This window comes from Plecotus auritus (genome assembly GCF_963455305.1).
Source record: "Plecotus auritus genome assembly, chromosome: 13".
Taxonomy (NCBI): Eukaryota; Metazoa; Chordata; class Mammalia; order Chiroptera; family Vespertilionidae; genus Plecotus; species Plecotus auritus.
In genome coordinates this window covers 19,095,924-19,368,336 of record NC_137779.1, presented here as the reverse complement: position 1 = coordinate 19,368,336, position 272,413 = coordinate 19,095,924, and the positions used below count along the sequence as shown (strand labels likewise).

The window sequence follows — 272,413 nt, the reverse complement described above, 5'->3', positions numbered from 1 at the left end:
CCTCTGCTTCCGTATAGATATGCATCCCACACGTCAGGTGAGGATCCCCAAGCCACCTTCCTTTTTTAAAACACTTTTTATTGATTTCAGAGAGGAAGGGAGAGGGAGAGGGAGACAGAAACATCAGTGATGAGACAGAATCATTGATCGGCTGCCTCCTGAACGCCCCACACTGGGGATTGAGCCCATAGCCCAGGCATGTGCCCTGACCGGGAATGGAACCATGACCTCCTGGTTCATAGGTCGACGCTCAACCACTGAGCCACGCCCGGCCAGACCCCAAACCATTTTTTACTTAATTTCATTGATTTCTGACATTAGCACCAATAGCTTTGGCTTTCCTAAAGCAAGCTTCCTATTCCTGAATTCCTCTAGGCATGACTCCAGGCCCAGGTGCCTGAGAGAGGCATTTACCACAGCTGGCTGCACAGCTGAGTTTACTGGATCGGCACCTGTGTTTCTTGAAGGCGGAGCTCTCCGTGGCTAGAAGACTGCGTTTGTCTCCACAAGCTGAGCTTTCAATTATTGCACCTCTAGGGGCAAATGATTTTTTCTTCCCACTCCATAAAGAGGGATATTTGAAAATAAGAAAATAAACGACGTCATCCCTTCCTAACTTTATTGATGAAGATTCACTTTATTCTGTTTTGTAGAAAACTCCCTAGAAATGCAGACCAGCAAGCACTGGCCCTTCGCTGGCACCGTTTCCACAAGTGGCCAACAGCACCATCTAGTGGTTCAGATTTCTCACTAGGTAGCTTGCATTGTAGGGGTGGGCAAACGTAGGTTTACAGTTGTAATACAAATAAATGATACAATAATTTAGAAATAATAACACAAGAATAAACTCTCTGTTTCATGTACTACAAACTGTAAACCCACGGTTGCCCACCCCTGTATTTACTCATTCATTCGTTTTTACCTTTAGTTTTTGTTTTAGTAAATTATGCATATATCCAAAGCATCACATTGTTCTAACCAGTTTGATAGGAACAGTCAGGTCTCCCTTGCCCCCTCTCCCAATCTCCAGGTCTACGACTTCCATCTCTTTGGGCTGTTTTCCCCCTTGATTTTACCACCTATCCCTAAATGCCACACTTGTGTTAATACTTCCAGATGCTTCCATTTTAGAGACTACCACTGGAGATGGGAACTTAGCTCTATTTCCTCCCGGATCCCTCCACACATGTGCACCCTTCTCATTTCCCATTCTCCCATTTTTGTTGGATAAACATTCGGTTTAACATGATTTTGTCTACAAAATTCTACTCATAGCTGGTCCATGGAGTAAACCAGACTACTTTTTCTGTCCCGCACAACTTTTTATTCCCCTGAAGTCACTCATTTTCTTGGATTTATTTTCTTAGTTTCCTTTGCTCTCATCACCAATCTGAATGAAAAATTTCTGACAGTTTCTGTCTCCTCTCAAGATGTCCAGATAGGTCAGGTGTCCATTCACTTCCTGTCTTGGAGGAATTGCTCCTGGAGCCTTCTACTCTGCTGGGTCTGGAGAGGTGGCCCTCCCTGCTGGGGCCCCGCCAACCTCCTGGCTTCTCTTTCCCTTCACCTCTCTTCTGTGTCCACTTTCATGTGTCTCCTGTGTGTTTCTTTCCTGGTTTATTCTCTACCTTTGAAGGAACACATCTTACAGTTGTTTCTTAGGAAGGAGAGCATGCAAGGTAACTTTTTTTTCCCCCTGAGACTTTGCATATCTGAATCTATCTCTTCTACTTGATTGACAGCTTGGCTGGGTATAGAATTCTAAATCAGGCATCATTTTCCTTCAGAATGTTAAAGGGATGTCTTCATTTTTCTCCCACTTTTTGGACATGTTGAAGATGTCCAAAGCCCGTTTCATTCCCCATCCTTGTATATGTCCCCTTTGTTCTTTCTGAAAATGAGCAGGATCTCCTGTTTGCCTGCTGTGTTCTGGAATGTCGCAGCCATGTGACTTGGTGAGGATTATGTATGTCTATTGTGCTGGGTCTTAGATAGACCTTCCCATCATTGCCTTTCCTTCTGGGAAATTTTCTTGCCATGTTTCTTTGGTAATTTCCTTCCTCTTGTTTTCTCTATTTGCTCGTTCTAGAATTCCTGTCACCTAGATGTTGAACCTCAGAAACCACTTATTTCCTTACCTTTTTTTTTTTTATCCCAATTTCATCTCTTTTTATTCTTGCTCTATGTTCTGGAAGATTTTCTCAACTTTTCCCTTCATTCCTTCCATTGAGATTTTTGTTTTTGCAATATATTTTAATTTCTAAGAACCCCCATTTTTATTTCCTTAAAGTTCATTTATTATGATTTTTGGTAGCACTTTTCTATTTGAAGCTTTCTTCCCCTGCACAGTCTCTGTTCCATCAAATACACTTTTTCATGTGTTGGCTACTCAGATATCTGGTAAAGAAATGCTTCTAGCCCTAGCCAGTTTGGCTTAGTGGATAGAGCATTGGCCTGTGGACTGAAGGGTCCCAGGTTTGATTCTGGTCAAGGGCACATGCCCGGGTTGCAGGCTTGATCCCCAGTGTGGGGCACACAGGAGGCAGCCCATCAATGATTCTCTCTCATCATTGATGTTTCCATCTCTCTCTCCCTCTCCCTTCCTCTCTGAAATCAATAAAAATATATATTTAACAAACAAAAATAAAAATAAAAAAATGCTTCTAGGCCAGCTGGCATGGCTCAGTGGTTGAGGGTCGACCCATGAACCAGGAGGTCATGGTTCCATTCCTGGTCAGGGCCCATGCCCAGGTTGCGGGATTGATCCCAGGTGGGGGGCATGCAGGAGGCAGCCAATCAATGATTCTCTCTCATCATTGATGTTTCTGTCTCTCCCTCTCCTTTCTGTGGAGAGCAGCTATAGTGTTTGGACAGGTTCAAGCCTCGGACTAATGAGAGAGCACAGTCCTCTCATTGCCACGTGCAAGTCCCAGCTTGGAGGGCAGAGCCCTCCCAGCACAATTATAGCCAGAGGCTATAGTTGTAAGCTTGAACCTATGGTCCGAACACGTGGTCCCATGTGTCTGAGTGATGTGGGCTTGATAGAGTTCAGGTGCATGTAATTGAGTAGATTCGAAACCCACGAGAACTTTGTAACCACGCCCTTACTTTACCTCGTGGAATCTGGCTATAAAATAAAGACGGTTTGTAGTCCGGGGCGCTGTCGCTAGCTCTCCATCAGAGATGCTCTCCATCAGAGAGGACAGCGTCCCACCCAGACACAGCTTTCTTCTCCTGTCTGTCTTTTCTCAATCCTTCACCTCACCCTCTCAGGCTCACCGAACCTGGCTGAGCTGACGTGGCACATAAAGGCACCCAGCGTGGGGCTGCGTATGCCATGGCCGTGCCGGCTCGCCACACCTTTCCTCTCTGAAAAAAAAAAAAAAAAAGTGCTTCTACGTTTGCTTTCATCTGAAATCCCAGTAAAATAACCATTCTGTGAAGAGAAAGCTCTGGGTCAGAGGATGGAGCTTGACAGCATCAGGGCCCCTGGGGGATACTCTGGGCCACTTCTTTGCAGGGGCCCTGTTAGCAGTCTCCCCTTTTGGCAGGCGGGGGGTGGGGGGTGGGGCGGGGTGGATAGTCAGGTTTCTCAGGAACAGCTCTCCCAGCCTCCTGTTGGAGGGTCAAGTCCTGACTGCTCGCCTCTGAAATCAAGTTGTGGAAGAGAATTGGGGGCCCTGACATCTACTATGGATATGTTTACTTAGCCTTCCTTTTGTGGGGACTAAGGGATAAGCTAATTCTTTTTTTTCCTAATATATTTTATTGATTTTTTACAGAGAGGAAGGGAGAGGGATAGAGAGCTAGACACAATGGATGAGAGAGAAACATCGATCAGCTGCCTCCTGCACACCCCCCACTGGGGACGTGCCCGCAACCAAGGTACATGCCCTTGACCAGAATCGAACCTGGGACCCCTCAGTCCGCAGGCCAACGCTCTATCCACTGAGCCAAACCAGTTAGGGCATAAGCTAATTCTTAATGGTGCTGTGTGTCCCTCCATGCAGAGGCCCTCTGCTTTATCCTCACCAGAGAGTAAATCTCCAGTCTTGTGCTAGAAAGGGCCGGGAGACATTTCTTGCCTGCGCTGAGTCAGGAAGGGGATCTGGAGGTCTAACTACCTTCTTTCCTAAACCGACCTAGCTGACCTGCCTTCTCTCAGCTGCTTTGCTCACCCCCCTCCTAGAGGGAGACGGGGCTGCAGGTAGCCTGGGCTCTGGGGGTTCTGAGGTGTGAACTGTGCTGGTTCCTGTTTTGTTTCTTTCCCGTGCAAGCGTAGGTTGCATCTGATTTTTAAAAATGTTATTGTCTCCTGTCCAGTTCTCCTTACCCTTGAGAGTTCATGCCTGTTTTAAAGACGGTTATTTTACTGGGATTGCAGATGAAAGCAAAAATAGAAGCATTTCTTTAATTTACCTTCTTTATACTCAAGTCATTCATTTTTTATCATCCATCTGCAGACATTGGTTGACCCCTTGCGAGGCAGCAGGCTCCGTGCCAGGTTCTGGATGTGCGGTGATGAATAAAACTGTGACCCCGGCCTGCCAGGACGCCTACCCTTGTGGGAGCAGTTAGATGACTAGTTACACAAGCATCTATAGAAAGGGCACGTAGCTAAGAGGGGGTCACACCAGCTGTCTTTCAAGAGACCCCAGAAGGTGACACAGCCTAACATTTGCCAAGGTCCCCTTTGCAAATTCAGTCACCTGACTTCAAGCACAACGAAGTCCCAAGAGGCTGCATTAAAGCCTAGCTTCCTGACATCTGGATGAGACTGCTTGCTCGTTCATTTCCGGGGAGCACTGTGACTGTGCTGGGAAGGAGAACCCCATGATGGCACGGTCAACCCACTTCTTTCCACAGGGAGAGAGTGGGTGGGAAGCCACACCATGATCAGAACATGGCTCAGAGGGCCTGCACCCAGCAAAGGGCACTGGATGTAGACCGACTGGGTGGTTGGTGGTCTTGGCTGTTGAACAAGAAGGAAGGCCATGTTCCACGGGCTAAAATACTGAGGTCTATTGAATGAGACTGCCTTTGCCTAGAAAGTGCCTGATTCACAGCGCACACCTGGGCCATTTTTCCTTCAGGTACTTCGGCTCCGTCTTTGAGTGAGGACCCAAAGGGCTTGGGCTTTGTCCAGCGGGGGTTCCGACTCTGTCCTCCCTGCACTCCCCCTCTCCCGGCCCACAGCCCCTCAGCCCCTCCCTGGCCCTCTGGCCCTGTGACATTTCTCCGGGGCAGGGGATGGTGGGCTCTGAATGAGAGGCCCTCAATCTGTGTGATGGTGGGCATACCTGCTGGGGGACTGAATCACCTGAGGTCTGTGGAGCTCTAGACCAATGGTCAGCAAACTGCGGCTCGCGAGCCACATGCGGCTCTTTGGCCCCTTGAGTTTTTAGCAAAGGCCAGCTTAGGAGTACCCTAATTAAGTTAATAACAATGTACCTACCTATATAGTTTAAGTTTAAAAAATTTGGCTCTCAAAAGAAATTTCAATCGTTGTACTGTTGATGTTTGGCTCTGTTGACCAATAAGTTTGCCGACCACTGGTCTAGAGGGTTACAGGCAAAGACCACCTGCCTCCTTCGGTAGTAACGTTAGAACATACTGAGCAGTTGTCCCCTTAGATCCAGAGAACCTTCCGGTCCCTTGCCCCCGTGTTCTTTTGCAAAGGGAGGAATCAAGCCCCAAAGCTGTTGGTGAGAGTGGCCGGCTGGGTGTTTTCTTCCGTGCTGAGGATCCGCGGGCCAGGCCTGGGTGGGCACAGGGACGGACACTCATGGCTTCTGCTTGGTGAGCCAGGGAGCGTGGGTGAGATCAGGAGGGAAGGGAGGGCTGCACACATGGGGGTGGGGAGCAGGAAGAGCCCAATGCCCCTATCACTTCCGTTTAGATCACAGGGCAGCTGGGGTAACAAGGACAAATATAATAACCTGACCCCTATCCCGAGGCCGGGCCATCCCTATCCCTTCTCTGCAGCTGCTTTCCCTTGTGTGAAGGACCCGATAGGAAAATGTTTGCTCAAGTGTTCTGCAGAGGGTGAGGCCGATAAAGCGAGGCTGCTATGGGGGTGGTTTTGTAAGCAATGCCAAGGCCTTCTCAGGAGGAACATCTGCTGGTGGGATTGCCTTGCAAGAGGTGAGCACAGCCCTGTACGAGAGTATCCAGCCCAGCTCGGGCCCTGCTGGTGCTCCCCAGTCCCCAAGGAGCACCCCAGCCACCCGGCACCTCTGTGCCCACACCCCCTGCGCTGCCTGGGACCATCGGAGACAACTGTCTCTGCCCCACGACACAATTGAGGAGACTATGGCCTGGCCTATGCTGGTTATAGCTGATCTTAGTATTACACATAATGATGTTAATGATAATGATAAAATAGTCATCATGGTGTTGGTATAGCACTTAGCAACAAGGCACTTTTACACGGTATTGTGTAAGGCAAGTCTAATTAATATAATATAATATATATATATATATATATATATATATATATATATATATATATATATATTGATTTCAGAGAGAAGGGAGAGGGAGAGAGAGATGGAAACATCAATGATGAGCGAGAATCATTGATCGGCTGCCTCCTGCACACCCCACACTGGGGACTGAGCCCGCAACCCGGGCATGTGCCCTGACCGGGAATCGAACTGTGACCTCCTGGTTCATAGGTCGATGCTCAACCAGTGAGCCACACCAGCCGGGCTAATTAGTCTAATCTGTCCTTGCTCAGAAAGGAAGCTGAGGCTCAGAGATGCTGTGTAACGGCCCCAGCAGCACCCTGCTAGGAAGTGGCAAAGCCCTTCCAAACCTAGATTTCCTGATTCCAAGGTCAGTGTTTTTCCTGCTCCCCAAAGCTCCCTGAGACTGTCACCCTGAAGTTTGGGGCCCTTATTCTAAAGCCATTTTCCTCCCCCGAGTGAGATCCTCATTACCTAGCACCCAAAGTCACAGTGGGGCCCAGGAGAGAGCAGGGGCGTCGGCTGGGAGGCCAGGGAGACCTGCTCTTTGGAACCCACAATTTAGATGTTCTGGGAGGGCCTGGGGTTCGTGGTCCGTCCTCTAGGGACCATGGGTCCTGAGGACTGTGCCACAGCGTCAGGTCTCTGAGCCAGGTGGTGAGATGCAGGGCCCGTTGCATCAGTCAATGTGGCTGAAAAGACACCAACTTCAAGGTCACGGGACTGGCCCGGGGCACTGCGCCTTGTCACTGCAGAGGCTGGCAATTTCCAGAGCTGGGGTTTGCATGCCCGAGTCAAGAAGTTGACCCTTATAAATACGTGAGCCCGGGCCAAAGTCCCTGCCAGGTACCTGCACGAGGGGAATTTGCTGCCTGCCACCTCCCTCCCCCCTCGTCCCCTGAGTATTCAATGAGCACAGAGGGTGACCAGCCGGGGACATGGGAACATATTTGTCTGGACTTCTAATGTTATGGGGGCATGTGTGGGCCACTGAGAATGTAGAACAAAGTGTGAGAGACACTGGCATGAGAAACCAGTGGCACTGCGATGCAGAACTGGGGTCCCCCGGGCTCTGCCCTCCAGCTTTCCAACCTCCCAGCATGACCCTCTGGGCCTCTGCCCTGCCAGGGCCCCACCCCAGACCAGCACCCAGCAGAGGAGTGTGAGGGGCAGGCCATTGGCCATCCTTCCTTCTCTGCGCAGCTGTCCTGGCTTGAATGGCACTCTGCAGGGCTCCAGCGAGGCTGGGCCTGGATGAGGGAGGGGGAGGGGGCTCCTTCACGTGTCCCTTGCTGCCCCAGGGAAGAACAGCATCCGGGCTCTGTGGCAAGGTGGCATCCCTGGTCTTCAGAGTGGAGGCGTGGTTAGGAGTACCCCGTGGTGGGGGCCACTCAGCCTTGTCCTGAGCCCAGGCCTCCATGGGTGTGTGTGTGGGTCCTGGCAAGACTGTCTGGTAACTTTCCAGCGAACAGAAGACCCCTGAATGAAAAGGGTCTCCTCTGCTCACTTTGCCACGGCCTGGCACAGTACGGGGACCCCTGTGTGTACCCTCCCCATGCCAGAAGGACAGAGGGTGCTCAGAGGGTGCTCAGAGGGTGCTCTGCCATCGCCCCTGGGGTGCCAGGGCAGCAGGAAAAGGACAACTACAGGATGCCACGTGCAACCCGTACCTTGACCGTGAGCACACCAGCTGACAGCGCCTCGAAGGACATTCCTTTCGGGGATGCTTTACAGGGGAACGGGTGCCCTGCATCACAGGCTGGGCAAGGCAAAGGCCAGGGGACACGGCGTCTAGTCATCGTTCATTCGTTGGACAAGGTCTCTGGCTTTGTAGCTTTAGAGGCCGAGGAATTCTGAGACCTGAAGAAGAGCTTAGCTCCCGGAAACTGGAGTCAGCAGGGAGAAAGCCATGCCCATGGACACAATTGGCAAGAGAAGTGCCAACCTAGACTGCAAGGGTTAAGGGACGAAGATGTGGCTGCTGGCTGGGGGGTGTGGGGTTCCCGGGGAGCAGCCTGGGCACCCCAGCCTCCTGGGCAGCTCTGGGTCTTCCCTGCTCTCACTGAGACAGAGTCAGGGAGGGGGTGGGTGGAGTCTTCAGCAGGAAGAGCAGGATTTCTGTGCCTCTTGGGGCATCTCCCTGGCCTGTGTGTATTCATCACTTCAGCCAGTCAGACAGCTTCAGTCGAAGTGCTAAGGTGGCCTATCTATATTTAATCCTTTTCCAGAGATTTATTTTATATCATTATATTTTCGAAACGTATGGTAAGTTGCCCACACTTGTTTTTTTTGCAGGAGTTCTCGGGTTATAAAAACACACACAGACATTTCAAAGAGAAGAGAAATGCAAAAGGAACCTCAGAAAAGAAAGAGGGGGCTCCATGCCCTATGTCTGTGATTTCACTGTCACTGGGGAGAGGAGATCTGGGGTCCTCCTTGAGGTTAAGCAAGTTCCCTGCCCCGTGCTGGATGCTCAGAGACCAGGAAGGCTATTGGAGGAGTATTTGGTCTTGGGGATTTGCTCAGTTATTTCCGCCCCATAGCAAGGTGGAGTCAGAGTCCTGGACCTGAGTTCTGGGTCCTCTACATTTCACCTGTGTGGCCTTGTGCAGGTCAGAAAGCAAGTCCCTCAGGTGTAGGCTGGGAGATGTGTGGACTGTTAACATGTGCAAACAAAACCACAAAAGTCACCTCCAGCTCCCTATGAGTTCTAAGGGGGCATTAACAGGAGCATTATGTCTAGAATGAAGGAGGGGATTGTCCTGTTCCACTTTGGCTGGTTGGAGTGCACCTCTAGAGTGCTGGGATCCAGAGGCAGGTTTCTTTTATTTTTTTTTTTAATACATTAAAAAAATATGTATTCTTATTGATTTCAGAGAGGAAGGGGGAGGGAGAGGGAGAGATAGAAACACCAGTGATGAGAGAGAATCATTGATCGGCTGCCTCTTGATGCCCCCTACTGGGGATCGAGCCTGCAACCCGGGCATGTGCCCTGACAGGAAAACGAACCCTGACCTCCTGGATTCATAGGTCGACACTCAACCACTGAGCCACACCGGCCAGGGATCTTTTCTTTTCTCTCTTATCCTTAATCCTTAACAAAGAATCCTGGGAGGTTTTCCTAGCTTTGTTTTTCAATTATTTCATCTGCTATAATATTTTTAATTTCCAAGTGCTTTTTCCTGTTCTTAGAATCTTTTATTCCCAGCTTCCTGATCTTATTCCACATCTGCAATATAGTCTTTTCTCTCAGGAGATAAGTGTGGGTTTTCAGAATTTATTTTACTTCCTACGTTGTCTCTGTTACTCCAAATTCCCTTTATGGTTTGTCTTGGTTGTTCCCTCCGAGTTGCGGGGTGGGGAACATCCGGCCCTCGGGCCATATAAGGCCTGTGAAATCGTTTGGTCCGGCCCTGCCAAGGCAGTAGGGGCGAGTTAATTAAATGTTTGACCAAATATAGCAGGCGAATTTTTAAGTGGATAATTTTATGTGGCCTGAGAATGATGTTCTAATTATCCCAATGGCCCTTGGCAGGAAAAGGTTCCCCACCCCTTAGCACCTTAGCTTTACTGTCTGCTGGCCTTTGGAAGCTGCGAGGGGGAAGGGGAGGCTGTGTCTGATCCAGCAGGTGAGGTGATGCCCAGGTGCCAGTGCCCACGGTCTTTCCTCTCAGCTGTTGAGTTTTCCACGTGAGAAGCCCCGCCCTTCCCCTGCGTGGCTGCCCGCGGGCACCTGGGTGCTGCGTGGAGGTGGAGGGAGGGGGTCTGGGTCTCCTATTCAGGCTGCAGATTTCACACACACAGCCCCCTTCACAGAGTAAACCTGTTTTCTCCAGAGTAAACCTCAGCCTGGAGAATCTGTTTTGGATAAAGACTTTCAACCCATTTCCCTGGTCCGGCCCCACCCATCAGCTGCCTTCAGCCGCACCTGGGCTGCCCAGCCTGGCCTCTGCGAGCCTGCAGCTGGCGTCCAGGGGCGTCTCCCTTGCCGGACCTTGGGTTCCGCGCTCGCTGCTCTGCCCTGCCCTGTTTCCCAGACCCCTAAAGCTTTGTGGGAGTCCCTTGGGTGCTTTTGTCTCCTTTCCTGTTCTTTGTCTTTATGGATTTCACCTTAAATAAATTTTTAAACAATTTCTTTATTCTTGGTTTTTGTGGAGAGAGCCAAAATCAACATTTGTTCAACTCACCACATTTTCAACTTAGAATTCTCTTAAATTTCATTTCCTCTGCTCCCTCACCCAGGGAGGTCGAGGCCACCTTCCTGGTAACCCTATCAAGGAGGCAGTGGGCGGAGGAGCGGCATCACAGTGGGCCTGAGCTTGACCCTGCGTGCTGTGCCCAGAGACCAGGGCACATTGATGAGAACAAGGCCGGGCGCTGAGGGCGGGAGCATGGACCGAGGCGCCTGTGCCACGCACTTAGCACACACAGCGCACTGCGCCCACCTCATGTTGTTTCCCTGGCAGCACCGCCCTGACAGGCCACTCTCGCCCCAGGCGTCCATCCTGCACCCCCTCCTGGGACCCAGGACTGGACTCGAGGTGCCAAGCCTGCCTGCTTTCCCTCCAGCTGCTCCTGTGCCTGTTCAGGCCTCGGAGCCCTCGGACTTGTCCCCGAGTGAATGGATTGCCCTGGCTTCCCCTGAATCACACAGGCACCTCCAAAGGCCTCCTGTGTGTCCAAGCTGCGCCTGTTGGGAAATTAGTCACCATAAGGCTGTCTTTGAAATGTTCCCACTTTCTTTAAAGAAAAAGCCTCCGTGGACCTGGCCTCGCAGCTCAGGGCAGAGGCCGAGGCTCCGGATGCTTTGAGGCTGATGGCCACCAGCAGGGCTAGCAAAGAGCCTGGGGAGCAGGAGGGTACAGGTACCGCCGCCAGGGCTCCCTGTGGCACAGCAGAGGCAGGAGGAGCGGCAGGTGGGCGTGGCAGGAGCAGAATTGCTCCATGAAGACTGTGGGCTGGGAGAGACTGAGGAGCCTGAGTCCTGTTGGTTTGGGGGAAGGCGCAGGGTTCCGCCAGGTGGAATGTCTTCCCTTGCACATCACGAGCAAGAGGGTGCATCTGGGAGAAAGGGCGCATCAGCCCAGCCCTCCCCGTTGCTTAGCAACGGCCTCTTTCTCTTTCCCAGCAGGTCCCAAAGGGCTGTTTGAAGGTGGGGAGGCGAGGGGTGGGGGTTGAGGTAAGATGCCTATCTGGTCTGCATAATAATTGGACGTTTGGCCCCGCTGTGCTGCAGGTACCTGCCTTGTAAATGAATGAGGCACTTAAGAAAACATTCATTTTCCTCATTAGAGGTTTGTTCCGAAGTCTCTGAGAATTGATCTTTACCTACAAGAGGCGTGGGCTTGTGTGTGTGTGTGTGTGTGTGTGTGTGTGTGTATTTCCAGGCCTCTGGAGGATAAGTGGGTGAATGGAGGGCGAACCCACAACTCAAGCGCAGAAGTCGGCCTCCCCACCCCCCCAATCCCTCTGGAAATTGGATGGGGAAAGCCCTTTTCCGGAATTGTCCTGTGAGACCCCAATGCCTCTCCTGCTGAAGCCTCTGAGAGCTCCCAGCCATTGGAACAGCCCGGGTGCCAGCCCAGGGCCTCGGAGACGCAGACACCAAGCTGAGCGAAAGCCAGTAGAGCCACCACCGGTGATTCAAGGGAGGGACGGTTGACACATCCTAGCCGCCCCCCCCCCCCCCGCCCCGCTCCAGAGTTCACACATCCTAGCCCCCCCCACCTCCAGAGTTCACACATCCTAGCACCGCCCACCCCCCGCTCCAGAGTTCACACATCCTGGCCCCCCCCACCTCCAGAGTTCACACATCCTAGTGCCCCCCCGCCCCCCGCTCCAGAGTTTATACATCCTAGCCCCCCCACCCCACCCCCCCCGCCCCGGAGTGCAAGGAAGGTCCACATGGCCATGCAGAGTTCTCCAGCCAGAGCCGCTCTCGGGCTCCCTCCTCCAACCAAGGCCTCTTGGAGCTGGCGCCCCGCTCAGCCATTTCTGAGAGCAGCAGCCAGGGCCCAACCCCCGTGCTCAGGGCGCATCCCCATGGCCCCACAACCCACTGCGGGGGATGCTCACAGTCGGGAAGGGGTGAGCCTGGGGCTGGGAGGCACCCTGAGAGGTGGGGTGGATACCCCGAAATGTAGTAGTGGGCCACACAGTGGAGCATGGAAGAGATACTTTTGGGGACAGGGGAGCAAGGATGGCAACAGGATGCTCACAGGAGACCTTCTGGGAAGGGAAAAGTCATGGTTAGCACGAGCGTTGACTCTCGCCTCTTTCCATGTGGTCCTGCTGCTCCCTAGAATAGCTCCCCAACGATCAAACTGCATCTGGAAATGCTACTGTAAGACGTCTTACTTACAACCGCTCTATTCCTTTTCCTTTGCGGTAACAACTGATAATACTTGTAAGTGTTTGAAAACAAAATTTCCATGGCGATGACAGGGGGAAGGGGCAGGTAGACGAGGGTAAAGGGGGGGATACATGGTGATGGAAGGAGACTTGACTTGGGGTGTTGAACACACACAATACAATATACAGGTGATATAGTATAGAACTGTACACCTGAAACCTAGATCATTTTATTAACCAATGTCACCCCAATAAATTCAATGAAAAATAAAAGAAAACACTTCTATTCACAATAACATCAAAAAAAACAACTTAGGAATAACTAACAAAGTTAGCGCAAAATTTGTATCCTGAAAATTGAAAACAAAAAATCCTTTTCCCGTGTAATTATGCACTTGTTTCCACTCGCTCCTTCCTGTGGCCATCAGGCCGCATTGATTCTGTGCAATCAGGGGCATCAGAGCCACTGCACACACCCCTGAGCCTGGGGCCACTCTGCAGCCCTCCTGTTCTTCCCATCCTGTGGGCTCCGGGAGATTGACACCCGACACCGTCTTGTGCAGCCATCAGTGGAGGAGACGGACAGTGAAGGGATGTGTGGCCTGTTCGTATCCACCCCCTGTTACTCCATGAACACAGAAGGGCAGCCTCCGTAGGAGACTGTTTTCTGATGCTCTGGTGGTAGCCTGTTGGGGGGTGTGTGTGAGATAAGACCTCCTCTCCCTCAGTGTAAGAGGGAGAGAGAGAATACCAGGGCATCGAGGTGGGAAGGAGGAAAGAAAGCTGATACGTGAGGTACGTTGGTTTTCACGAATGTTTACTCAATGCCAAGTGTGTGCCAAGTGCATCACATACATTATCTCACTCCCACCGCAGACCTCTGAGGGTGACAGGCCAGGGTCTGCCCCCAGGGGACAGGGTTGGTGTCGCAGGGCCTGGCTCCCACTCTGCTTTGCGTTACAGTCTCTGCTCCTAAGCCCTCCATTATGCTGGGATCAGGGGGACAGATGAATGACCAAGGGACAGTCAGGTCAGCCTGACCCGTGGCCACAGAATGAGTCACCGAGCAGAAGAGACTTTGGAGGGGCTCCGCGGGGATCCCCAATGGCCCCACGTGGGAACATGCAGCCCCGGTGCACGTGGGCTCAACCTCACACGGTCAACCTGAGCAAATGGGCTTCTGGTTCCAAGTCAGGGCTCCATAAACAATCGCTCTTAATTAGCCCCCGCAGCTCAACACCTCAGGTGCATCTAGCCCGGTTTACTGCCACGCCTACTCCTGTTGGATCCGGTTCTAAAGTAAACTGTGTTCTTTGAGAGCCGCTGCATACAGATGAGTAGGCAGCCAGTCTGAGCTGACCCACAGACTCATAAAAACCAACGGGGCCTCGGGCACCCTCGCCTGGGACACCCAATTTCTTGGATCAAAGGTGCAAGGACCTGCTCACATCAAGGATCCAGCTGCTTTCTTGGAGACCAAGACATTGAGTTTTTGTCTCAATATTCACTCAAGCAGCCCATGAGGTAAGGAGGGGAAATGCCTCGATGCCCCTTTGTAGAAAAAAAGGAGTCAATTATGGTAGAAACGTAGCCCCTTTTCTACCACCTCAAACCTAAACATTCCCAGGGGGATAAAGGGGTGGCTTTCACTCACTCATGGGATGCTCTGGTCCCATGTGGGTTATGAGCTGTGAGCTTCCTTTCACATCCCTGAGCTGAAGGGCCGTTGAAGCCTCTGATTCCTCATGCCTGGAGCCAGCTCCTCTCTTCTTGGTGGTACACGGGTGTGTAGGTAGAGCGTCTGTCCCTGCTGGCATCTCCCGTTGCTGCAAGACCTTGAATAATAGCGGAACCTCTCCCAGGCCTTTTCCATGGTTAAGGGGGAGGGTCCAGGTGTCAGTGGGGTCTAGTAGAGAAAAGGCTTAAGACTCACCTGGGCGAAAGGTGTTAGTAAGACATTTCACTGGCCTCCATCAAAATGCCTGTCCTTCGTTTTATGTAATGCTGCATGATGCGCAGTGCATGCATTTGGATTTCCCAACATTTGTTCGGCTCCCTGAATCCTGCTGGGACAGTCAATGCCACTGCTCTATGCTCTGCTTTGTATGAGCCCAAGAAGGAGCAGGCACGGGCCTCGTTCTCCCAACATCTCTGTCTTGTAGATTCTGTGAATAGTTGTTCAAAGAAGTGTGTCTATTGCGAATGGCAAGCTTAAGGGGAAAATGTGTGTGTGTTTTTTTTTCCTTGAGTGGGGCATCCAAAATGGAGCGGGACATAGTGACTGTGGTAAGGAGGCCGCGGTAGGCGAGGACGTACCCAGCCCGGCAGTGGGTGCCCTTCAGACATGAGCTCGGTTTGGGTTGTCTTACTCTACCTTGTTCTGTGAAAAGGTAGCTGTACTAAGTCCACTAAGTTCCCCCAGGAATGATGGGGTAGGGGTATCTGGGAAGGGATGAGCCAGCAACAGAGCTTTTTGGGGGACGAAGGGGGTGTTGGGTGCAGGGCTGAACTAGCAAAGAAGCACAGTGAGTGGGTCACTAGTGGATGTTCTGGGAGCGTTGGCTGTTGGTGGCACTAGGTGAAAAGTATGTGATGCGCTGCGTTTGCCAAGCATGCTCTGCTCCGCGGAGCTCAGACTCGGGGTTTCTCATGCACGTCCCTGTCCTTGGCTCAGCAATTGATTTTCTTTGCTAGGTTACTAGGTCACGAATCTACCTTGGACCTTTCGCAGCTCAGCGGGTTCCCAGGGGTTCCACTCTGACTCCAATGCTTTGCCTTTTTCCGGTCCCCTGTCCCCCTTCGACCCCAGGTTTCCTAACTCCTCGGAGTTCCCACTGGATGGCTTATGTGTCTCAGCGGTTTGATTCTGAGTTTGACCCAACATTCACTCCTCCTGGTTCTACCATTTAAAGATGCTAATGATGACTATTGTCTTTCTCCTCTTCGTGATTATCCTCCTATTGATGTTATTTTTATACACACAGGGTTTTTCCTTCATTTTTTCTTTCAACAAACTTATAATGAGCACCCACTGTGTTTTGGTAACTGCTCTAGGTGCTGGGCCATGATAGAAGAGCCCCTGTCTTCCTGGCAGTTACAGTTTAGGGGGAATGTTCTGGAAACAGGCTCTGACCCTGGCAGGATAAATACCATGATGAATGGGGACGGTTACACTGCAATGTAGTCATGATGTCATCATTGCACTCACAGGAAGGGCATCCTACATTGCCTACAGAAGACCTCATGGAAGTCTGACCCTAAAATCTCAGAGTAGGCAGGATGGGGCCTGGTGGGGGCAGGAGGCAGGGCATTCCAGAACAAACAAATGGCATTTACCAAAATACGAAGGCACGAGAGATTGCGACATGTACACAGAATACCAAGCTGGTGTGGCTGGGGGTGGGTGGCATGGGGAGGGGTGAAGAGAGATGAGACAGGAGAAGCTGAAGAGCGAGGCCACGCGATGAAGGGCCTTGTGTGCGATGCTAAGGAGCTTGGGCAGTGTCTTGATGGTAGTGGGAAACCGTGTAGGGTCATATTTTTAAAAGGTTGCTTTGTCTGCAAAGCACAAGGTAGACCATTGCTGGGGAAGCCAAGTAGGAGATTGCTAGGAGGCAGAACACACAGGATCCAGTGGCAGACTGGCTGCTGGGACCAAGTGTGGCTCTGAAATAAACACCTGAGGGTTGAGTGACTTCATTCAGGAAACTTCTCCAAAGTCCAAGTGATGAACAAACTTTGAATGGAAAAGAACATTTTCGCTACATTAACCCCGGTCCTCCTCCCCCATATCCACCGTGGACTCTTGGCCGCAGTAAGATGAATTGACGGCCCCAGATGTTATGGGGAGTCAGGGATTGCGTGGGGCTGTGAGCTGGTTTTCAGCTGCCTCCTCCTCAGAAACAAGCCCATGACCACTTGCTTTTCTGCACCTTTGAAATGCATGCATATCGGGGGAGAAGGAGCATTTTTCTTCTTTTTTTTTCTTTTTACCCTCACCTAAGGATATTTTTTCCATTGATTTTTAGAGAGAGTGGAAGAGAGAGGGAAAGACGGAGAGAAATATCAATGTGAGAGAAACACATCAATTGGTTGCCTCCTGCACGCACCCTGACCAGGGCCCAGGCCTGGGAGGAGCCTGCAACCGAGGTACGTGCCCTTGACCGGAATCAAACCCAGGACGCTTTGTTCCCCGGTCTGATGCTCTATCCACTGAGCCAACTTGGCTAGGGCAGAAGGGGCATTTTCAGCACAGTGCGCATGCATCTCTTTCCCCTGAGTACCTATCAGCCGTGGGCAAACTACTGATCCGGCTGTTCTATCTGGTTCTCTTGCTCTCCCCTCTGCTCCTTTACTTTGAATTTATATTAGTTCACACAAACACTCCATCCATGCTTTTGTTCCGGCCCTCTGGTCCAGTTTAAGAACCCATTGTGGCCCTCGAGTCAAAAAGTTTGCCCACCCTTGGCCTAGGTCTTAGATGAGGCTGAGGATATCAGCGTCTCTGTCCATATGGCGCCCCTTCAGGCACACTGGGGGAGCTCTGGGCTGAGGAAGCTGAGCCAAGTTCCACAGGCAGAAAGAGGCAGTGCTGGGCTGCAGACGTGCCTCTGTCAGACCCCAGTGTCCTCCGCACGTCCCTCCTCCTTCCACTTGCCAGGTGTGGCAAGAGGCCTTAAAATATTAAATGCGGTCACGCGGTTCAGAATATCTGGAGAAGTCAGCACTTTGGGGTTTAGTTTCTGACCTACTTCAGAGGAGCCACTTTAGCGATTCCAGCCATACTGCTGTTAGTGAATAGGGCCCGAGAAGACAGTATGCCAGAATACGTGTTGTGTTGCCAGCTCAAGTCACTGTGAGTGCATTTATTGGCACAAAAAGCAAAGTTTGCTCAATAATTAATTGAGGGTGGTTGACCACAGTGATCAGTTTTAAAGACTTCTGTTTACCACCTCGCTCTTCTCCACGGCAGTTGGGCATTTTCCGAAGTGGGAGTGATGGGCAGCTGGAGAAGGGGGTTGAGAGAAAGCCATCTGTATACGCTTCGGGGCCACTAAGATCATTTTGATTTTACAGGTTGAGGGAAGAAAGTACAGAACTGTGTCCTGACCGGGTAGCTCAGTGATGGAGCGTCGGCCCACCGAAGGGTCTCGGGTTCGATTTCTAGTCAAGGGCATGTTCCCAGCCCCGGTTTGGGGTGTGGAGGGGAGGCAACCAATCAATGTGTCTCTCTCTCATCGATGTTCCTCTTATCTCTCTCCCTTCCCCCCTCCCTTCCACTCTCTCTAAAAATCAATGGAAAAAATATCCTTGGGTGAGGATTAAAAAAAAAAAAAAAAGTAAGAAAGGAAGCACAGAATTGTGATGACTTAGTGTAGAGCTAAAAGGGAGAAGGCCCGAGACGTTCTCAGTCCGCTGTCTCCTGGAATATGCATGACTCGTGAATAATATTAACTCCACTCTAGATGGCAGAAAGTGGTTGGCTGGATTATGTCGCTCATAGATCTTCTTGAGCAAGCAGGGAGTGTGTGGACATTGGGAACACAAAACAGAATACAAACGAACGCCTTCCCCCCAAAAAAGGGATGAGGGAAAAATCAGAGTGGAGATATACAGGAGGGAGACGCCTAGAAAAGTGAACCAGAAACAAAAAATAACCTGAAGGTCAAAGGGGTCACTGGAGTTGGTTCTCTGCCGTGTTTATTATAGAGGACGTTCAGAGGATGAATGTCGCCGTCCTAGCCATTACCTTGTCAGAATCCTTGAGCAAACACCGGAAGAGAGGCCATATACATGGGACTCCCTGGTCCTGTTTGAAGAGAATAGCGGAAAGAAACAAGGAGAACGCAGACAACAGGCCCCCTCAAGGCTGTTGGGAATCCAAAAATGCTGCACTCCAAGCAGGTGCTGCCCAAAAACTCTTACAGAGGGCTCAGCCTCTTCATAGAAAACTCAACCCAACATCATCACATGAAAACACAGAGCACTGGGGTTACTGTTAAGCAGTCATTCTAAGGGCTCATCAAGGCCAGCTCACCCATTGCACAGATGGAGGGACCGAGGCCTAGACAAGTGCCATGACTTGCTCAAGGTCCCCAGGAAAGACAGAAACCCGAATTCACCCAGCATCGCTTCGGAGCAATCACTCAAAGAAGACTGTTATTTTCCTAAATCCGTTCCCCAGTGTGCGCATGCGCGTGCCCCCGCGTGCCACGCTCCATCCAGCAGTTAACAAGCCTGGTAAACGTTGCTTCTGGTTGGACACAAGTCACCCACCTCCCCCTCTGAGAGCAGATGCCTTTGATGCTCTGTGAAAGTACGAGCCTCGAAGTTCAGTTCTTTTCGAATGTCCCGATGCCCTTGACTTTCCCTCCCTCTCTTCCAAGTGCACAGGCATCCGTGTTTCTTGGCTGGCATTCAGGAATTGTGTCCACCAGGGTCTATGCACATGCCCCTTGTCCCCGGGGAGCAGATTCAAATGGGCAACACAGCCCCGTTGAAAGCAACAGGTTAATACCGTCTCTGCAATTAGAACAGCCCCCGCTCTCTCAGGTGACTGCCCCTAGGGGAGGGCTCATGCTTCGCTGCCCTTGATTAAATTCTTGGGTACTTGCTGGCTCTATCCAGCTTGGCTATTTGTCCTTGAAGAGTTCAACAGAACTGGGAATATATGAGTAACTGTTGTTTAGCTTCTTACAGGAAAAGACTCCCTGAAACTTCACCCCCTTGGAGCCCAAGTCCAGTGATGAGGTGTTCGGAGAGATAAGTGTGGTCCCAGTCCCGTGCCGGAAGGCACACTGGGCCGTTGATGGGACAGGGTACTCCGATGCCACCAGGGAGGTGGGTCGCTGATGAATTACGCATGGCATAGAGAGGGCTTGAGTTGGATTCAGAGATAAGTCGCAGGGGCACTTAGAAAACTGTGAGGAAGGCCAGGCTGTGCTAAAGTGTGAAGACACAGTCCCTAAGCTACGGAAGTCTCCATCTCACTGGGAGAACAGGCGGGAGTGACAGGTACATTCTACCTAATGGGTCTCTCTGACCCAGTCTAATTCCCAGGCAGCCCCAGCGGGATGGGGTGCTTGAGGAGAGAAGGCTCATCTTTTCTCCCGACTCCTCCATCCCTGGAGATGGAGAGGAGAAGGGGAGTCCTGAGAGCTCTCACTCAGAAGAAGGCTCACCTGGGCCAGGTCTGCAAATCCTTGTCCACATCCATCCTGTGAGACCTCAAGGTTTCCTTCCCATCAGTACGCACACTCCCCACGGCCAAGGCACAGAGGGGTGAAGTGGGGGGACGTGTGGACAGGATTTGGAGTTTATTGCCCTTCCTGTTCACACACACGTGCCTTTGGCTGGTGTTGTACAGCCTATGGCGGGTTTTCACAGACAAAGATGCTCCTATAAGTGTCCTGTGATGCTGAGAAAAGGGGTGAGATGGGTGGGGAGGGGGAGTGGCCCAGCCCAGCCTGGCGCTGGGAGAGACCTGACTGGGGAGGCCAGCACTCAGGGCGAGCAGCAGCCGATTCCTTCCCACGATCTGACTGCAGGGACCGTGAAGTGAAGCAGGAAATGGGCATCACTTGAGGTCGTGGGCCTACATTGCTTTCTGACTATGAAGGGCTGGCTCCCTCGTGCTTACTGAAGACAGAAGGACGGGGAGGCAAATATGAGTGTAAGGCTTGGGTTGGATGTGGGGAGAAGCTGGGCCTGCAGAGGTGTGGAGAGGCAGGGGCAAGATTCAGAGGGAAAGGGAGTAAGCTGTGGGCATGTTGGCTGCGGAGACTGGGAACCTGAGTGCAGGGGATGGACAGAACGATGCTGGCTTTGCCTCCAGGGCTGCCTCTCCCTGCCGTGGAGTTAACCGAAGTCACCCCAGACATTGTGCATAGCATGTTTTTGCTTTAATAAAATATTTTTATTGATTTCAGAAAGGAAAGGAGAGGGAGAGATAGAAACATCAATATTGAGCGAGGCTCATTGACCAGCTGCCTCCTACACGCCCCACACTGGAGATCGAGCCACAACCAGGGCATGTGCCCTGACCGGGAATCGAATCCTGACTTCCTGGTTCATAGGTCGATGCTCAACCACTGAGCCACACCGGCTGGGCTGTTTTTGCTTTTCAAACAATTCCAGGCAGGCCCAGCAATGTGGCCCCCAGGTCCCAGAGAGGGAAATCCCTGCACCAGGGGAGGGCCTGTGAGGGCTTGGCCCATGGACGGGTCAGTGGAGAGCCCACCCAGGCTGGCGAGGGGGCAGAGTCAGAGCTTGACCCCCCACTTGCCTGAGAGCCTGCCCTCTCTCATCTTGGCATTACCACCCGCACCATCAGGGGCACCCAGTGCCCTTCTACTCACTGATGCTTTTCAAGGTCACCCTCATTACTGTGACTTTCTTAGCCCTTATCACAATCTAGAATTACCGTGTTTATTTGGTTCCTTTTTATTATCTGTCTTGCTCTCTCCACCTCCCTGAATAGCAATCTTGTTAATGCTGTGTCCCCAGCTCCGAGCACAGAGCCCAGCAGGTGAAACACTCTCCATAAATATTTATCGACAGAAGGACAACAAGGAGGGAAAGAGAGAGGGATGCAGAACAGGGGTGGAGGGGTGGAGGGGTGGGGAGGTTGAGGCCTGTCCTTTCCCTTAGCCTTCCTGCTTTTCCTCCCCTCCCTTAGGTCGGAACTCACCCATCCACCCGCCAACTCTTTAGGGACCTGTGGTAGAAAGACCCAGTTCCCTGGGGTTCCCCTCCCAGCTGTGCCTCCTGTAAGCCATCCAACCTCTCTAAGCCCTTTACCTCCCTCGCTCTTCGCTTGCTCTCTGTTTTACCCACGTGTCCTCCGGTGTCTCTGAGCTTTGGCACACGGTTTAGCTCAGGGGTGGGCAAACTTTTTAACTCAAGGGCCACAATGGGTTCTTAAACTGGACCGGAGGGCCGGAACAAAAGCATGGATGGAGTGTTTGTGTGAACTAATATAAATTCAAAGTAAAGGAGCGGAGGGGAGAGCAAGAGAACCCTCTGCTCTTTCAGCTCCGCGGGCCGAATAGAACAGCCGAATGGGCTGGATCCGGCCCGCGGGCCGTAGTTTGCCCACAGCTGGGTTAGCTGCTTTTGCACTTTGAAAAACATTTCAACCCTTTGCTAATTAAAGAAAGGCTGAAAATGGCTAGTTCTGGGATCACGTGAACCCATGGTCAGAAGCACATACATTTCTCAGACACATTTCCAAACACCCTCATGAATTCAAAATACGTGAGATGGATGTGCCACTAAAATGTGTAGGAAACCTAAGCTGAACTTAAAAAGCGGAGAGAGCATGCCCACAAATGCACCAGATGCTTATGAATGTGATGCCCGGTGTTTCTGTCACCCTTGGTGGTGTTGGCTTCCACGAGCTTGCCATGTCTCAGAACATCGCTGGACGTTCATTTGATTGTAAATTGGATAAGCAAGTGAAAACATTCAGCTGCAACTTAAAAGAAAATAGCTTCTCTCTCTCTCCTGCCTCTCTCTTTTTCATTATATTTATTTTTATTGATTTCAGAGAGGAAGGAGAGAGAGAGAGAGAGATAGAAACATCAGTGATGAGAAAGAATCATTGATCAGCTGCCTTCTGCACGCCCCACACTGGGGATCAAGCCTGCAACCCAGGCATGTGCCCTGACTGGGAATGGAACCGGGACCTCCTGGTTCATAGGTCGATGCTCAACCACTGAGCCACACAGGCCAGGCCTCCCTCTCTCTTTAGAGAGACAAGTGAGGCCTCGTGGGTGGTGTTTGTTGTACGGTGGACAGATCAGACCAAGTCTGAACACTTGGGAAACTTGCAGCCCTGATCGGACGTGAAGTTTCGCTTAATCAAAAAATATTTGTAGATTTTCTACTGAGGATTTCGAGGAAAACAAGAGGGCTGCATACCTGGAGCGTATATTCTTCAGAAGGAAGCTAGACAGGAAGTGAACATAGTAAACAGGTAAATAAATCCCAAGGCGACATCTGACCAGAGTTGGGCAGAAGCTGAAACGAACGGAGTGGCAGGGTTGACTGGGGCGGTGGTGCCACCTCAGATCGGATGCTCAGATCGGATGCTGAGAGGAGGTGACAAGGAGCCGAATCCCGAGTGACCTGAAGGAGCCAGCCACAGGGAGACCTGGAACAGGGCAGTCCCGAGGGAGGACCAGCAAGTGCGGGGAGAAACAGCGGGCCCCTGTGAGCCGCAGGGCTGGTGGGAGCACAGCAAGATGAGCTGGGCCTGGAGTGCGGCAGAGGCCAGGTTACCTAGGGCCTCGAGGTCACAAGGGCGAGGGGGAAGCAAGAGAAGCTAGCAAGACAGCAGCGGGATCCCAGGTGCAGGCTGAATACCTGTTCGTAGGGAGGAGAGAGCACAGAGGTCCTTAAGTGGGTGATTTCTGTCATAGAGAACAAGCTGGATGCTGTGGACAAAGGTGGCAGCAGGGAGATGGAGCGAGGAGGGCAGAGGGGTTCTGAGTCTGTTTGCAGAAGGAGCAAGCAGACCTGCTGATGGAAAACAACCAGGACTGAATCAAGGTTGCACTTGAAGGAGGGGGTGGTGGTGGCCCTTCCCGAGCCGAGGACGGCCTGCACTCAACAACATAAAGATCACACACGTTGTATGAAGCGCTAAGAAGGAAAATAAGAGGGTGCTAAGAAAACGTTTTTACAGAAGGCATTGCAACCCAGGATGTGCTGCCCTGGGGTGCCAGGGGTGGGTGCCCCCCTCGCACCTGCCCAGAGCTCCTGGGGCCAGAACCCCTGCTCCCAGCCCTTAGAGGAAGGATTGTGCCGCGTCCGTCAAGCCCTGCGCTCCAGCTGGCCCTGGGTCTGGAAGGCTGGTCACGCTAACCTCCAGGAAATGCAATTGGTCTGGCACAATTGGATCTTCGTGGTCTAATCTAATCTCATCGTTTTATGAGCAATCTTCTTCTCTCTGATCCTCAGCCTTGCCCCCCCCCCCCCCCTTTGTTAATTTCCCCCTAGTGCCAGATAAACAAAGACTTCTCTCTCTGGGCTTCATGGTCACCCAAAGTGCTCCTTACACATCCCCTTTTAGCTGCCTGGAGCCCGTGGTTCCGTCCCCGTGCCCGCCCCCCGCGCCCCCTCCCCCCCCGCCCCGCTGAGGGTCTGGGGGGAGAACCAGGGAAGACAGGGGTAGGCAGGCAGAGGCTGCTTTCCAAGGCCTGGCATCTGCCCAGGTGGACTCTACGCCCCTCCCTGCATCTCCTCTGCAGCTCAGGAAGGCACTTCCGAGGTTGTCCTGGGTCTGGTGGGAGAGCCAGCTGCCTGCTCAAATCCAGACCTGAGAGTTCACATTTCCCCCAAATGCCAGCTCATCCTTTGACTGGTTCTCCATCTGGGCTCCAGCCCCGCTAAGCAAGGAAGGGGGCTGCCGTGTGGAGGTCCCCCTTGCTGGGGCCTCTGCTGGACGCCGTCTCCGCGCTGGGAAGCAGGTACTATCTCCGTGTTTCCATTGTGATGGACAGCAGCCAGGTTCAGAGAAGCAGAGCTGTTTCTCCTGTGGGCGAGTGGAAGGAGTTGGGTTTAAAGCCATGTCTCTACCACCTTACAGCCTGTCCCTTCTCTGCCTCCAGGACACCTGTGAGCCCCACCTTTGCTCTGCCAGCCCCACTGCTGGCCTTTGGTGGTGACGATCTCTCGGTCAGCACTGCCCGCAATGCAGACCCCACACCCCCAGTGCCCAGGGGCCAGCATTCTGGTCAGTGCTCAGACCATTGTCCATCTCTTCACAACTCCTGATGGTCTTCATTCTCTCCTCTCCTCTCCTCTCCTCTCCTCTCCTCTCCTCTCCTCTCCTCTCCTCTCCTCTCCTCTCCTCTCCTCTCCTCTCCTCTCCTCTCCTCTTCTTTTCTCTTCTTTTCTCTTCTTCATAAGGCCAAGGGCAGCCCAGAGGATGTGGAGATAAACCCCCTATTGAAAATGGTACAGTTGCCCGGCCAGTACCATTGCTCAGTGGTTGAGCATCGACCTGTGAACCAGGAGGTCACCGGTTCGATTCCCAGTCAGGGCACATGCCCAGGTTGCTGGCTAGATTCCCAGTAGGGTGCATGTACAGGGCAGCCGATCAATGGTTCTCTCTCATCATTGATGCTTCTATCTCTCTCTCCTTCTCCCTTCCTCTCTGAAATCAATAAAAATATATATTTAACAAACAAAAAAAGAAAATGGGTACAGTTACTGGGAGTATGGAAAGAAGAAAAGTGAAATTAGGTGTGGGCAGAACAGCAAGAGAGACACATTGCCCTCCGCCCCCCAGCCCTCAAAAGCAAACATAACTCACCATGAGCTCCAGGGTCTTGTCTGCTCACTAACTTCTCATAGCGGCTTTTAGTTCTGTTTTCCAGACTAATCGATTATATTGGGGAGTGAACTCTGTAGGATGCCGGCGGCCTGCTCAGTCACGCACCACCAGCAGCAGAGCTGGAATTCAAGCCAGACTTGCCCACGTGCCAAGGCCAGACTGTGGGGCGCCTGCACGCATTCCCCAGGTAGACGGGCCTCGGTGCCTTTCGGAGGAATTAGTGCCATAAGAGGACAGGGCTAGACTTTCGTTTCAGCCCCCAAGCCATTAGTTACTTATAATATTAGTAAGGTCCGGGCCTGCTCCCGATGGCGTGCATGAATCCCATGAAGCTCTGTTTAAGGGGGGCAACTGAACAGAGAGATGGGGGGGCTTGGTACATTCTGTCTTGCTCTTGCTAGTGGCCCTTGTTCAGATGCATGCTAGCCCTGCCTTCGGGAAAGGGCCAAGCCCTGGGAACACACAGTGGGTGGTTTTCTTTCTTCCCTGGAGGAGTCCTGACTACGGACTCCACACAGCTCTCTGCCCAGCTGCCAGTCATGCTTCCTGCCCCTCATCTCTCCTGTGCGTGAGGGGCCGAGGGAGGGGGTGATATGGGGACATGTGAGGTTTGAAATGGTCCCATGGGATCTGGCTTATCTTTGAGGTAGTGGGGAGACCCAGAGAGGTCTGTTTAAAGAAGAACTGGATGATTAACATCACTGACCCAGGAATAGAAAAAGGGCTGTGGGCAAGGAACACATTGCTAGAAAAAAATTAAAACCTGTACTGAAGGGAGGAGAGAGAGAGAATGAAATTGAGTTCCCACAGTAGGATGAGCAAATGTGGGAGGTCAAGATGAGGCTGGGGCTGTGTGCAGCAGGGTGGGGTCAAGGCCACATGCATGCCCTCCTGCCCGCCTCAGGGCATCCTATATATAGTCTGTGACCCTAAGGGCCTGCTATGCTTTGGAGAACTGCTGACCTGGCTCCCAAGCACTTGACTTTAACTTGACCTCTGGCCCTGGAGGGAAGAGGTCAGAGCGGGCAGAGCTGAGATGGGGCTTCACCCTGGAGCTACCAGCTCGGGGTCACATTGTGCACAGTTCTCCCCCTTGGAACTCAGTGAGGGCGGATGGTGGGAAGTGTCCACACTCTGCTCACTGGCTCCGCCCATCACCACCTGGTCAGGTGGGAAGAAGAATGTCTCCCGCGATGCTGAGAGAAGAGATGCTGTTCCATATGCTAGCAGAGCTTCTGTTTAAGAGTGAGGACAAGCAAAGAAAATGCTTTCTGTACCCAAGGCTTTTGTGTCCAAGGAAATTATTTTGGTGACGGGGCCTCTAGAATCACAGTGGCCACTGGCTACAGGAGGGAGGTGCCAAGTGCAGCTGAGGCCCCAGCAAGGGCCTGCGGTTGTGCTTCTGGCTGGTGCTGGAGGGAGAAGTAGAAAGGGAAGAGGAGGAAATGAGGACTAAGACACGAAGAAGGGGGATGAGGATGGAGGAGGGGTTACTGACTCTCTTCTATGGAGCAGGCAACTTCACACGGGTACTTTTTTCTGCACTGGCTTTATTGAGATATAAGGCCCCCCCCCATTTCAATGCACAATATTGGTTTATTAGCATAGTCACAAAGTTGCACAACCATCACCACAATCAGTATTAGAATATTTGCATCACCTCAAAAAGCAACACCCATACCCATTAGCACTCCTTCCGCAGGTCACTTCGTCCCTCACACCTTGGCAACTACCAGTCTATCTTTCTTTCCCAATTGATTTGCCTATTGTAGGCATTTGTACAAAAGGAGTAATCCAATATCTGGCTTCTTTCACTTAGCACAAGGTTTTTAAGGTCTTCCATGTTGAGCACTCCTTTCTTATGGCCAGATAATATCCCATTGTATCTATAGGGTGTCCCCAAAAACGTATACACACTTTAACAGCTGACAACTTACTTACTTCTGAAAATGAACTCTATGTTAGTGGACACTGAATTTATAATCCTTCAGTGTGTGTATACGTTTTGGGGGACATCCTGTGTGCACCTCAGTTTATTTCTTGGTTCATCAGTTGATGGCCACTTGGGTTGTTTCCGCTTTGGGGTTATTCCTGCAGGAATAATGCTGCTATAAACATTTGCGTATAAGTTTTTGCGTGACCATGCACATTTCCCGTTTAGTCCTCATCACAAATAGGCATTGTAATCACCAACTTATTATGGAAAAACTGCAGCTCAGAGAGGCTGAGTGACATTTTTCAGACAGAAAACCTGCTTTGGATTTGATTGTGACAGAAGGCCAAATCAGGGGAAATAACGTGGAATTTAGCTTCACACTTTCCGGGTCATTATACACACCACTGAGTCAAAAGAGACGAAAGGAATGAGGGAACGTGCGTCACGGGTCTGCTGAAGGCTCCACTCGCCTTCTCTGGGGAGCTGGGTCTCAGGGAGGGCCCGCATTGGCCCTGCCCCCACGTGGCTCTAAGGTCTGGAGTTGGGGGCCCCCTTGTCCTGCTCACCCTCCTGATTCAGTGGCAGACAAGAGCACTGGTAAAGAGCAGCTCCCAACCGTTGCTGGAGTCACTGGCCAGCCTCGTGAGGAGCCAGGCGGCAAGTCTCTGCAGTGGCACCCCATTCTGAGGGGGCATCCTGGGTGAGCTCTGCCCGCTGACAAGAGGCGCCCTTATGGGATCCAGCTGGGCCCCAGGCCGGCTCTGTGGCATGGAACCACAGGGTCACCGAGACTCCTGGCTCTGCTCCCCACGCCTCCAGGGCTTTCTCAGAAAGCACTTGGACATGGGAGAGTTGGGGACGTGCCGCCCCATTAATGCACCTGGGAGGCTCGGCAGGACCCGAGCCAATGCTGGTAATCATTGACCCTCAGAACCCCCGGGGCAGAGCAGGAGAACCGGCAGGAACACTGGCTCCCCGGCTAACCCGCCCCCCGGGCTTGGTCCTGGAGCCCTGCCCTTCCTGGGGCCTTTCTGGGAAGCGTGATGCGACTGCAGCCTAGACACTGGTGCGGAGCAGCCCAAGTTCAAGGCACCGCAGATGATGACGTGATTGGATCCTTCATGCAATGCACGGCTGGAGCTTGAAGGAGACATTGGAGCTGGAGGTGGTATTACTGAAGGTGTTAATAGCTTGATCACTTACCTCCATGCCCAAGGACTGTCTCAACTCTTTCTGCCAATCTGTAAGATAGAGATGAAGGTTCCCATTTTTCAGATAAAGAAATAAGCTCACTGAGCCTTAGCTGATTTGGTTCAGTGGATACAGCATCAGCCTGTAGACTGAAGGGTCCCGGGTTCAATTCCAGTCAAGGGCATATGTGGCCTCGATTCCCAGTAGGGGGTGTGCAGGAGACAGCAAATCAATGATTCTCTCTTATCATTGATGTTTCTCTCTCTCTGCCTCTCCCTTCCTGTTTGTAATCAATAAAAATATCTTTAAAAAAATAAAAGAAATGGGCCCACTGAGAAGTTATGTAGTACTGAGGATTAGAGCTAGTAAGGGGCTGATCCAGATTCAGATCCCACACACCCACTTTTTATATCCTGCTCAGTGGGCCCCTTGACGGGGCTGTGACCAGGAAACTTCAGACATCAACTAGAATGTGGGGCCGACCAGCAGCCACCCAGAATGCCCTCTCAACACAAGGACCTGGTGCCCTGTGCCTACACCTTGCACGTCCTCCGATCTGGGTTACCCTGCCACAGCTCCCTTTAGCTGTGGGAGCGGCATCATGAATCCTAGCCCCTAGTGCCTGTATTTATGGCATTAACTCTCTTATCCCCCAATTTGATAAGTTGCCAAGGCGTGCAATGCTGAATGCTTTCTTAAAAACAGAGTGTACTTGTTGCAGACATGCAGGAAAAGTGTATTCACAGCTTCCAGTTCACATGGAATTCATTCATTTCTGGCCTGAAAATATAATATTGTGGCGGGGGGGGCAGAGGGGGGGAGGAACTTGACATAAATGGGGGTGGGTGGTCAGGCACTCCTTTCTCTTTGAGAAACTGACATTTAAGTTTCTTTCTGAGAAACGACATTTCAGTTGAAACCAAGAAGTGAGTCTGGAGGGGAGAGTAGAGGGCCAGGTGTTCCCAGCAGGGGAAACAGCACGCGAGGCAGGCTCAGAGAAGCAGAGCCACTTGCCCAAGTTTCTATTGTTGGTATGAGGCAGGGCTGGGCCAATGTGTGCTGGTCTCTATAGCCTGTCTGTTGCTTATGCTTGACCTTGGCATCCAATGAATATTGCCGAGCTGACTGACTCCAGGCCAGGATGCTTTGCCTCTGCTAGTGGGAAGTTTCCCATCCTCCCACACTAGGCATCACCATCACAGCACACTTCTGACTGTAGGCTATGCAGTAACTGCACGGTACATATCTATAGATGCCTCCCAATGGAAGATGGCATTCCCATAACTTCAGGCCATTGCTGACAATAAGTTCAAGCCAGGACGATCTCTAGAAGCTTCCAAAGTAAGCACAGAGCTCAACAGAACAACATCTGCAGCCGCCTCCTCGGTTGTTTCCCAATTCCTTAAGCATCACTACCAATTGGTGAACTCTGTCTAGCATTCGGAGGCTCTTCTCATGCCATCAGGGCCTGTGACTTCTCTTCCAACATACACCCTCGGATCTAACCCAGTTGATTCTGTGCCCTCTCTAGGGGGTCCTCACCCTTTTTTTGGTGCTTTTGCTCATGTTCTTCCTTGTGTCTGGAAACCCATCTCCTCTCCATAATCTAGACCTTTCAGGTTCAGTGTCTAAAAGAGGTCTGGTCTTTTGCCAGCTCTTGCCCTCTTATGTGATCTCTCCATTGAGTAAGAAACATATGGAAAGTCACCATTCCTGTTGCATAGTTGTAGGTCCTGAGTAAGTGTTTGCCTTCCCTCCACATTGCTTATTAACTACTTTGAGTATGCCAGAGGGCTTAAAAAAGCAAGGGCTTCTCAGGCCCATCTAGGTTCTTCTAGATCTTTTGCTCTTTTGACTTTCTGCTTTGTGACCTCTGCACATTGCTTAACTTCTCTGAATCTCAGTTCCCCACCTCCTAGGGTTGCTGTGAAAATTGAATATGTTAATGCATGCAAGAGATTTTGCACTTGTGTCTAGCTCACACTGCTGGCTTTCAGGGGTGGGTAATTTCACAGCTCCAGGGGATACCATTTGTACCGGGCTCTAGGGGGCGCTGGTCTGCTGTTGCTGGGAGCAGGGTACCGATGCTCTCCAAGGCATTTTTTCATTGTCATTTCACACTCTCTAGAGACTTTTCTCAGCCCTAATCTTTCTCTTCATTCATTTTAAGCTGTACGTTTTCACTTTTGCCTTCTCTTATCCTAACTCTGGCTCAGTCTGATGTGGAATTCCTGAAGCTTAGGAGAGAAGCATTCTTAGGAAGTCTTTGGAATAGAAGCCTAGTAGATCCAACTCTGTGAGTGTCTCATGGCTTCTAGAGCTCTCTCACTCTGCTTTCACCACCCCAGGGATGTGTTGCTCTCTCTTTAAAACTCGGAATCAGGCAGAGACGAAGTACCCCCTTTTTGGTCCTTGTTTGCATAGCTGCGACACACTAGCATTTCCTAAATACTTTTAGAAACAGTGACAAAGAACAATAGAAAAGCAATATTGAAAATACACACAGAGTAAGTGTCAGCTTCTAAGGCTTAGGTTTCTGACTCCACAGCAAAGGCTGGTAAGACCCTGCAGACATCTAGCTTGGGCTCAGCTTCACCAGCTCCCAGGCTGGCTGCACTGTTGGGGCCATCACACCTCCTGACACTTCCTGTTGGGATCCAACCAGGTGCCATGAAGAGATACAGGGCTCTGGGGTGAGAGTATAATCATCTCAGGATGACCAATGGCCTTGGGAAACAAGTTAGCTAGATAGAATTTAAGAACTGAACTTGAAAATTTTAACTCATTTTAATGATTTTTTTGTATTTAAATTTGGTTGTTTCCTTGATTCTTTACATCCTGATACCAAAGCAAACATACCAAAGTATGTACATATGTGTGTGTGACTTCTGGAAGTAACGGAATGAAATTGGTTCTCACCAATTGGCTTGTAAAATGGCTTTGAGGAACCATGGGGAACCTCACTGAGAGAGTATTAGAAAGCACTGCAATAGAATTTGGGCTGGTTTTAGGTGATTTGGGTAATATTTAAGGAAGCAATACTTTGCTCTGGGTTACATGTCAGGAGGTAGGGATAATTCTATGATTATGTTAATAAATCTCATTATCTAGAAGGAGAGAAGCTTGGTGTAAAGCCATAGCCATTACTGGTGAAGACACAGTGATCCACTCATTATAACCAGAATGACAATCTTTGTTGTTTTGATGGGTTAGACAATGTTCATGCTTTGTCTGTGTTCAGATGTGATTGTGGAGTGGTCTTTCTGATGTTGATGTTCTGCGAGAGTGTGTTCAACAGAAGGACACCAAGACCAAGTGTGGGTGCCAGGCCAGCTCCCTGATGCCAGAGCTGCTTTTTCTCCTTTCAGTGGGCATATGTATTTTATCAGTGATGCCATCAAATTTCTAGTTAATGTCTATGTAAGAGAAGAACAGCATTGCCCTGCGTACCACGCCTCTGTTCAGCCTCGCCAACCATAATTCTCTCCCTCTCTCCTGTTTCACCTCTCCAAGAGAAGGCTTCTGCCTGATTATAGACAACTCCTTTCTATAAACATGTTTGCCATTCCCAGGTCTTCTGTTCCACATTGGGAGGCTGTGCTCTGATGCCATAGACATGGATGAATTGTCACAACCTTGGTCACTTTCTCTTAGAAGCCTTTCCTTCATTTGGCTGTCATCACCACAGCCCATGTGACTCTGCATACCAGACACTAAATGGCCTGGGTCAGTGACTCCTGGTTACACTGCTCCCCAAGCTTCAATTTCTGAATTAATAACAGTTGCTACTATTGATTGTATAATCTCTGTGTTTTAGGAATTTTACATATGGGATTGCATTTAAAACACACCTTTGAAGGTATTATAGCCATTTCACAGGTGAGGAAACTGAGGCTCAGTAAGGCTAAGTGGCTTGATCAGGCCACCTGGTCGTTAAGTGACAGAACTGGGGTTCAAATCCATGTCTGTGAGTCCTCAAGCTGGAGTTCCTTCCACTCTGTCATGCTGCCTTTGGTTATGGCCTATGCTATGAACACCATAGACCAGGTCTCCCATCCACTGTTAGTCCCGTGCATGGCCCACCTCTGTAGTTATCCAGCTGATGCTACTGGACCAGCTGGCTCCGGAGGCACCTGCAGAACGCGGTGTGCCTTGGGAGAGCACCAACACCATAGACCTTGTGATTCCCTGGCTCCTGTTCCCAAGCTCGCTTCTCTGGACGGAGCCAGGTGCCCAGGAAGGCCTGTGTGGCATCCCCACCCTGGACACAGAAGACTTAGGGCTCTATGGTGGAGAGGGCACGAGCAGACACTCAAGCCAAAGGTGGGCTATTCCTAAAGTGGATTCTCCAATCTAGGCTGGCAGAGTCCTGAGGTTCCGATGCCTCTTTACATGCCCATGAGGCCAGGAAAAATTGTTTCCACTGGCTTTGCCAAGTTCTATTTAAGAACCCAGGCTGACCCCAAGTGAGCTGCCTGATAGTGCACAAGGCATCAGAAATAACTGCTCTCGGAATTACCGAGCAAATGGGACATGACGCCTTCTGCCAACCATAGGTTCCAGATATTAAAAAGGTAGTCCAGGGGAGGGGGGGCTGGCTCGATGACTGAGGCTCCTCGGGGCTCTGAGGATTTGCAAATCCAGCTGGGTGGCCATCCTCCAACAGCGTGAGACCATTTTCATAGAAAACAGGAAGTCCTCCTAGTCAGGGCACCTGTTTGCGCTCCTGCAAAGGTGTGTTGAAGAGTATCAGCTTGGCACCCGGCCTGTTGGGTCTCCTCTTTGGTGGCTGCTTTTAAAACCCTGTTCTCAACCCTTTCAGGGCAGCACACCTGCTGTACTGCGGTTATTGATGAACTTAACCTGGAGCAACTTGAGAGCAGGCACTGTTATCATCTTGGTTTCCTAGTCTAGCACCAGGTACATGGTAGATATTCAATTAGTAGAGTGTTTGCTCAGTTATATTGATTAAGAAGGCACAGGACCGTCTCTCCTAAAATATCTCAGTCGGGAGCCACATAGGTGACAGCAAATTCACTGCATTTATGCACACATTGATTAATTGATTTATCTTCAGTCAACACACATGTATAGAGTTCCTACTAAGCGGCCTCTAATGCCATCTTCATGCCTTAGCACTCTCAGATGAGGTACCCCTCAAATCACTCCCACTTTTTTTCTATCCTGGTTGGTATCACACAGACTGTTGTTTTTTCCAGTTCATTTGCATCTCCTACCCCCACACTGGACTGGAAACTTCCACAGGATGATTCCCTGGTGTCTCCCATGGTACCTGGTACACATCCCAGTATCAAATATCAGTGTTGGCTAATAGTAGACAAATACATGAATGTACATATAAAGGCAATGAGTGTTTTGTCAGTTGATGTGTTTTCGCAGGGGATGGATACCCATTTGACAGAGGTCTTTTAGGAAAGGTGTTCCTTTGGGCATTATACAAACCAACCACATTGCAACAGCCGATTTCCGGAGCTCATGTTCCCATTCAACTGTGAGCCCCTTGAGAACAGGAACCAAGTTCTATTTGTCTTTGAAATCCTACATGATGAGCATACACTCAGTGTTCGAAAAGCTTACAAAAAGTTTATTTTCTGAGAGTGGACTGTTTACAGAACGCTAATGCTGAATTCTTGAATCATTCACTTGCTTTGCCAGGCCACTCAGAATACCTTGGTAAATATTAGCTAATATACAGCCCTTTGCTTGCCATTAAGATTTACTGATTTCAATAGAAAGTAACCTAAAATCTGTGGGTGTTACATAACCCAGACACCAGGGCCAATCTCGAATCAACCAATAGTTTAAAAAATACATATTGCTTTGTCTGTGGTTGGGTTAAATGCCACTGTCTAAGCAAAATTGGATGTCTGCTGTGTACATTGGGGTCTGCCTTGTGAATGATCCTTTGGTCAGAGGATGAATTTATCCTGTAGTCTTGCTTTCTCTAGGTATAATTCTTCTCACTCTCTGAATAAATAAATCAACGGTATATGTGAAAAGTACCTTTCATAAAGGCCAGATTTTATTTTAAAAAATCCAACAATAAAGGCTGCTTATAAATGTCACTTTCTTACATAACAGGGACTGTTGTCCAGAGAGATTAACATGGTATCTTGTTGCTTCCTGGTGTGATCTTACTTTCATCTTACAAATATGTACTTACCTGTGTCTATGTTTTCACCTGTGTCTTTGTGAACACCTGGACGTCTCACCATCTCAGGGTGTCCAGGGCAGAGTCTGGGAGATTGAGGATAACTAATTGTTTCTGGTAAAAGTTCTTGGGCACGACCTGGGCGACACAGCAGGGGAGCCACCGAGCGTGGCAAGGAGAGGAGAGAAATGTCGGAACACAGCATGCCTGCTGCCCAGGGGCCTCAGCCGGCAGCTTGTCATGTCTTAGCATGACGGTATTCAAGCCATGCAAGGTTTTGAAAGATAAAATACATACCCAGGCTGGGGCTTGGTCTGAGAACAAACAATTGCCTTGGTTATACCACACAACTCCACTACCCAATGAAGTGTTTTCAAGCTAGTACAAATTAGCATCAGTCCACTGACGAAAGACTAAACTATATTAAGCTGGGTCTAAAACAAATCAGCCTGCATCCAGAGGCCAGCTCCCAACACCGCTTCCTTGCCTTGCCCAGCCATGGATGCTTCAGGTCAGAATATGTTTAGGATGAAGGTAAGTGCGAGCCATCTGGGGAAAGCATCGCAAACCGGTTGCTGTTGTCTCAACTCTTCGCAAGGCCAGGCGGATGATATTTTATTAGCAATATAGGCATGGAAACCCAAACTTACCAGAGAGATAAGTCAGGGGGTACTTATTCACTCTATAGAAATATTCTTTATCTTCCAAAGTGAAATGAGCCTGTCCTCAAAATTTCAAATCGCCACAGCTGTGGTTGTCTCTTCACCACTTCTACTTGGTATTGGCTCCCTGTGTTTTCACCTGCTCTAAGACCACAGATTTAAGAGAGACTGGAAAAGGGTAGTGGGGGAAAACCCAGAAGGTGGTGTGTTAGGAGCCATCTCTGAAATGATAATGTATGACAAAGGCAATGTGGATTCAATTGATAATTGTTGGCTTTAGTATCTTGTGTGAGGGCCACTCTATGAAGAGCATTTGACACGCTAGGCGCTTCCAGAAACCTGAGAAAGGGAGAAAGTCCCAGTGAATGTAAGCAAGGTTAAAGACTGTGTGTGCAGAGAAAGGGGAGAGCATGGGAAAGGAGGAGCCTACGTCTTCCTCCATGAGTCCAATTTGGGACCATCACCTAATACTCATGGGGTCTTGAGGTCAGTGAGGGTTGGGTGGGATGAGGGCAGGCACTGCTGTTTGCTCTCCTGGTAGCATTAAAAGAATATATATCTTTGGAACCTGTCCTCAAAATTTCAAATCCCCACAGCTGTGGTTTTCTCTTTACCACTTCTACTTGGTTGTTGGCTTCTTGTGTTTTCACCTGGTCTAAGACCATGAGCAAGAAACTGTGGAATATCAGTTTTGTTTAAAGTTTATCACTGAGTTGGTTTCACTTCCTAGTTTGTATGAGTAAACACATTTTTGAAGGGGGTTTTGAAATCTATTTTAGAAACATATTTGCATTTAATTCAAAATATCACGAAGACATGGCTCACCGTGGTGAATGAGCTTAGAGTGGCAGTAGGCACGCCTAAGGGAGGAGGTAGTCTTGTGTTTATGTCCACAGGTGTCATCATCATTGGCTGTTTAGGGGGAAATCCCTTCATTCTTTTGCTATAAAATGAAAGTCAAAATAATGCCGTCGATAAGAAACCATTGATCAGATAGCAGTTGAAGAGCTTAATTCATTCACTGACTTATTTCATTTATGTTTTTATCCTAAATACTAAGACATAGACTGTGCCAGCAGCTGGGGAAGAGTGAGTAAAACACGATCCTACCCTCACAGAGTATTAGAATTTAAGTCAGAGCTCCCAGTCCTTTAGCTTGGGAGCAGGGAAGGACGTGTGAGATATTGCTGGTGACCACCGTAACTACTTTTGGGGGGATGTTGGCATACCACAAAGAGAGAGTAGAAAGAGGCTTGCAGATGCATTGAGAAAACTTCTGCTATCAGATGGTAGGACTTGACCAAACTATACTGAGGAATTGGGCTCTAAACAGCGTCCCGCATTAACACAAAAAGGAAGTTGATTAATACTTGTCTGAAAATGTCTCAGGGAAATTTAACTTTAGAAAAGAAAATTTCATAACCGAGAGGCAGTAGGGGGAGACGCTCTTCTGGACTGACCAGCAGGGACCCTCATGCTCTCGGTGGCCTCCTGCTGCTTTGTTAGGTCATTGGGATGACCTGCCTGGATGGGTCATTGGGATTAACTGAGTCTCATTTCCTTCATTTAATAAATGAGAGAACTGAATCGAATCAGGATTTCTTTTGATATGTATATGCCTCTAGCAGTGCACAAGATGGCTTAGGTAGTATATTTATGAGCTGTTTTTTTCATAGTTACTTATTTTTATATATTACAAAAAATGTAAGTAGTGCATCAAGCTTCTGCTTTCATAGATATTTTTGCTTAATATAAAGCTAAATTAACTTTTTAAAATACATATTTTATTATTGATAGTATTACAGATATCTTCCATTTCCCCCCATCTGTTACCCCCCCCCCTTCTCCCAACCTTTATTCACCCCCTCCTCAGGTCTTCACTACCCTATTGCATACCGTGTCCATGAGCTATGCATATAAGTATATCATTTCTTTGGTTTATCTCTTCTCATCCCCCCAACCTAACTTTATTTTTTTCAAAGGAGAGCTCATTTAAAGAATAATATAAAAATATCAGAGTACAGGTCATATGGTTATCACAAACATTTTGAAGGTTGTGTGCGATTAAGGTCAGGAACCCTCTTAGATTCCTTCCAATTCTATCTCATTGGATTAGTTTTCCTCTTTATAGTTAAGCAATATGGCCTTCTGGTGGAAAGTTTCTATTGAAAATAGAATTGTGGCATCCAGAATAAACTTGTCAGCTTGCCAAATGGTCAGTAACCCAGATTGTTTGGAATGTCTTTTCATAAACAGGTAGCTCTTTATGGGTGTCACCCACGTCATTGCTGCTCTAAATACATTTTTGTTTGTTTGTTTTTCTTTGATGTGTTCTCAGATCAAGGTGTTGACAGAAAGAATGTTCAAACATCTTCGGAAATGGTTTGTCACTCATTTTTTGGGGCATCCTCGGCGAAGAACAAGGCTGGTTTCCAAAGATGGAAGGTGCAACATAGAGTTTGGCAATGTGGAGGCGCAGACAAGGTTTATATTCTTTGTGGACATTTGGACGACGGTGCTTGACCTCAAATGGAGATACAAGATGACCATCTTCATCACAGCCTTCTTGGGGAGCTGGTTCCTCTTTGGCCTCCTGTGGTATGCTGTGGCCTATATTCACAAAGATCTCCCCGAGTTCCATCCACCGGACAACCACACGCCTTGCGTGGACAACATTAATGGTTTGACTTCAGCTTTTCTGTTTTCTCTGGAAACGCAAGTGACTATTGGCTATGGATTCAGGTGTGTGACCGAACAGTGCGGCACTGCCATCTTCCTGCTCATCTTCCAGTCTATACTTGGAGTCATCATCAATTCCTTCATGTGTGGTGCCATTTTAGCCAAGATCTCCAGACCCAAAAAGCGTGCGAAGACCATTACCTTCAGCAAGAATGCCGTGATCAGTAAGCGGGGCGGGAAGCTGTGTCTCCTCATCCGAGTGGCCAACCTCCGGAAGAGCCTCCTCATTGGCAGTCACATCTATGGGAAGCTTCTGAAGACCACAGTCACTCCTGAGGGAGAGACCATTATTTTGGACCAGACCAATATCAACTTCGTAGTGGATGCCGGGAATGAAAATTTGTTCTTCATCTCCCCACTGACCATTTACCACATCATTGATCACAACAGCCCCTTCTTCGACATGGCGGCAGAAACACTTCTCCAGCAGGACTTTGAGTTAGTGGTGTTTTTAGATGGCACCGTGGAGTCGACCAGCGCGACCTGCCAAGTCCGGACATCTTATGTCCCAGAAGAGGTGCTTTGGGGCTACCGTTTTGCTCCCATCGTGTCCAAGACCAAGGAAGGGAAATACCGCGTGGATTTCCATAACTTTAGCAAAACAGTGGAAGTGGATACCCCTCACTGTGCCATGTGCCTTTATAATGAGAGGGATGCGAGAGCCAAGATGAAGAGAGGCTATGACAACCCCAACTTCACTTTGTCAGAAGTCAACGAGACAGATGACACTAAAATGTAGCAGCGGCTTTTCAACACAAGGAAAGCCAAGTTTCGAACATACATAGTGACTAGCAGCATGATGAAGCAATCAACCATGTGGGGGTATGAAAGCAGACAAAAGCCTTCCAAGTCCACCAGCACAATGCCCCTGAACTCCATAACCGTGATTCTACAAAACTCTACAAGGCTAGTGCATTGTATTTGTAGGGAGCTGGAATATAGAAGTCATGGGATCTCACTTGAATATGATTATTTAAAATCATGCAATGTTGATAGAAACAGACAAAAATCATCAAAAGTTTCAGGAGATCAAATAAGGTCTTTTTAAAAGTTTCCTTGAAGAAGTTAGGAGCTTTATATAGGATCAGGGAAAAACATATTCTTGTCTTCATTCTACTGATAAGAAATAAGTCACTTTATTTATTTAAAAAAATTTATTGAATTTTGGGGGTGACAGTTAATAAAATTATATAGGTTTCAGGTGTACACTTCTGTAATAAATCATCTGTATATTGTATTGTGTGTTCACCTCCCCAAGTCAAGTCTCCTTCCATCACCATTTTTCTCCCCTTTACCCTCTTCTACCTCCTCTACACCCAGTTTCCTCTGGTAATCATCCTACTGTTACCTGTGTCTATGAGTTTTTTGTGTTTTTGTTTTGCGTGTGTGTGCTTAATTCATTTTTTCACCCCAACGCCCCTCCTCTCTGATAGCTGTCAGTTTGTTCTCTGTATCTGAGTCTATTTCTATTTTGTTTGTTAGTTTATTTTGTTCATTGAATTCCACATATAAGTGAAATCATATGGTACTTGTCTTTCTCTGACTAGCTACTTTCTTGGTGGAATCTTTAGGGTTCTCTCTATACAGCATAATGTCATCTGCAAGTCACTTTTATTTTAACATTGACTTTTATCAAAGGAAAGATTGTCTCCTGAGTAGGGGCAACTGAACCAATCAAAGACAATAAGAAAAGACTGTTCCACAACGAACAGCTGTGGGGCTCTGAGCCTCTCGAGCCCTGATCGTTGGAGTTCCCATCTCAACCTGGGTCACACTGTTTCTGGTGGAACAAGGGATGGCTCATCTATGGACTCTGTGTCGCTCCATCCCCAACGTGGAGAGGAGCTCCGAGCCCAACCTGCTTTACGGTGTATCCATGTGCTGCTGCCCAGGCTGGGTTTTGGCCCAAACGACCTCATGTGGTATATTTAGACAGAAGCTAGATCATCGCTCCAGAATCTCCATGAACACTTTCCTGCAAGAAAGAATGCTTGGCTTGAAAATAGTGGTGATATTTCTTTCCATCTGTATTCGTGGGATAAAGGGCTATGAATGTGTTAAAAGAGTATCTCCTGATCTCCCAAGAAGGCAAGGAGGAGTTTAAAGGGGGCAAAGTCAGTTTAGAAGGAAAGGTACCTCTAACGCTTCTGAGAAAAACTGTATTTGTGTTTTTCTGCCTGGGGTTGGTATTGACATGCTGCTTCTAAAGGAGAAAACGTGTGAAAGGGAATGAGATGTGACCCCGCAGTGAGGAAAGCGCTAGGTCTTCCTGTCTCTAAGGGCCAATACCGCATCTTCCTGAAAGGGATCAACTTAATGTAAGGATTGCTCTTTAAAAAATTTTTAAATATATTTTTATTGATTTCAGAGAGGAAGAGAGAGAGATACAGAAATGTCAATGATGAGGGAGAATCATTGATCTGCTGCCTTCTGCATGCCCCCTATTGGGGTCAAGCCCACAAGCCAGGCATATGCTCTGACCAGGAATTGAACTATGACCTTCTGGTTCATAGGTCAACACTCAACCACTGAGCCACGCCAGCCGGGCAGGATTGATCATTAGGGGAAGGTTTTACTGTGAATGTCTTAGTTCCCCACCTATGTGATTTTGAATGTATTCTCGAAAGGATGGTACTCAAAGCTGCTTAGGAATCAAACTGTTTTGAGGGTGATGATTAACATATTAAATCTCTGGTACTGCACGTTCTTTCTAAAAATGTCAGTCATTGTGCATCAATGTGACGGACCAGCTGATGGAAACCCTCTTGCTGAGAATGGACTTTCTCCAGGGAGCAGTGGGAGGGCTGGCAAGTAGGATACAAATGTCTGGCTTCAGCTTCCCAGGAGGAAATGAGCTCGGCTGCCCTCATGTGCGCCCTGTGCCACCCGGCACACCCCTCCAGTGCATCTTGGCACATAGAGTGGCAGCTGCCAGCACTTGCCGGTAGGGACAGCTTTGTCTGCCCGGGCCTGGGGTTGCATTTGTACAGATCCAGCCACCCAACCTGATCCTTCTGACCAAGACCAGTGGGCCGTCTGCTGCGTTCAGGGTTGCACAGTTAGTTGGTGGCCATAGCACTGACGCAGCTGGCCCACACGGGAGATTGCTTGGTGCCTGTGTGTTGGCATAGAGGTTTAATCTATGGATAAAATGGAAGGAAATCAGGACTGTCGAGCTTGAGGGAGCTAGAGTTCTCTGCTGGCCCTCTGTATGAGGCTTTAAAATGCTAGTCCCTCTGTAAACTGGAGAGAAATGTATGGACTGGGTCCTTCACACCAGAACACATTCCTTCTGGTCCGTGCTTCTCACCAGCAGTGCCTGGGGACTGCTGGCAGTAAGATGACCCAAACATCTGTTTCTTTTGATTGTTAGGGATGCTGCATGACAGCTGGAAGCTCTGTGATTGGCCTTTATTTCTGGGCTATTTGATGGAAGCTCATCTGCTTCCATATACTCCTTTATCAGACTCAAGGCATTTCTGCCATGTGGGGTCTCCTTTTGAAATGTAAATTCCCATTGACCCTCTAGCAACCATTAACAGACATCGAAGAAACCCCTTGGGAAATGCCCCCTTCCCACCCGGGTACTGCTGATAGTACTAAGGGGTGGCTGGAACCCCAAAGCAGCATAAAAACCCTGGACATTCAGAGGGAGAGGGTTACCCAGGAGCTCAGTGAGTAAAGAAAATACATGGGAAACAGAAGGTTCCAGAAGGCCAACTTGGCGATGCTGACGGTAGGCTTTTTATTCCAATGTGGTACCATTGTTCCCAGCAGGGCCTGACTACATTAGTTTCACTATAGCTACAGGTGAGCCAATGATCACATTCACTGATCTATCCATTTCACAAGGAACTCAGCATTTCTTACTCCTTAAAAAATAAAACTGCATCCCATGATGCATTGCCTTATTCAAAGTTGTCCTTGTTACTGATTCCGCTTAACTTGCCTGATTTATCTCTGTTGCTATGGGGATTTAGACTTGGAGAGTGGGATCCTGGTTTTATCTTCCTGGACTTAGGTTGGCTCAAGCTCCAATATTCAGAGTTAAGATTTGGGAGATGGTCTAACCATTAATTTCTCAAGAGAGAAAGGGTGAGGAAAAGATCCTCTCTCAGTTGCCAACTCTAAGAAGTGAGATGATCCCCTGTCTGTTTCCGTGGCTGGTGGATGTGGAACAGGCCCTGGAAGACTTTCCCCAGGTAGATGGTGTGGGCAGGTGAGGGGTGCCTTCCTTCCTTAGAGGTTTTTCATAACACAGGAGCTGGTGGCCAGCATGGGGAATCTTCCCCCATTTGGAATAAATGTTCTGAAAACCTCTGAAGCACAGCATGCAAATGAACCCTTGGCCCCGCCCCTGGGCCGTTGCTGTCTGCCATTCCAGGAAGTGTGTGTCAATCAAAGCTTGACAGGGGAGATAGAGCATTTTATTTTGGAAGCCAGAAGTTTGAGAACAATGACTGGAATTTCCTCTTTCTGTCCGGCAAGGGCTGTTTGTCACTGGGGAGATAAAAGTCCAGGGGTAGGGAATAAAGGTTATCGGGAACTGGGCAACACAGAGCCTTGGGGAGGGGGGCGCCCGGAGGAGGGGTTAGGGAGGAAATCTATTTCAATGCCTGTCATTAAGTTTCCATTAAAAGAACATTCAGTTAGGAATTCAAAAATAATTTAATCTCCCCAGCCAGATGCACCCAGCTGGACTCCTTGGAGCTGAGCCCTGCGGAGGGAGATTTGCACTGGGGCTCAGGGTAGGAACCGGGGTGGGCCCCTTCTGCTTCTCCACTCAATACAGCCTTGACCACACTGGATGTTCTAGAAGACATGTGTGTCTTTCAGGCAGGGAGAAACCTAAGACGTGTGATAGTAGAAGTAACTGGCTGTAGGGCTACTTAGAGTTCCTACGAGGTGTTAGGTTCTGTTTTAAGGAGTTTGAATACATGACTTCAGTTGATTGCCCCAGAAGTCCTATGAGGTACTAGCATAACACTTATTTTTGACTTGGAGCAGCTCAGGTAAGGAACTCACCCAGAGTCACTAGCTAGCAAATGGCAGGGCAGGACTGGAATCCAGATCTCTCTGTCTTGAAAGACCATGAGTTTAAAATCGTTCAAGTTTACATCCTAACATGGATCACCTGTGAGGCACTCTCAGCATGTCAGACATGTACCTGGAAGCCATGGGTCGTTGGTACATGGTCCTGGTTCTGTCTCACAGTGTGGGAGAACCTTTTCATTGCTCAGCTCGGGGAAGGCCCCGGGCCAGTGCTCAGCAAACGCATCTGGACTTCCATGTTCTAGAAAGAGGCAGTGCTGTGCCAGGGCCCCCAGATAATCTCCCCTTTTGGCATCTGGAAGTACCATGGGTGTCTCAAAGCTTTGCCTAGCTTGTTGGTGTAAGCTATCCTCCTACATCTACATATATGCTAATATATTCTAATTATATTGGTGTTGTTTTGTAACTAGAGAGCTATGATTCCCATTTGACAGATGGGGAAATGGAGCCTCACTTCTCCCTGGAGAACAGTGTCTAGATTCTCTAATCACCTCTGTGTTCTTAGCTCCACACAGTGCCTCACCCAGTCAGTAAATGAGAGAATTTCTGAGTCAGCAAATGAGAGAATTAATAAATGATTTGCTGAAACCAACAGAGTCAGTAATGGATTGGAATCCATATCTGTCCAAAGAACTTCGGACCGGAGCTACATCATTCACTAGCAGCGGGGCCTTGACAAGTAACTTCATCGAATCTGTTTCTTTATTTGGAAAACAGAGCTTTAAAATGGGGTTAGGGGACGGAATAATTAAAACCCCTTTGTAGAAAGCACATGACTAGCTCTGGCCGGGTAGCTCAATTGGTTAGAGTGTCATCCCTGATGTGCCAAGTTTTCGGATTTGATCAGATAAGAATCAACCAATGAACGCATACAGAAACAAGTGGAAGAACAAATCCATGTTTCTCTCTCTCTCTCAAATCAATTAAAAAACGAAAGTAAATGACTGCTACATGGCAAAATGGGATAGGAGCATGAGTTTGAAGCTGAGAGGCAGAAGGGGAGAGCCTGTCCACAGGGCAGACAGAGGCCAAGAAGGCAGAGTCCTGGCTGGTGCTGTGCAAAGAACCGAGGAGGCCTCCAGTGACGAGCCACAGGTCTCAGAGGCCTATTGCTAAGCTGAGAAGAATCCTAGTGCCTTGAACTTCATTTCCACCCAACGCGTGCTCATTGAGGGCCTACTATGAAGCAGGCCCTGGGGACACAAGCATGGGGAGGCCAGGCTGGTTCCTGCCACTGTGATAGAAGGTCCTGGGGGCTTACACCAGCCCGGGGACCAGAGCTGAACTGGAGAACTGCTGAGTGTGGAGGAAGTAAATGCAACAGCTAACAATAAAACGACTGATTATCGTTTTAAAATTATTTGGGATTTTTAAAAAGTCTTTGCAGTATATCCTGCTAGGCATATGCAGTCAGCAACGTGTTCTGAAGTCACCTGAAGTTGTTTTTTCTCTCTGTGTGATTACGCACCGACATGGCATAGAGGCACGTTCATTTGCTTTAGTTTGTTTCCAGTGATTAGAGCTTGCTCATTGTTCTCCTTTTCTGATTTTACTATTTCCTTTTGTGAATTATGCAAAGCATTTATATGCTTTCAACAGTCATAGAACAGAGTTCAGAAGACCCATTTCTGTTCCTGTGCCCTCTCTACGCCCTTCCTCTTATATAAAGGTGACCATTCTAATTAGTGTTGTCATGCTGTTTCTTTTTGAAAAATATAAGCAATACTTATTTAGTTCCATCCCCCCTTTTCACATAAAAGGTAGCATTGTGCCACAGCATATCTCCTGCAGATCACTATAAGGGGCAAGCACTGACAATGCCAACATCTGCTGTACCAAGGATTCCTCCCTCCTAGCCCCTCCACTTTCCCTGGCTGATGCGTTTGCGGTAGTTGCTGGGACCTTGCTCTGGAGGCCCCTGCCCTGCTGGTTCGAGCAGGAGAGGTTGTGGAGGTGCCTGCTTTGTGTTCCTGAAAACCTGCCTCTCTTTGCAGGGGGCCTGCCGGGCTCACTCTGCTTTCTGAGCTGGGGAAGGAGCTGGGCTCTCAGAACCAGGCTTCCCCATGGGAGACCACCCGCCAGGGACTAGCAGCTCTTGAAGGATCAAACCTCATTGGAATGAAAGTGAAAACAGGTGTCCTCAAAAGTAACACCCTCCCTCTCACAAGCATGTCAAAGTCAAGGCCGGTGGGCCGCATGCCTCATTTTGGTCTGCTGGCCTTGAGTTTGACATGCTTGCCTCGAGTCTCTACAGGGAGAGGAGGATTCAATGCCCAGGGCATTCTGGATAATCACCTTTTGGTGAGGGTCCAGAACCCATCGTTATATGCAAAACTTTGTGCACAATGAAATGTATTAAATGAAAATTAATTACAGAAATTAAATCAATAAAATGCTACCATTGAAGTCAGATGAAAGCGGTGAGGAAGACAGAGCTAGGGGCAGGCTTCCTGGAGGAGAGGGCAGCTGATGGGGCTTAATGGGTTGGTAAGAAATGGGAGATGGGAAGGGGAGGGGTACTGCGGTAGGCGACCAGGTGGGCACACGTCCCAGCCTAACAGAAGAACAGGGTGTGCATATGCATGAGGCTGCTGGGAGGTGAGGTGCTGGGTGATGCTCATTAGCATACAGAGGGAGGTGGCACCATGTGGCCAGAGGAGTCAGAGGTTTGGTGTCAGGCCTGAGCTGGGATCCTGGCTCTATCACTAACCACTGGAGTCTTTGAGGGGCGATGACCTGATTAAGCAGTATCTCTGGCGTTGGTGGGTGGGGTGGACTGGAGAAGCAATTAGGGTGCAAACTAGCTTACCAGGGAGGGAGAGAAAGCGTCACCACTCCCATTTTTCCGGGGAGGAGAGGCCCAGAGACCTTGGCTTGCCCGAGTCACCCAGCCGTGAGTAGACAAGCAGGGGCCAGCACCCAGGGCTTCCCCGCTAGTTAGTTCAATGCTCTTTCCTGGGCCACCCACAAACCTCATGCCTGGGAGTCACTGCTCCCGAAGGAAAGCTCCCCAGGAGGTGGCAGCCAAGGTCAGGGGCTTGCTTACCAGGACCAGAGGGCTGGAGTCTAGGGGATGAAGGAGGTGCCACATCCCTGGACTGTTTCCCTGGGGACACAGAGGCCAGTGCACCTCGCTCTGCACCTGCATCCACGGAGCCTGGGAAGAAGGCTGGTCCCCAGGGTCCCAGAGGTGACTTCATCTACACCCGTGACGTGAAAAGTGGGCGATTCACTAATTAGTGGGCTGTTTGGACCACCCGCAAGTTGGTTCTAGACTAGATCATCTAAAAGTGGTGGTTAAAGACCATAATAACCCTGATGGCTCTCAGGTCCCCTCATCCTGGGGTGGCCAGACGAAGACTAGACCTGGGACCGCCTCCTAAGGATGCCCTCTGTCAAGAGCATAAAATGCAGGTGATGGAGGAGGAGAGCTGAAGGGAGGAATGCCATGCTGAGGGCTTTGGCGACAGATTTGGTCAAACTCAGCCTCCCGTGTACTGGCTGTGTTACCTAAACCTAGTTCTTCACCTTTCTGAACTGTGCTTTTCCAGGTGTCAATCACAGAATACCTGTCTGATAGGATTCCTACAAGGACAACAGCATGAAAGAATATGAAATGAAATAATACGAAAGCACCTGGCACAGTGTCTTCATGGGCTTCTGATAAACGGTAGTTTGAGTGGTGATGACGTTGAAATGATGATTCTGATGCTGGCGGGACAAAGACAAAGGGAGGTGGAGGCCGGCCCCTGAGGCTTGTCCCACACTGTGCCTTCTCCCCTCTGCCTGAGCCTCACCATTTCCCACTCCCTAGCTCCCCACTTTGCTTTCTACTCCCAGCCTTCATCTTAACCCGAGACAAGACACCTCACCTTCCTCTCGTCACTGCTTCTGCTTCCACTGCAGATGCACAGACTCCTCTGTCATTTTCCAAGCCGAGAAGCTTACAAGGGGCCCCAGAAGGAAATGGCTTGTCCAGGGTGTCTTCATGCACCTCAGAAAGCATCCACTGCTGACCCAGCCTGTGCCTCAGACATCCCACCAGGGGACCAGAGAGTAGAAACAGGTAGCAGGTGTTACTGAACTGACCAGAGAGGAAGGTGAAGGGAAGTGGGGGAGGGAGGGGAACCTCCCAAAGCTGTCTCATTAGCAAGTGGGCACTTTCCTTTAGTGCAGTGTGCTTCTGGGCCTCTGGCCAGGAGGTGGCGCCATATGCTTCCAGATCACAAAAGTGAAAGTGCCCTGATGGGAAAGGCAGGGCCACCAACCTCCCACAGTTAGGTGCCAGGCAGAGGGCTCTGGCCTTCCCAGGAAGCGCCTTAAGAGCCATTATAATGTTTCCAATGTTCAACAGAGAGACCTGAAATATCTGGGTCATCTACTCATTGCTGGGCTGACAAAACCACTGAGAAAGACTGAAAAAATAAATTGACATAAATGTAGATAGAGGTTTATAATGTTAGAGAGATTAGAGTGGCAGGGAGAGAGTTGTTACAGTTTATGAAGGGTCTCCTAGAGTCCAGGCGCTTTGTGCTTTCTCTACAGAGAGCTGAAGTTATATTATTATTATCCCCTTCCACAGATGAGAAGACTGAGGCTCAGAGAGATTAAGATACTTGCCCAAGGTCCCTATGTGGCTAGCGAGGACAGAGCTGGTGCTACATCTATGTGTTAAACACCCTATCTAATAAAAGAGTAATATGCAAATTAACCGTCACTCCGTGACAAAAATGGCGGCGCCCATAGCCACAAGATGGTGACACCCAGTCCTTTTAGCCCTGCCGGAGTCCCCGAGTCCGCCCAGTGGTGCAGTCCTGGGTGTCCGGCTGGGAGGCACCCGCCCCCCACACAGCGATCCCTGGCCAGCGGTGGCAGCCCGGGGTGTCCAGCTGGGAGGCGCCAGTGCCTGGTGTGATCCCCGGCCAGTGGCGGCAGCCTGGGCTGGGGCCACGCACCCCTACCATGCGATCTCTGGCCAGTAGCAGCAGCCTGGGCTGGTGTCTTAGCCCAGTAGGGCCGCGCACCCCCACCGTGTGATCCCCCTTCTAGCCGCAGCAGCCTGGGCTGGGGTCTCAGCCCGGTAGGGCCGTGCACCTCCACTGTGTGATTCCCTTCCCAGCCGCGGCAGCCCGGGCTGGGGTCTCAGTCCGGTAGGGCCGTGCACCTCCACTGTGTGATTCCCTTCCCAGCCGCGGCAGCCCGGGCTGGGGTCTCAGCCTGGCCGGGATGCGATCCCCTTCCAGCGGTGGCAGCCTGGGGTCTCAACCACTGAGTCACACCAGCCAGGCAGATATGGAGGAATCTTAAATGTTTCTTTTTTTAAAATATATATTTTAATGATTTTTTACAGAGAAGAAGGGAAAGGGATAGAGAGCTAGAAACATCTATGAGAAACATCGATCAGCTGCCTCCTGCACACTCCCCACTGGGTATGTGCCCCCAACCAAGGTACATGCCCTTGACCAGAATTGAACCTGGGACCCTTGAGTCTGCAGGCCGATGCTCCATCCACTGAACCAAACCAGTTAGGGCTGTCTAATATGCTAAAGAAAAAACCCTATCTAATAAAGAGGGAATATACAGGGGAGGGCATTTGGGAGTGACCGGGTTGTCAGGGGAAGGCAGTTGGGGACGATCAGGCTGGCAGGGGAGCAGTTAAGCGTCGATCAGGCTGGCAGGGGAGTGGTTAGGGCAGGGGTGGGCAAACTTTTTGACTCGAGGGCCACAATGGGTTCTTAAACTGGACCAGAGGGCCAGAACAAAAGCATGGATGGAGTGTTTGTGTGAACTAATATAAATTCAAAGTAAAGGAGCGGAGGGGAGAGCAAGAGAACTGGATAGAACAGCTGGATCCGGCCTGCGGGCCGTAGTTTGCCCACGGTTAGGTTAGGGGGTGATCAGGCTGGCAGGCAGAAGCAGTTAGGGGCAATCAGGCAGGCAGGCAAGCAATTGGGAGCCAGCAGTCCTAGACTGTGAGAAGGATGTCCGACTGTCCACAGGGATCGGGCCTAAACGGGCAGTCGGACATCCCCCGAGGGGTCCCAGATTGGAGAGGGTGCAGGTTGGGCTGAGGGACACCCCCCGCCCAGTGCATGAATTTCGTGCACCAGGCCTCTAGTGTGTGTGTATATATATATATATACACTTATTTAGTCCTCATAATAAGTTTAGGAGGAAGGAACAGCCCACCCACACAAGCAGAGGCCATGCTGTGTCAACATTCACAGGCTTTTCCTCAATAACAAGCCAACTCCTGCCTCCTGGAGGCCTGGGTTCCACTCACGACTCTTCCTTCCTTATGAATTTGGCCAGTCACGTCACCTCTCTGAGTCTTAGCTTTCTCATCTGGAAGATGAGATAATCACCAGACAAGGTTGTGGGAAGTTCAATGGGGAAAACATGTTAATTACAAAGCAAGATTCTATTTTATGGGATTATCTTTACTGCAGGCACCCAGCAGCTTAATTCACATAAAGACACACACACAGCGGTCTGCCACGGGATTGTTTGTTGTGATGAACCACCTACATGTACCACCATAGGGAAAGGGGTTCGTGCAGTTTGGACCCGAATAGGGCAAAATCCTATGCTACTTTCAACAAGGATTTGGGCACTCGGCAAAGTCCTGGCCACACGCTGGCAAGCAAAACACACCAGCAGCTCCTCAGGGCTCAGGTCTGGAGGCAGCTGACAGGAAGCACAGTTGTTGGAGGGGAGACCGGTCAGGGGTCCTAACCCAGTCTGGGGCCCCCGCGGAGAGTCTGCCTGGAGAGCTGCCGGCAAGGTGAAACCTGAGGCATAGAAAGAGTTAGTCACAGGGGGGAGGGGGCATGGAGGGGGAGGATCAGGAGGGGGGTGCTCCAGGAAGAGGAAACGTATGTCCAAGTCCAGGATATGAGCACACAGCACATTGCAAATCACTTTTAAAAAACAGGCCATGGTTTTAGACAATGCTCTCAAAATGTCCAATGAAAGAAATGTGCATCAACAATATTAAACTGTTTAGAAACCGAACACTATGGTTTTCTGAGGGTGTGAGGTGTCTTTCGGCTACCAGATTACTTTCTTAAAATGCCTTGACAGGTTCAAGAGGTCGGTGGTATCATAGGAAGAATCCTAGGCTGAAGGTCAAAGCGACTTCGGTGTTCTGTGTCGCCTCGAACTTTCTTTAGCATCTCAGGCCAAGTGCCTAACCTTCCTGATCTCCATTTATCTTACATATATTTTTTTAAAACCCTCAAAAACGAGGTGATCTTTAAATATCTTTTAGGCTGTGAGTTTTTATGACAGTTCAACGTTCAGAAAAGAGTAATACAGTAACAGTAAATCTCAAGATTAATTGAAGATGAAAATGGCACATTCTCAATGTTTCCTGAAGTTGCGCATCATCAGGTTTTGTCAGAACGACCTTACTGCAATTCTATTTTTAAAAAATGTGCAGAGAAAATAAATAAATTTCAGCAGTGTGGAATGTATGGCTTTAGAAATTTTGTCCAAAATACTTTTAAAAAGCTAACGGGAAAAACTTCGAGAAAGTCAGCATGACCGTCTTTGGAAGTATCATTAAGAGAAAATCCAGAAAATGGCAAAGGATTTTAATTTTTGATAAATCCTATGTCATAATGCATTAAAGGTCCCATAAAGTGTAGACAAGCAAATATTTAAAAGCAGTATTAATGCAATACACACTACTGTCCTGCAAATGACACTAGAAAAACTCCTTTTACCACTGCCCAGTTAGGCTACACTGAATTTTGCACTTTAATGAATGAATATCCAAGAGCAATAACAAGTAATGCATTTTAGGAACAGATAAACATGTTTTGTTGCCCTTTTGAATAAGCCATACTATTATTATAAAAGAGAAAACCACTAAAAATATTAAACATACTAGAGGCCCGATGCAGGAAATTCATGCAAGAGTAGGCCTTCCTTCCTCCAGCTGCCGGCACCGGCTTCCCTCTAGCACCCGGGACCCGGGCTTCTCTTGAAGCCCCGGCTTCGTCCGGAAGGTCGTCCGGAAGGATGTCTGGTCTAATCAGCTTATTAAGCTTTTAATATTACAGATTTTTAATTAAGATGTTTTAAAATTTAAATTTGTAGTCATTTTTCAAAACATTCACGTTTGTTGCATATGTATGTATATACCATATGTTTGTGTACACACAAAGAAGTAACCACAAATCCATTCATTCATTCTTCATTCATCAAATGTGTTTGAAGGGCCTACGGTTCTGGGGACTATGAAGGGCAGTGGGGATACAGCTATGAAAAAGATAGTCCAGGGCCCACCTTTATGAATTTACTTCCTAATGAGGGAGAGGAAAATAAACAGATACATGCATACATTTAAGAGAAGTTTGAGTAATGAGACAGGCCACATGGGACATTAAAAAGGGGATGGATAGAGAATGACTGGCTGGAGGGAGCGGCTTTGGATGAGGTGGTGAGCCAAGGCCTATGGGAGGAGCTAACTATGAGAGCTGACCCATGGGAGGAGCTGGCTCCGCAGTGATGGGAGGGGACTGTTCTAGGCCTGTGGTCCTCAACTGTGGGCACACAATGGCATCATCTGGGGGCCTCATAAAATACGGATGCTTGCTATCTTCTACCCCAAGATTCTGACTTAATTCCTTGGGTGGGGTTACAACCTGGGCACTGGGATTTTCCCATCCTTCATAGGGACTTTACAAGCTTCCTGGTGACACGAATAGACAGTGAGTCTGAGGACCACTGGTGTAGGTAGAAGCAAGCATCTAGTCCTAGCCTGTCTTTTCCTTATAAATCTGGGGACTGCTTTGCTCTAACGGGAGAACTCAGGGGCTATGGTTCCAGCTGCGCCTGCTGACCTGTTTCCACCTTGACAAGGTAATTCCTGGTCCCAAGTTTGAAGTCATCCTGATTCTGGGTGGGAGTCCCAGGGGTGGGCAAACTTTTTGACTCGAGGGCCACAATGGGTTCTTAAACGGGACCGGAGGGCCAGAACAAAAGCATGGATGGAGTGTTTGTGTGAACTAATATAAATTCAAAGTAAAGGAGCGGAGGGGAAAGCAAGAGAACCGGATAGAACAGCCAGATCCGGCCCGCGAGCCATAGTTTGCCCACGGCTGGACTAGCCGGTCCTCACTAGCGATGCTGGGGCTTGAGGGACGGCAGTGAAGTAGCCAGGGTTCCTTTCAGAAATGACATCCAGGGGAAACGGAGGACCACAGGAGTAATGAGGTGTCTGCTGGTGTGTGTGTGTGTGTGTGTGTGTGTGTGTGTGTGTGTGTGTGTGTGTGTTTAAAGAGAAAGGCAACTTTATTTATTTTTTAAATATTTTTATTGATTTCAGAGAGGAAGGAAGAGGGACAGAGAGATAGAAACATCCATGATGAGAGAGAATCATGGATCGGCTGCCTCCAGCAAGTCTCCCACTGGGGATCGAGCCCACAACCCGGGCATGTGCCCTTGACCGGAATCGAACCTGGGACCTTTCAATTCACAGGCCGACGCTCTATCCACTGAGCCAAACCAGCTAGGGCCTGCTGGTGTCTTTATGTGCCCCGGGTCCCCTTCAGGACTAGGAAGTCATCCTGGCTCTCCAGGGCCTGGCCTGCTGGTGTCTTTATGTGCCCCGGACTAGGGCCTGCTGGTGTCTTTATGTGCCTTCAGGACTAGGAAGTCATCCTGGCTCTCCAGGGCCTGGCCAGCCGCACGCTGCTTATCCATGTGGGACTTAATGGTAGCTCTCGCTATGAGCTGGGGAGGAGAGGAAATCGCTGCCAAAGAGAGACGGAGGCAGAGGTGACTGTAAGTAGACATCCCCGTCCTGAGATTCTAGATTCTACTTTACAACACGTCGCTCCCTGCCAGCAACTGACCACGAGCTCAGAGCAGCCACCAGGAATGTCTCCAGTGAGGAAAAAGGATGCCTGGGCTGGGAGGAGTCTGTCCTTCGTCCCTGAGCAGGGGGAAGCGCCAGGTCTGCAATACCAGGTCTGCAAAGTGGGACCCTCTCCTACCCTCTCCTGCCTCTGTCAGCCCCGTGCTCTGCCTTGCTTGATCGACCTTGACTGTCTCCTTAGGTCAGTTCCAAGTCTCTCCTTTCCGAGCCCAGCTCTTCTCTCTGGCGTCCACGGTGCCTCTGGCTGAGGCCTTGCCTGCTGCGGTGTTCCATAGCTGGGCCAGCCTCCACACCTCTACCCTTGGCATTGGACAATCCCCTGGCTGCAAGGGTGGGGGTGGGGACCTGCCCAAAGCTTCTGTAAGATGTAGATTATGGCCTCCTGCACTGACCGAGGAGAGCGACCCCTCCTCCCACCCCATTTCTCTCCCTAGAGCCCCCTGGACCCCACTACTGGCTCTAGAGAGGCAGGTTTGAATCTGGAAGGGCCAGGGAGGATTTCTCAGAGCCTCCGGGAAGGAGACAGACGCCAGGGGGCGCCCCTGAGGGAGGTCTGCGCTGACCCTGGGCAGGAGGCAGGCGCCGGTAGCGCAGAGGTCTAGAGTGGGGACCTGAGTAGGCTGGGAGTTTCAGCTGCCTCTGGAACTGACTCCCAAATCTCACCCCGAGTTACCATCATCTTTTCAAGAAAGCCACGTTATAACCGCCAGGTCTCTTGAACTCTGGGCTGGGGTGGGACTCCCAGTCGAGCTGAATTCGTGTTGCCCCATCCAAGCAGGGGCGCAGCCTGGCACCGCCTCCACGCCGCGCTGTCCCCTCTGCACCCCTGCTCCGAGCCACCGCCCGCCCCCCTCCACGTCCCACCCGGGCTACCCCCAGCCCTGCTCCCCGGCTGTCCCCCAGCCCTGCCCCGCACCCGGCTGGGCCCTCCCCGGGAGCCGGCGGCGGCCGGGCGGGCGGTGGGGCTGAGCCTGAGCCGGCTCCCGCCGTCTGCGCGCCGCGCTCCAAGGCAGCGGGGTGAATGGAAGGCTTCCAGTCCTGCCGGCAACTTGAAAATAAAAATAAAACAGAGGGAAAAGAAATAAATAATAAGGAGCGCGCCAGAAAGCCAAAGAAAATACAATTGCAAGGCCCGAGCCGGCTCCGCGCCCGCAGCCGGCCTGGGCGGCGAGCCCTTGGCGCTGGAACCTGCGGGCCTTTGTGCGCCCCCTTCCCCAGCCGCCCCCCGCGCGCCCTGTCCCATTGAGGAAACACAATCCGGGCTGTGCTGCGAAGAGCCCGCGCCGGGGCCAGGACAGGCCTCAGCACGCCCAGCCCCGCCACAGGGCCCGCCTTGTTCTTTGTGCGGGCAAATATTTATTTTGGTTCAAGTGGACCCCTTTCCATAAAGACCACCTGGTTGTAATCAATAACACCTATTTTCAGATAATCTGCCGCTCTAGGCAGGGCCCACGGAACTCACCCAAACAGAGACCTTTTCAAAGGGAATTGTAAATGGGCTGGATTCACAGAGGGCTGGGGGAGGGACGGGCTGGGGGCGCAGGGAGGTGGGGAAGTGGGACCCCCCAGGATCTGGGTGGTCAGGACAGAGCTGAGCCAGGTAACTGTCTCTCCTCAGACCTCTCTCTCTCTCTCTCTCCCTCTCTCTCTCTCTCTCTCTGTGTGTGTGTGTGTGTGTGTGCTGGTGGAGGTGGGGTAAGGGAGGGCCTCCAGGAACCCTTCTCAAAGCAAACACATTAAAAACCTTTCTCCCATGGACCACATGTTGCCGATGAGGGAGACTTCTAGAAACAACAAGAGCAGCTTCCCTGTGAAGCTGAGCATCTACCTTGTCAAAGGTGGATTCCGGAATGAAGCAGAGCCCAAGAGCCCAATGCACCCAGCGCTGGAGCGCCTCAGAGGGGCTGCCCATACCTCAGCTGTAGAGTGGGTGTCCCCCTGTAAGTGGGTGCCCCAGGACACCTCTCCTGGGAGAACGTATGCAGAGCACCTTCCCCGGGCTGGCATGGCTCTAGGTGCTGGGGTGCAGCAGGGACAGAACTGAGAAAGCCTTGCCTGCATGGAACTCACGTGGCAGTGGGGAGAGACAACAGTTAACAAGCACGGAGGTAAAAGACTCAGTGATGTGTGTTACAGGAAAAGGGAAGTGGAAGAAGACGCTTTGAAACGGTAAAGGGCTTTGTGTCTCAGCTCTGTGGTGGAAACAGCTGTCCCCCTGGGCCAGTTTGTCTCCTCGGTGGCAGGTGGCAAGGAGAAGAGTCAGAAGGTCCTGATGGCTCCATAACGTCTCAAGTCCACGTCCACCTCCTAGCACAGCGTCAGAGCCTCAGAATCCTCAGCTGTGAGTCGGGCTTGATCATGCCCACGTGGTTGGGTTGTTGTAAGGGTTCTATGAACATGGAGAGCCCACTTCACTCAATGTTAGATCCTCCCCCACCCCACCCCTAAATGCCATGCGTTAGCCTAGGTCCAGTGGAGACGCAGTATCCTGTTGGAATATGACAGTCTAAAACTTTCCATAACATAACAAGATTTCTAGGTGAAACATGAAGACCAAGTAAGTCCTGGAAGCTGGGGCGTGGGGCTCCCTTCATAGGAGATGCTGCGCCCCATCTTCCCACACTTGACAGCATCTGGCAATAGGGGTGGCCTAGGCAAGCCAGTCCTGGTGCCTGCCGTGCCCCCAGCCCAACTCGGTACCATGAGAACCTCCTGGCTGCTGCCATTGGGCCCTGCCCTGGGGACAGTCAATCCATAGTCTTCAAGTAAACCTTGAGGTGATCAGAGTGAGGAGACAGTGATTAGCTTAGCAAGCAATTAGCCAGGCCTATTAACTGGGAAATATGGGGGCGGAGTCCAGGGTAGTGGGAGAACAAGGAAGAAGATGTGAAGAGGGTATTTTAGTCACGGGAACTCAGAAGCATTCCCACTTGAATTCCTTGGATTCTAGTCCCTCTTTTGTTTCAGGATCCATGAGGCTGTCTGTCCATTTGTTCAAGGGTCCTGTCTCCTTCAGCCCCTTGAGGGTTTTACAGTAAGTTCCCAGGACTCCAAGAAGCCCAAGGGAGTGCCTGTCTCTTCCCACCCAAAGACGCACCTTCCAGGAAGTCTGTCTAAATAACGTAGGGATGCTCTTCAACTGTACGTGACGAGGGGAGGGAGTGGGGGGAGGCCACACCAAGAACAGGCATGTCATGTGCACTATGGTGTTAAAACCTCAGCAGATAACACTTTCAAGAATTGTCCTTCTTTTATCTGTTCTTAAGGCCCTCCGGGTGTCAAAGCATCCACTGTAAAGTCCTAAAAAATAACTGTTCAGATCCCAGTGCTGTTGTCTCCATCCTTGGAGATGGCTGCAGAGAGGGAACAAAACTCATCGACTTGGTCCTCGTGGTGGTTGGGCCAGGCTAGGGCTGAATGGATGTCCCCCGCTCTTCATCAAGAACGTGGCATCCTCCCTCTGATGAGATGCCCTCGGCATTGATTCTCAGCTCTGAGCTTGCCAGGAGCTTGAACTTGGGCTCTGACACTCTGGTGGGGGTCGATGGCCCAGGAAAGATTATGATGAGAAAGGGCCCAGGGACAGGAAGAGGGGTGATGTGTAGGAATTTAGGATAATTGAATTTGCTGTACAGCCAGCACTTACGACCTGGGTCATCCGCGGCTGGATCTTTGGTCATAAATCCACCAAGACCAGGAAATTCCATGTTTTTCCTCAGAGACCAGTATGGTTGAGGAGTTAGGGAGGGTCGTTTTCATCTTCTGAAGATGCTGTGGCTCTGAGTAGACTAATATTTTTGCAGGAAGATTTGTGATACTTGCATCCTGAAAAGCCCAGGACCAGTCCCTCTGTCTTTTTGTCAGAGTTTCTCCCAGGAAAACCAGCAGGCCCTCATGCATAAAGGACGTTTGTCCATCTGCTACGATTACCCAAAATGTTGGAGGCGGGACAGACTACACAGCCACGCTGTACTTCCGACTCTAGCTTTCCCTCCGTCGTCTTTTGGGGATGTGTGGATGGAAAGCTGGAGGTCATTTGTAATTAACGCTCAACAAACTAAATAACTGACCTCCTGGAAACTAGATATTTCTTGCAATGTAAGATTGAACCTAAGTGCACACTGTATGGAAATGTGATTTTTATGATACTTCCGGAATTTTCTGGAAACACTACTCAGGAAGTCCTCTTGGAATTAGTGAAACCTCCCATAAGTAAGGGCTGGCCATGGCCATGGCCATGTAATTAGTCATGTAGATAGAAACCCTGACTTCCTCTACTGCTCCCTCTTCACGCCCTTTGCCCCAAACTTTCCTTGAAGCGTTGACTGTGAGCATGAGCGGCAATCTTAGGATTTGGTTGTGAGACTGAAGCCACTTGAAAAATTAGATCCATTGGAGTTTTGTGTCTTGGATTCCGATCAGATCATCTCTGATGTTTGCAAAGACTCAGTGGGAAAGGGAAAGACTGAGGATTATCAGGAATACTCTTTTAAAGGCAGGTTTCAGCTACCATCCAACTAACTGTGCTTTTCAGAAATGAGTGGCAAGTTCATATTTCTTCCCTACAGACCAAGCACCTCTGGATAGAGTTTGCATTCTCCACATTTTAAAGTTCTCAAATGGATGTCTATGCAAATTGGTTCCTGGTGGTTATATGTCCTATTAGGATTTTTAAATATATATATTTTTATTGATTTCAGAGAGGAAGGGAGAGGGAGAGAGAGAGATAGAAAATCAATGATGAGATAGAGAGTAATTGATCAGCTGCCTCCTGCGCACTTCACACTGGGGATCAAGCCCTCAACCTGGGCATGTTTCCTGACCAGGAACTAGATAAATAAAAGTTCCTAAAAAGACAGGAAGAGCAAAGGAAGAGAAAGTTGTCAGGGAATGCAGTGTCTAGAAAATATTGCTGGAATACATGTGAGGCCTGATTAAACTTTTCTGAAAGCCAGCGCCTAGGGCAGTATCTCAATCAATGGGAAAGACTTCTGGGGAAACCTATTAGCACCAAACCCTGACTCAGCAGAAATCGCCAGGCAAATTATAAGCGTGCTCTGGGTTTATACTTGAACTGAGACGTCTCGCCCATGTGCTTTATTTTCTCTACGTGTCTCTGGAGTGAACTGTGATGGAGCAGAACTGACCCCTCACCCTGCCTCCCACAGCTGCTGGGCAGCTGGGCTTTGGACCTTTCTGCCCCGTGGGTGGAGTTTGACAAACAGCAGGCATGGGCTAGACCAGGGGTGGGCAAACTTTTTGACTTGAGGGCCACATGGGTTCTTAAACTGGACCAGAGGGCCGGAACAAAAGCATGGATGGGGTGTTTGTGTGAACTAATATAAATTCAAAGTAAAGGAGCGGAGGGGAGAGCAAGAGAACCCTCCGCTCTTTCGGCTCCGCGGGCCGGATACAACAGCCGAACGGGCCGGATTCGGCCCGCGGGCCGTAGTTTGCCCACGGCTGGGCTAGACCCTTCTCTAAAGCCAGGCACTTGCTAGGTGCGAGGGTTCTGTTTCTCTGGGAACCCTGACTAATACAGTATACACTGAGTGGCCAGATTATTATGATCTCTGAACGCATAATAATCTGGCCATTCAGTGTATATCCTATATAATAAAAGGCTAATATGCAAATTGTCCCCTTGACCAGGAGTTCAACCAGCAGGCAGGCCGGCCAACTGCCCGTGTCCCTTCCCTCTGGCCAGGCTGGCCAGACCCCACCCATGCACCGGGCCTCTAATACACACACACACACACACACACACACACACACACACACTGGCCAGATTATTATGCGTTCAGAGATCATAATAATCTGGCCAATCAGTGTATGTCTGTGTGTATAGGTGATAAATATGTGTGTGCATGTATGTATACACATATGTTGCCTAGTTCCGTCCACTGAGAAGGCCTGGGAGCAGCAACACTGCAAAGAAATGAGCACACCTATCTCCCAGATATCTGCTTCTAAATATCATTTTCCACTAAAAGCACCAATAACCCTTGGGGAAACGACTGACTCCAGGGCTGGGACAGGGAGCCCCAAGTATGTTGTCGAGGAAGGGCCCCAAGACTGCTGGGAATAACAGCAAGGGACACAGAAACAAGCCTGAATGGCCTGCCACTGGGACAATGTCATCATCAAAATAAATAATGATAAGAACATCTCATATTCACTGAATAAGATAGAAAACCACGAGCCTTCAGAGATAGAAATAAGTGCATGAATACATTGAAATGTGACCATGAATGGGACATTTACATAATTTCAAAGCACACAAAATACTTATTAATTACAAAGGGGAACAGAGTAATTTACAGTGGAGAAGCCTGGCAGACACCACCATAATCAAATCATCAAAACAGGCCCCATCAAGAATGGAAAAAGTTGAAATGTGTGCCATGTTCAGGTTACTATGAGAAGGAAGCTGATCACTCCTGGTACCTGTCGGAGGCGCCTAACCTGAACCTCGGCGTGAAGAAATGCCAGACCACCCCAAATTGAGGGCCATTCTCCAAATCCCTGGCCTATAATATTCAAAGTTGTCAGAGCCTTGAAAATCAAGGAAATGCCTTGGGAGTGCTCCAGACTAAAGGTACATGATAATGAAATGCAATATGTATTTCTGAATGGGATCCTTTCACAAAAGACAAGAGCTGGGCAATTAGGGAAGAGTGGATGGCCCTTGAGGATTCTAGGTCATGTTAGTTTTCTGATTTTCATGATTGTACTACATTATGGGGGAGAACAACGTTGTGGGAAATACACACTAACGTATTTGTTGGGATGAAGCATCAGGTTGGCAATTTATTCTCATATGGTTCAATAACCATTGGCTCAGTGGTTGAACATTGACCTATGAGCCAGGAGGCCACGATCTGATTCCTGGTCAGGGCACATGTCCGGATTGTGGAATGGTTCCTCAGTGTAGGGCGTGCAGGAGGCAGCCGAGCAATGATTCTCTCTCATCATTGATGTTTCTATCTCTCTCTCCCTCTCCCTTCCTCTCTGAAATCAATAAAAAAATATTTTTAAAAAAATGCCTTTCTGGCCGTAAAACAAAAATCTACTCTGTACTCAACTCCCCACTCAAAGGGCTCATCAGTTAGCAAGGACTTAATAAACATTCTTGGAGAAAACCTAGCAAAGACCAACAGATAACCCTGATTATAGATCTACTTCCTGTACAGGAATTTATTACGGGTTTTCCACGGGGATCACCTGATACCTCACAGGAACTCTTGCAGGAGATATTGACTGCTCAACTCCCCAGTGTGTAGGTGCAGATAGTTGCCCAGTAGGTGGAAGGGTCAGAATTTGAAGCCAGGTCCTTTGGCATTGCATCCTTGCTCATTTCTTTACCTAAATTGCCTCTCTTCCCACTAAGCAAACACATAAAGCAACTCAGTTAAAAAAATCTAAGTTTAGTTTTAGCAATTGTAGGTAAGTGAGTGGTCTCGCTGGAAACCTCTCTGTTTCCCTCTAGAGCTTTTAAGCGAAGTGTAAATTGACTATGTGCTTAGGAATTTCCCAGCTCAGACAGCCTGAAACAATTAGACAGGAGGCCAAGTGAGAGTGAGAGGGAGACAGACCCCAGGCTTGGGAGCCCACATTCCTTTTAAAAGCTTCCCTTCATGTGCTTCCTCAATTGGCTGAAACCCTAGAGGTTTGACTGGCTAACCCACTTCCTCTCAGAAGTGTCCGTCCCCCAGGGGAGCCTGGGATTTGTAGTCTCCAAATCAGCAGACCTTTCCTAATCCTACCCCTGGCTCCCTGGCTGAGGCAGTGCAGTTCAACTTCAGTAGCTTTCTACATGATGAAGTGTCCTCTGTGCTTTTTGCAAAACACAAAGTTCTTCCTGGATACGAGCTGAAGCCTCTGTTTATTCACCAGAACCCAACCCCTTGGCCCCCCATTCAGGTTCTTTATGACCTCCCCTCTCCCTCCCATTGATACTAAGCACCATTTTACAGCCTCAGGAGGGAGTGCTGGCCACCAGCCCAGTGCTGCTGTGAGTGGCAGATCCCAAGCTCAGTGGGAGCAGGGCAGCCAGGCTCAGGGTTGCTTCCCAACGTGGTGTCTTTTCAATAGCGTTTAAGGTGACATGTTTACAGGATGGCTGTTAATGAACAGGTATTAGAGGAAGCAGAGTGTGAAGCCAAGTTTCCAGAGGACCTACAGAAAGCACTGCCTTTTGTTTCGTTTTGCTTTGTGCTTTATTTCTCCCCCAGCCGTTGCCTTGGCCTGGAAGCACATTGGCGTAAGCTCTGGCCAGGTAGCTCAGTTGGTTAGGGCATCCTCCCCATATGCCAAAGTTTATACATACAAGAATCAACCAATGAGTAGAACAACAAATAAGTGGAACAACAAATCCATCTCTCTCTCTCTCTCTTTCTCATCAAAAATAAAATTTAAAAAAGAAAGAGAGACAGATGTTCCTTTCTGCCCTGGTGTTCTTGAGCCTCTTTTTTTTTTATTTTTTTAAAAAATATATTTTATTGCTATTTTACAGAGAGGAAGGAAGAGGGATAGAGAGCTAGAAACATCGATGAGAGAGAACCATCGATCAGCTGCCTCCTGCACACCTCCCACTGGGGATGTGCCCGCAACTAATGTACATGCCCTTGACCGGAATCGAACCCGGGACCCTTCAGTCCGCGGGCCGACGCCCTATCCACTGAGCCAAACCAATTTTGGCATTCTTGAGCCTCTTGATCTCATTTGGTCTAAACGAGTCACACCCCATCTGATGGCCCACACTTGATGCATGACCCATGGACTACATAAACATCTGATTCATTGTTCAATTGCATGGAGATATTCTTGCTTAAACAAAACAACGATTAGTTTAGGTGTCATTACATTTCTGGTGGTCACTGGCCAATAAACATGTCTCAAAACAGCAGATATTGAAAATAGAGCGTCCTTAATGTTTTTTTGACACTAAAAAAATATGACCTCCTGCTCCAAAGGGCTGTCAACTGTGGAGAAGACTGGTTTCCAGGAGAACTGCCCACAGCTGTGCCACGCTTCTCTCTCCTTGGCTCGCACTGTTTGTTAGAACAAATAAACGTCATGGCGTAGGTGCAGAACGCTGGAATGGGGGAAACACTGAGCCAGAAGCCGAAGGACAGAGATCCTGCTTGTCCTCTGTGACCAGCCAGCTGGATGCCTCCCGTAAGCCAGTCAATCTTAAACCTGGGCATTGCCCCTCCTTCCTCCGCACAAATGCCTCTAAGGAAAACATGGTGTGTTGGTCCTGTTAGCGAGTGGAATAGCTTCTTTTTATTTCTAATATATTTTTATTGATTTCAAAGAGGAGGGGAGAGGGAGAGAGAGACAGAAACATCAAGAATGAGAGAGAATCATTGACTGGCTGCCTCCTGCACGCCCCCCACTGGCGATTGAGCTCACAACCCATGTATGTGCCCTGAGTGAGAATCAAACTGTGACCTCCTGGTTCATAGGTCGATGCTCAACCACTGAGCCACGCCGGCCTAACACATTTTTTAATGGCAGGGTGCAAGTTAAACAAATTGGAGACCAAAGTTCTGGAGCACATCTCATTCTGCCTGGGTAGACCTGTTGTCTAGAAGATACTCAGTGTTACCAAGGGAAGCTCATAGGGTTACCAACACTGTGGGTCTAATTCCTCACATTAAGGACTTTCCAAGCCTCATCCCCTCCCCACTCCCCACCCCCCATTATAAAAAAGAGAAATTGAAAACAAGCTACCTAACAGTGAAGCACTTTGAAGAAAGTTTTTGCCTTGGGAAGAAAAAGGATCTTACAAATCTGCATGGGCCCTATAAAATCCTGGCATGGGACCAGAGGAAGCTGGGCCATCTTTCTTTTTTTAATCTTTATTGTTAAAAGTATTACAATATGTCCCCCTTTTCACTCATATGTGGAATCTAATGAACAAAAATAAACTATGGAACAAAATAGATCCAGAGACATAGAAGCATGGAACAGGCTAGAAGCTGGGCCATCTGATTCTCTGTTGGAGTAAAGGGGCGGGGGGGGGGGGGGCATTGGCCACTTGGGTTTGAGGAGCGTGGTGGATGCAATAGAATGAAGTCTAATGGACAGGGTCATACCCAGAAATAATGTTTCATCCAGGCACCCTGTGGCCCAGTCAATTGAGTACTTAAAATTAACCTTCACATGACTGATGATGTTTGCAGACATTTCTTTTTAATGTTATTTCAATCTTCCTCCAGCCGAAAAGAGGTCTATAGGATGACAGTCAAGGCCATAGACAGTCTGTGTCCAAGAACTGGAACAAAGCAAACAGGTTGGCCCAGGATGGACCCTTGGCCTATGGGAGGGAGTCAATAAGAAGACGACACCCTCAGGTCTGAGAGAAGAAGGCACAATTTATTTCGTTTATTTTACAACATAGTCTTCATGGACAGTTGTCAGCTTAACATAGTTTACAAAAGTCAACGATTACCTGCAAAATTATATATATTTTAATATCTAAAAAATATATTGCATATATAGGGCGGGAAAATCCCTTGTGCCCACAAGGGAACGTTTGCTTGTTCCTTTCAAAGTTGCAGTGATTGCAGGACAGATGGTATGTACAAACATGTCCAAAGCATCAAAGTTTCAATGGCTCTCCTTGGGTAACGTGTGCACACCTGTTAAATAACTACAACCAGTGCTTCTCTTTCTAGCAAGTCAGTGACTTAAATGTCTGTTTCCTTTTCAGCAATAGTCACATTATGCTTTTTTATTAAAAAAAAAAAAACCCCAGCTATAAAAACGTACAAACAGACCAAATGTACAGATTGACAAAAGATGTACAAATTACATTTAAAAAAATAACACCGACTGATTTGATAGTAAAATTGCCTTTGTGACCGAGGTCAACTCGTTTACTTATTCTTTTTAATTTTTTAATTATTTATTTTTAATACTGTGAGATATAGGAAAATAACTCTGCATAATTTATACAGTAAGTTGCCTTCTGATTGGGTGACCCTGGACTGACGGTCTGACAAGCGCACAGCGCCTGCGGATCTGTTTGTGTTTAGAAATCCCTAAGACTTTTCAAAGTTCTGGGACTCACTGTCACTATCTAAAAAAAAAAAAAAAAAAAAAAAAAATAGTTATTTAGTTCTCTGTCTTTCAGGAATGTCTGCGCTTGCATGAACATTTCTTAGTTAATATCTTGAGTATTTCTAGAGAAAATGGTCAGCCTAGTACATATTGCCCATTGAGAGGAATTGTTCAATGCCCATGGCTTCTTAAATACACACACATCTTCTTTCTTTAAAGTTCCAGTTGGGTGAAAACTTCACTGGCCTTACAACCAATGTTCCAGTTGCTATCCACTGAGTTAGGTCTCCCTAAAACAAGGTTATAAGCTTCCTGCCTCTATTTTCACTAAGTCTCAAACCAGAGCCTAACTGGTTAAGTCCACGAATCCTTAGCATAGTGAACCCTACGAGATCCATGATAAGACCCGTGTGTGGATAAGAAACTGCTTTGGTCATAAAAATAATAAAGAAAATTTACAGTTTCTTTCATAGAACCATGATACAACCATTCCAGTAATCTAAATATTCCATTCAGAAGATGATAAGAGATTGAGAATACACATTAGCCTACTGGCCCATGGAATTACCCATCTCTTTGTTCAAGGTAGAGGAAGCAACATTAAAAAAAAAAAAAAAAAGGATTGTTTTTTTAAAGAACAAATACAAAGGTTCTATCCAACAAGAAAGAACATCCAGTTTTGTTTTCTCTTCAAGGCCACGTATGTCCTTTAGAGTCCAAAGTATTCCAGGGAGTGTGAGGGATGGGCTTCAGCTAGAAGACCACCGATGATTAAGCTTCTAGTAGTAGCTGCCTAAGTGTGAGGGCACGTGGGTGTTAGGATGGCGGGGGACATTGGGGTTGGGGTAGATTCCGCCCGTGGGGGAGGTCCAGTATTGTGAGGCTGCTCCAAAGAAGCTGGAGGAAGTGACGGGCATGGAGGACGGGTGGGGCGGGACAAAGTTCACCTTCTGTTGATGGGCGTGGTAGGAAGGCATGTAGGAGATATCAGAAGGGTACTTGTACATGGACGACTCAGTTGGATGTGGCTGCAGTGCCTGGGCAATGCCATGGAAGTCAAATTTGTAGGCATACCTTTTGCCATGCACCTTGGTCATAATGTTTTTATCATAGTAGTATCGGAGGGCCCGGCTGAGCTTGTCATAATTCATGTTGGGCTTGCTTTTCCGCTCCCCCCAGCGCCTGGCCACCTCGTCGGGGTCCGTCATTTTGAACTCGCCGTTGGTCCCCTCCCAGGTGATGCAGCTGGCGTTGGCGCTGTCAGAGAGTAGCTCAAGGAGGAATTGCCAAAGCTGGATCTGCCCGCTTCCTGCAGGTGGTGAGACGGATGGGAAAACAGAACATTTCAGAATCCGATCCCCTAAATGCAAGGATTCCCTCGCCCTTTGTAAAACAAAACGAAACAAAACAAAACAAAACAGAATACATCTGTATTTCCTTTTACATTCAGAATTGATTTGGCAGCCCATTCTTTTCATTGTTCATTTGCTTTATCATTTGCTGCTGAGATGGGCATTATAAGCATAGTTAGATCTTAAGACAATTGGCCCCAAGGCCTGGTGAAATGCACTGTGGGTAATGAGGTGCTGGATGGCCCAGAGCTAGCTGTGTGATTTGGGGCAAACCACAGCCACTCCTTTGGGCAGGAATTTGGAATTTCTTCTTCTGTAAAGGCCTGAGTCACTGGCCAGCTCTCATATTTAGTGATGGAGTGGTTTTAATGTCAGTGGAAGAGTCTGGGCTAGGAGGCTGCTGTCAGTCACAGGCAGAAGGTGTGGCACAGGCTTCAAGCTGACAGGATGCTCCTTGGCAGGGCACTAGTGCCCAGCTCCCACTCTAAGTTCTACAGAGAAGAACCTGGGCCGACAGAAAAGTAACAGGAGAAGGAGCTGGCTGGCTTCCTTTTCCCTGGGCGGAAAGGGCCAGGCACCAAAGACTGGGCCTGGGGACCCCGCAGTGTCAGTGCACACAGCTGGGCGGGTGCGAGCCTCACTCCTGCACTAGGACAGCCTATTATCAGCTCACATGCTCGGCAGTCTTGATTTAGAACTCACTTGAGAGTTATTCTTTTTATAATAAACCCTTAAAATACACTGTCAAATTTATTTCATCTGCAACTTTTTAAGGACACACCTCTTCTGTAAGGCCAGATAGCTTGCAATGCTTTCTAAAATCAAGAATAAAACATGTTTGGCTGAGCCCGTGTGGTTCAGTGGTTGAGCAATGACCTATGGACCAGGAGCTCATGGTTCCATTCCTGGTCAAGGGCACATGCCCAGGTTGTGGGCTCGATCCCCAGTAGGGGGTGTGCAGGAGGCAGCTGATCAATGATTCTTTCTCATCATTGATGTTTCTATCTCTCTTTCCCTCTCCCTTCCTTTCTGAAATCAATAAAAATATATTGTTAAAAAAGAATAAAACACCTTTGGAATATTTATTCACTTGTGCCTCGCAGGAGGGAGGTAACTGAGAGCCAAGTGGCTTTGTGTCCTCCCACCCCATCTTTCCCTCCTGAAACCTTTCCCTGTGCCACTTATAACTAAGCTAAGGCTCAGTGCAGGTGTGCAGTGATAACATGCTTGCTTTCTAGAAACATCCTTGGCTAATGGACACTATTGCCACCAAATAACCCACCCTGACCTCACTGGTACACTAGAGAAACCGGTGCTGAATGTTTCAAGGAAAGAAGTACATGTTACTCCCCAGTCATGTGTCTGAACTTCGGACAGAGGTCTCTCTGATCTCACATAACTATGGAACATTCTAGAAAGAAAATCCTGCAGGTCAAAGTCAACTCACCAGGGTTGGCTAGGCGACTGCTGGTTGGGCCCAGGATCTGATATGGATCTAAGGAAACAAAAAAGGATATTTGCTTCACTGTTATTAAAAATATAAGAATAACAGCATTAACAATAAGAATACCTCAAGGGATTGTACTTTTATTTCAATCATAGGAAAGTCTGATTTCAGAAAACTTGACTGGTTTTTTGTTTGTTTGTTTTTGTTTTTGCAGACCCCAAAGATCTTGATCACAGTTAGGATTCATCCCAGTATTTATAGAAACAACATGGAATAGTAACAGCATTATATTTTTTTCATATTTGGTGTCTCAAGTTTGTAATAACAGCATTATCTAAAACAGAGTAATGAAACCATTTGGAAAGGAGCTGGCTATATATTTCATCAAAACGAATAAGGTTAACATAGTTTATTAAATGGGCTTGAAGATCTAACAGTTAGTGGTCTTTAATAGCTCTACCCATTACTAACAACTTTACACATCTCTGCTTTTCTGTGGAGGCATAAAACATACACCCCCAAACTCAAGCAGCTGGCTTCTAGCCCCAGCTATGTTATAAACTAAGGCCATTGGACCATCTCTGGGTATTAGTTTTCTCATCAGCAAAATGAGTGGGTTGGGCTACTGGATCCCTCAGTTCCCTTCTAGTACAATATTTTGTGATTTTAAGCTTGGAAATGTCAACACTAAACTAACCAGAATTTGTATTTTAAGTATAAAGTGACTGTTCTTGTATCTCCGTTTACTTAACATTTATGTGATTAGCTATAAAAAAATCTCTGCAATATTGGTTTTACGTGAGGTTTGTCTTCTTTTTCAGGGGAAATCATGGTAGAGAGCTTGATTACAACTTGACCATGTTGTTAAATGTTTGGTGCAATTTTACTATTTTTATGGTTATAATTGCAATTTTTAAAAAAATCAACATGATTTTTGGGTTTCTACTTAGGCCCACAAATTAACTTTGAAGAGTCCCTAAGGCCATTTAGCCTACCCTTTTCTATCCACACAGTATGACAACAAACATTTTTTTGCAGGTCACATCTGATTTTTGTTGTTGTTGGGGATTCTTTAAATCTTTTATGTCAAATCCCCTATCTGTCTTGTGTTTCTAAACTTTCCTGATGAATCTTAAGTCAATTTGCTATTGCTCTGTCTTCAGTGGAGATGGAAACAGTGTTTTCCCATCTCAAAGCAAATGGCTTATTCAAACATTAATCTCAGCTGTGTCACATGAAGAAGACATGGCTGGCCTTGGGGTTGGGCACAAGAGCTGCCTTCAGTTATATGAGGGATCTTCATATAGAATAGGAGGAGGATTTCTCCAGAGGGAAAACTAGGACACTTGAATGAGTTAAAGGGAGGGGACTTTGGCTCAAATAGTGGAATTGAGCCCAGCTAGGTAGTAAACTCCCTGTTGCTATAAGTATTCAAGTAGAGGTGGGGCAATCATAAGTCTGAGATGTTAAAGAAGGATTTATAGACCTGGATGTCTCTAAGTTCCTTTCTAATGCTAAAAGTCTCCAATTCCATGCTTTTAAAAGTTCTCCTGCCTGTCCAGCCGGTGCGGCTCAGTGGTTGAGTGTCAACCTATGAACCAGGAGGTCATGGTTCGATTCTCGGTCAGGGCACATGACCAGGTTGTGGGCTTGATCCCCAGGAGGGGGCATGCAGGAGGCAGCTGATCAATGATTTTCTCTCATCATTGATGTTTCTATCTCCCTTTCTCCCTCTCCCTTCCTCTCTGAAATCAATACAAATATATATTTTTAAAAAAGTTCCCCTGTCTAAATTGTTAAGTAGATCCATCACAGGATGGAGGTGTTTTTGAAAGCAAGGTTGGTGAAACACGAAAGGCTTGGAGAGTACTTGGAATGGGGTAGCTCTTGTCAATGAGCTCTGTGGCTTTTAGCAAATCACGTTGCCCCCTCTGGGCCTCAGTTTCTTTATTTTTCCCAACGAGGCATTGGAAGACTTCATCTTTAATGTGCCTTTCACCTCTGACATTTAACAACCTCATTCCAGTGCCGGTATTGACTCTCAGATCTGTTATGGTGTCAAACAAAGACCCTACGTGGAAAGTGATGACACAGACAGCACATTGTTTAAGTCCTCTCAGGTGGCCACATGGAATCAATGGCTGCGTGAGAAGCAGAGGAGGGGGGGTTACACATCGTGGACAGGTACCTGGTTGGGGCCGCTGTTCAGTATTCTTACTCATTGTTTGTGCTCCTGCCAGGGGAGGACCTACAGCAAGAGAAGAGGAAATCCGGTCAGTGGGGCCACCTCCAAAGGGGAGAGAAATATCTTGTCAGATGCCCTCCAGAGGAGAAAGCTACTTTCTCACTCACTCACTCACTCACTCACTCTCTACTCACTTTCTCTTATAGCTATTTATCTAGACCCTACTGTGCGCTGCCCATTCTTGATGCTAGGGGTTGAGCCATGAAACAGCAGCTCCTGCTAGAACTTCCAGGTTGACGGTGCAGACAGTGGCAAACAACAATGAACACCTGGGAGAGCACGGCTAATGGTATTGGGGCTGTGGGTTTCATTGTAAAAGTAGAAAATGTAGAGAGGTCCTCTAAGAGAAGGCGACGTTTGAGTGAAGAGCACCTGCTTCCTGTGTTGACTGTTTCCTGAGCTTCCTCCATGGCATCTCCCATGCACCCTTCCCATTCCTTTCCCATTCCTGTTATACCCATTTTAGATCTGTGCTGTTTTTCTGCACAGTCTAAGGCTCAGTCTGACTGGTATCTTCACCACTCCTCGCTCTTCCCACAGACCCGTCACATGCTATTTAGCCAGCTTAATCTCCCTAAACCAGTGGTCGTCAAACTTCGGCTCCCAAGCCACATGCGGCTCTTTGGCCCCTTGAGTGTGGCTCTTCCACAAAATACCACATGCGGGCGCGCACGTACAGTGCAATTGAAACTTTGTGGCCCATGTGCAGAAGTCAGTTTTCGGCTCTCAAAAGAAATTTCAGTTGTTGTACTGTTGATATTTGGCTCTGATGACTAATGAGTTTGTCGACCACTGCCCTAAACCATTGCACTCTCTGTCTAAAAACCTTAGTGATTCCTCATTGACTAGAGAATTAGGTCTGTCTTCCAGCTGTCCTTCTTTCCCCCTTCCTTACCTTCCCAGACTTCTTTCCCTCACACAGCTAAGCTCCAGGAACCCGGAATCCTCCCTGACTGTCAGACACATCAGCCTTGATGTCTTTCCCTGGCCCCCACTTCTGGGAGGGTCTGTCTTCCCCATTACTGCAGGTCCAAATCCTGCTTCTCTCTCTAGAGCCAGCTCAGATGGCCCCAGGTTCACGGCTAAAGAGTGATGTGTGGAGAGTGAAGAATGAAGGCTCCCTCCCCAGCTGCTCTGAGCCCGACTCATCTTTGTGAACCCCAACGTGCCTGGTGCTGGGCACAGAGTAAACAAATAATCACACATATCATTAAAAGGGATCTTGGGCCCTAGCAGGTTTGGCTCAGTGGATAGAGCGCCGGCCTGCGGACTGAAAAGTCCAAGGTTCGATTCCAGTCAAGGGCATATGCCTGGGTTGTGGGCTCAATCCCCAGTGGGGGGTGTGTAGGAGGCGGCCAATCAATGATTCTCTCTCATCATTGATGTTTCTCTCTCCCTCTCATTTCCTCTCTGAAATCAATAAAAATATTTTTTTTTAAAAAGGGATCGTGGTTATTGCTGAGGCATACATTTGTAACCCCAACTTCTTTCTTGAAATAATTCCCTTCAACATCCATTCATGCGCTTGATATTTTACTCCCTACAGGCAGCAAGAGGGACACATTCTGGTTCAGGAATTTGAGTCCTTCTCTTCTTCCCCCCTCCCCCCCCCCCATTAATGGGAAGTTTTGGGTCATACTTCAACTCCAATTGATGTCTCAGACCCCTTCCATCTCCTCACCAACTTATCCTTCATCTCAACCTCTCATGAAACGGGGACAGTGACCTTGACATGACTGAGCTTCGACGGTTTGAGCAGCTAAGTCATAGAGGGTCATTATCATCACTTAAATTACAGAATCCAAATCCAGTGACTATTTGTTCACATAGAACCTTTTCCTGAGAAACCTTCTGCCTTCAACAGTTCTCAAACCAAAGGCAATGAAACCAAACTCAAGGCTCTGAACGAAAACCCCAACCCTCTTTAAGGAACCGGTATCACTGACAGGCCCTAAATGGGCAATTAGTTTGGATGCCCACTCAACAACCAGGAAAACAAATGCTTGCTCCTCTCCTTTTTTATCTCATGACCCAGCTCTCCACCCCAACCTTGGAAAAATGTTTTCCTCCCAAAGACACAGTGACATTTACTTACTTTTGTTGAGGCCAGAATTCATGTTATTGCTCCACCCTCCTCTCCTGACTGAGTCGTAAGAAGGATCTAATGAAAAATAACAAATAATTGTACATCAGCATCTCCTGCTCTGCAGAAAGACTGCGTGAAGATGATCTTTTAGTAATCAGGAGAAATTAAATTTAATTCAGCAATCACTTTTCAGACACCACTAAATTCCAGAAGTGTGTTCTCGCCCTGGGGTAAAGGTGGGGTGAGTGGAAAAAGCATGAACATTCTGATTGGGAGCCAAAGTAACAGAAGAACCCTGAATTTGAAGTCAGAAGATTGGTTCAAGTTCTGTCCCCAACATTACTTGTCATGAGACCTTGGATGAATCACAACATATTCCTGTATTCAACCTTTTTTAATATGAAACTTAAAATTTACCTGATTTATCTACCTTGTAGGGTAGGGCTAATATTATGAACTGAATGTATGTGTTCTCCCCCAAATTCATAGGTTGATACCCAATCCCCAGTGTGATGGTATCAGGAGGTGGGGTCTTTGGGAGGTAATCAGGATGTGAGGGTGGAGCCCTGAGGGATGGGATTGGTGGCCTGGTAAGAAGAGGCTACAGAGCTAGCTTGCCCTCTTCCTGCCGAGTGAGGATGCCATAAGAAGTCGGCAACCTGCAACCCAGAAGAGGCCCTGGCCAAAAGCTGATCACATTGGCACTCTGATCTCAGATTCCCAGCCTCCAGACACGTGGGAAAGAAGTTTCTGTTGTTTATACATCACTCACTCTATGGTACTTTGTTAGAGCAGTCCCCACGGACTAAGACAGGTGATGATCAAATGCTAAACATATGTGAGACGTCTTACAAAGCTTTCTGCAAATATAAAAAGAAAGAAAACATGTCCATAGCAGCTCTGAAGAGATGGGCAGCGTCCAGACTCAAGACTCCATGGGAAGAATGTCTCAAAGTCCAGGCCCACGACCTCTCAGGTGGCCGGCTCCAGCCCTTCCCCAGCACACCCATGCTGTGATGATGTCTCAGAGGTGTGAGCACACCCCAGGCTCACCTAGGCCCTCATGTTTTTCTTTCCTTCCTTCCTTCCTTCCTTCCTTCCTTCCTTCCTTCCTTCCTTCCTTCCTTCCTTCCTTCCACTCTCTCTCTGTTAATCCTTACCCGAGAATATTTTCCCATTGAGTTTTGAGAGAGTGGAAGGGAAGGGGAGAGACAGAGAGAAACATCGAAGTGAGAGAAACACATTGATTGGTTGCCTCCTGCCTGTGCCCCGACCAGGGCTAGGGATCGAGCCTGCAACTGAGGTACGTGCCCTTGACCGGAATTGAACCTGAGACCCTTCAGTTCGCAGGCCCACACTCTATCCACTGAGCCAAACCTGCCAGGGCTCTCATGTTTTCCTCTTGAGAGTGGAAAGGGCCAGGCCTGATGACCACAGAGAAAGAAAAAAGGCCAGAGGTGTGGCTGGAATAGGGGTGGGAACAAGAAATGAGGGGATGGAGCGATGCCTCGCCTGGAAATGACTAGAGCCTTGCTTCCAAATCGCCATGGGAACTATTCCATTGAACCCGAACATCTGGGATCCCACCCTCTCCCACATGCCTCCATAGCTGTGCTCAGAAGCAGCTTCACTAACTGGCTGGAAACGTCCCTTTTCCTTCCTCCTGGTGTGAGTCCCATGATGACACGGAGCAGGCATGGCAGAAGAGCTCGAGGACACAGAATTATGACTTTCAAAGTCTTTCCATGAACAACAAAGAAACCATGAAAACCATCCGAACAAATGGAGCGCAAACCTCATCAAACAACAGCCTGACAGAGTGAAACACAAACCATCCCCTCCACCCCTTCTGAGCTCCTAACGAATTAGAATAAGAACTGCAAAGATGGATGGGCGCATCTGATCTTCTGTTCTAGTTGTTTCTGGCGAAGAAGAGACAAAAGACAGGGAGAATGTTCTTGTGGAAAAATCCACGTGCGAATGCACATTCCTCCTGGTTCTGGAAAAGCCAGTGCAGTTTTGAAACTACAGTATTTAGCAACTGGCATGAAAAGCAAAACAGAAAGTGAGGGGGTAGGGGTGGGGGGAGAGAGAGCAGGGGAAGGGACAAAAGGGAGACAAAGCTCAACTCATTTACGTGGTCTGCTTTTATTTTTACTTGACTTTTTTTTTTTTTTCACAATTCCTCCTGCAAGCAGATGCCTCTGCTTGCTTAAAAACAAAATAGAACAAAAGCAAACGAAAAACCTAACCTGTTTACAAGCTTGGAATGAGGTTGATGGCTCTCGTGGGCATTTTTGTGGGCTGTCCTGCGGGGGTCTGACGAGTGTGTGCAAAGCTGGTATAAGCCAAAGGAAAGGTGGGGTTCAAAGACTTTTCTGTGGTGGGGGATGTTGGGTAGGCCTCCAGTGATTTACTTCGGAGTGACTTCTGCCATGTATTGAGTGCTTGGCCATAGAGTGGATATTAGGTAATATGAAAATGTTCTCTATCCTTGCATTGACTATGAGAAGATAACTATGATTGTAAGGAATGATGGGTAATGGACCAAAGGAGTGGTGGGGACATTAAGGCTACTGGAGGTGAAGGAGGGGAAGGAGAGTATCATTAGCGTCATCTGAACTGAGCGAGACCTCCTTGGAGAGAAGAGAGTGAGCAATGCAGACAGACATAAGGCAGAAGTGGGTGATGGGATGTGCAAGTGATGTCTGGGGACAACCATAGAGGCAGCTTCAGGACTGAAGGAGAGGAACGAGTAGGAAGAGAGGGCTAGAAGAGGGGGCCAAGGGCGTGTTCAAGGCCATGTTGATGGCAGTAGGCAAGTTTAATGACCTTGGGGTGCAGGCAGTGGAAGCCCAGAGACATTATGGGCAGGCGGCAATGCCATGAAAACAGGGGGTGGTGGAGGACGAAGCTTGTGGTGGTGTGTAGGATGGGAGAGTGCCTGGGGGAGGGAGGTGAATTGAGTAGGAACAGAACAGGAAGTGGAATAGAAAGTGACAGATTCATGCAAAAAGAAAAAAACAAATCACTAAGTTCCAGGAACTGGTGTGTGTTATCTGAAGTCCTGACTTGCCTCCTGACTTACTGAACTGATAAGATCTGTGTTAAAGTTTTCTAATCGTTTTTTCTGCTCATTCATTCATTTACTGAAGGCATCCTCTATGACAGCCATGTTATATTCGGAACCATTTTTTTTAGCCCAAATTATGGCTATGGCTATCATTACCACTGACTTCTTTTTGGGGGGGTCTTTATTGTTGGAAGTATTACCCATGTTCCCCTCCCTCCCCCACTGCCCAGTGACCCCCTCCAACCCATTCCCCACCCCCAGGCCTTCACCTCACTATTGTCTGTGTCCGTGGGCTATGCACATATGCACATAAGTTCTTTGGTTATTCCCTTCCCACTCTCTTATCAAGTTTTCCTCCTATTCTTTTATTCTAACTCCAGGGACAGAGCAGACATGCAGCAGTTAGAGAATGGGTGGATGAATCCCCAAAACCGACAGCGGGAGGTGATGGCTGGGCTCTTCTGTAACTCTAAGTGCCCGGCCAAGGCTGAAGTTGGTGCCTTATCAGGAAGTGTTGGGCAGCCCATCTTGGCTGCGGTGCCTCAGGGACTTGGAGCTGTAGAGCTGTAGGTCATGATTCTCCCACAGGCCCACCTGGGACGGGGTCGGGATGGGAAGGGGGATGAGGGAAGCCTGGCTGAGGGGACGATGGAGGTCCCAATCAACACAAAAGTCCTCTAGTGGGTTAAAAAAAAAAAATCAACCGAATCCGAGGCCACCAGCAATCAGCCTGGACTGTGTCCTCATGGCAAAGCTAGCAGAGCAGTCAATAGCAATGGCCATTCGGAGGCTGGTGTCTTTAGCTAAGGGTCCTCTAGGAACTGTGTGTGCCTCTGAGCAACAAACACCAAGAGTCTCCCTCCTATTGCTTTTTCATCCTCAGCTATTTGATGGAAAGTCCTGCTACTGGCACCTGAATCTACAAAGGACCCCCAGCTTCATCACTGAGGAGTTCAATCAATGCCTCTGTGGGCACAGGCCTTAGCGGGGACATCCACTAAGTGTAAGATTGAAATGAAAGCCAGTATTTCTGGAGGAAGTCCTACTGCAGAGACAGAGCATGAGGACGGAGGAGGCCAACGCCAAGCGCCAAGGTCTGGCATTCTGCCTGGGAGGTCCAAGAACCCAGGCAGCCTTGCAGATTGAATGAGATATCCAAGCAAACACCTGGCACAGGGCCTAGCACCAAGTCAGACGTGGAAAATGTCAGCAATTCATGTTATTATTTGCATGATTATTATAAACTTACAGGACGTTCAGACCCAGAAACACATTCGCCAGCCCTACCAAACACACATAACTTTCCCCTCTCCTTTCCTCCCCTCTCCTCTACCCCCTTCCTATGCTCTACTTCTTAGTTTTCCATTGATCACTGAACTGAATCAATAATTAATTCATGTTTGTTGTTTACTATCTGCATCTCCCACCTGAATACCTTTCTTCTGTCCTCTGACATTAATTATCAAGCACCTAGAATAGTGCCCAGCCCACCAAGGGCCCAGTAGATATTTGTTGAATGAATAGACGGGCCATCTTTTCTTTCTTGCTAAACATCCACATTTCCTCTTCTGTTCGCTATTTCACTGGCTGAAGAGAATTCAAGGCACCTACCCTTCCTTCTCCCCAGGGAGCCGTCTCCAGGGGACTCTGCTAACCCCGTGAGCCCCCTGAGCATAAATGGACAGCAGCCCATCTGCTACAGGCACCGGCTGAAATCTGTCCCCACAGGCAAGTCATGGACTAGATGCCACACATTGAAGTGGCCAGCGTTTAACTTGATCAATTTTCAATGTCCTTATTGAAAGGAGGTTTTGTTTTCCTCCGACTCACTGTCGTGCAAGTGAACACTGAGCAGCGTGGCCAGCTCTGGTCTCGGACACACAAGCAGAACTATGTCTAGAACCAACATGGAAAGGCCTGGCCCAGGGCGCTAAGCCGGCGCCAGGCGTTCCTGCGCCAACACCACCTGTGGCGGTGTCAGGCCTCCCTGACCCCAGCTGGCTGTCATCGGGCGTGGCGGGTCCCCTGGTGGGTGTGCTGGTCCCCGGAGCCACCTGAGTGAGCACCAGCGCCAGCCCCCACCCGCGAATACAATGCCTGCTGTCTGCTTCCTGGGAACTGGCTTCTGGAAACAGAGTGCAGGGAGCAGCCAAGGGCACAGTGTGACCGATGGCCCCCAGCAGATGGCTGACAGTCCGGGCTGGTGTGCAGCGGCAGCCTGCTCTGTCAGCACAAAAGCACACCCGAGCCTGACAAACTCACTTTTGACTTGGGTGAAGGCTGCCGCCACCTGGCTTCACAGATGACAAATATTGTGATTATTCCCCAGACGAGTCACCAAAAGGGCTTGGCCTAGTGTTTGTGGTTGCAGGCGGTCCTGAGGTCAATGTCGGCCACAGCAGACAGAGCCCAGAGCCCTGTTGTGGAGAATGAGGGCACCTCCAGGCACCGTGGGGAACTCCGCCTCCTAAATACAATGGCCCGAACAGTATCTCCGTCATGTGACGCTCGAGGTGGCTACGTTGACACTAGATGGCCTCTTAGATTCCAGGAGAGCCTCCTGGGGAGAGGAATCGGAGCGTGGAGACTGACTTTTTTTCTGGAAGCCCCAGCTGGAAGGGGAAGACTTGTCTGGGCCCGGCCATCTCATAGACAATCCAGTGTTAGCTCAGTTTCTGTGTGAAGCTTTCAAACGGGCCTCAGAAGTCTGGCCAAACGTCTCAGGAAAGACATTTTTCTGCCCTGATGCCCACGGTTCACCGTCTGAAGGCCCCATGTCCTGGCAACACGCGGCTCTCCACTTTGTCATGACCTCACTGGGAGGCCCTGGATGCAGGGACGCCTGCACACAAGGGCCTCTCTCTTCGCTCCTGACGACATAAGGCCACCCTCTCAATTACTTGATGGAAAAAGATGAATGTTCCCTGAACCTTCTCATCGAATTTCTGGTTGCGCTGGGAAGGCTGGCAGCGCCTCGCCCTGTTTATCCTTGGAGAGCTGGGCTCTGAATCAGACCTTTCAGCCCAGGAGGGGGCACGGCTGCTGGAGCTCCGAGCAGGGGCTCCTCTTGGTCAGATCCTGACCTCCCTTCTCGAGAGAGAGAGGATGACCACGGAGAAGGGCGCTCGTACAGAGGACGCTGACCCACAGCCTTGACCTTCCTAAGAAAGAGCCAAGTCGGGCAGGCGGAAGATGCCTCCCCCAGGCTCTCAGGGAGGACCTGCGCATAAGAGCACCATCTGTGTTGTTGGTGGAGGACTGTGCTGGATGATCCCCCAACCCCCCTCCCGCCCCCCCCCCCCCCCGCCTCTCTCTGAGGTCCTGGCTTCTAAGGGCTCCGTCTGGCCACCAACCCAATACAGGCTGCTTGCCTCCGGGCTCTCCTCTATGAAGCCTTTGATAATGCACCCTGGCCTGTGAACGCCTGCTCTGCTTCTGGAACCTTCTCCACCCACGACGCGGGACCAGCTTCTTGTTAGGCACAGTCTCTGCTATAACCCCTGCCAGTGATCACCCAGATGCCTGACCTACAGGCCTGGCCCCCCACTGCAAACACAGTGCACAGGCAACCGGTGCATAAGCAGTGAGCATCCCTGTGAGGTGCAGGGCGCCCTCGCCGAGGTGTCCTTTCTCTCTAGGGGGCTTTACCTCTGTGGGGGCAACATGGCATTCAGAACCAGGCCACCCTGGGTTCAGTTCTACCATTTGCTCTGTTGGGTGACCTTGGTCAAAAGGTTCCTCCCCCCTTTTGAAAACCTCAGGTTCTGCTTCTCTAAAATGGATGAATAACAAATATTTTCTAGGGTTGCGAGGAAGGTGAAACAAGCATTTGCTACATGGCGATTTAAAAATAGACACACTGTACATGTAGGCGACATGACCTCGCCTGCACCTCTCCGAGGTTTACCTTGGTGAAACGAGGCTACAAAGCTCAGCAAGGAAGGCCTGGGGAAGGATAAGAAAGAGGAAGGACAGTCCCATTCCTGTGATCCCGACCATTGATTCCCAAACTGGAATAACGGGTGGCTCTCTTTCATAAAAGAAGAAATGGCGCCAAAACCGGTTTGGCTCAGTGGATAGAGCGTCGGTCTGTTGACTGAAGGGTCCCAGGTTCGATTCCGGTCAAGGGCATGTAACTTGGTTGCGGGCACATCCCCAGTAGGAGGTGTGCAAGAGGCAGCTGATCGATGTTTCTCTCTCATCGATGTTTCTAACTCTCTATCCCTCTTCCTTCCTCTCTGTAAAAAAATCAATAAAATATATTTAAAAAAAAAAAAGAAGAAGAAATGGCCTGGCAGATGTGGCTCAGTTGGTTGAGCATCGTCCTATGAACCGAGGTCTCTGGTGCGATTCCTGGCCAGGGCACATGCCTGGGCTGTGGGTTTGGTTCCCCAGTACGGGTCAGCAGCCAATCAATGTTTCTCCTTCATCTCATTGATTTTTTTATTTTTCTCTCTCCCTCTCCCCGTCCTCTCTCTCTCAAATCAGTGAACACATATTTTTTAAAAAAGAAGAAATGGGTTATCCTGGGTCCCAGTTTGAAGAATATTGCCCTGGAAGGTAGTGAGGGGTGGGGGTATGTGCTGCCTGCTGGTATATTAGGCTTAGGTTTTGTCTGGCATCCTCCCTGCACCCCTGTCAGCTCAAAGTCTCTGTGCAGCTGGCTCTGAAGCAGGGTCCTCACCTCATTTCAACCCGTCCTATAGGGGCAGCCCAGCCTTCGCCTCAGTGGCATCTTATTTTACAAAGAGCAACAGAGGATCTTGGCTTCCACTGAGCCCCCAGGAGGAGGGAAATATCTAGGGAGGACTGTCTTCAAACTTGGAACTCAGGAGGAAAAAAAACATCCTGGATCAGATTTCCTTTGCTCAAGGACCTCGTCCTGGAATCCAAACAGTGCCTCGGCTCAGGACGGACCCGCTGCGTGGAGAAGAATGGAGGTACTGTTTCAGATATTGCATGTGCAAAGGACAAAAAGACATATGAGCAAAATGCTTGGGGGGAAAAACGGATGGTTTTGAAAGAGGAAAAGTTTGGAGAGTCAAGTGGCGCACCGGCCGGGCACGGCCCCGCCACAGTCACGCAGGCTGCCTGCTGAGCTGGGGCCTCTCCCTCACTTTGCTTCTCTTGTGGGCTCCGTGTCTAAGTGACACAGAAATCTAAATGACCTCTTTATTTTGATAGGGCCTCAAAGCGGGGTTTCTGAGCCAGCCTTATGCAGAAAGGCCATTCACACTGACTAGGTTAGTTGGATGTTTGCCCGGCCCCCCCAACCCCGCCCTCGACCCCCCGGCCACCATAGGGCCATGTAGACACAACTAAATTGCCCACTTCTTCGGTCAGATCTGCCTCAGGTTTAAGAGAATTCCAGGTAGGAAAAAATAAAACCTAACCGTTAGCTTAGGAAACAGGGCTTGCGGTTCAAGGAGAGGTGGTCTGTCTGGGTTCAGCCCCCTCCACTGTGCTCAGGCCCTTGATCTGAACGTCTTATGCTGACATTTCACAGTGAGGTTGTTCTCACGCTCTCTGGCGGCAAGGGATGCAGTCTTGTGCCTGCGCCACAATTGAACTTGTGCATCTTTTTCTCCCAAAGTCCTACAGGTCAAGGGTCACCTTAAAGAGTCTCGTGTTTATTGCCCTGTCTAGTCTTCTAGTGCAGTGGTCGGCAAACCGTGGCTCGCGAGCCACTTGCGGCTCTTTGGCCCCTTGAGTGTGGCTCTTCCACAAAATACCACGTGCGGGTACGCACGTACAGTGCGATTGAAACTTTGTGGCCCATGAGCAGAAGTTGGTTTTCGGCTTGGGTGAGTCTATTTTGAAGAAGTGGCGTTCGAAGAAGTTTAAGTTTAAAAAATTTGGCTCTCAAAAGAAATTTCAATCGTTATACTGTTGATATTTGGCTCTGTTGACTAATGAGTTTGCCGACCACTGTTCTAGTGGAATTCTTTTTAAAAAATATATATATTTTATTGATTTCAGGGAGGAAGGGAGAGGGAGAGAGATAGAAACACCAATGATGAGAGAGAATCATTGATCGGCTGCCCACTGCACACACCCCCACAGGGGATTAAGCCTGCAACCCAGGTATGTGTCCTTGACCGGAATCAAATCTGTAACTCGTCAGTCCACAGGCCTACGCTCTATCCACTGAGCCAAACCGGCTGGGCCTAGTGGAATTCGTTGTGCATGTATCTCCCTTGCTTGGTGAGAATCTTTTGGAAGAGAGGGGGTGGCTTTTAATCACTTTTGTTTCCCTCTCCCGCCCCGAGATCCTTCCCATCCCCCGACACTAGCTTATTGGACATAATTGATATATCATATCCCACAACACATCTCCACATTACAAAATGTTATTGGATGTCTGCTATTGTGCTGGACATTGTTCTCAGGGCTGTGAGTACTGCGGTCCCCCTTATCCATGGTCTCACATTCTGTAGTTTCAGTAACCCGCAGTCATCCATGGTCCAAACATACCAAATGGAAAATACACACTTCCTAGTTTTAAATTGTGTGCCGTTCCGAGTAGCGTGATGAAACCGCACACTGTCCTGCTCTGTCTAGCCCAGGATGTGAATCATCCTGTGTCCAGCGCCTTCACGCCGTGTCCTCTTCCCATCCCGTAGTCACTTAGGAGCTCTCTGGGTTATCAGATGGACTGTCCCCATACGCAGTGCTTGTGTTCAAGTCACCTTTATTTTACTTAGTGATGGCCCCAGAGCGCAGGAGTAAGGATGCTGGCCATTCCGATGTGCGTGTAAAGTGCGCTCTTTAGGTAAAAAGGTGAAATTTCTCCACTTGGTGAGGAAAGAGAAAGAAATGATATGCTGAGGTTGCGAAGATGGACATCAGGAACAAATCTCCATGGAATTGTGAAGAAGGAAAAGAAAGTCTTGTTCACTTTGCTGTCGCACCTCAAATTGCAAGAGTAACAGCCAGCGAGCGTGAGAAAGGCTTAGCTGGGATGGGAGAGGCATCATGATTGTGGGTGGAAGCCACGAACAGAAAGTGTGTTTTTATTGACAGCAATATGTTGCACCAGAAACCATTGAGCCTATATGAAGACTTCAGCAAGGGGTCCCGTGAAACAAGTGACCACAAGCCATTTACTGGTAGTAAGGGGTGATCACAATAGTGAGAGAGAGAGAGCGAGAGAGAGCACATTCACGTAACTTTTACTACAGTACGTTATTATAATTGTTCTATCTTATCATTAGTTATTGTTGTTAAACTCCGCCTGTGCCTAATTAATAAATTAAACTTTATCACAGATACTATGTATATGGAAAAAGCCGTACATGTAGGGTTCTTCACTATCCGGGGTTTCAGGCATCCACTGGGGGGGCTCTTTGAACGTATATCCCCCATGGATAAGAGGGGACTACTATACAGTGATGTCCAGACAAACATCCTTGCTCTGTGGAACTTAATTCAAACAAATAGTAAAGGTGATAAGTGCTATGAAAAAAAAAAAAAAACACACAGGAAGGGGAGTAGGTGGTACTGGGCTGGGGACTGTCTTCCTGAAAATAATTAAGCACAGACTTGACCTGTCCAATGTTATGAACATAAATCTCTCCTTCGTGTTATCATTTTCTTATGAAAAGTGACTACCTACCTTCATCTCAGTGCCCTGCTGGGAAGTCTAATGCCTTTCTCCTTATTTCTTCCCCTAGTAAGAACGTCTGTATGTTGGAAGACAACAAAATTAGCTAAAACACTTGACAGTACCTTTGTGATGTGTGGGTGAGGGATTGCAAATGGTGAGATGAGCCTAGTCTACTAAGGAGTTCACCAGTTTTTTCATATTTAGAATCAGGGTAATTGCCAAATCTACGTTCTTAGATGTACACGATGTAGGCTTGCCATTTAAATCAAGAAACTGAAAATGCCAACAGTTCCCATGTTTGCCCTTTGACCTGAATCTGAAGCGGTTTTGGGGGAAGGGCAATTCTCTGGGAGTCAGTCTGGGAAAAGTGGACAGGCGGCCCAGCTGGTGAGGCTCAGTGGTTGAGCTTTGACCTATGAACCATGAACTGGGAGGGAGGTCACGGTTCCATTCCTGGTCAGGGCACATGCCCGGTTGCCGGCTCGATCCCCAGTAGGGGGCATGCAGGAGGCAGCCAATCAATGATTCTTTCTTGTCATTGATGTTTCTCTCTCTCTCCCCCTCTCCCTTCCTCTCTGAAATCAATAATACATATATATTAGTGCTATAATTTTGCTCTCTCTCTATATTTTTTAAATGGACAGCGAAGTCATCCTAAACATGCCATCTTCGTGGCCTGGTGGTGAGCATGACATGCTTCTGTCCCCGAATCCTGCATCCACACAGCAAGAGCCCAGGAGTTGAAGAAAAAGAGCCATCAATTGTGGAAGTTAGAACATGGTCTTACATAATAGAATCAGAGGCTTCTTTTCAGACTGGAAGGTACCTCAGACATTATCTAAACCAGACATGCAAATTAGCACAGGCCTGGAGGCCTGAAGCATGAGAGAAATCATATGTGGCCATATAAGAATTTTAATAGAAATTGAAAGTATGACTCATGCCATGAAAACTTCCTTTCTCTAAACTCCTCTAGGATATTGGGCAGGACTGATGATTCTTTTACAGGCAGGCCAAAAACCGTTTAAGCTCAAAGGTTTTTCTAAATGATACCAAGAACAATTTTCATCTCTTTGGAAGAGTCGTAGCTCAATGTTATCAAGCATAAGGCTGTTTGTGGTTTTCTTAAAGGCTCCAAAGATTTTCATGGGAAAGGATTCCATCACTTCTCGTTCATCCATTCCAAACAGGGAAACAGCTCGTTGCAATAGACAGAATGCTGGATTGGGGTTCAGAACTCCTTGGTTTGCCTCACATCTCTGTCAGCTGTGTGAACTTAAGTGGCTAATGCCTCTAAGTCTCAGTTAACCTATCTGTAAAAGGGAGATACTCGGGGGAAAATAACTCCTCCAAAATTTAAGAGTCTGGAAAAGCAAATAGCCTATTTAATCCTCACAGGGTTACATGGAGAATAAATGAGCTCACGCATGAGAAAATGCTTTGAATACTACAAAGTGTCCTATAGAATTTTGGCTGCTATTCTTTTCCAGAGTTTAATTCATTGGAGATGAGACAGTAATCTTTCTTGTGTCAACCAAAGCTAATTTCCTTTGGTTCTTTCTTTAGGAAAGTAGAAGGATTGAGTAAATGTTAAATTAAATTGTCAAAGACTACATTTTCCTTCCCCAATGAATCCATTACTGTCAGAAGTACTTACTGAATAGCTACAGGGCTGGAAAAAGGGCGCAGGAAAAAAGTCACAATTAGAGACTAGAAGGTACTGGTGTGGTAATTAGGTTCATGGATATCTCGTGAGTGTGGGAGGGTTCTGAGAAGTGATTGTAGTGTTTGGGAGTAAGGAAAATATATCTTGAAGAGGCTGGAACTTGAACTGGGCCCTGAAGCATGTGTTGGATTTTGATAAAGTAATAACCTCATTTAATGAACCACTTTCTCTTTAGAGTATGCCTGACACAAGAACTTGAACTTCATCACAGAGGCATGTTAAACTTTTTATTGACCTTCCACTTACAGATCTCTGAGACTCAAGAGGAAAAGCTGATATATGTCCTGGTTAGTGTTTCTAGCCATAGTATTTCTTCCTCGAAGACTATCTTCTCCCAAAAGAAATAAGTTCTTTTTTGTTAGCTAGGGGATTCTCTAAAGAGAGGAAGTTGCGCCCTAGCTGGGTTGGCTCAGTGGATTGAGCATCGGCCTATGGACTAAAGGGTCCCGGGTTCAATTCCAGTCCAGGTTGTGGGCTTGAACTCCAGTAGGTGGTGCGCAGGAGGCAGCCAGCCAATGATTCTCTCTTATCATTGATGTTTCTATCTCTCTCTTCCTCTCCCTTCCTCTCTGAAATCAATAAAAATATATTTTTAAAAAAGAGAGAAGTTGTTACATCTATAAAAAAAAACTTGGGGAAAGGTTTTATATTAAACCTAGAGGCCCGATGCACAAAATTCATGCAAGAGTAGGCCTTGCCTCCTATACCCTGGACCTGGGCTTCCCTCACAGCCCTGATTTCATCCAGAAGGTTCATCCAGAAGGATGTCCAGTCTAATTCGCATATTACACTTTTATTATTATAGAAGCTGATGATGCTATCTCTGCCTGGACTTTTCACTAAAACATGCCCCAAACCCCCACACTGCTGTCTGGAAGGAAAGAAGCTTCCCTCTCTTTCTCTGGGAGAGAGATAGACAGATGGATGGATTGACAGAATCTGCTTGATGAGCATGAGACTAAACAATCTTTAAATTCTCTCCAGCTACTGCTGCCCTCAAAGAACCTCCCTGTAGAATTTCTAAATCAGTGCATGTAGCAGAACAAATGCCTTTGGAATACTCTGTGTCGAGGTGGGCCATCGGGAGCGCTTGTAGACCTAGCCTTTTATTTCCAAAGTACTTTGGGGCCCCACTCCTCAAAAAAGCCAACAGGGGTCACTTCTAGTTTCTATTACAAACCAGGACCACATGGTAGTGGAAATGGAGTTACAGCAACCGAAGGCAATTTCATTTTGAGTCTTAGTTTTGCTGTCGGGAATGGGATGAAAAACGTGAGTCAAAGTGAAAGTTGGTAGATATGGGAGGCCTAAAATAGTAGCAGTAAAGAATTTGGAGATGAATTGGAAATGCAAAAACCCCTATGGCCCACTTAGTAAGTGTGAAATGCCACTGAGAGGTGATGGAGCTCCAGATGCTGAGCACTCAAGGTCACAGATAGGGGAGGGGGTAGGAGGGGGTGGGAGGGGGGCCCTCCTTGGCAGTGCTGGGAGAGACTGTAGTCTGGCTGAGTCTAAGGGTGCTCTGGGGGTCAAGTTACTCCAAAGTACCTTTCCCACAGCCTATCACGTTCCTGATTTCTCCAGGGAGCATCTAAGAACAGCTTTGATAAACATAAAGACAAAAAGACATGCCCAAGGCGGGCAGGAACGTCAACGTGGGAACCTCTAAGCATCCAAGACCAGGACCAGGGCCCTGGGTACCTTTTGGTAGAGGGAGGAGAAAGACCCGCACCGTAGTGGCAGAAAGGGATTGCTTTTCTGTTAAGTATTCCAATAAAGCACTCGACAGTAGGGACGGTGTAGGGGGGAAGGTTTCAGAAGCAATGGAAGGCGCTTATTCTAAGAACAAAGATGCTCAGCTCCATCTTCCTCCTGGGCTCCTTCACCTGCCAAGAGTGCATATGAACGAGAAGGCAGAGTGGAATGGGGTGGCTGGAGCGTGCTGGCAGGTGTCTTTAAAATGGTCCCAGGTGATCTGATACCTTTTTTTCTCTTCCTTGAGAACCAAGGGTCAATGAAGCTTAGAGGGGCCAGGGATTGTCTACCTGTTGTAATTGGAGGAACATTTCACAACTAGATTTATTGAACTAACACCCATCTCCCCCTCATTTAAAAAAATTAAGTGTACCACTATCTTATTACTCATATATCAATTCCTTTTCTAAATTTCATTTTTTTCTTTATTCTTTTAAATGTGATATTAAACACATAAGGAAGAATAATGTTATGCAAATTAGAAGGCGTCATAGTAAAAAATAACATCTGTGAAACCACCTAATATGCTTTGTGAGATGCAAGACCAGAGTAGACTGAGTCAGGTCCCCGATTTTTCAGGACCATGGCAGGGATCTATTAATCTAATCATGTCTAGTAAGAACTAGATGATGTCAGTTTCCTGGAAGAAACGGCCTTTCCTTGGGGTGGTGGATTGAACAGGAAGAGGCAACAGCAGAGCCCTGTCCCTGCCTGGCTTGGGAGGGGCTGCAGTAACAGATTCCGTTCTGCTTGCCATTAGCTTTGTGACTCGGGCTTAACCTATTTGTACCTCAGTTTTCACATGTGTAAAATAGGAATATTAATAGTACCAACTAACTGAGGTTGTTATGAAGCATAAATGTGAAGTGAAGATAAAACTTCTTGTCACATAGTAAGCACTTAATAAATGTTAGCTGCTATTGTAATGGGGAGGGCGAGAAGGGTAAGGAAAGAAGAGTGAAATGAGCAGAAGTTAAATTTCCCCACAATGTCACTGTTTTCTTGGCTTAGTTCTGTCCCTGGCCTCTTTCATATTGGCACACCGAGCAGGGAGACCCAGATCTGAAGGGCCTCCAAGGGGAGTTTAAGCTGACAAAAAATGGGCCCAAGGGCCCTGGCCAGTGTGGCTCAGTTGGTTGGAGCATCATCCCATGTGCCCAAACGTCTTGGGTTCAATTCCAGGTCAGGACACATGCCCAGGTTTCAGGTTCTGTCCCCAGTCAGGGCACTTGCGGGAGGCAACCAATTAATGTTTCTCTCTCTCTCTCCCTCTCCCTTCCTTGCTCTCTACAATCAATAAACATATCCCTCGGGGGAGGATTAAAAAAAAGACCCAAAGGGTGAAGTGAAACTCCCATCTTATAACTGAAGTCTGCTCTTGGCGAGCTCCTCCCTGCTCATGGATGGGTCTGATCAGAGGAACCCCCTGGGAGTCCAATGAAGGGGAAATTTAGGGCAAGGTAGAGGAAAAGACCAGTACCATCTGCAGTGGGCAAAACCAAAACATCCTTCCCATATTGAGAAACGTCACTCTTGGGAAGCAGTTCCAAGCATTTTGCCTATAATTTTCATCCATCCATCCAATGGCCTTGTTTAAGTTCCATCTCCAAGAGACGTGAAGTCTTGGAAGACAAAAGACCATTATGATGGGATCTGTTGAATGCTAAACTGCAAAGCAGGAAGTCCAAGCAAAATACGTGGGGAAGGGGTGGCTGAGACCCTTCGGAGGTAGGTCATCTGGACCTTCACGGGGAGTGTGGCTTCCTAGCCTACAGATGAGGTGGGAGTGAGACCGGGGAAGAGGGATACATGAGGCAAAGAGAGACTGGGAGACAGTCAATGTTGACAAAGAAGACAAGAATCGTTCACAATTGAAGGGTGATTTTTTTGGTCAGATCCTAAATGGGCAAAACGGTCCCATTGGGCACAGCTGTCAGGTCTCTGACCCGGAAGTGATGGTGACTGTTCTGTGCCTCTGGGGGTCCCATATAGCTGAAGCTGAACGGCCTCCAAATGCGCACGCCAGAAAGCTTGGCTTTGCCTCATCATCCCTCACTCTGTGGTGGCACAGTCACCCGGTCTGAGTAACGGGAGGAGGCAGGAGGGAGAAGGGCCCCACTTTGAACGCTGGGGGGTCACCTCTGAATTCTCTCTTGCAGGGACATGTCTGGGGTATACGCTTTAAAAGAATGAATTAAATCCAGAAGCTGAGGGCAATGATCATTAGAAGACATTTGTGTACACATTTTGTAAAAAGTCCTCAAAGGCATAAAACCTGCACAATGTGAATTCTTCTTGAGATGGAATTCCCTTATTTCCAGTCAGGGAACCCACGCCTTCACTGGCACCGAAGAAAGATGACAGGCCCCAGCCACATGCCTCTGTACCTGCGACAGCACCACGCTGGGCGCTGTTGGCCTCCTTATCCCGGGACCAGTTTACACTTGTCCCAGGAAACAGGCGCAGTGCCGGCCATAATGGAGAGAAAGCGTGTCCTGGTCGCCGTGCAACCCACACACGTGTGATAACAGCACACGCAGCACACCCACCGAAAAAAATAGCAGTTCTGTTCCTCAGAGAAAGGAAGGAGAATGGTTACTTAGAAAGTGTCCCAGACAAGCTGTCAGATTGAATGCAGAGGCTGGAGTCTGACTCCGGGACAGGCCTGGCTGGCGGAGCTCCCTGGGGACTGGGGTTTCCTGCCTGCTTCGCTTACAGACAAGGATTCTTTGTTTCCAGCTCTCTCTCTCTCTCTCTCTCTCTCTCTCTCTCTCTCTTTCTCTCTCTCTTCTCTCTCTCCCTCCCTCTCTATCTCTCTCTCTGGCAAAGAAGAAAAAAAAAAGCACACACAAAAGCACGCTGCTCTCCAAAAGGGGTCAGATCGAAAGCAGACAAAACATTAACTCTGGAATTTCAAAGGAAAACATTTTTTTTTTTTTATAAAAAAACGAAGAGAGCAAGCTACTGTCTATTCTGTAATAATAAATCTTGCCTTTGGACCGCAGAAGCAGTGCGCGCGCGCACACACACTCTCTCTCTCTCTCACACACACACACACACAGAGCCAGCAATCATCCCCACTTTTGCTAAAAATGGATTAGAGGTATTTCATCATAAAGGAAAAACATATAATGACAAAGTTCTTAACAGGCCCTCCTGCGAGTCCTCCATTGCCTTGGATTTAAGTGCTACATAGTGGACATAGCTGGGCCGGGGAGCCATATGACCTGCTGCATGAGAGATGTTATTTACTCCCTAAAATAACAGGGCATTACCTCACAGCGTTACAGGCCTTTTCCGACGGCACACGTGTTCCAGACCACCCCCCACACACTACCCCGGCCAGGGCGACAGCGCGGCCCATGCCCACGCACAACACCTGAACACACGCTCCCACGCTCTCCACTCAGGATGCCACGGCCCCCGATGCTGGACCTGGAAACACAGCGTCCTCTCTCACTGCACGATACATACGGGGGAGTGGGTGGGGGGCGGGGGCGGGAGGAATGGAGTGGGGAAGAGGGCACCAGCTTTAGGCATAAACATTCTGCACTCATCCATGTGCTCCCATTAAAACTAAAGTTCTCGGGGCATCTTTTCAATCACAGGAAATTTCAAAGATGTAGCAAAGCAGAGAGGAGCCCAGCGGGCTTGGCTCAGTGGTTGAGTGTTGACCTCTGAACCAGGAGGTCATGGTTTGATTCCCGGTCAGGGCACATGCCCGGGTTGTGTGTTTGATCCCCAGTGTGGGGCGTGCAGGAGGCGGCTGATCAATGACTCCCTCTCATCGTTGATGTTTCTCTCTCTCCCGCTCCCTTCCTCTCTGAATAATCAATAAAAATATATTTTAAAAAAGGAAAGGAAAGAAAAGCAGAGAGGAATCTACTGAACCCCACAGCCCCTTCCTTCATCCTGCCAATCGTATCTCAGCCCTGCTCCCGCCCCCGCCCCCTCCCTCTCCCCTCCTCCTCCCCCTCCCTTCCCCCGCCCCCTCCTGCCCTGGTCGTTCTGAAGCAGATCCCTGGCTCCAGCTCCTTTGCTGAGCTTCCTGTCTCACAGTGACACAGCCCACTTTTAGTTTCATGAGCTCATGTCACACCGAGGCCTTGGTGCCCCCACAGGGCACACTCCTACACCCCCCCCCCAGGAACTCCCCTGGTCCCTTCCCCCAAACCCAACATGAACACACAGGGCTGCCCCATCTGCGTGGCTCAGTGATTGAACATCGACCTATGAACCCGGAGGTCAGGGCACATGCCCAGGTTTCGGGCTCGATCCCCAGTAGGGGGCGTGCAGGAGGCAGCTGATCAATGATTCTCTCTCATCATTGATGTTTCTGTCTCTCTCGCCCTCTCCCTTCCTCTCTGAGATCAATAAAAATACATTCACACACACACACACACACACACACACACACACACACACACGCACACGGCTCCCACACCACAACTCCCATACGTGCACGACAGACCCAGGCACACAGGCTGGTATCTTTCTTGTCTACCATCATCCCTTCCTTTCCATACCCATTCCCAGCACAACCACGCTGCATATTTCTAGAGGCCTCCCGTCAGCCTCTACAATTCAACCAGAAAGGACAGCCCAGAGGGGGCGTAGCATGGTCTGTATCACCCACACTGCAATGCACAGCATTAATAACTTATTGACCCCTTTGTGACTCGGACCGTGAGCCCCCTAAGGGTAGGTGCCGGCTGTGCACCCTACTTCCTGGGCTCGGCCTAGTGTCCCATACACCTGGGCTCTTCATAAATGAAGAGATGAACGGATGGAGTGGAGAAGGGCAGGGATCACAGACTCGGTCCATTCCTGACTACGCTGCTGAGTGACTTAAAGCTCTGCCACCTGCTGTTGGCTCCCTGTGTGGCCTTGGCTGGACCTGCAACGTCTCTGGCCTCCAGTCCCCTCTGTCACGAGAGATTGGCGTGGATGGAGTCCAACTTTAGCATTTAATGATTTTCCATCCCTTCGTCACTCTCAGAGAGCTTCTCGTACGTAGCATGTGGTTTTCTATTTGACGATATTCAGATTCCTAGTATTCCTTAATAGTTCTATAGGTGTAGCTCCCTAAGAAGATGTTAAGCAACGTGGCAGTCTCATTCATGGTACCACCATGCCATGGGATATGGTGGGTCCTTCACCATCCTCGGCACAGTGCTAGCATACGGTGAACCCTCGACAATATTCTAATTCTTTTGCAGTAAGAATATCATTATAGTTAGAATTCATGGAGCTAACACTGAGCACTCAGTGGTGTGTCAGACGCTGTGCTAAGCGATTTATGGGTACGTCATCTCGGAAGGGACACTAAAATAGCCTCCTTTTCTACATGAGGACACTGAGGCTGAAGAAAGAGTGAGTGCCTTGTCCAAGGTCACATAGCCTGTTGCGTTCAAAGCCCGAGATTTTAATCACTATCTTTTAATGCTGAAATCCGAGGTGAATACCCACCTTAGGTAAATCCAGAGCACTAAAGAATGTTCCAGATGCTGTTGGATGCTGGGATTAAATACACTGAGGTGTGAGAGGTAGCCTGGAGGGAGGAAGGAACACCAGAGACCTCCATTGGAACCCGCTCTGCTCCAGGACCTGGGGGACTTCAGATGAACCCTGTCCACAGTCTGTGTCAGCTTTATGGACAGAATGGGATCATGATAACACCAATCTGGCCACCTCATGGGGATGGCGGGAGGCACAGATGAGATCCTGGACGGTGAGGAGCTGCCATGGAGGGTTGCTGTGTGCACAGGCCCTGCCCCCTGGAAACCTCCTCAAGAGACTAAGGGCTCTCCAGAGTATGGTCTTGAGGCCTGTCAGGCATTTTGCCATAAAGGACGCAGAAAGGAGTGTCTCCTGCCCCCTTTCCCACCCTTGACCTGCCAGCACACAACTGTTTTCTCCATCAGCCGCGGCCCAGCTGGCGAGGGGGCTCCGAGGCAGACAGTGTGCCCCGTGGAGAAGTGGTTCTGCACTCGGCACAGGTCCTAACTGGCTTCCCGGGCTGCGGCTAGACGCTTGGGCTCCACGGGCCATGGGGGGTTTGTGCGTTCCAGGAGTTCATAAACAGGGAGCTCAGTCTCCTCTGCCTTTGGGGGAGTCAGAGGCATTGAAACAGATCCAGCCGGACCCCGAGGAAGTGAGGGTTGTGCAGGCAAAGGACAGACCCGCTGGCTCTCACAGGCTGCGTGTCCAGCTGAGGGCACGGGAGTCAGTGGTCCTGGCTGCGGGACATGCATGTCCCTGGAAAGGCCACTGAGTTTCTAGAACCTGTGTCCTCCTTGTAAATTCAAGTTACCACCTATCTATTCGGGGGTTTTTTGTTTGATTTTTATTGATTTCAGAGAGGAAGAGAGAGGGTGAGAGCGTTAGAAACATCGATGATGAGAGAGAATCATTGATCAGCTGCCTCCTGCACACCCCACACTGGGGATTGAGCCCGCAACCCAGGCATGTGCCATAACCGGGAACTGAATCATGACCTACTGGTTCATAGGTCAACGCTCAACCACTGAGCCACGCCAGCTAGGCCCAACTATCTACCCTATAGATACATATGATGAGGGCATATAAGGAAGAAATCCCTGAGATATGAATGATGCACTGATGTGAAGCTGTCAAATCACTGATGATTATAACATCATCAATGACAAACCCGGACTAGGCGGTCCTATCACTCAACCTGCACCTGCATTAGTACACCAACCAGCCCTGCTCTTCCTTCTTTAGGTCGATTTGGGGCCACAAAAGGTCAAGGTCTTCTGCCCAGAGTGCGGCTCTGAGACGGTCTTGCTTTCCTCTTTCTAGCATGTGTCTGCACTCTATGGCAGGGCTTCTTGATTTGGGCTACAAGCTACAGAGTAAGGCTGGAGCTTTAAGAAAAATTTCAGTGCCCACATATCCCTCCTAGAGATTCTGAATTAACTGACCATGTTTGGGATCTGAGCACCAGTATCTAATTTTTTTTTTTGCATTTTTATTGTTGTAAAACATACAAAGAATTTACCATTTTTGGCCATTTTTCAGTCTATGTTTCAGTGGCATTCGGTGCATTCATGTTGTGGAAGCATAACGATCAGAACTTTTCATCTTTCCACCCTGAAACTGTCCCATTAAACAAGAACTCGCCATTCCTCCTCCCCCTTCCCCAGGCCTTGGAACCACCATTCTACTTTCTGTCTGCCTGGCCAAGGTACCTCATAGGAGTGGAGTCACACAGTATTTGTCCTACGGCATCAGTATTTTAAAAAAGCTCACCAGGTGGTTCTCTGTGTAGTGAGGACCAGGACATAGTGCCAAGTGGGGGGTGCGTATGAATTCATCTTTGGGGAAAGAAGGTAGAAAAGGGATGCAGGTGGGGGTGAAGGTGGGAAAACTGCAGGGACAGAGAAAAATAATGAGGGGACTTAAAATCTCCACCCAAACTACACTTAGGCCAGGTCTTGTTTCCGTGGAAAGTCAGCCAGAGGGGACAGGCTGTCTGTCAGGGAGACGGTCTGCAGCAAGGGATGGTGAATCCCACAATGTGGGTTTGAGTCCTGCTCTGCTGTCGAGTCACTGGGTGCCCTTCAGCGAGCAATTTAACATCGCCCAGCCTCACTTTTTCCGTCTGCAAAATGGAGAGAACCACATCTACCTCCCAGGGATGCTGCCGGGCTCAAGAGCAGAAGTACAGCACGTGAATGTGTCTGAAGCATCACGAATTCTACACAGATGACAGTGGTGGCTGCTCTTGCAAATGGGCAATGAATGCTTCCATTCTGTATGACTCAAGTGCATGAGCCCCGATAATGATCGGTAGAAAGAACAACTGTTCTAGTTGGGTCCCCTCTATGACCAGAGACTATTTCATAAAGGGGCTTCCAGGCCGCTATAAATTAAATGTTAAAAACTAGTCTTACTTCGTGGGCATAAATAACCTTTAGAGCGTGCAACCATTTTCAAGAGACAAGCTGGGGGCGGGGGGTGATTGGGCCATGTGCAAGTCGAAAGGCATTCTACTTTGATAAGAGCATTGAAGAAGCATTAATAGACATCACCTCCTGAACGTCTTTCCTTTGTGCCCGGTGCCAGCACCTGCCCTGTGTGAAGCGCGTGTGTGCGTATACACATACACACACACACACACACACACACACGCACACACACACAGCTGGTGCTTCAGAGGGACTCTCGGTTTGTTTGGGGGCTCTGTGTGTGTCTTCATTTGAAGGCGATGGAGCCAGGACTGCAGTGTATGTTCTCTTTATTTTCCCATTTGATATTTTAAGAAATAAAGGTAGGGATTAGAGAAAGGCAAAAGAGAGGAGGTGGGGAGGCGATTGAATTGGGCGGATAGAGAGGCCTGATTAGCTTTGTCTTGCTAATGCACTTTGTTTTGTGGCTGATGGCTGCTCAGACAGATTCAGACCACCTCACAAGGGGGAGGCGACACCACAGCAAGACAGCTCAAGTGGGAAGCGTTACTGGGGACAAAAGATGCACCTGCAAAGCGCAGCCCTAATCGTCTCAGGAGGCCAGGGCCAATGCTAGGAGATAAGTGCCCGGCAGCACCTGAATGAGATCTGGCAGCACAGCGTGCACTCGCCGGGATGCTGCCGCTAATTCATGTCAGGGGAGGGTTGCTGGCCAGCTAGTGAGCTGCTCCTGCGATGCCTGAATGAGCCCGGTGGCCTTACAGATGTACTCCCTGCACACAAAAGGGCCAGGGAACGCGATGCGCAGGTAGGGGGGAGGGCTGAAAGCTAAGACCCCTGGGGGAGCAATGTGTTGGCTATTAATACAGTTCAACTCAGACAAACTGGCTTCCAAACCAAAATCTGTAGTTAAACCCAGAGTCTCATTAGCCTCAGCCTGTGGGGCTGGAGGAACTTTCTGGGATCTCCTTATTCCCTTCCTTTCTCCACCCCTCTTTCTCTCCCCCGCTTCCCTCCCCTTCTTCCTCTCCCTCCAGGCCTTCCTTCCTCTCTCTTTCTCTTCTTTCCTTCCCTCCTTCCAAGAAGTGGGTGCCTATCTGCAAGTGAGAGGAAGTTCCGTAATTGAAACAGATGGAAGCAGAGTGGCTCTGAATGGAGGCAGAGCCCTCATTCTGTGGCCCCAAGTCATGCCTAAGGAGCCACAGCTGGAGAGTCTGGGCTTGACTGGAACTGACTTTGTTCAGCCCCTTCACATGATGGGAAACTAAGGCTCAGGGGATGAAGGGATTTCCCCAAAGTAAGCCGAAAGTGCCCTGACCGCCAAGCCAGGGTGTTACTCTAATACATTTTCTCTCCTTTTTAAAACATATGTTTTTATTGATTTTTTTTAGAGAGCGGAAGGGAGAGGGAGAGAATTTAGAAACATCGGGGATAGAGAAACATAAATCGGCTGCCTCCTGCCCTCCCTCTACCAGGGATGGAGCCCACAAGCCGGGCTTATGCCCTGACCAGGCATCGAACCAGCAACCTCTATGGTGCCTGGGACGATGCTCAATCCACTGAACCAAGCCAGCTGAGCTACATGCTCTCTCTTATTGAGATCATCAACATGGTATTAAATAGGCCATCAAGGAAAATGTGGCTTGGACTGCAGAATGAGACTATATAATTTAGCTTGCATGGCAAAATTAAATAAATCTGATTTGGGAAGGAAAACAGTAGCATAAATAAGACCGGCCCAGGTTGGGGTAAGGGAGAAAGAAGCAAATGAAAACCACAGAAGTTTACAATCAGGTGCATCATGTTGTGTATTTTCTCCACTAAATTTTTTGCCATCATTTGATTATTAAGAGGAAACACAAATTCCTATGTGATCAAAGGTGTGGCCTTGGCCAAGACCCCCAGGCCGTTTGGGTCTCTGTTTCCTCCATAACCCATGAGGATTCTGAACCAAACGGTCTCGAAGTTTCTTCCATTTGAAGGACATTATGTTTCTCTGGAACATGATACCGTGCTACTTTAAATGCAACCAACACTAAAAGCTTCTGCCTTCATTCTGTATAATGGCAGGTGTGCGTTAAAGAAAAAGCAGTGAAGGAGAGAGAAGGTAGAGAGAATGTCTGCCATGCTCCCATTCATTCTTCAAGCTCCCACACAAGAGTCCCCTCCTCCAAGAAATTTTTCTTTTGCCTTGGGTGGATTTTTCTCATTCACGTTTTTTTTTTTTTCCTCCCTCAGATCATTCTATTCACTTGTTTACATGCCTAGAATCTAACACAGTATCTGGAGCAATAAACCTTTACCATATGGTTTCAGAAATAAAGACGTTGAGAAATGCTATTGTAATCTTCGCTAAAATTGTCACTGGCAAACATTGTTTGCTGAGTCTGTTTTCTTTCTCTCTTAACCAAACCAAACCAAACCAACTAGACTAAATCCTCAAATCACCACTTTGGAATTGCTAAAATTTGTTCTAAAAACTTTGAAATGTAGCATTGCAAGAATCCCCAAAATCTTTATTTCATTATCTCCAACAGGGAAAACCCAATTTTTCAGCTTGGAAAGCGAGCGATATCCATTTCATTCGATGACCAAACATTTTCTCTCGTGGAGTCACAACTTGGAATCATATCTTTATGATATTATTACACGACATTTTAAAAGCTTCTGGTGTTTTTTTTTTTTTTCAACCAGTGGCACAAGCGGGATAAGCTCTGGCGTCTTGTCTCATGTGGGAGAGAAAGCTGTGTGGAACCAGAGAGCCGTGCACAGACCTGAGACCCCCACCCATCTCAGCAGCATGGAACCGTGCCCCGCCTGCACCGAGGAAAATTCTAGGTCCGCGAGGGAACAGACTCACCTTCTTTGACACTCAGCCGTGGGGACTGGTCTGTGTGGGAGGGGGTGTTATAGGCCAACAGTGAACCTGAAAGGCAAAAGGAAAGCAGGTTAGAACCCAGACTCTGTCCTGCGATGAAGAGTAGGAGGTGACACGCGAAGGGAGTGGGAGGGACAGAGACAGAGAAATGGGACAGGGGACCGATGAGTCCTTGGGAGAAAGAAAAAGTCACTGGGATCCATCCTGGGGACTGTCATGGCTTCTTGGGTTAGGGTCAGAGTGGGTTAGGACAGAACGCTTGCTGGTGGGACGCCCCCACGCCCTCCCAGCAGCCTTCATGCTTCAGAGCTCCTCGGGGCCACGCCACGTCATGGCAGGAACACGGGACGGGGAATCAGAACACCAGGGCCTGTCCCGGTTCTGCCCCTCACACCCCGTAAGCAGCTTTATATGTCTAGACCGTGATTTCTCATCAGCAAAATGACGGGGTTGAATTGCAGCCGGGGCTGGCACGCTTAGAGGCCGGCCGACAGTCCAGGCTCTGCAGGCCTGAGGCACAGTCGCGGCCGCACATTCTTCTTTGTGTTTGTTTTGTTTTGTACACGGGCCAGAGTTGCGGGCCTTCCAGGCCCTGGAGGAGAGATCTGTGCAGTGCTTCCTGCTCCGATGGCCTCTGGGTTTCTGTGCAGGTCCCTTTGCTGCTGGGCCAGGCGCTCAGATGCTCAGTCACTGTGCTGGAGGGGTGGGGGGATGAGGAGGGGCTGGGGCGGCCGCTCTCCCAATAGTAACATTGCCTCCTTTTGCATACGTCTAAGAGGAGACAACAACTAAACGCGAGGCATAATACCTTGGATTTTCTGTCATCCCTGAGGGCTGACATACAATCTTTAGAATGAAACTTTAACGGGGACCTCGTCGGTATTGGGCACTAGTGCAGGCATTTTAAAGGCATGATAGCTTTTGCCCTGGCTGGGTGGCTCCGTTGTTGGAATGTCATCCCATACGATGAAAAGGTTGTGGGTTCGATTCTTTTCAGGGCATGCAGCTAGGTTGTGGGTTCGATCCCCGGTCAGGGCACATATGGGAAGCAACCAATGGATGTTCCTCTGGCGTCGATGTTTCCCTCTCTCTCTCTCTCTCTCAATCAATAAGCATGACCTTGGGTAAGGATAAAAAATAAAGGCATGATAGTTTTTGTTATCCCTTCTTTCCTAAAACCGGTCTTGTTCCTTAGATTCAAGCACATTCAAGAGTTTTATCTTGTAAAATGTCGGCTTTTGTGTGTGTGTGTGTGTGTGTGTGAGTCTCCTGGAGATTCTCCTGGGGAAACTAAGGCGCTCCCCAGAGGGGCTGGAATCTGCTTTCATGGGGGACACGAAAGCTCGACATAGGTGCTGGAGGCGGAACAAGTCTTCCACCACAGCCCTCCCTCTCCCTGGGCCGAGCGGCCTGGCTTGGGTGCCAGGGCTCCGGGCAGGGACCAGGTTGGCAGACACTCCTATTTTTAGTCTCCAGCCAGGGCAGGGAGGCGAGTGGAGCTGCTGCCTCACCCAGCTGTGGGCGTTTGGTTGCGTGCCGCCCAGAAAATGTGTGCCCTTCCCAGCCAGATGCCGAGGGAGAGAGTTTTCGAAAAATCATCCATCTGCCTAGAACCTCTGACTCCTGACCTGGGCGGCTTCTTTCTGGCTCTGAAATCCTTTCAGACAAGAAAGAGGAGGGCGGAGGTGGGATTGAGCCTGCTCAGTGACAGAGTGTGGCCATGTGGTCACCGGCTTAGAAAGAAGACGGGCACACACACATGCAACATCCAAGAACCAGGTGCCTTTGGTTATTTCTTTCTCAGAAATATTAGGGACCACGTGAGGCTGGGGCAACCTCATCTTAATATAGTTGTTATGCAAATCAGACTTTAAAATTAGAGCCCCCTCCCTCATGCCCTCGTCAGTTTGGCTCAGTGGACAGAGTGTCAGCCTGCAGACTGAAGGGTCCTGGGTTTGATTCCGATCAAGGGAATATGCCTCAGTCATGGGCTCAATCCGCTCTCTGAAATCAATAAAAATATCTCTCTATATAAAAGCCTACGGGACCATTATGACCAGACGACTGGACGACCAGCCTGTAGCTATGATGCGTACTGACCACCAGGGGGCAGACGCTCAATGCAGCAGCTGCCCCCTGATGATCAGTGTGCTCCCATAGCCACCCTCCCGTGGTCCCTCCCCACTGGCCGGCCCCGATTGGCCCCGATCGCCAGCCTGGCCAAGGTACCCCACCCGTGCACAAATTCGTGCACCACCCTCTAGTATTTTAATAAAATAAAATTAAAGCCCCTCTTACCACTTAGTAGCCTTGTGACCCATCAGTGTAGCTCATCTCTCTAAGCCATGGGCTCCCCATTTATAAAATGGGCTAACATAACACCTAGTGTGGTGTTGTGAGGACTGAATAAGATGATACATATAAATTGCTCCAAAAGTCCTTGGCTCATAATAAGTGTTCAATCGATGCTAACTATCATCATTGCTGTTTGTGTATCCCTTTTCCCACAGACACCACGATTACATACAATAAAGCCGTTATCAAAGGCTTGTGGAGCACGATCCTGGCCTCTGGAATCAGAGTTACGAATGGGATCTCCTGCAAGAAGGAATAATCCCTCACGCCTGGAAGGGGGTGAAGACATGGACCCAAACGTTCCAGGGGAATCAGAAAACGTCTCAGGAGTGAGACCAAGAATGTCTGCCTCTCTGTCCCCGACATTCCCGTCCCCCCGGCTCCCCGCCACCCCCAAGGCTGAAACCTCACGGCTGGAGCAAATAAAGAAAAATGATGGTCTCAGAGGAGCAAGCTGCCTGAGTCATTAGTGCAGATTTAGCTAAGAGCACGAAGCTTAGATAAACCACATTTATTAAATTTCCCCCCGGGGTGAAAGTCCTGGTTTGGGCACACGTGAATTCCACAGGAAACTCCCAGAAAGCCAAGAGAAAGGATCCTTTGACCTCCGCAAAGCTCGCATGAAATACATCTTTCACGGTGACCTAGGGAAAGGGTTTTGCCCTCAAGACTGTTCCCGGGTCAAGTTTCACTCCTAGAAGGAGAGGCTACCTTCCCGGGGGAGGGGCCGCTTTCGGGCATCTGCCCCCACCCCAGGGACCAGCACCCCCTTCCCTTCTCCATCCTTATTCACTCCTCCGGCTATGGAGGGTGGCACAGCACACTCTTGTGTTAAGGGAACTTGTTCCTATGGGAGGAGGTCCTTCCCGGAGCCTGGCCTCCAGCTCTGTCACTTTGGGTTTCTTTCTCCTGCTTTGAGGTTCCTTCTGCGTGAAGCTAATGTCCACTGAGCTCCCCCCTCCTCAGAGTAAATGGGCTGAGATGTGGGGGAAGGCAGCCAAGTCATCAAACGCTCATTGTGGCAGGGGCTTTCTCTCTGTTCTCTCCCTTAACCCTTACCCCAGCCGCATAAAGCCAGTATCACGTGACCCCCCTTTCACTGCTGAGGAAACCAACATTCAGAGAAGTCAAGTAACTTGGCCAGGATCACACAGCCAGAAAGCCCGGGAGGCAGGAACCCCATTCAGGTCCAGCAGACCCTGCAGGCTGAAATGAAGAAACACACCACTCACAAATGGGGTTGGAAGTCAGCACAGTGCTAACCTTTGGGGAGAATGGGGTGATGATGGAGAGAAGGCACAGGGGGGCTTCTCATCTATTCTTTGACCTGGGGACATTTAAATGAGCACGTGGATTCACTTTGTGATAATCCCTTGAATGGCACATTCATGAGTTCTGCACCCCTCCGTACATTTCACTTCAATGACAACAATTGTTGGCGTGCTTCTTTGTCTTGTATGAGTGTGTGCATACAGGCGTGTGTGTCTATCTATTTAGTGGGAGCCCTGAGAAGCATGAAGTGGCTGCTGTTGAGAATGGAATGGCCTTCCCAGTGTGACAACAGAAGCACAAAAATCAATGTCCACTTGGGATCCATCCTGGAGCCAGTATCTGGGACCTGAACGAAGATGGGAATGAGCAGAGTGGCGCTTTGCAGGTGTGGGGCAGAGCCCGACAATGGGGCTTTCTTCAGCTCTGCACTGCCCCCACCCCAGGGGCTCTTCATCGGGGACACCTGGAGCAGCAGCGACAACGGGGTCCCAGTGCCAAAGCCTTTGTCTCCTGCCTCGCGCAGTCAGCCTATTGAATCCAGGTCTCCCTTTTCTCTGCACCATGTCAATGGCTTGGGTGGGGAGGGCGAAGGGCAGAGGGAAGGAGGGCCCCGCTGACAACGGAGTCCAGGGAAACCTGGCCTTTTGTTCTGTGGGGACCCTGTTCTTTCCTGGTCAGACCCGGGCCTGCAAGGGATAATACTTCACCAGCTTAATGGCCTGGGCCCATCACCTTTGCCCGACTGTCTGAGCTGCCGGTGGGAATGCCCCAAGACGCAAAATGTGTTTTCCATTAACTTTAAATTAAAAATGAGAATCAAGACAGATACCCACGCTGTGGCCTCCCTGTCACACAACATATTTCATCTCTTGTGCTGCTACTATTGAAAAACACAGCTTCTTAGCCCGGCGGTAGTGGCTCAGTGGTTGAGCGTCGACCTATGAACCACGTCGGGGCACATGCCTGAGTTTCCTGCTCGATCCCTGATGTGGGGTGTGCAGGAGGCAGCCGATCAGTGATTCTCTCTCATCATTGATGCTTCTATCTCTCTCCTTCTCCCTTCCTCTGTGAAATCAATAAAAATATATTTAAAAAATAAATAAAAACAGTTTCTTAAAAATTTTCACAGGCCAGACCCAGTTATACCTTTTTATAAAATGAAACCCAACTTTTTATAAAATGAAAAAAAGTCTCTCTCTTCTGCCCATGGCACCCCACCCAGGACCTTTTGGGCTCCCAGAAACCCCAAACTCCCCCCAGTGGCCCCACTTCTGAACTGCCAGCTGGGGACCGCTCTCACTTCCTTTGAGGTCCCGCCCAATCTCATTTCCCGCAGCCACGGCTGTAAATAAGGTCCCTGCCAAACGGGCTGTGCCCATAGAGATACCGTGGGGCTGCCGGTCAGGTCCCGAGTGGGCGCCGCGGGGAGGAGAGAAGGACACGGTTAGTGTGGTGAAGGGTTTGGCTTAATCTGCCTCATTCCAGGAGGCCACAGGCAAGTTTTCGGAAAGCATTTATCTCTTGGGACAAATAAAAACAGAACAAGCTGTGGGGAAAGTGGTCTGGCTCTCTACATGGAAGGCCCAATGGAGGAGGCTGATTCCAACACAGAGAAGGGAAGATGATGGAGGGCAGGTTAGCGTGAGCCCTATCTCCATGCAGAGGGGGGGGCTGTGGGCGCGGCCTCAGACCAGGACTTAAGAGGCCTGGGTCTCAGATAACAGCTGCTCTCCACTGGCCATCTATCTGCCTTTGAGCCAATTTCTGAACCTCAGTTGCCTTTGCTTTAAAATGGGGATTATAAATAGTCTGTGTGGTGTCCACAAGGGGGCGTCCTGTCCACGTACACTAGTGAATGACACCTGGGGAGGTGCACACCTGAGCCCTAGTGTCCCCAGGAGGTCCGGAATGATCCCAAGTGCTCTGTGCATCCTCCCCAGACCACCATCCACCTCCCACTCAAGTGTGGGCAGTGTCACAGCGGGACCAGGGTGTGGCCACTCTGTGGGGAACAGCCTACCAGCCCAGGCCTGAAGGACAGGCACCTGCAGTCAGGCCGGGTAAATGCGAGCGTGCTGGGCTATCAGACAGGGTGTGGAGGGGCTTGGTATTGCTATTTATTCTCCACCCTGGACAATTAATTTAAAATTTGATGCTTCCTTTTATTTATTTTTTAAAAATATATATTTGTATTGATTTCAGAGAGGAAGGGAGAGGGAGAAACAGATAGAAACATCAGTGATGAGAGAGAATCATAGATCGGCTGCCTCCTGCACACCCCACATGGGGAATCGAGCCCGCAACCCGGGCATGTGCCCTGACCGGGAATCGAACCGTGATCTCCTGGTTTATAGGTTGACGCTCAACCACTGAGCCATGCCGGCCGGGCTTTAGTGCTTTCTTTTTTTTTTTTTTTTTTTTTTTTTAAATATATTTTATTGATATTTTACAGAGAGGAAGGGAGAGGGATAGAGAGCTAGAAACATCGATGAGAGAGAAACATCGATCAGCTGCCTCCTGCACACTCCCCACTGGGGATATGCCCGCAACCAAGGTACATGCCCTTGACCGGAATCGAACCCGGGACCCTTCAGTCCGCAGGCCGACGCTCTATCCACTGAGCCAAACCGGTTTTCGGCTAGTGCTTTCTTTTAAAGCTTCCCTCCCAGACAATCAGAAAGACTACTCAAGCGCCTTTTTGAATGTGATGCCAGGGCTTCGTATCCTCTAAGTCTAAGGTTCCCTTTCGCTAAGAAAGTCTGGGAAGGTCAGACTGCGAGGAAGCACAGCTGGTTGGGAGCTCCTGACCCGCAGTTCAGGTCTGAGTCTCTGCTGACTCCTTAGCCCACAACACTTCCTCCTTCTGTGCGGAGGCGCTCAACTCTTTTCCTTCCACTTCTTGCCCAAGTGCAGACGTTTCAGCACCGTGCCCTCCTCAACAGGACAGGTGACCCAGCACCAGGCACCAGCATCCCTTCCTCCTGCCCCTGCTCAGTGGCCCGGCCTTTTCCCCGAAAGTGCCAGCCTCCCTGTCTGAGCACGACACATCTGCTGGAAGTCCATCTGCAAACACAATACAGCATTTGAGGACACGCTGGTGGACACCAGGGGGTTCCCAGCCGTCCAGGCAGCAGACGGCCACCAGCCACGTGACCTCCTGCCGCGGTGTAGCAGGCCAACCACCACTTGGGGCCACAGGGTCGGGTGGGCAAACTTTTTGACTCGAAAGCCACAATGGGTTCTTAAACTGGACCGGAGGGCCGGAACAAAAGCATGGATGGAGTGTTTGTGTGAACTAATATAAATTCAAAGTAAAGGAGCAGAGGGGAGAGCAAGAGAACCGGATAGAACAGCCGGATCTGGCCCTGTTTGCCCAAGGCTGAGAGCCTGAAGGTAGACACCAATGAAAACGAAGCATGAATCAAAGCTGCCTTCCAGGCCAGCAGGTCACTGTAAGTCTAGGTTCCTCAAAAGGCCTGCAGACTATGCCAGTCCTATGCTGGGCGAGCGTGTATGAGCCTTGATACGGGCATTTCGGTTTTGGCTTTTGCAGGCAGCTGTGGTTTTTCTATCAAGACACAGACCCATTTCCACTGAGCTGTTTCACTCCACATTGTACCATATATATGCTTTGTTCCATCTCCTCTCCACTCTGGAAACATGTTCCACTAACAATCTCCTTTCTGGAAACTTCACTTTCTTTTTATGACCTTGGGGCATCTTCCTTCACGTCCACACATACTTGTACAAAATAAAGAAGGAGCCCGGCCAGTGTGGCTCAGTGGGTGAGCATCTACCTATGAACCTGGATGTCACAGTTGGATTCCCGGTCAGGGCACATGCCCAGTTTGTGGGCTTGATCTGCAGTGTGGGGTGTGCAAGAGGCAGCCAACCAATGATACGCTCTCATCATTGATGTTTCTGTCTCTCTGTCCTTCTCCCTTCCTCTCTGAAATCAATAAAAATATATATTTAAAAAATAAAGGAAAAAGAGACCAACCACACTCTTATTGCCCTGGTACCAGTACCCTCCAAACAGCACACTCTCTGGCCACCACTTCTTCGTAGCCTGCCCTCTCCTTCACTCTCGCTGTTAACTGCCCTCTGTCAGTAGCCAGCCTGCTCAGTGGCTGCCAATGGCCAGCTCACCACATTCCTGGCCCTCTGGAGCAGATGCTGGTCTTACTTCAGGGCCTGTGGCTTGGGTCCCTCTATGACAGGGCATCTGAGTAGGGATTTGGGTTGTTTATGGACCTTCCAGAAAGCGGGGTCAGGGGATCACATGGCATGAATGGGCCTTCCCCATATCAAATCAGGATGTGCTTGGATATTTCCCCAACAAGGGCATCTGTCCTGGAGCCCAGAATCACTGGGCCCATGCTGCCTCGGTCCATCTCTTCTCCCACAAAGGGGGAAAAGGGGCCCGTGAGCCCTGGCCTCCTGCCAACTGATGTGGGGAGCACACAGGCAGGCTCGGCCAGTGCTTTCACTTTGCTGGTCTCTGCATCTCATGCCCACGCCCACCCCCGCCCTGCCTAGCTAGCATCATTTGGTGCAGGGTTCTGTGCAAAGACATTATTTTTTAAAAAGTCTATAAACACCGAAGTGCTGAGAAATAGGGATGGTTAGAAAATGCTCGTTCTCCAAAGCTTGGAAAAAACTGGGTGGAACGTTGCCTTCTTTTTGGAAATGGCTGGGCCTCGGGCTGACCTCCTGCTGCCGCAAGACTCAGACATGAGGTCATGGCTCTGGTGGTAACATATACGGCGTCACCCCCACTCCCCACTGGATGCCAGACGCCTCAGAGGGGTGACCGAGGAGCCCGGGGGCACCAGTGGAAACTCCCGGAGGCACTTTTCACATGTTTAATGTTGAAAGCCAGCGTGTGTTGCCCCAGTCCACGCAGCGCACTGTTGCCGAACAAGACAAGAGAGTGAAGACCCGCTGGACAGCGCAGAGCAAATGAAGAACCGACCACCCCAGGGCCCAGGAGATGAGAAAGGCGGCCGGAGGCCCTGTCCAAGGATCTCAGCTTTGATGGAGCTTGAGAATCATCCAACCCTTTCCCTCCTAACCTCAGCACCTTCGAGATTCCCAGCTGTCCCAGCCACGGACAGCAAACACTGTCTGCGGAGGCGGCCAGTCTGTCCCCGGGCAGGGCTGGCTGTGAGAAAGCTTCCTCGTAGGGTGAGCCCACATCTGTTTATCTGTAGAGTCAACTCCCGATATCAGGACCGTCCTTTAGGCCACAGAATAGCCCTTTCATCCTTGGGGCCATTGGTAGACCACCTGGCCTGGACTTCCGGTGAAGAGTTAAGGCCACATGCGGCTCGCGAGCCGCGGTTTGCCGCTCTGTTGACTAATGAGTTTGCCGACCACTGCCTTAGGGAAAAACACTTAAAAAACATTTTAATAATGTACTAACGTCTTTAACCTGAAGTCAAAACTTCTGGGTAAGGGTAATGCCTTAGCAGTGGTCAGCAAACTCATTAGTCAACAGAGCCGCAGTTTGCCGACCACTGGCCAAGGTTATTAGCGGGCCTCAAAGAATTCTGGGTATAGCGCATATCAAATGACCTTTGTATCAAATTGTTGGTGCTAGCGAACCCCCATCGCGGAGAAATCCGACGGGCAACTGCATGCTCTCTCTGTAAACTCTCCCTTTCCCAAGCGCCTTCCTCCTGGCTGACAGGCCTCACTGACCTGTGGCACCTGCCCCTTCCCTGCTTAGTAAGAAAGGGGTGTAGGTGGCAGCCCTGAAGGCGGGGTTAAGAGGCTCCGGAGTGACCCCAAGGATAAGAGGAACTAAATGTGTATGGGTTCAAATCCTTAAATCCTAAATCCGTGGATCTAGATTTACTGTGGGAACCCTAAATCATGGCTCGGGACAACACGAGCCAGGCATCCGTGTATTTGTCATTATGGGGCTAGGTATTTCTGGGAAGGGGTTCTCACAGGACGTGCGTGGCCAGCCTCGGGCAGACCCCCTGGGCCACAGCTCCCTACTTGTTCTCCATTCCTCATTTTACTTCCCTTGCCATCCCGGGCCTGGGTCAGCCCTCTCGCAGGGTCTGCCGGAGCCCACGGGACCCTGGCAACCTCACGGCCCAAACCCGCAGCTCCTACAGCTTCTGCCCAACGTACACCGACGGCAGGGGACCCAGCTTCCTTCCCTGGGTTGGCTCCCTGGGAAGCCAGTCTGGTTGGGAGCGGGCCAGGCAGAGGTCTCCCCCAGCCCTGGGGACCTGGGCTGCACCCTCCGGGGTGGGGGTCGGGGGGAAGACTCCCTCCCCAGAAGGAGACAGGGACAGGCACTTACTTTCCCTGAGGTAACTGAGGTGTGACAACAGCACTTCCGTGTTGTAGAGGGAGGTGGCTCGGAGGAAGTCCTCCTTGTTCATTTTGCACAGTTCCTTGCCGTCCATGTTCTGGAAAAAGGCCGTGTCAATCTCCATCAGGCCGTACTCCTTTATCGCCCATTCCAGCCACTGCCGCACGTGCTCCTGCGTCCACAGTGTGGGGTCTGCAGAGGACAAGGCCTGTCAGCCAGGGCTTCACCAAACCTGGGCAGCCTCTCTCGGTCTTCCTTCCTCCCTCCTTCCCCTTCTCTCTCTCTGTCTCGCTCCTCTCCAATCTCCCTTTCCCTTTCCCCCACTCTCCCTCTTTCTCCGTTCTCTCCCTCTTCTCTGCGCCCCCCCGCCCCCAATCACTGGGAAAGTGGGTTCCCTCCCAGATGGTCCTCTCAGAACTCCATCTGGTCCAGGGCATCTGGCGCTGCCTGAACCACTTAGCACGCTGGGGAGGTTCTCAGATGCCTCACTCCACATCCTGACAGGACACTTTAAAGCTCTGGGAAGTCCATTGAAGCCTTTGCCTGAGAAATGGTGGCATCCAAGTGAAAATAAACACAGTTCCAGCGACCAGGGCCCAGCGTCTCTGGCAAAGGAAACCAGCTGCCTCTGGAGAACACTGATTTCATGGAAGAACACGAGCTCTCAGATGCTACAGAGAGAACACATCTGTGCACGCAGATGGCAAACCCCGTGGTGTTAGCCCTTAACATGGACCAGCCTGCGCTTTCTCCTTTTGGAGACAGCTGTGCTGAAATTTCTACCAGATCATCCCCCAAACGTTTTTAGGATATTTAAGTCCGCAAAGATGAGAAACCTTTAGCCCTTCAGTGAACATAATAATGTAAGGACTGAGGCCGCCTCCACATAGGACCCTCATGACTTCTTCTCAGCCAGGAGTGTGTGTGTCGGGGGAAGGGGGGACGCGGGGGTGCACTCTGAGTGCTGGTGGGGAGTCCAGCAGGTTCTGTTGATAGAGGCCCTTAGAGCTTACCACCTAGCACAGTCTGGAAGCCATCTTTTTCCTTGGCAACCAATTAATAGTGAGTCCAAAACACTTTACATATGCTCATCAAAGAAGAAAATGACATGGCCCTTGAACTCATGAAAGACCTGTCCACATGAAGCATTCAGGCAGGAATGCACAGAGTTAAGCAATAGATTTGGTGGTGGTAATTGAAGCAACTGGAAGAGGAGGACATTAGTGTAAACGTGGAGTGTCAAGGAAGGCCCTGGAGGAGGAGGGAGACTGGGCACTGTGTCAGCTGTCAGCCACAGCTTCTACGGGGCCTCTTTGATTGGCAGGCTTATTTGGGAGGAGTATCTGTGCCACCTTTCAACCCCATCACCTGCTCCTAAGAGTCTGGGCAAAAATGGAAATCAGAGCTTCTGCCGTTGCCCTGGTCTGGCACGGTCCCCTGCTTCTCCTCGGTTATTGCAAGTGAAAACTGGGCTGGAAGTGGCTGTGTCTGCTTTGCAATGTGCACAGCAGTTGCCCCTGCATGGGGTGGTCACTGCATGTGTGCTGAAGGTGGAAGGGATGGAAAGAGGAGAGTGAGGAGAGGGGAGTCTGGAGTTATAGGTCACGGGCTGCTGCTGACTGTCATACCACAACCCAGCGCCCACAGACCAGATCTGGGTGCCTCCTGTGTGCCCCCTGCTCCACGTGTCCTGTTTTTCACTGATCAAGAAAATCCTACAAAGTGGCTTTTATCTTCATTCTCCAGATGGGAAGTGGAGTCTTGAAAGGATAAGGCCTTAACTCAACCTAAGTCCTGGTCTGAGCAGGGGGTTCCGATCCAAGTCTCCCTAGGACTTCATTTAGTCCAGGTGGGTGGGTCCCCCCAGCCCAAAGCCTCTTCTCTTTTCTTCTCACAAATCTACCTGAACACACCTGTGAGTTTCTCTGCCTTTAAGTAAAAGACAGAGCTCTTCTTATAGCTTCATTGTATAAGTCAGAAACCATTGGGCATGGACCATTGGTAACTGAAAATAATCTTGCACCATTTCAGAATTCTAAAGAAAAATGGAGGAGGCTGGGGTGGTGGATTATGTAGCATATGATTTTATCTGCTCTCCTCTGCTTCTTCTAATTGCTCATTTTTAGCATGCAAGGCCTCAGATTCGATGCTACATTATGTATTTAATATATTTATTTCCTCCCTTGCTTGGGGCTCTATCATAGTATTCTTGCTCTCCCTTTAGAGCCCAATGAATTCTAAATCTTCCACTCCGGATCATGCTAACCTCTTCCAAATGTATTTCCTGGATGATTGGTCCCAGTTTCTTCTTATCTGAACTTGGACCTGACCTAGTGATTAACTAGGGTCCTCATTTACACTTGTCTTAAAATCCCACCGTGAATGCAATAGGTTCCTCCACCGATGTTTTACTGCCATAGTTACCTTGGCCCACTGAAGACTGACATTTTGATATTCTTTTTGAAAATATTTCAACACCAATTTAGAGTTGAAGGGCCATTCAAGCAGTCTGGCAGTCTTTGTCCCTTTTTCCTATGCCCTCCCAAAAGAGTCTACAGAAATGTACACATTTGGTTAAGGCAATCTCGGATCTCCTAACCCTTCAGTCCTCAAGCTCTCCTTCCCATGCTGGCCACGGGCGAGGCTGGGGAGTTCAATACCAAACCACCAGCGGCCTGGTGAGGCTTGGGCTGGCCTTGGGGAGTCCACAGAGGCCTCACCATGCCCACGGCAGTGCAATTCCATTGTCTGCCACCTTCTGATGTGAAGGGAGAAGACACGGTTCTCTTGGACCTGACAGATAGATGCACCTGAGCTAGACAGTCCTAGCTGGGGTCTTGGAGGAGATCACGCATGAAGTGACATAGGTCATGCAATGTGGGTGAAGCACTTCCATGGTGCCCGGTACCCCAAAGTGCTCATCAACGGAGCTCCTCCTTCTCCTCCTTTGTGAGCTCACATGCTTGTGGAAGAAGGAAACTTAAAAGGCTCGTGAGCAGCTTTGAGGTCCTGCAGGGCACAGACACATCCCCGTTGGCCACGGGTCCCCACCCCTCCCACCTTGAACTTGGCCCAGCACACCTGGGTGTAGCTGCAGTCCCAGGAGATGGGGAGACACAACTTCCCATGGAAAATGAATACAAAGGAGAGGCCCACACAAAGCCACACCTTCTAGACCGAGAAGCAACTGCCTTTGGATTTCCTCAAAAAGATGTCTAATCCTTGCCTCACACACAACTGCGTTTGTATTTTTCCAAATGGAAGGGGCTCTGCCTTTTCGGTAGAGTTATTTTGGTCAAATGACTCTTAATATCTGCCCTATAATTCCTGTTGCTTAAGGTTTGGATATTCTAGCTCCTTCTACCTGGCACCAACCCCACTCGGTTCAGTTTTCAGTCTCCCTTTTGGACCTGGCGGCTGAGCTTGCTGGTCTAGCCGAGACCGAGCGTCCAGCCAATACACGGAAGGCTCGAACAATGATTTTATTTTCTGTACCCAACTGCACTAATACCTAGGAAAAATAGGCTATTTTTACATAATGACATAACTTGCTGCACACATGGTAAGGCACTCCATTTGTTAAATATAGTTATTTCTATTTTGAGACGGAAAGCGCTGGCTATAATTTGGAAAGGTGGGACCCTGCGGATGCCATGCCAGGAGCGCATGCCCAATGGGCACGACAGACCTCTGTAGCCACTCTGCTCCTTACGGGGAGGGTGGGCACGCCTGGGGCTCCCCTGGGCTCCTGCTCTCTGTGCTGGCCTCACCCTAGGGCCGTGGTCGGCAAACTGCGGCTCGCGAGCCACATGCGGCTCTTTGGCCCCTTGAGGGTGGCTCTTCCACAAAATACCACGGCCTGGGCGAGTCTATTTTGAAGAAGTGGCGTTAGAAGAAGTTTACATTTAAAAAATTTGGCTCTCAAAAGAAATTTCAATCGTTGTACTGTTGATATTTGGCTCTATTGACTAATGAGTTTGCCGACCACTGCCCTAGGGGACCAGGCACTGACACTGAGTCTGCGATGGGATCTGTTTGAGGGCAGGTTTCTGGGATCTGCATCAGGGATCTGGTGACATTGGGGACAGGGTCTTGGAAGGCAGCTGAGGAAGAAGGCGAGAAGCACATCATTTCCACAGAGATCAGGGCACCAGGTAAAAGTTTAAATGCCCTGGGGACAGGCCTGCCCTTCACCTCCTCGCCCAGAGAGTGAGGACGTGGATGCCAGGCAGCAGCCTGGTTCCCATGGTACCTGCGGGGACGATCACCCTCCTCTCGTTCGTGGTCATGTTGGGAGGAGGGGGGCCATTCTTCTCGTCAATGTAGCTGTTGTAGTTCATGGCATTGGACTCGCCTCCACCAACCAGCTTGCTGCATTTGCTGACGCTGCAGTCTACCGGAGACTCCCTAGATGGAGAAGAGACAAAGGCCGGGAAGTCATCACTGCCACTGTGGTCCCCACAGCACGGAGCTCACCCTGGCCAAGTGCTCAGACAACCGGAGTCATTTCCCAGCCCCACCTGGTGCAGGATGGTGAGGATGCTGCTGATGCCACCTTACTCCTTTTTTTAAAACATGTTTTTATTGATTTCAGAGAGGAAGGGAGAGGGAGAGAGAGAAACATTAATGATGAGAATCATCCATTGGCTGCCTCCTGCACGCCCCCTACTGGGATCAAGCCTGCGACTCTGGCTTGTGCCCCGACCAGGAATTGAACCAACCTTGACCTCCTGGGTTCATGGGTTGACGCTCAACCACTGAGCCATACCGGCCGGGCTCTGCCACCTTTTTTCTATTCTCCACACTGCCACCAGAGTTTTCTTCCAATCCCAGCCTGGTCCTAGAATTACCGTACTGAAAAGCTTTTGGCAGCTCCTACTGCCCCTAGACTAGAGTCTGGACTTCTCAGCACAGGACTGCAGTTCCCGCCTGCCTGCAGCTGACACTTTTCACCCTGTGACCAGGCAGACCACACCTGGCTCCCACAGTGTGTCTGCATTGGTCCTAGGACTGTCACGCTCTGTTAGCTTGACAGGTGCCCTAGGCCCTTGCTGGATGAGGGAGTTTCTTGAGATGGTGACATTACCTTTCTGTAACCTTGATGTAGATTATCGCCAGCTTTATACAGAACCTTGTGCAGAGGATGAGTGATAGATGTTTCCTGAGCGAATTATTTCTATTGCATGCAGATAATGTCAACACATTTTTTTCAGACGTTGTTCTGTTTGAACTTCCCAATAACCCTCCAAGATAGGCCTGGCAAGGGTTAATAGCTCCTTGCTACAGTGAAGGCAACTGAGAGGCGAGGTGACTGGGCCAGGGTCACAGAGCTAGTACAGGTGACAGCAGGGTCTTTAATGTTAAGCTTCCCCATCAAAATGCACAGGTGGAAGAGCTGGTTGCTGGGTGAAGGAGGAATAGAATCCAAGAGCTTCAACCTGCTATAGAGAGGCTGCAGCCTTGTGGCATTTCCCAGCCCTGGCACCACACTCACAGCGGAAGTATGTAGAGGTGCACAAGCGACGACAGAGTCAAATACTCAACCTGGTCTCAGAGTTTGTAGCCCAGTTAGCCCCTGAGGTTTTTTTTTTTGCAAAAGGCTTCTCCCTGGCTTCAGTCAGCAATAAGCAACCATCTGGAGATCCGAGTTTGTGGCCTCCTGGCGGCCAGAGCAGGTTGGCAGGACATGCCACATACCCCGGGGCAGCATCATGGATCCTCTCCATGTGCCCAGGGCAAGTGGCATCCAGCCCTGTCCTAGCTTTCACTCGCCACTAGGCAGCAGCGGGACCAACACAGGCAGCCAGGCCAAGGGGAGGCTGCAGCTGCGGGTCTACAGAGCAGGAAGCTCGGATTCTTCTACACGGGAGACCAGCCAGCTCTCTCAAGCGCTCCAGGCCAGCTTTCAGACCCAGGAGTTCAGATAAGGTTCAGATGACAGCCGCCCAGCCCGGCTGCACAACCTCTCCGGCCTTTGGAAGGCCTGGCTGCTGCCTCCCTCGCTCTGCTGTGGTCGGGGACTGACCATCACCAGGCCCCAAGCAGCAGGGCGCTGCCAGATGGGGTCCGGCTCCTCTCGCAAGGCGGTGGCAGTAGCTCCACTCACAGGAAGATCGGCCCAGCCACGAACGCAGAAGAGGCGGGGACCGCCCTGCGGGGGGACCGGGCAGGCCGGGGAGACTGAGCACATTCAATAAAGAAAATTAAATGAATTTGTTTCTTAATCTGAAAGGAAAAAAATATTGAAGATCACTTATCATGGCTGGGAGATAAATGCTCCACTGAGATATTAGAAGTCAGACGGTAATTTTTTCCTGATGTCGTACAGAGGGGAACATGGGCTGAAAATGAAAATAAGATGTATAACTTACACATGTTAGAATTTAAGGTTTTACTATTCGCCTACTGTTTTTCCAGGCAGAGAACCAAGAGCCAGCCGTCAGAAACCCAGACTGTTGAAGGCTTAATGTCCCCATGGCAGTGCAAGGGAGGCAGTAGCTCATCAAGACTTTTCACCAGGGGTTGGCCTTTGGCTTCTGCAGTTTAAGGACTTGGCCTGAGATGAAGCCGTCCCTGAAAGACCCTGGTCCTGGGTCTGAGCTGAGCCATAGTCAAGCTCACTGGGCTCCTCATGGCTAACCGTAAGTGAGGGTATGTGCACACACACATATGCATGCACACATCAATACACACATGTGCATACATGCACACCCCAACACATACATGCACGCACACATGCTCACCCCAGCGCACACATTCGCACATGCATACACACCCCAACACATGCATGCACACCCAATGCACACACACCCATACACATGCATACGCCAACATGCATACACATATATGCAAGTCCAATGCACACCAACACATACATGCGCATACATTTAGAACATACATGCACACCCAGATGCATACATGCACGCACATACATATGCACCAGACACCAAGCCACCAGGGCCCGGCAGCCTTTCTCAGCATACTTGTTCACTGTGAAACAACTCAAGTGCAGCAGAAGTGGCAGGATTAAGTTGGCCTTCAACCAAGAGAGCAGCATCTCATTGGCTGGGAACTCCGTGGCAGAGGGCGGGGTTGCCTGAGCACACACTTCCCGGGGAGGAAGCCAGAGCGCGAGGCCATGGGCAGGGACGACACCTTTCAGCCTAGAGAGCCTGTCTGTCCAGGGCCAGCGTGACGGGGGAAGAGCTGCTGCTCTGTGGGTGCTCTCCCCTTAGGGACCCTGGGAAGACGAGTTTCAAAACATTCTTTCCCACATCAGCCAGGCCGAGCCCCAAACTGACCCCTGCCATGCAGAGGTGAGAAGACAGAACCTCAGAAATCCCTGAAATGATAGCCATTTAGCACCTCTGGCAGGGCCAGTCCTGGTGCCAAGAGTGGAGAAAATAGGTTTGAAAAAAGAGAACATTTGGTGAAAGCTTCCAGGTATGTTGCCTGGTAAGAAGAGGCACCTGCTGGGGGGTGGGTACCGAGGAGGCAGGAGCACCCGCTCCTGGAAGACAATATCAGAACCATGGTCAAGGCCAGGGTTCTCTTGCTGGGTGACTCCTGGGAGCTGCTCAGTGCTCGGAACCTCCTTTTTTCCTATCCCATAGAAACTCGCATCTGTCTGCTTCTTTCTCTTCCCTTCCTCGGCCCCTGTGTTCACACCTGCTCCCCAGCTGGGCAGGATGCTCTGCTTGAACAGGCCCTGTCCTCAGCCTCAGACCCCTCAGCCATGGTCTACACAGGGGTGGCCTCTGGGAGAAGCCTGGCCCCCCGCCTGGACCACTGCCCTTGCCAGGCCAACCATGCTTGGACGGCTCAGGAGAGAAGGAAGCCACACGCTCCTTCATTCCCATGCTCTCAGCTACTCTGCCTCCTCCAGACAGCACCCCCTCATGTGTGGCCACTGGGCTCCAAAGCTACTGCTAAGGGGAGTGCGGGGGCGGGGGGGTGTCCAGGTGAAGCACAGCATAAAGCTGCTCTTTTCTGAGGCAGCTGGCACCTATGAAGGAGCCGGATGAAAAAAAGAGAGAGGGGAGGAGAAGCACAGACAGAGGGAGGAGGTTTGGCCGTTCAGCTGGTCTACACCACCGCGGATTTGTATTGAGACCCGCACTTACAGCTAGCACACGCTGGGGCCCACTGGCAGCTGACAGCGCTGGGACAGGTGACAGGAGGGCTGGGGCGGCCACAATAGGGCAGGGAGGAGGTGGTGTCTCTGACAGGTTAACTCCGAGCATGTCCATTTCAGCCATGACTCAGAAAGCCACGGCTCAGAAAGCCACGGCTCAGAAAGCCACGGCAGGGAGGCCACAGGAATGGGGACGGGAACCTTGTAGTCTGGCCCTTTATTTTTACCCCCGGACATAAGCTCCGTCCCCCTCTGGTCCTATTTTTGCGTGTTCAAGGAACATTGTTTTACAGAGACCACTACTGATTGATTTCCAACAGTCAGCCTTGCAAACTGTTAAGCCATTTAAAACAAGATGAGAAATCTTCAGTATTTGAATAAAGGGAGATTTCAAAGACCTTTCCCAAAGAATACCCCTTCGACTAAGAACATTTTCTCTATCTTCCCATTGAACTCAGGGCACCTTCACTCAGGGGGTGTCAACCCATCCACAAAACTACAGCCGGGCTCACCATCAGGGGATGCCCAATACTCACAGAGATCATGTGACGTCTCAAGGCTACCCGAGCCACACAGCTACATTAGGACCTGTCATGTGTGTGTTCCATGTAATGTGTGCACATTGTGTGAAATTAAGCAAATCTTGCCCCGCTGGCGTGACTCGGTGGTTGAGCATCAACCCATGAACCAAGAGGTCCCCGGTTTGATTCCTAGTCAGGGCACATGCCCAGGTGGTCAGCTCGATCCCCAGTTGTGGGTGTGCAGGAGGCAGCCGTTCAATGTCTCTCTCTCATCATGTTTCTATTTCTCTATCCTTCTCCCTTCCTATCTCTTCCTCAAATTAATAAAGACATATATTTTAAAAAGTTTTTTTTTAATTAAGCAAATCTGTGTTGTCCTTAGGATTCCTATAGGCTCTATACATAGATGTCAGCAGATGATTTTTTGGTTTTGAAAAGAAGATGAAACAAGTTAAAAGCAAATTTCAAGAAAAGAAAGGAAATCGCCCATAATAAAGGCATCGCACTGACCTCATCCCTAATTTACGGCCCATACATAGTAGATGCTCATAGCTTCTCGGGAATCCTGCAGCCGGCTTCCCACCCGGGTATGTGTGACATGCTTCACACTGCAAGGTTCAGCCCTCAGGACGCCCCTTCGGAAGGCCTGAGAGCAGGAGTTACAGGGTGTGTGAGGCTGCTCTTCCTGTATGTGAAGCGTGAGGTGTCTAGGCGTCTAATAAGGGCATCCAGATCCCGGTGGGCAGAGTCACACGGAACGCAGGGCCTGCACGCCAGGTGCACAAGGCAAGCATGGCCTTGCGTCTCCTCCCCACTAACCGATACTCTTTCCTTCACGGATGCTGCCCCCAGCCCCGTGGCTGAGGCAGGATGCAGCGGAGTTACTCGAAGACCACAGCGTGGATCGAGTTGCTGGAGTCTACATCCAGCACAGAACCTTTGACCCTGCTCTTTCAGGAACAAATGCGCTAACAGACACAACCACACAGGAAGAGGGGAGGAAAGAGCGCCTCCCGCCGCGGAGCCAGCACGGCTTTCTCTGGCTCCTCAGCCCTCAGTCCCCGCACTGCACCTTGGATAAAAAGGAAGAAGGGGCCCTAGCCGGTGTGGTTCAGTGGTTGGAGCATCTGCCAGTGCACTGAAGGGTCCCAGGTTCGATTCCAGGTCAAGGGTACATACCTGGATTGAAGGTTTGATCCCTGGCCCAGGTCAGAGCGCCTACAGGAAGCAACCAATTGACGTTCTCTCTCCCACATCAATGTCTCTGTCTCTCTCTTCCCCTCCCTCCTTTCCACTCTCTTTAAAAATCAATGGAGCTGTGACTGGTTTGGCTCAGTGGATAGAGCATCGGCCTGCGGACTCAAGGGTCCCAGGTTTGATTCCAGTCAAGGACATGTACCATGGTTGCGGGTACATCCCCGGTAGGGGTTGTGCAGGAGGCAGCTGATCGATGTTTCTCTCTCATCGATGTTTTTAACTCTATCCCTCTCCCTTCCTCTCTGTAAAAAATCAATAAAATATATTTTAAAAAAATCAATGGGAAAAATATCCTTGGGTGAGGATTATTAAAACAAAACAAAAAAAGGAGGAAGCACAGTGTAGCTTCTCGGAAGCATCTATGGGGCTCAGTAAACCTGAAGGAGTAACTCAGAAACCCATGTTATCAGTGAACATGGAGAGAAGTCTCTCTGAACCACAGGACGGTCCAAACTACGCTAGCCCAGTGCTGTGCACGCAAAGTAGAATGTGAGCCACACATACAGCTTTAAATGTTCTAGCAGCCATATGTTTAAAATTTTTAAAAAGAGGTAAAATGAATTTTAATAATATATTAAAATATATTCACTGAATATAGCTAAAAGATTATTTCAGCATAGTCAATATAAAAAGAACGAAGGAACTATTTTACTCTTGTCCCCACATAAGCCTTCTAAGTCCAGGGTGTAGTACAGGTGGAGCGCACATGTCCCTGTGCATTAGCCACATTTCAAGCGCTCAAAAGCAACACGTGGCTAAGTGGCCGCTGCGTGGGCAGCACGAATCTAGTCCGTGAGCCGAGAGAGCCCCCATTGTATCCTTTGCTCTGGTTTTCTCATCTCAAGTGAGGACGGATCGTTTGCACGAAAAACGCCTTTATCAATAATACTCAGGGAATAGGAGAAGCTTCAGTATCGACGATAAGAGATTTCAAGAGCCTGGCATCTGTCGGGCCATGTTATTGCTTTTTGCAGATCAGATCATAGCATCGGACACGCTTCCATCCTAAGCAAAGACATTTTTCTGAAAATCCTCGCTTCCGGCTGCCCACCGGCCCCGCTTCCATGTGAGCACTTAGCGAGTATTTATGAGGTGCTGGCGATGGCTGTGGCGAACCTGCTGGGCTCCCAGAGTCCACTGCATCTTCTTTGTTTCTCCGGGGGCTGAGCGTACATCCGTCTTTCGGAGCCTACGTTGTCACCTGCTAACGGTCTGGGTCAGGACAGGCAAATCAAAGGCAGGGGCCGCTCCGTGCAACCAGAGCCAGGCATCTGCTCTGAAGTTCACACAGCCCTCCTCCAGCTGCTGGGCGCCTGGAGCCAGGAGGGAGCGGCCAGGGGCTCTGAAAGTGATTTCTGTGGGGACCCTCTTTGCCCAGGATTAGTGTCTGGGAGGGCTCAGGGCTTCCTTGAGCAGCTGAGCACAAACACAGGCTCCATCTGAGGCAGAGACCAAGGCCTACCTGGGTCTCTGTCCTGTGCGCTCACACACGAATGCCCTACATGACCTTGAGTCAGCATCTTCACCTTTGAGCCGGGTTAGCCACACATTCATTCACTTATTCACTGAACAACTATCTACCTAGTACCTATGGTGTGCTCAGTAAAAAATATGAAGTTTTCCCCGGGCCATGTGGTTCAATGGGTTGAGCGTTGACCTATGAACCAACGATCACAGTTCGATTCCCAGTCAGGGCACATATCCAGGTTGCAGGTTTGACCCCCAGTAGAGGACATGCAGAGGGCAGCTGATCAATGATTCTCTCTCATCATTGATGTTTCTATCTCTCTCTCCCTCTCCCTTCCTCTCTGAAATCAACAAAAACATACCAGTGTGTGTGTGTGTGTGTGTGTGTGTGTGTGTGTGTATGTATGTATAAAACAAAGCTCTGCCCACATTTAATGGGGGATGTGATAAGGGCCCAGAAAAGCTAAAAAGAAGACTCAAGGCAGGCTAGAGTGACAGGTGCTGTTTTAGATCAGAGGGTCGGGGAAGACCCCTGAGAAGGTGACATTCAGGCAGAGACCTGAAACAAGGAAGGAGAGAGTCACATGACAAGATGAAGTAGGAACATTCCAGAAGGAAGGAACGCAAGGGGAGAGACTCTGAGGCAGGAGTGCGCTTGGTACCCAGGGGCAGCTGGAGCCTCATGTGGCTGGTGCGCAGGGAGGGAGTGAAATGGGAGGAGGGTGGAAAGAGGGTGTCAGCGGGGTGGCAGGGCTGCAGGAGGAGGGACTTGGGCTTTTGTCATAAGCCAGGAAAGGATTGTGAGCAAGACAGTTAGATGTTTTGAAAGGATGAATCTAGCTGCTGTGAAGAGGAAGTGGGGAGAGCAGGATGCCACGGGGCGGGGGGTGGGAGGGCATGGAAGGAGCGTGCTGCTGGCTCAGCTGGAGGTGGGTAGTGGAGGTGAGCTGGCAGTTGGATTCAGGCTCCAACAGACAGAAGACTCTCCCAGGGTGGGATTTGGGTTTTTGACAAGCATTGGGAGCTATGGGGGTCAGGCCTGTGTGGGAGGCTTTGCTGGGTGGTATTCCTTATTGCCGGGGGGGAGGGGGGAATGTTGGCAGTCATGAGAGGGTGCACGCAGAAGCACCGCACCAGACAGAGAGGGAGGGAGGGAGGGAGGGAGGGAGGGAGGGGGCCCCCAGGCCAGGAGCCAGCAAGCCTGGGCTCTCATGCCGCTTTGCCTCCTCTAAATCCTTAGACAAGTCACTGACCCCTCCGAGCTCAAGTGTCTTTCTATGTCAAGATGTAATTCCTGCATCTACCTCCTAGGAGAGTGGTGGGGAGCAAGTGATAAGATAGTATGGGAAAGTGTTTGACACACTACTCCCTACCTACACTGCGAGGGACACATTGTCCTTCTTGTCTATGTGGAGAGACACTCATTTAAGGGGCTTCCGGCTCAGAACCCCTGAGCCGCCCTGAATTCCGAGATGTGAGATGGTGGCCGGGGATCCCAGGGACTGGTTTTGGTTAGTGGGAGAGATGTGGTAGGTCTGGGTATTCCCACAGACAGGTCTGAGACCAGGGCTGTCGAGGGGCGGGGAGGGGGGGAGTTCCCCTCCCCAGCCGCATGCGCATACACTCCCCTCTCTCTTCTTTCTTTAGACTTATGTCTTCGGTGGTGACTTCATCCACCTCACAGTTAAAATGCTTTAGAGAGGGTGCCTAACCCCAAATTCCAGCCCCAAAATATTATCTGAGCTTTAGTTTCCAAAGCCGCGTAGACATTTTAATCTGGATGTCCTATTGATGGCTCCCAAGCCATCTCACAGGGACACTGACATCTCTCCTCAAAGCATCTCCGCTCCCACCTCCCAGGGCTGCTCACAGCTCCATCTCTCCTGGACACATCTAGGCTCATCACTCGTCATCTTTGATCCTTTCCTCTCAGATGCTCCCCCTCCCAAACACGTACATACTTCACTCTTTGGTACTTGCTAACCTGAGCCCTGGTGGTTATCCCTTTGACATGCCCCTCGTGTCTCTACCCCTCCTTATTTCCATCATCATCACCTCTAGCCTCACTGAGAACTTTTTCATTTCTCTTCTGGGATATCGCAATAACGTCTTACCTCATCATCTTCCCGACTCGCCCCTTCCCACCCTCTGTGCACAATGATCGTCAGCTCACTCGTCCGCAGTCATAGCTCCGATGACAGAAATGCCATGTCTATGTTAAAAGTCAGCCTTGGCCATGGAATGACTTCCATCGTTTCTCAGCCTGCCATTCGGGGCCCACTCGTCCTCTCACGTTTATCTCCTTGCACTACGCACCCATTAGATGACCGGGATTTCATGCATGAGGCCAATGTTTTCCCTTTCACGCCTTTGCTCGTGGTGACCACATCACTGCCCAGCACATTCGGAGGCCTGGGCACTCTCCTGGGTCCTTCCCTCCAGCGTGACAGCTGACCCTGGGAGCTAGCCTGCGGAGCAGTCAACCTCCAGTGCTCTTTTAGGCAGGGGGAAGCTGGTGCTCAGACACAGGCCGCGTGCCCAAGGGCAGCACCAGGCCTGGACCTGGGCTCCCTGCTGCCACGCCTGCTCTTCCTTGCCCCTGTGATATTTCTCGCCTTGGACTCTCCCTCTACTTCTACGAGCACAGTCTTGCTGCCCTGGCACCACCAACTCCAAACACACTTCCTAAGTGTGGTGTGTCCCCGCTCACACAGCCAGCCTAGGGATGGGTTCACCTGTGTCATCAGGTGGACTCCTACTCTAAGACGGTGTGGTCATCCTTGCTCCGGCAAGACCCGCACAGAGGGATCAAGGATCTTCAACAGGCCAGGGAGGAGCGTCTTGTTGCTGAGTTATCCCCGCGAGGGGCTGTACCTGGGCCTCCATAGCGTCTGCAGAGGAGGTCATGGGCCTACCCCAGGGAGCCAGGTGGGCTGGCCGGGCCTGCTCCGCTCACAGCCCTCACATTGGCGTCTCTCACTCTCTTTTTCTCTCTCTATCATTTCATTCAGGCTCCTGGCTCAGCACCAGCGAGAACCTCACCTGCTGCAGGAGCCCTAAGTGCCAGAAACCACTTAGGTCAGAGCTGCCTACTAAGACAAGGACAGAAAGCATGCCTCCAGCCCTCCACCCCCCCAGCCCCACACCCACACACACCTCCAGCCCCACACCCACACACACCTCCAGCCCCACACCCACACACACCTCCAGCCCCACACCCACATACACCTCCAGCCCCACACCCACACACACCTCCAGCCCCACACCCACACACACCTCCAGCCCCACACCCACACACACCTCCAGCACCACACCTGGCCTTGGAGCCGCGCAGGCCTGGCGGGCTTACCTGGATCCATTCATGTGGTCGTACTCCCGCTTGACATTGACCCTCACCGGCTGATTAATCCACTCCTGCTGTGGCGGGAGGGGGTTGATTTTGTGGGGCTGGCCATAGTCAGGACTCCCGGAGGCGGTCATGTCGGCCTTGGGGAGATGGGCCGCTCCGAACGTGGAGTCGAAGAGGGACTGGTCGTCGCTCACCACCGAGAGAGCCTCCTGGAGGGCCAGAGAAGGAGAGAGAAAGCCCAGTGTCACTCCTGGCCCGGTGCCACTCCTCACCTGCACTTCCTCTGAGCTGGCAGGGCGGCCCAGGCCACTCTGCGGATGCTGATTGACTCACACTCAGGGCAAGTCTACCCATATGCAAACCAGATGGTTTCTTGGCAGGTCACTCTGGGTGACAGGGGAGTTTGGGCACTAAAATGGGGATGGGGGTCCATAGGCCTGTGGTCATTTGTTGCATCTGTAGCTGGGACCCCTAGAAAGGAGGGTGGGAGCAGGAGGCCCAGAAACATGGGTACACAGTGAGCATGGGTGGTGCTGGCACACTGGGCTCAGCCAGGCAGAAGCGGAAATGCCTCTGACCAGCTGTGGGGGGCAGTTAAGCTAGGGGGTTGGGGGAGTGAGCATAAGCGTTCATTTCACAGGTGAGGCCAGAGAGACCCACCCAGAGAGGTTATGTATTTAGCTCAGGGTCACACAGGGGAAGGGTGGGGCCCAGGGCTGTGGCCCCAGCTAATTTGGTTTCTTTATCTGTAAACAGGAAAAAGAATAGCTTTCTCAGAGCTGATAAGTGGGGCAAATGAGGAGATCTAGGGACAGGTGTCTAGCATGTTAAGAACTGCTCAGCAACCTGTGTAAGAGCTGTCCGGGATGTGTGAGTGTGTCTTGCACACCCAGCATTCCGATGGGAGGCTGTTTGCTCCCCAGGACAGAGGGCTTTATCAGGCATTCTTACGGGACCCCTTGAGATGACAGCTTCCTGACTTACTCCTGCCCATGGGTGAGGGCGGAGCCTCAGATATGTGGATGGGAGAATCCGTCCAGGGACCTTCTGAAAGAGGTTGCTGTTTCCCACCCAGACTGGCCTGTCACCTGACACAGGTGTGTGGAGGTCATGGGCTGAGAAAGGAAGCCTTGTGCTTCCAGAGGCCTTCTACCAACCGAAGCGAGAGCATGAGATTCTCCCATTGTTCCAAGTCCCCTCAAGTCACAGGGACCCCGGGTCACGGACGGGGCTGTGGTGCTCACCAGATCACAAAACTATACCAAGTGAAGATGACCATTTTCAGAAAAGAAGGTGGTAAACTCTAACTAATTCTGACCTATACAATCTACAGTTGCGGAGATGGGATGGACTAATACACGAAAAATACAACTGTCTCTGGCACATGCTAAGTGACACCCCATCAATGTTAGTTATGGTGATTATTGGTGTTCAAGTAAAGATTCTCACAGGCTACCTGTTAGGGGTTGAATTGTTGCCTTCAAATTCACCTGCTGAAGCCCAACCTCATAGCCTCAGCATGTGTCTGTCTCTGGAAATAGGTTCTTTAAAGAGATGGTTCACTTAAAGTGAGGCCTTTAGACGGGTCCTAGGCCAATCTGACGAGCGCCCTTGTAAGAGGTGGATATGGACACTGAGAGACAGCAGCTACATGTGAGCACAGGGGAGCCACCACATGGGGAGTCGCAAGAGGGCGGCCACCTACAGGCCAGGGAGAGGCCTCTGACCCTGCTGGCCCCTGATCTTGGACTTCCAGCCTCCAGAACAGTGAGAAAATAAATAAGCTTCTGTTAACTAAGCCACCCAGGCTGTGCTTCCAGGGCCATTCGTCTTTTGGTTATTATACCATTATCCATATACTAGAGGCCCAGTGCACTAATTCATGCACCAGTGGGGTCCCTGAGCCTGGCTGGCAATCAGGGTCGATCGGAGGTCCGTCTCACCCAGTCCTGGTCAGGCCCCTTCGACACCCCGCCCAGATCAAGGCCGATCAGGGCCTGCCGGCGGCGGGGAGGGACCATGGAAGGTTGGCCAGCCAAGGGAGGTTGGCTGTGGGAGCACACTGATCACCAGGGGGCAGCTCCTGCGTTGAGCATCGTCCCCCTGGTGGTCAGTACGCATCATAGCTACTGGCCGGTTATCCGGTCATCCGGCATCTGGTTGTCTGGTCATAATGGTCACTTAGGCTTTTATATATATAGATTATTATCTCCATTCTACATTTCAGTTAGGGAGCAGCCCTGACTCCATACCACAAACCAGTTTTTTGTTTTGGCTAATCCTCACTTGAGGGTATTTTCCATTGATTTTTAGAGAGTGGATCGGAGGGGGATAGACAGAGAGAGAGAAACATCAATGTGAGAGAGACACATCGATTGGTTGCCTCCTGCACACACCCCAACCAGAGCCTGCAACCAAGGTACAAGGTACGTGCCCTTGACTGGAATCGAACCTGGGACCCTTCAGTCCACAGGCCAACACTCTATTCACTGAGCCAAACCAGCTAGAGCCCAAACCAGTTTTGAACTGCCATCCAAGCCCAGGGTTATGGTTCCAAGTTGAAAGTGTGACACTGTAATCATCCAGAGGGCTGAGCCCTAGTTCATGAATTCCTGGGGTTCTATAGGAGGGGGAGGGCCACATTCTCAACTTGGACCCCCAAAGACCCTCTCAGTGGCCAAGGCGAAGAACAGTCCCCAGTTCTGCTACAAGAAGAGACGACCTTGAAGGAATCGGGTGTCATATTCTGCCCTGGAGAGGGGCTTACATGCTTGGTAGATCCTGCACGAATTCTGGAGTTTCCAATAAAGACTTTCTTCCATCTCCCTTCCTCTACGTTAAGGGAGAAGATGATGGAATAACAGAGGCAGGAGCCCTGGGAGGCAGGGTCGGGCCTAGAGATGCTCAATGAAAGGCGAAGGATCCCTGCCATCATTGTCCCCACAGAGGGTAGGGCAGGAAGCAAGAAAAGGCAGGAGGGTCAAGACAACGGGCCCAGCAGACAGCAAAACCACAGTTCGCATTCACAGCCAGAGGCTGCAGCAAAGAGCAGCTCAGGCAAAGCTGGGGTATGGAGGCGACCGTGGAGCATGGTACATTGAGAAGGAGTCGTTGATGAGACAGTGCAGATGAGGTAAAGGATACAGAAGCAGTTTGAACTCATTGGGAATAGAAGTTTCCTTTAGAAGACAGGTCACAATCAAAGGGAACTTGGTCACGTGGCCACATCACAGGAAGAGAAAGCCCAGGTTTACCCCAGAACCCCTCACAGTTCTGTGACCAGTGGTTTCCTCCTGCATTTCCTCGGCGATGACAGATTCCCACGCTCTTGCCTTTCCCGTCCTTGCATTTCCCTGGTCAGATCGCACTCTCTCTGAGGTTGTAAATGCGACTGCCATCCTGCCGCAACCCCTGCTCAGATACCCCCGGAGCCCCTCCTCACCGACAACAGCAAACCCATTCTCATGGGCTTCTTTTCTAGAACTCAGCTCTTGCCCCAGCTGCCCACCCTCTTGTCCTGGGACTACCTGCTGTCACTCCTGTCCAAAGCTAACTGTCCTCACTGCTCACTAGGCAAGCCCACTCAGGTATACCTCTGTGTCTTAGAGTTCTAGTCCCGGCTTGTGCGGAGTGTCCTTTCACCCGGACACATGGCCGGTCCTTCCCACTGTGAGGTGGATGAGCTCCTCACCCCCGAAACCTCCTGGTCCTGCCGTGGTTCGAGCTGAAAGCTGGGTGGGAATACTGCTTGGGTCCACACACACACACACACACACACAGATACATACACACACATGCCCATGTACCACACGCATTCATACACACACACTCATAAACACACACACGCACACAATTCTGTTCACAATCATAATAGACAAATGGCTTTTTCTTCCACCCCCACCCGCCCCTTTCCTAGCCCCCAATGATATGGAGAAAGAATTGGTGGCTGCAGGAGGCTGGGAAGAGAGAAGAGGGAAGATAAAGGAAGGGTTTCCCATCTGGCTTTTTAGACTGAATTAGAAAACCCACTATAGGCAGGAGAAGGGCGATGAAGACCACCAAGTAGGTTTAATGGATTTGGGAAGAGAGGCCCCAAACAAGCTGGTTTGGGAGCCTGGTGAAAATTAGAATTGAGGAGAAAGCCCTCATGGCCTTGTGTGGAAATAGCACCCCATTGGCCATTCAGGGCAGAAAGCCTTGGGAATAGAAGTTTGGTTATAACATCCATTATCCGCATTATGTTATCTCCATTCTACATTTCAGTTAGAATGGAGATGAACAGACTCCCAAGAGCACATTATTACTGGGACCTTGGCGTCTTTATGGTGGGCAGGGGACCTTCTCCAAGCTGCTGTGGGGTGGCAGACTGTGTGAGCACCTGTCCCTGCTGGGAACCCGCCAACGTCACTGAGGGTGACAGTGTGGACGAGGGCACCAACAGGCTGCCTTTATCAGGTGAGGAGCTGCTGAGCTGGCAGACATTTCCATGACACTCCTGAGCTATGACACATGTATAGCTGCTGCCATTTATGTGTGTCTTATAACACGGTTTACTTTTACTTAAACTCTCAAAACATGTAAAGGCTGCAGGTAAAACTCTTGGGTGAACTTCAAACTCTTGACAGAAATAAGTGCACTGTTGGCGTTCAAGAACTTTTCATTGAGGAATGGGTAAGTATTTAGCTTTGGGATGATAGACTGAATATTAAAAATGTTAAGAATTAATAAATTCTGCTCTGAGTGACTCAATTCCTTGGTGTTTAATGACTTCTCTGATTGACTTTGGATTCTACACTCATCCTTTCATTCAGATGAAGACTAGTTATTCTTTTAAAGACTTGCTGAGTCCAGGTTGTTGAGAGCATGCTACCTAAAAACAGACTTCCAAGTAGGAAATACAGGAGTGTGGGCTCCCTAATCCTGTGGTGCCTGGCCATGGGGTAACTCTTTGCCCCATTAGTTACCCCTGGGAAAGAAAGCCCTCATTGGTTCAGTGATGAGATTTTCAGGAGCCCTTTTCCTTTGCCCTGCTGAATGCTGGGAAGACTGGGCCGGAGAGTCAGGATGCTCTGGTCCTCCAGCCAATGAGTCCTGGTCCAGAGGGAGCCACACGGTCCTTGACTCCCAGCAGGGAAGTGGCTCAGCATATGGGCATCCCCTTCGGCCCCATTACCGGAGCGCTCAGGCCAGGGCAACTCCTGAAGTGGCAGTTTAGCCCTGAGCCAAGCAGATGGCCATATGTACCCATAGAAGTGCTAACCACATTGTATCAGTGTTCCTTCCCATGATACCTTGCTGGCCCAGGGAGCCAGCAGAGATCTATGGCCAATGAGGCACTTGTCTTGGTGTGGGACCCCTTTCCTACCCAACCTGGCACCTCACTTATAATCCATCCTGTGTCCTCATTCTCAAAAACAGATCAAAGCAGCAGGCACTGATCATAGCATTAATTAAGTACAAAACACTGTTTACTCTACCTGAGTAATCTAATTTATCCCTCCCGGCAATTCTATGAGGGATGTACCACTATCACCCCTATTTTTTCAGATAAGAAGATGGATATTCAGAGAAAAGCAGTAACTTGCTCAGGTCACACAGCAAATGAGAGTGATCTGGGATTCAAATTCAGATCTGCTGTCTGGGTACCTAATCACTACCATTCACTCGCCAATTAGAATGAATGAACTCTTTGGGGGTAACTCTGGTGTCTCTTGTAACCAACAGCACAATCTCAGAGAGCTCAGAGTTCCAATCCAAGCTCATTCATGCCTCCCCTGGTGCAACTTTGTTTCCTCCTCTGTAGAATGGGGACAAAAATACTGCCTAACCTGATAGGCTTCCAATAAAGACAAAATGAGATCACATAAGTGAAATACCTAAACCAGTGGTCGGCAAACTCATTAGTCAACAGAGTGGCAAACCACGGTTCGCGAGCCACATGTGGCTCACGAGCTGCAGTTTGCCAACCACTGACCTAAACCAAGGGCCTAAAGTTCTCAGGACATAGTAAATCCTTATCTTAAAAACATTTTTTAAGGACTCACAATGCTGAGAGGTGGCTTGGGAACCTGTGGATTGGAGATGGGGGCGAGACAGGGGGACAGATAAAACCAGTGAGATTAGCCCCTTCTCAACTGTTGCTTACTTCAAAGTAACCAAGGTTGCCTAAGGTTCAAAATGAGCAAGCTTGCAGATAATCGATAGATTTTGAGATGCGAATTCAATGGGCCTTCTAGGGTCTGGAGTTGACTTCACTCATCTGTGTCCACTGTCCTTCTCAAACCTGGCCTTGCTCCCCTGGGCCTTGGTCCCCACTTAGCCTCAGAATTCAGGCCTCCAGGTGGCACAGATAAGGCTCCATCAAATGGCCATGCCAACAGGGGAGGAGGCCGCAGGGCCTAGATCATCAACATAGTAGGTGGCTAGCACCTGCTCATACTGCTGTTCACATATCATGTAGGCAGCAAATGCCAGAATAGTGCTGTGTGCACTGCTGTGAATCCACTAGTTTAAAACACTTCCCTTATTTTGGGATTTGTTACATACATGTACATATACACTGAGTGGCCAGATTATTATCATCTCTGAATGCATAATAATCTGGCAACTCAGTGTATATCCTATATAATAAAAGGCTAATATGCAAATTGTCCTCTCGACCAGGAGTTCAACCAGCAGGAAGGCTGGCCAACTGCCCCTGTCCCTTCACCCTGGCCAGGCTGGCCAGACCCCACCCATGCACGAATTCAAGGACCCATGCACGAATTCAAGGACCGGGCCTCTAAAATATATATATATATATATATATATATATATATATATATATATATATATATATATAATGAATGGCCAGATTATTATGTGTTCAGAGATCAAAATAATCTGGCCACTCAGTGTATATGCAGATGTATATGTATTTCTATGTTCTTTTCATGTTCTATACTAGCAGATGAATCTTCAAACATTTGTTTGCAGATTAAGTCGAAGGTTAGTTTCCATGTGCATATCAGTTAAGTAGCGGGGGATGTGGTCAGAACGTTGCCATGTGATGGCCCTGCTGATACTAACTGTTGAGCAGAGGACTCTGCACCTCCAAACAGCTCAGCTGAGGCAGAGATGAAAGTGCCTCCCTCGCAGCGAGAGAAGATGAGAGGTATGCTAGGGTCCCCCCCCACCCCCATTCTATCCAGGAATCTAGCAGAAAAATTTCAGGGAAGGATGCACACACGATCCACAATCATGAGCCAAATGAAGGAAGGAAAAGTCCCAATCTTTCCTGATCTTTCCTTGATTCTTACAACTAGACTGAGTTTTATTTCCAGCACGGGATGACCCAGTCATGGCCCACCTTGCGTCCTCCCTTCCTCTCCCCTGTCCTGCTGGAACCTTTGAGGACAGGCTCTGTGGCTGAGTAGCTGGGCTGGAGGCCAGTGGAAGGAATGTCAAACGCAACCAGACCAAGTCCCGGCTGCTGCTCCTGCCAGTGAGTCCACCTGACTCCCAGGCCCGGCCTGCTGAGAGCTAACCTCCTAGTCACCGGTCCCCCCCCACCCCCCACCCCCCCAGCAGCCAGGCTTTGGCTTTTTATTAGGTTCTTTGCATAATGACACGAAGTCCCTTCTCTTGCCAGCCTGAGGGCACATGAACTTTAGCAAGTTCCTCTGTCTTTTCCCTTTGGGAACCAGCAGGCTCGAAGCAGTGGGCTGGGGGATGGGGGGGTGGCGGGGGGGGGGGAGTGTCTCACCACAGTCAGGCCTAGAGTGTCTGGATCGGGGGCTACTGTGAGTTCCTTCAAGTCCTTTGCCTCTCCCTCTTTTTAAAAAAATATATTTTTTATTGATTTCAGAGAGGAAGGGAGAGAGAGAGATAAAAATATCAATGATGAGAGAGAATCATTGATTAGCTGCCTCCGGCATGCCCCACACTGGGGATCAAGCCTACAACCAGGGCACATGCACTGACTGGGAATCGAACCCTGACCTCCTGGTTCATAGATCGACGCTCAACCACTGAGCCACACGGGCCAGGCTTTGCTTCTCCCTCTTTCTGCCAGCCCACTACTGGCTCATTATTTCCATCCCATGGCGGGCAGGTGGAAAAAGGGAAGAAACGGTACATTTCTTGAAAGTTGCCTCAGAAAGAAGGTAGAGAATAGCCATCAGTCGCCAAATAGGAGCCGAAAGCTCCCTGCGCAGGAACATGCCGGCCGCCTGCGCTCCGGCCTGGCTGACTGCCTCTGACCCAAATGGCAGAGCGATATTTCCGAACTGTGCCGCTCCCATCAGGAGGCAGGGGCCACCTCCCCTCCCCTGGGACCCAGGAGGGACTTTGTGACTGCCTCCACAGCAGAAGGTGGCAGAAGTGACCCTGCACGACTTCCAAGGCGAGGTGCTCCATCGCATCATGACTTCCACCTGCTTCTTGTTCTGTCTTGGGCCCCTAGTCCTTGGACACCATCCACCATGCCATGAGGAAGCCCCAACCAGCGCAAGCAGAGAAATCGCACCGAGAGGCCCACAGCGAGGGGACCTGAGGCCATCAGCCACCAGCCACCAGCCAGTGTCCACCCCCAGACTTGCGACTGAGTTACCTTCAGATGAAGGCTGACTGAGCTGAGGAGCATAATGGCTCTTTTATGTCACTAGATTTGGGGACCATTTACGTAGCCACTGGAACATCTCTCACGTTCATCAGCAACAAGAGAATTCATACTCAAAGGAGGTAGAGGACGGTGGTTGGGTGGCCTCTCACTGTGGTTACAGGCACCAGATGGCAGGAACTGGCACCCGGACTGACTAGGTAGGGAAGTTGAGGCACAGAGCATAGTCTCTCCGGGTTCCTAGAGCGAGGAGATTCCATCTCAGCATCTAGACCTAAGTCCTCCGATAACCACAGCGCGGAATTACCCCAGACACACAACAAGGAGGAAACAAACAAGGACCGTGTTTGTCGGGTGAGAAAGAATAGAACAAGGACTGTTTGACGGCAAGAAGCTTACAAGGAACTTACACAATCGTGACCGCGTTCGGCCTTCCTAAGGCTTTCTAAAGTCTCCTCTTAGATGTGAGTGAGGATCATCACTAGTTGAAAAGGAACCTGAGGCTTAAAGAAGCTCAGCACTTGCCTCCGGTCCCTCAGCGGGTGACTCTGGGAGTCGGCAGCCTGACTGCAAGGCTTCTGCGCTTGCCCCAGACTTTGCCGTTTGCTAACTTTGACCCTGGGCTCTGCTGCATCCCCACGCTGCCCTGGAAGGTCACAGAGCTTGTCTGCTTCCTCAAGCATCTTGAAATTTGCCCTCACCGCCTTCCCCCCAGTTCCCCTTCCCCCTCCCTGGCACTTAGCTCTTCACTTACTGGGGAAGGGATGACCTAGACCAGTGGTCGGCAAACTCATTAGTCAACAGAGCCAAATATCAACAGTACAACGATTGAAATTTCTTGTGAGAGCCAAATTTTTTAAACTTAAACCTCTTCTAACGCCACTTCTTCAAAATAGACTCGCCCAGGCCGTGGTATTTTGTGGAAGAGCCACACTCAAGGGGCCAAAGAGCCGCATGTGGCTCGCGAGCTGCAGTTTGCCGACCACTGACTGACCTAGACCAAGGCAGCCAAGTTCCTCGAACATGGAACTGGAATCCTTCACAGATGAAAGTACTTTATTTAATGGAGTTTAATAAATTACGGGGACGAGCCTGAAGGAGTTCAGAGCAGAGGGTCCCGGTCCTCGGAAGGCGCTCATGTAACAGAATCCAGAGGGGCCCCTGTTCATCACTGTCTCCCATTAGGCGCTGCTCCAGGACTCCCGTGGGTTTTTCCTTTGCCCGCTGACGTTGAGTTTTCACAGTCACTTTTTTGACCATAACCACATTTAAAGGGCATCTGTAAAGATCAAAGTGAAATCCTCCTCCCACAGAGAATGATTTTACTGCTGAAAAGAAACAAGTGCCGACTATGGAAGGTGAGCGGAAGAGGGCAGAGGTTCATCTGAGCCCCAGGAAAAGGGACGTTTACCATCCGCTTTCCTTTCTGTTTCCTTAGGGTGAGTCTTCCCGCCCTCCAAGCTGCTTTTTCTCTAGGACCATGGGGACAGCGAAAGGGTCAACAGTGATCTGTTGTATAAAAGTAGTTACATTTGGTCCTAGCCTGTGGACTGAAGGGTCCCAGGTTCAATTCCGGTCAAGGACACATGCCCGGGTTGCGCGCTCGATCCCCAGTAGGGGGAGTGCAGAAGGCAGCTGATCAATGACTCTTATTGATGTTTCTATCTCTCTCTTTCCCTTCCTCTTTGAAATAAAAATATATATATTTTAAAAAGTAATTACATTTGTCAGTCCAAAGGCCAAGCTCCCTCTGTTAATAGGGGCGACCTGACCTCTGAGGTGGACCCCATGGTGCCCGAGGGACATGGCAGAATGAGGGTGAGACCCAAGGCTCACTGTGGTGGGGAAGCTCAGGTGTTCTCTCCTGGGAAATCGAGTCCGGGTTCTCTTGCCAATTTGCTGGGATGGAAAGATGAAATAAAGCCCTCGCTGGAGCAAAGGGAGAGGATGAACAGAGAGCTGTCAACCATCAAAACACAACCCCGATGCCAGGGGGCGACGCTGGCAGGGAAGGCAGCGTCCTCAAAGGAGGCCCAGGACCACTGGCAGAAGTAGTTGCCTGTGCGTTTCACTGCTCTCCGCTGGCCCTGGGGCTGCATTCTGCCCGGCGCACGGGCTGGCTGTTCCCGTCATTAACAAGACTGGAACAGCAGTGGCTAAAGTCCTGTTGCTCAGAGTCCCCCCTTTCCCTTCTCTGCCAAGGGACAACAACAAGGTCAAAGACTGGCATGGCAGGTGCTCCAAGCCAATGGGCTGGTGCCCGGTGCCTATGCAGTAGGAGAGGTTCTATGTTTGAGTGTGGTTTTCTGTCTGCACAGGCTGTGGCACCAGGGGATGGTGGGAGGTCTGGACCCAGCTGGGAGCAGGCTCTGTCTCCCAGAGGCTCCGCAAGCATGATCACCGTCGAAGGGGTCCAAAGGTAAAGGGCAAAGGAAGCAAACCACCACCTTGGTCTCTTCACTCCATAAGGTGCTGCTTTAAAAATTTGCTCCAATAACAGGCACCCGCTCCCAGCTGGGTCCATGCAGAGCCTCCCTGCCTTTGGGACTTTGGGCGGATTCCCTAGCCTCTGGGTTCCCGGAGAACTTTAACTGTCGTCTACTGAGCGTTTAATGCTCTTCAGCGATGATGAACGGCCCCGCGGCCCAGACCACAGACAGCTGGGAGCCTGGAAGGCTGCGGTGCGTCACGGGGTCTGCATGTCACCCAGGGCTTGGGAGCCAGGACAGAGTTCCTGAGCGTTCTTAGTGCTTGAGAGCAGGAGGCTGGGTAAGTTCCCTGCAGCCCAGGCTTCATGGGCTGGGCATGGCTGTACCCAAAGGATCTCAATCTGGTCCCTGCTGACAGGAGTGACAAAGGAAAGGGGGCGAGTGAGGCAGTTCAGGTTGGAATCGATGGGCTCCCCCAGGGGCAATGGACTCCAGTCTACCAGGTTGGGGACGGTGCTTCCTGCAATGCCCTGTGAGCCCTGGGAGAAGAGAAAAGGGAGGTGGCATGTGCCCTGGGGTGCTTCTTTGACTCCTGGGGTCATGAGAACTTCCCCATCCTTTTCCTCAAAGACTAATTCTGCTGCTGGAGGGAGGAACCATGTCCACCTTACTCACTGTTTCCATCCCAGTTGCTCAAACCATTCCTGGTCCCCAGTAGGTGTGCAATGCCCCTTTTGATGAATAATCCCCAGAGCATGATGGGAAATGTACAGACTTTCCTCCCTAGCCATCAACTCGACCACCAGCCAGATGTCTTGTTCTATTTCTTGGCTATTTTTTTTTTTTAAACCAGCCATATCCTGTGACTATCTTGTTCAAATTTAAGCAAGAAGCCACTGACCCTTCCCCCCAAATACATGAGGTTCTTTTCCTAGAAGCTGTGATCTTATCCGACCATTTCATCACGTGACAGCTGTTGTGGCAGCTGGTGCCCTTACAGTCACAGGAGGCCCACGAGGAAACCTGCACACGGGGCCCTCTGCCGATGCCTCCTCGCTGTCCCCAAGAGCACCCGGCAGGAGTACGGGAGCAAACCCGCCTCGAGAAGCAGGGGGCCTGCCTCCCGCTGTCTCACCCCGATGGACAGACTGGGCAGAGCAGGAGAGACTCCATTTTATTCCGTGTCCTGGCAGGGCGTTAGGAAGTGAGGAGCCCCTGAGTCCATGTCCCAGTTCTTAATGGCTATTTCCTTTCCACGGTTCATGCCTGAAGAGCTAGGCTGGGTAACCTCATGCCCATCAAGACCTAAGTGTACAGTGTTTCCAACTTTCTTTCTTTTCTTTTTTTTTTATCCTCATTGGAGGATATGTTTATTGATTTGAGAAAGAGAGATGGAGAGAGAGAGAAACATCAATGTGCGAGAGACATGGATTGGCTGCCTCCTGTATGCACTCGGACTGGTGATCGAACCCACAAGCTTTCGGTGCACAGAACGATGCTCCAACCAATTGAGTCAGCCGACCAAGGCTGTGTTTCCAGCTTTCACATCTGGATGAACCCTTCTACGAGGTGTTTGTTATTCTGTGGCCTCTGGGCATATGGTTACCATATTGTTGCATCCACATGTGGCAAAACCTTTGAGGAAGGGAATAATGGAAGGAGGGGGTGCCTAAGGAGGTCAGTTTTCTGGGCTGGCTCAGCAGCCCCGGCCCCATCTCTGCCTGTGTTACTCTGGCCCTTCGTTCCCTTTGCACCTTCTGTTCATTTGCCCTTCTGCCTTCCTCACTTATTCCTGCATCTTGACGCTATTCCATCTTACTCTCTTGCTCTTTCTTCTGCGTTTTAATGCCCTATTTCAAATAGTTTCTCTTTTTGTTACATAAGACCTACTGCCCCTTTCTCATCCTTAGACACCTATTTATTATATATGTTTCTGAGTTGCTCTTTGGGCATCTACAAACACGTCTGTGAAAATCAGCATTTCTTTCCCTTCCGTCAACTCAGCTGTCCCTGCATAGACCTGCCTTCCTCATCCCCTTGCCTCATCAGATCTCATTCACTCACCAAACTTGTATGGAAGACCTACTACGTGTCAGGTATCCGGGAGGCGCAGGGGATATAAGATAAATGAGTGAAAAATCACATCCTTGACCTTCCAGGTCTCCTCGAGTTCCACCACCCCCTCCACATTGTGTCCCTGCCCCCTCCAACCTCCACATTGTGTCCCTGCCCCCTCCAACCCACCCTGGGGACCGCTCATTCCGCTAAGTCTGCAGTCCTTTCTCTCTCTGCCACCAATTCAGCACTTCATTCCAGACCTCCTGTCACGCTGCTTTATTTGTACTGAACTCCTGCCTTACAGTGTAGTTTTCCATAGGTTTATGTTCTGTCTTTCCAACTCGACTGAACACTTGTCAAGGATGGATTTTCTTTGTGGTTTCCCACAGACATGATGAACACTCATGGCTAGGCGTCAGGATCGGAGCTGGGCGCCCAGCACGCATTAGTTCTGTGACTTAGGGCAAGCTCTTTAATCTCTCTGTGCCACAGTTTCCTTCGGTGAAACAGTGGTGATCGTCATAGTCTTCTAACTCATGCCTGTCACGTAGTCAGCACTCCCCAAGCTTGATCTCCTTATTAGAATCCACGGGTTCCAACAGAGAAGCACTTCCTTTCTCAGGCCTGTTGCTTTGCCTGTTACGCAAAAGGACCCACCTCCACGACCGAAAGACCCTTCCCGAGTTTCAATCCCCAGATCCAGAGGATGGATCCTACAGCCCATCTGCCATCTGCCGGGGACAGTTTCAGTTCATGCCTATGGTTCCAGAGAAATGACTAAAAACGGCTTCTTTAGCTCAGCCGGCGTGGCTCAGTGGTTGAGCGTCAACCTATGAACCAGGAGGTCACGGTTCAATTCCCGGTCAGGGCACATGCCCAGATTGCAGGCTTGATCCCTAGTGAGGGGCGTGCAGGAGGCAACCAATCAATGGTTCTCTCTCATCATTGATGTTTCTATTTCTCTCTCCCTCTCCCTTCCTCTCTGAAATCTATATATATATATATATATATATATATATATATATATGAAAAAAAAAAAAAAAGAGCAGCTCCCTTCACTCCTGAATCTGAATATGGCTTAGCTACACACAAGTTGGGGCATCTCAGTGTGTTCTCGCGTCCCAGACCCGCTGGTTGTCATCCTCGCTCTCTCTCCGGGGCGGAGGGAAGGGGAACTGAGGACAGCCCTGTCTGCACAGGAGCAGCCAAGCACCCGCTCATCTGGGAGCTCAGGCTCCATCTCCGGCGCACAGCTGGTCCCTCGGTTGGCAGCCACCCTCCGTGCAGTCACCCACCGGGCTGGCCTTCATCCTTGCTTGGCTCGAGTGCCAAGCCTGGGCTGTCTGGCACGGGGCCTCCTGTCTCTCGGCATCCATCTATAGGGAAGGCAGATACTTTGTGAACAAGCCCTGCCGCGGCCGTCCAACGAAAACAGCTCAGTGGGATTACAGGGCGGTATTTTCTTTGTCAATCTCACTAAAGCGATTGGAACAGAAATCCCAGCTGAAGCCCACTGACAGCTCCCAGGGACGCGGGACTGATTCCGTTTCTCCATAAAGGGCACTTAGTGTTCTGCTCTTGGACGCTTCTGAACGTGCCGGCCTTGCCCAGGAGAAGCCGCGCCTGTCTGTCTGTCTGCCTCAAGGCCTGGTGTCCTGGTGGCCGGGACGCTTAATCCTTGGCGTTCGCAACACTGATGGGAAATGGGAAGCCAGCCTCCAGGTAGGGATGCCCTGAGATGTCCAAACACTTCATCCAAAGTCTCTCAGCTCCTCTCCCCTGCCCAGTCCCTTTCCTTCAGGCCCCACTGGCGAAGGCTGTCTAGTTCCCATGGGGCTCCTCCTGCTTTGTTTCCCCATGATTCGCATCTCCTGCGCTCATTGTGGGCTTGGAGACTTTCATGAGAAGGCCAAGGTCCATGATGCCGACCTTCCCCATCCTGCCCTTCTTGGGAAACTGAGGGAGCAAAATGCCCTTGGGGGAACCTTAGGGTCACCTTTTCCTTCTAATCCTAAATCAAGAAAGGTGTCTGGTCCTAGCTGGTTTGGCCCAGTGGATAGAGCATTGGCCTGCAGACGGAAGGGTCCTGGGTTCAATTCCGGTCAAAGGCACATACCTAGGTTGCAGGCTGGATCCCTGCCCCTGATCAGAGAGTGTGTGGGAGGCAACCAATCGATGTGTCTCTCGCACATTGATGTTTCTCTCTCTCTCTCTGTCTCTCCCCATCCCTTCCATTCTAAAAATACAAATCAATGGGAAAATATCCTCGGGTAAGGATTAACAACAACAACAATAACAACAAAAAGAAAGGTTTCGGGTCTAACAGCCTGAATGACTTTTCAAAAGATTTGAGGATTCTGGGAAAGAACAAGAGCGCACTCTTCAACCTCAGTCTTATGATAAAATCAAAATTAAGAAACAACAAAGAAGGTTTATTGAAGCCTATGATTCTTCTACACAGAAAGAAATTGAACACTTTACTTTGATCCTCTCGACCAACAGAAATTAGTGCTGTCCGATAGAAATTTCGACCGTAGGAAATGTTGTAAACTTGGTGTTGTGCAACACAGAGGAGCCGAACATCTAAAATGTGGCTAGTGCAGTGGTCGGCAAACTGCGGCTCGCGAGCCACATGCGGCTCTTTGGCCCCTTGAGTGTGGCTCTTCCACAAAATACCACGGCCTGGGCGAGTCTATTTTGAAGAAGTGGCGTTAGAAGAAGTTTAAGTTTAAAAAATTTGGCTCTCCAAAGAAATTTCAATCGTTGTACTGTTGATATTTGGCTCTGTTGACTAATGAGTTTGCCGACCACTGGGCTAGTGTGACCAAGGAGCTGAATGTAAAATTTTAGTTCATTTACATTTAAATAGCCACACGTTACTAGTGGTGACCACAATGACCAACACAGGTTCTGCTCGGTGGCCCGATAACATGCTACTCAAAACATGCAAAGGCCATCTTACATATTTCTTTAACACGGTCTGTCTCATTATGGGATCATGAAACCTATCTGTCACCAAAAAGCACTCCTTCACGGATGCATTCATTCATTCATTCATTCGACAAATATTCACAGGACATGTGCTATGCATCAGGCCTATGATAAAAGTCAGAAAATGTCAATGGGCAAATGACGCTCCCATGCTTGAATGGCATTTGTTGATTACTATGGAATTGGGAGATGTGTACAAACTTTTCCTCCGCTGATATGACCATGTCTCTGCAGTGAACTAAACGTGTGAGAAGACGCAGAGGATTTGGGGGATGCGAGATTCACCCCGAAGGAGTGAGCAGCAGCTCCAGATCTGCTGTGTGAGCACTGCCTCTGCTCCGCAGTTGGAAGGAGATGGTGGGGAAGACCCTGCGTTAAATGAGGTAGGAATCAAGAAGTATCGTGAGGATTCAATTACACAAGAAAGCTCCACCAAAGAACTCTGCTAAGTGTGAGACTGTGAGCTCACAAACGCCGGGACCTGAGCGATGGCCTCCCCAGCCACCAGGGGAGCCATCTCCCAAAATGGGGAAGCCACTGGCCCACCAACTCATGAGAAGGTGGTGGGATGTGAGGCAGGGGGATTTCAGAGGAGGGGAGACCAGTGAGCTGAGCGGGAATGTGGCCCAGGGGCAGGTGGTAACAGTTCACTGGCTGTCAACCAATGTAGCAGGGACTTTCCTGGTCATAAATAACCAGCCAGGGCCCCAGGTAAACACTTCGTATCCTCTCAGCAGCTCGCAGCAGAGAGAAGGGGCACAGCCCTGCAGGGCCACCTCGAAGGCTGCTTCGCTAAGGGGTTTGCCAGACACTGTGTCCACTTAGTAACATGCGTGGCTCTCACTGGCGGGTCCTCACACAGCACCCAGAAGGCAGGTGGCGTTGAGCAGTGGTAAGACCCTGCAGTGGGTGCCAGGCACCCTGACTGGCTGGAAGGCAATGGGCTGGTTCGGGCCCCAGGGCCCAATCCCAGTGGGTGGTGATTGTCCCTTAACCTGGAGCTGCAGACTGCATGCTCCTGGCCCTGAACACAGGGCTGGTCCCCTCAAACCCTCAGCCTCTGCCACTCAGCCTGGTGGCTCTGGTGCCACCTCTGGCAGGGGCCCCTTCCCTCTCTCCCTCTGGGTTCACATTTGCATGAGAACAGGATCTTTGCTGCTGCACATTCTCTCCCTCTTCTCACCTCCCTTCTTCTCTGTTCACTGTCCCCATCCCACCCCAGCCCTGGCCCAAACATCATCCAAGCCATCACCCACCACCCCGACTGTAGGCAGTGGCCCCAACATTAGGACGCTCAGATGACCCCGCCCCTCTGGAGGGAGGGCTGCCCCCGGCTAATGTACCGCAGGCACTGACTGTCAGCATCCCTTGGGCTGACAGAACTGAGATAGATCTGATCTGAAACACCCCCTCTTGTAATTCACAGGGATTGCTCACTGTAGTTTAGGAGGGGTTTCCCCTTCCCTCCCAGCAGATTAATCCTCCTAATTGTTTTTAATTTAGGCGAATGTTAAAAAATTTGCATTCTCTAAGTATACAGAAAACCACCTGAGGCAATTAGGGGAAGGAGGGGGGGACTGGTAGGAGGGGTCTGGCAGGCCAGTAGGGGACTGGGGTGGGGGGCGGGGAGGTTGAGTGCTTTGATGGGGTCTTGGTCATAAACCCAACATCATTCAAGGGTTTCTCTGACTTAAGTTCAGGCTCCCAGGGGGCCACTGCTTCTGTGAGCACCAAATGTGAGCTCCAAGGGAAAGTGAGTAGATGGCAGATAGAAAAGCTGTTGTCCTTAGATACCAGTATTTGTCGTGATAACCATGTATTCTTTCCGGCCCCCGTGACTCCCTGAGAGCTCTGGGGAGCCCATCCTTCGGTTTGGAGACCGTCTGATCCCTCTCCCTCCACGTGCGTACACATCCCCACATATTCACTTCAGTCGCAGGGTTTCAAGGGAAATTACTGTCTGCACTTAAGGAGCAGAGAGTGGACGATGATGGTAAGCAGGCATCTAGTTCCCTCTAACATCAGGGCAAGTGACCCAAGGCCCATGTGTCCCTCCCACGTGGGGACAGAGGCCCCGCCGGAGGGCTCGGCCAGGCCTGACGTGGCTTCAGACTGGCCCTTGGCTCCTGCAGCCAGAGGAAAACCCTGTCAAAATGGCTTAACGATCTTCTAATATTTCCATGCAATTAAGGCCACATCTGTCTCCCAGGCCCCCGCACTCCTTTGCTAGGGCACAGACATGAACCAAACAGTCTGTCTTGTCGATCTGGAAGGTAACAAAGGGCTCCATTCATAACTGGAGGCACTTTCACCACTTTTTTTTTCAAAGTAAAATAGAGTTTTCACTTTGAGAATAACCTGTGTGGCAAGCAAGCGAAGGATTTTTCCCCCCTAATAAATCAAATCCAACAGCCTAATAAAATGCCGCCTCCCCTCCCCCCCCACACACTCTCCCTCCCTCCTTCCCACTGTCCCACTCTCTGCCAAGGATTGTTCCCAACAGAAAGTCATAGGCCCACCCAAAGGAGGCCGGGGAAGGTAGGCTGGGAGCAGATGGAGGGAGTTAAAACATCTTCTGAAGGTTCCACAGGCTTGCTTGGCAGATGAAGGATAAGGATGAGTCAGGGAGGGGTGGGGTGGGGGGGGACCTGGTAAGTAGGTAGTCTGCCTTTCCCTCCCCTGCTTTACCTTCTTTCTCTGCCTTTCTGGGTTTGCTTCAAAAGACTCCGTTGTTTGTTTGTTTGTTTGTTTTTCTGCTGCTCCCACTACCCCAGGACCCATCCCCAAACGTTGAGTAAACCTGCTTCCTTCTTCTGCGTGGGCAGGAACAAGGGAACCACGTGCCCGAGGATGGAGCCAGGACTCCTGGGCACACCTGCAGCGGAGGCCCTGCGGGAGGGAGCTGCCTCCCCAGCGCAGGGCTAGAGCTCGCCCCTGGCTTTGAAGCCCAGAGAGTGAGTTTGCAGGAGATAAGTGCCGATAAGCATCGGGTGGGTGCTTATCCGCAGCTCACAAGATCTTTTGAGGTTCTCTCTGCACCGGCAGGCCCTAGAGACTCTAATCAGAAAACAGAAGGGAAAATGCAAAAGCAAGCAGTATTCACTGCTGCTTTTTCTCTTCTTCTTCTTTTTTGTTTTGCTTTGTTTTGGTCTACACACTGGAGAGCCTGGTGTAGATACTGTAACACAGGGGACCCCAGAGCAGAAACGCAGCCCTAGCTCTCTGCACTGTTCCCTTTGTTTGCTCTGACATCAATGCAGAAGGTATGTTCAGCCCGGACATAAGAGGGCGAGCCAAACGTCGATAACCATTGCAATCTGCTCAGAGCAGTTTCTTTTGCAAAGTGCTTCTGTAGGAGTGTGTTATCTGGACTCTAAGGTGGGACCGATGGTCGACAAGCAAAGACACGGCCTGAGCTGGGATATGGGATTGGTCTGATGGCACACCGTGTGCAGTGGGGACGTCAGAAGAAAAAGCCAGAGTTTTCGGCCTTGCAGGCTGGGTTTTAGTCATTCTACCAGATGCAGAGACTTGGCAGCTAGAAGATTCCCAGAAACTGGAATGGCCTTGAACCTGGGCATCCTGTCTGGAAGCATTTGGAAAGCTGGGGTGGCAGTGGATGAACTGGGGGAGGGGAGCTCTGAGCTTTGCAGCTCTTGAGTCATAGAAGGGAGGCAGAGCCTGGGCTGTCCTGTATCCCAGTGCGTCGGTTATACCTGATTTTTCAGTACAGGATGCCAGCAAGGAGTAGTTGATGAAGGTGTAATGTGGAGTAGAAGGGGCAGGGACCTGAGCTCTGACCTCTGCCCCACCAGTGACCAGCGATGGAGTCTTAGGAAAGGGTGACTTCTCTGTCCATTTCCCTTTCCATAAAGTGAAAGAGGGGGACAAGAGGACACTCAGGCAGAAAGGGTGGGGAGATGAGGGTAGCATGGAGAGGGTTTGCTACCCATGAGCACATTCTCTCAAAATCATACAACTGCCGTGACCTTACGGGGGTGAAGCATTGAAATGACTTGTTAAGATGAAGATGAAAAACACAGCCCTGGCTCTTGTGGCTCAGAGCACTGTCCTGTGCACGGAAAAGTCTCAGGTTTGATTCCTAGTCAGGGCACATACTCAGGTTCCGGGGTCAGTCTCCAATCAGAGTGCAACCTATCAATGTTTCTCTCTCACACGGATGTTTCTCTTTCCTTCTCTCTCTAAAATCAATCAGGTGAGGATTAAAAAAACAAAAAGTAGAATCTGGCTACACTTACCCTTCCTAGCTCCAAAGTTCTGTGATGCTGATGTGGGAATCTTTAACTCAGGGAACTATTGATGGCTATTGAAGTCCATAAAAATAATGAATTATTTCCAACAAGTTTTTATTAAGCAGTTATGCTCCTGATTGCCAAGCCCTCAATACTACCAGTATATGTATTATATTGATCATCTGCAGTTGGATAGGAAGTAATCCCTCCACAGAAACCTCAAAAACAACATTCCAGCAGAAGTAACTGGAACTCAGCCAGAGAGAAAGTTTCCTGATGAAAAAGGTGACATACTGTTCACACAATCTATCTTAGGAACTTCAATAAACTCTTAAAGGCCACTTCTAGGATAGGGGGCGGGGGGTGAGACTGTGGAGCATGGTGAGGCAAAGAGGCTTTTATTTGATCTCTATTTGAATTTTTTACAAGAATGTATCCATGTGCTATTTATTTCATTAAAAATCAACTTTAAAAGATGGGTAAAAACAAAAGGATCATCTTGTGCACAGTCAAGTTCGTGGTTTGGAGACAGGGGGCTGGACCAGACCCCCTCCAAGGGTTTATCCAAGCTGTAGAACTCACTGACCTTGGAGAGAAGCACCAGGTGGCAAAGGGCCAGTGCTCAGGTGTGGTCCTGACTGACTGGAGAGACGTGAACACGCCCCAGGTGTGTCTATCATAGGATTCTCATTCATAAATACCTTACTTGTGTCAATCATATGAATCTCATTCATGAACACTTGACTTCGTGCGTAGTTTTTTCAGTTCCCCGTTCATGTGATCCTGAAGATAACGCTGTGAGGTGGGCCAGAGAGTGTACCCTCGCTTTACAGACAAGGGGATGGAGCTGTGCTGGGCCCAGGGCTTTTTTCCTTCTCTCAGTTCTCTATCAGGAGGCCTTTCTCCTGCTCCCGCTGAGGGTCCACTCCATCATCACTACAGAGCAACCTGGACTAAACAAACTCCGTTTGAAAAGGGTCTTCAGAAGTCCCTGTCCATCGAAGAATTACATCAGTGGCCGAAATATGCCCCTTGAGCGCAGAAAGACAGCCCTACTCTTTCACATACACTTATGGATCCTTTAGAAAATGTTTGCTTGGGGGATGAAGAGGAAGGCTTAGCACTATGGTCTGGTTGGCATGGTCCTTCGGGAGGCAGGCTAGGGGCTGGACTGGTCTGGGTGCTGAGCCAGGCTCTACCCCCAATGCCAAGAGGGCTTAGTTTTTCTCATGGTCCCCTCCTCCCCCTCACACACACACACCTGCACACCCATAGATACCCACACACTATAATGTATTTTGAAGACTACTAAATACACCAACATAAACATTTAACTTATGCAAATAGAATTATAACAGAAAGTATGCACACCAAGTGGTAGTTATCTATCTTTGCTAGAATCAGAAAGAACATTATTTTTTTTAGTTTCCTTCTATCACATATCAGCAGTTTATGGGCACCCTGCTAGCCATCGGCTTGTTTTCCGATATTGCAGCCACAGTGGAGATTTTTATCTGTATCTGGCTTACGTCTGAAATGGGTGTGTCTCGAGAAATCTCTCCAGGTTTCCACATTCTCAAAGTTGCTCACGCAACAAACCCATTCAGGATCTGAAGCCAACAATGAGAATTTCAAGTGTGACAAATCTTATACAAGTAGCTATCTTATGGATTTCAGAAGCCACAGTGCTAATGCTGTAGCTTATTAATTCACATTACCCCTTGCACGTTTCCCAAGCGTACAAATGATTGCCAGGCCTTTTTCTAACAATGTCTAATGTATTGCCCTGGGTATAGTAAAGGGATGTGCACAGCCTATCAGGATGGGAGGTAAAGAATAATGTACTTATGGTGGGCAGGATGGGGGTTGGGGACCTGGGGGTGGTTGTCTGTTCAGCTCAAGTAGCTCGCATTTCCTGTTTAGTGGGTTTGGGTGAAGGCTCTGAGAGGAAGGTCTCCATGTAACCCAGGTAGGTAGCCTCACTGGTGATGCCCAGAGCTGAGATCTGGCCTTTGGACATCAACCAAGTGGAAGTTTTCATATTAGGAAACTTCAGGGTCAACCACTCCCAATGTTGGCTACTCCCTTCAATTGTCCTTTGCCCTATTCCTTCTGAGGTCCTCTCTGTAGAGTTGGATTAAACAATTTCTCAGACCCAGTTGCATGAGACCCTTGCAAGTAAATTTAAAAAAAATCTTGTTCTTAATACTATTTTTTGTTTATGAGAATCATATGAATGTCCAAGGGGACATGGCCTATAAGGGGGGGAGGGCTCAGCAAGGCTATGGGATTCCTAAGCACATCCCAGTTTAGTGCCCCAAATCCAGCCAAAATCACCCTCTTGATTCATGCAGCTACCCAGGGAATCACAACCACACAGGTGTTTGTTACCTTTTATTTGCCTATCTTATCCAAAGTCCTCATACACACTGATAATTGCTACGATTATTGCTTGATCATCGGTCTGATCGCAAGGAATTACACCAACTGCACAGTCACAAAACTCTCCGAGATTGGAGGCCGACTCCCAGAAAATTGAAACCAAATGGCATAGGAGGAAGAATACGATGGTTCGGATTTCTCCAAATCTTCGCAGTGGTAAGTTCATCTTAAATCTTTCAGTATAAATGATAACCACGAATACTGTGAAGTTATGAATGAGGAATTGAAGCATTTGCAAAAGGGCCAGAACAGAGTCCTGGGCTGGTTTAATTCCTATATTCAGCTCAGCCCCTGCCCCTCTCTCTCTTTTTAACGGAAATGGCAGAAGATGCATTTTTCTAGACTTGCTTCCCTCCAGACAGTTATTTTAGCAACCATAGCTGAGAATCTTAGACTATTTCATAGTTTAAGACCTTATCTTAATAGGAGCCTTCCCACACCTAAAGTCTTACTTAATCACCCTAATAAAGTGGAGATACACTATTCCATCCCCTCCCCCCATTTTGCTGAAGAAAGGAAGGTTTTGAAAGGCTAAGGCCTCAGCCCTGAGCACAAAGCAGGTAAGCAGAAGGGTGTGAGCCCAGTCCCCTGGACAGCATATACCCAGCCCTTTCCACGGGCCACCCTTCTCCAACGCCTTCTTTGCCTAAGAACACCATGCCAGTGAGTGCATTTATTTTTTTCATCTTGATGCCACTTTTCTTTCCCTTTTGATCTTGCCTCCTTGGTTCGAGTGCAGGCAGCTTTAAGGCGAGATCTTGATCTTTATCGGCTTGTTCCCATTTTAACCTGCAGCGGGCTCCTTAGGGCCCAGAGGCACTGGGTGAGGATGGCATGCCCTGGACATGAGGCTGCTGGCTTTGACATTTTCAAATGGCACACTTCCTTCGGGGACGCACGCAGCTTGCCTGAGCAACAGCCTCCCTGCCATTTTCTCAAAACCAGGAAATGAAACTGGCCACCAAGAGCAAGTGACCAGCAGCCGGAGCATTAGTGCAAGCCAAGCAGAACGCAGATGCAAACCGCCTGAGTCAGAGCCAACGGGCTCAGTGCGCAGTGGTCTCTGAAAGAGGGGGCGCCTTTCTTCCTCTCCCCTTGGTCTGAATCCCCGGCAGCCTCAACTTTTAAACAGGTTACAGCCTGTACCTGGACCCCTGTTCTTACACAAAACTCACCTGCCTTTCCTTAACATCTTGGCCTCTGCACACACACAAGCCCAGCCTTCTCTACAGGCTGTGTGACACCCACTGGGCTTCTCTGAATTCTCGGAGCAGCACGGGGCAGGCTGTTTAACGGGCAAAAGAACACACATCTTTCTCACCGTTTCCTTTCTCGATTTTCCCCTTCCCAGCTCCTGTTTCTCTTGTGACCAAGTCAAATCTCTGGCTAATGGTGTTAAGAACTTCCTTGGTGTGTGGCTGACTGCAAAGGTGATTTCTGCTTGTGGCTACGGAGCACTTAGAGCTCTGGGTGTCTGCTACGGCAAAGGTACCAGCAATCTGAACCCTTTCCTCGGAGCAGCAAGCCCCTCACAACTCCTGCTCTGCCCCCACCCGCTTCCCCGCTACACTGATTGCAACTCAGATAGGAGGAGCCCACTCCTCTGAAAAAACCCAGTGTCTCTGGCCCTTTTCATTCTCGTTGGCCGCAGAGAGAGGGAACGAAAATAAAAGGCACACGTGTCTTTGCATATGAATGCATCAAGATGTGTCTTTCTGGGTACCTTTGTTCCCTTTGAAGGGAAGGGAGGCAGCCAAAGAGAGGTGGCTAATTAGACAAAGACAGATGGGCACATCAGAACAGATTCAGTGGGGCCCTCTGTTTGCACAGCTTCTCACCCCACAGAGATGCTGCTGCCAAAGTGAGCCCAAATGACAAATGTGGTCTTGTCGCTCTACTCTAAACCCAGGTTGGATTTGCTGTAGGGGACCCACTCTGCTTATTATTATCATTATCACTATTATTTTTGTTATTATTATTATTATTTTAAATCTATTCTGGCCCAGTAACTCAGCATAACCTAGGTTCAAAAGGATGAGGGGAACCCAAGAAAACTTGCCCTAGGAATGGCAGAGCTGCTGCAATGCTCCGTGCAAAAAATGAATCCTGTTCTCAGAATGTGGCATCCCAATCACTTGGGTGTTGATTAAAAAATACAGCTTCGCCGAAACCGGTTTGGCTCAGTGGATAGAGCGTCGGCCTGCGGACTGAAGGGTCCCGGGTTCGATTCTGGTCAAGGGCATGTACCTTGGTTGTGGGCACATCCCCAGTAGGAGGTGTGCAGGAGGCAGCTGATCGATGTTTCTCTCTCATCGATGTTTCTAGCTCTCTATCCCTCTCCCTTCCTCTCTGTAAAAAAATCAATAAAATATATTTTAAAAAAAATACAGCTTCCTGGGACCATTCTAGAGCCGGTGCATTAGGACGGCAGGAGCTGGAGCCTGTGGGCGAGCCCTCTTTACACTCCCCCAGGGGGTCTTAGGCGCTTCAGGTTCCAGAGCCTATGTTAGGGGCTCAGGGGAAACTGTTCTGCCATCAGCTGGGTTTGGGAAGTGCTGCAGGTGCCGCTGCCTCTCCTTCCCTGGGAGATTCCCGAGAGCTGTTCACCCACGCAAGGTTCTGATATGTCCTGAGGCAAAGAGGCCCACGTGTGTTCAGCCCCGTGCCGCCCACGCTGATGTGTATAAGGCACCCTTGAACATCCCTCAGACACATTTTGGAAGCAATGAAATACCCCGATAGAAAAGTTATCACCAGTCATTGGAGGACCCTACCTCCCTAGGTCTCACTTTTCTCCTCTTTTCCTGCCACAAACCACCCAAACTAAGGTGAGGAGAAAGCAGGGATCCCTGGGCAAAGACAAATCCACTAGAACTCAAGAGAGCAATTACATGTGTTGTGTATGCGTGTGTGTGTGTGCGCGCGTGTGGTAATTCATTGCTTCTTCGAATCCCAGCTTGCTCTGGTTCTGTGCTGAAAACAATGTTGCACATCCCTTCTCCCATCTTCATCCTTTGTGTCTGAACATCTTCTCTTCGGAGGGGCTTCCCTTGAGTCCTCCGATCTAAAGGACCTCCAGCCTTAAGCTCTTTCTGGGAACACTCTTCACTTGCCCTTCATCGCACTCACCATGCTCATAATTCTATAGTCCCTTACACACCCCGCTCATGATTATATAGTCACGTGTAAGCTGGGATTCGGGTCTCTCGCCCACTACCCTGAACTGCCTCAGGCAGGCTCTCTGGTCTCCCTTGTCCACCATGCACCCAGGGTTTCTTAGCCCAATGTCTGGTAGACAGAGAGCACTTAATACATGTTTGTTGCCTGAGTGAATTACATAATTTTAATCTAGCCATTCACACAGAACATGATGTGATGTACACTCACGGTGGCTCTTCCTGTACATCAGCATTTCCTGGAAAGTTTTCTAAAAATGCGAGGTTCCCCGCCAGATCTGCATGAGAAGGAGGAGAGGAGCGTCGGCACAGTATGGCCATCGCTAGCTGAGCAGACGAGAAAAGAAGGCACCGGAGAATTTCATCTCCTCTCTCCTCCCAACGTGCTGTAGGTTTGGACAAGTTTCTGCTTTAGTTGGTGCCTAAATTTCACTGTTCAGTAAGAGTCCCATTTGTCACTCCCCAATGACCCTGTGAGAGAGACTTCTAAGCATTTTGAAGTCCTGAATGCGAGGCGATTCCGGAGTTCGGATCCTGGCTACGATTTCTAGCATGAAGGGTCTCTAGCATGTAGCTGTGAACCTTGGGTTTTGCCAGATGATTCTGAATACGACTTCACCGAGACATGGCTCCTTTAACAGAGCAGGGCCGCTCAGCTTGTTAAGCACCCTGCCTTACTTGACCTCTTGTTTGGTGCAAAAGTTACACAAGCAGACCGTTAGACATGCACGCCGGCGACAGTATTTTCCCCACCGACATCTGTCTGCAGTCAGGGAAAGTGAGAGCTCACCTCGTGCACCCCCACAGTCAGGTCTGGGGGCTCCTGCCCCCCCCACCCCCTTGGGCAGCTGCCACAGCGCATGCTGGCTCTTCCAGCCCAGGCTGTCAGCAGCACAGGAAGCCGAGGGCACTGCTAATGTACATGTCACCGTGTGGCTTCTGGTCACGGCCTCACCCCACCTTCAGGCCTGCACAAGCTGCAGGAGCGACAGGAAACGGCCAGCGGTGTATATATAGCCACGCGGCATTTATCCAGAGGCGCTGTTTTGCACAGATTCGTATGAACTTTGTTCATGGGGAGAAGACATCTACCTCTTTGGGGCCTCCAGGGTGCATGCAGCACTAATGTCTCCACCAGACAAGGAAGAGGGACAGGATGCCTTTCGGCGGCTTCATCTGCAAGGTGAACGGTGTACTTTCTTTCCCACAGGATTTCTGGATCCATTCGGCCCACGCTCAGAAAAGATGGGAAACAGCAGTGGAAACACACGGGGTTGCCAGCAGCCTCGGAATACAGCCCCTGTGGGAAAGTCCTCATTCCATAGTTTCCCCTGAATTCATTCATTAGGCTTTGCTCCCCCCATATATCCTCCAGGCAAATAAAGACGCGCCTCCCCACACCGTGTGTCCATCGCACGCCCTCTGTCTAGCTCCCCAAATCCCACCCATGGCGGAGCCAACAGAAAGGTCCTGAGTATTGAGGGTCCTGACGCCCACCCCACAGACCAGCCAGCAAGAGGGAGGGAAACAGGCCTCTTCGTTGCTTTGAAACCTCAGATTCTGTATCAACACCCTGGACTCGAAGGGTATGGTTGGGGCTGGCCTTGTCTCCAGTTCTCAGGCTGGCCCCTTACCACGCTCCGCGCCCTGCGGAATAAACACTGAAGGAGTAGTCAGGGTACCAGAGCTCCTGGAACACGGGGCCCACAGGGCTGGTGCAAGTGCTCTGGGCTAAGCCGAGTTCTCGGTGACCTTGAGCAAAGAAGGACACTTTTTGGAGGTTCGCGTTTCCATCTGTAAAAGGGGGTGATGAGGTTGTGAGGACTCAATGAGAGAATCTGAGTAGTTTTTGGCACCGTACCCTTGATACCAAACACGTACACGGCAGTCAGAGTTGAGGCAGCAAGGATACGAAATTAAAGTGGAGCGGGAGGGAAAAGACTCATACAGGGTGCAGAGCCTGTTTCCAAGATTGTCACCTTTTTTATGTCCTATCACTTTCTGTGCTGCTTCATTGGCTGGCTCCCTCAACACGGATCAGCCCTGTGTTCTGAGGTCAGAACAGCTAAGGGGTTAGGCGTTGGTTTAATACAGTTCCCAGAGAACTCTCTAACTGAGTGTCACCTAATAAGGGTGGCATCTATTCGGGACAGATGGATGGACTTGGGAAATATTATGCCAAGCGAAATAAACCAAACTGAGAAAGACAAATATCACATGATCTCACTCATTTGTAGAATCTGAAGAACAAAATGAATTGACCAACAAAATAAGACCTGAAGCAGGGAGGCATGGAACAGACTGACATACCTCGATGTGGGGCTGTGGCGGGCGGGGGGGGGGGGGGCGCGAGAAGAGATATACCAAAGAATTCATATACTTATATGCATAGCCCTTGGACATGAGCAGTAGGGTAATGAAGACGGGGCAGCGGGGGAGAGGTAGGAACAGGGAGGAGGGGGAGGAAGGGGGAGAAATGGGGGTTACCTGTAATATTGTCAACAATAAAAATATCTTAACAATAAATAAATATGGCACCGAAAAGTCACGGTTCTTCCTATTCATGTTACAGATGCATTTGGGGAAACGAGGCATCCATCCCGTGCAAACATTCCGGAGAACAGAGCCACCGGCCATGCCTGGGACGTGTTCTTTCAGGCTGGTCCCGAAGAACCCAACCCAAGAAGCAGAGGTGACCGCTTCTCGTGTTCACCCTTTTAGAAAAGGCGGGAAGCCTTTGGTGCGAAAGTTACACAAGCAGACCGTTAGACATGCACGCTGGCGACAGTATTTTCCCCATCGACATCTGTCTGCAGTCAGGGAAAGTGAGAGCTCACCTCATGCACCCCCACAGTCAGGTCTGGGGGCTCCTGCCCCCCGCCCCCTTGGGCAGCTGCCACAGCGCTGTGTGTCTATTTCCTATACTTTCCACTTGGCACCAACAGGCCAAAGGGCGCGGAAGGGACCCACGTTGTCCCGACCCGGTGGAGCCCCGTTTAGCGGACCTGCATTTCCCATGGAAAGCCCCCTGCACCTCCCGCCTGATCCTTTTCTTTCCTGACCTCTTCATTGTCATGAGTCCCAAACCATTGTTCGGGCTCGTTGCTGGAAGCTGAGCACACAGTGGCTGGGGCCAAAGGCTGCGGCTGTGTGCGCCTGAGATTAAGACTTTTATCTGATCTTCGACAGCTTGCGGAGGAAATCCTGTTCCCAAACTCAGGGCCCGGAGCGAGAGGCTGCCAGCAGTCCTTCCCTCCCACCTGCGAGATAAATCAGGACACCTGAAATGCTAGCATGGTCTCATTGTTTATAAATATAATAAGCTCACTTCCTGTCACTCTATTAATCCCTCCCCCTATTTTTTTTTAAAACACTGAGCATAACAAAGTCTCTGGCAGAACCCTGCTGGTGTCCTTAGCGGCCTCACCCACATTGGGTCACAGCGATCAGCCGAGCAGGGGATGCTCTCCACGGATGAGACTTTGGGATCCACGCAGGAGCCCAGCAGCTCCATCATCACTACGGAGGCCCAGTGTGGGTCTCCACTCCTGGAAGCAGAGAAGGGCGTGTCCTCGGTGGTTGGAGGAGAAGCTGTGAAGAGCTCTGGGTTCCTTTCATTTCCCTCACCCCACACCCTCGCCAGGGGGCTAATTGGATGTGGTTAGTTTTCCATCCCTCAGCTCCATGAGGTCATGCAGGGCCACCTGAGAGTCAGGTAGAGTGGGCAACGCTTCCTGTCACTCAAGGGAGGAATCCCAACACGATGTGCTGGAGGGGGTGTGTGTTTCTCTGCCCTGAGTCTGTGCTTTTTTACACCACCCCTTATATCACTTCCTTTACTGTAAAACAGAAGCAGACCTGTTCATCAGCCAGCCCACAGATCTGCCCAGGCCGCGCTGGGTGCCTGGGGGACACACCAGAAGCCGAAGGCGCCCAGCTTGCCTGCGGGAGCTCATACTCACAGGGCCCAGGGATTGTAGAAGAAATGATGTGAGCAGCACATGGGCGCCACCCAGAGTCAGGCAAGAAAGGGAGGCCCAATTCTGGCTCCCATGACAGCTGAGGGGTTTGACCTCAGTGTCCTCACCTGGGCCGCAAGGGGGTACACATCCCATCCCTAAGATTTTTTCGGCCCCCACCAGATAATGCATGAAGGGCGAAGCCAGACCAGCTGCCACCTAAGGGGAAACCGGAAGTGCACTGCCTCCTCATCTCCCGTGTGTGTGTGTGTGTGTGTGTGTGTGTGTGTGTGTGTGTCCACTTGTGTATGTATGTATGTCCATGTGTGTATGTGTATCAGTGTGTGTGTGTATGTGTGTGTATGTGTGTGTGTGTGTCCACTGGCCAGACCACAGTCCCTCCCCCGCCCACCCATTGCAGCGGGAGCTCCCTGCAGTGAGTGCACCGGGAGTGGGGCTGTACCTTCTCATTCCCCCAAAGCACAGCGAGTCTGCTCAGGGCCCACTGGACAGAACCTCCCCCTTTTGTGTTGTGTTTTGTTTCCGCTTATGCAGGGCCAGTCAATATGGAACTGCCCCAGGGGGAAGTGGTCCTGGGAGAGGACCTCTACTTCTGGCCCGTGCAGGACAAAGAGAGCAGGGATGTGCTCTTCCCTCCCCTTCAACTCCGTGTCCCTCCACTGAACAAAGGACCAGGAGCAGGGCTGGGCCAGGCGGGGAGGGCTGTGCTACTGTGCTCACGTTGGCGGCTGTGGCCGGGCCCTGAGACAGGGGCTCTGGATGCTATGAGTGCTGGAGTCGGCTTGGCTCAGTTTGTTCCTGGCAGCCCACTGGCAGCTTGAAGTCAGCCAGAGTGGTCGTGTTTACACCATGGAAATAGACACGCTAACACAAATGTGAGTGCTGGTGGTAGAGCGTGTGTCAGCACCTACGGTTGGATGTACCTCCTTCTCAATCAAATATGACTTGAATCCATGCCCAGAGGCCTCATGTACCCAAAGGCTGAACCCGGGCCTGAGCTGCTGAGATTAGCATGCAGACATCCTAATTCCTTACACTCTTGCCCTTGAGGACTTGAAGCAGTTTTCTGTGGCTGCTGTTCTAATCGATGAGCTATACAACATCTCACACTAGCCACTCTTCATTTAGAAGCTCCTGTTTGCCGGTTATGAACTGAAGCACTTTATCTCCTCTAACTTAATTCTTTCCGTAGCCTGATGACATAATGTCCTCACTTTATAGTTCAGCAAGGTGAGGCTTGGGAGGGTCCCCAGCTTCTAAGTGGCAGAGCTAAGATTTGAACTCAGGTCTGTCTGATTCCAAAGTGTGCTCCTTCCGAAGTCTATGTTCTTTGCACTCCACAACATGCCTAATTTAGTAAGTCATATTATTTTTCCTTCTTGAAAGTATACCCAAGTGATATTAACTTTAGATAGGAGCTTCCAGTACTCCCAGGGCCGCCATGCCGTCGGCGCTCCCCTCCCCCACCGAGAGCACTTCCTCTTCCCCCTCTACCCCTCCGCCCTGGTCCCTCCCCTCCGGCAACCTCTACTCAGAACTTCCTCCTCCACGCTTTCTCGCATTAACCCCACCCAGTTCTGATCACTTCACCTCTGATACGCATATTACCATGTACCCTAGATGCCCTTCGCCTTGTTTGCGTAACTGGACTTCGTCAGCAAGCTAGACCTTGTCCTCTCTCTTCCCGCAGTGCCTGGCAGTGAGTGCTGCCCACAGGGGCCTCTTGGGATCGGCTTCCCTTGTCTCTCTCTGTGGGTCTATGAATGGCCCGCTCTCTCCACCCACAGCAGGGTGCAAGGCCAGCTCCCAACGGGCTGGCCAGGGACTCAAGTGCCCTCTTTGTTCCAGCCCAAGAGGATACTGATGTGGAGCTTGGGCAGGAGGTCAAGAGAAATGGCCCAAGACACTTACTGTCCCTCAAGGAACTCCCTTTGGAGGACTTCCTTTTCTAGGCTTGGGTCAGACAAGGACCCCGATCCCTACACCCACGCCCTCAGATCCTATGGAGGCGGAAAGTGGCAATGGAGGAGGAGTTTGGAGCTGGGGCTGGGGAGGACTCTTCCAGCTTAGTCACAGGTGCTGTGAAAAGGGTAAACACCTGAAAGCACACGTGGGTGTTGGCTGGGGAGGATGCGCTGAGACGGGAGTTGGGACACAGTTCCACACATATGCCACTTGGTGCTTCCCAAGCTTCCCAGTGGCCCAGGAGTGGTGGCTGGATCTTGCCTCTGGAAGAAGGTATCAGGGTTGAGGTAGTAACAGCTGTTCTGATTAGCATTTGGGAAGCGGTACTGCTTCAAACAGCTCAGCTGACGAGAGCCACTCCTAGGAGGCGTCCCCGGCCAGTTCGGACTCCTCCCCACTCCCGACTCCTCTCCTGCCTTGTCCTCTGCACCCTGTTCCTCTCCACTGTCCAGACTCCCTATCCCGCTCCTCCCCGCCCTGCTCCGTCCCGCTCACGGCCACAGGCTGCCCCCCTCACGGCCCACCACTCGGAGAGTGGCACACACGGTTTTCACAAGACGGGTTTCTGTGGTTTGGGTTTTTTCCTTCGTATGTTTGCAGCTGCTAGTTTTGAAACCACCAACCCTGAGGCAACTCAGTCAAAAGGAGAGCAAGAGAGAAAGAAAAGGAGAGAGAAAGAAGGCAGGGAAGACAAGATGTCTTTCTGCAAATCACGTATGACGACTACGGGTCAGTGTGGAGTGGGTCCTCGCCCTGCCTGCCCTCACAGGCGCCAGCTGGTGCAGGGTCCTGGCACCGTCAGGGATTTGTGGGTGTCTGTGCCCTGCACCCCAGGGCCCTGCTGCCTGTGGTCACAGGTGAGGTGGGAGGGGTCTAGACTTTCAGTTACAATCTGAAGCGGACCTACCAGCTACCGGTGTGCACGCTTGTGGACATAGGAACGTGCCCGTGTCGGGGCCAGGGAACAGGGGGAGTGGGAGACACAGAAGACGCTGTTGAGTTTCGAGTGTCATGTAGGGATCACATTCAGGCCCGTCGAGTGGGGGTCACTACGGAGCAAACGCAGGTATTTATTTAGCGGAACACAGCCTTGAGGCAAGAAGAGGAGACAGAAATAAACGCATCCAGAAAAAACTTTGCACATGCAGGGCTCCCCCCTCCCTCCCCCTCCCACATTCACGGGCCTTTGTGGCAGCTAATTATAGTTTTGATGTGAACCAAGAGAACACCTCGAGTCACAGCGTGGAGGCCTGCAGAAGGGCCAGCTGCCCAGCTCATGCCGGTGGCCCTGCTGTCACCTGCTTGCTGGCAACCCCACTCTCCCCCCCCCACCGCCCCAGTTCTCTGAGGGCCTAGTCAAAGCACTGCTGGAGGGGGGTGGATGGGGGGAGGAGGGAGAATCGTGGTGGCATGACCAAAGAAAGGAAATGAGAAATGGTGGGGCCTCCCAATCAGACCTGCTTTGACCCGAAGGGCATGGACAAGTCAGGGCATCTCTGCCTCCATAAACCTTTGCTCCTGTCCCTCCCGGAACAATGCGCCAGCTCCCATGTTCCATCAAAATCATTCCTGCTCATGATTCTCCTCACCCTCTCTCTGCCCTCGCTGCTCCCCACATTTATTGGGGAGGCATGTTTCCTTCGCATGGCCTGTAAAGCTACCCAGCGCAGTGAGTGCTCGGCATGCAGTCGGTGCTCTATACATGCTTATTTCATGGAACCGAATAAGGTATTGGTTGTCGTACTCTCATAAAAAACATGTACTGATTTCCTTGTCATCTATCTACAACATACAATCCAAGTTCTCTGTAGCCGGCCCGCACGGTGGCATCTTACTGGCATGGCTCATACCTTTCACGATCAGGCCCCCGCCCAGGCTCTGCCCACTCCCTGGCATGCCCTCACAGGTAAGTTCCAAACATTTAAAAGATCAATTCCATTTGTCACCGTACTCTGGGAAGCCCTGTCCAGCAGAGTACATGTTCCTTCAGTCGGGCTCTTGTGACACGTCATGAATTTGATGGTGAAGCGCTTGCTGTTCATTTATGCCGTCTTCTTTCAGGGGAGTTTGAGCTAATAAAAAACAGGGACCATGTCTTATGTATGATTGCATTCTCAATGCAGCACACTGCCCAGAAATAGTAGGTGCATAATAAATGTCTGATGACCAAATGAATGAAAGAAGAAATGGGTTCCACTGACCTACTCTTCAGAATCTCAAGCAGGGTCTTCCTGTACTTTTTCCTCCTTCTTTCCGTTCCTTTCCCACACGTGGCCGTCTCCTGGAGCTCAGCACACATATGGCGCCAGGAATGCCGTTCTTCTGTTTCCATTTCTGAAATGTACACACCCTGGTGCACAAGTTCCATAAAGTTACCCAGAGCCATTGCTGCTCACCACGCTCCTGGGCCTCCAATATCCATAAAGACATTGATTCAGGCCCTTTACTACCCAAGGATGTCGATGCCCATGAAGAAGAGCTCTCCTGGGTCACAGTGTGCCTCCTCCAGGAAGCCTTCCTACACTAGTCCAAACCCACAGGGGTTTTCCTTTTCTTCGGAATTGTTTGGGCTTATCCTGCTTACACGGCCTGATCTCCCCCGCCACCCCTGCTCTCTTTAACTGCTCTACTGTGGCTGTGGACTCGGATGCAGTTGTCTTAGATATTTTCTCCTCATTCTTTAGAGACCTGCCCCAACACCTTTCAGTTCACAGTACTCGATACAGGGGGAGAACACAAAATGAATGGCTGCCTTGGAGGTTCCTGTATTGCCTGTCGGTGCAATGCCTCGCAACCCAGATGGGGGTTTTCCCAAGAAAACTTGACCACCTCTGACTAGCTCCTGATCAAGCGATATGAATCAGCAACATCTCAGTGACTATAGTTCTTGTTACGGAATCAATCTCCTTCATGGGCACACTGTTGGCCCCATCGCTGCGCTTTAATGTGGAAGCCCCGTCTCCAGGTTGAAATATTGACAGAAACGGTACAATCCTTCCTAACAGGGAGAACTGCTTTCCCTGGAGCCCGAGCAGGCAAATCCCACTGAGCGCTTGGGCCCCGGGGCCATGGATACTATGAGCACGAAGGCCCAATGCAAGGCCTTGTAGCTCAGCAGGCCACGTGGGGTGTGTGGTGCCTACAGTCACCAAATGGGCACCTCCAGCCTGTTCTGCCCCTTGTGGGAGCATCCTCCTCCTGTGGTCCTGCTGTGATGGGGGCCCTCTCTTCCTTCTCTGGGCCGAGCCTCTGTGTCCTCTGCCTTCTCTCTTCCCCTCCCCACCCCCCATCCAGACCTGCCAGGTCTGCTAAGCTAAGCTCGCACAGTAAATGCAGCCACTCAAGTCACGTCAATGAGTGACTTGTGCATTTTCACATGAGCCTCCTGGAGGCGCAAAGGAATGAGATCGTGGTGACCATGTCAGGCAGATGGGATATTGTGACGGGACTTTGGGGGGATGAATCTTTCAGAGCCTCCCACCCCTACACCTACGGCCGACAGTGGACAAAGGGGGAGGTTCCCCACCCTCTCCCTGCTCGGGGATGACCAGGGAGTCTGGCTCCTAAGCTACTTAGTGGGGTTTTAGGCGGAAGGGTAGGAACAAAGTTCCCCCCATACATACCTGAGACATCTGGCTTGGAGGTCAGGGTGTGGACAGTCACCCAAATGCCTTCATTCCCAAACCCAACCTTCTAGAGAATCTGGAGCTGGCAAGTTTCAGATTCATGTGCGTCAACATGTTGTTTGGTTAATGCAGCTGAGCATCGAAGCCCATTTTCTTAGAAACAGGAAATCCCAGTGTGCCAAGAGTAAACAGATCCCAGCCCCCAATGGTCCCAGCCCCTTTAGTAGCTCCCTGACCACAAGGGTCTGTGGGGCTGTGTGCTCGAGCCAGGCATGCTCTCCTGCCCATAACTGATGGTCTCTCTGCGGCTCAGCAGCTGGGAGAGCTGGGAGCCTGTGCTCAAGGGAGGCCGGGACGGGCTAAGCACAGGATCCCCAAGTCAGATAGAAGACAGAGTGTCAGAGGGGTTTCTAACTCGGCAGGCATTTCCCCCGAGAGCTCCGCCATAGCTCTTCAACTCTATTGCTTCGCTTTTATTCTCTGCATCTCCCACAAGAGCAGATTTCTTGTCTGTTTTACCCTCCAGCCCATCCCTACCACAGCCCAGTGCCTGGTATAGGAGGCATTAAATGATATTTGTGGAATGAATGAATGCTTAAAGATGCTTAAGGGGCACAAGGCGAGTCAAGGCATTAAAGCTCTGTAGGCGTCATGCAGGGTGAGCTGACAGAGTTGGTGGTCCCCAGGGGCTCACAGAGCACTCTCCCTCACACACTTGTCAGCACCCAGCGGGGAAGGCCAGACTCTACCCACACTGCCAGGAGGTTCCAGGCTGGAGGAGGAGAAAGTGTTTGGCTGGGTGGAGGGGGCAGGGCTGGGGAGGTGGCCAGAGGGGTTCCCACTGCAAAGCAGTCCACTCCCTCCCAAGACAAAGAGCCCTCAGAGAGCTACCTTCCCCACCTCCGCCACACACGGAGAAGGCGAGGCAGGGAGGGCCTGGCCTCTTTCTCCCCGGAGCCTGGCTGACCCTGCTGCCGCGAGGGGCAGGGGAGCGGCAGGAAGCTGCACCAGATGCGGGAGTCCCGGGCATTCCCTGGGACCCCACCACGGAAGACAAGAGGCAACTGTCCTATTATTAGCAGTTGCTTTCCACGTATGTGTAAGCCCAACAGTCTATGCAAAACGAGGCTTTGTGGCAGCAGGACATGAAGCGCGGGGAGGGACCCTGTGCTTTCAATCGGGCCCGGGGTTTGCCTGTGATCAGTTTCAGCTGGGCTTCCATCCGGACCAGCCTGGGAGGGGAGCTCAGCCCGGCCCCTCCCCAGGGCCACCGGTTAATGACTTGAAGGGGACTCTGCGACTTCTTTAAGGTCCCCCTTTCAGCATGTCGTGTGGGTTCATTTCTAAAGTCTCTAAAGAATATCATATTAAACTAAAAAGGAGCTCCGTCTACCCCTATTACAGAATGCCATCCTAGGCCCAGAAGCTGGAGAGAAACAAGATGATGTAGACTACACTGAACACTCATTTAATGGTTTGCTGTACATCCGCTAGAAGTAGTGATACAGGAAAATATTCATGTTTTAATATTAAGAGAATAAAAGGAGGTTATAAAACAACATGATTCTTGTTATTGAAAAATAAGACACACAGACCCATATACTTGCATTAAAAAATCTGGGAGAAAATACACCCAAATATGAATAAGTTGTTTTCTGGGTTAAGAGACTATGGGTGCTTTTGCATTTTTCTGTATTTCCCAAATTTTATGCAACGATGATGCATTCCTTTGGGAATTACTATCCTTTAAAACATGCTTAAAAACAATCCATTGAACGAGTGAAGAAAAGGTTAAGCCAAAATGCAGGGAAAGGACGAAGTGGCAGCCTGCAGCGTGGGCTCCTGAGCAGCCGGTTCTCTTGGAACCAGCTGCCCTCCCGGGCCTGACCCTCCCCGCCTCACTCCACACAGCGCTGCTCATTCAGTGCCCCGTGCTCCTGCAGCCCCTGCCTGCCTGGCATCATTCTAGCTTGTTTCAGGGAAGCCAGGAGGCCCTGGACCAGAAGCAGATGTGATGAACCTAAGAGCTTCCCTCGACCCCTGTGAAGTCCTGTGTCTGACTCCCTCATCACTGGAGATGCCTGAATCGCTCCGGGCCCAGGGAGCTCAGGGCCCAGGGAGCTCAGGGCCCAGGGAGCTCAGGGCCCAGGGAGCTCATCCTTTCTGTATCCGGAGCCCTCATCGCCTTTGGTAAAGCACCCCTGGAAGTTAATTAGGGGGATTTCAGCCACTTCCAAATGCTCCTTCTATCGAAAATTGGCTGCCTGAGACGCCCAGGGGAACTCGTTCAAGGTGTAAATAACTAAATTACACACACACAACCACACATATTTTGTATATATGTACAGAGATATGTAGGTAGGTGTGTGCATGTGTAGACACACCCATACATGCATGCATGCACATATACACATACGGATGTGTAAAGAGGGGAGAGGGCAAGCATGAGCACACACACCACACACCATTTTGTCCTCACAACATTATGAAATGGCATATTTTCTTCATCGCCCTAATGAGGAAACAGATCTAGGAGTTAGTCACACGGCCGGAAGTGGCAGGGCTAGAATCTGAAGCCAGCCTGCCTGTCCCCGGGCCCGGGCTCTGCCATAGCCCTCTTCCCGGACACCGCGGGCTGCCGGGCTGCCCCGAGCGCTCACTTCACTCTCGCTGGGCTAGGCCCGGCCTCCGGAGCAGCCACGACGACCAAATCTGTGGAAATGTTCACAACAGCTCTGCACTTCCAGGTTCTGAGATCAGAAACGGAAGTTTCAAAATACCGAAAGTTCGTTTATGTTGAGCACACTGCTTAGGCCAAAAGCAGGAAGTCCAAGAAAGCCTGATCTCATGAGATTTTCAGCTCAATTTGGACCCACATCTGCACTTCTGGATTTTCCAGCGAGCCGGGGCCTCAGCTGCTCGGCAGCTCCTCCCGCTTCACCACCCTCCACCTCCAGCGTGGGGTGCAGATCACTAACAAAATCTGTTGCTATGGACGAAGATGTGGCCCGCTGCAAAGCAGTGAAATGGGACAGGCGGTAGAGAGGAACAATGGACATTGGAAAGACATGCAAGTTTCCTTCTGTCAAGTTCAAAAGCAAACAAAAGCTCTGAACGAGAAGTCATGCAAGTCAAAGCCTGGGTTCTTGTCTCCGGATGCAGGAGACCAGTGCAGAGAAATCTTGCCACCTCCTCCACTGCACAGACCTGGCCTCCCCGGGGGCCAGACTCAGGCCAGGCTGGCGGAGGAAGGGGAGGTCATGGGCCCCGAAGCGCACCTGTGATTGCCAGCGTTGGGGGGAGCCTCGGAAGGTTGGGGAGAATCCTTTCTGTATCCCAACACCCAGAATGTGGGACGTTTTGAAGAACAAGGCCCTCATCTTGTAGAAGGGGAAACTGAGGCTGGGAGGAGTGGTTTGCTCAGGGTCACACACCTTGCTGAGAGCAGGAGCTGGGAGCAGAACCCATGTCTTACCACATCGGGGTGCCTCTTTGTCCAGCTATTAACAACTGCCCTGCCTTACCTCTCAGCATTCAAATGAGCTAACAGACATCATGAGTTTTTGGTGACAAAGAAAGTGTGTATTACTGTTATAGTTTTATATATATTCCGGTTCTCGGGGTAGTTGGTATAGCTGATGCTATCTTTCATTTGAGTCCCCTTTCATTCCAAACATAGAGGTTTCTGGGGATGCCATTAACAACGAGGTTTCGCTGCCAGAAGGGTTCGAAGGCTCCCAGGAGCACCCCGTCCCCATCTCCACCATCCCCAGCGCCACCTCGCATGTCCCTAGGGAGCATCTGGAGGACTTCTGCATAACAACGCCCTGCAATGCATTGTGGTTTGGGCTTCTCTAGTCATTCTCTTGAAGCACGACTTTGGCTCAGCCACACCCAACTGAAACAGTCCAGGAGAGCGGACCGCCTTCATCTGGGGGCGCCCCCTTCCATCTGAGGAGCTCAGACACACTGAGTACTGCCTCACCTTGTATCCCTGTGCATACCTGGTGCAAAGGAGATGTAGCCTTGACATGTTTAGCAGCTGTGTGGCCTTGAGTGAATGACTGAACCTCTCTGGACCTCAGTCTTCTCATCATAAAATAGTAATTCCAATATATACCTTGTGCATTGGTGTGGGAATTAAAGGGGATGCTTATAAAGTGCCCAGTGCACACCTGGATGTGGCTCCTCCCACCTCCCCTGCAGTCCAACACTGCCCTTTAGGGCAAAACCTAGGGGCCTGGGTGTCTTGGAAGCAGAACCTCTGAGAACTGCCAGAATCTGGGAAAGCAAGTCCTCCAATTTGCAGGACTCTTTTTTTTTTTTTTTTTTTTTTGGCGGGGGGGTGGGGAGGGCTGTTCTTACACTTCGCAATCACTAAATAAATGCCACCTTATAGCAAAGCCTTTATGAGTCGCCTTTACTACTAGAGAGGGCCTTGAGCTTCCTCTCCCTACACAGGCCCCATACTGCCCTTGGCCACACCACAGCTGCACCCTCTCGGCTGGACCCACTGGCTTGGGGAGCAGGGTGAAGAGCAATCTCCCCATCATCCCAAGTTGCAGCGGGAGGAATGGGGTTTCTCATGTGGCTGCGTCGGGCATGCTCCCAGAGCAGTGCGTTCCCCAGAAGCCGGGCTGGCGGGTAGAGGCCAAGGCCAGCGCGCTTCCTCCCACCTTGGAAAAGTACCCAGCGTGCCCACTGGCTGCCAGGCAGATGGCCTGCTGCTCTCTGAAACATCCTACCTCCGTAGAATGAAAAACACCGCCGTGCATGCCCGAGGTGCCCAGCCTGCCCTTTCCTCTTCCTCCTCCTGGCGCTGGAGAAAGGACAGGATCTGTAAACAAGTCATTAGATCCGAGATCCTGCCCAATTTAGACTCTTTGTCTCCGTTTTCTCCAGCGCCAATGCGTGGTCACACCCACTCAAACCAAGCAAAGCCCGGAGGAATGCAGGGCCCTGTGGCCAGGCTAACCACAGCTGACCCCAGCGTGCCCGGCTCGGGGAGCTCCCGGCCCGAGCCAGAGCTCTGCTTTCATCAGGAGAGCCAGCCGTGCCCTTGGCCAGCCAACAGCTAAGACCTCGTCTCTGGGTTCCGTTCCCCAAAGCAGTCTCGATGTGGCCGATGTCTCCCCAAACTATCAAAACTCAAAAGTCCACCTCCTCTGAAGTCCGCCAGGAAAAGCCCCCAGCGGGCCTTCTCTTTTCTTCCTGCACTTCCCCTACAGGCAGCTTCTAGAAAATAGAGCTGGAGAAAATGAAAGTCAATGCCAAATCCTAACCAGACAGAGAAGGACGGCTGCTCCCGTGGCCCCCACCCCCAGGCCTGGCATGGGGGGCTGGGGGCTGGGCCCCTCTCCCGCTGCTGCGGAAGATCTGTTTATTTTGCGCTCCATAAAGGGAAACCAGGCCCTTCTCTGACATTGGGGGCTGGGGAGGGGGTGGGGAGAGAAGGAGTCCAGAATTTAAACTCAAAACCAGATCAACTTCTCTAAACCTCCTGGTGCTTTTTCTGTGGCTGCTCAATGGGCCACATTGTGCAAAGCAGGCGTGCACCCTCCATCTCTAGCAGTCTGGCTCCGAACCCCTTAACAAATGCCATTAACAGCAACGACCCCTTCTTAACTTGCGGCCAGGCCGGTGCTCCCCAGATGAAATTAGGGACAGATGTGCTGCAAGCAGCTGGCAGCTCCCAGCTCCCCCTGCACCCCTGTCTGTCTCTCCCGCCTGCCGCAGGGAACGGGTGTGCGATGCCTGAAGCCGCTCTCCTGAGTGGACAGTGGCTTCCTTTCCACAATGAAACCGGGAATTTCCTTTGTCCTGGAAATGTTCTGCTTGTCATCCACGTTATCCTTATCAGCAGGCCACAGTGCAGGGGGGAAGGTGTGGGGGGGCGGTGGGGGGAGGCCCTAGTGAGCTCGGGACCCAGGGGGCATCGCTGCGAAATGTTTTCTTCACTTTTTCCTCTGCCTTGAATTCAAAGCGTGACCTTTATGAGTGGAATCCAATCAGGTCATCTCTCAGAGTCCCCAGCGGGGAAATAAAAGTAGTGCGGCCAAAGCCCATTGTTTCCATTTCAAGAAGGTAAAAAATGTTTTCTCTCTATAGCATCCAGCGACCTGAGGTGGGGCAGGAAGAGGGGAGGTAATAAAAAGACCCTTAAAAATGGTTTAAGATCTCGGTCATAAAACATAGCGTGGGTCCTGGCATTCCCCTCTCCCAGAGCCTGTTCTCACCGAACGTGATTGACACCTCAACGCTTCAGGCCTTCCCTGCGCCCGTCACTGGTTTAACTGCAACTCGCTTTCTATTTGAGCAAGTTAGAGAACAGATTTGATTTCCCTTTCAGCAACAGGAGAGCAGTATAGTTAGAAGGGGTGGAGGCATGCGGGAACTCCAGAAGGCCAAAGGAATTGCAAAAATAAACTTCTGCTAATGTTAACACTCTTGTATTTCAGGGCAGGAATAATTAATTGTATATGTTGAATCACTTAGCAACCCCGAGCTCTTATTCTGAAAGGCTCGAAATCTTTCACATATGCGGCGAGGAAAGTCCTTGGGATCAGACAGACCCTGCCCGCTGCAGAACTTCGGGCAAGAGTTTTCTCAGCCTCAGTTCCTCTCGTTGGCAAAGTGTGTCTAATAATAGACGCTCCATAGGCCATGGCAGGAATGCAGTGCTCAGTGCATTAAGTGTTCAAGACAGTGCCTGGCTCACTGATAAATACTCAATAAATATTTTTATTACTATTATTATGTTACCGCTACCTCCTGCCAGGGTGGTTTTATTTTATTTTATTTTTTAAATATATTTTATTGATATTTTACAGAGAGGAAGGGAGAGGGATAGAGAGCTAGAAACATCAATGAGAGAGAAACATCGATCAGCTGCCTCCTGCACACCTCCCACTGGGGATGTGCCCGCAACCAAGGTACATGCCCTTGACCGGAATCGAACCCGGGACCCTTCAGTCCGCAGGCCGACGCTCTATCCACTGAGCCAAACCGGTTTCGGCCTGCCAGGGTGGTTTTAAAGTCATAACGAGGTAAAGGGCACAGTAATTCCAGAAAAGAACTTGAAAGCCAATCCCAGCTCTTCACCTCTCTAAAGCCTTAGATCAGAGAGCTTTCTCTGAAATGCTAGCAAACACCAGCCATCGGTAGCATGTCGATTCAGTAGGCGTTTTTGTTTTTTGATCTTACAAAATGATGATAGGGCCATCTTTATTACAACATTGCTTTGGGGTAAATTTATCATGGGCAGAATCTCCCTGCTCTGCAGCTGAGGAAACCGAAGCATGGGGACACCCAGGTCCTTGGTTAGGGACAGACGGCCAGCTACATCAAAGCCAATGACTGCAGCTTCCAGAGCTCTATTGGCCAAAGAGCTGCCTTACCGTGCCGGGGAGGAGTCACGGAGCTGAGACCAAGCTGATTCTATAGGTTAGGATTGTCAAAGGTGGAAGTATGCCTTCCAGAATCTTCTTGCCCTTGAAATTTCTGGATGCATTGCATATTAGAAACATATTAACTGATACATATGTATGCATTCAGTAAAATACTAGTCTGACAATGTCTTCAAAGGTAACTGTATTCTCATATTTCTAAAAATTATATATATATATATATATATATATATATATATACTATTGATTTCAGAGATGAAGGGAGAGGGAGAGGGAGAGAGAGATGGAAACATCAATGATGAGAGGGAATCACTGATCGGCTGCCTCCTGCACGGCCCCTACTGGGGATCGAACCCAAAACTTGGGTACGTGCTCTGACTGGGAACCAAACCCTGACTTCCTGATTCATAGACCGATGCTCAACCACTGAGGCACACCAGCCGGGCACAGTACTCTTTATTACACTTTACTTGCCTTACCAAAGAAGAGGGGGGTTAAGAAAATGACCCACAGATGATGCCTGGACCCACAGATAATGCCTGGAGGAGGGACTATGGTTAGAATGACTAAGCTTGGGATACTTAATTTAGCAGTCCTGTCGGGGAGGCACAGAGGATAGCAGCCATTTCATTCATTCACCCATTCAGCAAAGGCTTTCCAAAGGTCTGCTCTCTTTCATGCTTACTCCTGCTTATCACTCAGAGTTCAGGCTACATGTTACTTCCCTAGGGAAGCCTTTGACCTCCGAGACTAGGTTAGGAACCCATACTCTACTCTCCTGAATGCCCCGTACTTCCCTTTTCACAGAACTCTTTGTGCTTGCAACAACTGGCTAAATATCTGTGTTTTCTCCTTGCCTAGAACTTCCGTCACAGCGGGATTCTGAAAGGCATACTTCCACCTTTGAAAATCCCAGCCGGTGGAATCAGCTAAGTCTCAGCTGGCATATCCCAGCACCTGGCACATCAAAGGTGCTCAATCAGTACATGAATATGTTCCAGGTACTTAGATCTCAAAGACGAATTGGTAGGGTTTGCCCTCAATGAGCATACAGTAAATGTTAAAAACATTTAAAACTGTGCCATATACAGATCTTGTAACATAGAAACCCACACCTGAAACCTATATGATCATGTCAACCAATGGCACGCTAATACATTTAGTTAAAACAAAACATTAAAAACCCATGCTTAAAGGCTCAAGAGGATATAACAGGAGTTAACTAAGTTCCCATAGTCAGATAACTGTATTCCACACACACTTCCTCACCTTATTCTAGATGCAATCTGAAAACTACAAAGGGAAAGACTTCAATCTGAAGAGAGATGTTTCTGAAAATGTGTGAGCTGCAGCAATATTGAATGAATAAGGGACTGTGTGTAACCAGGATGTGCTTATTAAAGACAATGGGCATTCCCTGGGGTCTGTGGGCTGATCTGTAGTCTATCCTTTGTAGAGGGCAAGTGTGAGTGAGAAGCAGGACCATGATAGTTCATTCTCCCAAAACCGTTATGTAGTTAGACCTCAGAGGCCTTGGCCATATTTTTTCTGTGGCTTCTGTCTATCTTGGTTTTAAACAATTCAACTCAGAGATGCACGCCGCCGAGTACGTGATGGACACAGAACTGACCTTCATAGTGATGTCAAGCTGAAGGCTTGCGTAGCCAAAGCACCCGAGGTCTGCCTGCCCATTAGAGAGGCCTTAGTAGCAAGGTCAGATGTCCCCTAGAGAAGGACTGGAGTGCGTATTCCTCATGGAAATTCCAAAGCTATTGTGGGTGTAGTACTATATCATACGTTCCTATTCTCTATGGGCGAGGGCCACGAAGGAAAGAGAGAAATTACATCATGCCATGGAGATACCAAGCCTAAGGTTCTTTGCCGCTGAGTGTGCCACCAAAAAGAACACTCACTGGGAACCCTCCCTGGATGGAAACTGGGGTTCCAAGGCCACCACACTAGCTCCTTATTTGCTAAATTAAGTTGCTTTGTTCCCATTTACACTTAAGGAGAAATCTTCCTACAATGTGTCATAGGGATCGGGGAACTAGAAAAGCCAACCGTCTGTTAATAAGACAGAGACCTGCGTAATAGGAAATCGTGTATTCATCGCAACACAAAGCATTAGAGATGAAAATGCCAGTGCCTCACAAATGAGGAAGCGGAAACCGTGTTGGACAGGATTCTCTTTGACCTAGGTCATTTTTTTCAATACAGAAAAAGCCTATACCTTTTCCCCCGACAAGCCCAATATACTTAATTTAATCATAGTTTGTGAATATCTCTTTGCCAGTTTCCAAATGCTCCCATTTTATAGAAGGGAAAAGATACTATTGTGTTCTTAAAGGGCCACCAGCACAGACTTGAAGCCAGGCCACTCGATGGCAGCCTTAGCTCCAGCTCCAGGCCAGCACTGGTGGAACCTTGGTAATGGTGGACATTCACTTTTCCTTCTGTTTTGCTTCATGTTGGTCACAAGAGTAAACGGAAGTGTTAGTTCTCCATGTGGACAACACATTGCTGACTCAGATAAAAATAATCCATGTAAATATAGCCTTCTGACTGAATTCAGACTTCACAGAATTTTTTGACCTCAATTATCTAGACTTGCACTGTCCAATAGGGTAGCCACTGGCCACTTAGGGCTATTTAAATTTAGATGAAGTATAATTAAATTAAAAATTCAGTTCCCTTTTGCACTAGTCACATGTCAAGTGCTCAGGAATCACTTGAGTAGCTAGGCTAGTGGCTATCGTATTGGACAATACAGAATGGGGCATTTCCATCTCTGCAGACAGTTCTATTGGACAGCCCTGATAAAGACAGCTTTCTTAATATTCCACCTTCCTTTGCCTTTAAGACAAGGTTAAGAAAGTTGAGAAGTACTGATGAAGTGTCCCAAATCTCTTACCCTAAAAATCGTGCAGGAGTCATATCCCTGTGGATCTTCTGATACTAGTACATCAATACTTCCGAAAGAGAGATGTTGGAGTCTTCAACAACCCTGACATATATTGCTCCCTTCTACCCAAGTCAAGTTTAGAACCAGAAATTCAGAGTTCATTGGAAAAGAATAGAATGTGTCACATTAGCTATTCCCAAATGTGCAAATGCTTAGGCAAGACATAGGACATAGTTAAGATGGTAGGATGAGAAGTTTGTCCAGAACCTGTACACAACCCAACCTCACAAACACCACAAAGAAATGAGTTTCCTGCAAGGCCACATTACTTCCATTGTGTGAGACCTCCTTCATATTTTGAAATATGTATTTAAATGCTCTCTAATCTCTTTACAACCTCACTCTATGTTCTAGTGTAGAAAACACAGAATGCTCCTTCAAAGCAGCATCAGGATCTTTCTTAATAGTAATTTTTTTTTATGGGAAAAGAAGAAGTGGGATTGATTTTAGCTCGATTGTGGTTACAAAAGAATGGCAGGTCAGTATCTGAGCAGCTCAAGGTCCAGACCCACAGACTTTGAAATCTCAATTCAGTTGGCTAGAAATAAAACCCTAATACACAATTCAACACATTCAGCAAAAAAAAAAAAAAGACTTAAGGAGAAGCTCTTAATCTCAACCCTAAATGCCTGGATGAGCACTTTAAAAATGAAAAGGGTCAACTTCATTTTCCTTTCTCTTTCTTCATTACTTAGCTACTTCAGTGTAAATAGAATGTGAGCAAATGTTCCTTCACTTCACTTCTGGAGACCATATCCTCATATTCGGTTGTGTGGTATAGCATGGAAGACAGAAATACAACCTTTCTTAAATTATTGGCAGTGCCTGTTGAGAATCAAGACTATGCCTGGCCTCATGACAGGAGAAGAGCCACTATTATTCCTGAATTGCACGTTAGCAGAGGACCATCTTCAAGGCAAATCACTTCTTTCATTCTGTTGTTTTTTTCACTCACACTTAGATCAATTAAACTTATCAGTACCTTTGACGCTCAGTGCAGACCATCACAACCCTAATTCACATCCCTCGATCAGGGGAGGCCAATTCCACTGTCCCTTCTTGCTGGAAAACTCTTATTTCTTTAAAAGGATGGGAAAGCAGAGAGTATAGGACTGAAATCTCTGAGTCAACCAACTTCAGGCCTGGCCCGTATTCCCCTAACCCATGACCACAAGGACACTGAGACTATGACAGAGGAGAGGAGGTGGCACCAGCGAATGAGAGGGGGCAACCAGTGGGTATCTGGCCAGCCAGATGGGCCTTTAAACCCTTATTAACAGGGAATGTCGTCAAAGATGTGTTTTATAGTCTAGGTGGCTCTTGACTCTTCAAAGGGAGACAAACCTAAAAAAACGGTGGTGCGTAGGCTGGACAGGAGAATAGTGTTTCTGTGGTGTTTTCACTTTGACATAACTCTCTTTATCAGTAGAACAAGCCTGGAATTCCTGAAGCTGCACTCATATCCTGCCATCGGTTTTTACGTAAAACGCCCATTGATTGGGATGGGAGTTTCATGAGCAGAACAATGGCCGGATATGAGGGAGGGAAAAGAGGAATGTGTGATGTTTGGTCTGTACTGGTGCATTCATAAGAGGTGGTGTCTATAAGGCCAAAGAGATATGAGTGAGTAGCTAATTGACGAATTTAACCATATGCAAGCAAGTCTTTGAAATCATACAACCCAATGGATTCAATTTAAGCAATATTTACGATCTGTTAGGGTCAAACACCGACCTGGATGAGAATATATAATAAGATAATCATAACAAGCACGCCTGCAGCACTTTATACTTACAAAGTGCTTTCACATCCACATTTCTTTTGATTCTTATAATGAGTTAGGAAGGCAGGGAGAAAACAATATTTTTATTACTACCATTACTACTCTTATTTTAGGAATAAAATGTATAGAAAAGGAGAAGATTAGAGAAGTTCATTTCTGACTCAACATCACACAGCTAATGAATGGGTTTAAGCCTAGATTTTTGCACTTCAAATTGCACATGGCTTTCACAGAACCATTCTGCCACCATCACAATCATTTTCAAAACACTCCAGCATCTTACTGCAGGCCATCATAACAATTTCGTGTCTTCTCCTTTCACCACAAAGCACACACCATTCCTTGTGTGAACAAAAATTTACATTTGGTAAGTCTGGGCGACTAAAGATTGCTGACCAACTTCTGACAGTAAAGAGAGAGGAATGATCTCTCTTTAGTAAAAAGTCCGAACCAGGCCCAGAAACGGAAATGTTGCATGATTTACAATTGACAACCAGAATAACCATGTAATGAGCCACCCAATAGTTAGCCAAATGGCTGTACTTAATTAACGCCTTTCTTCAAGAAACTTGAAGCGACTCATCACTCCAGATTTTGACCAAATCCCTGGGAGAAGAAGATTGTATTACTACCAGTCTTAATCCTTTGGAGCAGATGGAGAAACTGAGGTCTTAAGAAAGGGAGAGTAACTTGCCCAATGTCATCAGCCAGCCTAAGGCAAAACCAGGCCTCAAATTACCCAAAACCCACAACCGCCCTAGCACTTTAGAGGAACTGATACACAGGATCTGGGACCTCTCCCAGGGCAGTGTGGATCTGCTTTGCAGCCTCTCCCACATTTAGTGCAGAGGTGTACCCACCAGACAGGGTTATCATCAAAGCCTTTTAATGACTATGAGGAAGGAGGTGGAGAATGGGGCTTGTTGTAATTATAGAAAATGAACTCCCTCCAATCCAAAGGGAATTGAAAGCATCATCAGCATCTGGAAAATTCCATTCCACCTGTTCCATCTCTGATGAGACTGACCACTCCACCGACTCTATGTTTCATGTAACAGGCTCCTGACACTTCCAGGGATGTGAGCTCAGAGCCACTGCTCCCTCCCTGTGCCGGGCACACCTTCAGTGACACCCCTTGTTTCCCATAGAAGTTCACCTCCACGGAGGCATCTTTCTCTTGCCCATTGTGAATGTGCTTGCTTTGGGCACACTAGTAAAACATTCTCTCCTGTTTCCAATTATTTTGAACAATTAAGCATGCAAATGTCTGAGCAACATTTATTCAACTTCTGTGGACTTTTAGGAGGCAAAAAAGAAAAGAACCAACGAGAATCTGAATCATCAAAGAGCTCTTACAAAACCAGCATTTTGAGCCTTTAATTGGAAGTGAATCAGAAACAGGCATGTGAAATTTCCCATGAAATACATACACACAGGGTTTTAAAAAATAAAATAAAATAAAAGGTGCTCTGGGCAGAGAAGAGTCTGGGTCATCCCCAGTCCAAACTGATGGGTAAGAAATGATTGATTCTAATGAGCTCCAACCAGCCCCACTGCTTCATCATGGTTTTGTCTACACGACCTTTGGGGGTCAACTCTGGAAGGCATGGAGGGGTGACCACAGTACTTCTTTACCACACTACAGACCCGGGAAGGATATAGAGATCCACACATCTCCAGAACTTAGAGGTCCCAGTGTCCAGAGCTGCAAATCCACGTGCCTGGACACCTTCCCTGAGGCACCTTGGGAAAATTCTCTTCATGCCAGTTTTTTGAGAAGCAGTCTGCTCCTCCCCCCTCCCCTTTCTAGAAAAGTGCAGAAAGTATAGGTGCCCCTCAATTCCCTGACCTTTCAGGAAAACCTGTGTTCCCCCTAAGACACCCACTGGAGCAAGGTTACTTGTGCCCTTTGACCCAACATGCTCTTTTCGTGGAGAAGGCCAAGGTCAGAATAGGGTCCTCTATAAACAGCACTATGAGGGCTGGGGGAGTGTTGTGAGATCACGTGGATCTTTGCTCTAAGATCCCTGACTAGTCACAGACCTGGTACAGGGCTGGTGGCAGAGCACAGTGCCCGGGAAAGGAAGCTCTCCTGCTCATACGCACAGGTGTAGTCATTCTAACCCTTCCTCTTGGCATGGTCAACGCAGGTTATGGGAGGCCTGCACTGTAATCGTGCCCGTACCCACCCTCACACATTCCCTTGTGTCATATCATTTCCGAGTTACTTTCCTCTTTGAGAAAGCCCTTCCCACCCATTTTCACCCAGAGATGATGGCCCTGAGGAGTGCGTTAAATGAAGTCAGTAGGAATCAACCATGATGAATTAACCCTCTTGTCTTAGAAATAGGGTCTCTAACCAAGGGAGCCATAGTTCAGTTTAGATTGCTTTTCATTCTATATCAACGATCCCTGTAAAAAGCAAAAGCTACTTTGGGCAGCTGCATGGTTGCTTAGGTGCCTAGGTGGGTCCCCTGGAAATTGCCATCTTCAGTTCCCCAGGAGTACGATGACAACGGTCAGGAAGTAAGACCAGAGAACAAAGAAAGCATACATCTGTGGATTCAATGAGTCTTTGGTATCTTTGCTCCTGGAAACGCCCTTACTGTAAAAGGTGTTATTTGGGTACAGGCATACCTAAATCCTGCTTCCTGTGTCTCTTGTCCAGTTCTCATCTTTAGACACATTACATCGTAAAGGCTTAGTTATCTCTTCTGGACAATGGCTTCTTACGTTCTAAGACTCTGGGGAGGTCCTATACGTTGGCAACTTGTGCTTTGTGCCTGGGGAGACACAACAGAGATGCAAGCAGCTCTCTGAGAAGTGTTCTTTTGTTACCCTGGATTACGTGTGAAGGTCTCTCAAAGAAATAATATACACAATAGGTGGTGAGGCCGAGGGTAAGAAGTGACTTGGCATTCTACAGGCAGAAGAGGAGAGCAACACTTCATCCCGATTTCTAGAATGTCCTCTTCAATGGACTTTGATGACCCTTTGGGTATAGTCTGAAGTTTTTTCTTATATCTATATTTCTAAAATTAGAACTTCAAACACAGGTTGAAATCTCTAAATAAGAGGGTTTCTTTGCTGGCCTGTTATGTTGAGTGAAGGTAATAAGAGTAAACACTACATAGAAAGGAGTTCCATGTAAGTCTTAAAGGCGTGTATGTGAATGGAGTAGAGGCGGGGAGGTTGCTCATGCAGTGTTAGTGAGGGGAAGGGGTTCATTTTCCCTCTAAATGAAATAAAACTACAGCTAGGGTGAGTTTGAGTGGCTCATTGGCCCCTGATCATTGCACCTGGGGTCCACCAGGATGCTGTACACACTGTTGTGGGAACATGCAGAGAGGCAAGCACTTGGCCCTACGCATTGAGAGCGAAAAATGTTAAAATAATAGGTTCTTCGGTGCTCAATTATGTTTGGTCCCAAGGATCCTTGGAGCTATGGTTTTCTTTGTTCTGCCAAAGGAAAAAGGAAATACATCAGGAAGCTGCCAGTCCACAGGAAGTCTCACTTGGGCTGATAAAAGGACCTGATGTGAGGTGGCTGTGGATGCAGTTATAAGTCAATCAGCCTTGAAACAACAAGTGCTGTTCAGGAGAAACTGGAGCCCGAAGTTAGCCTTCCTCGATGGCTTCCTTTTCACCTTGCAAAACATTCCCTTCTTTGTTTTGTTTTATTTTGAGGACTCCCCCCATCTGTTTTTCTAAAAGTGTGCATAGTGTGTGTGTGTAGATGAGAGAAAGAGAATGAAAAAGCGTTAGAGCAAGAGAGAAAAGGAGAGAAGAGACAGGAGGGTAGAGGAGGCAGTGTTGTCAAGTCAAAGAACCCGCTGTTCCCTGAGCTACAAGCCTTCTCCTTTTTATCATCTCGTCAGCTCATTACAATGAAACAGAACCTGTTGGCTTCATTCATCCTCCCTTGCCTGCTGTCAGGTGCACCTGCGAACAAGTCAGGCAGTCTCTTTACCTGGGAAACTCAGGGCTGCAGCCCTCTTGATAAAGGATGTAGAGGCTGAGCGATGCCAGGAATCGGAGCAGTGCAGACTGCGAGCGGGGTCAGTGAGACTGGAGGACAAAACATCCATGGTCCTCAATGGACGGGTTAAGTTTGGAACCTAAACTTCATGGATATGTGGCGTGTCCATCTGGCAAGCTATCACAGTGGCTGAGCTCTAGGAACTTTGGAGGCCAACGGGATTAGGTTCAAATCATTGCTTTTCCACCGTCTACCTGAATGACCTTGGGTAAGCCACTTCAACTCTCCAAAATGAAAATAACACAAACATCACAGCATTGTTCCAAGGATCAAATAGGAGCACGTCTGCAGAGGTTAAAACAGTATTGGCCCATAGCAGGAGCTAGACACGTAGCTTACTCTTCTTCCTGTGGCTGTGCCTGTTCCTCCTCATTGTTCTTCTCCCTTGGATGGGAAGTGAGTGAGTCTCTGACTCTTAGGTGAGGTGTAGGAATAGAAAGGCCTTTGCTTAGGGCCACCAGGGCTCATGCCAAATGGTGGATGATAAAGTTTCAAACTGAATTGGGCCTTTCAGAGTTGACTGTGTTTGCCCACTTCCTGTTTTAAGAAGAAGAAAAGAAGAAGGAGGAGGAGGAGGAGGAGGAGGAGGAGGAGGAGGAGGAGGAGGAGGAGGAGGAGGAGGAGAAGGAGGAGAAGAAGAAGAGCCTTCCAGAAACCTCATTAAGAGGCTCAAAATTCTTCTTGGACATCAAATAGGTCCTCAAAATATTGTTTTTGTGTGTTTTTTACAGTTAAGTGTAAATGCATCAGAACCAGATGAATTCAATTTCCCTTCAATTAAATAGGACTTTTAAAAGTTCAGGCCAGGGGAAAGGCGCTTGGGGCCAAATGTGTTTTGGGTTTTAAATGAGACCAAATTGTGGAAAAGAGTGTAAGACCCAAAGCAGAGTCTCTTCCTAGTTGGCATGAACGCAGAGGGGTCAGCACAGCTCCAGTGTCACTGAGAAATCAAAGCAACCAGCTCAGTAGTCTTTGCAGAGCATCTCCCGGAGAGTCCCAGCTCTCAGCTGGCCTGGAAGGTCACTCTACAGCGAGCATGTCAAACTCGTGCCAGTGGGCCGCATGCCTCGTTCTTGCGGCCCACCTACCGTGAGTTTGACATGCTTGCTCTACAGTGTAGGTCGGGGCTTGTGGAGAGCCACAGGGGCTCGGGCGGAATTCCTACAAGGGCTTCATTCATCCGTGCCCCCCAATAAGACATGTTTTTAAAGTTTACTTGGGGTGAGATTCTTATCAACCTGGAGGCTGGAAGGACACTTTGAAATCATGCCTTCATTTTATACTCGAGAAAACCTTTAACATGAGAAATTTTAAATGGATAGCAAAGGAGTGAAGTGACTTGCCTAAGATCCCATAGCTCATTTGGGGGTGGACGGGTGTTGGGGCTGGAATTCAGGTCTCCAGATCCTAGGCTGGAACATTTCCCCCTGTATTTACTGCAAAGTGGGGTCCACTGTCTCTGAGACAGCACATTTGGGCTGGACTATTGGTGCCTGGCGCATTTTTTTTATTAGTCTATTTCCAATAGTCCCTCTTGATTTTTTACATCAGTTTTTTAAATTATAAAAGTAATACATACTAGTGATGTTTAAACAACCCGATGCTACCTACGTTTACAGTGTGAGAAGTAAAAGTCCACCTCTCCCTGCTTAGAAGCACGTGCTGTTAATGAGTAGCTTCTTATATATCCTTCCAGAAACGATGCAGAAATAATCACGTGTATGTGTGTGTCTTCAAATTTTTTACAGACATGAGAGCACGCATTTTGTAACTTCCTTTTTTTCCATGACATGAGATGCCATGGAGGACTTTCTAAATCATTGTATTTTATTCCACTTAATAGTTGCATGCATCTTCTGTAATTTATCTAATCCCCTATTGATGAACATTTAGATTCTTTCCAATGTTTGCCAATACAAACAACACTATAATAAATATCTTGTACATACATATACTTGGTATCGATGTGAACATGTCTGTCAGGTAAATTTTTAGAAATTAAATTATTATCAAATTTGTATCAATATTTAATATCTCAGCAGATATTTCCAAATTGCCCTCCAAGTTATGTTCCTACCAGCTGGGTAAGAGAAGGACATGTCCCCTTACTCTTTCTAACAGGAGGCACGATTCCACTGCTCTAATCTTTGCTTTCCTCATAGGTGATAAATGTTCACATTTCACTTAAATATCCTTATGCACATACTAGAGAGTCTTTTCATACGTTTATGGGCTATTTGCATGACTTTTTCTAGCACTGTGTGTGCACAGCATTTTTGCCTGTTTTCCTGTGAGGTGGTCTATCTTTTTCTTATTGATTTGCAGGTAGTCTTTGTCCATGAAGACATTTGCCCTTTGTTTTATGTGTGAGAAGTAAATATTGTTCAGATGCTCGTTTATCGTTTTTTTTCACTGTATTTATAGTACTTTTCTCTGTGTCCATGTATGAATCGAGGAAATAAAGCTAAGTAAGGGAGAATAATAAAAAGAGGTCCCCTTGGCACTCCTCAGTTTTCAAAAGATGTCCGGACAATGAGGAAAGGAGCAGCCTTGACCCATGTTGCTCAGTGGTTAGAGCATCGGCCCGTGCACCAAAGGATTTCAAGTTTGATTCCTGGGCAAGGGCATGTACCTGAGTTCCAGGTTTGAATGTGTGTAGGAGGCAACCAAGCAATGTGTCTCTCTCACAGCAATGTTTCTCTCTCGTCTCCCTCCCTCCCTCCCTTCTACTCTCAAAAACAATGGAAAAAATATCCTCGGGTGAGGATTAACAAAACAAAACAAAACAAAACAAAACAAAACAAAACATAAAGGGGAGGAGGAAATTATAAGCTGGGTATTACCTTTGGGAAAATGTGCCTAACTCTCCATCTAATAAAAAGCCACAAATAAAGATTTCCCCCAGCGAGCATTGCCTCTTTTGGACCTGCCAATTGTCAGAGCCTAAAATCGGAAAGTGGAGAAACCTCTGCTCTCTAGAGCAGCCGTGGGCAAACTACGGCCCGCGGGCCGGATCCGGCTGTTCTATCCGGTTCTCTTGCTCTCCCCTCCGCTCCTTTACTTTGAATTTATATTAGTTCACACAAACACTCCATCCATGCTTTTGTTCCGGCCCTCCGGTCCAGTTTAAGAACCCATTGTGGCCCCCGAGTCAAAAAGTTTGCCCACCCCTGCTCTAGAGTCTAGAGGTCTGGAAGAAATAGTAGTGTAAGCAACTTGCTCTCTTTCGTTTACGTGGAGTTCCGATGAGCATGTGTCTGGCAGTATTATTTTTCTACTCTTGGCTGAGTGAATAAACGAATGAGTCTGAACTGATAATACCTAAAGACAAAACGCCTCTTCAGGCATAAGAATTTCAACCTAAATATATGCATTTAAATAGCCTGCGACAGCATTAAGCTTAAAAACAACTCACACGTTCAGTCATTTTATAGTATTAGCCTGTTTTCCAGTGTCTGCTGCGTGAACAAGGCCACAAAATCATGCTCTCAGACCCCTCTGCACATAAAGTCAATGAATAGCCACCTATTCGCACGAACACTCTGCTACTGAACTGTTAGGTTTCAGTAGACATGAAACCCACACGTGTCTAGAAATGCAGGGTTAAAGCTCCCACGGCACCTGTAATTCTGGCCTCTCGCCTGTGTGCACTGAGTTGTGACATAAGGTCTTTCATTACCGTGGACACATGGCACTGTCTGAGCAAAGGGGCCCCGCGGCTGAGAAGGCATTTCAGTCTGCAAGGATGCATTTTCCCCAAGGCGGCTTGAGAAATTACATTCTCTGGGCTTTGGATGGTGAACTACATGGCAGGCACACGGCTTTCCAAAGATGGGCGCTACCTTCCATCGTTCAGTATGTTGGTTCATTTTTGGACGGTATTAGCAATTCCGAAGCTGCTGTCAAGTTTGTTGGAATGATCTGAAGACACATCTGAACACGATCTCTGATCCAACGTGGATGGTGGTGCTAACTCTGAGTTTGGGGTTTGCTTAGGTGAAATGTTGGTGTTTCTTTGTGAGGTGAGGGTCCCAGCCAACCTGTGAAAGCGGGTCAGACCTGTCTGGATTTCCATAGAAATGTGATTTGAGTCTCAGGGAAACACCCTTTCCTTTTGTGTCTTCCGCCTGAGCTACTAGCTGCTGACTCATTCTCGAAAGAAAGTAACGTTGTAGCCCAGGAGAGATGGCCAGTCGAAAAGACAGCTTGCAGCGGAATCTCTAGAACACGGCGAAAGGAGACATTGAAAGGGGCCCAGGGATAATCGCATGTTTATGGCTTCTAGTGACAGAGTTCCTCCTTTCTCCCCTGACTCCATATTTAATAAACATATGTTTAAAGAGAGCTGACAGCAGGGTCTGGTTGCCCGAAACTATCACTGGGTGTTTCATTCTGTCTCCTGCTAATTTTCTGTGGCCTCTGATAAGTGATGGGGCCACTCCCATCTCCATTTCCTAAGGAGAAGGGAGGGAAGCGGAAGGATCAGTTCCTAGGAGACTTGTACAGCTCTGTAGACCATCCATCTATTAGAAATGTTGGGATTCCTCCTTTCTGTCTACAGGGGCGGCCAAAAGTAGGTTTATGGTTGCGAGTATGGGAAACACAGAGTTTATTCTTGTGTTATTTATTAATTGTGGTATTAGTTACCATATGAATAGCTGCAAACCTACTTTTGCCCACCCCTGGATTTTATAAAACCCACATTCTTTGTTGTGGTATTTAAAGTCCTCCATAATCTAATTCCACCCCATCTTTCCACTCCTACCTTCTCCTTTATATGCACCCCCCCCCCCAAACACACACCAAAGTATTTCACTTTCCTTGAACTCTATCTTCCTGTGCAAGGTCTACCCAACCTTCAAAGCCACCGTCCAGGCCCACCCATCCACCTCTGCCAAGAAGCAGTGTGGGTTATGTGAAGAAGAAGCAGGTATTCCGGAATCAGAAACACTTAGCTTGAATTCCAACTCTGTCACCTCTTCGCTGTCACCGCGGGCAAGGTACCTGGCTTCTCTGAACTTGAATTTCCTCCCGAACAAAACGGTTATGTGGCAACATGGCTTCCCACGGTGCTTTTGTGAGGATTAAATGCAAGCGTGTATGTGAAAGTCCTTTGTACACAGAAGGGACTGTGCAAATATCTACTGGTATCAGGTCTTTCTAGCCCTCCATCTGAAATTGCTCTTTCCTCTCTCCAGGCTAATGGAACAATGCATTCCCCTACTCACACACACACACACACACACGGCTGATCCCCCTGCTAGGACCCCAAGATTATCTCTTGCCACCAACATTGTCCCTTGACAGCACTTACGCACCTAGTTCAGTGCCTGCACGACAGCCATGCGACAGACCTTCCTAACATGCGCGATTACTGATTTCTATTAACATGGCTAACATCAATTTATGATGCCAATGAGGCCAAGGTTACAAAGTCCCGCAAGGCCAGCTAGCTTTACATAGAAAAGGGCTATTCCGTAGATTGTCTAATTCTGTCAAAATTCCAAAATATTGGCCCTAAGGGTGACAATGTGAGGATAGACAAACCCCATCCATTGCCTCTAGGTAAACAGCTCAACCACACAGGCTGCTGGTGTTGGGCCTATCGGGCCTGTGGAAGAATTAGAATGACATCATTTCATCCCACTGATGAATTAACCCATGAATGGGATAGAAATATAGAGATATAAATCAGAAAAGCAACAGAAAATGAAACAGGGTGTGGTCTCCTCCAGAGGAAAAGACACCTGCACAGCCCTGAGATGACAAAAAAAGTTACTATGGTTGGTGCAAGATTTTGTGAGATTGTGTCTGTGTGTGCAAGTGTGTGTGTGTGTGTGAGTGTGTGTGTGTGTGTGTAGTGGCCATCCTTTAGCCTTCTCAATTTGTCACAAAACAACAAGCAAAAAAATGGACTTAGAAAGACTGTTTTAAGTACAAGCCAAAAATAGAAAGTCATGTTTTTCAAAACAAAGCAAAACTAAAATGTTATTCTATATTTTCATGATGTAGCTGGTTGTCTAAAATGAATGAAAATAGCAGCTTTTGCATTCTAACCCTACATAGTTGGTTGCTAATCTGAAAATCTGTCTATTTAACTTCAAATAGAGTGAGTTTTCTCCCAGAGAACACTGGAACTTTGCTGAAGGCCTGAATGTTGACTTACAATTTAGGCTTTTTTTGAAGTTTGAGGTAGAATAAAGGCCTCCATCCATTAGAAATGCTGCCGAGTTGCTCATCATCATAAATTTTCCCCCTTTTTTTCTGGAACAACTCAGTGTTAACATAAGACTGATGTTACATTTCTAGAAAATAGGCTTGGTTTTTTAAACCAATGCTAAGTTAATGGTTGATCCCAAACAGAAGACATTGAAATCCTAAATCTTATTTAATGTGCTTGTTATTCAAGACCCACTCACTACATAGCCTGGAAGGGGAGTCCATAAGATATGTTCTAATGTATCGGCATGTATTATTTTATACAGTCAACCTTCCATAATTAAAATTATTGAAATAAAAATTCGGCCCACCTGCCCTGGTCTACAAAGGAGCCTATTGGCTATTTAAGTAAAATACTATATTTCTTATTGTCTTCTGATTATGGAGACCTTGTTTGTCTACAAGAAAAGAAGGATTTGTTTTCGAAAACAGTTATGTAAAAATCCTATCTGAAAATTTGAAATGTTTAAAGTCTGGAAATAATTCAAGGTGGTAGTAGTACATTTTTCATTAAAGAATACAAAGTGTCTTTATTCCAAAGTGTCAAAATTCTCCATGATTTTTTAAAAGCCTCTCTTTGTCTCTGTCTGTCTCTGTTACTCTCTTAGGCACACTCACACACAACATACTCACACTGCCTCCAGGATTCTATAATCCATAATAATGTGATGAAAGTGAATGAAATCTTCATGGTATGAGTGGAAATTACACTAGTCTGAGGGTCAGGAGCCCTGAATTCTCACCCTGACTCGGTAAAATCTGTGTGACCTTGAATAATTCATTAAACAACTCTAGGCCTTAACTTTCCCACCTATAACATGAGAATATGGAGCTAAATATTCTCTAAATTTGCAAACCTGTAAATTGGAATAGCAGCAGAAGTAGAAGGAAGCTGTTTTGTAGAAACTATTATTCTTTAAACATTTTAAAAATTTTTTGAATTGATTTCAGGGAGGAAGGGAGAGGAAGAGAAAAACATCAGTGATGAGAGAGAATCATTAACTGGCTGCCTCTTGCACGCCCCACACTGGGGATCGAGCTCACAAACCAGGCACGTGCCCTTGACCGGAATCAAACCCAGGGCCCTTCAGTCCGCAGGCCGACGCTCTATCCACTGAGCCAAACTGGCTAAAGCGTAGAAATTATCCACAAAAATAAACCAAACCATTACCAATTCGCCATTGGGTACTTCCTGGGGACAGATACAAAGAATCGAGGAAATATGAAGGTAAAAAGATGTGCGTGGGTGTTCACTCTGCAAAGTGAAGACAGCATCCTTCTTCCAGGACACAAGTCAAGTCTGTTCCGAGCATTCCTCCCTCTGCTGCTCTCCCTGCAGGCAAGCACTGCCCATCAGCGACAACCTGCCCTCCTAGGCCTGTCTGGCCCAGAAACTCTCTGCTGGTTTGCAGAATCCAACTTTAATCTCAACCTTTCTTTCCCGTTTTGCTCCCCCATCATTCACTGGCTGTGTGGTGCTGTACTTTCCAGAGGTAAAGATGCAAACTGAATTGCTCTCCTCAATTGGACTTTGCTCAAAGCATCTTCCCTAACCATCTTGGCTGATACAGCTATATCACTTTTTATCCCCTAACCTGCTTTACTGTTCTTCAGAAGATATATAATCTCTAGACATATAATTATTTATTTGTGTGCCTGTCACCTCCACTGGAGTGTACATTACAGCAGGGTTTTGATGCCTGTTTTATTCTCAACACATAAAGCATGAGTTTTGAGCCTTGGGATGTAAGAAACACACGGTTCATAATTGTTAAATGAATGAAACATGTATTACGGTAAATCCAGACCTACGATCTAATTTTCTAACCAATCAAACCCCGAAAGACCTGTCTCCAAGGAGAAATTCAACCAATGTGCATGCAACTAAGGCACAGACTTTATTTAATCCTTACTGTGACTTATGTCAGGGAGCTATTTTGGCCCCATTTCTCAGATGAGGAAACTGAGACTCAAGGGAACCAAGCGCCTTGCTGTAGAGCAATCGGCAACATTCTAGCAGAGCTGAGACTTTCTGACCCAGGTTTCCTGATTCCAAGTCTGCTGTTCATTTCCCTATGTCATTCACCATGTCTGCATCTTCTTGGATTGCTTCGCCATCTTTTGCTGGCACCCTGGGCACGGAACCAAGCTTTCGCACATGAAATATTAAGACTCGATTGAAGACTGCTTGGAACTAAGATGCAGTTTTTGAAACCAGGTCATTTCTTAGAGCCGCCACCAGTATCATGTGCTTTTCAACACTGATAATATCACTGTGGGGAGCAGGGGCGGGGTAGGGTGTTGTTTAATACGCAGGTTAACTGTCTGTGGCAGCAAAAGAGTAGAATGGCCCCCACAAACTTTGGTGCTTCCCCAGCTAGAGGCTAAGAGCCTCCCCAGGAGACGGTCATGGAAATGAGAGGAAAACATAACACAGAAGGACTTATTGTAACAAGGGCAGTTAAGATTGAGGTTTTGGAATCAGATAGAATGATGCACAAAGTAAAGGGCTTCTGCAAAGAAATCTTCTGCAAAGACTTTCCTGGCATCCTGGGCCAAATACCTCCTTAGTGCCGAGACTGACAAGGATTTTGAAAGAGAGACCCACCTTATATTTGAGGGAGGAAAAATGTGCAGGTGCATAAAAATCACATCCCAGAATTACTCAAAGATGGTTTTCCCAGGCCATTCCAACGGAGAACACCCTTTCTGGATTTGTGTCTGCAGATTAGACATGACATACAGATCTCTCCCTTTGTATATAGATCTCTCAGACCTTGTCAGTACAGAACTGGATTTCATAGACATCCAGTACACGTTCTTGGAAGAGCATAGGACCATAACATTTTAGGAATAGAGAGGGTTGGGAAAGATACTGTTGTGGAGGTAATTTAGTTCCACTCTTTCATAATTGCCAAGATTTGGAAGCTCAGACAGATTTAATGAACTCCATTCTTGCGGAGACCAGAAGTTAGCTGACCTCTTCTTATCCACTCTCCTCTCCAACAACAACATTGAAACCACTGTGGGAGTGGGGTCCAGGAACCCCAAGATCCAAAGGTCTCACATGAAAAAGAAACTGTGGCTTTCACACAATTTAAATACCAATGCATACGCTCAAGGACTCAATCCTTCAGCACTTTGGGGACTAGAGCAGCTACTGCTCTGTGTGTGGGGGGGGGGGAGGGGGAGGGGGTTTGTATAGCCAGGTCACCCAGATGAGACCAGGGTGCCCTGTAGAGGGTGTGTGGAGGGACTCGCAGGCTCTCACCACCCACATGGAAAAGAAGACTTTCACTCACATCCTTGGCACGAAATGCCAGGGTCTTGGCCTAAGCCTGTGCTCACTGCCCGCCATGCCAATCCCTGTGTGTGTATATCTAAAGAGATTAGCACATCCTGGGTACAGACCACAGCTTCCTCCCTTTGCTCTGGGCCTGCCTTAGAGGTCTGAGCATCGAGGAGAAGAAATTGCTTCACTTCTCCTTAGAGTGTCCACATCGGACAGGAGCCATGTTACCACTCTTTGGGATCAAAGAGGTGCCTTCTGGGTAAGTGGAAAGTGTCCTAATGAGGGGCGAGTATGCTAGAGTGCAGCATCTCATTATTAAACCAGGGACACAAGACACTTGCAGGCACTCATACCAGCCAACGTGAAGGAAAACAAGCATGAAAATACGCTGAGCACCACGCCCTCCCTATAGGAATCCTCCCTCACCCACTCCGCACCCACACACTTGAAACTTGAGGAACCCAGGCTCACACGGGCACCCTTTAACCCATCACCATCAGTTATCTCATCTCCAGATTTCTTCTGTTGGTGCTTTTTACATAAGTCAGCATATCTCAAACTTTCAGAAAACACACACACACACACACACACACACACACACACACACAAACACAAACTTAGAAAATAAAAACCACTACCCCACCCAAATGATAAATATCTCTTGAATTCTTAGCTTTCTCATACTCAGCCCTGAGCCTGAAATTGATTCCTTTGGGTTCTGGGGGAATGGCGGGCTCTGCCAGTCCTCACCTCACCAGCCTAATAGTTTTTCCAGACTGACTCCTGCTTGGGGTTGCACAACCGCCTCGCAGCCCAGCGACTCCTAGTCCCATTCATTCCCCTCGCGCCTCTAAGGCCAGTCGCTTTAGGGGGTGTCCCTCCTTTCTGCTCTTCGCCCCACTTCCCCTTCGAGAGGGAGGAGGCAGTCAGCCCTTCTGAGGTCGGACATGAAACCCAGACCCTCAGCCCTCCCTCCGGGCTGCACTTTGCAACCTAACCCAGGCGCAGGGTGTGGGGTGAGGGTAGGGGTGAGGGGCAGGGGTTGGCCAACCACCTTAGGAGAAGCGGCTCTTCCCCTGAGCAGGCGCCGACCCGAGGCGGGATGGGGAAGCCGGGCGCGGGGCGCGGCGGGGACCCGGACTGCAGGGAGACGTCCTGCCCCGGCGGGGGAAGCGGCCAGGTCGGCCCGTTAGTCTCGGGAGCCGCCGCCTCTGAGCGTGGAGAAGCGGCCGCAGAAACACGGAGAGGAAGAGAAACCAGCCTCTCTGACAAGTAAACAGGGCTTCCCTCTGGAGGAGCCGGAGCCCAGAAACGGTCACTCGCCCTCCGATCCCCCTGCAAGCGATCCACTTGCCCGCCCCGGGCCCACCGGGCGGGGACCCGAGCTGCTGGCGGCTGCAGCTTCCGCCCCCACCGCCTCCAGCCTCGAGGGAGGGAAGCCGGCCGCGGACCGGTACCCAGAGCCGGCCAGGGCGCCCGGTTACGGGTGGAGGTGATGGACCCGCGGAATCGGCTCCTCGGCTCCTACCCGCGCCCGGGATCCCCCCCAGGATTCACACCGCCCTCGCCCGCAGCCGGATGGCAGCGCGGAGGGAGGGGGCCGTGCTCCGCTTGGGGGCAAAGGGTGCGGGGGAGATTGCCCTGGGAGGGGGAGCCGGCGGGGTGGCCCCGCTAGTGAGACTTGCCACCCGCGCGCGGGGAGGACACGCAGCAGAGCCCGGCGCGGAAGCAGCGGCGAGTGGCCACGTCTTCCGGGACCCCGGCGCCCGCCGCCCAGCCTGCCCGCCGCCCCGCCGCCCGCGCCCACCGGCCGGTCTCTTACCTTAATAGTCCCGTCCATTGGGCCAAGTCTGCAGTCGAGCCCCCCAATATTCCACACATTGACCCGGTTACAGCCTGACCTCGCAGCCCCTTCGGATCAGCCGGGCGCGGCCTCCTCGGCGCCCTGGGCCCTCCCTGCGTGCCCCCTGCGAGCGCCCTGCCCGCGCGCCCCTGTGCACGTTTGTTGTTGTAGCGGATTGAAAAAGAGACAGTTTAACCGGATGAAACTTTTTTTTCAGCTAATTTTGGGAAGTGACTTCACTTTGCGAATCGGGAGGAAGTCCTATCTCTCTCTCTCTCTCTCTCTCTCTCTCTCTCTCTCTCTCTCTCTCTCTCGTCTAGCGCTTTCGTCTCTCTCTCTCCTCCGTCTTCCCTCCCCCACACTCACTCCCCCCCTCCGCCGCTCCTGCTTTTCGCATCACACACTATATAAATATACACGAAGATGCCCAGATGCATCCACGCGCCGCGCACACAGGATACTGGCTCCTGAGAGATAAGAACGGGCTGGGAACAATGCCCGGGTGCGCGCCCGGCGCCCGTGCCCGGATTCCCGCAGGCTGCATCCCCCAACACCTTCCCCCAAAGTCCAAACCCAATCGCCTTTGGCCTCCTTCCTTATGCCGGGGCCGTTGGCCGAAGGTGGCCCTCCTGACTCATTCACTTTCCGTTTCTTCCCACAGATACGTTCATTAATGTTTTTTCCAGCCGGAGTCAAACTTTTTTTTTTCTTTTGGGGGGGGGGTGATGGGGGCGGGAGCGCTTCCTAGGGCTGGGGAGAAGCTGGAGCCTCCTGCCCAGGACGATCCAGACGCAGAACGAGGCAAACCAACCATTACAGAGTTCATCCAATGGGAATTTTTCCACTCGGCGCTGGGCTGCCTAGCGGTGGCCAACTCCCGGAGCGGCTCACCCACACGGCCACTCGCACTCGGGGCTGTTTCGCAGGGACGCCGGCCTTGGGGAAGGCGGACTCCGCACCCAGCGCTGGGGAGCAGGGGGGGCGCCCTCCTGGCGGCGCGCTTAGACCCTCTGCTCCTGGAGAGCTCCTGGCGCCCGCCCGCCCGCCCGCTGAGGGCTGGGGCTGGGGCCAGCGACACCCTAGGCCACCTCCCGCGCCCTCTAGGGTCAAACCCAAACCCTGGCGCTAACCTGGACGCGATGGTCCCAGCCCGGGCACCAGGGCCAGAGCCGCCTACGCAATGCCACCCGCGCCCAGAAAACCTACACTCGGGCGGAACGTCCCCTCCACGCTGCTCAGCGGGTCTCCAGAGCGCAGCACCCCACATCGCGGCCTAGACTCAGACTCCCGCCCCACCCCCCCGCCCGTGAGACCCCGGGACACATCCCCACTGAGCGTGAGATGGCCTCCCGTTGCCCCTCTGGCCATACCCCGCCACCCAGAGGCCCCCGAACCCCAGCAGCTCGGACCCGCGCTCCAGTGGGGGCAGCCTCAAGAGTCCGGGCTCAGGCAGGGGAACCCCGGGCGCTTTCGGCCTGACTCCCTTCTCCCCGACATCCAAAACAGATTACCTTGTCCACGCTCTCCGGACCACGCTTTGGACTTTTTCACTTTTATTTAAGAGTCCACCCGGGGAAGGAGGAGGAAAAAAAAATCCAGAGGAGATCCGAGCCAATCGAAAGGAAAAAATGTTGCCAAGGGGTGTCCGCAGCGGCGAAAAAGGTGACTTATTAATTCTTTATTTCTTCAGGAGCAATTGAGCCCGAGAGCTCTCTCGCCTCCCTCCCTCCCTCCCCCAACCCCCCTCTGGAAATTAGTCTCATCAATTCAGCTCCAATTTTGGGTTCGAATACAGACGAGGGTCTGAACGTGACCAGACCAGGAGTGGCGGGTGCAGCCTGCCAGCAATTGAGACTCGATGTGTGTATGGGGGAGTTGAGGGGGGGTGGTTAGGGGTGGAATGAGGGCCGGGCTGCCCCCCCCCACCTCCTGTCTGCTTCTCAATCCAGGGGTCTGCTCAGGGGCTCCCCTGGGACCGCCACATCTGGTTACCGCTAGCGGGGTCAGTCCCCCCCTTTGCCTGGGGCCACCAGTTCTGGAGTTCAATTAAAAGAAATCAGGTTTAACCCTTTCCTCCCCTCGGCCCAGCCGCCCGCCCACTCACTCTTCCCCTTCAGTTTCCACATGCTTTCCAGAGAGGAAAGAGGTTAAAGGGAAAGGAAGAATGAATTACATCCTTTCAAACCCCAAATTGTTTCCTTTTCAGCCCAGACTCTGCCGACCTTCAAACGACAACGGGTCTTTCAGGAGGGTGCTGGGGGAGACGGCTTCCCACTGGGAGGAGACCAGAAACCTGGCACCCCCAGCCACATCACCCCTCTTTCAGGCAGAGAGGACTCCACCTCCACCATCAGGAGGCCCCTCTTCCCCGTGCTGGGCAAACACTGAGGCCATTAATGGCCACCCCAGCCCCATGCCCTCCACCTAGGGCTTGAGAAGGCTCCCCTGTGGCCAAAACATTGGCAAAGGTTCTCTTCCCACCTTCTGTTCAGCCTGGACCCTGACAGGTTGCGTTCACCTCATGGATCAGCACCGTCACCCCCACATCTCTAGCACCCCCCAAGGCCTTTTAGCAAGAGCCTCCTTTCCCATTGGGACTGCTCCCTAGGGAACTGGATTGACAGGAGGACTGCCCTCGTGTTTTAGTTCCGGGCCTCCGTAGCACTTTCTCTTTCTGCCTGTAAGACCCAAGCTATGGCAACTTCACCGTTTTGAAGATGGGAGGGGGGAGGGGAGCAGCTGGCACAGGCATAACTGTCACCACTTGTGACTCAAGGACTGGCATGAGGGTCACGCCTTTGCCTACTTCACCAGGGCCTTCACGAGGCCCTCCTGTCCATCCACACGGTTCTCTGTCCAGATTAACCAACCTCCCTCCAACTCTGAACAGCCTTTGAGGGAATGTGGGACACCCCCCTCCCATCCTGTGTTGACATGCTGGTGGGCAAGCGTGCCCACTTATGTAACTCTGGATGTGAGGCTGGACTCTCCGCTGCTGCTTTTGTTAATCCCCAAGGGGGGGGGGGAGCTCTAACCAAACACAACAGTAAACAAGCCTGCCCTGTTTAATGTGGGTTTCACCAGACATCTGGAAAGATGGTTTGATCCTGGCAGCTCGCATTGTTTTCACGAGCAGCCAAAGAGAATATTTCGAATGTTTGCATTGAGACAAATTGATAGAGAGCCTGCGGTGAGGCCTGCTGCAAATGAAGACTGTCCGGGAGTTGGGAAAGGGGGGAACCCTTGCCCTTCCCTCTCCCTCCCTGTCTGTCTCTCTCCTCACCCCACTTCTTGCCTCACCCCTTTCTCCCTTTCTCTCTCCCCTTTCCTGCCTTGCCAGTCTCCTCCTGGCCTAGCTAGGGACTGCTGACTTTTCCCAGCCCACACACTTGCACACACCCTCTTTTCTGGCTTACCAGAAGAGACTGCTCTGCCTCTCCCTTTCCCAGACTGGGCAGGGCTGCTGACCAGGAGCGGGTGCTGGCTGCCACCGGTGCCCCGTCCACCAGCCCTGCCGGCTTTCAAGTCCAAGTCGGGGGAAGCTCACAACCAATAAAGCGGGTCCAGCATGTAAAACGAAAGCTACCACCTGGGGAGGAGAGGTACCCACAAACAGACCACCTCACATTTCTAGGTCTAGGGTCCTTTATGGAAAGCATGCATATGGGTGGGGGGTGGTGAATATTTTCTTGGAACTTGGGTGAGGTGGCTTGCCGGGCACCCTCCGAATCGGACAATATTTTCACAGATGCGGAAGTCCCGCTTCCCCCGGGAGGGGAGCGGCGGGTGAAAGGCGTCTTGGCTCGCTCAATGTCAGCCCTTTTGACCCGGTCAAGGCTTTCCAGACGCGACTTCCCGGGCTTCTCCGAAGCTGCCCGGAGTTGGGGACGGGAGGGCGCGACGAGCAGAGCTGGGTCCCTGGGGTGCCTCCGACTCCTGGACGGTCCGTCCGGGCATTTGAAACCCTGAGCGATGCCGGGTCTGGCGAAGAGACGCCGGGCCCAGCCGAGCGTCCCGGGCGGATCCGCCCTCCCTCCTCGCCTCCCCTCCCTTCTAGCGGCCGCAGCGGGTATTCGAGCTGGCAGGCAGGCGGGAGTGCGGGGGAGGGATGGGCGAGCGAGCGCCAAAACTCCAGACTGCACAACTGCAGCTTCAAGTGTCTGGCCCCTCGCTCGAGGCCATAATTAATTTGAGATTTATTTTTATTGGAGAACTCGAGTCTCGTCTGACCTTAGCCAAACAAGGCAGCCGAGCCGCCCCTGGATGCGCTTGAATGCCGGGGCGTATTTCTGCAGGAAGGCTCTGCAGGCGCGCCTGCTTTGAATTTGCTGCTCAGACTCCAGCTACTCACAGTGGAAGGAAGATTTAGAGCCTCTGTTCGCCCTGCCCGCTCCCCGCGCTCGTTCCCGCCCGAGCGCCGAGCGGGTTCCAAAGGCTACGTGGGGGGCCGGGCGGCGGGAGGCCGGGGCGGGCCGGGGAGGGGAGGGTCTCTGCGCCCAGGCCCTAGGCGCTCAGGGCCGGGTCCCCAGACCACACGGCGTCCAGGAGGAAACTCCCTGGGAGTCCGAGGTGGACCAGAGAGCGCAGACTGACGAGAGGTGGAGACCAGCCAGGGGCCGGGACCCTCACCCAGGGCCTGCGTTTGGATGGGGGCCTTGCTCCAATCTCCATCTGCCCTGCCTGCCAGCCGCCCGCCGCGAACAGCGTTCATTCTAAGCACAGACCTGTGTCCCTGAAATGCCGCTTCAGGACCTGCGGGCCAGAAGCTGCCACTGGGCGGGTCTCGGCGGCGAACATTCTAGGGCTATCAGCCTTCTTTCCTCTGGGGGGTGGGGGCTGGGGTGGGGGTGGGGGAGTGGGGAGGTGTCTCGCCCAGAAGGCTGCATAGGCTGCACCCGCAGGCTGGTAGGTGGGGGAACGAGAGCTAGGGATCTGGAAAACTCTTAAAGAAGGAAAATGAAGGACCCCTCCAGTCTCGCGTGGGGCCGGGAAGGGACCTTCAAGGAGTGCCCTGCGCGCTGGGGATGGGCAAGCGTTTTGCCCAGCGCTGGCACCGTGTACGCGTACCATTAGGATTACTCTGGGGGTCTCCTGCGCCCTCCGCCCCTTATCTGCAAGTGGCACGTCCTGGTTGAAGGCTCCCATCAGGAGATCCGGCTCCTTGGGTGTGAATTCTGCCTTTGCACTTCCCAGCTCCGTGGCCTTGAACAAGTTCCTTAACCTCTCTGTGCCTCGGTGTCCTCGCCTATCCCTGGGCTTTATAATAGGACCTGCCTTTAAAGGGCTCTTGTAAAGATGAAATGAACGTTTAGAACTTGCCTGGCAGTCAGCAACATGTTGCCCTTATGATTTGGATCTTGGCTCTGCCCCTGACAACCTGTGTTACATCAACTTCTCAATGCCTCCGCTTTTCATTTGCAAACTGGACTACCTCTTAGTACCCACAAAACAGACCACCTCACATTTCTAGGTCTAGGGTCCTTTATGGGAAGCATGCATATGGGTGGGGGGTGGTGAACCGGGCCTGGCAGAGGGAAGGGGTCTCTAGGCGATACCACCGTGACTCACTCACTGCCTGTCCATGTCTTCACCAGTCACCGGAATTCCCTCTCTCCCTCTCTCTTCCCATCCTCACATCCACCCTCAGGGCTCATCTCTGGGTGCCTCCCAGAGTATTCTGTGGGTTATCAGAACCAGGACGCTGCCTGGGGGCAGTGGGCACCCTGAGCTCCCAGATCCCTGCGCTGGGGCCCAGGTGTTTGTCAGTAACCTGGGAGTGGGTGCCTGACGCCCAAGGGCAGGGGCTTGGCAGCCGGGGACTGTTTGTGCCCCTTTGGCAACTGGTGGGCCCAGGGAGCCGGCGGAACAAACCCAAGATTGTCCTGGCCACGCAGACCTTTCACCGTCATCAATGCACCTCTTTGTGCAACAATACAAACTTTGTGGCCGCTTGAAAAATCCATTTTTTCCCCTTTTAAAGAGTTCCCGTGAAGAGCGGCTCCCCTAGCGGCCCACAGCTCTCAGACCCCACCTCCTGTTCCCCAACCCCAGCGCGCCCCCTTCCACCTCTTCCCCTCCTTCTCTCTCTCCCCCCCAAGAGTTTGCTTGCTCTCCAACTCCCGGCCTGGATCGGGTTCCTGGACTCTCACTCGCCCCTCTACCCTCTAGAATTCATCCTCCTGGAGGTTTTCGGGGGTCCCCGGGTGCGTGCAGACTGGTGGGTCCATGTGGATGGCAAAGACTGCCTCACCCCCTCCCCTGCCTGCCTGCAGCCCTGGGGCCGAGCTGGAAGAGGGAGCTCCTTAGCTGGGCTCCCAGTTCTGGGGGAGGGGGGGGGGGGTGCGGGGAGGAGGGTAGGCTGCTGGGAGGGGTTACAAGGAACGGAAGCTCGCTCCAGCCTGTGCGCTCTGCCACCTCCTGGGAGCCCTCCGTCCATCCATCCACTTACTGATTATGGACACATTGGTTTCACCATTTTTCATTCATTCATTGCTGTTTAAACACTCCTTCCTGGCCAAGCCTTCAGAACCTGGCTTTCCAAGTGACTACAGACTTCTACGGAAGGTGGGGAGATGGGGGTGGGGGGAGTGCGCGTAGAGTACGCCGTAGACGCAGGCTACCCGGTGGCAACAAATTTCCCTTTAGAGAAATGGGAGTGGGGTGGACGCAAATTTGGCGCCCCAAGGATAAAACTCGAGGGTCCTCGCCCCATCGCTGTGGCCACAAGCCCATCTTCAGCGAACACCACCTGGGCGTTCTCGGACCCGTCACGCTGGAGGGTGGGGGCCACTCGTGGGCGGGGTTTGGGAAGGGGGCGGAGCCCGGACCTGAGAGAGGTGGGAGCGCTTTTCCAGGACCTCGCAGGTCCTTCCTCCTGCCCACTAGTCCCGTGGGCTGCGGGAGGACCTCAACGCGTCCCCACCCGGGGCAAGACCGCCCGCCCGTTCCGCACCCTCGGCCCCGCCTCGCTGGCCGATTTTCATTAAACGTGTAACCCAGATGCCCTGGCCTCGTTTTGTTTACGTTCTTGGGAACTGTTGTGGAAAAGAAAGAAAAAAAAAAAAAAACCCACCCTTCGGATTTGCTGTCAAGTCGCAATCAGCGCCTTTGAGGGCGTGGGTGGAGGGAGGAAGGGGGGCTTTCGGAAGAGGTGGGGGGTGTCGGACGGGGAAGAGAGGCGCATCGCGTTCATCCAGCCGCGCACACTCGCGCACACTCACATCCGCACACAGACCCTTAGCGCGGAGAGCCCGCAGTGCGCCACGCAGGAGCGCACACCCAATGGGCCGACTCTGGCGAGCCGGTCTAGGGGCCGCCACCTAGGCTTCCCTGCAGAGTCACCCAGCTCAGCCACGTCAGAAGCCACCAGGGATCCCCGAAGGTCTGCGCCCAGCGCCCCGCCCCTGTGCGGACTGATCCCCCAACTACCACCATTTCCCCGGGCTGCAGGGGGACTGGGAGTTATTACCTGTTTAAAGATGCTGTCAGGTCTTACCTTGACGTAAGACGACGTGTCGGGGACCGTCTGGAACATCCTGGGGTGGTGAGGACGGGTCGGGAAGGTCGCAGAACCAACCTGGGTAGGAGAAACCTGGGTCACCCTCAAGTGGAGCAAGGGTGATGCGGTGGGGGTGGGGGTGGGGGTGATGAAGAGAGAATGCTAGAGTTGGAGGCCTCCAAGCCTCCTGGATCAGCGGGGGGGGGGGGGGGTCCCAGTGGTCATTACCAGACGACCCTCCCTGTGCCTGTGCCGCGCGGGGGGCGGGGAAGGGGGGCTTCAGGCTAAGGGATGGTGAAGACTGAACCCAGCTCACAGTTCTGGTCTGTTCCCAACTATCCCGCATCCCTCTTCTGCCTGAAATCCGCCGCCCGCCTCCCCGGGGGCCTGGGTGGTTTCACACCTGGCCAGAGGAGATGGAGGTAGGTTTACCCACCTTGTAGGCCCAGGCCCCAGGAAATGGATATTCACAGACCAGAACACGATGGGGCCCTTGGGGCACAGGCCTTCTGCCTGACTCCCCAACACCCCTAGGACCCCGCTAGCGCCCAGATGCCCCCCTCTTCCCTACTAAGGGAGCGCTTATGAAGACCGGCTAGAGGTGTGGGCAAACTTTTTGACTCGAGGGCCACAATGGGTTCTTAAACTGGACCGGGAGGGCCGGAACAAAAGCATGGATGGAGTGTTTGTGTGAACTAATATAAATTCAAAGTAAAGGAGCTGAGGGGAGAGCAAGAGAACCGGATAGAACAGCCGGATCCGGCCCGCGGGCCGCAGTTTGCCCAAGGCTGGTAGAGGTTCCAGAGGTCCACCAGGCCCCTTTCCCAGTGTCCCCGCTTCTAAAAAGAAAACGGGTTTGCAGGCAGAGGCCAAGACCATGAATAACGCGGCCTCGCTGTCACTGGCAGGGGAGATGGCATCTGAGATCTGAATTTGGGGGCTGGGGGCCCCACAAACGACTCTAGAATGCCAGGTGCCTCTGCGGGCGTCTCTCCCTGCCTTGCCAAGACTGGCGACTGGTCCCGGTCCTTCCTTCTCAAACCATCTCTAACGTGGCAGCCCGCAGCTTCTCCGGCAGCCAATGTGTTTCTGATAAAAACACTTTTCTCCCCACTAACAAATTCCAGCTTTGGGGCTCCTGAAGCCACAACACACACACGCACACGAGTTAGGGACTAGGTACTTTTCTCGGGGCTCCTAGATTCCCATTCACTACCTCCGCCCCTGGCGCCCGGGCTCCAACATCTCCTCTGTTTACTTTCAAAGTTGGAGTGAAATTTGCAAGAAAAGAGGGGCGAGGGGAGGAGAGAAAAAGAAAGCATTGGAGAGACTGGGAAAAAAAAAAAAAAGAGCCCCCGAAAGCTTCGCATTTCCTGACAACAACTAGAGCAGGCAGCGGGGCAGGGTGGGGGCGCCCAGAGTCCGCATCGCCCCCAGATGTTCCACGTAAACGAACACTCACCTTAGGCACCCTTTCCTGCTAAGCAAGCTGGGGCGCCACTCCGGCACCGCCAGGATGTTCAAGTGCTTGGTGCGAATTCTCTGTGCCCAGAGCCCGATCCTTGGCAGCGCGAATGAAACCCGCCCGAGTCAACGTTTGGACTTTCTTTCCTGCACATCCAGACGCGGGGGGGTGGTGGGGGAGACTCAGGCTCCGCGCCTCCTGGGGGGGGGGGGGAGGGGGCTGTAGGAGCCACTTAAGTCTGTGCGCCCTGCAGCTAGCCTCTCCGCCGCCTCTCGCCAGCGCTCTCCGTCCCACTCCCTCTTCCTCTCTTCCCCCCCCCACCCCGTCTTTTAATTTGATTTCCGTTTTCTTATCAATATTTCAACTGCCGTCTGATGGATTGTTTTATAGACAGCCACCCATCTGCCCCCAGCTGCTTTTCCAGGAGCCTCCCTGTGTTTCTAGGAAATGTCAAGGAACCCTGGAAACCACACACACTCATCAGAAACGTGAAGACGGCTCTGCTAAGCCCAGGGGAGCCTAGCGACCCAGGCCTTCCTTACGCTGATGAGTTCGTTCCAAAGGACGACCCTGCGAATGCTTATTCCTCAGGCCTAAACGAGAGGAGGGAGGTCTTTGATTTTTCGACTTCAAGGTCACTCCTTGCCTTTACTTGGTCCTTCCCGGGAAGGATTCACCTCCTGTGACCCACACTTTCTAGGCAGACTCTAGAAGAGCCAAGTGAATTGCAAATGTCAGAGAAATAACCTGTGGGGGTGGGGGTGGGGGTGGGGGAAGGGGAGATTAATTAAAAAACACACACATGAAAAACACCCTTGCTAAGGAGTCATTTCTGGGTATTCAAATGTGCATTTCCTTGAAATTGGGGGTGTTGCTTATTTCTTCGCTTCCACGCGTAGACCCGGCCTTGAGTCCAAGCTCCCATGTACTCTTTCAGTGGCCGAATCACAGAACAGACCGGGCCTTAGCGGTGTGCAAACCCTGGCATAGGACGCCCCCGAGATTCCTGTAACTGGGAACTGCTCACCAGCCTCTCCCTCCTCCCCCTCCCCCAAACAGATGAACTTGGAGGTGGGGAGAGGGAATGGAGGTGACAGGTCAGAGTAGAGATGGGAGTGGGTCCATTTGTAAGGACAAAGTTGAAGGCTTTGCGTACCTCCGGGAATGGGCCTCAGTTTCTCAAATTTCCCCTCCGCTTCCTTTTCTGGGTTCCTAGATGGCTAACTACTTTGGTTCTGGGCACTGAGAAAATGTGTTTAGGACTCGCTCCCTCTCCTTCGCGTCCCCCTACCCCCCCCCCCCCCCCCCGCCCCAAATCCCCTGCTGTCTCTGGAGATTTTTGACCGAAAGGCAATGGCTAGAATTCCATTTCTGGAGAAACCACACTTATCACCCAGATCTCCCCACGTGGGGGGTATGGGGACTGGCGGCAGGGTTATTCATTATTTCCTTCGCAACAATATCCCGATTTTTCTCTCCATCCCTCCCCCAAAGCTCCACATATTGAAACATTTTGCTGCTTAATAAGAGCAGCCGGGAGAGCTGCGAGGTGAAAGGCCAGCCGGGGACCGTGACTGGGGCTGCCTAGGCTCTGAGCTGATGGCCAGGTTGCCCCGCCCCGAACATTCCTGACAATTGCTTAGGAAAACAAGGCTGGGCCTGGGGAGGGGAAGGGGCTGAAGCACAAGAGCCTTGGCCCCTGTATTTTCATTCTCGGGAAATGATTTTCCTTCCCAAGGACACAAACACCCTGTTCCAAACAACCCCGGGTAAAGCAGAGGTGCTGCGACGTCCCATAATCCATTCTTCAAGGATGTCCTGTATTTTAAACAGGTTCTTGTCAGGGAAGTTGGAGATTTGAAAAGGAGGGCTTCAACTATGCTAGAGGAGGTAGGCATTAAACAACTAAGTAATAATTTACCATCCAGATTAAGTTTTTCTAGTCTTGGTCCTTCCTTTATATTCCCCTCCCTTCTTTCCTCCCTACCTCCCTTGTCTCTCTCCTTCTCTTCTTCCCTTTTTTTCTTTCCCTCACTCCTTCCCTCCCTCTCCCTCCTTACCTTCTTTCTTCCTTTTTTTTGTTTTGAAATATATTTTATTGATTTTTTTACAGAGAGGAAGAGGGATAGAGAGTTAGAAACATCGATTAGCTGCCTCTTGCACGACCCCTACTGGGGATGTGCCCGCAACCAAGGTACATGCCCTTGACCGGAATCGAACCTGGGACCCTTGAGTCCGCAGGCTGATGCTCTATCCACTGAGCCAAACCGGTTTTGGCAACCTTCTTTCTTCCTTTATTTGAAGGGTGTTTCTAAGAGATCACTTGAGTATCTCCCTCTAGATTTTAAACTCTTCCTCCTCCATGTCTTCACAGTTGTTATCACATCCTTGCTTGTAGACATGTCTAAGCTCTCTCTCCCTCCATTAGATTGTAAGCTCCCCGAAGGCAGAAGTTGAGTTTGTCTGGTTCATGGCTGGATACCCAGTGTCCACATTGAAATAGACAGGCAGAAAAATGAAACAATTATTTAGCTACATCCCTTTTTTGAAATACCTAAAGAAGGGAATACAAGCCCTGGCTGGTTTGGCTCAGTGGATAGAGCATCAGCCCACGAACTGAAGGGTCCTGGGTTGGATTTTGGTCAAGGGCACATAGATGGGTTGCAGGCTCAATCCCTGAGCCCAGTCGGGCACGTGTGGGAGGCAATTAATGTGTCTCTCTCACATCTATGTTTCTTTCTCTGTCTCTCCTCCTCCCTTGATTCTCTCTTAAAATCTATGGAAAAATAACTTTGGGTGAGTATTAATTAAAAAAAGAAAAAGAAAAGAAGGAAAGACAAAAATAAACAAAACCAAATTAAGGAAAAACTGACAGGAAAATTTCGCCTGACTGCTACTGATATTTTCTGCTTCTCAGGTTTATATGCAATCAGTGCTCACGTGTTGGCTTCATTTTTACCTCCCTGGATTAACCAGGGAGCATGAGCTCACCCCCCGCCCCCTCCAAGCATCCTGGGTGTGGTCAGCTGATAGAGGTGTCCAGTGTCCAAGTTCTGTACCAAACTCTTTATGTGTGTGTGTGTGTGTGTGTGCGCGCGCGCATGCTCTTGTGTCCTTTTTCACACTCTTCCTGTCATTTCAAGCATCAGAATGGCCACTCACTCCAAGGGGCATGTAAATAATAAAATCTTGGTGGTCCTGGGAAAACAAATGAGCTGAGAATGAAGTGAGGAATAATGTGGAGTCTCAGATAGGGTCTCTCAGCACTGGACATACACCTGGAAGCCTGCCTTGCGGGTCCATATATGGGGTGCGGGGAGGGTTGGGGATGCCCACTGGGGAAGTGCCTATAGCCCTAACCACCCAGTCCGGGAGCAGCGGTCCGGTGGAAGTAGGACCTAGCCTATCTCATTCTCCAGAAGGATACAACCAACTCTCTGTCACCTGAAGCCTTCAATTTGCCAGAAGAAAATTGCTGAAATTGGTAACAGCTGCCTTAAGGAGCAGCATAAAAGAGGAGAATGGAGGGAAAGGGGCAGAAAGACTCGTTAAAGCCAGCTTATCCCTCCAACTCTTTCCAAAGGGAGACCAGGTGAGTGAGGGCTTTCTTGCTCTATAGTTCCTGCTCCCTCATCATCCTGTACCAAGCTGTTTCCTTGTGCCATAGATTTACAATCCACAGATTAGCAAGTGACCCTCTTGTGGAGTTTAGGAGAATAGGAGATTGGATCCACTGGGTGGTTGTCAAGGAGTTTTATGATTTTAAGCAAGACAATTAGGACTCAGCTTCCTTATTTGGCCCACAATTTGGCTACAGTTAGATCATCAAGAGATACCCCCTCCCCCCCCAATTAGAGAATGCCATAATTCCACGAGATAATTTAACCTGGGAAAGGATGTGAATCAATGTCAAATTAACGTTCTAGGGCTAGAAACTTTGGGTTCCAGTCTTGGTTCTGCTCCTGATGAACTGTAGGCTGAACTGTGTCAACCTAAAGTTCATATCTTACAACCCTCCCCTCAGTACATTAGAATATGACTGTATTTAGAGAGAGGGTCTTTCAAGAGGTAAAGGAGATAACATGCCTGCGCCCTGATGCAAGGTGCCTGGTGCCCTTGTAAGAGGAGGAGACCAGGACACGGAAATGTGGGAGTGCGGAAGAAAGACCATGAAGCACACAGCAAGAAGGTGGCCTCTGCAAGCTCAGGGGCGAGGCCTCTGGAGAGACCAACCCCGCTGATGCTTTCATCTTGGACTTCTAGTCTCCAGAATGGGAGACAACAAAAGCCTGTTGTTCAAAGCACTCAGTATTTTGCGTTTATGATGGCAGCCCCAGCAAACGAATGCATCTGAGATGCAGTATGTTGCCATGACTTGGTTTCTCCAAGCAAGTGAAAGAGAATTGATGAGGCTGACCCACTTACTGAACTTTTCCAGAACCTGCTGTGATGATGACTATCTATTGACTAGCTAGTGCTTTTGGCCATGAGTGGCCTTGTGTGTAAAGCAGTGTTCCTGCCTTCGGGGTTGTTTCCACCCCCAATAACATGCAACGCCTAATTGAGTTTCAGCCTCTCTGGGTTTCCTATTCTTTTTGCTGTTTGTGATGAGAAAGGAAGGAAGTTGCTTCCCACTCTTCCAACAAGCAATTTCAGATTTTACAGGGGAGCCAACGAGATGTCACACTCCTTATCTCTCATTCTCCGTGTGCCCCTGTAGCCCCTGACAGGCTGCAAAACGAGATTGAGCCCCTAGAAATGACAAAGCAGATTGGGAAATCTGCTCAGGGAGATAAGTCCAGGAAATGGAAGTAGTGAGTAGAACAGGGTCCATGAGGAAGAAGACCCAGCAGACCCAGCTCTTTAGATTCCATCATGTGGGTGACCTGGTCAGTCCTTTGATTCCCATCACATAACACACACACACACACACACACACACACACACACATTCACACATGTCCTCAGTGTAAAGAGGCTCTTAGGGTGAATAGCACAATGTACAAAATAGGGAGCATTCAGAGTGAGACTGAAAAGGACTGGGGCAAGAGATTTGCAATCCAAATAGGAGTGAGAGAAAGGGCCTCCCCCTAGCTCACAGATTCACCCTTACCCCACCCATAAATAAAAATATCAAAAGCTCCCCAGGATTGGAGAGGTAGAGGTGAGGTTATTAGAGAATGAATGAAACTATACATTAAGGCAAAGAGAAATTGCTTTTTATTGATTTTGAGAGAGAGAGAGGAAAGGAGAGAGGTAGAGAGATGGAAACATCAATGAGAGAGAAACATCATTGATCAACTGCCTCCTGCATGCCCCACACTGGGGATCAAGCCTGCAAGCCTGGCCATGTGCCCTGACTGGAAATTAAACCGTGACCTCCTGGTTCATAGGCTGATGCTCAACTACTGAACAATACCGGCTGGGCTTGGGTACATTTTTTAATGGAGGTGGAAGGAGTAGGGTGAGGTGTGGGAGACAGTTGAGTGGGGAGAGGTATAAATGATAGCCCTCATGCAAGGGTCTGGGGGACTCTTTCAAGAACTAAGGTGCCTTTGGCCACGTGTTTCCAACTTCTGGAGGGAAGAGAAGCTATGTAAACACTTGCCTGGTCAAATACTGGTCTGCTGTGTCATTATTATGATTTTGTGACCTTCAACTTCGGCAAACAGGGAACAGTGAGGCCCCAGAAAGAGCACAGTTACTCCGTGTTACTTCAATGCACGTCACAGCTGAATACAAAACAATGTCCCCATTTAACACAATAAACACTGGGGACTCACCGCCTTGTGAGTTCCTCTGGCTTCCCTAGATAAGAGATCAAAAGTGGAGGGTATGTTTTCATGTTCTTGGTGGTGTTTTTAAATGAGACTCCGTGAAGTAAGATTTTTGGCTGAGGAAAAAGGAGATGGAGATGTATTTCAAATCCCATTTTCTCTTCTTAAAATGTCAGACTTGTGGGTGACACAGAGAGATGAGTGGAGTCGTTGACTCTGACATTCTCATGGCTTCACAATGATCAATAATGTGGAGATGGAGAAAGTAGGATGTGATAGTTCGCTCTCCGTGCAGCCTCTGTGCTGTGGCTTTGGGGGAGGGTTTTGGTTCTCTTTTATAAAACTAGAGTAGAAGAGAAGGGGTGGAATGGAGCATTCTCCTTCAAGTGGGTAATGCCCCCCTCCACCACAGGGTCTGACCGGAGAGTGGGTTGGCCTTTGCGACTGCCAGAGCATGCTTAATGCTAAATTGAACTAGTCCTGCCTGGCCGGCGTGGCTCAGTGGTTAAGTGTCTCGACCTATGAACCAGGAGGTCACGGTTCGGTTCCCAGTCAGGGCACATGCCCGAGTTGCAGGCTTGATCCCCAGTGGGGGCGTGCAGGAGGCAGCCGATCAATGATTCTCTCTCATCATTGATGTTTCTATTTCTCTCTCCTCTCCCTTCTTCTCTGAAATCAATAAAAATATATTTTAAATTGAGCTAGTCCCCCCTGACGTTTATGAACTCAGCTAGCCACCTTGACTGGCTGTCTTGTCCTTTTGAGGATCCCGTTCTTCACATTGTACTAAATGTTTTATACAAGTGGCACCAGCAGTGGAATATCAGAACCGAGGGAGGGGCGTTGCCTTGGAAATATCACGGGGCAGCTGAGTACCATGAAGTCAAGTGGGTGCCTTGACTATAGATGCTCACTTGGGGAACCAGAGGCTCCAGTCTTTTTTAGAGCACCCCCAGGTGATGCCAATGTGCAGCTAAGAGGGAGAGTGGTATTTCCTGAATTTCTTTAGGAATAGCCGAGGCAGAAGAGGCCACTCTTGGTGAGAACTCAGCACGCTATTTGGAGTGGTTTCCTTGCAAGGACTGACAAGGGTGGGTGATCATGGTTTTCAGTTGGGGAGACCTCTCGATTTGGAACCAAACTGAACTTCGGCCTGCATGTCTCTGAGAGAAACTGGCCATGGCTGTGGGGCCCAGAAGCCTGGCAGATGATAAGCACTTGCAATCTTGAGCGCTTATCTCCTCCTGTATCTGGCCTTCTTGAATTTATAAAGTAAATCGGGAAATCTCACCGCAGCAGGCCTTCCTGTGAGGAGGCTGGCATTTCCTGCCCGCCCCACTGGGGGCAGGAATGGAGGGAACACACTGCTGGTCTTCTCATCCCAGCTCTGTCATCGCTGCTGGGCAGGGAAGGTGGGCGGGCACCAAGGTCAGCAATGGTGCGGGTTAGAGGGAAGGATGCAGTTATTTGCCTGACGCACTTCCCAAACAGGTTTCTTACATATAAAATAAAAACAATCCACAGGCACTTCTTTGAATAAACACATACACACATTGCATGAATACTCAGCTGACATTAATTGAAAAAACTGATATGCTTTTGACAAACTACCACTAAGTTGATTACATTAGAAATAGGTCACATTTAAAAAAATTTTTTTCTTGTTGCTTTCAGAGAGGGAGGGAGAGGGAGAGAGAGATACAAATATCAATGATGAGAGAATTATTGATGGAATGCCTCCTACACGCCCTTTACTGCAGATCAACGCTGAAACCTGGGAATGTGCCCTGACCAGGAATCGAACCATGACCTCCTGGTTCATAGGTTGATGCTCAACCACTGAGCCACACTAGCCAGGCAGAATTAGGTTGCATTTTAATGACACATAATAAATTCCATAGTTTAGCATTTTAAACATGTTGTAAGCAGATAATATTTTTGGAAAGAGAATTATTTCTCCCCCATCTCTCACGTTTATCTTTAGGGTCAATTTTATTCCAGTTTTAATACATGTACTAATAAAAGACTTGACATATGGATTTATATACAAAACCTGATCTTGTTCTACTATTATAATATTTCTATGATATATTTATGTAGCACTTAGAGTCATATGTGATCGGAAACGACCCTAGAGAAATTCGTGCTCAGTTTCCAGATGAAGAAACAGAATCTGAGACAGAAATGACTCCTTTTTTCATGGTGACTTTTAAGTATGTTATTCCATTAAGTGACACGATTGTTGCTATCACCATCTTTTACTTGGTGAAACGGAGCCACATGTGTGAAACCCGAGTCTCTTAGAATCATCTTTTATACATTATCTAAGTAATGTGTTTTAGACATTATCTCAGTAATTATATAAGTAATTTGTCAAACTTTGCCAGGTGAGCCACAGGGCCTGGCTGAAACCCAAGTCTTTTAACTTCTAATCTCATATTTCCTTGTTGAGTTTCTATCAACACATCCGATGAAACAGGCTAACTTTCCATCTCCTTAAGGTGGTGGTGGGGTTGTTCACTAACAAGGCCAATTCACTGATTTCATAACTCCCCTCTCCTTCCACCTCTAAAACATCTAATACTGCTTTTGACTTCCCTTCCTTTCATCCCACAGGAGCAACAGTTGCAAAGGTATTAGAGATAGTTCATGAATACCCTTCACTCATCTATATATATAAAAGCCTAAGCAACCACGATGACCAGACAATCGGCTGGTAGCTATGATGCACAATGACCACCAGGGGGCAGACACTCAACGCAGAAGCTGCCCCCTGGTGGTCAGTGCGCTCCCACAGCCAACCTCCTGCTGCTGGCCAACCTCCCTTGGTCCCTACCCCCAGCCGGCTGGCCCCAATCGGCCCTGATCACCGGCCAGGCTGAGGTACCTTACCCATGAGCCAATTCGTGCACCGGGCCTCTAGTACTTTATAACCATGATTATCAAAGCTTAGCATTGGTACAGCACTATTAGCTAAACTACAGATTATTCAGAGTTCATCGGTTTTCCTGCAATGTCCTTATTTTGTACAATTTATTTTTTTTTTCTTTTATGAATCTTGCTTGTATTGTCATTGCTAAAACCCCTTTGCCAGACCAGAAGTCATGCAGATATAGTCCCATGTTTTCCTCTAGACATTTGATAGTTCCAATTTTTACAGTTGAGACTATGATCTATTTTAAGTTAATTTTTGTATAAGGTGTGAAGAATATGTAGTTGTTCATTATTGAATTGCTTGACTTGATTTTACATATTGACATCTAAGTGTTTTAGTACCATTTATTTTAAAAAAACACCTATCTTTTCTTCATTGACATGACTTTGTACCTGTGTCAAAAATCAGTTGACTATATTTCTCTATTCTGTTCCACTGACCTATCTGTGTAACCTTTCACTAAGGCCACACTGTCCTGACAGCGGCTTTATAGTAAGTTTTGGAATCACAGTGTGAAGGTTAGTGCAGTCCTGTGACTTCGTTCTTTTTCAAGATTGTTTTTAGCTGTTCTAGCACCTTTGTCTTCCATATAAAATTTAGAACCATGCTGCTATCTCAAAAAGCCTGCTGTGTTGTGATTGTGTTGAATCTATAGCTAAAAAGAGGGAACTGACATTTCAACATTATTGAGACATTTGAGTGCATCTTTTAAAGAATTTATATTTACGCTGCTGTTCATTGTGTGGTTGTTGCTCGTTTGTCACTAGTGGCTGAGTCTCAAATATCAATACTCAATATCACACAAAAGCGTCAGTACTGAGATACAAAGTGTAAACACAAATTCATCCTAGATTGTTAAGGAATTCTGGGTAATAAGTTTCCAAAGTGGGACGTGAACAAGCATGCAATGCTGTCCACACACGGAAACTTATTTCTGCCTATGTTTTGACTATATTTTTAATTAAAAAACAAACACACAAAAAAAACCTCTACTTTTTTCCCACTGGAGAACTCCTTGAGAATGATTAGTAGAAATTTAAGAATATATGCTTAAAAATTTGATTGCTAATAGTGCTATCAAGCATGGTTTAGTAATTGCTATTAAACTACCATCACTAACGGTGCAGTGAGGCAATATGGCGTGTGGTTAAGATTCCAGCTTTGGGTCAAGTAGACTTAGATTTGTGTAACGGCTGTGCAACGTACTGGCTCCATGACCTTGACAAGTTACCTAACTTCCCCAAGCCTCAGTTTCCCCCTCATTAAAGGAAGTGTAATAACAGCAAAGGATTCTAATATCTCAAAAAGGTAATAATAAAGATTACATTATTTTATGTATTAAACTACTTAGCACAGTGCCTGGAACTTAATTCTCAATAAATACTAGCTATATGACTACACAGCTTTTTACCTTAAATGTTACAAAATTTTTTAAAAATTATAATTGATGAAATTTGGCTACACCAAACTCTAAAGAATTTCAGCAGCTGCCGTTGGCACAGTACACCTATTCTGAGATGTAGAGACATGCCAGAAACACTTCTAATTTTAAAAAATCACTCAATTATTTCCACTGAAATCAGTCTACATAGAAGGCATGTATTCAGAAACTGTCATTCATCAGAAAAACCCAAAGTATAAACCAAAGTATAAATGACTGGCTGCTGACTGATTTTTTAAACAGAGCTGGGCAGCCATCTAAGAAAACTCTCCACACACACACACACACACACACACACACACACACACACACGCACATACACACACATACACACACACACACACACACGCCGGGTTGAAAAGGGAGTTGTGTTCGGCTTTTGGAATTCATCTAGTTCAATTTATAAACAATCTAGTCATGTTACTCGAAAAACAAAAACAAAACAACAACAAAAAAACCCTACTCTCTCCTTACTCTTGCGTGATTGTAGAAAACACTGCCTTATCACCCAGCCGGCGTGGCTCAGTGGTTGAGCACTGACCTATGAACCAGGAGGTCACACGGTTCTGTTCCGCGTCAGGGCACATGCCCGGATTGTGGGCTCGATCCCCAGTGTGGGGCATGCAGGAGGCAGCCAATCAATGATTCTCTCTCATCGTTGATATTTCTCTCTCTCTCCCCCTTTTCCTTCCTCTGAAATCAATAAAAATTTATTAAAAAAGGAAAAGAAAGTAAAAGATGCCTTATTGAGCCGCAGATCTTCACCATTTAGGTACATGTGTGCCTTCCTGCTGCTTCCATACGTGCGCAATATTTGATCCAAGGCAGCCCTGGCCACAGGAGAGAGGATCTGAATGGCAGGAGTTGGAAAGCAGACTCCATCACCAGCGCCACAGAACGCTGTCCTTGCACTTTGAGATCCACAATATGTCATAGGCGGTGAAGCCTGTGCACAGGAGGAAAGCACTTTGCGTTCAGAGCCTCCCGTTTGGTTGGTGGCAACGCTGGGACCACGCCACCTGAGTTCTGGGCCTCCTTAACCCCCTGGGGTCAGTTCTTCCGACGCTCAGGACACCCTTTCAAAGGGGACTGGGCAGCAGCAGCTGGGGGGATCCAGCACAGGCTCCCAGGAGTTTGGGGAATGCAGGGGCCGTCTGAGCCCTGGAGGATTTGTCCAGGTGCAAACCCGGCTGGGGGCTTTGGGACCTGGAAGAGCTTTGCCCTAGCCTGGGGGGAATGGGGGAGGGGGACTCTCCATGGTGGGTAAGTTTAAGTCTCTTTTCTCCGATTCTATTTCCTGTCTCTAACTGCCACAGCTTGATCGTTGAGACTTAGCCACCCGTGACTGTGGAGGGAAATAGAGGGAAAATGAGCTGCTGCGTTCATCTCCTCTCCTGACACAAGGGGTGGGGCCGGAGACAACGGAACCCCAGCCAGAGCCCGTCACTCACTGTCATCCTCAGTGTTAAAACCACCCTGTTAGGATCCAGGGACAGAGATGCTGAGGGACTTGCAAGAGAGCTCCTTCTTTACTGGATTTTTTTCCTTTGAGCTTAGAGATGAGGAACTCAGTCTGTGATGGAAAGAGACAAAAGTAACGCATGTTCAGTGGTTGAGCATCGCCCTATGAACCAGGAGGTCACAGTTCGATTCCCCGTCAGGGCACATGCCCGGGTTGCGGGCTGGATCCCCGATGTGGGACCTGCAGGAGGAAACCGATGAATGATTCTCTCTCACTACTGATGTTTCTATCTCTTTCTCCCTCTCCCTTCCTCTCTGAAATCAATAAAAATACATTTTTTTTAAAAAAAGTCATGCACAATAACAGGGCAGTACCAAATTCTAGGGAGGGAGCCCATGAGTGAAAACTGAGCAATGAGGATCAGGAAGGATGGGAGTTAGAGTCCACCCTGAGAGGTACCGGTTAGCAGGGGGTTGTCCTGTCTAGACATTCATCTCTGCTCTTTAATCACTGGGAATGAATGTAACTCCTCCGCCACCTGGGCCTTTGTTTGCCTGGTCTTTTCAGTGGGGTTCCTATCTACTGTTGAAAATGAGGTGAAGATAGCCCTGGGTAGCAGAGGCCCTAAGAAACACGCCCCAGGTCCCTGAGCAGAGAAGCAGGCCTCCAAAGCTGCTTCTAAAAATTCACTGATAGCTCAAAATACCCTGTTGACACAGGCCTGTCTGCACCCCCTGATTTTTCATTTTACGTGCAAAAATTTATGCTTTTCCATTTGCGTTGGCCGGGGGTTCTGTTATTTGAAGGTTAAGGTGTGGGAAGTCCTTCCGAGGTTCAAGGGGAGACGGGGAATCGGATATAGTTTTTCTCTCTGGAAGGAACTTCCAAGGAGACTTAAAAAAAAAATGTTTAGGCTCTGCCTGCTACTGTAACCTCTAGTCTTCTGCCAAATGGCAGCACAAGAAAGAAAGCCTCCTTTTCAAGTTCTGGTTAATAAAACAACACAACGCAAGACAAATAAACAGAAACAGAAGGCCGGAGTGCGCGTAACTTCGTGAGCACATGTGTGGAGTGAGGCTGGGCCCCGGGCAGGCAGTGCCTCTGGTAGACCAGATGACCTCAGACCTGGGCCCCGGGTCTGAGACCGCCTGCCCACGTCCCCCGATGAAGATGAATGAAATGATGGGCCTGGAACCATCTCACGAACAAGTGGCTTCCTCTTGTTCTTTTGCCCCCCCCCCCCCCCATGTTGTTTTTGTGACTGACGTTATGGAAGCTGTGGCTACAGACCTACTGGCTGAGTGGATAGTAACTTAGTGCTAGAAAGAGTGGGTGGGACTGGAGGAGCAGCGGGGGGGGGGGGGGGGGCAAGTCATTTGGGAGAGTTGGGGTAGAACTTAGTGGGCAGCCAAGTTATTTATAGGATAGGATCAGACTTCTTGGGGTTCTGTTCTTTCCTTGGTGATATTACTTCTTAGGCCTCACCTGGGAGTGGGTGAGGGCTGGGGGCGTGTGCTGGGTGAAGGGGGATGGAGGTTGCATACGGGGCCGTGGGCTGGGCATCCAGCAGTTGCCCCTTCCTGCCGGGGGTGGGCTCTGGGTGGGAACCGGGCATGTTCAGGAAGGAGTGCAGCAGCAAAACCCACTTACCCATCCGTCTTCTCTCTCCTTTCTTCTCCCACCTGTGAGGATGTGTCTCCCCTCTAACCTTCCTGGATTTCCTCTCTCTGCCGTGCACCGGTGCCTGGGAGCAGTGGCTCTCACCGCCGGCTGTCCATGAGGCCCCAAGCCATGAGGAAAGCATTCCTCGTAGTCATTGCTCGTAGGCGGGCGGAGAAGGGCTTCTCAGCTCTTCATCTCTGGTCTCAGGGGACGCGTCCGGGCCGTTCGGCGGTATCTGCGGATCAGCTGCTGCTAAAAGCTGCAGACAGAGAGCACACCCAACCCTGGAAGAACTGCTGACGATTTATGATGTTGCAGGGGAGAAGCTGTTCATAAAAATAAACCGAGGGCGTGGAGCTCCTTCTGTTGCTCAGAGCAAAGTCAAGGCAGCGAAGACCAGGAAGCAGTTTTCTGAGTCTTGGGAAATCACTATGTGGGATTTTCATTGTTTTGAGGAGTTCATGCAGTTAGCTCCTCTTCGTTCAGATCTCTTGTTGCTCCTGGTGTTGGGAAATGTCTCCAGGAGACCTTCTGGGGTGTAAGGTGCCCTCCATTCTCTCCGAACTCTCCGCAAATCTCACTTCCTTGTTGAGGGTTTTATTCGATTCATCTAAAACTTCTTTTTGTGATGATCACCACAAATAAAGTAAAAGCTTTAAGTCTTTTTTTAAAAAAAATATATATATTTTATTGATTTTTTACAGAGAGGAAGGGAGAGGGATAGAGAGCCAGAAACATCGATGAGAGAGAAACATCAATCAGCTGCCTCCTGCACACCCCCTACTGGGGATGTGCCCGCAACCAAGGTACATGCCCTTGACCGGAATCGAACCTGGGACCCTTGAGTCCGTAGGCTGACGCTCTGTCCACTGAGCCAAACCGGTTAGGGCAAAGCTTTAAGTCTTAAACACCATGAAGGGTGTGAGAGTCGCCCACTGGCTTCCCTCCCCTCCTCCCTCCTAACTGAATGAATCCGAGCGTGATGCAAACCACTGTTGCACACTGCCCAAGATTCCAGCTCCAGGGCTGGGCTATGGTTTGACCACACGAATCAGGGCATTTCCACCCTTCCCGAACACATTTGGTTCAGGCAAAGATTGTAGAGACTTCTGGGGATGTTCTTACTCACTCTGAAGAGGAGCAGTAACTAGCCATTTCTCTCTTTCTGCCTCTGCTTCTGCTGGTGGTCTTTTTATGACTCTGAGGTTGCTGCTCTGAGACCAGGGCTGCTGCGCAGAGGAAGGCAGCTGGAGAGAATCCTGGTAAATGTAGTCACGTTCTTCGAATCTGCCCAACCTCTGGACATCCGATCAGATGAGCAAACATTATTTCCTGATGGTTAAGCCGACCAGGGCAGCTGAAACCATCTAACAGACCTGGGTGTAGACCCTCAGCATGGTGTAGGGTGGGCGTGGTGCCAGAGAATAGAACTCAGGTACGAATCCAGGAATCTAGCTTGGAGTCTTAGGCTACCATACACTACTCATGTGTCCAGGAGCAAATCTGGCCAACCTTCTGTGCTGATGCCTGTGTTAAAGGGGTGTAATGGCCACTGTGTCTATATCACAAGGCTGAGCAAGGATCTTATAAGTCTGAACTTCAAAACATGAGTAAAATGTTATTACCGTACCATCATTTGTCCCTTCAATCTGCTATTCTATTATTATGAAAATGAGAGTGGTTGATTCCATTGAGAGATTTTTAAGTGTCAGGCCCTGTGCTAATGGTTATAATGGCTTAGCTCATTTAATCTGTATAGCAATCCTATAAAGTATGTTATTATATCCCCATTTTGCAGATGAAGGAAAAGCATTAGAAAAATTAAGAATTTCTTTTAATATTATACATCTGGAAAAGGGGGAGGGCTTACTAGTAAATATTTGAGGATAATAATTGCCCCAGCATGTATTCAAGAAATTGTCAATTGCACAAAAATCTCCTCCAATCCCAAATTCTGGAATAGACTTGCTTCCATTTTCAGTTTTACTACTCATTATGTAGCTTCCTCATAGAGCAGCCTGAGTCCTTAAGCTAATACAAATGGTCCCTTCACAACTAACTACTGTAGTTATTTGCTGCACGCACGCAGAAAGGAAGTAGCATATGCTGGAAGTAGCATACACATCTCTAAAAGTCTGTGGAGTGTATGTGAGTGCATGTGTGCTGTGTGTGTGTGTTGGGGAATGAATGGAAGTAGTGGGTGCTTCCAATGTTTTGAGACGATGGAAATAAATGCACTTTCTGGGACAGTGTCTGAGATAGTGACTTGCTGTCACAAATTGTAGCTGTAAGTGATCTAATGTCTAACCCTACAACACTGACTCAGTGTAATAAGGAAGGGACTCCTTACCGTCTACACCAATAGTTCTCAAATGGGGACAGCTTTGCACCCCTGACCCCCATGGGAGACTGTTGACCATGAATGGATGACTTACTCTGAGTGTCACAACAAGGAAGTGGTGTGTGTGCTATTGGCATCTAGTGGGTCGAGTGCAGGGACGCTGGTAAACATCCTCCAATGCACAGGGCAGTGCCCACAGCAAAGAACTACCAGCCTCCAGTGGCAATAGCACCGAGGCTGAGACACTGGTCTAGCCATCCGCCGCCACAGGCAGTGCTGAGCTGTACCATCCCTGCTTGGTTAGGAGTCAGGCACCCCATCCTGTTCCAGGGGGGTCTGTGTGAGTGTCCTGGATGTTCACAAAGATCCCCAGCTGGGGCCCAGCAAAGCTCTGGATCTGGCCAGGTGTCTTTCTACTAGAGGTGCCACTGGCCTCTTGCAAGAGCCTGCTGATGAAGGGCCCTCACTTGGAGGAGTGAGGTCAGTTGATGTGTGTCTCTTGAACAGTGCTGGATAGTGTTCAGCCATTCAGTTTCCATGGGCTCACAGCCACTGGTGATGCTCTCCAGGGGTGGGCAAACTTTTTGACTCGAGGGCCACAATGGGTTCTTAAACTGGACCGGAGGGCCGGAACAAAAGCATGGATGGAGTGTTTGTGTGAACTAATATAAATTCAAAGTAAAGGAGTGGAGGGGAGAGCAAGAGAACCAGATAGAACAGCCGGATCCAGCCCGCGGGCCGTAGTTTGCCCACGGCGCTCTAGACCATCTCCGTGCCAACTCCTTTCCCTCCTCCTCATCTCCTATTTCTGTTGTTTTGGCCCCTGACAACATCTATTTCTGTTGTTTTGGCCCCTGACATGTTCCAAGGTTCTGATCTCAGCACCTTTGTTCCTCAACTGCCAACCCGGGCTACCATCACCAAGTCTCTTTAGGGTAGAGAGCATCATCATTTTCCCTCTTCTAATCCTCCATCCCCTTAGCTCTGGCAGGCACATTACCCTTAGAACCTTCCCCTTTTAAAAAAATATTTTTATTATTGATTTCAGAGAGGAAGGGAGAGGGAGAGAGAGATAGAAACATCAATGATGCGAGAGAATCATTGTCTCCTGCACGCTCCACAACCCGGTCATGTGCTCTGACCGAGAATCGAACTATAACCTCCTGGTTCATAGGTCGATGCTCAACCACTGAGCCATGGTGGCCAGGCTAGAGCCTTCCCTTTTGATTTACAGGAGCTTAAGTTAGAATTTTTATAAAGAATTGAATTTCAGAGTGGTGTTTTGTTGTTGTTGTTGTTGTTGTTGAGTCCTCTTGGTATAGGAGTCAATGTTTTCCTTACAGCCACATGGATGCCTCCGAATAACGAGGAGAGATTCAGGACATACAGAAAAGAAAGGAAAAGTCACAAAGATGGATATGCCAAGATCCTATTTCACTGCATCAGAGATTTCATGAGTTTTTCCCCCCTACACTTCGGAGTTAGGAAGGAGGTAGTGGTGGTAGGGGATAGTTTTATGGCTTTAGCCAGATGTTAAGGACATCTGGTGACTGGATGTTTGTTTTTTAAGCTTTCTGAATGTTCTATTCGGAGGATGGGAATTGGGAGTTGAATGGTGGCTGCTCTGGCCACTCCGATAGTATTTGCTTCAAGAGTAGAGATTAGAGGCAGCAGAAGAGGTGGTTTTGGCCTGGATATAAGGCAACTTTTCTTCTCTGTGCCTCCATTTCTCTATTTGAAGGCGAGGGTTCACCTACCCCAGATATAATAACCATCATGGTTCTAGCCATAGCTTGCAGGGTGCTTACTATGTGACACACACCTCGTTAGGCTCGTCTCCTTTTCTATCTCAGCTCTCCTATGCTGGAGTCGGTGCTGTGCTGCAGAGATGGCTCCTAACGCTTCTGGAATTGACATCATTTTTCTCGCCATTATCTGGATGGATATCACTCTTCAGACTTAAACATACATTTCTCACATTTGGGAATGTTACTGTTACCAACCCCAGTGTAATATTTTTTTGTTTGCTTTTTTCCACATGGTGTTGATGGGTTATCTTAAGTTACCCACATCTGTTAGTCCAATTTTCTTGGAGAAGTTGCTAGGTTCATGGTATTATTTGTGGCTGTGAAAGTCTTTCTGTGAAATGAACTTGTCAAACCTTGGGACTTCTCCTTCGAAACTCTAGGCTCCAACCAGGTGAATCGGTTAATAACTTTGAAGCCAGGGTTAGATTTTTCTGGAGGCAAATCTTTAGGACTTGAGTCTCTGTTTCATCCAAGGCTGCCTGATGACATAGAAGATTGCATTTGGGGCTGTCATGTATACTTCAGGACGGGTAATGCTGCCCTGGGAATATACTGGATGTGTGGACTGTGAACAGAATTCTTTCCACCTCTTCCCAAGCACCTTGGCCAACAGCCTTTGACTGTTGTCAAAGCGAACTAAGGTGTCTCCTCCTGGAGATTTTCTAGAGTGAGAGTTTATCAATAGAAGTAGGGAGAAGGTTCTGAGGCAAATAGGAAAGAAGCATAGATGGACAACAACAAAAATCCAGAGACTTGCCAGGAAAACAGTGGTGGGCTGAATATGTGTAAGAGGAAAATAGCAACGATTTAAGAGGTGGAAAAAGATCTTGACTTGGGGGCCAGAGTCCAGTGGCCTAACTAGGGTCAGGAAGAATCTGGGAGATGCAGATCCAAAATAAAACCCTGGTCCGGATCATGCTGGCCTCCCAGTTGCGACTGCCCCACTCCCATTTTTTGCAGAGGAGCAACCCTGGAAGGATTCAGCGCAGAGTCTGCTGTCAGTGGTGGGAAGGGACTGGGGAATTGGTGATACAGAGGACCAAGCCTGAGCTTGCACTGAGCTCCGTCCTGACCTGTCTGCTCCAAGAGGATCTGTCCATTACTTGAAGATTAGCGACTTATCACAGCTTAGAGGATTTGCAAAGGATTTGACTGCTTCATTGGATAGGGCGGCTTCCTTGGGCTTTTGATTTGTCAGGAGGGGCCTCGGATTCAGAGCGAGGCATAGAACGGGGTGAGCAGGGGTAAGACACAGTGGAAGACAATGTATTTGGGAAGTTTCTCTGCACAATGATATGTGCATATGTACTCTGCTTTTAGAAAAGAAAGCTGATCTTTAAAAAAAACAAAACACGAACATAGGGAGTTTTGAGACAATTTGTAAAACAACTTTGAAGGTCAAAGAGACCCCAACTAATTCACATTGTATTTCTCTCTGTGTGTGTGTGTGTTTTTTTTTCAGTGTTGAGTAGCCGGAGATACCAAGAACTGACTGCAAACCAGGCCCCCTCCCCTGCCCTACCCTATAAAAGGGAAACTTTTCTAAAATTTGGGAATCTTAAAATAAAATTAAAAATGGCTTGTGAATAGATCCTTACAATAAACAAAGAAAACAGAAGGATAGCCTTCTAGGATATCAAGTTTCATATACAGTTTAAATATTCTTACGGCTTAGGCTCAACCAAATACTTTCACCTCCATAAAGTTTCCATTATTTCATTTCGCTGGAGAAATCTGCCAGCTCATACTTCACTGGAAAACATTTTAACTAGCCCTTTTCATATCTATCAAGTTCAAAGATAAGATTGAGTTCATGTATCCATAAAGTTGAGTCCCAGAAATGTGGATTATACTTTCAATATTTATTAAAAAATGTTTTCTTTGACTATTGGCTGACTTATCGTAGGCCCATGGGCTTGCGCTCTTACGGAATGGTAGGCTCAGTTCGCGTGTTCAGTCTAGCATCTTTCTGTTCATGAAGATCATTTAAGATGAAAGGCACTAAAATAAGGCAAAGATTCGATACCTCAGCATCTGTTTAATACAACCCCTCTCCATATTACTTATTTCTGGTGCTGGGCATCAAAGAAAAAAAAAATGAAAAGTCGGCACTGTTCTCTTAAAAAATACGTCAAGGGCCCCCAACTCTTTAACAACACAGGAAATGTCAAATATTATATGGATATAAATAACTCAGTAAAACAGGGTTACAAGAACATCTGGCTGCGTGCACTTCCACGCACTGGGCTGGCGCAGATATTTCAGTAATATTATCCAGTCGTCGGGTTGTGTGAGACTGTGGGGCACAGGAGGGAACTTGAGTGTCAAGTGAAAAATGTGCTTGTAAAAGGGTCTGAGTTGTTATCTGTCTAATCCGTCCTAATCTGTTCAGTCATTTGCTCTGGGGGCTCCTAAGAGGAAATACTGACCCCCTCTGGCAGCCAGTCTCGTAGAGAGATACTCCCCGAGCCCCAGGGTTAGCGATGGAGGGCAGAAGGTTAACGACCCCTGAGACATGAGCTGCCCCAATGATAACTGGAGAGATCATTTTTAAAGGGGACATCGCAATTTTCTGAGGAACCTGCAGCTGTATTTGGCTTCTAATAGTGTGGAAAATGCTAGAACTAACGCACATCTCCTTTGTTCTTGCCAGTGTTGCCCCTCACTCCGTTCGATGCCACTGTTCGGTTTCCCTCCTTTCTTTATTGCATCGCGGATACACGATGGGCTTTCTTTTTATATTTAAGATGTGACTCCCTTGGGTGTTGGGCATGCTCCCATTTGGGGAAGGCAATTTACACAATTTATTGCCTATTTACTTATTTATAAATTGAAAATGAATATAGTTGCTATTTATTTAATTATGCATACTTTAAAAAGAAAATATCCCCCCCCCAAAACAAATAAACACAAAAACTTCACACAAGGCACTTAAGGTTTATAGTTTTCTCCTAAATGACAATGTCCAGCCTTATTAAAGAGCAACATCATTCACCTCAAAGAAGGACAAGGCCAAATATAAAAGATGGGTGTAACTAAGACCCTTTTGGGCTTGTTCCCAAATACCTCTTTTACTTTTTTATTCTGCAAATATCAAGTAACTACTATGTGCCAAGCACTGTGATAGGTAAAAACTCACGGCCCTTCCCTGCCTTCAAGGAGCTTACACTGTAGTGCAGTGGTTCTCAACCTTCCTAATGCCGCTACCCTTAAATACAGTTCCTCATGTTGTGGTGACCCCCAACCATAAAATTATTTTTGTTGCTACTTCATAACTGTAATTTTGCTACTGTTATGAATCGTAATGTAAATATCTGTGTTTTCCGATGGTCTTAGGCGACGCTGCTAGCGGTTCTCAACCTGTGGGTCACGACCCACAGGTTGAGAATCGCTGCTGTAGTGGCTGAGGCAACACATGGAAGTAAACAGTGTCAGTGCAATCCATTCCATTCCATTCCATTCCATTCCATTCCATTCCATTCCATTCCATTCCATTCCATTCCATTCCATTCCATTCCATTCCATTCCAACCTATTCCATTCCATTCCATTCCATCTATATACATAAAACCATAATATGCTAATAGACTGAACGGTGGAACAACCAAACAACTGAACAACCAATCGCTATGAACAACCAGGGGGTGCATTCAAATCATGGCGGGCATCAGCCCCACTCGCATTCACTGCTGATGCTGGCCCCAGTTGCTCCACCGTCAGCATGTGGGAGCAAAGGTGGCAGGAGTGAAGGTGGCAGGAGTGGGAGCGGGGCTGCTGGCAGACACGAGACTGGGGGCAGTGGCAGGAGGGGCTGGGGGGGGGTGTGGAGGATGGGCTGAGACCTGCCCCTCAATTCATTCTAATCTAATACAGTGCAAGGCATTCTAAAATAAAGTGAACCACTGGAAGAAAATAAATACCAGATAAAGATAATGCTGAAATATTTCCTACAAACCTTCTGAATATCTAGTTATATTGGTATCTTTTTATCCCTTCAAGAGTCTTCTTGGAAATCAGTTGATCCTTTGTAAAATCAAATCTGAGGGCTGGGATGCGGGGAGGAGCAAGCTGGTATGGCTCAGTGGTTGAGCATGGACCCAAGCACCCAGAGGTCACTGGTTCAATTCCCAGTCGGGGCACATGTCCAGGTTGTAGGTTGAATCCCCAGTAGAGAGTATGCAGGAGGTGGTCGATTAATGTTTCTGTCATCTATGCTTCTATCTTTCTCTTCCTCTCACTTCATCTCTCTCTCTCAAATCAATAAATGCATATTTTAAAAAAATCTAGGTGGGGGAAGCACAGGTAAATTAACAACTGAATGGCAATGTCCCAGCACTGGAATAGAAAGTGGAATTGAAGGTGATTTCTCTCTGAAGCAGTTGGGGAAATTGTATTAAAGTGAGAAAAACAAACACCTTTATTTGGAGTATGTTTGCTAAGCATGCATGATAATCTGTTCCTACAGTGGTTCCTGGGGACTCCAAAGTGCTACTCTTACAGCATATTTTTTGTGTGTTCTTTCTCAAATACCTTAATCTACTCATCCATTATTGATTAATTTAACTATTGCATATCTATTCACCATCAGAAGCAAGGAATGAAGGTCTGTGGCAGAGGGCAATTCTTTGCTTTCAAGGAGCTCAGTCAGGTGTGGGTAAGCCACATCAGTAGACAATCACAACACAGTGATACAAGTGCTAAGGGTGTGTGATGGAGACAGAGAACAATCTGGTTGGAAGGCAACATCCCAGGGTTGATCGGCTGGAAATCACAGAATGGGTCAAAGTAGTCATATACATATTTATATGTTAAATTGTGTTTTTCATTCACAATTATCCTTGTTTGCATTAAATGGATAATTTTCCAATTTCCTTTCACGATGGTCTCTGTAGACTTGACTTAAAAAGAATGGCTGGCCGAGACCGGTTTGGCTCAGTGGATAGAGCGTCGGCCTGAGGACTGAAGGGTCCCGGGTTCGATTCCAGTCAAGGGCATGTACCTTGGTTGCGGGCACATCCCCAGTGGGGGGTGTGCAGGAGGCAGCTGATCAATGTTTCTCTCTCATCGATGTTTCTAACTCTCTATCCCTCTCCCTTCCTCTCTGTAAAATATCAATAAAATATATTAAAAAAAAAAAAAAGAATGGCTGGTGTGTCACCTGCATTGCAAATGCTGCCCAGACCGTGTGTTTGGGTCTCTAGAACCATGGCAAGAACCCTCTTAAGCAGCCGTGGGCAAACTATGGCCCTCGGGCTGGATCCGGCTGTTCTATCCGGTTCTCTTGCTCTCCCCTCTGCTCCTTTACTTTGAATTTATATTAGTTCACACAAACACTCCATCCATGCTTTTGTTCCGGCCCTCCGGTCCAGTTTAAGAACCCATTGTGGCCCTCGAGTCAAAAAGTTTGCCCACCCCTGCGAGTCTTAAGTGTACTTGTTGGCTGGATCCAACGCCTCCAGCTCTGCCCCAGGTGGACATTGTTGAGCAACACTCTCCAACCTGCTTTGCTTGCACTAACTTTCCCTTTTCTCTTCTCATTCGATTCCAGGGATTTGACAGAACAAACTGCCCCCAGACACCATTGAGACCGTGACACAGGCCAGTGCATTTCAGGAAATTCAAACTGACAGAAACTCCTGCCTTCTGCTATTGCAAAAGTGGCTTGGTGTAGCAAGACGCCAGCTCTGAGCCATGGGCTGCAACGAAGGTTCTTGACCCTCTCTGCAGAGATGGGAGTGCCTGGGGGGCTGAAAGCTTTGGCAGAGTTGAGATAAACACTCAGGTTAAGGCATTTTTCATCTGTTTAACCAGACCTCATTATATTGTCAAACAAGACTGCGGTGCTCACAAGAAACAGCGATGGCATGCTTGTTGAGTTGGGATTAGAGGTAAGAATTTATTTTTTCCAAGGAGGCTGGTTTCCCCGATGCTGGGATGCCAGGCAACATTTTATTGGGATGAAAGTGGGGGGTGGGTGGGCAGAGAGGATAAGCTCTTGGAGCCTTTGAAGAAAAGCCTGATTACAAGGTTCATAGCAGTCTTTCCTGGGAGATGACAAAGGAAGAATCTCAGACATTTTAGGGAACATTGAGAACCTGAGAAATTAACCCAAATCTACTGATATTGCAGGCAAATGAGGATGGCAATTATGTGGCTTGACATCTTAGCTCTGAGAGGCTAATGAAGGTTCAACCTGGAGATTCCCTATGAAATTCCAGCAAAAACAGATTTAAAAGAGCCTATATGATCAATTGCTATTCTTGTCGTATTTATACAAATAACAGGTCAAATTGATTGAGACGACTTAGGCAATGAATTGGTCTCTAACCTGGCTGTCTTGGATAAAATGAGGGTGAGTTTAGAGAGAAAAACTGTCCCCATGGAAACCATAATTCACAACTGTGAATATTAGATTTCAGTTTGGTTAATTATCTTTAAAGTTTTATTGTTCACCTATGGACTGGATCCTGAGTTTTCCTGGTGAAAGACGGCTTCAGCCGTCTGAACCAGTGTTTTATTTTTCTCCCATCCTTTGCCTTGGAATTACTGAGAACTAAAACTATGTTTTTTTTTTCTGAGACTTGCAATTGCAGACTGCAGCCAGACCACATAACGTAAATTCCAGAGAAATCATTACAGCAGCTCCTGCTTGGACAGTTTTGGTGACTGATGCTGTGGAAGCCACACAGAGAGTTTGCTTGAGCACCTGAGGACATCATCAGGGACTGTTGGCCTGCAAACCAGGGGAAACTGTCGGATTGTCACTGCCCGCCTTCATCCCAGCAGAAATGGAGCCCTGAGCCTTTTATCTGGAGGACGGCCTTACAGACTCAGACTAACTTATGCTTCGCTCCAATTATTACTGAGGTTATAGGTATCCTGACACCCTGCTTCTTCTACAGTTGCTGTGGTCTCTGCTTGTAAATTGAACACACAGAATGCCTCTTCTAAGGCTCAGGGACCATCTTGGAAGAGGTGGGCATATGGAATTGTAAGAGCCAGATAAGCGCAGTGCAAAGGGCAGACAAATCTGACTCCATCTTATGAGCAAATTCTCCCTCTTTTATTAAAAAATATATTTTTATTGATTTCAGAGAGGAAGGGAGAAGAGAGAGAGATAGAAACATCACTGATGAGAGAGAACATTGATTGGCTGCCTCCTGCACACCTCCTCCTGGGGATTGAGCCTGCAACCTGGGCATGTGCCCTGACCGGGAATTGAACCCATTACCTCCTGGTTCATAGGTCTACCCTCAACCACTGAGCCACACCTGTCAGGCTGGCTGTTTGTTTTCTTATTGCTGAGTTTTAAGAGTTCTTTGTATAATTTAAACAACAGTCTTTTATCAGATGTGTCTTTCGCAAATTATTTTTCCCAATTCCGAGATAGGGTATGTGGCGAGACAGCTGTGATGAATAAGGGCTACAAGCACTATCAAGAAGATAATAAGACCAACCTCCAACTGATTCATGGCTTAGAACCAGCAGAAGACCAGCTGGAGCCAACATGGAAACTAATTTCATCTTGTGGTAACCCCTAGCCTCATTATACACTCGTTGTAATACATTAGCATACTAAACGAAGCACCCGGAGCCGCCAGGATTGGAAAAGAAAAGCCCATAATAAGACACAGCATGACCTCAGTGGATCTTCTGAGATGTCTCCACCCCTTTCTCAGAAAAATCCTGACTGCTCCTCCCCCTTATTGAATGCCCTAGCCCTCAATTAAATGAGCCTCAATAAAAGAAGTAGATCCTACCAGGGAGGGGCTGCTCTGCCTGTGAAGGCGCCAATCTCCATCTCACTGCTGCATAATAAACTCTCCTGCACTTTCAGCTCCAGGCTGGCTTGTGTTTGAACTCTTTCCTGCACAAGAGGAAGAAGCCAAGAGGCCACAGGGAGTCGTGGACTTTCGCGTCCCTGTAACCCTGGGACACCTGCAGCATCTCCGTGGCTTGGCTTCTAAAATTCCCTTGATACTGTCTTTCACAGAGCAGAGGTTTCGAATTGTAGTGAAGCTCGGTTTACCAATTATTTCTGTCGTGGATTGTGTCTTTGGTATTGTATTTAAAAAGGCATCACCAGCCCGGGGCCGGCGTGGTTCCGTGGTTGAGCGGCAACCTATGAACCAGGAGGTCAAGGTTCGATTCCCAGTCAGGGCACATGCCCAGGCTGCGGGCTCCATCCCCAGTGCAGGAGGCAGCCGATCAATGATTCTCTTTCATCATTGGTGTTTCTATCTCTCTCTCCCTCACCCTTCCTCCCTGGGATCAATGTATATATATTTAAAAATAAATAAATAAAAAAGAAGGCGGCATCACCATACCCAAGATTATCCAGGTTTTCTTCTCCATCACTTGTAGGAAGAGATTTTCAACCTTTTTCATCTCATGGCACACACAAAGTAATTACTAACATCCTGTGGCACACCAAAAAGAGTATTTTTTGGTCAATCTGACAGAAAAAAACTAGGTATAAGTTTGATTCATTCACAGCAGATGGCCATTGTTGTGTCGGCTGGTGTCATGTTTTTATTTGACAACCGAAGGAAAAAGACATCAGTGCCCCTGACTAAATAGCCAGGAATTGCATGTTTTAAAAATTCTGGTGACACACTGGTTGAAAGTCACTGTTTTAGGAGTTTTATAGTTTTACGTTTTACATTGAGGTCAAATGATCTATTTTGAGTAAATGTTTGTGAAGGGTATAAGGTCTGTGTCTCGATTCACTTCTTTTGCCTGTGGATGTCCTGTAGTTCCACACCATTTGTTGAAAAGATTACCTTTTCTCTATTGTATTGCTTTTGCCCCTTTGTCAAAGACCAGTTGAGTATACTATTTCTGGGCTCCTTATTCTGTTCCATTGATCTATATGTCTGTTCTTTTGCCAATAGCATGCTGTCTTGATTACTGCAGTTTTATAGTAAGCCTTGAAGTCAGGTAATCTCAGATCTCCAGCCCCGTTTTTCTCCTTCTATTCTGGGTCTCGTACCTCTCTCTATAAACTTGAGAATCAGTGTGTTGCTATTCATAAAATAACTTTGCTGAGATCTTGATTGGGATTGCATTGAATCTATAGATCAAGTCGGAAAGGACTGGCATCTTGACAATATTAAGTCTTCCCATTTAGTTCTTTTGATTTTCTTCATCCGAGTTTCACAGTTTTCCCCATAAATATCTCATATATTTTTTTGTTAGATTTATACTTAAGTATTTCAGCTTTTCGGGTGCTAATGTAAATGGTATTGTTTTTAATTTCAAAGTCTACCTGTTTGTTTTTGGTTTATAAGAAAGCAATTGACTTTTGTATAAACCTTGTGCATGGCAATCTTGCTATATCTCTTATTAGTTCCAGCAGGTTTTTCCTTAATATTTTTGGATTTTCGACAGAGGCAATCATGCCATTTGTGAACATATAATTTTATGTATTCCTTCCCATTCTGGAGACCCTTTCTTTCTTCATTGCATTCGTATTATTTCCAGGATGTTGTTGAAAAGCAGTGGGGGGGGATGGGGGATGGGATCTTATCTTGTACCAAGGCCCTTTTCATTGCATCATAGTGCCTTTTAGTCTTTTCCATGGGGTAAGTGAGCATTTTATTTTACAACTAGAGGCCCAGTGCATGAAATTTGTGCACTTGGTAGGGGGTCTCTCAGCTGGGCCTGCACCCTCTCACAGTCCGGGAGCCCACAGGGAGTGGGCCTAAGCTGTCAGTCAGACATCCTTAGCGCTGCCGTGGAGGTGGGAGAGGCTCCTGCTACCACTGCTGCGCTCACCAGCTGTGAGCCCGGCTTCTGGCTGAGCGGTGCTCCCCCTGTGGGAGCGCAGTGAACACAAGGGAGCAGCTCCTGCATTGAGCATCTGCCCCCTGGTGGTCAGTATGCATCATAGTGACTGGTTGTTCTGCCGTTCGGTCGATTTGCATAATAGCCTTTTATTATATAGGATGTTTATAGCAGACATATCTGCAAACACCCTTTCCCTCCATGCCTATTTCCCATAGCCTGAATTTCAGGTCAGTGATCCACATGGCTCTCGGGAATGTGACTGCACTTCCAGCTCCAACTATGGAGAAATGAAATGGTAGCCACAGTGATCGGCTCAGAAGCAGGCTGGGCTCTAAGCTGGTCCAATCAGAGTGGCACGCGGGTGCTTTCTCTCCTGTGTGTGAGGAGGTAAGGATGAGAAGCGTAGAGCCACTGTAGCCACTTTGCCATAATGAGGGAAGTTAATCTGGGATGGAAGCAAAATGTGGAAATAGACCAAATGCAAGATATTTGCAGGAAATAAAGCCAGGGCCATGATCAAACCATAACCAAACATTCTCAGTTACTTTAGTCATAAATTCCTGTTATTGTTTGAGCCACTTTGAGATTGGTTTCCTGTAATCTGTAGCAGAAAGTATAATGGACTGATATGACTTTTTTGTCTGAGTAATATATTTTCCTTACAAAGAACTTAGAAAATTCTGAGAAATATAAAGAAGAGAATGAAAGCCATTTATAATTCTGCTACCCAGAATAATTGCTATAACATTTTGGGGATTCCTTTCCAGTTTTTATTGAAGAAAATGTAAAAATTAAGATTTCATTATGCACAGTTCTATATCCTTCTTTTTCTGAACATCATATTATATAAAAATGTTCATCTCTCTATGCAATTATTAATTTTTAAATGGTAGTATGTTTAAAGCATTTATATTTATTTTCAAAGCTGCCGAAATTGAAATTAACATTATTTAGGTTTATGTTTTGCATATTCCTTTGTAATTTCTTACAATTTAATTTCTAATCACTTGTGTTATATGAAATAGTTTTTTGATTTAATTTCCTTTAAACAAACATGTATTAAGCATGTACTATATGTCAGCAATAGGTTCTGGGCCAATGAGTAAAAATCACCATTGGGGGGCTCAGCCTGGTGCGGAAGGCAGGCATTAATCAGAAATCCACAAAGGGATGTATTATTCCACATTGAGCTTATGTGAAAGGAAAGCATGTGCATGCTGCCTGAATGGCGTGGACTACATCTAGACCTGCGACAGGAGGGACAGGGTGTTAAGTGAAGGGAAGGGTTCCATGCTGAAATGATGCCTGAGTGGATTAGGCAAAGGTAGCTGGAGGAGAGAGGGGGTGTGGGGAGGGGAGATCCTTCTTGGCAGTGGAAAAAGAATGGGTAAAGGCCACGTGTCAGGAGAACTTGCACATCTGAGGGAGTGGGGGGCATCAGGGTTGGAATGCAGTGAGTGAGGGGAGAGTGGAGGGGTGAGGCTGAGAGGAGAGTGGTGGGAGTGAAGCCAATAGAAGGACAAGGACCACACCAGGAGGAACCTTCTCTTTTCTTTTTCTTTCTTTCAAACATACTTTTATTGATTTCAGAGAGGAAGGGTGAGGGAGAGAGAGATAGAAACATCAATGATGAGAGATAATCATTGACCAGCTGCCTCCAGCATGCCCCCCACTGGGGATTGAGCCTGCAGCCCAGGCATGTGCCCTTGACTGGAATTGTACCCAGGACCCCTCAGTCCACAGGCAGACACTCTATCCATTGAGCTAAACCAGCTAGGGCGGGACCTTCTCTTTTCTTTCTTTCTTTCTTTCTTTCTTTCTTTCTTTCTTTCTTTCTTTCTTTCTTCCTTCCTTCCTTCCTTTCTCTCTCTCTCTCTCTCTCTCTCTCTCTCTCTCTCTCTCTCTCTCTCTTTCTCTCTCTCTCTCTTTGTGTCTTTGTTAATTCTCACTGGAGGATATTTTTTACAGAGAGTGGAAGAGAGGGAAGGAGCGGGGGAGATAGAGAGAAACATTGATGTGAGAGAGGCACATCAATTGGTTGCCTCCCACATGTGCCCTGACCAGGAATGGAGATTGAACACACAACCCTTTAGTTTGAGCACTAATGCTCTAACCATTGAGCACACTAACCAGGGCTATTTTTCTCTTGAGACAAATGGGGATTCATTCAAAAGTTCTGTGGGGGGCTGATGGCAGAGACCTGTGGCCTATAGAGCTCACCTGAGACAAGGATGAGTGGGAGGACCCCAGCTGCAGCTACTAACAGAGACTCTGGCCGCTGGTGTGGGTGGTGGTGGTGGAGATGGGAAGAGGAAAAGGAGGTGAGGAAGCACCATGAACAGAGCATAGTGACAGATGGAATGTGGATGGCAAGAAGCCTTGTTCCTGGCTTTGTGAACGTGGATGGAGACTGAGGCTCGAGAGAGTCTCACGCTCACAGTGTGGGGACTGGCCCGGCCAGGAGAGGCTGAGGACATGGGAGGGGCACATGGAGCAGGTGGTGGGCCCACATCTGACAGGAAAGGTCCTGGCTAGAGAAACACAGAAGTCACCAAAGAAGAGATGGAGATGACAGTTGTGGGCATGGAGGACACTGTCCTTCGAGGAGAATTCAAATGAGATTCAGGGGCACCAACTTTTCATGGTTGGGTTGGGTTGGGTGAACGAACTTCTGAGAAACAGCTGAGCAGTGCGGAGTCCTGGCTTCTAGAGGAAGAGAGTGAAGGAGGAGACGCAGCTCGTGGTGAGTGCCCAGAGCTGCAGGAGCTCAGCCAGGATGGGGGCTGAAAGCGCCCATCAGAGTCAGCCGCATCCGGGCCTGGACCACCTGGGCAAGAACTATTCCTGGGCAGAAACCTAATGGCTGTGGTTTAGGAGAGGTTAGGAGGAAAGGGAATGGCGGCAGGTTTTATGAAAAACGTCCAGGAATTTGCTGAGAAGGGAGCAGAGAATGAGTTCTAAGACAGTTCTCAACCTTATCTGTACAGTAGGATTAGGTGAAGGGCTCAAAACATCCCAGTGAAGGCCATGCTCTAGAGCAGCCGTGGGCAAACTACGGCCCGTGGGCCGGATCCGGCCTGTTTGGCTGTTCTATCCGGCCCGCGGAGCCGAAAGAGCAGAGGGTTCTCTTGCTCTCCCCTCCGCTCCTTTACTTTGGATTTATATTAGTTCACACAAACACTCCATCCATGCTTTTGTTCCGGCCCTCTGGTCCAGTTTAAGAACTCATTGTGGCCCTCGAATCAAAAAGTTTGCCCACCCCTAGTCTAGACCAATTCAATGGGAATCTCTGGAAGTTGAGCCCCAGGTCTGAGGGTTTGCAAAGCTGCCGGATTCTGATGCACAACCAAATGCTGACAATCACCAGGTTAGAAGGAGCTGTGGGGTTGGAAATACATACAAACAGATGTTAAGGACTGCAGAAACTCGAAGGTCCTTAATTGCTGATAGGAGGGGCCTAGGAGGGAAGGAGGAGAAGGCACAATTGACTGGAAAATCCTGACCTGCAGAGGAGACAAAGGCCTCCCTCAGAAACAATGGCTTAGAAAGAAAAAGGACACAGAGAAGTGAGTCACCCCTGGCCGGCTGCTCAATGGTTAGAGTGTTGGCCCATAGACCAAAAAGTCTTAGTTTCGATTCCTAGACAAGGGCACGTACCTCAGTTACATGCTCAATTGGGGCGCGTGTGGGAGGCAACCGAACGATGTGTCTCTCTCACATCGATGTTTCTCACTCTCTCTCCCCTTCATCCCTGCCTTTCACACTCTAAAAACATCCATGGAAAACATCCTCAGGTGAGGATTTTAAAAAAAGAAAAAGGAGAGAGTAAATACTGAAAAACCGTCTAGTACAGAATAATATATTCCTGGGCTGAAGGAAGACTAAGTCTGCACAACTGAGGGGGCACCAAGACTGGGTCAGGTTTCATTTTTAGAAAGTGCTCACGTGATAAGCAGCCAGTAGCCCAGCTCCGGGGCCAGACCATCTGTGCTGGGAACCTGGCTCCATCACGTCGGAGCTGTTTGAATCTAGGCCACGGACCTAACCTCGGAGCCTCAGTTTTCTCACCTGTGAAATGGAGATGCTAATGGTTACTTCAAAATGTTACTGTGAGGATTCAACGAGTTGCTGCCTGAAAGCTGTTTAGAGCAGGCCCAGCCTTTCGGAAGTTTTCAGTAAGTCGTGGACGCTGTTAGGCTCTTCTAGTAAAATGAGGAGTTTCGAAGTAAAGGGGAAATCACTGGACTATCCAGTTAGGAAGAACACATCACATGCAAATGAGAAGCACTGAGACCAGCACCCGACTTCCTCTCTGCGGCAGTGGAGGTCAGGCCGTGGTCAAACAACGCACCAACCAATGAACCCAAACAGAAACCAAATGGGTTATTGTCTGCAAATGGATAGCACGTGATCAATCACATGCTTGACGCCCACAATAGACTGAAAGAGAAATTTCAAGAATGTCCCAGAATGAAATGATTTCAACAAAATAAGCTGGTGAAATGGAGAAGGAAAAGCACTGGAGTGATCACCTTTATTATTCAGGGAGGACAATATTGTATTCAATTCAACACCTATCAATGGAATGTCTACCTTGTGCCAGAGTCCATCCTTGGCTGGGCCGTGTGCTCAGCTGTGGGCTGCAGGAGCCAGGCCTAGCCTCTGCCCGATGCGGGCTTGTTTAGTGAGGGATTCAGGTAAGTAATCAGGTGATTGTAGAACAGTTTACTTTATCAAGTGACCCCGGAATCTGTGAGTGCGCGCAGGCGGGGTCCCTTCCCCAGTCTTGGGCAGTCAGAAATTATTTCCTAAAAAGGTGAAGTTGAAACTGATGGAGTCTCATATATATTGATTTCAGAGAGGAAGGGAAAGGGAGAGAGAGATAGAAACATTGATGATGAGAATCATTGATCAGCTGCCTCCTGCATGTCCCCTATTGGGGATCAAGCCTGCAACCCAGGCATGTGCCCTGGTCAGAAATCAAACCATGACCTCCTGGTTCATAGGCCGACGTTCAACCACTGAGTGCCACGGGCTGTGCTGATGAAGACTCCTTATGCCCACAGAGGCATCCAGTTTCATTCAGGTGGTCACGGCATCAGCTGTGTTTGCTGGGAACATGAGGCATGTAAGGAAAGGCAGTGGGGTGGTGCTTAACATCTAGGACTCAGTGGTCGGCAAACTGCGGCTCGCGAGCCACATGCGGCTCTTTGGCCCCTTGAGTGTGGCTCTTCCACAAAATACCACGTGTGGGCGCACACGTACAGTGCGATTGAAACTTCGTGGCCCATGCACAGGAGTCGGTTTTCGGCTCTCCAAAGAAATTTCAATCGTTGTACTGTTGATATTTGGCTCTGTTGACTAATGAGTTTGCCGACCACTGGTCTAGGTAATTATCTCAGCGCCCCTCTTTGTGGCAACAACAGGGGCAGCGGCCCAGACCACAGCCTGTGGGTCCCCACTCGGGAGGTCCACTGTACTCAGCTTTGAGGATCATCTTCTGTCCTGTTTGCCTTAGGGGTCCTCAAACTTTTTAAACAGGGGGCCAGTTCCCTGTCCCTCAGACCGTTGGAGGGCCGGACTATAGTTTAAAAAAAACAACCTATGAACAAATTCCTATGCGCACTGCGGGCCCGGGACGAGTCGGCTGCTAAGCAGAACAGGCAGCAGCACCCGGCGGGCCGGATAAATGTCCTCGGCGGGCCACATGTGGCCCGCGGGCCATAGTTTGAGGACCCCTGCCTGAGCTGGTGCCCAGCTGAGCCCCATCCCTGGCTTTACAGCGTCTTGATTTATCTTCTGAAACATGCCTTCCTCCTCTAAACTTCCTCACAAGTTCCCTGTTTCCATCAGGACCGACGTGTCCTGTGAGGACGTTGGGCTCGGATGAAGCACGTTCACAGGAGGGTTGTTGCACCGAACACTCCCCGAGGGAGCTCCTTTCCTCCCTTTCTCTCCCTGCTTCCTTCCTTCTTTATCCTTATCTCTCTGCTCCGTTCCCCACTCGCCTCCAACCCTCGGACTTCCTCTGTGGGATTTCAGAGGCTTCTATTAGGCAGGGGCCCTCAGGGCCACCTGAGCTTTGTGGCAATCCTACAAGCAGTATGAAATCTACAGGTGATGAAAAAGCTGCAAAATCTCCCCCCCTCCCTACAAATAGATCCCCAGCAGAGGAATCAGCATTTCACAGCCCACACTCAACGAGGTGAAGGAGGAACGACTGCTGGAATGCCAGAACTGAAGTCAGAGGGGGTACACATTCGTCACTGACACCACAGTATGAATTGGCCCTGGCCCCCTGGAGACATGAGACCCAAACCTGCGGTTTTTAGAGGCGCTAATGCTGGAGGATGGGGTGGTGACCTGAGGAAAGAGGCAGATGCCACCGAAGAGGGTCCCCTTGGCAGGTACTTTGAGCATCTGGAGAGGGAAATGGCCCAGTGTTCTCTCTGTCTCTCTCTGTGTCTCCCCCCATCTCCTCATCTCTTTGTTCACTCAGCGATTTATTAAAGGAGAATGTGAGTGCCTACCTCAGCTAGGCAGTGCCCTTTCCACATTCTGGGGGTTTGAGGATGAACACTGCCCGCGAGGAGCTCAGTGTGGTGGGAAGGACAAGGCAAACAGACAACCCTGCTGTGCAGTAAAAGGTATTCTGAGCCCTGGCCGGGTGGCTCTGTTGGTGGGAGCATTGTCTAGTACACCGAAAGGTTGCAGGTTCAGCCTGGCTGGCATGGCTCGGTGGTTGAGTGAAGACCTATGAACCAGGAGGTCATGGTTCAATTCCCAGTCGGGGCACATGCCTGGGTTGCAGGCTCGATCCCCGGTGTGGGACATGTGGGAAGCAACCAATCAATAATTCTATCGCATCATTGATGTTTCTCTCTCTCTCCTTCTCCCTTCTTTTCTGAAACTGATAAAAATATATTTAAAAAAAAAAAGGTTGCAGGTTCCATCGCTGGTTGTGGCACCAATCGATGTTTCTCTCTCTCTCTCCCCCTGCCTCTCTAAAATCATTAAAAAATACATATTCTTGAGTGAGGATAAAATAAGTTTACAAAAAGAAGTATTATAAGAGCTAGAGACACACCCCAGGGCATTTGAACAGGAACCTGAAGGTGAGTAGGGTTTCCCAGGAGAACTCAGTGGGGGAGGGGGAAGTGGCTCTTTCTGCAGGGGCGAGGCTTGTCAGAGGGAAGGGAGTGAGACGCAGCAGGAGAAGGGCTGTGTGTGCCACGCTGGGCCCAGTCCCCATCTCAGGTGGCAGAGCTGCCAAGAGCTTAAAGCAGAGAGCACAGATGCCATCTTAGCAAACGACCATCGTATAGACGTCAGCTCAACGGAGATCAGTTTTCTGAGAGAAGGGAGCGGTACATGTCCTAAGCTGGGTAGTTTGAGAGACCACAGAGCCTGTAAGGATGTGTCTTTGCAGCCTGTGGCTGTGTCAACACAGTCATCAAACAGTGAAAACAGGGGACACTAAGTCAACGTGGGGATGAACTTCCCCAGGTCTAATAATTGGAGTTTTAGTCTTCTTGGATTTTCCTGTGTGGCTTTTGACAACGATGGCCCGAGCCGCTGTGTCTGTGGACTACCCGCACCAATCTCTGCCTCCCGGATTCCTCCTTTTGTAGGAGAGAGAAGAAAAGGAAGCTCTCAGATTCCCCCTGCCCCGTGGCCAGCGCTAGGGCAGGGACGCTGAAGCGGGCACTGAGATTTGTCTGTGGTGGCCAGTTCTTAGCAGTTCTGTTTCCCTCAAGACACCATACACATTTTACAGAACTCTGAGGGGCTTTTGTGGGCATGGAGTATGTGGGGAGATGACTCAAGAGTGGCCCTGCTTCCCCGGGGCAGGGGGTCCTCTGCGAAGCCCCTGTAGAGGCTGGAGGTGATGGGAAAAGAATGCAGAGGGAAGAAGCAAGTGTATTTCTGGTCAGTGGCTCCTGTTGCCTTTGGCACTTCCAGAGTGAGGTTCCCAAGCTGCGGGTGGCACCTCAGGTGGGCAGGAAGAGCAAGGGGACACGCGGGACAGGTGGGGAGAAAGGGAAAGGAAGGGGAAGGTCTTTCTGAAGGACACATGGTGGGTGGAGGGCTTGGCTGCTGCAGGCTGAGTTTGTGGCCACCAGGCGGCGCTCTCAAATGCAGGTGAGGCCAGAGCTGCCGCGGGGTAGTCCTACAAAGGAGGCTAGTGAGGTGCCCCGGGGTTGACTTGCCAAACTAAAACTTCAGAACCGAAGGACCCTACACGCATGATCCCGTGGGAGGGGTTCATGGATGCTTGTTACAGGGACTAGGAGTAAATTCTAGAGCCCAAGCTGATGGTGGCCCAGGGCCTCACAGCGGCATCATGCGTGGTCCCACTCTGCCCAGAGCAGAAGGGCGCTGGAGTCCCATAGCCCGGGGCGGCCATTCGACCTGCCTGACACCCCGGCCCATCGGTCTGTGCCGTCCCAGAGCCGCACTCTCCTCTCCTGTGTCTGAATCTCGCTCTCTCCGTTGCTTGCGCCCCTCAGCTTATAAATGTATGACATTCCTTCCCATCCTTAGACCCCTTCTCTCAATTATACACCTGCTCCCAGCTGCCATCAACTCTCTCTTCCTCTTTCCACACATCCCCGGGGCGGTGTGTTCATGGCTGCCGCCGCTCCTTCTCCTGACATTGGTTCCTTGACGCAGTCCCAGCTGCATCTTGCCCCAGCGGATGCGGGCCTCCCCGAGAACACCGCAGGGGAAATGATTTCACGGATGCCAACCCAGGTTCAGGTAATCCATCAATCGGTAAACCGGAAGCTGGAATTCCGAGCAGGTTTCATCTGTTCTCATTTCCGTGGGTTTCCCGGGACGCCATGCTGCTGGGAGGGGCTGACTCCCTGAAGGTCATCTAGAAAGGCAGGCTTTTGGGGGTGGTGGGTGGTGGGTGGTGGCTGTGGGGGGCATGGATTTAGAGGCAAGGAGGGTAGTCAGAATGGGGTTCTGGTCACTTCTTCTCACTTCACTCCATCCTCCCGTTCCCCTCAGTAAAACACACAGACGCACACCTGCAAAGACCCACAGGAGTCACGTTTCCCATGCATCTCACCTGCCTCGCAGAACCCATCATAAGCACCCAGCGGTTATTTGCTAAATGAATTTGCTGAGCAAACGGAAGACCAGGCAGAAGAGGAGAAAGCCAGCAGTATGTACTTCCTCCCCACAGGGTTTGCCAGCGAGGAAACTCCCTCCTGGCCTGGTCACCTGCACGGAGACACGGTTCCTAGGACCCCTGAGATGCCTGGGTGAGCTGGGTGACAGGGGGTGCCTCTGAGAGGCAGGGCACGCGTGCAGATGCTGCAGGTGGGTCAGGCCTGGGGCACAGCCCCCCTCTGCTGGCCACTGCTCTCACCTGGAGAACGGGGTGATCATGGCGTCCACTTCATGGGGTTGCTAGGAGACGTAAATGAGCTACAGTGGCACAGGGCCTGGGACATGGGGAGCTGGGGAACGTTCGGTGCTACTGTTGTGGCTTTGCACGCTTCACTCTCTGCCCACCTGCTCCTTCTTGGTTTGGAGGATGGTGCTCTTCCATAGCTCCCATAGCTCCCTGTGTTCCTTAGACAGGGTCTTCACTGCCCTCCCATGCCCTCTGGCAAAGCCCCCCCCCCCGCCACGCACAGACAGTCCCTGTGCCCAGCTCTCTCCTGCCATGGGCTGAGTGCCTCATGGAAACTCCGAGACACTCCCCACCAGCCCCCACGCAGAGCCTGCTGGATGGCACTGTGGTCCAGAGTGTGCGCACGAGGGACAGGGCGCGGCTCGGACTCGCCAGGGAGGAGAGGGGCTGCCCAGGCCCCAGGGGTGGGCTTTGGCCCCTGCGGTTCCCGCATCTCCTGCGAGAGCTCAGCAGCCGGCTGCGTTGCACCGCCACCGTTTGAGCAGGAGGGGGCTCTCTCGGCGCAGAACACAAGTTCCCAGGCTGCAGCCCAGGAAAGCTGCAGAGAGGCGCCTCTCCCTGGGAGAGACAAGAACCAGACTTCCTGATGTTTGGGCTTATGCTCCTTAACTGCGACACTGAGAGGAACTCAGCACCTCTCCTTTTTCTAAAGACCCCCCTCCCCCACCTCGCAGTTTGGCCTCCCTCTGGAAGGGATGTTTCAAGATGCCCTTCCCCATAGAAGACTGTTTCTTGCCTCCCCCTTCCCACTCTTAAACTCACCTGTCCTTTCCTTTAAAAGAAGGTACACAGAGTAGTGTTTGGTGACACGTGCAAATTGGGAAGTTTCCCCTGAACTGAATTTTTCTCCCATTGTCACAGGTTTATATTCACAATAAGAATACTAAAGCCCAGCCGGTGTGGCTCAGTGGTTGAGTGTCAACCTATGAACCAGGAGGTCACGGTTCCATTCCTGGTCAGGGCACATGCCCATGTTGCAGGCTTGATCCCCAGTAGGCGGCGTGCAGGAGGCAGCCGATCAATGATTCTCTCTCATCATTGATGTTTCTTTCTCTCTCTCTATCCCTCTCCCTTCCTCTCTGAATTCAGTCAGAATTTATAGTACGAGTTAGTTGAATTTGTTTATTTATACACAATTTTTAAAAATGTGGCAGGCTAACTTTCCAAATTCTATTTAACTGATTTCTTGACCCATTAATTTTATACTTCGTTTTCATATTTTATTTCCCCACAAGAAGTTAGCACCTCACATCTGTTATCAAAAAGACAAAAGACAGTAATTGTTGGCAAGGATGTGGTGAAAAGGAACCTGTACACCACTGGTGGGAATGCGGATTGGTGCTCCCTCTATAGCAAACAACATGGGGCCCTAACCGGTTGGATAGAGTGTCAGCCTGCGGACTGAAGGGTCCCAGGTTTGATTCTGGTCAAGGGCATGGTTGCGGGCACATACCCAGTGGGGGGTGTGCAGGAGGCAGCTGATCGATGTTTCACTCTCATCGATGTTTCTAACTCTCCATCCCTCTCTCTTCCGCTCTGTAAAAAAATCAATAAGATATATTTTTAAAAAGAAAACAACATGGGTGACTCACAAAATGAGAAAGGAACTGCCATATGGCCCAGCAATCCCACGCCTGAGCATTTATCCAGAAGAACTGAGGTCCACACACCCGTGTTCATTGCAGCCAACGTGCCAACAATCCGAATGTCTGTCCCCAGATGAGTGAATAAAGACATGTGGTAAGACACACAGTGGAATATAACTTGGCCTTAAAAAGGAAATTCTGCCATATGTGGCAAGGTGGAAAAACCTGAAGATACTATGCTTAGTGACATAAGTCAACCCTACAAGTGTTAAGAGTTTTAAAATGCTCTAAAACAATAACAGCTTAGAGTGTCCTGCTAGCTCTCCCTGCATGCCCGGTAACTTTATGGCTGTATCATTCTGGATTCTCTCTCCCACCTAACAGCAGAGCTCGGCCCAGCCACCTGGAGACCCCACAGGACACTATGTGATTCTTCCTGCTTAGGTCATGGCGAGTCGGGTGTGGTGGGGAACAGCAGCGCACCCTTGTAAGAGGATGAGAACCCTAGGACCTCGAGACCACCTCTCTGCCTCCCAGCCTGTTCCTGACCTCCACGTAGGCTCCGGAGCAGCCTTCCTGTTGAGGGGTCCCAGAAGCCCAGCAAGGGCAGAGCTGAGGGGAGACCCCAAGGCTCTTCGCTTCCAGGCCTGCAGTCCATGGTGGTCCATGTCTCTCTCAACAGCCAACAGGAAGGATTTAAATGTCATTGAATCCAAGCCATCCTTAAGCATCACCAACCACTTCTGTTCATCAACGAGGAAATGTCCTGAGAGGGGAGGTGATTGGTTTGTCTAGTAGGTTGACTGAGACTCTTAATTTAGCATAAAAATATATCTATATATCTATATCTATATCTATATCTATCCATATCTATATCTATATATCTATCCATATCTATGTCTATGTCTATGTCCATGTCTATATCTATATCTATATCTATACTAGAGAGTGCATGGGAGGGCATTTCCATGGACCCATTTTCCAGATGAGGAAACTGAGGCACAGAGCAGTTAGAATGTTTTGCCTATGGTCATGCACATGGAAGTGGCGGGCCAAGAATGGGAACCTAATAGTAACCACTGTTTATGGAGCATTCATTCTGCGCTAGGCTCAGATTTAGGCAGTTGCCATATTTCTTCCCCGTCCTCCAGTGGCCCAGCATCAGAGGTAGTGCGCTGTGTGATTGAGTCCAGGCTCCCAACCACACCCCGAGTTCAAACCTGGTTCCGGGGACTACCAGCTGCGGAGGCTTCTAACGTACCCAGGGCCTCAGTTTTCTCCGTTGTACAAAGTGGGTGATAACGGCATGTAAATGATAGAGTTTAGTGAGGGTTAAATGGGTTAACTGACAGTGGTCGGCAAACTGCGGCTCTCGAGCCACATGCGGCTCTTTGGCCCCTTGAGTGTGGCTCTTCCACAAAATACCATGGCCTGGGCGAGTCTATTTTGAAGAAGTGGCGTTAGAAGAAGTTTAAGTTTAAAAAATTTGGCTCTCCAAAGAAATTTCCATCGTTGTACTGTTGATAGTTGGCTCTGTTGACTAATGAGTTTGCCGACCACTGGGTTAACACATGCTCAGCATGTGGAGTAGAGCTGGCCACATGGTAAGCAATCCAAAAATACGACGTTGCGTCATATATTATGCAGAAAGGGGAACTGAGGCAGAGAGGTTAAGTAGCGCGTCTGTGCTGGAATTCAACCCAAGGCCTGTTTCATGCCAAAGCCAATCTCTTTTCAGCTCTGTGGGCCCGTCCAGGGGCAGCTTGCTGGTGTCAGAGCTGGGAGCCGGGAGCTCCCCGGTTTTGCTGACTCTGCCTCTGGGCCTCTGCTGGGCAGAGGGCTCCTGGCCCTCACCTTTTCCTTTTTCCTGCACTCTCCCTGCTGGCCTTCAGGGGGCACCATTGAGCTGTACTCACCAAGTTCCAGGCCTCCGGGGCCTCAGTCCGCAAGATGGGAAAATACACTCAATGAACAGACAGCCTCAAAGGCTGAAATCCAAAAGGCGAAGACTTTTATCTTTAATGATAAAACAGCCCTTAAAAAGCAAATTGGGTGCCCTGCAGGAATGACTTTTCAGAAGTCCCGGTTATTTCCACCTGGGTTGTTTCTTTGCTCCGTGGACTTTAAAAAGAAGGCTAGATCGCTACGTTAAAACACACACATGCACTCACGCACACACTCACACTCACAACTCCAGGCACAGCACGTGCCGAGGCTGTGGCCTTCACCTTGTCAGGGCGGTGTGTCCACCTTCGGAGAAAACAGGACTTAGACTCTGATGAGTGTTGTCAGGAATGTAACTCATCAGCGAGAACGGGAGCCCTGGGGAATAATTGGGACCAATTTTCCTTTGATTATCTGCCAGGACTCGGCTCCAATCTGGGCGGCTTCCCTGGAACCTTCACCAGGTAAGGCCCAGTGTCTGCTGCTTGCAAGGCCAGCCGGCCCACCTGGGGCATCGCCACATCCCTTCCCTGCTCCCAGGCCTACCCGGCCAATGCTGCCTCTGCAGGCAGCCTCCCAAGGTCGCGGTCTGGGCTCTTAGAGAATCATCGAGGCCCCATGGCACCATTTATCCCATCAATGGTGCACACCCCTGTGGTCACTATTTCTCTCCCTCCTCTCCGAAGTGAGGCAGGTATGGGAGGGCACACCCCTGTGGTCACTATTTCTCTCCCTCCTCTCCGAAGTGAGGCAGGTGTGGGAGGGAGTCACCCAGCTCTATAGAAAAGGCTTCCAGCCCAGTTGGCATGGCTCCGTGGTTGAACATCAACCTAGGAACCAGGAGGTCACAGTTCTATTCCTGGTCAGGGCACATGCCCAGGTTGCAGGCTCGATCCCCCGTGTGGGGCATGCAGGAGGCAGTTGATCAGTGATTCTCTGACATCACTGATGTTTCTCTCTCTCCCTCTCCCTTCCTCTCTGAAATCAATTAAAAAAAAAAAAAGACATGCCCTCCTCCTCCATCTCCCCACCCGTGTAGCAGGTCTGTGCAGAGGGAGGTGGGGACCTGAGCACGTGGCCGCTCTGCACCCCGTAGCACTGGATGGCATCAGTGAGGTCTGATAGTACGTTCTGTTTTCTGCCATGTAGTATGGGTGACCCTGAAACACCCTCAGTAAGTGACCGACCACCTCGGCTCCAGGAAACACCTCGGCCTCTTCTCAGAAGGTCGGGCGTGGATAGGGAGCTTCCTTAAAGAGGGCTGGGAAGAAAAGAAAACACCCCATCTTTGAAATCAACAGAGATGTCGTTCACCATCTGCACACGTTGGCTGGAGTTTTCCTCTTTCATTTGTGTGACTTGGCTTTGGTCCTCCCTGTTCAGAGAAATTTCACTCCTTTGGAGTTTGTTATAGTGGAACACTGAGCTAACCCTTACGTTCAGTTCTGCTTCGGAAGCCTTTTCAGGATCCCAGCAAATGCAATTTCAGGACTGAAATGCTGGGGAATCTTCTGGATGCACGTACCTGGGCATTCCATTAGGAACCCTGGTTCAGAAAGCGTGTCCCTCTGGTGCAGCCATGGGCAAACTACAGCCCGCGGGCTGGATCCGGCCCGTTCGGCTGTTCTATCCGGCCTGCGGAGCCGAAAGAGCGGAGGGTTCTCTTGCTCTCCCCTCCGCTCCTTTACTTTGAATTTATATTAGTTCACACAAACACTCCATCCATGCTTTTGTTCCGGCCCTCCGGTCCAGTTTAAGAACCCATTGTGGCCCTTGAGTCAAAAAGTTTGCCCATCCCTGCTGGTGGCTGTGGAGTGACCATGTAGGAGACATCTGAGCAATGTCCGGGGTAGGTTGCTGGGCAACCCAAACACACCCAGGCTGGCAGAGGTGGCCTGCTGCATCTTCCCCAGGCGGGAGGCCCCTGGCTTCTAACTTCCTACACAGGTCATGCCTGGTGATGGGAGCACCTATGAGGCATTACAATGCCAAGCGGCTCTCTCCTCAGTGCTCAGCTGGGTGGTCCTGATAAGAGATCTGGTGCCAGCATGGAGTTTTTGGCTTCCAGCCTTCCCAGATGCTGGCTTCGGGGCTCACTGTGGGGTGCGGGCATTGGGGCAGGTGGAAGGAGGTGAAGAGACTGCTGGAGGGTAAGGCAGCCTCACCATCATCATGTGTCTCTTCTCAGCTTCTCCTTCCCACTGTGCCCACCTGGGTGGCTGGTCTGGTTAATCCCATTCCCCAGGGGGTGGGGGATAAAGCTCCTCCCCCCACCTTCTCAATGCATGGGGAAGAGAGGGAACTGCTCTTTGCGGGTAGGCAAGCTTTGCAGGATGATACTAGCCGGGAGACTGACTGAAATTAGCAAGAAGGGCCAGTTTTCTCTCATCTCTGGGATGAGCAGGAACTAGTCAGCTGGTCTTCCAGGCCCGGCATCCCCAGACCCCAGCGATCCACTGTGACCACCAGCTGCAGCAGCACCAGCCCTGGCTGGGGGAGGAGGGGGAGGCAGTGTGGGGGGACGGGAAGAGGTGGGGGGAGGGGTCTGGCACACCCCAGCACTCTCTGTTGTGTCGGCTGATTAAAGCCTTGGCAACCAACCCCACCCGCTTGACAACAATTCATGGCATCTAATTGCTCTTTTCCTTTTCATTTTATTTAGTAACTGGGTTCAGCCCAGGAAACTCTGGCTTCCAATCCCGGAGTGTTTTGACTCAGGACCGTAAACTGTCTGATTTCTTGGACAAACACAATCTTGAGGAATTTTTCTCTTCACACAATGGCCGGGCTCTGTGGATGTCATGGCTCCCCATTCAGGCCCTGGTCATTTTTTTTGTTTTTGTTTTTTTTTCTCTCTCTCCATCCTACAGACGTCAATCTCCTTAAAATAAATACTCCCTTTGGTGTGGGGGCCCTTTGCTTTGGGTTACTCACCTTTATCTCTGGGATTGGAAAGCAGCTGGGAAGCAGAGATAGGCTTCAGAGCGCCTCCCACCCAGAGCAGGAGACAGAGCATGCTCAGAAACCCCATCCACATTTTATTATTATTATTATTTATTATTATTATTTTTTAAAACCCTCACCCAAGGATATTTTTCCATTGATTTTTAGAGAGAGTGGAAGAGAGAGGGAAAGACAGAGAAACATCGATGTGAGAGAAACACATTGATTGGTTGCCTCCTGCAGAAGCCCCAACCAGGGCCCGTGCTGGGGAGGATCCTGCAACCGAGGAACGTGCCCTTGATGGGAATCGAATCCAGGACCCTTGGGTCTGCAGGCCAATGCTCTATCCACTGAGCCAAACCAACCAGGGTCCTCCTCACATTTTAGATTCAGTGACCCTGGAGTTCATGGTCGCTTTGAAGATTATTCTCCATTGGGGGCTATCTACCTAGTTGATTTTCCCACCTAGTGGCTACTAACTCTCTGCTACAACTTTTCCCTCCTCTTTAACTCCTCCCTCTCCCCCTTCCCCCCAGCCACCCAGGCCATCTTTCTGAAGCAGATCTGGTCATGTATGTGTCCCCCACTCCCCCTGCTGGGACCTCCTGAGGACTCAGATAAAGTCTCGCTGCTCAGTCAGGGGCACTGAGCCCTCATGCCACGGCCCACCTGTCTTCTTGGTCTCATTCCTCGTCACCTCCCCTTATACTCCGCGACACCAGCCACCGGCCACCAGGGCTCTCACCTTGCTGCCTTGGCCTGCGCCATTCCTTCTGCCTCAGAGGCCTTTCCCTTCCTGGTTGGGTTTCCACTTCTCGGGTACCTCTGTGATAGGATTCTCAGCGAGACTCTGCTCACCACTTTCCATCCATCCCAAAGCTGCTGGCTTGCTATGGTCAGTATCATTCAATCCAAATAGACTGCTAACCACTCTCAGTTCTTTTTCTTCTCCTTCTTCTTTGTCTTCCTTCATCTCCTTCTCCTCCTTCTTGGTGGCTAATAATATTATCTTTAAAATCTCTGCTGGGTACAATACAAGATGTACATGCTAAATTTAAAATATCTATATATATATTTTTATTGATTTCAGAGAGGAAGGGAGAGGGAGAGAGAGATAGAAACATCAATGATGAGAGAGAATCATTGATCGGCTGCCTCCTGGAAGCCCCAAACTGGGGATCCAGCCCCACAGCCTGGGTATGTGCCCTGTCCTGGAATTGAATCGTGACCTCCTGGTTCATAGGTCAATGCTCAACCACTGAGCCACGCTGTCTGGGCTACATGCTAATTTTTGTATGATCAAATACCAGCCATGCCTACGGACCTGCCGGGCACCTTATGTTTGTGATTTCACTTAAATATCACACCGCCCTGTGAGTTCCATGTGCTTTCTCATTCTCACACGAGATAGACTGGGACCGAGTTTAAGTTACTTTTGCAAGGTCACGCTGTTAGCTGACTGTATAGTTCATACCCGGATCTCTCTAACCCCAAAGCCTGGACTTTTGGGTACCGCCCCTCAGCAACTGCAATGACTCCTCGTGTGAAAACCTGAGTGGGCCTGAGAGGACCTGGGCCTGACTGGCTCTCCCCGTGGCTCCCTGTGACCTCTCGACCTTTCTGGCCTCCACACTCGTGTGGGAGGTGGGATGCAGGCCTCAGGATGGTGGCTACGGGCAGCAGGCTCATAAGAAATGGTCTGTGATGGTCACGCATTAAAAAAAGCAAGCTAACGGAGGACTGCTGCAGCTGCCCCGCTCGTATTTCCTCTCCCACTCCAAATGTATTGTGCTTTCGGGGTCAAAGACTCACCCCTGGGGAAAGTCGGCTGCACTTGGTCTGTGTTGCTGGGCGGGAGTGGGTCTGGCAGATATCGGTGCAGGAATGCCTAGAGACAACGTGGAGACCAGGTAACGCTGCGTGAGGAGAGGAAAGGTTACGTAAAGAGTGTTAGAGGCCCAGCGGGTGTAGCTCAGTGGTTAAGCATCGACCTATGAATCAGGAGGTCACGGTTCGATTCCCCGTCAGGGCACATGCCAGGGTTGTGGGCTGGATTCCCAGTGCAGGAGGCAGCCGATCAATGATTCTCTCTCATTATTGATGCTTCTCTCTCTCTCTCCCTCTCTGGAATAAATAAAAATACTTGAAAAAAAAAAGAGTGTAAGAGGAACATGGGGGGGGGGTGTGGCAGCTGCAGCGCAGCGCACTGTGCTCTGCAGCAGGATAGTCTGCCTGCAGGGGGCGCTGCAGGGACCCCACCCGCGGGCCCTGAGGTGTGTGTGTATTCCGGGCACTGCTCAGCAGAACCCGCCGTGGGGCCTCCTGCCCTCTAGGGTCCTGTTCTTTACTCCTCCCCTTTCTTCCGAAGATAGAAGCCGCTAGAATCAGTCATGCGTGCTTATTAGAGTGCCTACTGTATACATGGCATGGGAGAGGCCCGACATTATGAGACAGGCCCTGCTCCTAAGACGCTTAGGCTGGGAAGGAATGAGAAGAGGAACTATCCATGGACTCCTCCTTCTAGGCACCGTTTACTGACGCTTCACTGTGTTTCAGGGCTGAGGTGGGCAAGACCCACAAGCAAACCATCTGCCAGGTGGTGACAGTGGCCGCTACTCAGAAAAAGAAGGCGAGGTAGAGGGCTGGCAGGCGGGTGCGGGGCGGGTGATGGTTTCTCTGGACGGGCGGGAACAGGCCTCACTGCGTGGGGAGGGGGGCGTGCCTGACCCTCAGCCAGATCCACGCTAGCCCATCTAGTGCCCTCCACGGTCAAGGTGACGTCACCCCATTACTGAATTAGGACACGTGGCCTACACTGGATGCTATTGTGGACACCTCTGGACCAGCGATTGGAAGCTGGCCTTGCTCAGGATGTCCCGTGGCTGTCCTCTGCTGACCTGATCATGCCCATTCGTCCCTCGGCACCTGCCCGGGGGCCTCCCCACTCTGCTAGGCCTTTTCCTGCGTTTGAAGGAGGAACATGCCAGCAGCTAACGTGTCTCTCGGATTCTCAGCCCCCCTCTCTCAGCACTGTTTTCTTTGTTTCGTGCTGCAAAAGGTCACGAAAGGCCCAAGCCCACCCTCTTGGGGCCCCCGGAGCCTTGCCCCTGCGCGGGTCCCCTCCCCCACCTCTGCACGTGGCCCGCTGGGGTAAATGTTCTTGTTGGGGAGTAACTCTGCCTCCTCCGTGTCTGCCCAGCTCGGCTGAACTCAGAAGGCTCTGTTTGTCATCGCTGAGCCCAGATGTGACTCTGAGCTCCTACCCACCTCTTTTCTTCAAAAACAGGAAGTCACCCCCGGCCATTGGAGATCAGCCCGACACCCAGGGCTCTAGACTCCGTTGGGGTTCAGAAAGTCGGTTTAAAACTGGGGAGCGAGGTCTCTCGAGGGCCCCCCATGCTTTCTGTCTCCCTCCAGACCTGCAGTGTCCCTGATGCCCTCACCCTCACCCTGGGAGCCAGAATCCACTTCGGGGGGGCGCCTGGGAGACAGTCCAGTGGGGGGGGTCAGGAGAGCCCCCTGGGTGTGAGGAACTCATCCCTCATTCAGCGGATGGGCTGTCGTCCATGGAGGTCAGAGTCGAGGATCGGCCTCGGACCCTGACGCATTGTGGGTTTATGTCACTGGGTTGATCTGACTGCCTCTGAACCAAAGCAACGCATGTGCCTGTTTCATTCATCAACAGTAAAATGCCGGTGCAAACACCAGCTTGGCTTCCTAAGAGGAGTGCTCTTAACATCCCCCTACCCAGGTGTCCTCAAACTGCGGCCCGCGGGCCACATGCGGCCCGCCGAGGACATTTATCCGGCCCACCGGGTGCTGCTGCCTGTCCTGCTTAGCAGCCGACTCGTCCCGGGCCCACAGTGCACATAGGAATTTGTTCATAGTTTTTTTTTTAAACTATAGTCCGGCCCTCCAACGGTCTGAGGAACAGTGAACTGGCCCCCTGTTTAAAAAGATTGAGGACCCCTGCTACGCTGTGCAGGTGATTTGGGGCCAATCAAGGCCCAGACTCAGGCTCACGCGGCTGGTGGTCGGGGTGGAAAAGAGGAGTGTGACAGGACTATGCTCCCTCGTAACAGGGACACTAGTCCAGAGGCAGGAGAGCGAGGCTGAGTCACCCCGCTGAGTGGGTCAGGTGACCCGGATCCAGGCCTCTGCCTCATCGCTCTCAGAGTCAGCTGGCCCTCTCCCCACCTTCCCTACTCCTTCCTCTCCTCTCCCGCCCCTCTCCCCCTTCTGCACCTGATTCCTTTCTGTGGAAATAAGAGACCTGTCGTGCTGAGGACGGGATCAACCATGAGTCCACGTGTCCCCTCGCTCTGCCATTGATGATGGGACACCCCTCCCCCAGCTGCTTGTCAGCTGCAGAAACACGTTCCAGCATGAAAAGCATTCAAAGATGAAACTGGCTGTTGGGGAGGGAAGGGTGGAGTTTAAACCAAGACCCAACAAACCAGGAGAGGGATGCTGGCGGCGGTGGGGTGGGGGGGTGTCTCCCTGGGCAGTCCATGAGGGCTGTGTCTTGGAGACTGTGTCCTGTCCGGGGGCGCCCCTCCAGAGACACCCTGGGGAGTGGGCTTGCTTCCACCAGCCCCTGCTGCCACCCCCTCAGCTCGGGCACCATCTCTGCGACCCCCAGTGTGTGCCTTCTTGGAAACTCGCCTGTGGCGGGACTCTGAGCTCCTCCCGGCTCTGAAACGCTTCGTGTTCCAGAGGAGGGTGGCCAGCTGTGTCCGAAGCTCCCTCGGGGGGGGGGGGGGGGGGAGGTGAAGGACATGGACAGCTTCGTCCCGGGACATTTGCTCAGTCATGTGGTGAGAGCCAAATCGCATCCCGTACAAGATGAGCCCAGCGCCCGGCAGGTTCTCAGGCTCCGAGACCCTGGGGGAGATTGCCCGTAGGGCCCCCCAGCCTGGGAAACTGGCCCGGCGCTCTTCCAGCGTGACTAACATCCTACAGGGACCGGCTGGGTCCCAGGGAGCGCACCGGGTCAGCCGACCAGCGCCTCTGAGCTACGCCCTTGGGACGGTTCGAGTCCATCTGGAAGAATCTAGTTTCCGAGTCTGATTCAGGCCTTGCTTCCTCCCCTCCTATCGCCCCAGCCATGCGATTCACACATCGCTTAATGATTTACACGTCATTTCATAGTTTCTGTCAGGAAATCCCAAAGCCTCTAAAAGGCAAGCGGTGATACTGCAGTTACAGGCAAGGTACATATGTGTGTGGGGCTTGGGGAAGAGGGAATTGCTGAGAAGAGGAGAAAATGAGAGACAGACAGACAGACAGACAGAAGAATGTCGAAGGGAAATGGCCAGGAGGAAGCTGAGTCTTCAAGGTTTAACACTATAATATTGTAATGGACAATTCTGACGCATTTACCATCGCGGGACAACATTCAGTTTAATTTACTTTTTATAATTTGGGTCAGAATTAAGTCAAGCCCTAGCCCGTTTGGCTCAGTGGATAGAGTGTCGGCCTGCCGACTGAAGGGTCTCGGGTTCGATTCCGCCCAAGGGCACATGCCTAGGTTGTGGGCTCGATCCCCAGTAGGGGGCATGCAGGAGGCAGCTGATCAATGATTCTCTCTCAACATTGATGTTTCTATCTCTCCCTCTCTTTTCCTCTCTGAAATCAATAAAAATATATATGAAAAAATTTAAAAATCATTATTAAAAATAATAATAATTGAGTCAGGCAGTGTCACCCAAGCACAGTGTCTTTCTCTCCCATTTGGGGATGTTGGCCGCAGGGCGTGCGATGTGTTTAGATGTCTAGCTGGTTGTCCCTGACCTGGGGCATGTTCCCCATCGCCCAGCCAAACACGGCCCCTGCTTGGTTTTGTGGTCCGCAGGGCAAAGGATCGCCAGTCTATAATCACTGTGGGCTCCTGAGGCTAATTTCACACGGCCAGCCTGAGCCCCGGCAGGTGGACACACGGACAAGGCGTGGCTGCTGTCCACCCCGGGGGAAGGACAGGGCTCGGAGCGGGAGGAGGCCAGGAGGCGAAGCAGACACAGCCGGGATGGGAGGATGCTAACGTGATTTTAAATCCGGCTTGTTAGCCACCCGGCTCTGTTACCCCCTCTGAGATTCAGTTTCTCCCTGGGGATGAGGGTGTCTGAGGGTCAGATGCTGCATTGCACACGGCAGTTGTCCTAACCTAGTCTAGTGTCCCCGTTTTGTCAGGCGGGTCCTGGGACCCAGCCTGGCGCTGCCCTCTGAGTGGGCTTCTGCTGCGCGGCATCGACCAGCTGCTGAGGGCCCTGCAGTCCCGGGCTCTGCACTAAGATTTCAGCCTCTTGAGAACTGATTCCACCTTGTTATTCTCTCTTAAAAAATTTTTTTTTTATTGATTTCAGAGAGGGAGAGAGAGAAATAGAAACATCAACGATGAGAGGGAGTCATTGATCAGCTGCCTCCTGCATGCCCCACAATGGGGATCAAGCCTGCAACCAGGGCATGTGCCCTGACCGGGAATCGAACAGTGACCTCCTGGTTCATAAGTCGACGCTTAACCACTGTGCAACACTGGCTGAGCATTATTTCTCTGAACAGGCTTCTTCTGTGCGTCCGGCCTCACAGCCAGAGGCTCTGCACGGTCCCTTTCTTCTGAAATGAGCTCCATGGACGAGGCCTGGTGGACCCAGTGCGTTTGGCTCAGCTGCTTCCCTAGGACCAGGAGGCAGCTGCTTATCTGATGGAGAGGTGAGCAGGGTCCCCTCCAGAAGAGGAACCGGCCCACTCAACTCCCTCCCTGCAGGCCTGGCTGGAGCTTAATAAGTGATCTTCAGAGATGTCCAAGGAGCTGTCTGGCCCTGCTTCCGTGCAAAACCATGACTCAGGAATATTGTTCACATCCTCAGGATGGCAGGGGGTCTAAAAATACACCAGGACCAAAGAGACCCCACGCACGGGATGGAGGTGATGGGGAGCCTGTGGGAGAGCCGAGTTCAGGGAGGGGGAGGGTGCCCGATGAGCTCAGGGAAGGAGAGTGGAAGAAGGAGAGATGGAGCCAGAGCTTTGAAACGGGGGAGAGGAGAGCGAGGAAGGAGAGTCCTGGAGAGAAGACCGGTCTGCTGCACGCAACCATGAAGCCAATGTCTTAGATGACAAAGCGACAGGCTGGAGGCTCGGCTGAAGGTCACTGAGTCACTGGTCCTCTCTGGTCTCTAAATGGGAGTGTCTCCCCAGCTCAGCAGTGGGCTCCAGCTTCCTCAGAGGGTCGTGAATGTCCCAGTTGTCAGGTCTACGCTGGGGACCTCAAATCTTCACCTCTGACTCTACATCTCACCGAGTTTGTTGGTATCTTCCAGGGCTAAGAGCAGCCGGTTGCCACGTAATTGTAAGGAGCCCCCAGGATCCGAGGGGCGGGACGTAGGATGCTGAGGGGTGGGCGCATGACACGTCCAGTTTTGAACTAGAGCATCTCCCTTTCACTCTAGTCTGTGTGTTAGGTTAGGTTCTTCCTGAGATTTTTGTTGGCTGTTTACAAAAAGTTTGGCAACCGCGGACTTGTAGGTTGAAACTGTTTTCACTAGAATTTTATAATGTCCCCAGTTCAACTGTGCTCTTGGTGTGTGCTGCCCAGTCTGCTAAGTCCTCCCTCCCAGTCTTCCTGGTGGGAAATACTCCAGGAGGAGGGATGGGCGTGCCCTGGTTAAGGGCTCCTTCTCCGCTGGTTATCAGGGACCAGGCTAGGGGCCCACTAGATTGACAAGCCTAGGGCACTGCATGGGCTGGATGTGCACCCCAGTGTGGCCGTGATTTAGCTGCGCAACCTTTGGAAAATTACTTCATTTTTCTGAGCCTCATTTTCTCATTGGTCAATTGGAGACAAGACTAATTATTTCATTGATCATGTGTGAGGACGGACTCTATGGAAGTGTCTAAAGTACCTGGCGCCATTTCGGATGCCTACTCCTCATCTCAATGATCAAGCACAGCACGGAGTAAACACCTCACATTGGATTCTGCAGATTGGACAGAGCATGGTGACTTCAGGGGGTGCAGAGAAGGAGCAGCTGGGATTGGGGAGATCGGATTACAGACATGGTCCCTTCCTCTGCCTAGGGGGCCTGAGTCTGAGCTGGGCTGGGGGCTTGTAGACAGGCCTGGGGCTGAGCTGGGGGCTTACAGACAGGCCTGGGGCTGGGCTGGGCTGGGGGGCTTACAGACAGGCCTGGGGCTGGGATGGGGGGCGCTTACAGACAGGCCTGGGGCTGGGATGGCCTGGGGGCTTGTAGACAGCCCTAGGGCTGAGATGGGGAGCTTATAGACAGGCCTGGGGCTGAGATGGGATGGGGGGCTTGTAGAGGCCTGGGGCTGGGATGGGCTGCGGGGGGGGGGGGGGCTGGTAGACAGGCCTGGGGCTGAGATGGGATGGGGGGCTTGTAGAGAGGCCTGGGGCTGGGATGGGATGGGGGGCTTGTAGACAGGCCTGGGGCTAGGCTGGGATGGGGGCTTGCAGACAGGCCTGGGGCTAGGCTGGGATGGGGTCTTGTAGACAGGCCTGGGGCTGGGCTGGGCTGGGGGGCTTACAGACAGGCCTGGGGCTAGGCTGGGATGGGGTCTTGTAGACAGGCCTGGGGCTGGGCTGGGATGGGGGGCTTACAGACAGGCCTGGGGCTAGGCTGGGCTTGGGGGGCTTGTAGACAGGCCTGGGGCTAGGCTGGGATGGGGGCTTGCAGACAGGCCTGGGGCTAGGCTGGGATGGGGTCTTGTAGACAGGCCTGGGGCTGGGATGGGATGGGGGCTTGTAGACAGGCCTGGGGCTGGGATGGGATGCGGGGCTTGTAGACAGGCCTGGGGCTAGGCTGGGATGGGGGCTTGCAGACAGGCCTGGGGCTGGGCTGGGATGGGGGGCTTGCAGACAGGCCTGGGGCTAGGCTGGGATGGGGTCTTGTAGACAGGCCTGGGGCTGGGATGGGATGGGGGGCTTGTAGACAGGCCTGGGGCTGGGCTGGGCTGGGATGGGATGGGGGGCTTGCAGACAGGCCTGGGGCTGGGATGGGATGGGATGGGGGGCTTGCAGACAGGCCGCTCTCCCCAGGAGCTGGGCGCACATGAAAGCCTGTCAGGCCTCAGGAACCGGCGCTGCAGGAGCATCTGGATGCTCTCAGATCCCTGTCTGGGTCCCTCTGCCTGTCTTGTAGAATCACTTATCAGCAGCAGGCAGACCAGGGCTCTCGCCTTCCTCTCTGTGGCCCAGCCCGTTGCCTTCCTTTCCATAAACACGGTGGAGGTGGAGTGGTGTGGTGTGTGTGTGTGTGTGTGGGCAGGGGGGGGGTTGTCTCCGGGGCCTGCAGAGGAGGCTGTCCTGGGCTCTGAATGCACCCCCGGACCACAGAGGCTGCTGTCTTGATGCTGAAGCAGGGCCTGCCTTTGTGTCCGGCTGCCCTTGGCTCCCACATCTTGGTGGAGAGATGGTTAGGGATCAGAGGGAAATTTTCAGAAAGATTAAGTGTTGAGGGTGGTCTCTAGTCTCCGTTCCTCACACCATACCTATCAGACTCCGCCTGCTACTGACGTGACCCCTTTCCTGGGGTTCGGCTCTGCTCTCTGAAGTCACACCAACACTTCCATCCCTGGTGTTAATGTGTGAGTCTGCAAAGGCTGGGAGGCCTCGGGAACAGACGGCTCCATCCTGGTGTGGCCTCTGCCTCTGTAGCTCTATCCTGGTGCTGTCCGAGGCGGGAATGGCAGGCTGGGCAGGAAAGCCACTTCCAAGAGCAAGAAACTCCTTGGGGGGTGAGGCCTTGGGACACTCCTCCAGGTCACTCTGAAATAGACTGGGACTCGAACCCGCTACCTTTTTGGTGCTCAGGACTATGCTGCAATGGACTGAGCCACCAGGCAAGAGCGAAACGTTTTTTCACAAGTTATCTCTGAAGCTTATCTCGGAAGCTTGTAGCAATCTGCAAGGAAAGAAGTATTATTATAATACTTTTTTTTTTTAGAAATGGATTTGAGGCTCAGAGAGGTTGAGTAATTTGCCTGTAGACACAGAGCCAGGTCTTTCAGTTTGTGCATGAGCGAGCGTGTGAGGATCTGTGTTTTCTCTCCAGGACTGCCCTGCACAGGCAGCTGCTCCCCCTGCCCCGAGGGCTGGCTGGCTGGCCATGGCTGCCTCGTCTGGTTACCCCATCTCACTAAATGCTGCCATAGAGACTTCTTTATCCTTCAGGGCTCTTTATTCTCCAGACACCTATTCTGGGGCCCCAGGGCCCAACACTGTGAGGCCCCATGACTGCCTGCTGCCCTCTCAGCCCTACCAAGCCCATGGCTTCCCAGGGAACCGGGGCCAAAGTCCCTTCTCTAATGCACAGAGCGCTCAGCCTTGGAGATTCTTTTTAAAATATATTTTTATTGATTTCAGAAAGGAAGGGGGGAGAGAGAGAGAGAAAGAGAGAGAGAGAGAGAGAGAATGAAAGGAAATCGTTGATCCGCTGCCTCCTGCACACCCCACACTGGGGATCAAGCCTGCAACCTGGGCATGTGCCCTGACCTGGAGTCAAATCATTACCTCGTGGTTCATAGGTCAACGCTCAACCACTGAGTCACGCCGGCTGGGCCAGCCTTGACAATTTTGACTATTTTAGGGCAGACGGAGCCACCTGAGCAACAACGCTGCTACAAGCGCTGCCCATCACCCTGTCTTGCTCAGTAATCTGAGGCCATCGTGGGCACAGCCGAGACGACCCAACGGCCCTGCCCTCCCTGTTCCTTTCCACCCTCGGCAGGTGCCACGCTCACCTCTGCATCCCACAAGGAACACACCACCCTTTCCTGCGGGAAGGCAGAGGGCGAGGCGGAAGCAAAGCGGGGCTCTTTCAAAGCAGATGGACTGCACCCCCGTCAAGTGGAAAGTGCCCTGACGTGCGACCAAGGAAAGATGGGAGGGCGAGCGCCTCTCCCGGTGCCCGCAGCTGGGCCCAGATGTGCGGGCTCTTCCAGCTGCTTAGCAGACAGCTGCCCCAGAGCACGGCAGAAGCTTCTCCAGACGGGCCAGGCCTGCCTGCTGGGAACCACAATGACTCCACCTGCTCCTCACGGGGACAGCAGTCCTCACCACGCCATGCGTGCTGCTGGATGGGCCTCCCGGGGCTGGGAGGGCGACAGGCCCCTGGGCAGGAATCTGGTGGTCATGGCCCAACCTTGCTGGTGACGCATGGCCTGATACACAAGAGCTGAGGGCTTATCTTTTGTCAGCCTGGGCAGGCCGGTGAGAGTCACATGGCAACTTACATGGAATCATTTAAAACATAACACCTGCGAGGCTTTGTTCCCAGTCAGCACATCGGACACAGCTGGAAGACCCATCTGACGTCCAGGCTCTGTCTCTTCCGAGTTCAGTGTGCTTTGGCCTCACTAGCAGCAGATGCGCTTTGCTGTCAGCCACACCACAGGAGGGCAAGTCCAGGCGTGGGCTTCTGTGCACAGTGGCCGGGACGGCGCGAGGGGCACACCCTTCAGTGGGGACCCAGGCAGGAGCAGTGGCACAGCCTGAGTTATTCATTCCTGCTCCTCAAGTTGACTGGCATAGAACGTGCGTGCACACTCACACACACACTCACCCCCCACACACTCACACACACTCACACACACACTCACACACACACACTCACACACACTCACCCCCCACACTCACAAACACTCACACACACTCACACACACACTCACACACACACACTCACACACACACACCCACACACTCACACACACACTCACCCCCACACACTCACACACACTCACACACACTCACCCCCCACACACTCACACACTCACACACACACACCCCCCACACACACTCACACACACACTCACCCCCACACACTCACACACACTCACCCCCCACACACTCACACTCACACACACACTCACACACACACACTCACAAACACTAATGCACACACTCAGCCACACATAAACACTCACACACACACTCTCACACACTCCCACACACACATACTCACCCACCCACCCACACTCCAAACACTCACACACACACTCACACACACACACACACTCACACACACTCACACACACATTCTTAATTTGCAGCAGGCAATCCCTAAAGCAGCCCATTCAGTGCTGTTGCTATTCTCTCAAATAAATGTCGATTTATAAATAGACCTCACATTTTGCTTCAAAAACTGACACGTGTGCAGAAATGATTTCACCCACAAGCTGAAAGGTTGCCTGGTTTACGGCTATCGGCTTGGACGTGGCAGGCGGTCCTGGATTGTGGGTGTTCAGGCAGATTACCTGAGGTTACAGCTGTGTTGGGGTTGCATCTTCACCTTAACTGGCGTTTGGCTTCATTGTTATTGCTTATTCAACTTCTCCGAGAGCTACAGAAGCTGCAGGGCCCAGAAGTTCTTCCACCAACGCTTGTTCACATGAAGGGAGCCTGCAGCTCAGAGGTGAGAAGACAGAGAGGTAACGTGTCTTGTCAAGAACCTTGCCTGGCCGGCGTGGCTCAGTGGTTGAGCATCGACCTATGAACCAGGAGGTCACACGGTTCGATTCCCCGTCAGGGCACATGCCCGGGCTTCAGGCTCAATCCCCAGTATGGGGCGTGCAGGAGGCAGCCGATTAATGATTCTCTCTCATCATGGATGTTTCTATCTCTCTCTCCCCCACTCCTTTTTTCTCTGAAATCAATAAAAATATGTGTTAAAAAACAACCAACACCCTTGATGAGTTGAAATCTTAGTCTGGACAGAACCTACTGACTCGTTTGACCTCGTGTAGGTGGTTTTCCCACGTCCTGTGCCATGTAAACAAGTGGGAGCGCTGTGCAAACTCAGACACAGCGCAGAGCAAGGCGGCCAGGTCCCTGCTGCCCACAATAGGCAAACCTCAGCGGAGAGCAGCCGCAGCACCTTGCACCAGGCGGGCCTGGCCCGCAGGTGGTGATTTGCATGGGGCCGGCACCTCCCCGCTGAGGTTTTGCCTATCTTAAGTTTCTTTTCTGCTCTGGGGAGGTGAGCGGCCTCTTTAAAAAGAAAGAAAATCAAGTCCACGGGGAACTCTCTGCTCAGACACGGGGCCTTCAAGGTGTTTCAAAGCCTCGCTGGCTATTTCTGGCCCCATTGTCGTCGGGGGTCCGAGAGGAAGGCCTGGTGGCAATTCTTCGCTTTAAAGGCAGAAACAGAACATTGTTTCACCGGCTTTGATTTAATGGCCAAAAACAGTCATAGGAAACTGTTCAGCAGATGTTTCGTGAAACTCAGAAAAGACTGGGTCTTTTAGAAGGGCTATTTTTAGACAAATGCTTCCTACCATTGGGGGTTTCATGCTCACAAAAGGGACAGAAAACGAGTGAGCGAGAGAGAGAGAGACTTGGAGGGGGCTTGGAACATTGTGGTGGTCACGTTTATTTGCCTCCCACGTTCAGCGGGAATGAACGCACCTGGGAAGCGCTGGGGGATGGGATGCGAGGTGGTTCTAGGGAGCAGGGGTTCACTCCAGAGCCCCCAAATGAAGGTGTATCTATCTTTTATGATTCGCCACCTCCCACTTACTGTTGCAGCAATTCACAAAATATCTTTCACACTTTACTTTCTGGCCTCCCTTTGCCCGAGTTAACCTTTCTTTCTCTGTTCCCATCCCTGCCTTCCTTCCCTTCCGCCTCCTTCACCTATTGCCCCCTGAGCCATCACCCACACGCAGGCAGGTACTGCCTCCACCAGGGAGCCCTCTCTGAGCTCAGGGTAAATGGCTGCAGCTCTTCTGTGACCCACCGGCCCTACGTCACACACTGCGTTTCCTCCCGGCGTCACAGTCCCTGTGTGTGGCTCCTTCCTTAGGCTGTGAGCCCCATGAGGTCGGGGACCCTGTCCTCATTCTCTTCTCGTGCCCATGGCCTGTTTAGTGTAATGATAGGCACAGAGTCAATATCTATTGAGAGAAGGGATTGATGGAAGAATCCATGGAGCGAGCAGTGTAGGGAATTTTATCCAGTGGAAAAGGCTTTACTGCATCAACAGGAGTGGAAATTAATCTCTTGTTGTTGTTGTTGATGTCTCTGTTGTTCAAATCATCCCCCCAAATCTGTTACTTCTACAACGTAATAAAATAATTACTACAATATAATAAAACTAGAGGCCCGGTGCATGAAATTCATGCACGGGTAGGGTCCCTAGGCCTGGCCGGTGATCAGGGGAGATCTGTGGGGTGATTGGCAGGGTGATTGGGGGGATCCCACTGGCACCTGCCTTGGCTGGCCTGGCACCGCCTGCTTGCTGGCCCCGCCCCCACCACCACTGCTGGTCAGAGCCTGCAGGCTGGGGGCAGCTCCTGCGTTGAGTGTCTGCCCCTGGTGGTCAGTGCACATCATAGTGACCGGTTGTTCCTCCAGTCATTTCACTGATCAGTCTATTTGCAGATTAGGCTTTTATTATATAGGATAATAATTATTATACTTTGAGGTGGTTATTATGATTTTCAGGAAACTGAGGCTTTGGGACAATATGGTACAGAGCTGATGAGGGGAGAGCATTTAGATTTGGGTACTTAATTCCAAATCTTATGTTTTCTCCATTCTGCCAGGGAGGAGGGGGGCCTTGGGGGCAGGGCTTTACCAAGCACCAGGCTCTCAGGTATGGAGGGGTGCAGAAGGGGTACAGAAAAGAGAGGTGGGAACTGTGAGCAAACATTTCTTGCTTTGCTGCTCTCCCAGGGCCACATCCAGCTGGGACAAGAGGATGGATGTGGCTGCCCCAGATGAAGACCAACAGATGACCTGCCACATTCTCTCACTCATCCTGAGGCTTCTGGCCAAGGTGTCTGCACCAGGTGAACAGAACAGGGGTCAGTCACCCCACCCCCCAATATTGCGCCCTCCCCCCCCCACCCCCCACTCTGTGGGAAGTCCTGGAACTCCGCCCAGAAAAACCCAGGTCCTCACTTCATTTCACCCTCTCTTCTCATGGTCTCCCAGGCTTGTGTCCTTATCAGGCACTTTGCAGAGAGCCCTTTGAAACGGCTGAGGTTTGGATAAGTTCTGATAGCTGGGAAAAGGATGGTCAGCGCTTGTGTGAGGGCCAATGGCCACATCACTGTTCTCTGGGAAAGAGTTTGGAGTTTCCTGGAAGCTGGACCCGGGCTGAGCTCCCTTTATGGCCTATGGCCCCGCAGAGAAGTTTCCATGGCCTTTCATGCTTTTGAGAGGTGTTTTTTTTTTTTTTTTTTTTTTTTTTTTAAGACTTATTATGTTGTAGTTACTGTGCTAAGTGACTGGACAATGACCTCACGCACCCATAAGATGCGTTTAAGCACATAAGATGCTTCTTTATTATTAAGGGACATTATCTTCTCACGTCCTCAGCGACTCTAACAAGAACTGAGTCCTCATCTCACCCTCTTTTTCCAGATGAAGAGACTGGGTTGGTTAGGGAGGCTTGGTAAACTGGCTCAGAGTTGCCCAATGGGTGCACAGAATGCCAGAACGCAGGCTCTGGATTGGCTGACCCCAGAGGCCAAGCTCCCAAAGGCCTCACCGTCGATTTCAATTTCCCAGCGGCTCTTGACTGAGGTTCTGTGAAGCTCTGAGTGGCAGCTCTCCCGCCCAATCTTCACGCACCCATTCAGACACTCTCTACTTCCGACTTTCCCCCGGGTTCTCTGCCTCTTTCCAAGATAATGCATAGACAGTGGCCTCAAAGGGAAAGCAATGCTGGCAGGTAGGGAATGCCAATGGCTTCGAGGGTTTTTTTTTTTTTTTTTTTTTTTAAATATATTTTATTGATTTTTTACAGAGAGGAAGGGAGAGAGATAGAGAGCCAGAAACATCCATGAGAGAGAAACATCAATCAGCTGCCTCCTGCACACCCCCTACTGGGGATGTGCCCGCAACCAAGGTACATGCCCTTGACCAGAATCGAACCTGGGACCCTTGAGTCCGCAGGCTGATACTCTGTCCACTGAGCCAAACTGGCCAGGGCTAGAGTGGTGGTTTTTTTGCATTTTTTTTAATAAACCGAACCAGGGCCATCTTAGAGAGAGCTAGCACAGTATTTCCCAGGGCATTGCATACCAATTGCATTTACCTCCTACTTCTCTGCTGTGAGTAAGCCAGGGGGATGGAGCTCAGCAGATGTTCGTTGAACGCTCTGACCCACTCAGCCTGGGCTAGGATATGCTGAGGCGACAAATGCCAAACCTCAGTGGCATGCAGCAGTACCTCTTATTCATGTCACAAGAACATCACAGGTTGTCAGGGGGTTGCTTCCCCAGTATCTGAGTCACTCCGGGCCCCAGGCTGGTGAGCAGCTGTCACCTGACCGTGCCAAAGAGAAAAACAGAATGGCAGCAACTCTTCCCAGGTTCTCCAAGCTTCCGCCAGGAGTGCTCTAATTTCATCCACGAAAGCAAGTCCTAAGGCCACTCCCTAAGTTCAAGGACACAGGGAAGTGAGAGTCAGATGGAGGGAGAACTGCCGTGTTTGGCAAACAAATCTGATGGGTTTGATATTAGGTTAAGTGTTGCTGAAGAAGCAAAATGAAACACGAGTCCTGCTCCTGCCCGCAAGGAGCTTCGCGTGGAGTTGGGGAGCTAGGATTTTCCATGCATCATATGGTTGGAGAATGTTATGAGTGGATAGAGATTCATCTTTCCTGTCAAATCACTGGGAAAGAATGGTAGGATCTCAGACAGTATTTCAAGACCTGAGGAGGCAAACGAAGAGAATCTGGTCTGCAAAAAAATGCCCTACCTAGGGTGGTGGTCAACTAGAAAGAGCACTTACACACATTTTGGAGATGGAAGGTCCTCAGAGCTGGTCAGATTTAGTGTCCTTAACTCTCCCCTCATCTACCTCTTCCCTGAAGGAGTCTCCACTGAAAATTTAGACCACCTTGTTCCTTGTTCCCCTGATAAATGACGAGATCTAAAAACAGACCCCACCTTATCTTTTCTCTTCAGTTCTTATCAAATAGCTGGAACGCAGAGGGCTTATTCCATGCTGTTTGGATGAGTTAATCCTGCGGAGTCCATTTTGTTACAGGTTTCTCGGGTGAAAGGGAGCTTGAAGGCCACCCATGGAGAGTGACCAACATCACCAGCTGGGCGCCAAGGCTCTTTCCCCAGAGACGGGGACGCACTCAGTACTGTCCTCCCCCAGCAGACAGACAGCTTGCTCTTCCCCAGCCCTGCCCATACCTTCTGTTCCTTGGACATCTTCTGACCTCCACCTTTGCTTGGTCATCCTAGGAATAAAACACCATGGTTTTCTTCTTGTTAAAAATGTATTTTCATTGATTGTAGAGATGAAGGAAGAGGGAGAGAGAGGTAGAAACATCACTGATGAGAGAGAATTATTGATCGGCTGCCCCCTGCTGGGGATCAAGCCCGAAACCTGGGCATGTGCCTTTGACTGGAATCAAACCTGGGACCCTTCAGTCCGCAGGCCAATGCTCTATCCACTGAGCCAAAGGGTATTAATGAGATAATGCGTGTCAACTGGATGAGCTTAGGTTTAGCTCTTAAATAGTTTCACAATTTATTAGTAGTGATTAGTAAGGGAGTTTCTTCTTGAACTTGAGCTGAAACATTATTCACTAGGCTTCCCCCATACAAATGAACCCAGAATCCTTGTGTACTTTCTTTCCTCTCGTCCCTCATAAACTTGTGCTTCTTTATTTTTTATTGTTGATAATATCACAGATATCTCCCATTTTCCCTCTTTATTGGGTTCCTTTTGAAGCAGTCTTGACTAATTAAATTGTATTGAGCGTTTCTTAAGCCTTGGCCACAACTGAAGGTGAATGAGACAATTCATTTACTCATAAGGAGCTCAGTGATTTAGGAACAATTGAGACACTTCACAAGCTGGTATAACTTTCTTTATGTCTGATGGCCCCATGGAACCTGCATGTAGAAATACACAATACTCCCAGGGTTGTCACAGCTGCACAGCTCGGCCCCCGATGGACCAAGTGCCACCACAGCCTTGTATGGAAGCGCGAGCCATTGTTACAACTGGTGTCATAATTAACCAAGAGGAGGCTCTCTTTCCTGTTGTTTGAAGCCATGTTTGCTGTATCCTTGGACAAATAAATGCTGAGGCGGTTGTTAGACCAGGAAGCACTTTTAGGGCCCATATCCTGCCCTGGCCCGGAGACAGGGTCAGATGAGGTAATGGGTCTTTCCATGGTTGACTGCTGTGACAGCTGCCATGTGGATAACGGCAGGGTCAGGACAGCAGGCTGCCCAGTGAGAGACAGGCTGGACTTTTCTTTCCATGAGCACAGGAAAGTGGGTATCAAGGCAGCCATGTTTAATCTGTTCAGGTAGGTGTGCTGCACCAGCAAGGCCAAGGCTGAATCTGAGTGGGGGCGGTGAAGGATTGAGAAAGGACAGACAAGAGAATGAAAGCTGGGTCTCAGTGGGACGCTGCCTCTCTGATGGAGAGACAGCGACAGCGCCCACAAGCTGTGTCTTTATTTTATAGTCAGATGCCACGAGGCAAAGTAAGGGCGTGGTCAAGATGTTTACAACATTCTCGTGGGTTTCAATCCTACTCAATTACATGCACCTGATCAAGCTTTGTTTAGTTGCAGCCTATATCACTCAGGCACGTGGGGCCACGTGTTCGGACCATAGGTTCAAGCTTACAACTACAGCTGTTGACTATCATTGTGCTGGGAGGGCTCTGCCCTCCAAGCTGGGACTTGCACGTGGCCATGAGAGGACTGTGCCCTCTCATCAGTCCGAGGCTTGAACCTGCCGAACACTGTAGCCGCTCCCCACAGGTAGGAATTAAAATCGGAATAGGAGATGTTGGAACCCACAGCAGACTCACGACCAAAGGGGATAAGTAGCAAAACAACAAAAAATAGCCCTGGCTGGTTTGATTCAGTGGGTAGAGTGTCAGCCCATGGATTAAAGGGTCCCCGAGTTCGATTCCAGTCAAGGGTATGTACCTCAGTTGCAGGCTCGATCTCTGGGCCTGGTCAGGGTGCGCGTGGGAGGCAACCAATCGATGTGCCTCTCTCACATGGATGTTTCTCTCTCTGTGTCTCTCCCTTCCACTCTCTCTGAAAATCAATGGAAAAATGTCCTCAGGTGAGGATTAACAACAACTACAACAACAACAAAATAATAATATAAAAATAAACTCCTTGGGATTGCATTTTAGATTTGGAGGGAAAACCTGTGTCCAACACCTTCATTGTCTTTGGCTCAGGGCTTCCATGAGATAGATCTGAATGCCGGCAAGGTATGGTTGAGTGTCCATAGGAGAGGAAGTGGCCTGAATTTCGGGAGGGAATATGAGATCCAGCCTTGCAGCTCTGTGCAGGGAAGACAGGCCTTAAGTATCCCCCACTCTCGTGGAGTTCCCCCTGAACCCTAACTTTCAGCCCAGTCGCTAGAATGCCTGTCTATTGTCAAGCATTTGTCTGCTGCTCGGATAATGATATCTGCTGGCAATGTGGTCTGGGGAGACTCGGAGGAGGAGAATGTAGTCCTACTGCCTATTGGTCCTATTGCATGCAGTCCACAGCAAATTGGCTGTGATCCGAATCCAACCTGAGCCTCAATTTCTTCATTGATCACATGGAGGAAATACAATTGGCCTCCAATAACGAGTTAACAGTGCAAGCGCCTTGAACTTAGAAAGGAATCTGCCTATGGATGACAGGGTGCACTTTCCTCTCTTTCAACCCCACAGTCTTGTCTCCAGTCAAACTCTTTCGCTTGCCGGGACTGTAGGAGTTCCTGGCTGCCTTCTCAAGCTACATGTTGGCCGCAGGATGACTGGGAAGGGCAGGTTTGGCATCCAGAGAGAGTCTCTAGCCCATGGATGTGGGTGGCATATAACAGAGCCAGGAGAATTATTACTCTCGCTGGCTCCCTCTCTCCCTCTGTGGGACCGTTTTCTCACCTCCTTTCCAGTGTTTTGGGAGTGCAGAGGCGTTGTGTAGACTTTGCCCCTTTCATAAGCCTGACCACAGGGGATCCAGCTGTGTGGCCACCCTTTCCCACTCCTTGGGGCTAGGTGGGTGGAGCATGGGTGGTTGGGCACATTTTAAAGCCATTTCTATAAAATCGATGCTGCAAGTCAACGAGAAGCCCAGACTCAGCTTTCCAGGCAGGACTTGGCACAGAACAAAGATCTGATTCATGCTAACTCATTGACTGCCTTATTTGTCATTTCCCCGCCTTGATATTATACATGCAGGCAACCAGGAATGCCGGCTTCCCAGATGAGGAGTCGCACAAGTCATTTTTGTTTTCTATTTTCTGTATATTTTTTGCCCACCCCCAACCTTCACTCGAGGCTCCCATGGAAACACCACCACTCCGGGGGAGAGAAACTGGGGAGCCCTTTGTTTGGAAGAGAGGAGCACCCTGCGTGCAAGGGGGGCACCTTCCACTGCCCAATCAGAGCCCATTGCAATCTCCCATTGTCCAATCAGAGCCCAAGGCAATCTCCCACTGTCCAATCAGAGTCCAATGCAATCGAACGCGTGTTGCCCAGAGTCTGTTGACAGATGCCAGGTTGTTGAGGTCGGAAAGGGGGGTGGTGGTTGAAGGTCTCTGTGAGGAAAGCTCCCCTCCACCCCCTCATGGCACCTAAGTGACTTCCAGGTGTGCTGTGAGCCCGGTGGGTGGCTGGCTGCAAAGTGCTCAGTACACAGTAGCTTCCTCAGAAGATCTTCGTGCAGAAATCTGATTCTGCTGCAGGGAGCATTGGAGCTGTTGACTTAGAAATCGCACCGACATCTGGCACATTCATTCGCATGCCAGAGATGCATGAAAACTGCCCTGCTCTTCTCCATAGTTCTTGGTTCTTGTGGGCTGAACACAACCACTGGCACAGTTTCCCATAACCTAGGATTTGAACATCTCATCTCCTTGGGGCTCAGAAAAGAGGAGAAAACATTATGGGCAAGGACCCAATTGAAGGGTAGAAAGACTGAAGCATGGGAACTTATTAAAAGACTAGAGGCCCATTGCACGAAGATTCATGCAATAGGCATTCCTTCCCCTGGCTGCGGGCACTGGTTTTCCTCCAGCACCCAGGACCCAGGCCACAGTGGAGCCAAGCCTTCAGCCTTCAGGCTTGGCTCCGGCCTCGGGCGGAGCCTTCAGTCTTCAGTCGTCAGTCTTCACTAGGGTGGAGCTTTCAGTCTTTACTACGTGCCTGCATATGTAAATTAACCCACCATCTTTGTTAATGGTGGGTTAATTTGCATACTCACTCCTGATTAGTTGGTGGGCATCACGGAGGTATGGCCAATTTACATTACAAATCTATTATTCAGTAAGATTTGTTTAGGAGTACTGTTTCTTTAAGTTCCAGATTCCATAGTTTTTCCACAGTTCCTCATAGCTTCCTTAGAAACTGTATCAGAAAAAGAAAGTCAAATGTTCATTTTCAGATTTTTCTTGGTCAGATTTATCTATCCTGACATGCCAAATATGATAGAGGAAATGGTATAGGCCAGCGCCTTCCAATACAAATGGTTTCTTCTTTAAAAAACAAAAATTTACCCTGAATGTAAACAAATGACTACCACGTGAGGCAGCCAATGGCTACTGGATTTCTGTACAGGGCCATGGGGATTTCTGTAAGGGCCATGGGGAATGTGAAAGGGTGATGTGAATATCTGATCCCACAGTGCTGCTGCTGGCAGTTCTGGAAGAAGGTAAAGTCGGGCAGGAAGACTCAGAGAGGAGAGGAATTGCAGATTGAAGAAGATTTTGCTACAGGGGCAAGGTGGAAGATGACATCTAGATGGGAGGAGCCACATGCAATGGAAAGTTCCAGTCAAGAGTTTTCATTCCATTCAATTTAGTTCCTGCAGGTTTGAGAGTAGCCCAAGCATATTAATATAACTTTTCCCCAGAGAGAGAAAGGCAGTAGGACTAGAAGAGGATTCTCCGCAAATGGTCACTAACACATGGCTTTCCTTTCATTTTAAAAAAATACTAAAAATTGATTTCAGAGAAGAAGGAAGAGGGAGGTAGAGGTAGAGAGAGAGAGAGAGAGACATTGATGACGAGAGAGAATCATCTATAGGCTGCCTCCTGCATGCCCCCCACTGGGGATTGAGCCCAAAACTCAGGCATGTGCCCCTACTGGGAATAGGAACCATGACCTCCTGGTTCACATATTGATGCCCAGCCACTGAGCCACACCAGCCAGGCTCCTCCCATTTTCAAAATATGGACTTGTTTGGAGGAAAACTTGGATTGGAGGAAACACATGAGATAGGGAACCCAGAACTAAATTAAGAATCTAAAATATGGGAGTTTGAGATCTAATACTGGTGGGTTAGCTTTGGTTAGATTATTCCTCCATAGTTATATCTGCTTGCATTTGAGGCAATTCATTATATAACATTTGTAAATGTTTACATATGGTTCCTGTGCGGTGCCAAAGCCTACCTTCTTATCATATGTATCGAGTAGGTGTAGTTTGACTCTTTTGAAATAAAACACTTCCTTTTCCACATTACAGCCCTTTACGTATTTAAAAATAACAGTCGAGGTCGTCATGATAGTGGAGTCACAGATTCGCATTGCTGGGTGGTACCTGAGCTATTGTCTGGTCCAAAACATGAAACTTCTGGGCAGCATCCCTGCTGGCTGGTCCTGCAGCCCTGGTGCAGCACATCAGTGCTTCTCTAGGCCCGTGGTCGGCAAACTGCAGCTCTCGAGCCACATGCGGCTTTTTGGTCCCTTGAGTGTGGCTCTTCCACAAAATACCACAGCCTGGGCGAGTCTGTTTTGAAGAAGTGGCATTAGAAGAAGTTTAAGTTTAAAAATTTGGCTCTCAAAAGAAATTTCAATCGTTGTACTGTTGATATTTGGCTCTGTTGACTAATGAGTTTGCCGACCACTGCTCTAGGCACACATTTCTCTCTTCAGTGGCTCTAAAAGGTTCAAAAGCACTTCACCATTTCGACTGAAATATGCTTCCCTCTAATGTTTATCTACTGATCCAAGTTCTGTGACACTTGTCTATTATGTGGCCAATTCCGTTTTAACAATGAAGTATTCTAACCGACTGCTGCCTTGAGACAAGGCAGGATTCAGGGGGAGCTCTCATGAACAGCATGGCCAGCTCCTTTCATATGCAAAGCATTTTACTTTCAAAGCATTTTCTGAATTATCTCCTCTTATTTTCAACATCTCTGAGAAAAGACCTGCTAGGAGTGGAGGCCACAGTAGGGAGTGGTTCCCAGTGCCCTGTTCAATGACTAATATTTCTGTGACAAGGATGGGAGAGGAGTCATCGAGAAGGAAATGTCTCTGAAGAGGCTCAGTGATGTGATGCCATCATTCTTGGGAATCCTGCTTGCTGATATGTGGGAATATCAGCACCTCCTGAGATAATGAAATGTGCCAGGGCTATTCCTCACTCCCCTTGCATTTCACACCAGAATTACAAGTCTCTGGGGTCAATGGAATTCAGGATAAAAGGAAAACATCAGACGCTTCTCCATATCTTCTCTGTGGCTGAGCTAGGGAAGACCCTGGTGAGATGCTGGCTCTTGCTGAGATACCCAAGTTGACAGATCACAGAAATATGCAGAGATAAAATTCAAATCTGTACTTAATCTCTCAGTCTTTGTCATTCTTGGGCCAGTTACATGAGCAACTTGGGTAGACCTGAGGCGGGAGTTGAGGGGCAGGGAACGGGGGGGTGGAGGGGGACACAAATCCTTTTCTCCAGGCAATGAGCATGAAAAACACCTTAAGAACTTAGTTGTGCAGGATTGCATGTGGAAGTTTCAGGAGACCTGGCAAATCTTTCTATAAAACCACTGCATCAGATCTCAGGAGTTCCTTTAGATGCCAAATTATGGGCAAATTGATGCCCCCATTCATTTTTGTAGGGCAACTGTGGGAAAACATTGCCTCTTCCTAGCTTCTCTTTGATGTGGAACACAGACTTCTTACTGGCCCCTCTAAAAGCGGAAGAGATGAATGTTTCTGTTTGTGATCCAAAGAAAACGAATATGCCTTCTGCATTTGTTTTCCTAGTCTCTCTCTGGCTGCAGACTTCAAGAAGGCAGAGACGGACTTGAAGTTCCAGGAGTCAGTTTTCTACACCAGCGGCACAGAGCCCAGGTGAGCCTGGTGGCAGGAACACCTGTAGACGTACCTGCCTTGGGCCTGGGGCTCCAAGCTGACTCGCAGCAGGAGAATTTGCACAAGTGTGGAAGAAGAAGCCAGCCACCCATCCTCTGATGAGCAGATCAAAGGCATCACATTTCATTGTTGCAGGAGAAAGGAAATGGAAAAAATAAAAGGGAAGCAAATCAAAGGATGAAGGAAGGGGGGCAATCCTTCTCATCTGGAGGCTACATAGTGGGCACAGTGGAACCAGGAAGAAACTGTACATTATGTGGTTTATGTATCAGAAGTCTTCCTCTTGCACTTTCTAGAAATCAACAATGTGGTCTTTACTTTATAGATGAGAAGACCAATCAATGCCCAGAGACCTGGCCCCCAAACACACAACTAGTAGGAATTGAATACAGGCCTCATATTTCTTTTTATTACTGAAAGAGTCAATATAAAATGAAGATTTGGTGCTATGCTAAATTTCTAGACTTTTTAAGAGTACAGGTGAGCATAGCAGGCAGCTTTAAAAAATGCTGTAGAACCATTTAATGGCATTAAAAAGCGGTCAAGTTGTATAACTTAAAAAAAAAGAGGTCAAAATACCATGTGTAACGTGCTCTATTTAATATAAAATAAAAAATATCTATGTAGAAAGACTGGAAAGAGAAGCTATCCATTGAAATGTTATCACTGCCTATCTCTGGATGGAAGATTGTAGATCAATTGAATCTTCTGTTTTGACTTTTTCCATATTTTTCCCATTTGGATTATGTTTTATATTTTAAAAATGATGATTATTTGGTAAAAGAGAAAAAAAGCAGACTTGCTCTTGGGTTCAAGATGAAAGTCCTCGAATTTCAATTGTGGAAAGTGATTTTAGAGGAATTATTGATTTTATAATTTCAATATAGATTCTTCACTCTAAGCTTCCTTGAATGTTGGTCACCTTTAGAGCTGACCTCTCGAATCTGGACAAGTACCAGACCTCTTGACCCACCCGAAGACTTTGCCCCACTCTGAGCAAAGAACAACACTGTTTTCCACTATTTCTCTTGTGTTGCTTTTGGCCCTCTTTAGAAATATCTATTATCCAAACACTCAGAATTTCTAAAAGCTCGTTTTTGAAATGCCATCAAAGTGAGATAACAAGTCCCAGACTGTATCTTGTTGTGCTTCGGCCAGGGACGCGCTATGATGCGAGTTGCAGGAGACAGCCTAATTAGGAATACAAATTCATTAGTAAGCCAATTCTCTCAGTGACAGGCCTCTCCCTGGGAGCAAGGTCAGCATCTTTTGGTCATTCCAGATGCTTTCTGGTTGGAGTAAAGGTTGAGTTCAAGCTTATGTGATTTCTTTAGCTGTTGTTGTTTTTTAAATGGTGCTGCAAGTAACTGATTCATATGCTTATTGGGGAGTTAAAATATTGGTTTGTACAACCAAAGTGTTTCTTTCCACACTCTATGTTCACCCCAAATCACTATTGGGATCTCTTTTCTACATACCTGTACATTGTGAAGGGTTTCCTATGGCCAATAGCTTTGACAAGAGCGAGTGACATATTTTAGGGGTTTTCTCCAGGAAAACCCACTAGGAGAAAAATAAAACCCAGTATCAGTTCAGAAAATGCAGGTCAATTGCTTCTATTCTATATATTGAGGCAACTATTCAAATAGTAAAAGAAAAACACATATGACAGACCCCCAAAAAAATCTGGTGTGAAGAGGTGACTCATGCTGTCTGTTTACAGAGCCTGAATTTTCTGTTTGTCAGTTCTTCACTTTACTTTTTGCTCCATAAAAAATAAATTATTTTCCTGACAGATTTATTTTTGTCAATTGGGAAAAAGTTCATGCTAAAACAGGTGTGTGATGTGCACTCTAGGTCAGAGTTGGACACCAGAATTTTGTGTCATGTTGTGTGACAACAGGACCATCAATGGAGCTAGGGTTACCAGTACCTGAGGATCAAAGAACCAAAGTTAAGAAATTATAGGTAAATTAGATAGTATATAGCCAACATGCAAATATCCATCTATACATCTCTTCATTCATCTAAACCATCTATCCATTGTTCGTGCATCCATCCAACCATCCACTCATTTATCCACCTATTAGATATTTTTTTAGCCTTTATCTTAGGTTTCAGGCACAATGATAAGAGTTTCTGGAACCATGGTAAATAAGGTAATTTTATAATAAACAAAGGAGATGGAATACACTAAAAAAAAATCTACAGTATAAGTCTTACTAGAAAAGATAAAATAGTACACTACTAAAACATATAATGAGAGACATAATCTAGTAAGAGAAAGGAGATGGGGTGGTCAGAGAAAGCATCCTTACAGAGGTAGAATTCAGGTCGAAACCAGATGTGTATAATGTCTGAGACATCTGAATCTCAGTTTGTCTTCCTGGTCCCTGAGTTCAGGAATAGTGTTGGCCATGCTGAGGAAGAAAGGGAAGTATCCAGGACAGCAGTAAACCTGGGAATTGGTTGAAGTGGTGTTCCATAAAGGCTCAAAACAAACCAGTCTACTTCAAATCATTCTCTAGCACCAGGCCAAAATATTGAGTACATTAACAATGGATAAATGTGGCTTTCTATACATCTCTCAATTCATTCACATGACTGTGGTTACTGGACCTCTGGTCCTAAGCATGTTTTGAAACAGCAACACTCATGATGATCTTTTGTGGGTCATTGGATTGCTGTTTCCTCTCCTTGGTCTACTGGAGACTGAGCTAGCCACTGAGTCCCCAGACAATTTGTTGTGAAAATGGAAGAATTGCTCCATCAACAGTTCAATTAATTTGCATTTTACTTCTCAGGTACTGGTAACCCTAGCTCCAAGCATATACCTTTAGACTGACTCAAGATGCTCAATATGGAGCCAATCATGATTTCTATAGGTAGGTAACCATTTAGCTTTGAAGCAATGTGGCTAATTTATTTCTCAGCGTTCCCTTAAACAAGAAATTAATCTCTCTGGTTCTGGCTACTTATACAAAAGGTGATGAGATCTCAGAACCCCTAAAGATTCTGCCCAGCTCTCAAGCTCATGGCTTCTAGAACTATGAGTCACGATGGTCCTGCCCTGTGAAGTACATCTTGTCTGAGCGCATGCTCCTGAGTTAGACTGGGCCTAGGGCACAGGTGGAGGGATATCGGAGGCACAGAGTGAGTGAACAGTTGGAGCTGAGTTGGTGACTTCCTGAGCTCCTTGGAGACAGCAGAGCTCAGTGTGTGTCTGAGAATCCCTGACAGCCTCCCATGAATGATGGGTGGAAACTGTAGGATCACTTTATCCCATATAGGTCAGGAAATATAGCAATGGTCTCAGAGTCCCTTCAATGAAAGTGAGCTGTCCTCTAAATCGTGATGAGAGAGCATGCGTGGGGAAATTCAAAGGGTTGGTCCTGTTGTAGTCTTGGGAGGGAGGGCTTGACTCCAAGACCAGATGCAATCTGTAATCAGTGGACTGTTTCAAAAGGAAAAATTAACGCAGTAGGGTTACTTGGTGTGAGCCACTCAGACACAGCTGCAGCTGCTCCAGACTCAGCAGGACCCTTTCTCCCAGCAAGCCTGTCCCAGCTCCACGGCCAGGTGTCGTGGCCCAGCACCGTGACTGGATGCTGTGTCCCAGCTCCGTGGCTGGATGCCATGTCCCAGCTCCATGGCCAGGTGCCGTGTCCTAGCTCCGTGGCTGGATGCCATGTCCCAGCTCCACGGCCAGGTGTCGTGTCCTGGCTCCGTGGCTGGATGCTGTGTCCCAGCTCTGTGGCTGGGTGCCATGTCCCAGCTCCGTGGCTGGGTGCTATGTCCCAGCTCTGTGGCTGGGTGCCATGTCCCAGCTCTGTGGCTGGGTGCCATGTCCCAGCTCCGTGGCCGGGTGCCATGTCCCAGCTCCGTGGCCGGGTGCCATGTCTCAGCTCTGTGGCCGGGTGCTATGTCCCAGCTCCGTGGCCGGGTGCCATGTCCCAGCTCCGTGGCCGGGTGCCATGTCCCAGCTCTGTGGCTGGGTGCCATGTCCCAGCTCTGTGGCTGGGTGCTATGTCCCATCTCCGTGGCTGAATGCCGTGTCCCAGCTCCATGACTGGATGCTGCAGCAGTCTTTTCTCTCCTGGTCAGCAAACCAGCACTCCAGCCGGGGGAGAATCGGCCTCTGGGTTCTCCTCTTCTGAACATTCATGCAGTGTGGTGAGAAGACACAGGGTTGGGAAACAGAAGCCTTGGGTCTAGCCCTGCCATTTATAACTGTGATTAATATTATTGAGCCCAAACTCAATGAATTATGCAACACTCACTACCTCTTTAATCCTCACAGTAATCCTTCAGGTGTAAAGCATCATTGTCCTCATTTCACATGAGGAAACTAAAGATCAGAAATCTTCAATAAAATGCCCCCAGCAACATAGAAGGAAGCAGGGCCAGGATTCAAATGGGGCTGTTTAACCTCAGAGGCTATGCTAGAGCAGTGTGCTCTACTGTCATCTGAATCAGCCAATAAAATCACACATCAAAAAATAAAATTTATTTTTTTTCTAATGACAGATGGACTACAACGTTCTGTGATAATCAGAAAACACAAACATAACAAGAATAGAACAAAAAAAAAAAAAATCTCCCCTACCACCAGAAACGACCACTCAATACTTGGGTAGCTTATGTTTTTAGCTTTCAATAACAATGGCGTCCTACTGTACATACTATATGTTGACCTGGCAAGCCATAACTTTTTGCACTCATCCAGACCATATGAATATATGCTATGTTCAAGGGAGTAGGCTGGGGGGCACTTTCTATGACTACTGCTGACATAAGAAGCACAGAGGGGAGATAAGGCCAGAAAGACGTGGGAAGGAGATAATGAAAACTCAAATAGCACATTGTGACAACATATGAACATGAAGATGGCTGCGTGGAAAAGTGCAGGAAAAGGAGACCGGGGTGTTCTGGATAATAGAGGGGAAAGGGGACTGGAGCTGGAGCTTGTGACTTAGTTGCTGAAATTGATGAGGCTGCTCTGATGGGGGCTGACACGGAAAGAAGGCACCCGTGAGTGTACTGCCGAACGCATGACCATAAGATGCAGAACGACACACATAGCATACGCCACTTAGAAGGGCCCGGGAACAAGTCCAAGGGCTGCGTGTCAAACTGTAAGCGGTAGTTAACTTTCTGGTGTGCGGTTGGGTGAAGGGGGGCAGGAGTGGTGATTTCAGTTTTTCATTCCAACACTTCAGTGTTGTTTGAATATGCTACAGCCACATATTAATTTTGTAATTAAACATGGAAATGTAGCCTAGTTGGTGTGGCTCAGTGATTGAGTGTCAACCCAGGAACCAAGAGATCATGGTTCAATTCCTGGTTGGGGCGCATGCCCAGGTTGCGGGCTTGGTCCCCAGTAGGGGGCGTGCAGGAAGCAGCTGATCGATGATTTTCATCATTGATGTTTCTATCTCTCCCTCTCTGGGGGAAAAAAAAAAAAAAATATATATATATATATATATGTATATATATATATATATATATATATATATACACACACACACACACACACACACACACACACACACATATATTTAAACAAATTGAAATTTAAAAAGAACTTTGTAGGAATTAGACTGACAGAGGAGAAAAAGTAAAGGTATTTTGAGGGAGGAGGAAATGGGGGTCATAGGAACAAAAATACAGAGAAAAAAATAGAGTCAAAGAAGGTGGTAGTGAGAGATGGGTTGTCAGTGGGCTATATTCCCACAGTCATCTGCTCTGTGGATTTGAATTTATGGGATCTAAAGGATGTTCGGGAGGTTCCGGAGAACCAGGATGGCGAAGTATCTCTACCAAGTTTATCTAAACTACTTTGCAGGGTGTCCATCTGGGGCCCTCTCCCCAGCCCATTTTACATTGTGGAGAGGCAGGAAGCAACAGAAAGTTAGGGAACAGCTCACCGTGAGGTCCTGGGAGGACTATGCCAAGAACCCCAGCATCTCCGTGGACTCTCTGGCACACAGAAGGACCAGCACCTGGGTACCAGATGTGCACGCACACGTACGTGTGCCACTTCTGATCCATCTGGGGCTCAAGACAAAGGCTTGGCTTTTGATCATGGGAAGGAGATAGATTCATTACAGAGCACAGGATAAGAAGTTCCAGAGTTGGAGCGTGAATAGACAACGGTTCTTCGCTCCTTGCTTCCCTTTCATCTTACCTTCCGGGGCCCCTTCGACATTTGGTGACGACTGCACTTGTGAGAGTCTCTGGATTTTACCCCTACTCAGTTTTGATAATTTGTTTAGATACTGCTCTCCTGCAAATATGGAGTCTTCTGAAGCAGTCGAAAGAAGAGAGACTTTGTGAAATATAATAAGTGGCTGATATTTTGCCCTGTGTCTCATTACACTTAATGTCATTGCTCAGTTCAAATGTAACTCTTACTGTGTGCTGACGGTGGTTTGCAGCATCACTGTAGGTTGCCGTGAAGGTGATGCCTGCACTTTGGGTCTTGGGTGGAAGTGAGGGGAGGCTGATGGTGGAAGGGTTCAGCACTCTTTGGCTAAGATTTTGGAAATTCATCTTCTCCATTTTCCCTCTTAGGAGATAATAACTTGATATACATAATATATTTTTATTGATTTTTAGAGAGAAACACACTCATACACACACACGCACACACACACACACACACACACAGAGAGAGAGAGAGAGAGAGAGAGAGAGAGAGAGAGAGAGAGAGAGAGAAACATCAATGGAGAGAGGAACATTGATTGGTTGCCTCCTGTATGCACCCTGACCAGGGATCAAACCTGAAACCTGTGTATGGGTATGTGCCCTGACCAGGAATCAAACCAGAGACCTTTTGGTGCACAGGACGATGCTCAACCAACTGAGCCACACCAGCCAGGGTGCAATGGATCTCATTATGTCGAGAAAAGGAACACGATTTCTTCACAATAAGAACAGCAAGTGGTTTGGTGGTAATTCTTCTAGAAATTAATTTAGACCCTGTTCCAACACGGTCTAAGCTCTACTGACACCACCATTCCTTCTGCTGGGCTGTGGAGATCCAACGCTTTTAATAGAACCCTTTCACGTGGGAGCAGAAAGGTCACGTCTCCTAGGTCACTGGGTTTTAATCTTTTTCTCCAGGATCTTAAAATCTGTAGTCATTTCAACTGAGGCCCTTCTCCATAGAGTTTAATATTGCAGAGCATGGAATATTATTTATTGCCTTTCAGTTGGCTATTGACACCATCATACAATTCTTCAGTAATCTCAACAACCTTGCAGAGTTGGGCTGCTATTATTATTATTTTTTTAAAATATATTTTATTAATTTTTTACAGAGAGGAAGGGAGAGGGATAGAGAGTTAGAAACATCGATGAGAGAGAAACAACGATCAGCTGCCTCCTGCACACTCCCCACTGGGGATGTGCCCACAACCAAGGTACATGCCCTTGACCAGAATCGAACCCGGGACCCTTCAGACCGCAGGCTGACGCTCTATCCACTGAGCCAAACCGGTCAGGGCTGGGCTGCTATTATTAATCCTCTTTGACAGACTGAAGGACTCCGTGTACTGGAGGGAGGCCCTGTATTCCCGCCTCTGTGTTCACACCCTCTTCTTTTGGGGGACCCCTTTCTGTCCCCTGTATCATCCATGCAGATCAGAAAGCATTCTCTCTGTGGATGGCCTACGTAGTCCTAATGCTATACAGTTTGTTTTTTTCTTCAGGACATGTTTTTTGTTTGTTTGTGAAATACCATAACTTAAAATGTACGTAGTGCACTTGGTTGAGATGGTGGAGTTATATATGTCTTCCCACTACAGTGTGAACGAATTATTTTCCGAGTGCCTGGCCCAGGGCTTGGCATAGTAGACATTAGACTAAACTAAACCAATAGCACCATCTCTTCCTTTCTTTTAAGCCATGTTAATTTGCAAAGGCAAAAGATAAGCAGCAAGATCTTGTTTTGATTATACTATCCTAACTGCCCTGCTAGCTCTCCACAATGAAGGATAATGATGATGTTGCTCTGAATGACACTTACTAAATTTTCATGGACTTTCAACATTGAGCATGTGTGTCTTCATTGGAAAGGGAGAGGAGCCGGCCATAACAAATTTTAACTCCCATCAGTTGCTCAAAGAAAATGCAATCTTTCAGGATAAAAGTCTTAAATTAGGCAGCCAAATAGTAACTCAAAGACATTTCTGTGTCCCAGCTGGTTTGGCACATCGATGTTTCTCTCTCTCTGTTTCTCCCCCTCCCTTCTACCCTCTCTAAAACTCAATGGACAAATATGTCCGGGTGAGGATACACACACACAATTTCTGTAATGAAATAACCCTACCTACAGAAATGATACTCCACTGTAACATTCTCACCACAGTTCCAAATATATGAATAGACGATGCTATCTGCTTTCACACAGAGCAGATGCGTCATTTTCACATTGTTTACATGTTCTCTCCATGAGGACTATACGAATATTTCGGCACCTTTACTTCTGCACTGTGGACCATGACTAATCAATTTTAGAAACGACCTAAAACCGGGCTTCTATGAAGAGCGTCTTTTTGTTTTGCTTTTTAGAAATCACAGCTTGCTATTTGGTCAGTTCCCTTCCACAGAATTATTTTCTTTTCCTCAAGAAATGTCACATTTCACATGAGGTTCACAGAGAGACACCAGAAGCCGGAGCAGGTGACTGGGGGGTAGGCATCCTCTTTTTGACAGCCTGGTCCCCTCCCTCGCCTGACCCCTTGCCTGGGCGAAACAAGGTTCCACTGAGAGTTAAGAAATCTGAAGCCTAAACATCACAAATCCAATAAGAGTAAAATCAAAATGCATGAGCAAAAGCTGAGCCAGGGTGTTACCCCACTGAGCTAGTTCCCCTTCACCCATCTCCCCCCCTGCCCATTACCCCCAATGGCTGAGTTACATTTAATTGGAGGATAATTTGAAGGACAGGAAAAAAAAGGTGTGATTTTATGTTGCCCCAGCCAGTAGCATTACTTGCTTTTCCACCTAAACTACAAAGCCTTCCTGGTTGTTGCCACTGTGATGTCAGGGGCTAGCAAAATCCTGCCTTTTCCTCAGCGTTCCGGGCTTGACCACACCCCCCAGTTTAAGGAGGCAGCTCTATTAGGAACATTATGGTCTTTGCATCCTCCAGCCACGGCGCCTGGGATTCCCGCAGGTAGTTGGAAAGAGACCTCGACATTGAGGGACACTCACTCAGGACTGATTCCTCGCCCCATCTCTCCGGCAAAGTAGTAAGTGAGGTGTGAGTTTCTGCCTAAAACTTCGCAGGCCATTTTCCTTTTCCTTTTTTTTTTTTTAAATCCTGTCTAATTAAATGGTAAATTGATGGGGACTTTGAGGATACAAGTGGGTTTTCTCTTTTCATATTTTCCTGTGTTTTCCATTCACTTGTTTAATAACCATCTTCAAGAATACTTCCTAATCTCACTCAAATAGTCTAAAACCAAGACCATTTCACTCTCTTTCCTGGTTTATAAAACAATGTCATGCACGTTTTAGATACGCAGAGATTACAGGTCAAAACTCTGAATTTTCTTGGCATATTGGAGCACTTCCAAAGAACTGGAGCTGGAGTTAAACATAGACATTTTTTCCCCCTTTTCACTGTTCGTAGCCTATTGTTTTACATCTTTTTGCTTTTTTTTCTAGCAGCTTAATGAGTTGCTTTATAGGGAGGAAATTGCTGCGGGTTTGAATATAGCAAGCCACACCAGCCTTTTGGGTGTTTTCCTCTGACTTGGGGCTCAGTTTTCCAAGGTTTGCCTTGTCTTTTGGACTATAGTTGAGACCGGGCCGGGGGGGGGGGTGGGTCTCTGAGTCAGGGGGCATTTCTCCCCTCCACGCAGAGCTGGGCTCAGAGGGCACTGCCATGGAAAAGCGGGAGGTGTGGACGGCCATCCCCCACTATTTAGTGATTTTTTTCCGGCAATTCCATTTTGTGGTTTCTCATCTACTGTTAAAAGTCTCTGCTACCCCCTTTTAAAGTAGCATTTTATGCGGACGGACCATTGAACAAGATGCTGGGTTCCTGAGATCAAGGCATTGGATTGTAGGTTATCCTTATTATCTCAGGAGTCATTATTTTGTTAACCTCAAGGCCGTTTTTCTTTCTACTTCATGCCACTACGGTGCAACTGACAAGAGAGGTGTTTGTTAAGCAACAGTCAATACAGATCCCAATGATAACCCGGCAGCTCCACTTGATTTGTAAATGACTGGCACCTCGACCTTTCACCAGTTGTGGTTCTGGATTGCATGGCCTCCTTTTTATCTCCGCAGAAACCCCTTCTGAGGCTGCCGGCACCCGGCCACTCAGCCGGGGTTGCGATGGCCACGGGTGCTACTTACCTGTCATTCGGAGGGAGGGAAGGGCCAGCTAATGAGTTAATGTCTTCAAAGTGCTTTGAAGATGAAAAGACCTTTTCATGTGTTCAGCATTGTCGTTATTAATATTAATATTTGAAGAACCATGCTGCTTCTAATTGTAAATCCACAACGTCCATCCTCGCCAGCTCAGCAGTAAAAAAACAAACAGTGGAGGCAGCCACGCAGCCTCTTCCATCCTGGTTCCGCTGCCGAGGATGTGGGAAGCGAGGGTCTGATTACAAGGAGGGCATCTTTATCCCACAGGCTCCTTGCACGGAGGTGCTGGCTGGTAGAGGTGCCAGGAAGTCCAAGAGGAGAGCCTGGGGGAGGAAGGGTGGGTAGAAGGGTGCCATCCTTCCATATCTGACCCCTGTGACCTTGGAGAACTGGTTGAGGGCATGGGCCTGGGCCAGTTACCTGCCTCTGAGTACAGCCGACCGAGTTCAAGGGCGAGTAGGGTCCGAAGTGGCACCAGCCCTGGCTCGGGAGTCAGGAGGGTGGAGGTGTACTTGGGATCCCTTAAGGATGCCTTTGTCACTGTGAACAAGTGATTTAACTTGATTGTGGCCTTATTTCTTTCATCTCTAAAGAACGTGGGCAGTGATCTGCACCCGCACCTATCTCACAGGGATGACAGAAGAGAAGTAATAGCTTAGAGCTTTGAAGGGTGAAAGTGCCAACAACGTGGAGAGAGTGTGAAGTGATGCAGTAACAAGTGGGGTGTGTGGGTGCGGGTCCCTACGGGGGGATCCAGGCCGAAGACAAATGCCTGCTCAGAATCAAATACTCCGTCTGACCTGCCTTCCTGGTTACACACGGAGCGCAGTGCACGCGTGGCTGGGTTTCTTACTGACCACCGCATGGTTTTATTTACTGGTGGGCAGATCTGTTTGCTGTGGCAACGCCCTTTTCCTAATTACTCTTCAGAGTTCCCATTTCTGGCCCTAGCCGGTTTGGCTCAGCGGATAGAGCGTCGGATTGCAGACTGAAGGGTCCCAGGTTTGATTTCGGGCAAGTGCACCTGCCCGGGTTGCAGGCTCGGTCCCTGGTAGGGGGCAGGCAGGAGGCAGCTGATCAATGATTCTCTCTCATCATTGAGGTTTCTATCTCCTCTTCCTCTCCCTTCCTCACTGAAATCAATAAAAATACAATAAAAATATATAAAAAATAGAAAAATTCCCATTTCTGTGTCAAACAGAATTAGGGGATACATCCCTGAAGCTGGACATCCTCCTCCATCCCTCCCTCTCTCCTCTTCTTCCCCCCTTCTCTGTCTCCCCCCCTCTCTCCCCCCTTCCCTTGTATGCAAATTAAATTTAAAAGTATTTAGTGTATTTGGGCAAAATAAATGTGGTGTGCAGCAATTCGGCGCCACTTGAGGCAACTCTTGTGAGTTTCTTGAATCCTGGGGAAATTTAGGTATGGAGACAACTCACTTTTTGCCTCTTCCTTTCTTTTGTTCCTGCTTTTCTGAAAATGCCACTTTCGAGAGCTGATTTTTAAATCAAGGTGACTGTCTGGATATAATGCCCAGTGCCCCCACTTTCCCGGAGGAAGGATAATAATCCTTCCTGTTTACTGAGCACTTGGCACATTATTCTGGGTTGATCCAGGGCCCGTGCTAGGCGCTCTGCACGGGGGACTTCACTTAGCCACAGTGCAGTCTTTAACAAAGGAGGCCCCTGAGTCTGGGTTATATGACCAGCTCAGTGGGAGATGGGGGGTGGCGGGGCGGGGGGGTGATTAGAGCCAGAGGAATGTGAGCCCAGTGCTCCTGGCTGGGGTTGTATCTCACAGGACCCCAGGAGCTTTGAGACACTCAACTTTAGGCTGGGGTTTTCTGTTTAGACCTATGATTTGCATTTATCTGGGAAAATACTGTGGGTTAGGCCTATTTTTCAAAGGGGAATCGGCGGGTTAATGATTCATTGTTAGGAAGACCCTGACTGTGAAGAAAGGCTACAATGTCTGGTCAACTGGGTCAGTAATCTCTCCCCGCTCCCTCTTGTGACAAATATCAGGTGAATTTCTACTCTGTGCCCAGCCTTGCGTTCTGTGCGGAGATGAGTACATAAGGGGCACTATGTAAATTCCAGTTTTAAAAAGTAACCATTTATTTT

General features: G+C 49.6%; 2 protein-coding genes across 4 annotated transcripts; one reads left to right on the top strand and one right to left on the bottom strand.

The window, feature by feature from the left end:
* Positions 1-34,955: 34,955 nt before the first annotated feature.
* On the top strand, positions 34,956-41,765 carry KCNJ1 (potassium inwardly rectifying channel subfamily J member 1; the record flags this gene model as incomplete). Its single annotated transcript, XM_080650093.1, has 2 exons — positions 34,956-34,991; positions 37,458-41,765. The coding sequence occupies 2 exons, from the start codon at positions 34,956-34,958 to the stop codon at positions 38,595-38,597; spliced, it is 1,176 nt and encodes a 391-aa protein (XP_080506219.1). The 3' UTR covers positions 38,598-41,765.
* A 21,395-nt stretch (positions 41,766-63,160) lies between these two features.
* FLI1 (Fli-1 proto-oncogene, ETS transcription factor) lies at positions 63,161-192,804 on the bottom strand. 3 transcript variants are annotated; one of them, XM_080650359.1, is made up of 10 exons: positions 192,675-192,804; positions 191,210-191,290; positions 120,652-120,860; positions 110,176-110,330; positions 105,912-106,115; positions 95,948-96,013; positions 71,006-71,071; positions 68,854-68,913; positions 66,666-66,713; positions 63,161-65,175 (listed from the first exon to the last, which is right to left on the bottom strand). In XM_080650359.1, exons 2-10 carry the CDS (start codon positions 191,246-191,248, stop codon positions 64,646-64,648), a joined length of 1,377 nt encoding a protein of 458 aa, XP_080506485.1. In that variant the 5' UTR covers positions 191,249-191,290; positions 192,675-192,804; the 3' UTR covers positions 63,161-64,645. The 3 variants fall into 3 exon arrangements, with proteins under 3 accessions (XP_080506485.1, XP_080506484.1, XP_080506486.1); XM_080650358.1 differs by having other exon boundaries at positions 191,183-191,290; positions 192,675-192,777; XM_080650360.1 differs by lacking the exons at positions 191,210-191,290; positions 192,675-192,804 and adding an exon at positions 183,694-183,970.
* Between the last annotated feature and the right edge of the window lie 79,609 nt (positions 192,805-272,413).

Excerpts from the sequence above, each read along its gene's own strand:
- FLI1 (XM_080650358.1), bottom strand. The coding sequence starts at position 191,248 with ATGTTCCAGACGGTCCCCGACACGTCGTCTTACGTCAAGGTAAGACCT. Across the intron at positions 120,861-191,182 it reads CTGACAGCATCTTTAAACAG|GAGGCTCTCTCGGTGGTGAG; the intron begins GTAATAACTCCC and ends CTGGCCCTCCAG. Across the intron at positions 106,116-110,175 it reads GAGGGTGATCGTCCCCGCAG|ACCCCACACTGTGGACGCAG; the intron begins GTACCATGGGAA and ends TGTCCTCTGCAG.